The sequence below is a fragment of the Leptidea sinapis genome, chromosome 10, assembly GCF_905404315.1.
Source record: "Leptidea sinapis chromosome 10, ilLepSina1.1, whole genome shotgun sequence".
Lineage (NCBI taxonomy): Eukaryota > Metazoa > Arthropoda > Insecta > Lepidoptera > Pieridae > Leptidea > Leptidea sinapis.
The window spans coordinates 11,929,850-12,204,291 of record NC_066274.1 but is presented as its reverse complement, the minus strand read 5'-3'; the positions used below and the strand labels follow the sequence as shown (position 1 = coordinate 12,204,291).

Genomic DNA, 274,442 nt, shown 5'->3' with positions numbered 1-274,442 from the left:
TTCGTTTGTCATCTTGCATCTCTATTGCGTGTCTGTGGATGGAATAGAATAATATTAAAATCGCGATACAAAAGTAAGTGTTGATCGTAGATGGGTGAAAATTTGAAGTTGTATGTATTTTTTAATGCTGACTCATATTATCAAACAATTTAAAAAAAATGTCAAAAAAATTAAATAAAAAAATTTGGCGTCGACCACCCTTAACATTTAGGGGGATGAAAAATAGATGTTGTCCGATCCTCAGATCTACCCAATATGAACTCAAAATTTCATGAGAATCGGTTAAGCCGTTTCGAAGGAGTTTAACTACAAACACCGCGACATGAGAATTTTATATATTAGACTAGCTGACCCAGCAAACGTTGTATGGCCGATATTGAAATCGCGATACAAAAGTAGCTGTAGATTGTAGAAGGTGAATTTTTTAATGCTGACTCATAATCAAACAAATTTAAAAAAATGTACAAAAAATTAAAAAAAAAAAATTGCGTGGACCACTCTTAACATACAGGGGGATGAAAAATAGATGTTGTCCGATTCTCAGACATACCCAATATGCACTCAAAATTTCATGAGAATCGGTCAAGCCGTTTCAAAGGAGTTTAAGTACAAACACCGCGGCATGAGAATTTTATATATTAAATGATGTACAAGAAATTATGCCACAGACATAATATTTTACCGTTTATATATTATTCGAGTATCTCTGCGTTGCACGCGGTTAGATAGATGAGAGTCGAAGGTTACTTCGAAAAACATCTGTTTAGCATACCTACCATATTAACAATCTGCCTTTAATAATTGCTATCCAATATATTGTGTGATTATCAAACACCGAAAATAGATATAAAAGAAACATACCTAACATGTTACTGATCGCTTATTATTGCATATTTATTTAGACCTTTATCTATTGATAATTTTTCTATTCGCAGGAAATGCCCGCCAAACGACCGCGTGGGGATAACTAGGTACCTACCTACTTATAACGCGTAAAAATTCGTACCAATCGAACGCGCTTTGACTGTTAGATCTATTAAAACATTAAAAAATAATAACAAATAACATAAAAAGTTAAAATATTACATACAACCGATATATTATTATTACTTCTTGTAATAATGTAGAATGGAGAAGTAGGTACCTACCTTCCTAACTTCTAAGGTTATTGCCAAATACTAAAGTTTTTATTTCTACAAATATTTTGGTAATTAGTTAGGCTTGCGTAATTTTGGTGAAACTGTGATTTTTTACAAGTTTATTGCATAAGTAATCTAGAAAATTAGAAATGCTTTTCACCGTGTCCCGGCTCAAGGTTATATATTTATATGGTAAGTCAATTACAGTTATTGAATATTTATATACCTACCTATCTCTGTATTATTTATTTATTGTAACAAGATATTTAATTACTAATTAAAATTTTAAATTATTACAACATCTCGAGAAGTTGACTGTTGACATTTACCTCGAATAGTGGGCCAAGGATGGAAGTGACACAGTAGGCGTTTAGGTAAGTTAGTGCGGCCTATCTCAGTAGGATCTTAGTAACTCGAGCAATATTATTTTCTTATGTCAGTCAGAAGAATATAGGGCAGAGGGCTCAACCTCAGTAAATGTTAGGTCAGATTACCTCTGCTATACGTACAGCTATACCCGTCATTAGTGATCTATAGCCTTAGACCACTAATGACGTATCGTTCGCTTAAATGAAAAAACTATGAGTCCAAATATGAGTTGGTCAAAAAAAAATTAACAGTATATTTTTATGACGTCATTGATAAATTACATGTAAAGTTATTTATCAATGAAAATCAAGCGAAGGGGAGAGATATGCTACGTACATAGGAGCAGACAATTTCTCATTCCTCACAAAAATAATTAATTAGATCTACAAGATGTTTGAGGAGATATCAGATGATTACGGATTAATTTGTGGGATATTCTCGGTATTGGATATATTCTCCTTGGCATCATTTAATTGAACGAAAAATTCACAATTTGAACACACAGAGGGCCTTCACTCAGATTCAACCATTTTCGAATCCTGTACCTAGGCTTTGTCAGACTAAGACCGTGACCTTAAAACCTGACGTTCTAAGGTCGCGATTAAAAGGCCTTCAAGTGGAACGATCGAAATATGAATGTAATATCTTAATCTGCTAATTCACAATGTATGTAAAACTCCCAATAAACATTCATTTTTGATGTCCATGGCCTTTCTCACTACCGTCCACACGGGTCCGCCCGTCGGGTTTTTTTATTATTAGAAAACCTGAATTCACTAAAATTGAACTACGGTTCACGATAAAAAAAAATATAAACTTGAATACTGCTGAAGACTTTCGGGAAATGAGACAGACAGAGAGAAAGTCGAATGTAGGGAACATAATGCTATTTTCTTATCCCACAAAAAATATAAACTATACCATATTAATAATTATCCATATCAACTAACATTCGGAGTTAAAGTTTAGTCATGAGGAGCTTCGTTCCTGACGGGGTTCTCCCGTACGTAGGTCTAATAGTTTCGCCTAACTTAAATAAACAAAATGTTATAACCTAAATATTATGTTTATTGCTTTTCAAAATACTCTCCTTTACATGTTAAACATTTTTTCATGCGATCGAACCATTTTTTTAAAAGGAGCACAAATCTGAAGGCATGTTTTCTACGTGCCGATTGAACGCTATCACTGCCTCTTCGGAATTGGTAAAAGTGAAACCTCTCATCAAATCTTTGATTTTGGGGAAAATACATAAAATCAGAGGGGCTAGGTCGGGGCTATTTGCAGGATGGGTGACGAGTTGTACTGTTTTGGAAGCAAAAAATGACTTAGTTTTGTTGGCCGTGTCTGAAGAAGCGTTGTCATGATGTAGGAGAACGCGGCTTTTTGGTCGTCTTTCGCGAACTTTTGTTAGCACAGTCAAATGGTAGAATACCACTCAGCATTAACACTCTTTTGATCTTCAAGTAGAATGCAGATGAGACCCGTAGCCGAGAAAAAAAAGCGACCATTTTTTTATCAATGTTTCTCGTCTGCCTCACTTTTGTTGGCCTGTTCTCATTTTCAAACACCCATTCACAAGATTGCTGTTTTTTTCGGATTCAAAACAATAAATCCACGTTTCGTCTCCTCTGACAATGTCATAAACAGCATTAGAATGTTCGTGGTCGTATTTCATTAGCATCTGTGAGCACCATTCCACGCGAGCCCGATTTTGTTCCGCTGTCATTTCATGGGGGATCCAACGACAACAAAGTTTCCGAACTTTCAATTCTTCGTGTTAAATTTTCTGAATTTGGCTCATACCAATCCCCAATAGTCCTCGAATTGTCCCATACCTATGTCCATTACCTAATCCGCAGGTTTTCTTCAATTAGCCGCTTAAAAGTAGCCACATTTTTTTCGTTGACGGCGATTGAAGGCCGCCCACGAAATTCGTATTGTAAAGAAACCCGACCTCTCTTAAATTCAGCAAACCATCGCCTCACGGTGCTCAAGCAAGGTGCTTCTCTCCCAAAAGCATTTTGAAGACGAGCGGCAGAGAGGAACTTTTAAAATCATAAAAAATCATCGCACTAAAATATTTTCGGCTTGATTCCATTTTCGTTGCGTACGCAAAACTGATGTGTGTTAAAAAGCAATTGACAAATGATTTTCCGCCAATTGTTTTTTTATTACTAAGAAGGTTGCAACGTTTCAAAAAATATAACATTCGAAATTCAAATAGTTCCGATTAGCTAGAAGTGCAAAACTTTTACCCCCTTATTCATAATAGTCTACTAACTTAAAGCATTGCTAATTCTCACTCTGTCTTCTTCTATTGACCTAATTCAGAATGAGAAATAACAATCTTTAGCAGCTGTTTTAAGTTAGCGGACCATTATGAATAAAGGAGTTAGTGTGCCACATGTATACAGTGTTCGTATGCATACAAACTAGATTTTTATTGTTTGTATGTAGATTTTATTCTATATGCGAAGATAAAATATAAAACCAAACCAACCCTTGTTCACTAGCGAGTCGCAAAATTAATTTTAAATTATCAATCACAACGGATCAAGCCGACCAGAGCGGTAATAGTGGCCGACTTGTGTTACAACCGAATCGGCCCTTGTTCATTAGTAACAAACAAATATTTTAGACTGTTGATTACAGCGCATTGTTGTATCTTAATGCTTCACATAGATTAACAGCTCTATAATATGAAATTGCCAGGTGTAAATAATGTAGTAAATTATAAGTATGTATACGATCAGTATGTAAAAAAAAATATATAAAAGCACCCAAAATATATTCCAATAAATATAAAGAGTGAAGCTGAATAAAATGATTTATTACTTTATATTAATTCCTTGGATTTAGTTAAAACCATAAGATAATTGGAAATTGTTAATATCGATAAAATTTTTGAATTGATAAAAACTAGGTTAAAAAACGTACAAATTTTTGTAATATTTTTAAATTTTTATTCGAATTTCTATGAATCTATAGTTTAAATGTGATAAAATTGATTATACCTATTTCCTATCTGTCTGTGTATAAGACTTTATATAATTCTAAAATACTGTCAAGAGTATTTTCAAACCGAAAGACTGGCGTTGTTTTTTTACCAAGTCTTAAAGAGGAGCTACTGCAATTGAGGACAGGAAAGCCTTCATGGGGAATGCAGTTTTCTCATTGCACTATATTGCATTGGGATCATTTTGCAACGTCCGTCGCGTATAACGCCGAAAAAAGTTCCTAGTGATCTTGGCTAAGCTTGTAGGATAGAATAAACTGTAAAAATTTTCATTTTACAACTAGATCTTCAAAAAATTGTTTATAACTCTGTTTGCATAAAACGAGTTTCACAAACCCAGTTTGTTTCCAAAAACCTTTTTTGAACCACTCGTTTTTCAGTAGTGCGAACGAATTAGTGATTTTGTATTTAGGCGATAGTACATATTTTTATATAGGAAGAGATTAAAAGACTAAAAAGGAAATTACAGAAAAAATCGACCACTGATACCGTCCCAAAAGAAGGAAAAATAAAAAATGAAGTTTGTTTGTAACTCAATGATGTTCTATACATAATGGACATATCATTCGCAGTCTGATACGAGCGGAAAAAGTTTGCTTAAAGACAATGTAAGCATACTTTTCTCCTTAGTCGTGTGTCAACTGCGTGTTAATCAACAAGCCTAAGTGTGCTATGAATAAGTGCTCAAATAATACCGTAACAACGCAAATAAAAGATGGTGTGACTTATCACCGGTCATTTTATTTTATTTATATAAGATAGGTTGGCAAAAACCGTTAATAATTTAGTAATACGATTATTTTTTCATTAAAAAAGGGAACAATTATTGACAAGTATTCACATCCCTTTCTCTCCTGCTTGTTAGAATGAGATAGATGAAAAGACGCGACAAGCACACAGTCAGAAATAAAAACTATAGAGTCGTTCTTTTGCCCAATGAACAATGATTAGCAATATTGTGTTTTGTGTGCGGAAAATCCTTGCCGATAGATTCGCTTTTATTAAAATCGGCAGAGAAAGTCATTGCCAGTGAATATGAACGGCTTACAAGAACGTGAACGATTACAAACTAGTGCTATTTACACGGTATCACAGTTGTCATACCAATGTAGAAAAAGATGTCTATGTCTCAATTACTAAATTTAACAAATTATATTTATTTTAGGTAACTAAACAGTATAATAACCAGTTTTCGAATTATTTTATGTAAATAAGAATATTATATTAGAGTGTCTGTCTCTCTCATCATTGGTTACCTTAACTGCAAGATCCACATACATTTAGAGCGTCAAGGAGTAACAAATATACGCACAAACCAAAGAATAAACATACGAACTCTCGCCTATATAATATGAGTTAGATTTTTGATTAAAAACTTAAAAAACTGCCGACTAACAAACGTTAAACTTATAGCAATGCCCTTTTTTGTCTAGGCTTAAAAAAATACTAAACCGCTACTCCACCGATGTCACTGTCAAAATCGAGTTCTAAGTTCAAAATACGCAGCTTAAACTGAAAAAGTGTTTACATTGCTGTCTATTGACCAATTATATTTTAAACAACTGGAGTAAACGCAGAAATGTATAGACATAGCAGTCGAAGATTATTATCGTGTCATTTTGGCATGTGCCATATTTCGGCTTTGATTTTGTATGACGTGCATTGTCTATATGTATAGAACGTCGATGTTGTAACAATCAAATATTTAGGTGTATATTAAAACATAAGGGTATATTCCGATATGCACTGCGACTACTGTACAGTGTGACGTCATTTTTCTATATAATGAAAAAATTTATTTTGTTGGGGTACTGTCAAATTAAAAATATTCGGGATTAAACTGTAGGTATTGTTTATAAAACTTTAGCACTCGAGTGGTTTTAACTGATCACGTGATCAAAGTACTGCGAATACCTTACCTCGAAAACGCCAGTGCTCACAGTATGACAGTAGAATATGGCGGCATTTATCACGTCATATATTTCCCTAGGGTACTGCGGCAGTATACTGGCAGTCCATAACGGAACGAATTTTTCTACAGTGATAGCACTGTGCAGTGGTCGCAGTGCATATCGGAACATACCGTTAGTAAAAACTGCTACCACAGTATGCATATGCATGTATTTTTCAGTAATTAGTGTACTTAAACGTAATGTAAACGTAGTGATTCCACTACCCATGGGATGATGATTCGTATGATTCCTACATCACTTAGAAACGCATAAAGGCATTTTTAATTTTAAAATCTCAGGCAGGGATTCAATCGCGCTCACTTGCCTAACTGAACTAATCCGCGTGAAGAGACAGTCCAGTCCAGCCAGCTACGGTATAGTTTTAGTTGTTCTAGTTTAAAGCGTCAGAAATGCTTCCATGTTTTATATGCGTTTCCTGAATAAAACCCAACGAATAGCGAGACAGGAGACTGAACTTTGCGTGTGAATCGTCAATAATATTATAAGCGAATTTTTTGTATGGTTAATTAACTCATTATTGTAGGTAAGTACCTATTGTATTAAAATTTTATCAAGATCTAGAAATTGATTTTTGTTATTGTCATAGAGTAGAGTCAAATATATGGTATGATAGTTTATCTGTTCTCTCCACAGCGTATAAAAAATATTAATAACTCAATGCGACCGTGTACCTACTCTATTAAACTCTGTAACTGAGAATGAGATGGGCGTCCATCTTGAATTTCACTGAATTTGTGCCGGTTATGTGATAAAAGTGCAACTTGTTTAGTGAACTTTAAGTAAATTATTACTTTTTAGAATATTTATATACGCTTCAACTATTTATTTTTGAATAAAGTCTTAGGATTACTGCAATTATGTGTTAGGTATGGCAATTCTTCATGCACTTGAATCATTTGGCGATTAATGGCGTGCGTTTTTCTGCCTCCAAAGGGTTTCAAATTTTATTTCGTGTAATATATATTTTAGTTACTTTAACGCAGTTAACACACTGTAGGAAAAAAAATAACGTTCTATTTAAAAATGCCTTAAAGATTATATTAGTTAATCGAGTTGGATATCGTTTTTAGGTTATACATCAATACCAGTGACTCGTAATTGTTCGTAATCGCTGTTAATGATTCCCAGTGACAAGTTGAAACTTTGAAACTTGAATGATAAAAATTACAAATGCTCATTGTGATTGTGAACACATAAAAGTGACGTTCAAAATATTTTCATCCACAGTATCTTTACTCAAGACATATGCGATTTCCGGTAAGAGTGTCGTCGAAAAATCCCTAGGTTGGCATACACACAATATGATGGCAGTGCCTAGTAGAGCTCGGGTATATGCCGATGTTAATTCACAAAAACCTAGAGAGTACTGGGACTATGAGAGCTATGTGGTAGATTGGGGTAATCAAGAAGACTATCAATTAGTACGAAAGCTTGGGCGTGGAAAGTACAGTGAAGTATTTGAGGCAATAAATACCACAAATAATGAAAAATGTGTAGTCAAAATATTGAAGGTGAGTCCATATCTTGAAACATCAATTTTACTTATTTTATGCAGTAGGTAAATCAGATATTTGCTATATAAAATCATGTTGAAGTATAATTCATAAAAAAGGTATGAGTCTAAATATTGAATGGCTTGCCTCATTTAAGTTTCTCTGAGGAAAGTTTTAATGTAGTTTACTCTTGTTTATTAGAATCACTTGAAATTAAAGGTGTTAAATCTTGAATTGAAAAAATATGTATATTTCTATTCTATTCCAAATCCTACAATAAAAGTTATAGAGTAATCTGTATAAAAAGTTTAATTACTTTTTTTTACATGACCAAGAGTAATTCTCATGCTTATTTGCTGAGTTTGTATGTTTCTACTCAGAAATTAATATTATAAATAAAATGAGTCACATTACTAAATAAAATTATATACAATAAGTATATAGTTTGCTATTAGCGATTGCAATCTGCCATACTTTTTAATTGATTGAACAAATCTTGGTTATCCCTTTTTAGTCTGAAGTGAACTGTTAATGACTGGGTGGTTTGTACTTAAAGGTAGTTTATAAAAAACATATATAAAATCAACTCAGAACTCTAAAGTTTATTTCTGATTTTAAAATTGGACAATAATTAAATTCTTATATGGTATAGGTATCTAGTTAAATAAGCTCTAGGATCAATCTTTATAGATTCTACTTTCAAAAATAGAACAGTGAGAATAGTTTTAGCCAGATAGAATACATACATAATATTACATTGTAACTTAATTTTTACCTTTCCTACATTATTTATTGAGTACACAGTATGGGAGCATTTAAGAATGCTAGGCAAAGGTATTCACAGGCTATTTCCTGCATCTGGATGTATACTGTGTGCCTTTACTGTATGAAACCACCCTGGGTCAAGGCCTTTTGGGTGTAGTGTGAGTTGGTTAGCTTCACACACCTTTGAATTTCTTTGAATGTGTTTGTATATGTTTCCTCACACTGATTTTCTTCGCTGTAGGGAACAAAAGTTGGTATCTGGTGATACATAAATATACAGCAAAACCAGTAGCTCCGGATTGAGAGGCAAGGGCACTTCTCTGATACTAAGAATCTGCTAACAAACCTCACTCTTGTAATTATGATTTTAAGACCAACATCATTATGAATCTATTATCGATGTTTGCCTTTACACAGATAAATATGATTTGAAGTGATAAAAAGCATAAATTTTTCATTAAATCATGCATATATGAGCCTGATTTTTACTAAGTGAAAGATATGTGTGACACATAAATTTAATTTCAGAATAAGTAAAATTTAGAAGAACTAGTCAACATTCTTTCAAAAAATTAAAATCTGTATCTATTATAGATGATTAAAATATGTCCTATTAAAAGTTGTTTTGCTATTAATACATTTTGATACTATTTTAGAAATTGTGAAACTTGGTAATGTTTCTAGTTTGTCTCATTTCACAGAGTATTGAAATGTTTTAAGATGCCATTTATTTATTAAAATAAGTTGTAAATTAGTGGAATATGACCAGCAATAATATACATACCTTCAGCTCATTGTTGAATAAAACTGAACAAGCTATAGATTTTTCTTTAATTTATACAGTTACCCCCTATAGCAAATATTAACCCCCTTATTCATAATAGTCTGCTAACTTAAAACATTGCTAATTCTCACTCTGTCTTCTTCTATTGACCTAAGTCAGAATGAGAAAAAACACTCCTTAGCGGCTGTTTAAAGTTAGCGGACCATTATGAATAAGGGGTAAATAAATAGTATTAAAGTAAATATGCAACTATGAAAATTATACAATTCAGTGTTTTGAATTAATGTTGTTGAAAATAAAGATAGCTTTAGTATCCAGAATCAAATGATTATTTGGCCATGCTTAAAATTTTCCCTAATATGTTTAATTTACTTTTTTTGTCATATCTGTCTATAGTAAACCGAGATACTATTAAAATTTCAGCCTGTAAAAAAGAAGAAAATAAGGAGAGAAATAAAAATATTAGAAAATTTAAGAGGAGGCACAAATATTATAACATTACAAGCTGTAGTAAAAGATCCCGTGTCACGTACACCGGCATTAATATTTGAACATGTTAACAATACTGACTTTAAGCAATTATATTCAACACTTTCAGATTATGATATAAGGTAACTTTGGTATTATATTTCTGGTTTATGTAGAATATTAAGAGTAATCAGGTTTAAAAAAATTAAAGAAACTGTCCCTTTTGTCTACTAACATGAATTGTTTGAAATAAAATTGCAGGTATTATTTATATGAACTTTTGAAGGCATTAGATTACTGCCACAGTATGGGCATTATGCACAGAGATGTCAAACCTCACAATGTGATGATTGATCATGATAACAGAAAGTTGCGACTTATTGATTGGGGCTTAGCCGAGTTTTATCATCCAGGTCAAGAATACAATGTCCGCGTAGCATCAAGGTACTTTAAGGTATGGATGAGACTAGATTTTTTTTTTTAATATTGTCAAGTTTTATGTGTGTTAGTCTGCCAAACTATGAATTTAGTTTCAAATTACATAATAAGTTTGACACTGTCTAAGATTATGAATTATCTGTCACATTTATTTAAACACACCGATAATATATAATTTATTAATAGAGTAAATTTTTTGTAGGTACTGTTTGACATTGTTTTTATTTATTTTTATTTTTTGTAGGGGCCTGAACTTCTTGTTGATTATCAAATGTATGATTATTCATTAGACATGTGGTCATTAGGATGCATGCTAGCATCAATGATCTTCCGTAAAGAGCCTTTCTTCCATGGTCATGATAATTACGACCAACTTGTCAGGATTGCTAAAGTGCTGGGCACTGAAGATCTCTTTGAATATTTGGATAAGTACCATATAGAATTGGATCCACGGTACAATGATATACTTGGAAGGCAAGTGTTTTAAAATTCAAAATAGTGTGTCACAAAAGTAAATAAATCTTATACTTAATACATGTAACATAGAGTTTTCTTATGTTTATCTGTTATACAGGCATTCTCGTAAAAGGTGGGATCGCTTTGTACATTCTGAAAATCAGCACTTGGTGTCTCCTGAAGCGTTAGATTTCCTTGATCGTCTATTGCGTTATGACCACTATGAGCGCTACACTGCTCGTGAAGCTATGGATCATCCATACTTCTGTGAGTATATTATATTATTTTTATTTATACAAAATGTTAAGTAATGAAAATAATGGTGAGTAAATTTCTTTGGATACTGCCGCAATGTGAATGCTGTTGAAATAAAAAAGTTGACCAGTTTTTCCTGTAACCATTAACATCAGTATAAAATAGATATATATAATAGATACACAATTATTGATAAATAATATAATAAAGGTTATTATCTGTTCTGTTTGTGTATTTATAAGTTTAGTATATTTTTTCATTTACTCTTAATTAGCCATATTTTTGGATATTTAGGCCATATGATAGGTATACAAACCTGAAAGATTTTTACATAATTAGATGTAAGATCACTATGTGATTTCTTTATATATTACTAGCTGACCCAGCAAACATTGTATTGCCGATATTAAAATCGCGATACAAAAGTAACTGTTGATCATAGATGGGTGAAAATTTGAAGTTGTATGTATTTTTAAATGCTGACTCATAAACAAATTTAAAAAAAAATTCAAAAAAATTTGGCGTGGACCACCCTTAACATTTAGGGGGATGAAAAATAGATGTTGACTGATTCTCAGACCTACCCAATATGCACTCAATATTTCATGAGAATCGGTCAAGCCGTTTCGAAGGAGTTTAACTACAAACACTGCAACATGAGAATTTATAAAATTGTATAATATAAGTTATTCTATAATTGTTTGCCCAGTAAAGAAAAAAAGATCCAACCTTCACCATTTTTGTTGATAAATGCAGATCAATATGTTATTTACTTTTGACTTCTGGTGTGTTTCTTAGGGCAAATTTTGGCTGTCCTTGTTGTTGTCCAAATTGTTGCAGTTCCTTCTGGCTGGCTATGTGGCTGCAATGATTCATGTTTTCTTGGCACTCCATAACAACATAAAGCATATATTATGTATATACATACTCTATGTACTTATTATTCTACATCTGAATCAGCTGATTTCACACCAACTTTTTTCTGTTTGCTTTGGCAAACAGAAAAAACAGGACTTTGGTCCACCCTGAAAGTCACTAGCAGCCTAGCATAACTCTCTAAGAAAAAAGAGATTTACATGATTGGATGAAACATACAGTCAGTTGAGAGATGACGGCTTTAATCTTGTAAAAAATGCAGATAGCCGAAATCCACTATGTTTTAAGGAACTGTTCGCTTTCAAACTTAGCCGGATTATACTTCGTCGCCAATCGCCATACTGTAATTACTACAATTTCAAACTTATGTCAAATAACTGCACATTTCATACTCAACTAAAATTTAATCCCAACTTATGCAGTTCTGCCTCTTGTTACATAGTATTAACATCCTCTTTGGTCACTAATTTCAAATGAAATATTACTTTGTTTCAAACAATCACCTAACTGTTCTGTTCTACCACTGTTATCTCTTAAATTTATTAACCTTGGTGATATGGTCCACAGATCCAATTGTGAAGGAGCAAGGTCGGATGGCATCTTCTAATTCACCAACACCGAATGCATTGCAAGGAACTATTAACGCAACTGAGTAATTGTTTTCCAAATAATAATGCTCTATATAACAGTTTGTAATGCAATATTAAATATTCACTGTACAAGATTCCGCAAGAAGAGATGTAAATGCACCTGAGAAGAAATAAGGAGACTGCGATCGTTATAGAAAAACAATACTAAATGATTCCAAGTCCATAATACGAGTAATTTGGAAAGACAATATTATGTTAGTGTTAAATGTTAGTTAATTCTTATTATTTGTTTTCAAAGTGTTTCATCTCTAGTACAAAATCAACAATATTATGCAAGGCATTTGAATTCATTAACTGAGCCACCATTTTGAGTTTGATAAAGTAATTGTAATAGAAATTTTTAAAGTTTCTCTCTTTTTTTATTATTAATTATGAATTAAAAGTGGATTATTGTCAAGTAAATGTGGACGAGATTGATTGCACTTGGTCTTGCATTTATTAACCTATGGATTGTAATTACTTGTATAATACCGAGACATCCATTCAACATACCGGTTGGTTATTACATAAATTTTGTTGAAACTTGAATTAAAATTTTGTATTTATTTAATGAAACTGTAGATATGTGATATAAATACAAAATTTTAATGTGTACAATTATCTTTCATTGCGTCTTTCTTAAGGACTACCAGTAATATTAATTAGGTAATGTAAAAATAACATTGCTTATTAGTATATTATATTTTGGATAAGTTATGTTAGTTGGTCCCTATAAATATAATATAGTTAAATTGAGTTGGTCTTCAGTAAAAGGTGAGCCTCATTCATTTATAATTTATTTTAAGTGTGATAACTTCAAGTTGTTGCATCTAAATTTTCTTAATAAACAAACTAACTTTGCCTGGTATGTTTGGATTTTTAATGTCATTATGTTACATATTTCTGTATGGAAATCCCTTAAGTTAAAATAATAATTAGTATCTTTATGTTATACCTTCTGACCTTTTATTTGATAGTACAATCTGACCCCTTAAGTGTGGTATCTGTGACAATATACCTGGCGAGACTTTTGGTCTTCGTTTGTTTGATGTCAGTGGAAAACCATGCTATGATGAAGATGCCATTCAAGCGAGAATGGAAGGCCAAATCCGAATTAATCCTAGAAGTGAGGGTTATCACTTTAAAAACATAACAAATTGTTTTGATTTTCAAGAGCGACATCTCAAGTCAATTTCTTAATATGCAAATATTGGGGTTGAGCAGGTTATCACCTGTAAAGTAGCTCCTGTAGATGTGTATCACCTGTAAAGTAGCTCCTGTACCCTTAAGTGTGGTATCTGTGACAATATACCTGGCGAGACTTTTGGTCTTCGTTTGTTTGATGTCAGTGGAAAACTATGCCATGATGAAGATGCCATTCAAGCGAGAACGGAAGGCCAAATCCGAATTAATCGTAGAAGTGAGGGTTATCACTTTAAAAACATAACAAATTGTTTAGATTTTCAAGAGCGACATTTCAAGTCAATTTCTTAATATGCAAATATTGGGGTTGAGCAGGTATCACCTGTAAAGTAGCTCCTGTAGATGTAGCCACAACCTAAGAGTTGAACAAAAAGCATACAAGATTTTATGACGATACGTCACTCGAACGGTTAGCTCAATTGGTTAGAGCACCGGCACGGAACGCCAGGGGTCGTGGGTTCGAGTCCCGCATCATTCATAAAATTTTGTTTTTCAAATTTTATTTGTGTATTAATCCTAGTGAGGGTTATCACTTTAAAAACATAACAGATTGTTATGATATATTATTCTTACCCATGTATTGAACCTTACTGAATAATTAATAAGAATTCTCTCCAGTCTACTTCTGGATTCTTGGTTGCATAAAATATCGCTAAACTGTTTACATAAAGTCTCTTTTGGCTGGGGCACTGTATTGTTGAATTAATTAGTGGACAGGCTGAACCGAAGACGTCATCCAGCTCTTCAAACAGTTCATTTAACATTTTGACGTAGGTAACTAAAAGAGGTCAACGTTCCGTCCTAAAGTTGGTATTCTCTCTGTTTTTTTTTTCTAAAAATGATTTATAGTGTAACCAAAAATGTTAATAACATAACCGAACAAAATAATAATGGATGACATTATAATTTAAATTTTTTATTGTTCTGTGGCCTTGCCACGAAGATGTACCTACTCGAAAATTAGAATTGCAACATATTAGTGTGAAGCTGAGGTGCGCGAGTATGTTGAAACTATATTGAGTAGGTTTTGTAATAAGGTGCAGGTAATGAATTGTAGACATAAAGGTGACTCAAGTGGGAAACGTAAGAACATTAAAAAGTATTTGTTATAAATGAACTCCATTCATAATGATTGATGGGGATTAAAATGCATTTAAATCCAAGGTTCTAATAGGCCCCCTGCTTGCGCTAGCGCGCCTACCCTCAACTCAAAAGATAAGGAAGAGAATCGAGGCTACTAACTAGGAAACGTGTTACTATGCCAAGATTTAAATTATATCCTCGAGACCTATAACTTTTAAAAGGCGTACGATCCTCAGGTCCAGACAGGGCACGTCCTCTGCTTTTACTCCATCCTTAAGGCCGTGTTATTATTTTCCAGAATCGGACCTTTCTCAGGTACACTATCAAAATGGTGTTAATAATAGAGGATATTTTTTTCTTATAAATTAGCGGCTTTCTATTCCTGTTGTATTCGTTTTTCAAAATTTTTTGTTTATTAAAATCGAACCCGAGATTACTCTATTTTTTTTTATGGAGGGTTTATTTAGGGTGACAAACGAGCGTACGGGTCACCTGGTGTTAAGTGATCACCGCCGCCCACATTCTCTTGCAACACAGAGGAATCACAAGTGCGTTGCCGGCCTTTAAGGAAGATGTACGCGCTTTTTTTGAAGGAACCCATGTCGTATCGTCCCGGAAACACCGCTATTTCTTATAAACAACGCTATCTATGCTATTCCTCATAGTTTTAAGATTAGCCATCCGCACCTACTTAAAAAATTCGCCTGTATATTGATAAAGTGAAAAACTTTAGAGACAATCGATATAAGTTGGTACTTTTCGAAACAAATCTACATCTTACATATCTTCGCTTATATTACAACACCGCGGATATGCATTTTTGAACTTTAATAGGAGATAAAAACCAAAATACTTACTACTAGTATGTCCCGCGGCTTCACTCGCTTAGATATCGACCAAGTGGAAAGTCTAATAAGTCGGACTATAAGTAGATTTATTTTTGTCAATTTAATATTTTTATTTCACTTATTATTATTTTCATAATATCGACATTTTAAATTCGTTATATCTTTTGAATGGAATGTCCGATTTTAGTTATTCAAAAAGTATTTAAAAATATATCATTTAATACAAAGTTATGAATAATATGGTTTGATTATTGTCGGCACTTTTCTAATGTTTAAAAGTAGAGTGGCATAAGTCTTACATTAGTTGGACATAATATGTCCGCGATACCATATTATGGTAGCGCGGACTTTTCTGAAGATACTGATACGATATTGACGAACATTATTTGTTCTATCATCAATAGTTTCCGCAGCGCATGCCATGACAGACCTTCTCATACCTTGGGTTATATTGCATTTTTATTAGGGATCCCTATTTTTTTGAAAATGTAATATAGCCTATGTCACTCAGTGAAGATGCAGCTTTCTAATGGTGAAATAATTTTTTAAATGGGTTCAGTAGTTTTTGTGTGAAAAAATTACAAACATACATACAAAAACGAATGTCTCCTCTTTATAATATAAATTTAAAATCCGCTTCTTATTTTATAGTCCATTTATTTGGTGTTTGACAAATAATTAAATGCTCAAAATAGTTATATCCTAAGCTGTTTAACCTGATTCCTGCCGCCGAATTCCACCTTCGCACGACACGCCACAAGTTAGGATATTATCCACAGTATCTGGATGTGTGGCGGTCTTCCACAGCGCGGTTTTCAAGGAGCTTTCTTCCACTTACCACATAGCTGTGGAGTGAGCTTCCTTGTGCGGTGTTTTCGGGACGATACGACATGGGCACCTTCGAAAAAGGGGGTCCACCTTCTGCTCTATGCTTGCTGTAGCCCAGTCACTGAATTTTCTGAATTATGTCCAAAAAATGTCCTTAAAGGCCGGCAGCCCTCCTGGGATTCCTTTGGTGTTGCAAGAGAATGTAGGCGGCGGTGATCACTTAAGACCAGGTGAACCGTACGCTCGTTTGTTCATAAAAAAAATCGTTATTTATCAAATATACAAGTCACATAGGCGCTTTTGCTGGCATATTCGTGCACAAATGCGGTATTTACTAAAGGAACTTATTACTATCAGTCTTGTCTCATTTACGTTTCAATCATTATAAAACTATAACAAAGAGTTCGTCAAAAGTTATAGGGCATTAATAAATTGTAGATCAAAATGCCTGGCCATATAGATTTGTAGATATGATCTTCAGGCTTTGAAAAATGTAAGCCTAATTAAATAGCCTCGTATAGTTTCGGCTTACCTCTACCTATTTTGTTAGAGCAGAATATTGGCGCGGAATAAATTTCTTAACCCTTGAGTTTCGACTCTATAGAATTATGTACCGAGTTTGAGAACGGCCCTTGACCAAAATGTTTTGAAAAACCTCTTCATTATGTTATAGCTGCTCTAGTAAAGCATTGCTAAGCCATTGGAGCCATTTTCACAGCCTGAACATCCTGTGTCAAAACATGACAGGCACCTCAAAATGTAGCCAACCTTTTGTCAGCACTGGCGTGAGTTTTGAGTTCAATGTGCTCCTTCCGGCCTCTCCTGGTATGATAACCCCTTTGTAAGAGCAACAAGTCACACTGGTCCTTTCTTGGTATGTATAAACACATTACTTCTGAGGAACTTATTGTCAAAAGTGCGACGACACAAAAACACTCTTTATTATTTTCAAGGCAATGCTTTTTGTAGGCCTCATTGAGTTCGGAAATATTTCTAACCACTCCGATATTCCTAAAGTATGAAGAAACCTCCCTCACAAACTTGTAGTAGTTACAATTCAATTTCTAGACCTTAGATCAAGGACTGATCTCTGCTGCGCTCCAACTAGATACCGCAGTACCTAAGAACCCAGTCTTTTAAGTACTAGACACCTCGCCGTTCTTGTTCAGTAATATCAACAGGCACGGAGCTTAGAATTTAGGCAAAACGCAGATTCACAGCGAGGGCCCATATCTTTAGCTAGCTTTAGGAGTGTCATGTAAAGTTTTAAAATAAGTATTACACTGGTCCACGTTTCTATAGCGCCTGTAGCATAAATACGACTTTCCTTCTTCTCTTAATTTCTTATTGAAGCGACGATACCCAAAAAATGTTGTGTCAAGTGAAGAATATTATTAATTTTAATGAATAATTAGTTTTTATTTTTGCACCATGTAAACTTTTTTTGCTTTATTGGGAAAAGCAGAGTTTATAAATTCAATTTAAATTCAGTAACTATACAATATGTGAACTTATATCTACCAGTTTCTTAATTTCAAATTCTCGAAGTTGGTATGCGGTGGATGTCAATCGCTTGCTGCATGCCTGTTTTATTCCAATTTCAAATATTTTTAACACCTGGTAGCGCCTTGCCAAATTATAACAGCAATAATTGTTGTTATCTTTTAGTGTATATACCTATCAGGTTGCTTATCAAACTTAGGCACCCAATTATTATAATAAAACTGCAACTGGTAGCAAAGGCTCGGCGAGTCGGCTATACTTGCGAACAATTGTGGCCGAAAAAAATACATTCTAACACAAATTTTTATTTGAAACCTAGCTTTTGCTTACTTCGTCTGCATGGTAGACGAAATCAGACATCGAAAAGATTAAAATGAATAATTCAAGATTATAATATTTTAAAAGAGGAAACTGACAGGCTGACTGATTTTCCATAAAAACATTCTTAACCATTTTAACCACTTCTAGATTCACATTTAGCTTCAACCACAAAAGTGAAGAAGCTAAAATAACCATAAAAATCATGTAAAAAGTTGTGCGATTCACAATTGAACTGAAAAACGCCAATTAGCGAAAGTTTGAGGAAACTTCAAAAAATGGAATGGTTGAGTCTAAAAATTTCTTCCAAGAAAACACGTTGTTCCATACAAACTTTGCTACCCCTTTTTCAGCCCCTTAGGTTTTCAAATATACATTTTCAAAAATCCTACGTCACATAATACATGCAGAGTATATGTGCAAAATTTTATGGTTCTCGGCCCAGCGGTTTCAGCTGACAGCTGGTTTTCACTACATATAAAACAAAGTCCTCCGCCTTGCTGTCTGTTCGAGATAAACTCAAAAACTACTGCACTAATTTTCATGCCGTTTTCACCAATTTATAGCGTGAATATAGCTCTTACCCGCGTGCTCGTTTACTTTATAACTTATTACTATTTTTTTTATGGAAAAGGAGGACAAACGAGCGTACGGGTCACCTGGTGTTAAGTGATCACCGCCGCCCACATTATCTTGCAACACTACAGGAATCACAGGAGCGTTGCCGGCCTTGAAGGAAGGTGTACGCGCTTTTTTTGAAGGTACCCATGTCGTATCGTCCGAGAAACACCGCATAAGGAAGTTCATTCAACAGTTTTGTAGTACGTGGAAGAAAGCTCCTTGAAAACCGCACTGTGAAGGAACGCCACACATCCAGATGGTGGAGATGATATCCTAACTTGTGGCGTGTCGTGGGAAGGTAGAATTCGGCGGCAGGAATAAGGTTAAACAGCTCTTCGGAACACTCCCCATCAATGTATGTTGGAGGTGTCCAACATATCATTGATATGCAGAAGAAACAGTTTGGGAGACAGAACACAGCCTTGGGGCACCCCAGCGTTCACGGGCTTGGGATTCGAGCAATGACCGTCAATAACGACCTGAATGCTGCGCCCAGTGAGGAAGCTGGAGGTCCACTTGCATAAGCTCCCCGGAAGCCCAAATGATGGAAATTTTGCGATATAGGTACTATTATTGTAGTGTTGCTGTCATCTCTGGTCTGGCGTACCCCACTATCGGTTCGAACCATTCGACTGCGTGCATCACAGCAGGTCGAATTGTCGGACATCTAGTACTCTGAGATCACCTGATTTTGGTTGACGTCGCTTCATTGTGTGTCTCATGCCGCATCTATCACGGGTGGTGTTCCAAAGAGCTGTTTGATTTGATTCCTGTCGCCGAATTTCACCTTCGCACGGTATCCTCTCCATTACATGTGTCGTGCTTCTCCACAAGGAATTTGTACAACCAAGCAATACAAAAAAAAATAGGCAGCCAAGTGCGAGTTGGACTCGCCCATGAAGGGCTCCGTAGCAGCAAGGAAGATAATATCAAATAATATATTCTTTAACAATAATAATATTTGAGTGTCTCCTGCGCAAACTATTCAGATTTGAAGACCTATCCATAGGTACCCAACACATAAGGTTTGATGACAAAAATTTTGGCTATGGAACCCTAAAAAGCGCGTACAACTTCCTTAACAAAAATATATGTCATTTGTTTTTATCAATAATCCATCACATAATTATAAAATAGGACAATCACGAAAGGAAAAGATATGATTATTATTGAAGTGTTTATTAATATTATACACCAGTATTATTTAATTCTGAATAAGTCTTACTACAACAATAACATAAGGTGTTATTGTAATCAGGAAACAGAAAGTTACTACTTTCAACATTGCCTAGTTCATTGCTACAAATTTTTATTGCTTTTGGTATATCTCCGGATGATATTCTCTTTGAAAAACTAATTGCCTCAATTGCTGTTAATTTTGAATTATGGACATCCAGATTACTCTAAAAAGAAAATTAATACATTAACTTAAAAGTACATATTATATTGAATTATTTTTAATGTTCATGGTAGTGTGTACGAGAGGGGTGGGCACAGTTAACCCTAGTTTGCTACTGTCATGACTCATTCTTGATCAGATCTGTTTTTATTATATTCCTAACCAATTAAGGGTAACCCTATTAATTTTCGGAGTCAATTAAATTTCCTCTTATACTAATAAAGGCCAGAGGTACATTAATGTACTTTAAAAATACTATACATGAATGAATACAATCTCTGCTCATAGCAGTGCTGATAATTATTTTGTAGGCTACAAAAAGAGAGTAAAGTGGTGAAATAAAAAAAAAGTCATTAAAATGCATCTCTAGAACAATAGTTTACTATAACTTACTACAGTACTGTGAATTACCTGGCATAGTGAGCATATTTGAGATTCTTTAATATCTTTTGCAGCTGTGCCAAGTTTATCTGCAGTTTTACATATTGTAGAAATTGTTGCTGGAGAATTAGTTTGTAACTCATCTACAAAGTTTGATATAACTTTTTGTATACTGTTGACAGAAATATTTGTATCACATACAGAATCCAATTTTTTTATTCTTTTGTAATGATCCAATTCTTCAACTGTTAGATCTCTCATTGGTCGTAATAACTTAACATTACAATTACGTCCATCACAAAACCCCTGAAAAAGAATTGATACAATATTAGGAAATTCTATTGTGTATTTAACTAAAAAAATTAAGAAATAATTATTGTAAACTAACAATATCATTTTCCACTTGCGATCCTCTTCCCATGACAATATTTGAAAGCAAATTCTGAGCTAATGTAGTATTAGTCTCACCAGTGAATATCAAATTACATTCCATCTCTTTAGCAACCTCATAATACAGGTTTTGTTTAATCTTAGCTTCATAATCTAATTTAGCTGTAGGATTGTGAGTTAGACCCAAGAATTTAGTGCAAAAATTTAAATCTACAGTGTTTTTCCATTTATAATCATTAATATTTACTTCATTAATGACAGTATTATACTTTTTACTTAAATCATGTAATAACTGAGAGTTCCTCTGATTTAATGAATCATTCTTAAGACCTTAAAGACAAAAAAATATCTATTATTTCAATAGAACTTAAAAAAAGAATCACTTTCAGCACATACATTTCATGTTCGCATACCAGTAATATGTAGTAAAACAGGAGTGATCCTTAATTTTTTATGTGTTTCTAATGATACACTATTCATAACTAAATCCAAAAGAACAATTGATGAAGGTCCCCCAGATAAACATAGTAAGGCTTTGTCTTTTGGTTTAATCTTTGTATTCTTTCCAAGACACGCACGAAATTTATGATTAACATAGCTAAGGAAGCAATCGTCGCAAAAGAAATATTCTTTTCTTATTGCTAAAGTTCCAATACTATCACACTTTTTGCATTTCATTATAGTAATTTGATCAATATGTTATACTTATAATTTATTAAATTTGGTTGATCAATATAATATACACTTTGAATCAAAATTATACAAAAATTTAATAAAGAAATTTAAAAATAATTTTAAAAACAGTAAGTAAACATAACCTAGAACTTGTAACAGATCACATTTCTTACTTATCTTTTAAATCACACAGAAATTAAATTTATTCTAACGCAAACGTAACAGAAACGCTATAGAAGAATATTTTTAGTATGGAGATTTGCTTATTTAAGTCAATATTACTATAATAATTAATATAACAAAGTAAATACAAAATAGTAGGTAGGTACTCAGTGAACTAATAACACAGAACACTATTACCAAAGAGTATAATAATATATAGGGACTTGACTATTACTCTAACGGTAACGAGACTCAAGTTATCTACTACCGTCATAGTCATAGACCAAGTATAGTAACTAGACTAATTGATAGCTTCCGTCTCACTCACACGAGATAAAGAAAAACTTATGCGAGTCTTATGTAAAGAGATGAGATAGAGGGATTAGTTTTTTGTTTCGCCCTGCGTGCCGGTTTTTTCAAGGTTAGCACACCCCGTGTGCTAAACAAACTTGAGAGTGCTGCACAGATATTTTGTGAAACGTGTGAAACATCCAATATTTATACAATGTCGGTGACAATTTTTAAGTAGAATCGAAGGAAATGGTGCGATGTTGTGTTTAACGATATAAAAGAGATAGTGAAAGAACACTTGTGTTAAATGTACCTTTAAATATAGGATATTTTCTGTCTCATGTTGGCCACGCCAAACCGATGTCTAGTTACTATACTTGGTCTATGGTCATAGTAGATAAATAACAGCTATGGGCGTGCTTTGTCTATTCCTTGAGTAAATAATATATTCTTTGGGGTTGTGCCAACAGCCAAAGCTTGCATGGATATTATTAGTTATATATTTACTTTGATACAACTAGCTGACCCGGCAAACGCTGTATCGCTATATAAATTAATAAAAAAAGTTTCGGGTAAAAAAATAGATTACAACCTATTATTATCAGACCAAATATAATAAAATATTTGGTCTGATAATAATAAAATTTCATAAAAATCGATAAAGCCGTTTCGGAGGAGTATGGCAACTAACACTGCGACACATTTTTTTTCAAATGTAGATTTACCATAATACCATGAATGAATAATAACACAACCATAGATAAATTATACGTTTGGGGTCTAGATAGACTGTGACAGATGTGATAACGTCAAAAAATAGCGGTGAACTGTTAGCCTCTTATTTTCAGCAACGCACGCACACTAAAACAAAGTGACCTATCGCGTGTGTAAGAGGTTGCTTTCATCCAGATTAAAATAATAAATTATCATGAATAAAGCACTGTCATTATGTCTCAAAGAAATGTGAGAAAATAACTTCCTGCGCTCTGTATCTGATGTCTGTTGGTGTGGTGTGGAGCTCACACCTTCACCCAAAAATAATTGTAAAATCAGGAAATTAAGCAGGCCTGAGTAAATTGGGCATAATTCAAATTGCTTATGTATAAGGGAGCCATGAAATCCAGCCCTACTAATACCATACAATTGTTGAGTGTGTAGAACCACCTCTTCCCATTCAATCGACAATTTCTTGCCAATAAATTTTTCTTCAACCTAGCTGAATCTCGTGAACATCCTTTGTTCCAAAAATTAGTCCAACTAGTTGCCTTGTACAATAATAATAGTATTTCTGAAGACAAAAGACTTGCATTCTCCACAGTTAACTTTTATTTTCTCACCTCTCTAACTCTTATCCTCTTATCTTATATATATATTTTTTTTTTTGAGAGGAGGAAATACGGTTACGTATTTACGCCCCGTTCCGGGGCGTAATATGTCGGACTCGAGTGTCCGCGTAAGCGGACACCCCATACCGACTAAAACCTCCTCTGTGCTGTTAGCAGCCCTGGCTTTCACAGCGAAGTAGGACGTGGGCCGTGGAGGCCGCAAAGACTACGCAACAACAGTCGCGGGGCGTCTCCTAAGGAGACTCGAACCTCAGACCGGCTGTGTGCTTGTGGGAAGGAGAGAGAATGAAAATGAAGATGAAAAGGTGATAAGAACACACTCGCCGGCGAGTGTGGTGATGTTTTGTGTAATGTATGTAAGTGTGCATGTATGTTTGTGTTTGTGTCTGTTTGTGGAGTGTGTTTGTGTAAGTGGTGTATGTCAGTCCGTGTGTGAGTGAGTGTAGTGAAGCGATTACAGGACGAGGATTAACGTCTCGTCGGGTATCAAAACAATGTGTGGTGTATCTAGGGTGCGGGCCGCTGGCCATCGTCAGAGCGACGAGTGCCAGTGGTTTGCGGTGGTTGACCGCGCCTACGCCTGCGAAGGCGGTGTGTGCGTGTCTGTGTCGGTGTTTGTGTGGGTGTCGCGTTCGTGATGGTGATGTCGTCATCCGGGTCTACCGTTACGTGTCTGGGACGTCTTATTGGGTTGAGACTATAGTGAAGGGTGGTGTACCCGCATGCCTTCCTAACCAAGATGTTGGGATGGTTAGGCACCTTGTCAAAGAAGCGTCGCGAGATCTCTTTAAAGTGTTGAGCTATCGTCGGAAGCTCTAGGTCGCGGTGAAGGTCAACGTTTCGGATGAACCACGGGGCTCCGGTTGCCATGCGCGTGAATTTATTTTAAACTACTTGCACTACGTAAGTAGCTCGGTCGGGTGTGCGCGAAAACGACGCTTGCGTATGACAGTATGGGCCGTACGATGGTTTTGTACAGCGTCACTTTGTGTTTGAGCGAAAGTTTGCTTCGCCCACACACAAGTGGATAAAGGCGACTGAGGACAAACCGGGCTCTATTGCATACCGTATCAATATGTTTCTTGAAGTTCATATTGCTGTTGAACGTGACTCCTAAGTATTTGTAATCCTTCACCCACGGTATGGGTGTTTCATACAATTTAATGACGTCGGTCGGTCGTTTTTACAGATTAATTCTATTTTCACTGCCTTTTAACCGTCAGTAATATTAAACGTGGACATTGATAAGTATACCATAGAAGCCAATAAAACTTTTTCTCTCATGTAATGCAGATTTTCAAAATTGGTATAAGATCTTTTGATGCTTCAAAGACAGACATGAGTCCGGTTGGTATTGCAATATAGATTCCCTCTTATACTTCCTATTCCCTATTAGAATGAGTTTATAGCTGCCCATATGTAACTTCTGTTTTTACTGGGGATTCCAGTGACATACTCGAAGCAAATTTATTTGTTAATTTAAATGGTATGAACAATTCTATTATAATTTCAGACTATAAAAGTTTCATTAAATCAATTATATTCAACTCTCAAATTCAATCATTCGATGTGAATAACAGTTCTACAGTCTACTCCTTTCTGTATGGGGGTACCACAAGTGTCTATAACTATGGTTCTTGGACCGTTCCTCTTCCTTATTTACATACATTACAACTTAACCTTGTAGAAAAAAAGGGGTGCAATATAATATTCTATGTGGATAATACTCATATATATTCAAATTGAAATGAATATAAGTGTATATAATATTTTCTTTGCCATTTGCGTGCCTCTCCGATTAGCAAAGGTTGGGAGTCAGCTTTGTAAATTCGACTTTTTATTCTTCGCGAGGCGAAATAGTTCTGCCGCACTCGCGATTTCTGTCCACTCTCGGATGTTGCGCAGCCAAGACTTTTTTCTGCGACCTACGCCTCTTCTGGCAACTTTTCCCATCATGAGTTGTAGGATGTATATATGACGAAGTAATTTAATTCACTATAATTATAATTCATAATTTTTATTTCCCTACTACTCACTTGGTTTAGTCCGAGGTAGTAAGTCTTTTGTTGGGCGATGAGTACCTATGCTTAATATCGCGCTAACTGATTTTGATGATTCATTTTTATTGGAAAAGATATACTTCAAAGATAGTTTGGTTAGGTTCTGATTACGGAATCCATGACAAAGTAACGGAACTCTTCTTAGGAGCAAATTACCGATACTCGGCCGAATCTTTTTATGCTATCCGGATATTTAAGTCATCTACCATACCATAGTTATGGTCAAGTAATTGTCGTAGTCGAATATGATGATCAATGGGTCCTCAACGACTTACAGTAAGGGGGCGATCTGTGGCAGAATTTCTAACTGTTTGTAATCAAATTTGCAAAGCGCTTACGTTGATTGCTGCATTGAAAAAAATTTGTATATTTACAAATATTTAGAGAAATTGTTAGTTGTGTACTTCAACTTCACTAAAAATCATATAAAAAAACATCCGACTTCAAAAACAATTGATAATATTATAATATACACTAAAAAGTATAAAAATAATTGCGTATTTTTATACAATCTAATTATTGTAGTTACGGTTATTGTAATTTTTGAGTCGGTGTCATTCAAGATAGGTTTGTACATACATAGCTATAGGTGAGATGTGCTTGAGACCGATTCCAAAAATAACAATTATCGTAACTAGAATAATTAGATTAATTAATTAGATAGTATAAAAATACGCAATTATTTTTATACTTTTTAATGCATATTATATCTATTGTTTTGGAATAGTGTTTTTGAAGTCGGTTGATTTTTTGTTAATTTTTTTTTATTACATGGTATAGCTTAAAAATGTCTTAAGCATTTATTCTATAAATAATTAAGCGCTAACTACCCTGAATAATACACGAATAAAGTAAAAGAAAACGAAAATTCGTATCAAAAATTGTTAACAGTCACTTTTATCAATCACACTCAAACCAAAACAAACAAGAGTCGAGTCAGAGCGAGACAGAGTATGCCGCCATCATTTTTAGTACAATTCATACATTTTCGAGTTTATTAGAGAGTTGTGCCAGGCTGGAAATGAATAGTTAATAATTAACGTTTGTGTGGTAAGTAGGAACTTAAAGGTACTAACACAAACAACTTTCTCCATGATTATAACCTTGGGCATTGAATGACCGCCGTCAAGCTATTAAATTAATAAATTTTATCAAAACAAACGAGGCCTGCTGAACCTCTTTAACCCGTTCTCCTCAGGTCTGACGCATATATCGAATGGGTGATATTTTATGGCCGTTGCTTTAGCACACATTGGAAGGAATGTTGAATTGATACATATAGATATATTTTTCACATCATGTTAAAACAGAACATGACAAATGGGTCCAAGAATATATTCTTTATTCAAATGACAATTACAAAAATCTTTATATCATGCATTCCAACAATTTATTATTAAATTAACAATGTCTTTTATATGAAAAAATAAATTCTTTATATTTATAAATGTTGAACAATTTAAACTTTATTGAAAGCAGCTATATCAACACTTTGTACCTGGAACAAAATAAAATGAACACACATTTTAATTTTATATCCGTGTTTACAAATGCGGCAGAATGTTAAGTGATACATCCTGACAATTACAATGCAGTGCCTCTGTTGTGCATTAGTCTGTGGTTATTAGTCCTTAGTAGGTACTCTATGGTAGGTTCGAGACTGGGAGCGGCTTAGTTCGCAGCTCCATAACGAACTGGGTCAGTCTGTCTTTTAGTTCGTTAGTTTCTTTCTCAAATTTCAATACTGATCGTTCGGAGTCCGTCCGATCCGGATTTTCCGTTATAAGCATTGATAATGAACTAAAATGCGAGGGTTCTGGGACCTACTTCGCGTAGTTCGTCTGTGGGAGCGCTCTTTCGAACTATTTCGTTCATGAACTACACAAGTCTACTCTATGGTGTCATTTGTCAGGACTTATTATGTGATACCATTCGGAGTCAGTACCAACACTGATGAGTCATGAGTAAAAGCGACTTAAATAAATAAACTTAATAATGTCTCACAAAACTATTTATAATTTAAATTGTTAAGATGAAACTTACAGCCCAGTAATTACACTAGTCACAGCATTCTTCCAACCGAAACACAAAAATACTTGCACACTACTTACAGTTTCACGGCAGAAAAAGGTGTCAAGGCACAAAACTCGATAAAAAAAAAAGTATAATAATTCTGATTTTTAATCTATACTAATATTAAAAAGCTGTTTGTTTGTTTGAACGCGCTAATCTCTGGTATTACTGGTCCGATTTGAATGATTCTTTCAGTGTTGGGTAGTCCATTTATCGAGGAAGGCTATGTTTTTTTTTCAAAATTAGGGATCCGTAATAAAATTGCTATTATGTAACAAGGTGTAAAATCGAAAACCTATTTTTGCGTGCGCTGCAAAAACTATTGACAGTAGAACAACACAACAACAAAATGATGTACAGGCTATAATATAGGCAATATTTTATCTCGGTATTTCCACGGAAACGAGAAAAACGCGGGTGAAACCCCGCGGGGCACAGCTAGTATAATATATAAATGCTGCCAGAACCTGTGTTATTACTTTTATTAGTATTACATCCCATATATCTATTCCAAAATAACTGATATAAAAATCAGAATTAGAATTAAATTTATAGTTTACAATTATAATATAAAGCATGGATTAGCAACATTATAGAAAATTACATTTGTGAAAAACTTACAAAGTCTTCAATTTTCTCAATTTCTTCAGTGAGCCAGTCAATCGAGACCTTATCATCTTCTACTACACAAGAAATTTGCAGTTTACGTATTCCATAAGCCAAGGGTACAAGTTTAGCTGCACCCCAAAGAAGACCGTCTGTATTGATAGCTCGGACTGATTTCTCTAACTCTGCCATATCAGTCTCATCGTCCCACGGCTTCACATCCAAGATAATATTTGATTTTGCTATTAAAACTGGTTCTGTAGACAAAATACAATGGACACATTCAACTGGAGTTATGAAAGAATCCAACTAAAGGATAAAATAAGTTAAAATAACAGTTTTCTTGAAATATTTGACTGAGATATAGTACAAATTTTTATATGCATTCATACCATTTTTTATTATTAATACTTTTTGTATATGTGTTCAGTAATAACAGAACACATATACAAAGTGTGAGAAAGAGACTCTTTCGCACCATAAACAATGAGCTACTTTTGAGTGTTACACAATACACTTTGAACATTACTGTCACGAAAAAAGGTGTTCATTTGAATTAATGTCTTAATTTTATCTGTATAAGTTAATGTATACATTATTATATGTATACACCACTCATGCCACTCAGACATTTATGACGACCTTTTAATAGGCCATGCCAATATATAATATTTTTATGTTGTGAGCATTTATTGGCACACTAGTGGTGTATAGTCAAGACTCGGTAAAGGGCAATATATTATAATAAAATTTTTAAGTTAACACCTATTCAAATTAATTATAATATTATATGTTTAAAAAAAATGAAGTCCCAAAAAAGTATAATATATACATTTGTTTTAAGACTTTAAAACTACTTTCCATATTACTTACTTTTAGCTTTTTTTGCATTATATGCAGCAAGTCTTTCTTCTCTCAATTTTGCAGCTTCAGCAGTTTCTTCTTCATCATCGTCAGAGCCGAATAAATCTACACCATCGTCTGATTCCTGGTCATCCTTTTTTATCTTAAAAGAAACATTATTGTTTAGTTTAAAGTGAATTCATATAATTTTGAGAATTTATTGTAAACTATCTAATGCAGATTTATTTCAGATACAGCAGCATACATTTTAGTGGAAAGTATTATATAATATCAAAGCACCTGGACTGCAGGTTTAGATGTCGAGCTCTTTGACGTTCCTGCAGCTTCTAATGTCTCAACCCTTGTTTGTAGACTGATCACTAACTTCCGTAAATCGTCAAGTGCCTTCTTTAGATCACCATTTTCTTGTTCAATTTGCTTCAGTTTGTTATTGACTTCTGTGTTAGGCACTCCGGCCAGTGTCACAATGCTATCCATCTGAAAGAGATAATATTGAAGAATATGAATCATAAAGAATAAACTTTAGACAGATTTCTACAAAGATTTAAGCTGCTGAAAACTACTTTTTGGTAGCATATGCAGACAATCAGACAATGAGACTCTCATAGTAATATGTTTGAAAAAAATATATAAAATACTGTTTATATATAAGGGTTATGCTGCTACTATTACAAAAAAAATTTTTAACAAAAAACAACCGACTTCAAAAACACTATTCCAAAACAATAGATATAATATGCACTAATAAATATAAAAATAATTGCGTATTTTTATACTATCTAATTAATTAATCTAATTCTAGTTAAAAAAACATACCGACGAATTGAGAACCTCCTCTTTTTTTGAAGTCGGTTAAAAATACACTGATTAGTTATTACTGTTCTTTAACACAATACAATAAAAAAATCATTCTTACTTACACATTCAATTGAGTCTTTAATTCGCTGTCTTGCTTTAGCTACTTCACTTGCTAGTGAGGACCCTGCGACCATATGTGCATTTTGACTCTAAACATGAATAAAAAGAATACTTAACAGTTGTTACAAAAATTTTACAAGAACATATTAAATAGTCATTAATAAGATAATAATAAAAAGTAAAAAGAATATTAAATTGTGGCTTATTAACAATTTAATATTGATTTATAATGAAAAAGATGACCTAATAAATATATGACAAATAGTGATGTGTATTATTTATGTATGCAGCTATTTAAAAAAATTATCATTAAAATATTGAAACCAATGTTTATATTTTTGTTAAATTATGACTATATTTCATAGACATTACACTAATTCTTTGAGATTTTTAAATATTCAAGATATATTAGAGATTTAAATTTTTTAAACCAGTGTTGATAATAAACTCTTGTTTATCCTCATCTAACAAGCAATATTTTGTGTTTGCAATAAAAATTATAAAAAAAATATTTCATTAATTATATTTTATTGTTTTTTTATATAATTTATATAAAATATATATAAGAGATTTCTACTTATTATTATAGAGCATATAGTCACTCATCACGATATCTCTGGAACCATTAGGCGTAGAGACTTGAAATTTGTTAGGAATATTCCTTCCTCCGAGTAGAGGTCAACTAAGAATCGGAACTCGGATTTTATGATATTCCACCTGCAAGAGTTTTTTTAAATATGAACAGAACAATGTCTGTCGGGATAGCTATCGTTGTATCATTAATCAACTGAATAAGAGATATTTCTTATAATTAATCAACTGGATTTATTAGGTATTGTAATTGGTTTAGTTTTCTCATTGGGTGTTGCATATAAATGATAATCATATATTTTAACAAAGAATATTTTGTCTTCTTTCCAGAGATATGTTTTCAGTGGAACTGACTGTAATTGCTCTAGAAAGACAATACCTTAAATAAAATATTTAAATTTCTCCCAAACCACCAATTAAATAAAAAGCTTGAAAAGCTTTAAATGAGAGGTCAAATAGCTCACTTGATGGAAATAAAAAAAAACCCAGTAAGTAGTTCAGAGATGAGCTGCCAAACTTGAAGGTCCCTGAGCCATAGTTATTAAAGGTTGGGAATGCAGCAGGTGCTCAATACACACAGCAGTTTTATAGCTGCTAAATCATCTAGATTTAATAACAGATTTTGTATGGCAAAGATCTACATAGCGAAATATTGAATTTTGGATTGCCAAGAATCAACAGGATGGAAGAAGTTTTGCATTTTGAGGTGAGATTCTATTGTCTTTGTTAGAAAAAACTACTGAATGATAATAATATATTTGCATTAGCACATACCTTGTTCAAAGACTCGTAATAATTTTTTTCAGCATCACTGTAAACATTTTTGTCAGTCCAGACGTTTTCATACTTTAATGTAGACATTTTATCTGAAATAAGTTAGTGATAGTGGGAATCTTATTCTCGATAATAATATATTTACTTAGAGCTTACAGCAACATACATTTTTTAATAATTTAATTTGACTATTCAAATTTTGTATTACCTAGTATTTCAAAAAATATTAAATTTAAATAATAAATTATTAGTTTCTCAAGTTCTGTCACCCCTCTTCGATTACTCAGAGATAGATACCACTTCACCACTTGTTCTTTTCCAATTCTTTTTTATCGAAGAAATGTGAAAAAGTTAGGTTACGTGGCAAAACTTGTATTTATTAAACTCATGCAACATTTTCTATGAGTAAATAATTTACTTAATATTACCTGATTAGTTGAAAACGAAGAAATACAGCAGAAATCTAATTTGCAATTCGGCAGATAGTCTTCAACAGACAGCAACGTTGAACGTACTTCTCGACTCTCGTCAAAGTTCAAACTTGAAAGGAATTTCAAATTCCAACTCCGCGTAATCCGAGAACTTCAAAAGTTGAGTTCAGGGTTGCCACTTGCCAGCTGTAGTTTAAACTTTCTCCTAATTTCCTTACGACATAAATTGATAATTTTCTACCAATTTGTTATGTTTTTAAAATGAAAACCTTCACTTCTAAGATTAATACACAAATAAAAATTAAAAACCCAAGTTTTATGAACGATGCGGGGCTCGAACCCACGACTTCTGGCGTTCCGTGCCAGTGCTCTAACCAACTTAGCTAACCGTTCGAGTGACGTTTATTTTCTACCAAACAATTTTTTTTAATATCTCGCCTAGTATAGGAATACTGGGTCTCGAAGTCTCGAGCGGTTGCCAATTCCGTGGCCATCTGGAGGGTAAAGCCAAATTGGCTTCGAAGAAACTGGGCATCATTAATAGAGCACGGCAATACTTCAAGCCGGCCCACATTCTAGCGCCCTGCAAAGCGCAGGTCCGGCCACACATGGATTACTGCTGTCATCTATGGTCAGGCGCACCCCAGTATCAGCTCGATCCTTATAGGCCGGCAACGCTCCTGTGATTCCTCTGGTGTTGCAAGAGAATGTGGGCAACGGTCATCACTTAACACCAGATGACCCGTACGCTCGTATGTCCTCCTATTCCATAAAAATAAGAAACCATATCTTGTTGTACTTTTTATTAAGTGTATTAAACTTGGCGTGTTCCCTGACATTCTGAAATATAGTAAACCACACCAATATTAGTCGGTATGCACTTCTGACCTGAATACCTATAGTATCGTGTTGTTTTTTCCATCTCTTAGCAAAATTTTTGAAATAAACATTTAAAGTGAAATGATAACTTACTTTCACTCTCATAAGTTACTTCATATGAAACAATTTGGCTTTACTTGGTGACGTTCAACTATGGATGCGAGGTATATATAGGTGTTCAGCTAATTAAAAATATTTTTGATGCCTGGCTTTGATTGAGTATTCACTTGGTATCTTCTGTGATTTATTTAAAGCCTTTGATTGTGTTCAACATTCAACGCTCATATTCAGAATGATATGTAACTATGGAATCAAAGGAACTGCGCTCGATCTTCTGATTTCTTGTTAAAAATAGAATTGACGCGAATGGTAGGAGATCTCCTAGGACTCCTCTCACATACTGAGACCATGGGTACCACAAGGATCTTTTCTTGGACCGATCCTCGTCTTTATCTACATAAACTATAGGTTCTCAACGTGGGCGATAACGCCCCCTTGTGGGCGTTTGAGACTTTCGGGGAGGCAGTAGAAGATCCAGAGAAAATTAGGGGGCATTGAGATGGCGCAGATGGGGCGTGGGTAAATTAAAAAATTCACACACACATCCAGATGGTGGGGATGATATCCTAACTTGTGGCATTTAGTGCGAAGGTGGAATTCGGCGGCAGGAATCAGGTTAAACAGCTCTTCGGAACACTCCCCGTGATAAATGCGGTAGAAGAAACAATGAAGCGACATCTCTACGCAACGCCGAGTGATCCAGCCGTTCACAGAGAACTGGGTCCCTGGGCGGTCAAATGGGTTGAGCTGATACTGGGGTGCGCCAGACTAGAGATGACAGAAATACTCCATGTGTGGCCGGACCTGTGCTTTGTAGAGCGGATGTGGGCCGGCTTGAAGTATTGCCGTGCTCTATTGATGACGCCCAGCTTCTTCGAAGCCAATTTGCCTTTGTCCTACAGATGGCCACGGAATTGGCAATCGCTCGAGATTTCGAGACCGAGTATTCCGATACAGCTATCCACATCCGGGAGCCGCGTTGGCGACTCAACTAATTGGGACAGACCATACACCAATGTGAAACTTTGTACAGATCGGCCTGCGTAGTCTGTGGTACGTGATCCAAGCCATTCGGCAGTGTGCCCGTTGGAATCACCCAAGACTACGATTACAGCGGAGGGGATCTGTGCAAGCACGTCTTCAATTGCCGCTAGAACGCAGCCCATGAGGTGATCGGTTTCTGCGTTACCACTATGGTACCTATAGACACACGCATAGATGCGGACGCGGTACTCTAAATCTTCGCGGAGCCAGAGAGTAGACAGGTCCCTACCCTCAAAATTGCCGAGACGGCGACGGCAGATACGGAGCGGGGTGCCGTGGAGTTACTGCCTCTTTTGTCCTCGGTCATGCATGGTTCTGTGAATTCCTCCCCAGAATACGACGGGCAGCCCGAGCGAGAATGCTGCGAGAACGAGTACGGCCCCGGGGAAAGTACAGGGCCTCTATATTGAAGGATTAGCTAATATACCTATTTCTAGTTCAGCATACGCGGTAAAAAAATTTAGACAATTTACTTTTGTTACTTTCATAGTATTATGTCCTATGCCCCCCGACGATTCATCATCATCATCAGCTGGAAGACGCCCACAGCTGGACAAAGGCTTCCCCCAAAGATTTTCGCGACGATCGGTCCTGCGCTGCCCTCATCCAACGCATTCCGGCGATCTTGACCAAATCGTCGGTCCATCTTGTGGGGGGGCTACCAACAGTTCGTCTTAACTTCTTAAGGTGCGTGATCGCCTTTCGAGGACTATACTGCCCCGACGGCCATCTGTCCGTCGAACTATGTGCCTGCCCACTGCCACTTTAGTTTCGCAATCATTTGCGCTGGGTCGGTGACTTTGGTTCTCTACGGATCTCTCCTCATTTCTGGTTCGATCTCGCAGGGAAACTCCGAGAGTAGCTCTCTCCATTGTCTTCTGAGCGACAATGAGCTTTCTCATAAGGCATTAGCAACCACGTCTGCGTTCCGTTCCACTCTTTCCCGAAATTGGACCTGCCCAACTGGATTTTTTATCCAAGGTAGACGTACTCGACAACAATTCCGAGAGTACAGTTCCTAACTGTTACGGGAGTTGGTGTCTTCGTCTTGTCCATGTTCATTTTGAGACCTACTCTTTGGGAAGCTGTATTGAGGCCATCGAGACTGGGTTAAGTCTTCCATGATGTATTCGCCGTTGATGATGATGTGTAGTCCAATCCAGTCCAGAAGCTTAAAGACATAGATTTCGAGAACTGATCCGGGGTGCGTACTGTATGGTGGCGTTTCCACACAAACACTTCAACGCTTCTATATATTGTTATTCAATGTGCCACCTCCAAAGAGACTGACTTGATCGAATTAAAGGCTTTCTCATAGTCCACGCAAGCATTTTGGTTGGTTATACTTTTTTCATTTCTTTTTTATTTCTGATCTATGGTGCTAAAGCCTTTTTGGGAATCCAGCTTGTTGGGTAGGCTGGAAGTCGTCGAACCTGCACATGAGACGACTTCTTCATGAACCTGCACATGAATCTTCAAAGCCATTTTATCGTACTTTTTAAGAATAGCACCACTATACTTCTGTGCCATGCAGAATTTTGCCCTGGAGGATAACGTTATTGAATAGCTCCTGGAGGACCTTAAGCACAGGCTTCATCACTCGGCGCCTTGTTGTTTTTAAGCTGTTTTAGGGCCACACTGATCTCGTACAGGCAGACGTCTGTATGGACACTATCTACACTATATCTTCCGTATAGTGTCGGGTTAATTTGACTCTGGAATCTTCAACCTTGTTGATAAAAGGTGCCCGTGCTGTCCGTAGAACTACTCGACCTCTCTCAAAAGTTCGGGTTTAGTTTTCAGTTGGCTCTGCCCAATAGACAAACCTCGTGCGAATACTTTGGGAGTCTTTTTTACGTCTTACATCCATCAATTTGAGTGTAGAGTCTGAGATTTTTCTGGTTCTTTTTGAACGGCTGGCCTTAAAGAACTTAGACCCTGGCGTTTGAACAGCTGCCACTAACCTGCTACTACATTCGTCCACGTCAACGCAGTCACCGCGGCATTCGAAGCGATTTTGCAATGCGAGTCGGAGCGAAAACTGCACCAGTCGAGACCGCTCCACTTATAATGGATGATGATGATTCAATGTGTCTCTTACTATGCGGTGATCACTCCACGTTTTCACTGAGTTGATCACAGACATCATTATATATAATGTGTCATTTGGTCGACATAATGAAGTCAATATCAATGTTTTGGTGGCACGATCGGGGCTGATCCAAGTCCATTTGCGTTGTTCTGGTTTCATGAAGAAGGAGTTCATCATATAGAGATCTTCCTTCTCCATGAAGTCAGCCAACATCTGGCCTCGGGTGTTCCTACTTCCATAACCAACCACTCTCAACTCACCGCCGCTACGTTTACCCACTTTTGCGTTAAAGTCTCCCATGACAACGTTAAGTGTAAACGGCTGTTGAGATGTCCTCATACATGGCCTCCACCTCCTCGTCTGAGTGTGTCTAAGACGGCGCGTAAACCTGAATGACCTTCAGCGAATACCGTTGAAAAATTCTGAGTATTAGATACGCTAACCTATTCGATACGGTCCCCACCTCAGTTACGTTGCTGAGGAGAGACTTATGCACGAGGAATCCACCCTGAGACAGTTGGTCACCGTTCCGGAAGTAGAACAGGGTTTAATTCTAATGTTGCGTGACTAATTTTAAATAATTCTGATGCAGATATTGTATTTTGACTCTTTATAGAATCCACGCGGACGGCGTCGCGGACAGCAGCTAGTATGTCATATTGTACAATATTATTTAATTTCCTATTATGCGTTTCAATGTTGAATTAAATGAAAATGAAATAAAAATAAAAAAAGTGATTGACGTTTGATTCATTGATGACTTTTCAACCTACGGTTGGTAAGTTGGATTCACGTTGGCGTCATACAAGACATAGGTTCACCTGCATCTGGGTCATTTAAATGGTATTTTGAAAAATCTCACATGGAAAAATAATTGTTAGTAACTTGGCTAAATATTTTCTCGGGTACGATAATAAGAATTGGTAGGCAGAAGACTCAAGTGAGTCTCTAGATCGTCTTTCAAGTTTTCTAAGGTAACATTTGTTATGAAGACAATGGAGCGTGCGTAGTAAGTGATTCCTAATTCACTGATATTTTTTTTTTATGATAATAAGGGACGAGACGAGCAGGACGTTCAGCTGATGGTTATTGATACGCCATGCCCATTACAAACCGACCACAGTAATGCTTACACATTACTGCATCACGGCAGAAATAGGCGCCGTTGTGGTACCCATAATCTAGCCGGCTTCCTGTGCAAAGGAGCCTACCACTGGTGATAATTATCTATAAGTTACCAGCGGAATCACAATTGCCAGGCTTTTATGTGATGTGCGTAGTTTTTCTTAAGGTACCAATGTCTATTGTTTTTATTAGAAAATTGACGAGACAAACAAGTCGTTCACCTAATACGCCCTGCCCCTTACAATGTAGTACCGCTCAGTGCAGAACAACTCCTCTGAGCACTTTCCGTGAAATAAGGGTAATTCATGTCTACGCAACGCCAAAGAATCATCACGGAATTGAACGTCAATCCATATCTCAATGCTGAGTATGCCGATACAAGCGGAGTGATCTTGAATCGAGGGAATACGATAAAATGAGATTTATGAATCACATTTTTTTTCAATTCGTGATATCTGTATCAATTAAGTGAAAATAGTTATTTTTGTTAATTATATGCTCTCCGTTTTTGTTATACCTACCTACTTTGAATAATATACTTAAAAAAATTGACAACAAAAAAGTACACCTTTCATTCGACTTCTATAAAAATAAACGGTATTTTAAGTTATTATTTACTAACTTGGTAGGTCGTAGGTGCCTTGTCCTGTAGCTTCAAATATTTTGTTTAAATATTTGAAAGTGTCACATACAGGAACGGTCAACCCTCCTTCTGATCAAGACTATGTTTTTGTGGTATTGTTTTTTTTATTCTTAATAGTCGTTGAACTATTTTTATTTTTCCTGTATATAATATTATAATACACCTAGTCATGAAATAAAACATCCAAAATAACTAACCGTGATTCTATAAGTATCTATTCGTGTAAGGAGCTTTAATTGTAGTAATATAATACTACGGGAATCCTCCGGTTGTTGATAAAGATTCAAGCCGTGTATTTTTTAAAATTGATTAGATGAGATGTTATAAATATCCATGTGTATACATATATATATGTTCGTGTAAATCCATCCTAAATTGACGATTATTAATAATTTAAGTCCTATAAGTAGACGTTCTTGTGATCTGTTTTCCATCCATCTCCGGTATTGGTAATTATTATTTAATCAAGACTGATATAATATAAAAATGTAGATTTCAGATCGATTGCCAGATTTACAATCTGGATTCATATAAATAATGTTAAACTAGAGTTATGATATTGAGAGAGGCTGTATGTTCCGGGGGGTGGTGCTGTTTAATTAATAATTTACGACACGAATTTCAATTTTCAGCCTTAGTTCGAAATGGAGGCTGGTGGTCAATTTGCCAAAACTGTAGTCGACAATCACAGCCGTCGACTCCCTTGAAGCTGTTGTATGTTAAACTCTAAAAAAGACCGGAAGAGAATACCTAGGAGAGACTCCTGACCGCAGTCAGCTTCTTAAATCATGCAGGTGTGACAATAGAGAAGACGAAAGAGGCTCACGTTAGGTACTGCCTGTCCTTTGGTGCAAATGCAACTCGCAGAAGGGAAAGATAAAAATAAACAGAAGCGTAGCCACGAAAAGAAACAATGATCATGAAAATATAGAATCAACATAAAGGCATACAAAACTTTGTTATCAATATAGACGCAACTAAAGCAATATAATAACTGCAGGCTGCAGCAATAAAACTGTTCCAGAGTAACCGGGGATAAGGGGCGGCGAGATGCGGTGTGAAGTGTACAATGTCTTGTGTATGCTCTAACAGCAAAGAATGTCTCTTTGCTCAAACTCACCAAGCATCTCAACAAGCCTCACGCTAGCTGTTAATTGACCAAAAACTTACTCACATCTAGATAAGGAGTACCGGCAGTCGGAAAAAAGGACCTCGCCTTGCCAGAGGGCCAGAAGAGTAGAAGAGGTTGAAGCAGGTGTAAGTATTGCATGGGTTGTGAAGCGTGTGTGTTGGTGTACGTGTCATTGTCACTTTGTACAAAGGCTTTCTCGTCATCAGAAGTGTCGAAATGGACATGTGGAGGTGGTCTAATTTCACACTCGAGTGCGGTTACCTGTACTCGTATGACTCCCTACCAAGGTGTGAGGGTGAAGGCTCGCCTTATCGAAGTAACTTAGTAATGGTCTTCAAAGGCTAAGTAATGGTTGGCAGTTGAGATCACGGTGAAGGTTCTCGATATACCATGTGGCACTGGTGGCGTAGACAAGATAGACCGACGATCTGGTCAAGGTCGCCGGAGTAGGTTGGATGTGGGCAGCGCAGGACCGATTGAACAGCACATGGCGATCTTTGGGAGAGGCCTTTGTCTATTTATGTATACTATTAATCATTTACAGAAAGAATCTTAATAGCTAACATAGTCCCGCAAAACTGTTTCGACAGTGTCTGCATTGTCTGCAGGATCAAGTCTCTTGTAATACATTAATGCTTATTAGAACATTGATTTTATACAAGTGTAATTAATAAATATTTATAAAAAATATAATAAAAAATCTAATTTTAATTTTAAGGCAGTGTTGACAATAAATATTTCTTAAGTTTAGTTTTGAATTTTCTTTTACTGGTTTCTCGGTCGGATATCCTCAGGCAAGCTGTTTAATAGATAATTTAGGCGTTTTTCAAAGTCCTATCTCCGTAGTAGTTATTGATCCTAGGAACCTCGAACTTACCAGCGGACATCAACCGAGTATCGTGGTTGTGCAGTGTTTTGCAGCCTTCAACTTTAAAAGTTTTAAATGACACTGATCTATTAAAAAAGCTCAGTTAAGATAAATAAATTTAAATTAACAAATTCTCATTTTTCGATCCACTTTCAGAGACGAAATAGAAAAATCTTCGTGTATTAGAGACCTTGCTGATTTATTAATAATAAAAAATAATTTTATGTCCTGTAGCTTTCCTGGAGTATGCACTACAGTAATATTATTCTTTACAATTTCTGTGACTACTAGCTAGTGCTGAGCGACCATTTTCAAAACTAAAATTGATAAAAACCTATTTAAGAAAATGTATGAGACAATACAGGTTATGTAACTTGGCTAATTCTGTCTATTGAAAATTCTGTGGCCCGATCTTTAAACTTTGATGATGTTATACACACCTTTGCGGAACAGAACGCTCGAAAATAAAAATTTTCTTATGAAAATATCTAATTGAAATTTAAAGTGTTATTTTTATTTCATTGTAGATGTATACAGGTTTCCTCGCGATGTTGTTCCTTCACCGAAAAGCTAGCGAATAGATGACGAATGCATTGAGATATTACGTTCTATGAATGAATGTGAAGTCACTAATACGCATTGGGCTAGCGTGGGGACTACAGACCATTCCTTCTCGCCTAAGAGAGGAGGCCCATTGCCATTAGTGGGACATATACAACGTGTAATTGAGTACGCTCAAAATCTCGAAGTTTATTAAAATTAAACCTCAGTTGTACTCATACAATGTGATGATTATACTGATAGGGCCCCATCATAAGAATTTTCCACGGGCCCCAGATGGTATAGTTATGCCACTGTTTTCTTCTTCTTCTTATACTATCCAATTGAACCAAAAAGAAAGGCTAATCATAGTAAATCTATTCAGAAGGGAAGAAGAAGAAGTAAAAAATATAACTCCTTGCTTTTTTTAACAGCAAACTATTTCCAGACAACATTGGCTACGATGCTTTGCCCTTTTTAGCAGATATTTTCTCTTTACAATATGTTAGTATTTTTGCTAATGTAATTGGCGGTGCTTATTTATGGTACGTCCGTTTATGACTCACAAAAAGAAACAGTACACTATTAACAGACGAGGAGTATACTCGACAAAATGAGTTTACGACTTGCATGAAATAGTAAGAGTAAGGTAGAAGACGATTGAAATGAGTTTCTTGCTACTTCTTCTCATTAGCTCAACCCTTTACGAAGTAGCGGTAGATTCAAATATAAAAATATTTTTTTGACATTCATAATTGCCATTTCCGTGATCTACATGAATAAAGTGATTTTGATTTGATTTGATTATGTTTCAAACATGAAGATTTTTTTTATTTAAAATCGTTGAAAATTGTTTGGTTATTACTTTTTACCATTTCATTTCATTAGCATCACCGAAAAAAATATTTCTTTTTAGTGGACTAAATATACCCAAAGCCATGATGCCAAATATAGGATCTCTCTTTCCTTCATAACATAGTTCATGGTAGGATCGACAGTACAGAGCTAACTGAACTATTCATACAATTACGAGTGCCGTCAGCTCGCACTAGACACACGCCTCTATTCCAAGTCCCGCTGAGTCATACTAATTATTATGAAAATTCGGTAATCTGTCGCACTCTATGCAACTATAATAAGCAATTCAACAGTACTGAACTTTTTAATAACAGTAAAGGCTGCTTTAAAAGGAGTGTTAGTAAAAATCTAAAGGAAGGTTAAATTTAGAGTAATTCACAAACACACACACACACACATGCACACACACACACACACACACACACATGCACACACACACACACGCACTCTCACCAAGCCCCACACGCACAAATATCATGTCTTTTTATAAATATTGTAAATCCATTATTAGATGTAAGTCCTACAAAATAGTATTATTATAACCTATTTTAAGTTCTGTGGATTTTGTGATGTTTTAAATAAAATAAATAAATAGGGTCCAAAATATAAAGTTGATGTGAGAAAATATTGGAGTAAAAAAAACATTAAAAAATTAATTTAAATCACACTCTTTTCCCTTTTCTTGACAATGTATCTCTGCAGATACATCAAAGTTTGAAAAATTCTCAGCCTATCATTTTTTCGCTAAAATGAAACATATCTATGAAAATATTTAGATGTTTTTATGCTTTTCGAACATAACCGAATTTTTTTAAAGTAGGCAACACGGGTGAACTGTAAAACTCCTTTCATTTTCTACCGACGACATGCTCCCGCGCAAACAGGTAAGAAAAATTTAATGTATTTTATGGTTATTATGTCTGTTTTGTGAAATTATAAAATATAGTTGTTTTACTAAGAAATTGAATAATTTGCAGTATAAATAATCATCTGGTTGGTGGTTTTATTCACATTTTAAATGGGTGTATCTCGTCGTGCACACTGCCAACTTCTCTAAGAACTTTTACAGAATCATCCTGTATCTACACGTGCACACTGCCAAATCCATAAGCGATTCATTGTGCTTACAAAAGCTTATCTTATTTTCTGTTTTTTTAGATAAATAAGTTGCATATGCTTTCAATGGGCAGAAAAATACTTGTTTTAGTCCCAGAACTCAATCAATCATCGAATGATGAGGAAAATTCGGAGTCTGATTGTGAATTTGGCAATATTATTTTTCAAAAGCACTTCAGTAATGGATCTTCACCGGATCCTTCGCTTCAAAACCTTCACTTACTTTCTGACGGTGAATGTGACCTTGCAAACGTGCAAACATTATTCGATTCCGGCCCTTCAGTACCAGCACAACCACTTGGAACCATTTCCATGAACTCTTCAGCTCAAGATTCTCTTCTTTCATCCATTTCTCCGTCACAAAAATACCTTGGATAAACCGAATAGTACCTGTAACACCTGAGCCATCGCCACCTACAGTAGTAGCTTCACTATCATCATCCAACGTAAAGAATACGCATTCCAAACAGCCAAGATTAGCTGTTAAAGACCAGCGTTCATAGAAAAGAAGCATTTAAATTTCTATTGGGTAAACAAGAAACTTGAACACGAGGCCGAAACGCCAGTTGGTCTGCTGTCATCTGTCCTAAAAATCATCAGGCACTGCAACGCGCACATGGGTGGAGTAGATCTTACGAACATGTTGCTTGCCCTCTGCAGAACTGTAATGAAAAGTCGTAGAAATTACTTGCCAATGTTTCCACAGATCTTGGATATGTGCGTAAATAACGGCTGGATTTTATATATTCTCAAATAATACTGAATTCTTGGAGAAAATAACTATCAAACAAATCTGATTTTATGCCACCAGCACCAAAGAAAACCATCAAAAAACCTCGTACTGCAAAGCGTACTACTACGCCAGATATAATTCAGTCTATCATTTTCCGACATTTGGGGCCAAGGGTCGATGTAAACCTTGCATTAAAGGGCAGACCAAGGTCTTGGGCATGAAGTGCGGTATGAGACCATACCTACTGGCCGTCAGAAATTGTTTTTTTTTTTAAATTCCATAGCAAGCATACCTATTTGCTTTTGTATTTTTGTTTATTTAGTAGTTTTGTCAACTGGAATTATATGAAATGTTTTTTTTTGGATTTTAACAAAAAGTACTGATTTTTGATTAAAATTGCGATCATTTTTCTTATATTTATAACCAAATTATTATACAATAAGGTCATAGGTAACTTGCCTGTTCAATGTATCTTTAGAGATACATTGAAATCTTAACATATTATCAAGGACTCTTGGCACTGTATCCCACAGGACACATGTATTTTTTAAAAACTACTCTCATCGCATTTATTTATTGAAAATAAAAAATCGTTAGCATTGTTAAAAGCGCTGGCAGCAATTTTGGTCAACGGATCGACCTAGCCATCCAAGGGGGATATGCTGCTAGTATTCTTGGTACACTTCCCCGTAATGATAGTTTTAATTTAATGTTGTAAATAAGTAAACAATGCTCTATATAACATCATGTACTGGTTTAGCGCCAATAACTTATAGTTAAATAGTCATAAAACCAAATATATTAAAATTACTGCGCCAAATGTCAAAAATGTAGATGCGAATATTTTATAAAACGTAGAGGTGGTAAAACCAGTGGAGTCTGCTGTATTTCTTGGCATTACTCTTGATTCCAAATTGCAATGGGGCCCCCATACTGAAGGATTGGCGGAAAGGCTTAGTTCTGTAGCATATGCGGTTAAGAAAATTAGACGGTTAACTCACATAGATACGGCGCGACTAGTATACCTTAGTTATTTTCATAGTATTATGTCCTATGGTATATTGTTATGGGGCAGTGCGGCCGATATTAATACCATCTTTGTGCTGCAGAAGAATTTCCTAAAGAATCCTTGTCCTAAAGAATCATTAAGAGAAAAATTTAAAGAAATAAACATTTTGACTGCTGCTTCTCAATATATTTTTGATAATGTTCTGTATGTTCATAAGCACATTGAGGAATTTTCTAGAATCCGTGATATTCATAATAATAATACGAGGAACAAACATAAATTTGTTATGCCTACTACTCGGTTGGGTCGAGTTAGTAAGTGTTTTGTTCGGCGATGTATATGCTCATACAATATGATCCTAGAAAATGTACAAAAAAATGTGTTACGAAATTTAAAAGAATTGTTAAAAAACGTTTGTGTGGGAAAGGTTACTATAGCATAAACAATTTTTTGGGAATAAAGCGAACACCTCTTTTATTATAAATGTTTATTAAACGATATCACATTTTAATCCATATTTTTATTTAAAAAAAACCCCTCTGAGTTTCTTGCGCCCATTATTCTCAGGTCTGAGGTAGTCTTTTTTGAATGGGTTCGGACGTTCAATAGGTGATTTTGAATCCTACTTTGAATAAAAATATTTGAATATGAATTGTAAATATAGTTATATGATTTGTTTTGTTTCAATAAATATCAGAAGTAAAAAAATCATATAACCTGTACTTGTAGAGCTTGCTGTTCCACGAGAAACAAAAACACTGGTCTTAGCCACGGACGCGTTACTTCAAATTAATAAGAAACGGTATGCATTTTGTGTTGACCCGCCAAATTCTGAAACGAGTCTCGTGCATTTGCAATATTTGGATAGTTATGTTCTGCAAAAAAACGCCTAATTCAATAAATTTTTGTTCGAGTGGTGAAGGTGAGTGCTGATGTATAATACATCTGAAGGAAGCCCGTAACTCACAAGTCTCCATTGAATGCTAAGAAGTTCGTCTCTCTCCGCCGCTCATAAATGAAGATTTAATGATAATCTACCGTTAGGTGGGGTCACGGATATAGCCTCCCCAGAGATTGTGCTTTGACTGTGAAATATATTGGTAAATTCGCCGTGGAAAACAGTTTCACAACCAGCAGATATTTCCAATACCAGTGGGACGCTCCATTGCACAGGATGCCGGCTAGATTATGGGTACCACAACGGCGCCTATTTCTGCCGTGAAGCATTAATGTGTAAGCATTACTGTGTTTCAGTCTGAAGGGCGCCATAGCAAGTAAAATTATTGGGCAAATGAGACTTAATATCTTATGTCTCTTATTTTTGGGACTTTCAAGAATCCTTAGCGGCACTGCATTGTAATGGCCAGGGCATATCAATTACCATCAGCTGAACGTGCTGCTCGTCTCGTCCCTTAATATCATTAAAAAAATCTACCACGAACCACATCACTTCGAAGTAGTAAACAAAAGAACATCTACTAATCTTTAGGTACAATGAATACACAACGCACCAGAAAATTCCGACAACACTGGAAGAATATAAATGGTGGTGGTAGCTTACAATATTACTCTGTGTATTACCGTTAGGAGATGTTTATCTGTCTAAGGGCTAAAGGCTGACGGAGGATATACTTTACACATAACGGATTAGAATCATGGTATTTATAAATTTTGCATATTATGTTTTCAATCACCTCAAGGAATGCGAATTATTTATTTTTATTATCATAGTATTTATCCGATTTTTATGGATGAGTAGTCGAAGAGCTTGATCACCGCCGACTCACTGTTTTGCAACACGGATATTCACAGGAGCATTCCAGGTGAAGGTTGAAAGTACCTATGACGTATCTTCGGGGAATGTGGAAACATTGCGCAATGAAGCTCATTTGGCATTTTGGCTATACATGCAGAGAGTTTTTTGAAAACTGCTCTGTGGAGAACCGCCTAAATCCACATGTTGAGGATGATATCTAAGTGTGTGGCATATTGTGCAATGGTGGAATTTCGCGGTAGATTGAGAGTTCATAATCAAAAAGCTGTTTGACCCAAAACACAACGCCAATGTACATTGCCTCCGTTAATTAAGTAGTTGCACGCGGTTAATTACTTTGAGCTGCATTGCCCATTATAATGTACCAGATCATAGATGATAGCAATACTCTATTTGTAGCCAAATGTGCGCCTTATAGAGTGCTATAATCTGGGCCTTAGGTTCAAACCTACCAATTGTCTCAATCTTTATTATTTCAAAGCCGATTTTGCTTTGGCTTTCAGATGATCGCGGGCAGTTGCTATTGCTCGTGATTTCGGAAGCAAGTATTCCGATACTAGGCGAGCCATATTATCGTTGCCCAAGAGAAAGATGATACGACAAATGGGGTTGCTAAGTGGTTAACACACAAACATAAATCTTCCGTTTGGGCTAGATGATTGATTAAGTCCTTTGATTGTTTTAAAGAATAATTCTGGAGTTGGTTGCTTAAACAAATTCAGGCTTAGTGTAGTTGTTTTTCAGGAGGTACCTACTGCTGACTGAGAAAAAATTATAAAACCTTCAGCCAAGGATACGGCAGGTCCTAGAAGAATAAGAGAAATAATCTGAAAATTATGTAACATGTAGTTGATACTAAACTATTTCATATTGATATTGAATTGTTCCATTCGCTTTATTGTTTTTCGCACTTTACAAATAAATCATTTAGTGTTTTGTCATTGACATTTAGCTCTTTTAATAAGTTTTGAACACCTTTTTCATTTATATATTACCATAAAGAAGGAGACTTCTTTATGATAAAATTTGACAGCAATCCTATTCTGAATACCGACCTATATCTTAACAAGTTAAAAACGTTAATTCGCCAAAGAAGGAGTGGCGGAACAAAATCAAACTACTAACGAATTACATAATTATAATTAAAACAGCAGTTGTTATTAAGTTGTTGTATTTTAACCTTTAAACTTACAGCTAGCTTACTACGATAACTTATAAAATAATTAAAATTATTGATGGCTGCTGTACAAGTTTCCACATATGTGTAAAACTATTGTTAGGATGCAATATTATGCTTTAGAACCTACACAACACCCGATGGATGAAGGTCTGCAGTAAGCGAAGACAGTGGAAAGCAATGAAACCTGCACTGTCGCCCAAACTGATACGTCGACTTATCAGCCTTAATAGACATGATATCCGAATAATGGTGGGCACCCTAACGGGTTACACTAAACAAGCACCATTTCACAATCGGCGTAACAGACAGTCCTAAGTGCAGAGGCTGTCTAGCCGATGATGAAACGGTCACTCACGTAATCCTGGAATGTGCGGCGGTGGCCAACCAATGGGCAAAAACCTTAGTTAATACGAGGTCGCTCCAAGAAGTCTGTAAACACCTCAGGAATATTCTGAACTTCTGGAAGGAACTGGGCTGGTTGGAGTAACTGGCCAATACTGCATCCAAAATGGACCCAACTTCGTGGTTTAATTGCGCAAACAGGAGCCCCTTTACCATATCATAAGCTTTAAAACAAACTTTAACTACAATAATTTAATCTGAAACAACTTAGATAACTTTTTTTTTAGTTTGGTACCTACTTCTTCATTTAAAAATTCGTTGTAACTTCTGCAGGATCTAGGTAATGGAGTTATTTGTACGATAGTTCCACCTCGCCATGGTGCAGTCTGCAGGTAAGGTGCCCGAGCAGCTGGTGGCGTTACTTTTCCTAATTCGTCAAACAGGACTTACCAGACTATCACAATTATTATGGCTCAAAATTGAGTAATTTGAAAGTAAAATACAGTTCACGACAACGATTACCGCTTTGTGTAATATATTGAATATCCTTTCTAGAGCTACCTATAGCTTAATTATAGTATAGAACCAGTAGACCAGTGCTTGAAGCATTTCGAGACGTTGTTCTGTAGATAGTAAAAAAAAATTGTTTTGTAGGAATTTGCCAATAATATTTCAAAACATCAAGAATTATTTCGTAAAAAATGCTCCCTATTGTTATAATGAAATTATTGTTTCACAGCGGAACTGTTAAACCGTGCGTCACTATATTCTCTCATAGAGAATATGTCCATGCAAAACAAATATTGAAAATAAAAATAATTATGAGTCCCAAATCGAAATAAAAACTATCCTATCTCTCAAGTTGTCAACCCATTAAAATCCGTTCATTAGTTTAGCAGTCCATCGCGGACAAACAACGTGTCACGTAAATTATATATATATTACAATATAAGATTTGATTAATTCAATCATATTTCTTTCTTTGTTATCATATTTCTCGATGAAATGCCTTTTGATGGGCTTAAATTTTCCAAACATTTACTATTGTAACTGTTTTACAACATCGGAAAGTAGAGATTTCGTCAAACAGGAAGCACAAGTGAAAGTGAAGCATGAGTAAAAATAAGGTGAAAAAATAATTCATATTTCAATTCAAATAAATTACAGTGTATTTGGGACATATGTTTTTTTAAAGATAAAAATATGAATTCCATATTCTTGGTTTGTGGAATTCTTCAGATACACTTTGAGGTTATGTGAAAAAAGTATGATAACAAAAGTTGTAGATATTTTTATTACCTACAACTTTGCCATTTGACTTTTTTGCCATAGGACTTGTAGTTTTGTCGGAAAATTTATTGAATTAGGCGTTACTTTGCGGAAATCCATAATTATACAAATTATTTAAGTTTTCTTTAGTGTTAATTCCGCCAATATTTGTTTTTAAAACAATTCGACACTTGTTTCGCCTCTACACGAGGCATCCTCAGGACTTGTTGTCTCGCCAAAAATCTGGCACGAGTCTCGTGCCAGATTTTCGAATTGTTTAATTAATTTTGCCCATTGGTTGGCCACCGCCGCACATTCCAGGATTACGTGAGTGACCGTTTCATCATCGGCTAGACAGCCTCTGCACTTAGGACTGTCCGTTACGCCGATTGTGAAATGGTGCTTGTTTAGTGTAACCCGTTAGAGTGCCCACCATTATTCGGATATCATGTCTATTAAGGCTGATAAGTCGACGTATCAGTTTGGGCGACAGTGCAGGTTTCGCTTCTTTCCACTGTCTTCAGCTTACTGCAGACCTTCTTCCATCGGGTGTTGTGTAGGTTTTAAAGCGTAATATTGCATCCTAACAATAGTTTTATACATATGTGGAAACTTGTACAGCAACCATCAATAATTTTAATTATTTTATAAGTTATCGTAGTAAGCTAGCTGTAAGTTTCTTAAATAATTATAAAAATATAAAAATAGTGCAACATCTGCTGTTTTAATTATAATTATGTAATTCGTTAGTAGCTTGATTTTGTTCCGCCACTCCTTCTTTGGCGAATTAACGTTTTTAACTTGTTAAGATATAGGTCGGTATTCAGAATAGGATTGTTGTCAAATTTTATCATAAAGAAGTCTCCTTCTTTATCTAATATATAAAATTCTCGTGTCATGGTGTTAAACTTTGAACTCCTCCGAAACGGCTTGACCGATTCTCATGAAATTTTGAGTGCATATTGGGTAGGTCTGAGAATCGGACAACATCTATTTTTAATCCCCCTAAATGTTAAGGATATCAAAATGAAATCTGGCACGAGACTCGTGCCAGATTTTTGGCGAGACAACAAGTCCTGAGGATGCCTCGTGTAGAGGCGAAACACTAAAGAAAACTTAAATCATTTGTATAGTTTTGTCGGAAACCGAGATAAACCGTTTCCAACCTTAAACACCCCCTTAATCCTACTATTTTTTTTTGGGTTTCAAAAATTATCGACCCTGGTCCACAGTGCTTTAAGTCACCTTTTTATTGGTAAACTTATCAATATTGATATTATTAAATTTGCTTACAGTGATATTTGAAGGATTATATTGTTATCAGTTTTAATTAGCTTAGATGTCTTCGTAACTTTATATAAGTATTACTTTATGTTTTAAGACAATTTTACTACATTTCTTAGTTTTTTTGATTTTATGTGACTTTTTTATCCAATACTCTTTTACGAATGTATGTATTTAAAAAGTAGGTATCTTGTACGATGATATGGAACCGATAGTGTGGGATACCGAATCGTGCTTAACCGATTTTTGTTTATTTATATTTATATTCTAGTGAACCAGTAGATATATAAAAAATCGTGTTGCAATACATTGAACTCTTGACTCTCACCACGGAGCCCCCAGTTCGATCCCCGCCCGTCACATATGTGTTTTTGGTTTTCCAATTCATACATACATTCTAATGTTACAAGAGAGTATGTGCTGCGGTGATCACATACCATCAGGTGACCCTTATGTAGGCTCATTTGTCCTCCTCTTCCATAAAAACACGAACAAGAACTCACTGGTTTTGTTATAAGAAATTTCTGTAGGAATACAAACAACTTACAGATGAAACTTATTCTACACCTTACAACAAACTAAAAATGGTATCGGATGTCAAAATTTGTTTCCTTTTGTTTTGAAATGTATTTCTCATATAAATTAAGGTTGATAGTTTCATCAGATACACTGGCACGGAATGGTATATATAGTTATTTATCTATTTTTTTTCCGAATTTAATATATTACTATTTATTTTAAAAAAATATCATCAAATTTGCTGAACGTTAAACAGTATGATAATTACTTGACAAATAAGAAACAGCACCCCTTTGTTTTACATAAAGAAACCGCGTCGGTTAACTAAGCAGCTTTAAGCTAACTGAATAAGAATGGAATATGTGGTAGGGCATCCCGCAGTGGAGATCTTAGATGGGCATCGACACCGGTGGGGTGGAAGGGTTCGGCAGCAGAAGATAAATGTGGTGCGTGTGAGAGCGCGCGGCGAGGCGCGGGGATCGCGCGGGACGCGGGGGCGGAACTGCGGCGCCGGCGCGCGGAGGCTGTTGCGCTCAGAGCACCTGCGCCCGCGCTCCGAAGCGCCGCTCGCCGAGTGCTCGAGTCCCGCTGTCGCGCCCGCGTCCGCGCCCGCGCCCGCTGCGTCCGCGTCCGTGCCCGCTGCGTCCCGCCGACGCCCGCGCCCCGCCCTGCTGCCACGGTACGTCCGGCTGTCGCGCGCGTCGGGGTCGGTCGACAGCGCGCTGCTCACTGCACCGCACCAGGCCGCCTGCGCTGCCCGCCCGGCCGGTTTGATAACTCCGCCGGGCGGCTTGTGACGTCACTCGACTAGTTTGACGCGCATGCGTGATGGTCTACGCCAGGATGCCGGCGGAGCGCTGCTACCGCCCCCGACCTTACTTCAATCCAGTGCAATGACGTGCTCGTTTTTCTTCTAGTGTTTTTCATGACGCGATGCAAGTACTTCTCCGTAACGTCACACGAGTCAATATCAACAAAACACCGCAACGTTTATATTTAGCTAACGAGTTTTCAAGATTAATTGTTGCCTATGCTTATTCAGTTATAGCATTATAAATCTAATTTAAATATTGAGTTATATTTAATGAGTTTTTGAAACAAATATCTTACAAGAAAGTAGTTCGTTTATTTATTGTCTATAATAAGTGCCAAGTTGATAATGTCTAATAGGATCGTTGTGTACGAATTGTGTGCATACAGAGAGCTTTCTTAGTTGTGTGTGAGCGTATACTTACATCGTTTCAGAATTACTTCGAAGTTCGACGTTCCTGCCTCGCATCGCGTTGAAGCCTTTTTGTAACCTTATTTTCCTCCATCGCCGCGGGCACAAGGCACTTACGCGGTCGGCTCTCAGCCATGTCTTATAAGTACTTACGTATAATAATTATACTATACGTTTCACTCTTGCTAAACATTATGTTTTACTCTTTAAGTTTAAAGTTATCGTTATAAGTTTGAACTTAAGATTTTAATTAGCCTATCGTAAGTTGTTCTTTACTCATGGGAAGTTATGCAGTATTACCAGATTCAGAGGAATATAGAAGGTGTGTTTATGAGTGTGCTTCTATTATTAGCAAATTATTGTAATCAGGATACAGGTAATTTAATAATATACTAATGTTAAATGTACGATAAGATGATGCCTATCTTATAAATTTATATTACATTCATCGTAAAACTTCTCGATCAAAAGATATCAAGTTTCAACATTGGTATGATTTCATCTCGGCAATTTATAATTTGTGTCTACCCGTCCCTTTTCATCTTATGAAACAATCAATGCTCAATGGTAAACCTTCGTTTTATTGTCTCTTTTACACCTTTGATCGTCCTCTCTTAAAACTCTTCCGAATCTTTCAATACACACACTCTTTAATAATGTTCTATGTATAAAATATTCAATAAACGATGGGTAAAAGTAAAATGTTCGTTGAAAATATATATAATAATGTGAATTTCTTCTTTAATTTATTGAAATAAATAAACAGTCAGATATAATATACAGTTGTTAATTGATAACTTTGTTTTGTGTATTAATAATAAGTTGGGAATGTAACTGTAATTGTAATTCGTACTCGTCTAATAAATCCCAAGTAATTTATCATACGGAGCGTATTGTAATCATAAAACTGACCAATGTTATTGTTCCCCTACCTATAACAAGTTCGACAAGCACGTGGATGTTATAGTGTTTCCAGTTTGTACCGTTTGGTGGTGCTTTTCTGAGAGGCTGCAACGTGGTTCCCGAACGAGTTCGGGCCGGTCAGGTGCCACTTAATACTTGTTCTGTTCTAACTGGAATCGGATCAGCTGTTCTTCTTTGTTGTCGAACGAATCACTTGCATTTGTTTATGTTATATGAACGATGGAGAAGACAAGCGAGCACGGACGTCAGCACTTTAGGGTAGATTCTGAAAGGAGATTTGAATAAGATGAGTGTTTATTTCAGAATTGGGGCAGTTATTGTTAAGAGGGAAGGTCGAGAGGAAGAATTGAGCCGGACAGAGAGTACGTGAAATGTCCGCGTCGGCGCAGAACGCGGTTTCGTGCGAGGAGCGCGCCCGCACGCCGCGCGCTGCTGCTTCGCCTCCGTCCGCGCCGCGTTCGCCCGCGCCCGCACACTCGCACGCTCACGCCGTGCTAGCCACCATGACCCCGGTGCAACCCGCGCACGAATACTACCCGCACAAGGTAGAGATGGACTCCGACGATGGATACCCTCCCGAAGCGCATTCCTACCGCCATTCCCCTCACGAGCTATCCGCGTACGCGCCAGACAACAAGGTACAAGTCCAGCCCGATGTCTACGACCAGGGCATGGAGTCGATAGACGAGAAGACTCCGATAGATCTCATTTATGAAGATGATAAAGAAACAGTTATTTATACGACAACACCCGATCAGAAGAGGGTAGAAATGATAAGCGGGCAGCTTGAAGATGGACAGCTTGTGAGCGGAGGAGGCCAACTCGTCGAAGGTGGAGTGTCCGTCGTTGTGGGGGCCCCTGGACAGGGGACCGTCTTAGTTCTAGCTGATGAGCTCGGCCAAGTGATAACAATACCGAGGTAATTACTCAATTATATTATATCAAACATACACTAACATCATATAATTTATTTATTTTTTAAAAAGACATCATCTAGATATACAATTAAGATTATGACTAATTATAATGTAAAATTTCTTATATTTAATAGTTATATATGAAACTGTCGTATGTTTACGAGTACTATTACTAAAACTATAACCCCCTTATTCATAATGGTCCGCTAACTTTAAACAGCCGCTTAGGAGTGTTTTTTCTCATTCTGACTTAGGTCAATAGAAGAAGTCAGAGTGAGAATTAGCAATGCTTTAAGTTAGCAGACTATTATGAATAAGGGGGTAAGTTTATACATCCAAATTAAAATTTGAAATTTAATCTCTTTAAATTGCCAAATGTATTAAAATTTATGTCAATACTACTATTACTATGGAATTTACTGTTATATGATTTTGAAATAAGTGGGTGAATTTGAGCCATAATTGTTTCTATAAAATCGTAAGTACATGCACTGGCAGATATGTTAGAAATAATGGTCATTTCTTACAGGCGATCTAAGAGGACTCCAATATATTGAATTAATTAGCTGTCACTAAATTAGTTTTATATTAATGTAATGCAGTGAGTCATATACACAAGCACTGTAGATAATTAAGTGGAGGTATAAAGGTGAACAGTGAATTACCACTCGGTTATGAGAAAGCAAACTTATTATAATACGCATTAAAACACTACTCACGCTTCGCTGCTATTATATTATTCCTTTATAATATTTAAATATAATAAATAGCCTTCTCTTTCTTTTCGTTTAGTTTCAAAGATAACATAAACATTTTTAGTTGTTGAGACTTCCCAATAAGTTATCTGAGGACACTTATATTGGGAATATCTCGCAACTTCCTTAGCAGATACATTTTATTTAGTAAACAATATAGAAATAAACAGAAATGATTAAAAACCAAATTTTACAATTTACAATAATTGTGTGTGTGTGTGTGTGTGTGTGGAGTGAGTGAGTGTGTGCATGTGGATTTGAATTGGACCTTTAATTGGGTCCATCTTATACAATGCGTGTGTTTGTGTTTTGTCATGTCAATCTGATCAGAAGATTTTCCACTTCATCATAAGCAAGACAAGTTATCCAATTATTTAAAGCTTTTCTGCATAGATGTAATGTCATATGATATATATTTAGGACACTATTTATTTTATTATATAAGTACACTGCGAACAGTAATGGTGGGAGCTACTTTATCATTTCTTCTACTGATCCTTCTTACTTAGAACAAAAGTAATTTTTAAGTTGTACTTTTTAAAATGTAAATATATATTATGACCCTATTTAATAAACATTATCTGTTTTAGTAATAAACGTAATGTAAAGTTACTCCAAATTTAAACTTCTCCATGTCATGTAATTCTGTACTGACAAAGGTAAGATAAAGACAAAAAAAAATTAAACTTGGAATAACTTTACTTCGCGTTGATTAGTAACATAGATATTGTTTAAGTGAAAAACATATTTTACAACTATAAATGTTTGTTTCCGAGTCATGGATGTTTAAATGTATTTATGTATGTTTATATGTATTTATGTATGTTTAAGTAAGTATATTGTATTAAATATATCATTGTCTTGTAACCCATAACACAGGCTATAGATGCTTAACTCGGGGCAAGATAATTTGTGTAAAAAGTGTGTCAATATTATATTTTGTCAATATTAACTATATAAAAGAAAATACACCAACTCAGGTTGGTGTATTTTCTACATTAGTATGCAACATTGAACGAACTCTGTCATTTAATTTAATTTATTTATTATTATTTATAATTACATAAATTGTTCTTCATGCCTAATATAAATTTACAGTGTCAGTCTCAAAAGCAGAAACAAAGAGGCGCCTTTAATGTATTAAATTCCTCTGGATGGCTCACTAGGAAACCCTGTGCAGAGCCAACTAGTGATTACCGTCTGCTATGTAATTTTATTTAATGTTAATTATGAATGCAATAGAACTAAAAGTAATATAAAATATTACCCAAAAATAATAATAAGACGCATCTCTTAACCCCTGATCTTGCGGTTCTTTGCCTCACCACTTCCCACCACGTGAGGCTTTTGACCGTTTGCCCCCACTCATATAAAAAAAAATATCGGATTGACACATAAAAGAAATTATCCTTGATGTCAAAGTTAATGTACAAATTTAGAGTAATAGCGAGTGCTAGTTGCCACACGAGTGCATGGAGCGTTACTTATTCAATGATTTGTTTTTAATCATTCCAACATGTTATAAAGTTACTTTCGTATAATAAAACTATGTACAGTAGAGGTATCTGGTATAAAGAGCCGCGAGTCGTAGAGTGTAAGGGCCCGGTGTAACAGTTATGTCGGCAGTAGGAGCGGCAGGCGGCCAGTGTAGGCGGAGACGATCACCTTGAACTTGCCCAGAGTCCGAGCCAGCTCTCCGCACGCTCGATACAGCCTGTGCCTAGACGATACATTCAGCGAGGCAATACACATACCAAATACAGCCATCAATAATCCCGCGGTATTAATACACACAGAGTACATATTATACACACACTGTGTTAATAACAAACGAGAAGTAAAGTTATTCCAAATGTTCACTTTAAACAGAATAACAGGGAGAAGTAATTTTTAACTTGGAGTAACTTTACGTTGAGGCTATAAATAAGACAGACAGTATTCCCAAATACTAGATTTAGTGTTAATTTAATCGTAAATGCTATGGCACTGCCGCAGTAATCTATATAAGCCTTATTAATAAACTCAATGTAAAGTTACTCCAAGTTTAAAATTACTTCTGCCTGCAATGTAATTCTGTAGTGACAAAGGTAAGATAAAGATAAAAAAAATTAAATTATGGAATAACTTTACTTTGCGTTTATTAATAACAAAGTATTTGTATAATTATTATGATTCTTTTTGTATTTCATAAGACTTAAAAATAATGATTGAGACAATACAAAATCTTACCTCCATATTCAAACAATAGTAAGTCTTAAATTAGTATAAAATGATATTCGTGTATGAAGTTCTATAAATAATACAAAAAATCAAAAATCTATTTTTTCCTCCAAACGCCATTTAAATAAATTTTGGAAGCCACCGTTATTTTATTGAGTTAATAAATCAAAGACCGTTAGTTAAGTCAATGTTATTTGATACAACAATAATTATTTTTTGTGATAGCTGGAGTGAATACAATTTAATATTCTATAAAATATACGTAAACGGTGTTATTATTAAACACAAAGTAAAGTTATTCTAAATTTAAAAGTTTTTTGTCTTTATCTTACCTTTGTCACTACAGAATTGCATGACGGGGAGAAATAATTTTATAACTTGGAGTAACTTTTCATTGCTATTATTAATAAGACAGCTAGTGTATACTCAGAATAAACTTAAGTATAATAGTTATTCTTTTCATTTATCGTTTCATTACATTACTAATTAATGTTTATATGTATATTAATAGGTACTTTAGTAATTATATCCAATACAGATATAAATAGAAATAAATAATACTAAAATATTACACAAATTGATTTAACTTATCTCTAAAAAAAATAGTTTTTGATCAATTAAGGAAATTCATATCAACGTTAGAATATTTAATGTTCCGACTTTGGACAAATTTCCATCACAAATATGTGTTAAACATACCCGCGGAAGATTTAATTATTACGTAGATGATAATCAAATTGTACTCAACCAGCGTGTCGTTCAATTGTTACCATTAGAGTGTATCTTTCCAATAACAATTCCTTAGCATCCGCGTGAAATAAAGATGTCTACCAGTGCCGCTTAGCTGAGGACAGAAAAATTATAACGAAGCATGTTATTTTGTAAGCTTTTATTATAGTCTTGTCAAATAATATGTAATAGTACAAGTACAGAAGACTTACTCCGCATAATCAATTAAAGAAATAGGAACTCTTGCGAGGAGTCAATAAGGTGTAATTCAGATCACACAGCGCTAATAACCTACATTTTTAATCACCTACAAGTTGCCTCTCTTTCTATCGTGTGACTCTTACCTCTTCTGACTACATTAGGGTTGTCTTCTTTACCTAAAACGGTGAGGTTTACTTACGGTGAGGTATATATAGGATTGTCAACCGTACTCTAAAATAGAGTGTTGTACTTTTTATCATGTAGGCGTATTCTATAATCTTTAACACTTATAGAGTGTGCTAAAATACTCTTTTTTACACAATTCTTTTAAGAACCATGAAAAATTGTTATGTGCTGCAATGTGATGAAATTACTCGGCAAATGAGACTTAACATGTTATGTCTCAAGGTGACGAGCGCAATTGTAATGGCGCTCAGAAATTTTGGGTTTTTGAAGAATCCTGAGCGGCACTGCATTGTAATGGGCAAGGCGTATTACCATCAGCTGAACGTCCTGCTTCTCATGTTCCTTATTTTCATAAAAAATATTTTGCAGGTTGGGACTGTTATGTGTAGACGAGAACTAATATATTACAATGGATCTAGATGGTTGCTATGCCGATGATTCGAATGAAATATAATATTAATCATTTGAGGATCCAAGGTGGTCGATCATTAATGTGTAATTTTGTTTTCTTGCTGTTGTGGATTTGTGTGTCAATAGGTACAATACTTTTATAATGCTAGGTTTTAGTCCTACAGGACTTGACAACGTTTTTTAGATATTACCACAGATGGAGGTGTAGCTTTTGTTTCATGTTTTGCTTCATGTTTATAGTTATACAATTTGTCTTTGAACTTAATCTATAAAAACCAGTCAAGCGCGAGTCATATTTGGACACGATGGATTCTGTATCATCGTACAAGATGTACTATGTAAAAAAGCAAAAAAGCCCTTTTTGCACAAGATACAGTTTTTTGTTGATTTGCACGGCAACACATTTTGAACCAGGTTCATTGTTGAAAGTTTTGCAGTTTATACAACAGCATATTGACAGACCGATGGTCGGTCAGTTGTAATAGGTTAATAGTAGGGTTTCCATTGGTTATGCTTTGGGAACGGCACACTAGGAAAACATCCTTGAAATTGCCTTGCAAAAGTCCCACAGTATTAGAAGTTTTATTTAGAACAATCATTGTGTCTCTTCTTCTATTTATCTTATTCTCATTTTGCTTTGTGTCAATTGTCTAAATATTATAGTGATATTGGAAATTAAGTTATTATTTTAGTTTTGTTTATTAAGTCACAAAATGTTTTCACAAACCATTTAACTACCAATAGTTGTAGCTATCAACATACAGCTCAAAGCGCCTGTATATGCGGCTTTAAACAAACGCCGGTTGTTGATTCAGAAGTAGTTTGTCTCTAAAATCATTTATACGTCTAAATAGACTATGACAGCTGTGAAAACGTCAAAAAAATAGTTTAGAACTAACCTCTATTTTGAGCAATTCACGCATTCAAATTCAATAACACAAATTGGCATACAAATCGTGAGTGTAAGACGTAGCATGTCTCGCACACTGAATTAATATTCCTGGCCTGTTTTTATCGGTTGTCTTACTGTAAGAGACTCTATCTAGATGTATAAATTATCTAAGGTTTGTGTTAATAATTGCGTTCTGAATATTTAAGACTACACACTATTCTATGGTTAAATTAGTCTTATCATTCTTAGTTCTATGGTTTCTTTAATCCGTAAGTCCAAACTATCCATAACTCGAAAAATGTCGCCTTATAACGCGTTTTCATTCGAAAGGCATTATAAAATTTATTAAAATTTAACAATTTTCTCTAGTTACTTAGTATTGAGTAGAATAATTTTAAACCTCTGCATGTCGAATATTTACTCACACAACCTGCCAGCTTAATCTCTTCATAAGTCGAAAATTTCTTAGCGTCTTTCGTTCTTTTTAATTTTGTTTTCCGAAATACACTTTATTTAAATACCTTATACCAATTGGTAATAAAAACAATATGAAAGCTATAGACGAAACAAAACAAAAGTGTAACCAATTGTTCAGTTTATTTACATATATCTTACTTACATTTAACTTAAATTTATTTATTCGCCAAACGTTAAGTTTTTCGGTGAGATGCGCTCATTGACTTTATACATAACCTAATAATAATAATATAATATTGACACACTTTTTACACAAATTATCTTGCCCCAAGTTAAGCATATATAGCCTGTGTTATGGGTTACAAGACAATGATATATTTAATACAATATATTTATTTATTTAAGATGTACCAACAATAACTCAACTTAACATTAACAATTGATTTGCACTTACATACTAATTCTAGGTTGGTTATTCTAATTAGGTACATTCAACATTTTAATTATGAAAAAATTAAGTATCTTAGTAATAAATCTTAGATCTAGAAGAGTTATCTAGAAACTATACAATGTAAATAATTATAAAGTGGTAAGTGTGAAATTACAAAAAATAAAAGCAAGAATTAATATGTCATTAACAATCTAATACAAATATACTTACTTAAACATAAATATATTCATATAAACATATATAAATACATTTAAACATCCATGACTCAGAAACAAATATCCATATTCATCATATAAATGCTTGCACCTACAGGGATTCGAACCCGGGACCTTTAGCTTAGTAGGTAGGCTATACAGGTTGTCTAATACTAATAGCCTTATGGTATACAAACATAACACAAAATTAAATTTTAAATTTTAGAATTAAAGTAGAATAATGTAAGATGCGAAATACTATATTATTATGATGCTTGACGTCATGTAGTTCTTTCTATACTTATTCCTTAATACTATCTAATAATACATTTTTTTTATAATATTGAATTTGATTCTTATATAATTAATGATTTTAACTTAAATATATTTCGCCTTTGGATGTAGATAATCGAATTATTCTTCCTATAAATAACCAAATTCGAATTTAAGTTACGGCTATAACAGATGTTATTCATTTTTGATCTATTCCTTTTTTAGTAAAAGCTTTGTCTTAAGTAATCCAATCTTTATCTTAGGGGTTTGTATTAATATGTCTATTTTATTAAACACATATATCTATCTGTCCGTTTACCGTAATCATTTGTTATTTTATTATTAATTAACTTTTTGTTCCCTAACCCTTCTAGTACTGTTAGCCTCCGCTAATAATGATAGATTAAATTTTATTTCAACATTGCCCGTTGGTAACAATATTGAAGCTGATATGTGTATTGTAGACCATACGATAACGAGACAATTCTTAAAAACTGGACGGGAAGGAAAAGAATCCTTCACCCTTCTCGGACGCCAGAATTGTTCTACGAAATGCAGTTCTTGTCAGAATTGTCATTTTTTATAAAGAGGAAGTGATCACCGCAGCCCATACATTTTCTTTTGTAACACCAGAAGAATAACACAACGTTGCCGACCTAAGAGGTCTCCCTCGAATAAACATACATGGCTTAACAGTGTTAGGCTCCTTTGCACAGGATGCCGGCTAGATTATGGGTAACACAACGGCGCTTACTGCTGCTGTGAAGCAGTAATGTGTAATTATTTCATTTTGTATTAAGTAACTAGTGAAATTTCTGGGTAAATGGGACTTAAAATCTGACGTCTCAAGGGGGCGGCAATTGCGGCCGCAATTGTAGCGCCGATCTGATTTTTTGGGGTTTTTCCAGAATCCTGAGCGGCACTGCATTGGGCAGGGCATATACCAACAACTGAACGTCTTGCTTGCCTCGTCCCTTATTTTCATTAAAAAATTACATTTGAATTAGAAAACATTTTTGAACCGGGAGCTCTGTAGTATGAGTCTGAGGTTCTGCCTATATGTATAGCGGCACCGACGTTTTAAGACATTCTGAGAAGTCTAGCTGTATGCATCAAAATTATGATATGAATCATAACTACGTAGTTACTTTAAAAAAATACTTTAGTATCAAGATAAGTTATAGCTGTATTTCAACACAAAAACCACAAGAAACGGTTGTGAAGATAGGCAAATGCATTAAAGATAAGCAAGATTATTCAAATAATTGGCGTTGATCTAAGGTTCCCTCAAAGCGAAGGTCCGATGATAAGGGAATATAAAATAAAAAGCTTTTAGTTAAAATGAATAAATAAGCTCGATATGGATTGGAAGGTGAGTGATAAAAACTCGGCTGAATCGTTTAGGACGCGGAGGCTGTGGCCGCTGCCCAGCCCGCGCGCCTCGCCGCTTTAATGATCACTTTTTGTTGTTGTCAGACACAAGTTATACGCGCACGACGTTTAAAAAAACATAGCTATTTTATAAATTTACACATTACACAACGTTTTAATGTTTAATACTATTGATGGCTGAATATAAACATCAAAACTTATTTTCGGTAACATTAGACAAAATAAATCTCACCCGCTAAATAATTCTTATTGACTGTCCAATTTCTTGCACCTTGCACAGCTTAGAAAAAGATATATTTTTGTTGAAGAATATACAAGTTGGAAGCAGACTTTTAGAAGCCAGCATTCGATATTGAAATAGTAAATTTTTGCTAATAAAATTATTTTAAAATGCATTAAACGTATAATTTAACCTTCTATAAATTAAATAAACTTATATAAAGTAATAGTGTAATTCATGAACAGAAGTTTTGTTTATAAAAGTATTTAAAAAATATAATTCTTATATATCGCTATGAGCGTGTGACTTGTAGCAGGTGTAGCGACAGCGATCGTCCCCCGCCCCGCTCCCCCTCTCGTATTTTATTGCCTCGGCTGGTTGCGGTGAACTCTCGAGATGAGCTTACGAACGCATCGCCCTCTTCCCAATCATTATTTAATGTAATTATTTCGCTTATTACTTTTTTGAGGATTGCAAAAATCGCCGTTATTTAGTGAAGCGCGCATGCACTTTTTAAGTTTATTTCATGAATGTAATTACATTTTTGAAGTTAATATAAATAATGTAGAAAACTACGAAACAACAAGTTATATTTGCCGTATATCATGTATGAACTAAGTTTTGGAGCGAAAGATCGATAACCTTAACAAGAGTCTATTTCTCACAAGTAAAAGACATCAACGCGATCCAATTCTCGTATCGAGGCTACAGGTGACGTCAGCTGCTATATTCCACAGCTATAGTATACACATATAAAACATAATTAATATTTTATAAGTATTTGTGTGATTGCGTAAAATGTACGTATGTGTGTGATTAACTGTAGTTTTTTTTCATACAACCACCGCAAAGAGAATTTCCAAGAATAGAATTTAGGTCATAAACGGAAATTAATATTAATTTAAGTATTTTGACTTAGCTGTCATTGCTATGTCACTTACTGTCAATTATTCAGTTTCCATCTAGGTATGTATTCACTATACATGACAAAATATCTCTTAAACTTAAACCGATGGCATTAAAATCGACTTTCAAAGGTGTACAAATTGTACCAAAATATATATAAAGATATTTCATTTCATTGAACACTACATATGAAATTTATTAGGTAGGTAAGCAAAATATTAGATTTTGTGTTATTATATGTACTACGTGGTAAAAGTCGTATTAGATTATTATTTAAAATAACATGTGTCAATATTATGTAGTCTAAACAAAATCTGTACTAAAATTTTAGAGCGTCTGGCAATTATTTATAAGTAATAAAATAAAATATTTTAATAAGTGTATGTTTTGCAGTGTGCTCCTGTAAAATAAGTGTAGGTAATTATAGAACCTGTACCTGTAAGTGTTCTTATATAAAATAAGTTTAAAAATTTCCTAAAACTAGACCACAAGTATTTGTAAGTCAATTGTGTGGTTACCAAGGTGGAAGAGTCAACAGTGACCGCACATATAAACACAAAGTTCAGTGTGTCCTTTAAAAATTAACGATCATTCTTTCTACCTGGTGCCGCGGCCGTTGTCCAAACGCAAATAAAAAATTCTTAGCCCACGTAAAGGGTTCATTTCTCATTTTATACACTGACGATACTCTCCTACGGCATTATGTTCGCTAGTACTTACCTGCTGGTTTGTCTGCAAAATCAATCGTAAAAATGTGACTTCCGATGGTACTGAACTATATTCTTAAAAAGGGAAGCGTATTTAATTAATTAAAATAGGGACGATATTATTATAAAATTTATTAGCTACAAAATTTGAAATTCTTAGAAATCTTTTGTATATTTATTGTAACTAAGCAGTAAACAACCTTTAAAAGCCATTTATAATTTCTGCACACTACAAGATTATATCCAGGTAAACACTTATTTGAATTCTTAAAATATTATGTCTGTGACTAGACGCCAAGTCCACGGGTAAGACAACGTCTTGAGTACTTAGCGACAGAACAAAGAAGAAATATTCAATTAAGTCGGTGATATAAATTTGTTAAAATTTTACATTTATGATCCATGAAGTGATATACCGAATAATATAATAAACAGAAACTTATTTACCTTATTCCCTTATTACATTATAGATTCGTAGACCAAATTCATAAGACAGTTTTAAATTGAAATGTATCCAACTCCGTGAACGGCCGTGGTTAGAGATGATTTGTGAAATAGAACCTTTTGCGTTTTATCTTATGGCTGATATTAAAAAAAACCGCTGTCACAATTAATTATTATTCATAGCGACATGTTGAGGTTTTGTCAGAGATTCCTTTGCGGTAAGAATTTGATTTAGTCGAAATTTGAATGTTTTAATTCAAAGCAAATGTTATGCAAATAATTATGCTTTGATTTACAAACGCCGTAAAGGTTTCTTGTTTTGTTAGGTGCCCTAGAGTTTTTTAACTCCGTTTTTTGTATATTATTGTATTTACATACGTTCTAAATTAATGGGAAAATTACAATATTATGTCCAGTGTCTATATTGAGTTTAATAGTCTATTGTTACTATCTGTCTGATCTAAATAATACTATCTATGTTGGATATTTGTTACTCGTTACAAGTTACATGTCACGCAAAAACGGCAGAACGAATTCAAATTTATTTTCATGCAGATATGTTGTTTAATCTTTGGATTGACGGAGATTCATTTTAATTGTAGGATTGTTAAATATTTTCTGTCTTATTCATAATGACTTAGCGGAGATTTAAAACATCGCTAATAGACGCTTGTTAAAAAATGGGATTCATAATCGCATATTAGAGCTACAACGCTCATTATCTCTTCGATAAAGCTGACGTGACTTATAGTAGCTAGAACCCTTCTATAAACCTATTTTAAAAGCACTCGAACGCAAGAAAACATGGCCGACATCGATCAGCTGTTCGCTAAATAATGTAATAAATACCTTCCCGCCCAATGTTGTTGGATATCCGTCATAGATTGACAACTGACAGATTTCAAAACTCTGATTTTTGAAGTTTGAAATTATTTTGACATCAACTTTTGACAACTGACTAACCATTGACATTGAGAAGATGTCTGTTTCCAGTGAGAGTTCCTCATTAAATTAGTTAAAATCATTTTTTTTTGTATGAAATGGCAACATTGCGTACTATAGAGACGTATTAGTTATGGGAGATTTATCTAACGAATATGAATAAGGAATTCTATCGAACGTTCGATATGCTTAAAACAAGTTTTAACTAATATAGCCTTATACCTTCGAAAACCGTTTTATTATGAATAAGGCAGTTTAACATTACAATTAACTTACAATACATAATTTCTGTTTTTTCTGGGTAAGAGACATGGTGAATGGCTAGCATTATTACTAGTATATATCATTATATGCTACATCTCTCTAACCTCCCTAACAGTCCGTCAAACCTTCGGCGATTCATCTGGTGTTGCAATGTGGGCGGCGGTGATCACTTAACACCAGGTGACCCGTACGCTCATTACTCGTTGGAGTTTTTGGTATCCGTAACTTGTTTTGAATAAAAATAATAAATGGTATCTCACCCTTATGTATTGCTTTTGGAAACCTCTAAGCAATAACTAATCGAAAAGATATTAAGGTACATTATTTAGAATCACTAGTCATTCCAATATAATTATACTTTGAGTCTCTTAAGACCTGCATGATGTTTCATTTGTACAAATTATAAAGAGTTTTAATCGACGTCTTGTTTCATACAAGCGCTGAGTTCACAATCTTTATAAAATGTTTCGTCGCTGACATTTAAAAGTCGTGTTCTTTCCAGATGTTTCCAAAGGCTGAATTTTATTACGATCGCGTGATTATGAAAGAAAATTTGTTATTTACTTCTATATTTTGTTCAATGATTCCTAAATATGATATGTTTTTTATTATATTATCAAGATGGATGACGTTCATCTATATTTATCATATATTCCTCAGGCAGACAGGTGACAGGTGAAGTGGATCGTGTCGCATTAGGATCAGGCCATACTAATTATCTTAATATATATAAATCTAGTGTCCTGATTTTTGTTTCCAGTGAACTACTAAACTATTGAACGGATTTTAATGGAGATTACTTCATGGAGTGCAGTTTAGTCCAACTTGAGAGATAGGATAGTTTTTATTTCGATTTGGGACCCGTAATTATTTTTATTTCCAATATCTGTTTTGTATGGAAATATTTTCATTGAGAGAATTTATTGCCATACGGTTTGACAGTTCTGCTGTGAAACCATTTCATTATAACAACAGGGAGCATATTTTATAAAATAATTCTTGATGTTATAAAATATTATTGGCAAATTCATAAAAAACAGTGTTTTATTTATTATGTACAGAACAACGTCTGTCGGGTCATCTAGTAACTATATAACATAAATACAGAAATCGCCCTGGCGTTTCTCCACCTTAGGTGGTTGTGTAAGGCCTTGTACAGATATAAAGAAAAACAGTGAACACACTCTCTTTGTCTAAAATATAAGTAATCTTACTCTGTCATTCTTTATATGTGTATCTGGCATTATTCGTTTGAACTCCGATCGTATTGACACTGTTTTAAAAACATCAGATGGTCCTGGACATATCACCAGAACATTTAAATAATATATTAAACAAGCAGGGGCGTGCATTGGTTTTCTACAAGGTAGGCACTGATAGATAGGTAGATCTAACTAGTCGTAGTTGAGCTTTGGAATATGCAAAGATTGCTTTCCGTAGGTGTCTGATATCTAACGTTAGGAAATTTTTTATGAGTGGGTGTTCGATAGAAGTTTGGTTATAAAATAACGGAACCAAATTAAACTAAATTAACTTTTACACTCGTGATATATTTATTAGGTTTATATAAAGGGTTGGCACTGCCTAACTGCCTATATAATATGCACGCCCCTTGTTATAAGATACTCTGAAATATATAATTTGGCTGGATACAGCCATACAAAATCCGACTTAATATATATTTCTCACACTTCTGTCAACAAATGTGTTATAAATTATTTGTTTTTACTTTAGTTACCAAGTGGGATGTTTAAATTTTTATCGTTATGCAAATAAGCTCTAAATAAAAATGTTGCTATAGATCAGATCATATGAGGGACGCATTAAAAATATTTATCTATGCTTTAAGGCACATGTAATAAAATACCTTGTTTTTAATTTATTAATAATCTTGCCTTATATCTTTGATATTCAATTTAGTGTGTAATATTAATAATAGCAATGAAGAACAAATAAATTAATACAATAAAGACAAAAGGAAAGTATTTAATACGTGCATACTACCATACTTATTATACGGTTGTCAGACATGGGCATTGACAGACAAACTAGCCAAAAAAAAAATTGTTAGAACGGAATAAAAAGAAGCACAATGGAGGATAAAAGAAAGGATCGTGTAAAATTAAAAGCCAATAAAAATAAGACCAATTTTAAGAATGCATACACAACATTCAAACAATTAAAGTGGAAATGGACAGGTCATATGATAAGAGAAAAGGCAGGGAAATAGGCAAGACTAATAACTGAGTGCCAACGACTAGACAGCAAAAGAAATAGAATATGACAGCCTATGAGATGGGAAGACGACATCAAGAAAATAGCGGGGCAACTATGGACTCGTACACCAAAAGACAGGAGAGGATGGAAATCTTGGGAGAAGGCCTTTGTAGGAAGATTAGCTGTACGAAAGTAACAACCGTTTCCCGATATTTATTTAGAGGCACTTTTCACTTAATAGCTTGAATTAGATTCATTGCAAGAATTTTATTCAAAAATTTCATCCAGTAATGGTCTCAAATCAAGAATAGGTTGTCTCTCTTACGTTCCTTAAGGCAGACAGAGACAACTACACTGCTAACGTTATTAAATACAGGCCTAAGAGGATTATTAATGGTATAATCTTCAAGAAACATCTAATATTTATAAGTCGATTATACCCTTAGTAAGCAAGGCAAGGTATCGTTTGTTGGTTCAAAACAATTCTAATAAATTCAATCTATACTTAGTCATAACGATTCTGGGTCAGCGGTACCGCCTACACGTTACTGACACCTGCGTACTAAGAATAGTGATTGGAAAAATAGATCTGACTTAAGCCGAACTAAAGATTTTTCCAATGTGTAGAATTATTAAAAGGCATAAAAGGCATTTATTTTCTCAAATTCCTTCAGAATTCTTCTTGATGTTATTTCTAATAACTACTAGATACTACTACCGCTTCGGAAACAAATGGCGCTCCGAGAGAGAAGAAGCGGCGCAAGAAACTCTCTCAGCATTCTTTTTTTGCGCTCTTTTCAATAAAAAATATACAATATTGTACAGTCATTTCTATCGCTATAAAATAATCACAATCTAGTCCCAGGCTGCCCGATCATTTAGATATTCAGCAGTGGAGTAATAGGATTTACGACAGAGCCATTTTTTTTATAAAACATTTAAATTTATTTATAGATAATGCCTGAACAGTGGCTGGTACTTAAAGCTATATATATATGTATCTTATGAAGCCTACTAGAATCAGTTATTGATATTGTATACTTAATTATGATAACATGAAGTTAAAAATATCATTACAAGGAAGTGTACCAAGAATACTGGCAGCACTTCCGCGTTGGATAGCTAGGCCGATCTGTTGACCGAAATAGCTGCCAGCGCTTGGGGTTCCAGTAGCCCTATTGAGGTGCGTAGATAGAACTTTATACAATCTACGAATCAATTATAATTATTACTATAATATATAATAATAGCTGACCTGACAGACGCTGGTCTGTTAATAGAAAAAAATGATGTAAGTAGTAGGTACTAAAAAATGATAACGATTTATATCGTATTTGTGTAAACAGCTTTTACATTAACTCTTTATTATTGCATTTTTTTAAAAGTATTAAATGTACACAGTATGCTATCCTTAAGAGATAGAGATATGTCATTGTGGACTTTTCTGTAGACCTATATAAGATACACAATTCTACCATACATTATTTTGTTATATCTCAAAGGCTTTAGACAGTGTATTCGTTGAAAGCTCTCAGACGGCTTATTCTTTTTTATTAACTTTATAAATTATATATTAAAACCTTCCTCGAGAACCACGCTATCCATTGGTGAAAACAAGGAAAATCGGTGGAGTATTTTCTTTATAATATGTAGTGATACTATAATCTTAATATATAAATACGTGACACGTTGTTTGTCCGCGATGGACTCCTAAACTAATGAACGGATTTAAATGGGGATTACTTCATGGAGTGCAGTTTGGTCCAACTTGAGAGATAGGATAGTTTTTATTTCGATTTGGGACCCATAATTATTTTTATTTTCAATTTTTTTTGTATGCACATATTTTCTATGAGAGAATTCAGTGACGCACGGTTTGACAGTTCCGCCGTGAAACAATTTCATTATAATAACAGGGAGAATTTTTTACGTAATAATTCTTGATGTTTTGAAATATTATTGGCAATTTCCTATTAAAGAGTATTTTTTTATTATGTACAGAACAACGACTGTCGGGTCAGCTAGTATATACTATAATACTGCAAATAAATAGTATTAACTATAATTAATAATAGTTTGCTTTTAATTCTATTATTTTCAAAGTCGCGTTTTTCATGTAGTTGGGTGCGTTGTTACAAAACATTATAATATATAGTCATTAAAATTTAAATCATATAATATTTTTAATTCCAGTCTCATGAATAAAAAATAATTATATTAGCGTTCGTTTAGTCCATTAAGGAATCGATAAATTATTTTGTTAATTAATTTATTTTTTATATTCTGTACTATGTCGTACAGATTCAGCGTCTAATTTAAATTAATTTTGGCTTGTTTTTTAAACAAATTGCTCTAAAGGTTGATGCTTTCAATATACGTAAATTTATATTTATACAGTTAATTATTTATTTATTTTTATGATACATTTTTTATTATTTAAACACGACTCATATATTGGACCTCACAAACTAATTTGTTATGTATATTACAGCCATTGTAAAATACTCTATTTGATTGAAAAGAGTGGCCGTTGAGTTTCTTGTATATTTTTCTCACAAGTTCAACTTTTTACGAACATATGGCAATTAAGTAATTTAAAAGAAATATTTGTAGTGACGATTCAAAAGCGCTTAGTTTAAGCCTAATTGAATTAAGTATTTTTGACTTTGACTTTCATAAATCCCGAATAATATTAATGCTAATAGTTAATAGTAGCATATTGATGTATTTTCCCTAGTTATGTGAATTTGAGTTTTAAACTTAATAAGTAATAAAATGTATATTTTTTTATTATTTTATACTGAATTATAATTAAGCACTTATAAAATAGGTACTTATACGAACTTACAAATTAAAATTTCATCATACCACTTTGTGTTTCAAAATCATTAGACAACTTTGCATAGATATATATCAATAACCATTGACTCGTAAAATTAGAGAAACTGTTTATTCATCACACTGACATGACACGCACACCAACAAGAATGTGTGTGTGTGTGCGTGAGGCAAGTTATTAGTTCGATAAAGACAGAGAATCGAAACACAGGCTTGGAACAGCGTTGGTGCGAGTGAGAGGGACGGTCGTCAACAAGGCTGACTTACCTTATAAGTATACGAATGTACGATTTTATTATCTCCACTCGTTATGTGTACCATTCGACATTTTAATAATTTATGGATATACTCTGTATGGACCTATACTGTATATATGTGATTAATTCGGTTGGCAGAAAGTCGTGCTCTGAATGTCGGAAGGCTTTTAATGCAGCCAATATTACTTCAGTTGTATCATTATTGCCCACAGTTTTATAGACTACAGTTTTCTAAAGACTTCTGTAATATTATATTTTTAAATTCAAATTCAAATATTTTTATTCAAAATAGGATTTAAATTCACTTATTGAAGGCCAAAAACTACCACCCATTCAAAAGAGACTGCCTCATACCTGAGAAGAATGGGCGCAAGAAAATCAGCGGGCTATATAAAATATGGATTACAATGTGATATCGTACAATAAATATTTATAATTAAAGAGCCTGAGGGTGTTCGCTTTATTCCCAGTCCGTGGTGTCATTAAGAAAATCGTCTATGCTATAATAACCTTTCCCACACAAACGTTTTTTAACAATTCTTTTAAATTTCATAACACATTTCTTTTATACTTTTTCTGGGATCATATTGTAGAAGCATATACATCGCCCAACAAAAGACTTACTAACTCAACTAAGGTTTCCGACTGCTATAACTGAGATTAAATTTATAGCTGGAATTCAAATAGGTATTTAATAGGCGTTTGGACCGTGATTGTAACCTCCAGATCAATAACTTATCTCTGACCCCTTATTCATAATAGTCTGCTAACTTAAAGCATTGCTAATTCTCACTCTGTCTTCTTATATTGACCTAAGTCAGAGTGAAAAATAACACTCTGTAGCAGCTGTTTTAAGTTAGCGGACCATTATGAATAATAGGTTAAGTATTTAGCCTCAATTTCACCCCTCCGAGAAGGTGGTATTCAACACCACACATATTTAAAAAACAAATTGTAGCGAGCTCTTATAAAAACCATTTTTTTAAGAACCTTTGACGACATTATCACTTTTATTTTCTAGGTTGGTTTCAAAATATAATTTTGCAATGTCAATACAATTTAGAGATCAAACGATAAAGGTGAAGACGGGGCGAATATTACAAAATAAACAAAAGGTACGAAAAACAAAGATCATGATTGTTTATAAATTACTGTCTGACTGATCGCAGCCGAACGTTTGTTACATATCCGAGCGTGACAGGTCAGTCTTTTCAATCCTCATTTTAAACTAAGAAAATTCAGCGCGCCTAAAAATTTTTTCCCTTCACATAAACAATAATTCAGGGCGCCTAAATATGTATTCGCTTCACATATACATATATCCTCAACACTATGCGAAAAAATTTAATAGTTTACAATTCTAAGAAATGCAACATAATCCCAAAAAATTTTTTGTACATAATTGGATTCAGTAAAACTATTGACATTGTTAAGATTCCTATGAAAACCAGTCTCTCTCTCTACACAATATATACATAATATAATAAAATCGTAAAATCCCATGTCTGTACAGACTTACATTATAATAAACTAAATTAAATATATTATGGGGGTAAACCAGAAACCAAAACAACACTTTTTAGAATTTTTTCCATCTGTCTTTCTCTCTGTATGTTTGTTCTCACGCAATACTAAATGGAATTTCATGCAGTTATCATCAATGCATTGCTTGATGTTAACTTAAAATATAGGCAACACTTTATCACAGGAAAATACTTGATTTCAATTTTACTATTTTACATTTTCATCATATACTGTCTTACAGGATGAAAAATAATAGTATTGGAAATGAGAACTAAACTTAATTACTAACAAAACTAATAATTGTATGTAAGTAAACTAACTTAATCTAATCTAACTTCTTGTTTTATAAGCTGAAAGAAATAAAAGGCTTTTTTTTATTATATTATTAGTATTTTACATTTATATCTCAACTTTGTCTACAAAATATAAATATATGAATCCAAATTTCTTCCATACGAAGTCGTGGGCAACAGCTAGTAAACGATAAAGTCATTGTACCCGTTGACTTGTCATAGACCATAAGCTCAGAGTATGCTTCGCGTGGGCGGGGCGATCTGTGTGTCTACTTTAATGTATAGATTTGTATCTTATAAATAGCTTATAAAGTTTGGACAAAATAGACAAGTCTTATATAAATTATGTACCTACATATAATAACATCGTAACGAAGTAATAGTTGCTATATATTATACAAACAATACCCAAGCCAAATAGTACTTAATAGAATTTTTGTCGTTAAATCGTTTGAGTCATTAAATTACTGGGAAAACCCAGTAATTTCTAGTGAAATTCATGTGTCTGTTTGTATGTCCAGGTAAAACGCAAAAACTACTGAATATATTTAATTCTTCTCATGAATATTAACAAGAGTAAAGAAAGAGTAGAGACAAGAGTAAGAGTAAACTATATGATATTGTCCCGCATAGTATTTTTGCAACTTTACAGCGTCGTAGACGACGTCGCGGGCAACAACTACTTAAATAATAATATTACCTACCCATAAAAAACACTTTATATTAGAATCTAGTCATAAATTATGAAATGGTTTGTAATGAGGTAAAAAAGACGAAGAAGTAAAATGAAAGCAGATATTGAATGAAAATATTGCCGGGTTTGAGTTGAATTGAATAATCCAACATGGCTGTATTTCATTTCGTGATAAAAAATTGTATTTAGAGAGCTACCGTAGGGCTGTGAAATTAGATTAAGGATTGGTCTCCGCTGCGCTCCAACAAGATACCGCTGGCGTAGTCGCACAGTGCAGAAACGAATACTACGCTCAAGTGGGCGTACTCGAGCCAGTCTCGAACAAAGTGTGACGTTGACGTGCTACATATTCTGATAAACATTGCTAATAATTGAAACAAAAAACTTGTATAACTTTGTGAAATAATACAACAAGAAATAAGAAAGTCACTGGGATCACATGATATCATCAATAAGTATTTTATATTTGATCATTTAAATGTTAAAATAACACGAAGCGTATGTTTTGCAAAATTTGAAGGACGCCATTGAGTGTCAAGATGCCACGCACACAAGCATCTAAAAGTTGCCGTGATAAAAAAGCTATTGCTTTTAGGTAGTGCGGTATCTAGTTGGAGCGGAGCACAGCCCAATCCTTAATCTAAGTATAAAAATTGTAGTCAACAACGAATTTTGATGCAAAATATCCAATATTTAGTTATCAATATAATATCAATCAACGAATATGATACATTTTATGATATTTTTAATCTGATTTTAAACAAATAAAACAAAGATGTGTTTACAAGACGTGATCTATTTTCGGTTAAGGTTGCACATTCACTACAGGTGTTCATTGGCAGGCTGTATTGGCTTGCAGGCTCCGAAAATCACGACACTTTGGCGTCGGCAACATGCTGCCAAGTTGTCAAGCAAGGGCGTACCTCTCACCAACGTCACTGTTTTTTGGTTATGGCCGAATTAATTATTGCATTTATCTGAAATGTGCTGCCGTTGCAATTTTATTACGCACTAATTATATTTTTGACCATATTAACTGGTAATTTAGGTATATTAATAACTAGTAACAGTCCGCGGTTTCACTCGCTTAGATACCGATCTCTTGGTAGTGGAAAGTCTACTAAGTCGGACTATAGATTTATTTTTGTTATCATAAAAGTTTTATTTCACTTAATTATTATTTTCTTGAGATTGAGATTTTTAAATTCATTATATCTTTTGAAACGAATGTCTGATTGTTAACCTAGGGTCGAAAGAATCAATTCCCGAGGTATTTAGACGTCCGAGCGCAGCGAGGTCGCCTATAGTCCGAGTAGGAAGAAATCAAAGAAGTTTGCGCTAAGTTCACACTGGCTGTTTAGAAAGTCACATGGCCGCAGCATTTTTTTTTATAAGTACTTTTTTACATAAAACTCTTCACAGCAGTTCTATTTTAAAAGTTCATTCCAGCCCTTAGGTGGGAAGTAAATTGTATGAGTTTTTCCCTCTCTATGGAGGGAAGCAGCAATTTCCACCCAATAATCAGATCAAAACAACATTACTTTCCGAGTATGAGTAATGAAAAAGTATTTTACAGGTATTAAAACGGTATTTAATAAAATATCATGAATATTAAATAAGGATTAATACAGATATATTCATAAATAATATGGGTTAATTATTGTCGATGCGTATATCAACTTTTACAATGTAAATAAGTACTTATAGTGGCTTAAGTACAGTAGTTGTACAAATGGTATCACGGTCTTTTTTGTAGATATTCATACGTACTATAATACTGTGGAACATTTTTTTGTTGTATCAACAATAGTTTCCGCAGCGCATGCGATGACAGATTTTTTATGACAATTTTTTTCACACCTTGGGTTTTATTATTGAATTTCTATAAGGGATCCCTATTTTTTTTAAATGTAATATAGCCTATGTCACTCAGCTTTCTAATGGTGAAAGAATTTTTGAAATCGGTCCAGTAGTTTTTGTGTGAAAACATTACAAACGTACATACAAAAACACAAATGTTTCCTCTTTATAATATTAGTTTAGATAACTTGTTATTAAACTAATTTCATTATATAAGTCCCTACCTAGCAATACTAGGCCTACCGTATTCTGCAATATATAGCCTTTTATAGGTGAAAGATACACATAACTAACTAATACAAGTATCTTAATTGATTTAAATGACTATAGAAAACATAACCGCATTTTTAATTACATATACATAACTTAAAGCCCACAAAAACCTAGCAGATATCTTTATCCAGTAATTTGAATAAAAGAAAAGCTCATTGAATGCAAAGTTTCAATAACAAAAGACAATTAATATTCCCATGAAGATGTTTATATAAACACGTTTAAAAAAACTGCTCTATAAACCACAGACAAAAAGGAACAACGGATGCGAACTTCTTTTAAGGAGTAGTTTTTGGTATTTGCGAGACTTAATGCTTTATCTTGGCATCTTATAATTACCTGTCTTTTTTGTTGGACGCGAAGCAAGGACAGTTTCTTGAAGTAGTGGTGGAATTCACTTATCTATATAGCTCGATTAAAAAACTAGCCAAGTGTGAGTCCACCCTACGTAGTGAAGGCACTGTATATGTATCGATGTTTGCTATAAGGTATTTTTAGAAAATTAATTGAATTATCTCGGTATGTTTTTGTTCGAGTTTAGGTATGTAATAATTTACGTTACGTTTGTCTTTCTTTCCAGCATAGTGGGAGGCTCCTTTGCACAGGATGCCGGCTAGATTATTGGTACCACAACGGCGCCTATTTCTGCCATGAAGCAATGTGTAAGCATTATTGTATTGCGGTCTGAAGGGCGCCGTAGCTAGTGAAATTACTGGGCAAATGAGGGCATTAACATCTTATGTTTCCAAAAGAAGAGCGCAATTATTGTAGTGCCATTCAGAATTTTTGGGATTTACAAGAATCCTGAGCGGAACAACATTGAAATGGACAGGGCGTATCAATTACCATCAGATGAACATCCTGCTCGTCTCATCCCTTAATGTATAAAGGCCTCCCCAAGTATTCTCCACAAAGATCTATCCCGTGCTTTCTTCATCCCAGTTGCTCCTACTACATTTTGAATATCATCTTATCATCTTCTATGCTGTTTGCCTTAATTTCTCTTTTATATCAATCTAAAAAAATACCGAATAAAAGAAATAAAAGGCATAAAAGGCATTTATTTTCTCAAAATTTATTCCTTTAGAATTCTTTTTGATGTCATTTCTTATACTACTAGATACTACTACCTCTTCGGAAACAAATGGCGCTCTGAGAGAGAAGAAGCGGCGCAAGAAACTCTCTCAGCATTCTTTTTTTGCGCTCTTTTCAATAAAAATATACAATATTGTACAGTCATTTCTATCGCTATAAAATAATCACAATCTAGTCCCAGGCTGTCCGATCATTTAGATATTCAGCAGTGGAGTAATAGGATTTACGACAGAGCCATTTTTGTTATAAAAAAATTAAATTTATTTATAGATAATGCCTGAACAGTGGCTGGGACTTTATTACAGAAGTGTATACATTTACCCTTAAAGCTATTATGTATCTTATGAAGCCTACTAGAATTAGTTACAAGCAATCCCTTATTTCTAGTGTTATAATAATGAAAATCACTATTAAGAGCAAAAAGGTGACGATTTTTGTGAACATATATTAAATTTTCATAAATGTACTGACAATGAACAGTCATAATATTTATTTCTTTAAATTTTTCTTTGAGAGACTGTCTATATCCAAGCTGATATATAGCACGAACAGCTCTATTTTGCAGAGCAAACACTATATCAATGGCAGCAGCATGACCCCATAGTAATATACCGTACGTCATGATGCTGTGAAAATAACTGAAGTACACTAATCTAGCGGTCGCAACATTCGTGTACTCTCTAATCTTTCTAACTGCATATGCCGCAGAGCTGAGTCTATCTGCTAGATGGGCAATATGTGGACCCCACTGAAGCTTTTTATCTAACGTGATACCCAAGAAGACCGTAGTGTCCACAAGTTCCAATCTCTGGTCATTTATAAGTACTTTGGTTTGTACCTCCACTATGTTTGGTGTAATGAACCGTAAACACTTTGTTTTTTACTGTTTAAGTGCAGATTATTCGTCTCAAACCAACGCACTATCTTTGAGAGTGCATTGTTTACCTCGTCATCAATATCCGAAGTATCATCAGCAAACAATACAATCTCATGCCTATCATCTACCACAAACGGTAAATCGTTAATATATATAAGAAACAAGAATAGAACCCTGTGGAACACCTATTCCCACAGGTTTACCCGAAGACCGTTTGCCATTTACATCAACTATCTGAACTCTTTCGCTTAAATATGATTTTAACATATTTAGGGCTCTATTTTACACTCCATAATGTTTTAGTTTTAGGAGTAAAGTTTCATGGTGGACGCATTCAAATGCTTTGGACAAATCACAAGAAATGCCCAATGCATCCTGTGACTCTTCCCAGGCGTCAAAGATGTGCTCAATGAGTCTAGTATGGGCAGGACAATTAATAAGAAGTAAGACAGAGAAATGGACTAAAACAGTGACAGAAGAAAACGTTACTAATGAAACATATTTACAAAAAAAAAAATCTTGAATCAAAGCTCCTGTGATTCCTCTGGTGTTGCAAGAGAATGTGGGCGGCGGTGATCACTTAACACCAGGTGAAGCATACGATCGTTGTCCTCCTTTTCCACTTTTTTCACTTCCAAACAAATATTACAAATACGAAATTGAGTTTTCGATGATAACTTGTTTAGTTAATACCTACGTAACAAACAAACATCGTCGGGATACTATGAAATATACCCTAATCGAAAAATTAATCTGTTCCCGCGGGATAGACAAAAATCGTCCGTCATTCAGAAGGGTAACTCTGGCTAGAGTCCAAAAAGGCGATAGGATGTGTATCCCGGAAGAAAATATTATGCCCGAAAAAGATATAGAAAGCAACTAATTATCGAACAGGCATTGATATATTTTATGAAAGAGGAGAACAAAGGAGAATAGCTTGATTAGAAAACCTCCTGGGATTAATTTACAAATATTTTTTTAAATTAATATGAACGATGCGGGACTCGAGTTTCCGTGAGAGTGCTAGGAACTCGTGGGATCGAGTCCCGCATGGTTCATAAAATTTTGTTTTCAAATTTTATATTTTGTGTATATTCTGGGATTTTGGAAGTGACGGTTATCGCTTTAAAAACATAACAAATTATTTAGAAAACCTTCGCTACTAAAACAGAGCAGTGCGTGATATTTTATTTTTTTCTGCTTCTAATTATTAAAATTAACAATAAGTGTGAATATTACCATTATTGTACAAAATTACTATAATACTATAATTTTGCAGTGTCATACAGACAGATTGGCGTCGTAGGTTTAATATTAGGTCTCGCGTGAACGTTTTGGGTACAGAACCCTAAAGACTTAGATAACGATATGGAATTGTTTTTGTGGAAGTGAGCGAGTGCCTCGCGAGCCTCAGTACATACAAGGAATCGCGCTCGGGCATGGCTGTACAGACTGCGATGTAAATGATCCCCTTGAATAATGTCTCCCATCCTTGGTCATCTTGCCGCGGGACGAGCCAATTAACCGTTACAGCCGCGCTCCGACCGCCATCACAACCGCTTTCTATCTCCATACTACGAATAAATACGATAATTATTGTTATTGCAACTGTACCTAAGAATAAACATAGCGACTTATATTAGTATTACTCAGAGGTATTAAGCATACGATGAGTCACCTTTTTTTAATAGCTTCTTTTAAATTTATTGCTTGATAGCAATATAATAATCATAATAAGTGTGGCCTTGCGTACATACAAAGAATAACGACAAATGAACTCAGACAAATATCTCTCTTCTTCTTCACTCGCCTGGATAGACGCCCTCTTTCTCTTTCCTTCCATACCTTTCAGATTTCGCCGTCTTTTATTACTGTATTTAAATCCATTTCATATGGCATTTCGAATTAATATTGGCCGTAGGTCCTGATGTCCTTCATGTAGGATCCTATTATCGAAATCACATGGAAGTTCATCTCTCACGGACATATGATGGCATAGTCCTTTATGTAGGTATGTATAAACTCATGAAAAACAATTGCTAAAGTTGAAATTACCCAACGCCTATAGTAAATTTTTTAATGGTTTCCAGTAATATCCTATAGTAATAGTATGTAAATAAAATAGCTTTATTATCGGATTAAAGTATATTTTTCCCCATTCATAAAACTTAGGGTGAATAATTAATAAAATAATATATCAACCAACCTACTAACTATTTATGCACTGTTATATCACATACGCAGTTAATTAGTCCTAGCGATCAAAATTCTCACGTTTTCCCATATATTTATGGTCATTACATTGCTCTCAAATTTCTTGTTAGTGTATTTTATTCTTTTAATTTTATTGTTCTATAATAATATTGCGTATAACTTTATAAAAGTTTAAAACAAATTATTTAAAAAGGAAAAACAACATAGTAGAGACAATTTGACAGAAAGTATAACGAACCCCTCATAAGAATATGACAGCGGTGCTTAATGAGAATTTAACCCCAGGAGGGTACCGGCTCTACCAGAGTCACAATGCGAGTACACCTATATATCCTTAAAAGCCGGCAACGCTCCTGTGATTCCTCTGGTCTTTCAAGAGAATGTGGGCGAAGATAGATCTATGATAGATATCGGCTTCCAAGATAGTATCACAAACTACATAAGGCGCAGACGCAAAACCTTTATATATAGCCTATATTTAAGAAATACCTACTCAATAGCGCAATATATTTCTGTCCTTCCGCAATACTGGATGGTTTAAAAGTCAACGACAATTTGTAGGGCATTCAATTATAAATGAGAATGCAAATGTTGATGATAATCTTAATAAAATCTAATTTTATTATTCAATATATGGAGTCACTTTTTTGGGCAAAATGCATTTAAATTTCCTTTCTTAAAAACTCTTCATCCTACACACCTTAAAACTCCTGTACTTACTGCAGATCTCTGTCTTTTCAAATAATCCTTCAAGGAAGGTTGGAGAATTATTTGAAATATCTATAGATAATCTATGTGATATGTATTTAGATAGACATTACTATGGACTAAATTATAGAGGATGCTTAAGAATTTCGAACTACACAGGTCCCATCTGTAAGATGGGTCATTAACAGTGTCTGCAGTCTTTTTATTTGCCCTTTATTTAAAGTGGCCGTAATAGTAGCTTCTTTACTATCCCAGAAAAGAGAGCCCATGATATTTTCAGGCGAACGACTCGTCTTAATTTTTTTAGGGTTAGGGGATGATGGTCTCTTCAATGGTGTTATTTGGTTTCTGGATCATAATGAAGCCACATTTTATCTATGGTTATAAATCGAGCTATGACGTGTACAGGATCTCGTTGCAACAGTTTCAAAGTATCACTAGAAGTCTTCTTCTCTACTTCTTCTACTACTATCACTTTTTGGTTATGATTGAATTGAATGACTAAGTTTTTTCATCTCTTAGCGTCCGTGTTAAATGCTATTTTTTGTTTTTAGTTTATTCTTACTTTTTTAACCATTTGTGCGGTCGCTGGCAATATGGGGTGATCCGAACGCGGGTTATATTTTGTAAACATTAAAGATCTTCCAAATTAAATTCGGTTCACCAACGTTCAACTATTGAATACGGTGAAGCAAAAGCAACTAAAGTATCCTGGAAACATTGATAAGGTTGTTATGTACTGAATTTTTTCAAGCACAGATACCAACCGAACGCATTTCAGCGTTTGCCATCCAGCAATGAATGCAGTTTTATCAATTTTCGACAACATGACAAAATATATTCTAATTATTTTCATTATTTTTTAATCCAATCAATCTTCCAACCTTAGCAGCCAGTATTTACTTTTTTGTGTTCCAACGAGTTTACACCTCGCCCTCACTGTTTAATGAACATTTTAATCGTAGGTAATATAAGTGTAATTTCTTAGTAGATTGATATTTATGACAAAGCTACAATTATGTACTGAATAGCCCTTGAGCTTGGGAGAACCGACACTTTTACTTAATACTTATCGTTCACTAAGTACATATTATTATAGTATCTTTCATAATAGATATAAAACTATTAACAGCAAACACAATGGCAATTCACTAGCCGAATCTCAGAGACTACGATAGTAACCCACAAGCGACCAAGCGCGACACGAGGTCCGCGTTGCTTGAATATCACAGTAGGTAATACGGCTCGGCGGCGTCGCTTACGTCCACAAATGATAATGAACTCTAGCGCATCGTGTCTTGTGTGAATTTCGTGAAGTAGTTCCAGAAATATGAGCGAGCGGGTCACGACTCACGAGTCGACTAGCGCGCAGTGCGCACGCGCGTTCGTGACCTTGCTGTGCGCGTTGCCAGAGGTCACCAAGCAGCCGTTGCGATCGCTATGATGCGCGCTCGCTTCGCAGTTCAAACCAAATTTTTTACACTGCCATACTTCCTTATTACTCATAATAACTTATATTTTGTTAGTGATGGATGGTTCATTCGGTAAACAAAAAGGTAAGGTAAAACAATAATAAAACGTCCAAAAAGATATTTTTTCTGACGGATTTTTAAGGCTTTCTTGTAACTCCGGAGGCATGAACTAACAAAAGAATTGTCGGGCTTTTTGAACTGTATACAATTTAATAAAGAGAGTTTATAATATGATAGTTGTGTGCGTTGATAAAATGCAAAAGATCAGAATCAGATTTGAGGCTAAACTACAACTGAGATCATATTATGGCGGATAAACCCATGTTATTGTATAGATTATAGGTATGATTGTGTTAAGTTTAAAATACGAATGATTAATGAACAGCAAATACCTACACACCTTAACTACAAATCAAAAATAATTACTATTCATAAAGACGGTGTTATTATTTGGAAAAAAAAAAAAAAATGTTTTATATTTTAATAATAAAATATCAATTATAAGTCAAGGCTGAAATGACGGGCGAAAACTCTATACCTACCTATTTCTGAGATTGTTTGAGCGTATGTTGTCGTATAAAATATCTGAATTTGTGTAAGCTGTTTAGTAGGGTTTGATTCTTTGGCGTTGCGTAGAATCCACAATTCTCCCTGCATCTTCTACTGCATTTATAACGGGGAGTGCCAATTCTACCACCGGACATTAAGTGCAAAGTTCCACAACCGCGCGTTTTGCAAGAAATTTCTTATTTTCCCGAACCGATACGACTTAGGGACCTTCAAGAAAAGAGCATTCTCCCACCTTAAAGGCCGGCAATGCATCTCCTGACACCTGATCTTGCGGATGTCCATGCCTCATATCTCCCCATCCCGTGAGCCTCTTGCCCGTTTGTTCTTATATAAAAAAAAACAAAAGTATCACTTAAGACTTTTGCAAATGCTAATACCATGAAATTTCTTTCTGTTATACACCATACTAGGCAATTAATGATCAGGTCACCTGATGGTGAATAAAAACAGAGGAATTATAAGAGCATCACCGTCCCTGCCTTCATGTTTGTTCGATATCTTTAATTTTCTTGTTACAAACTGTACACTATATCCGATAGTCCAACTGGAATTGCCATAATATTGACAATTCAATACAGTGTTCGCGTGATGTCTTTACATTAATTCAGACAAGCCGCCATCTGATTTGCCGAGGTGTACCGGTAATGAGGTTCTACCTACGTTCTCAATTGTTAACTGCAACTCTGGCAAATATGTCATTAAATTCCAAATATAATCTGACTAATTTAATTTGCCAGTTAATTACTTTTTTATGCTATTGAATGTTTGCAATGTTAGTATAATATCTTTTGATTGTATACAATCAATTCCGACATTTCTTATAGTTTTGAGTTAGCTGTTTTCAATTAAAGTATTCTTTGTAGTCTTTGTTCCTGATCCGTTTATTTATATGTGCATGCATTTTGTGGTACTACAGTCCTTATAACGCTACGGTTGTGCGAAGCCACGTTGTTTTACGATTTTGTGTCACTGTACCAGGTAATTGGACATGATATAATTTAACACATGGCAATTAATTAAAACAAATCTATTGTTCTACATGCAAAATCGCCAAACGGGACAAATTTGCAAACACTTTAATGGAACATGACTCCAACTACAAAACTTCTGTCCCCATGAAATTGTCAAAAAATCGGGATAAATTGGCGTCCATGTTTAGCTCTTTAGTTCAGAATATATCCATGGTAAAAATGGATTGAAAAACCACGAAAGAGTAACAGACGGACAATGTAACTTTCATATTAAGAATAGATGTTATTAAAAGCACGAAACCTCGAAACGCGAGTTATACTCGAACTTGATTTTAAATATTATAACAATCTCGGCAGCTACATAATTATTATCTGTAGGCACCTACCTAACCTTCATAAACTTTATGTAAGTGTTTATAACTTATAAGTACATATATATTTAAGGAAATAATTACGCATTTCCAAAGCGACACGAGTTCATAATATGGGGGAAAGGCTGTGAGGAATGAGAAATGCCGCCTTAACAGGGCGTTGGTGACTTTCTCTTAGGGAGACTTGCTTGCAGGTATTGCATTGGGCCCGTTTAAGATAATATGTAATCAACTGACTCGTTTAAAACTTTTGAAGCAATAAGCGAACTTTACGTAATGTTGCTTACATTATGAAATGCGAAAAAATAGGGTGAAGTATTATAATAATTATGAATTGGGTAAATTGAAATATAGCTTTGATGCTAAAAAACCTACTTTTTTACGGTATGTTATCAATGGTATGTATACGCATTAGGTTTACAAAACGAATTCTGAACTTGCGATCATAGCGCTTGTCACATTGACAATAAATCGGAAGCTCATCAAAAGCCCTCATCACTGAGGATATTCCGTAAGGAGATGTCGGACGCATAATATATGCCGGCTAGATAGGTTCTAAGTAGGCGCCGATATTCCTATTCTTATTTCGGTTCAAACGGACAAAATTACCGGGCTAATGAGACTTAACATCTTTTGTCTCTAACAAGCGAATAAAGATACTGCACGAAATTGCTCATCGTCACTTCTTGTCATAAAAATGTACCTCGTAGAAGATAAACTTAAAACATAAAGTACAAAAAATAAAGGTCCCAGATGTGATCCCTGAGGAACTCCAGTATGAGAAATATTTTATTACGAGTATTTGCATGTCGGCCATTTTTTATTTACCACCATCTTGGCTTTTATTAAGCGCGAAATGACCCGGGTCGGCCTTGCTCACTCTTCACGAAGTAATGGTTCGATTTGAAAAAATATTTCAATATTAGATTGCCAATTTATTCGCTAAGACCCATTAGGTGCGGCGACGATGAAGAATGTTTCTAAATCCTGGGGTTTATTTTCTTTTTGAAGTTAAGTTAACAGTTAGCGTTAGCCCAAAGCAACTATTACACTCAGATGAAGTCACGGGCATAAGCTAGTAAAACAAATTTGGCAAAAGTAATTATATTATGATCCATTTATGTGTTGTAGTAGGGGAGACCGGGGCTAGACTTTTTTTAGACACTGACAATTTTTTTATTGGTTAGATTGTTTTACCTGAGTACAGGTTATTTTGATAGAGTAACTATTCAGGATCTGCATTTAGAATAAAATTTATGATGCTGACTGATAGTAATGACATAAATGAATAAATTCTAAAAAAAAGCCGAGTAACTGTTAACCCTGTGCTCGGGGCTGGTTGCTAAATGAAATGAAAAAAAAAAATGTTTATTTGAAAAAAAAAAATGTTTATTTTGAAATGTATACTACTCATAAATATACAAATACTTAAAACTTATAAAGAAGTCCAACAATAAACAAAAAAAATCTGTATACGTTACAAAAATGGTCCCAACTCAGTATTTGACCATTTAACCGCGTGCAACGCAGAGCAGTTCGAATTGTCGGGGACTCAGTGCTCTGTGAACGGATGGATCACTTGGCGTTGCGTAGAGACATTGTGTGTCTTCTACCGCATTTATCACGGGGAGTGTTCCGAAGAGCTGTTTAACCTGATTCCTGCCGTCGAATCCCACCTTCGCACGACACGCCACAAGTTAGGATATCATCCCCACCATCTGGATGTGTGGTGATCCTCCACAGTGCGGTTTTCAAGGAGCTTTCTTGCTCGTACCACAAAGCTGTGGAATGAGTTTTCTTGTGCGGTGTTTCCGGGAGGATACGACAAGGGTACCTTCAAAAAAAGCGCGTACACCTTCCTTAAAGGCCGGCAACGCTCTTGTGATTCCTCTGGTGTTGCAAGAGAATGTGGGCGGCGGTGATCACTTACCACCAGGTGACCCGTACGCTCGTATGTCCTCCTATTCCATAAAAAAAAGCATGTTTGCTGCTCTTTCGTTGGGCCATTTGGTTTGGTTACACTACATAGGGCAAATTGTTACAATAAAAACCAAACCAATTATAAGAGTTTTTATTAGGAACAATCATCACAATCAAAGCCTTTCTCTGCCTTATTACAACGTAAACTTTTTTTTTATGATAAAAGGGACGAGACGAGCATGGCGTTCAGCTGATGGAATTTGATAAGCCCTGCCCATTGCAATGTAGTGCCACTCAGGATTCTTGAAAAACCCAATAATTCTGAGCGGCATAACAATTGCGCTTCACCTTGAGACATAAGATATTCGTCTCATTGCCCAGTAATGTTTACACATTACTGCTTCACGACAGAAATAGGCGCCGTTGTGGTACCCATATCCTAGCAGGCATCCTGTGCAAAGGAGTCTCCCACTGGTGCAAACATACCCTACACTTATTTTTATTATTATCTGTCTGCGCAGACCAAGTTGCGGGTAAAACTTGTAGATAATAAAGATTGTAATATAAAACCTATCTAGTTCTGTTTATTTTGATAGCACTGTGCTAAGAATCCAACGTCTTAATCGCTAAAATGCATTTACTTATCGCCGTAGATGCGGGTACATAAGTATAGATACGATTTGTAATTACGACGGTATACTAAGAGCATATCTAAAATTAGATATAATTATTAATTAAACAAGTTAGCAGCTAGTTCCCAGTAAAACGAGTCTTACAATCAGGAATAGAAACATGTTTTTCACTTACCTATTGCTAGCGTAGTGGGGTTATTGAGGGATGAGACATGAGAGGGTTCTAAATGGGCAAAATCATAAAAACTTAAGTGTTCCTAGAGCCTTTTGAATTTTGATATTCTTATAGTTTTAGTTCCAGAATAATATGGAATTGAATTCAACTAGGAATTTGAATTTGATCTAAGTATTTGATATTGATGAGATGTTTTTAGGATCAAAGTTACTTTGAATTAGTTAACTAGTAAGATTACTTTGAATTATTAGGCTTAAAAGCAAAATTAACTATGGCTTCACAGTCGCAACCCGAGAAGAAGCCACAAGAAACTCGATGAGCAAAAGTTTTTGTGATTACATAATATAGTTTTCCAAGTCTGAGTTTAAATTGTTAAAGTATGTTTGGTACGAATATACTATTAATAAATTCCAATAGGATAGAACGGATCTTTGATGTGTGGAGACAAAGGAAGCTCTGTGAAGGTCTGAATATAGGGGTATGGGTAGTAGGTAGTGGGTAGGGGTAAAATACTGCCACAACGATTAATATTGGGTTATCTGCGCATGCAACAGTTCCACTCTATTCGCTATCATGATATCATCTTGTGGGAGGCCATCCCATACTTCTTATAGTGATACTTAGGATTCCATGTTCCACTGTTACTAAGGCTGCTACCATAGCCTGGACTAATGAAGCTTCTTCGTTTCTGTTATATAATCAATCAATTATTCAATCAAATCAAATTCCTTTAATTAGGTCATAAAAGTGCACTTATGAATGTCAAAAATTATACATTTTACCAATTACCACCACTTTGCAAAAGGTTGTTGTTAATGTGAAGAATTGGCAAGAAACTCACCGTCACTCTTTTACATTACTATTTACAACTTCATTATTCTCAAACGACATGACCTACACAAATTAAATTAAAAAAAAAAACTAAAAAGCACGCTTTATAGCACCCCACGCTTTTTTTACAATAAATTTATTTTTTTCATATTTTTTAGTTGAATTTTATATAAAGCGTGCTTTTTAGTTTTTTTTAACTATTATTTATGTTTCAATTTTTAGTCAAATTAGCTTAATGTCATCGGTCCTCGATAAATCTACAAAAATTGAACGAAATCTAGCCGTTTAAAGTGGGTCAAAATCGCGCACAAAGAAGCCAGTTACAAACATACAGGTGAAGCTAATATAAAGCGTATAAAAATAGTAAGTTATCAGTCAAAACAGTAGTATCAATCCACAGACACTGTACTTCAATATTAAGGTTATTATTATTATTAAGGAGCATTATATCATCATTATGACAATATATAATAATTATAACTGTAAAAATCTATATTATTAATCCTATCCTATTATAAATCCTGTCCTAAAGTTGGTTTCCAGTGAACTCCTAAACGGAAATTAACGGAAAAATGGGGATTATTTCATGGAGTGCAGTTTAGTCCAACTTGAGAGATAGGATAGTTTTTATTTCGATTTGAGACCCATAACTATTTTTATTTCTGCTGTTTAACAATATCAGTATATCATCAGGGAGCATTTTATGAAATATTTCTTGATGTTATGAAATTATTGACAAAAGTGGACCCAACAGACGTTGTCCTGTACACACGTCTAAACGTCGATCCAGCCGTTAGGTGGAGTTCACTAACATACACATGAGCAGGAGAATTCTATTATATGGACAGAATTGAGAATCTAAACCAATGTCAAATTCACTGAAACAAACAAAAAAATCATCAAAATCGGACCAGCCGTTTTGGAGGTAGTTCAATTGTGAATCCAACCATTCTCGAATCCACCTGAAGACACACACCAATCTCAAATTCACTGGAACACACAAAAATATATCATCAAAATCGGTCCAGCCGCTTAGGAGGTAGTTCAACTGTGAATCTAAACCATCCTCGAATCCCCTTGAACTCACACAAAAAAATTCATCAAGATCGGTTCAGCCGTCTAGGAGGAGTTCAGTGACATACATACGCACACAAGAAATATATATATAAAGATGTACAGAACAACGTCAGTCGGGTCAACTAGTATTAATTTCAAGTTTAGTTATTTATTTAAACATTACACTCATTTGTTTATGATATAAATTTCATACCAATCGAAAGTATCGCGCCCATCGATTATAAACGTCAGTGTCACAATTTTATACCGTCACTAGGTATTGGGTTGGCAGGTATGGCAACAGGTAAGTTGAATACCTATTAGTAAATGGAACACATAATAATATTTTAAATAAATGAGCATTATACCAAAATAAAGATATTTCATAATGAGCACGGTGACATAGGATGGTGTATATGAAGAATCTAGTTTTAAATTTCATTAGAATTTTTAAAAAAAACCTACCCCGGACAAACATGTTTCAGACAACCCATTCGCGACATATTTTTCTAACATATTAAATTTGATTTAATATAATGGGTGCTTTCATCCATTAAACGGTTGGATGTTGACGGCCGCTTTCAACACGGATGACATAGACTTTATTGTTCAAAAACATTGACAATAATAATATTACTACTGTCATGTTTTTAAGTAAATGTAACGTATTCAGTGTACCAATGACAATGGCACAGACGGACACCTTATTAATGGTTCCTATTGGAAGTATTGCCGCTATGATTTTTAACAGTCCTCTCAGTAGATGTCGCTGTCGTAATTTGGTTAGTTCTTAACTCACAACACAGATGGCGCTACGTGTATCAACTCAAGACCCTTTTCAGTGTAGTTTTAATTTACTAGAATGAGGTATGTTATTTTTAAATACTTCCAGTTTTTATTATTATTTAATATTGCGATAGTAGAGTAGCCAACTTAAAAGTTATATTTGAGATTAGTATCTATTTATTTTCATATATTATTTTAACATATATACAATAGGTAAAGTAGTACGACATTATATGAACTATATTTTATATTTTATTCATTAATTTTGCTATAATAATTTGCCATTACTACCAGCAATCCTGAAATTAGTGAGTAATCAAATTTAAATGACTGTAATTGCTGTAAGTTGTTAACTCTATAATTATGTTGTAACTGGAAAATCTACGTTAATGCTGATATAAGCTGCAAAGTGCTTTGCGTTTTCTTAGCAGTTATCATATCCATCGCGTTATTGACCTTAATCTTTACAATTTATGGTCATTCAGTACAGAATACCATAAACGATTTTATTGACTCTCGTTATACGAACGCCTGGATAAACCGTTTTATTGCACGTTGCTTTTTGTACTCGTATTTTATTTTCATTATGTTCTTTTACCCCTCGCTGTTATTTTACGGACTTTCTGGTGTCTTTTACTCAACTTATTTTTATCGCTTCCAGTTACATATTAAGGTTTTTTTTTCTAAATTATTTGAGTTCTCTTTTTAAAACATTTTGTCAACATTGAGTAATGTTAGTTTAAATATCTATTATTATTTAATATTATTAATCAATAAGTATACCTCTAAGCCTGAGACTTGTTGAAGAGCATTAACGGTAGAAAATGATTTCAATATGGCTTAGACACGTGTTTTGTTAAACATTGTCTAACTACTTAAACGACATCTATAGATTGACGCTAAACAACAGAAAGACACAGATTTGTAATAGAACTGTTTTTAATATAATTGGTCAACACGTGTTTAACTTTTTGTAATAACATCATAAATATTTTAATTATCGAACACCTTCATAAACAAAACATACAGCAACTAAGGTAGTACCTCTCTGTGGGAGTCGTCGACTATCTGGCTACGAAATCCAACTGATTAACTGTATCATTAAATTTAGATTTTTATTTAAAGAATATGCGACAGTGAATATGTATGTGCAGCCTTTAAAGGTTACTTACAAAGAGTATATAAATACGTGGTTACTTACTGCATTCAATTGCTAAAGGTGTGACATGAGACGTCAGAAGGCATTAACACAATTCGTTTAGAAGGTCTTGAATTCCAAAATGTGCAACATTGTACTTACTGTCAACAACAAATTGTAAATATTTAAGTGTTTCGATAAGCGATCGGCGCCAAAGCCTGCCATTCCTACTCTGAAATATGCGTCAATTGGCGCAGTCATTGCGCTGTGAATATTACTGTTAATGTTTAAGAATTTTATTAAGTCGAATTCCATTACGATATTTGTTTAAAGATAGTTTACGTATATAGCTGTGGCATTTTCTTATCGGAACCCGAGAATTGGTTGTAGCGACCATACTAAGAAGGAAATGAATTTGCTCTTTAGCAAGAGTGCGCAACGGAAGATTCGCTTATAGTAAACACAGGAGATCGCCAGTACAGTCACGTTTCCATTGTTTGAGGATTCGATAAAAAGTTCAGTCAAGACTAATTATCAGCAGCGCCTACTTTAAGAGAGAAGTTGAAAAACAAGAAGCTTAATGAGGACTCATCATTTTAAGCTGAGTGAATTATATGAAAGCATTAATTAATTCTAGATGCAAATTGAAAGAGTCGTGTGTTTTTCTATAACTATTTCATTTGATAGTCTGTATATATATTTGACGACACATATAGCCGAATGGTTAGTGACCCTGACTACTAAGTTAGAGGTCCCGGGTTCGAACCCCGGTGGTGCAATAATATTTATATGATGAATATGGATGTTTGTTTCCGAGTCATGGATGTTTATTTGCATTTTTACATGTTTAGGTAAATATATTGTATTAAATATATCGTTGTCTTGTACTATGGGTATAGTACAGGCTATGCCTAGTTTGGGGCAAGATATATTGTGTAACAGTGTGTCAATAAAAAAAAATATACTATTGTATTTAATGAGAACTTAATATATGAATTATTATTATTAACTGACATTGATACGGCGCGACTAGTTTATTTATTTTCATAGTACTATGACCTATGGTATATTGTTAGGACAGTGCAGCCGATATTAATACCATCTCTGTGCGGCAGATGAGGGCTATTCGCACTATATTCATAACCTAGATCCTAAAGAATTATTGAAGGGAAAATTTATAGAAACTAAGATTTTAACTGTTGCCTCTCAATTTATTCTTGATAATGGTATGTATGTTCAAAAGCACTTTAAGAAATTTGCTGGAAAATGCGATAATTATAATCTAACACAAGGATCAAACCTAACATGTTATGCCTACTACTCGGTTAAGTCGAGTTTGTAAGTCTTTTGTTGGCCGATGTATATGCTTTTATAAAATGATCCTAGAAAATTTACAAAATAAATATGTTACGATATTCAAAAGAATTGATTAATAGCGTTTGTGTGGTAAAGTTTACTATAACATAAATGACTTTCTTAATGATAACACAGACCCCCAGGCTATTTTGTAATAAATTTTATTGCACGAAATTTAATAACGACATAAATAAATTAATAAAAAAAAGCTGAGTGTCTTGCGCCCGTTCTTCTCAGGTCTGACACACTATTTCGAATGGGTGTTTAGATTAATTAATTAGATTGTATAAAAATACTCAATTATTTTTATACTTTTTAGTGCACATTATATGTATCTATTGTTTCGGAATAGCGTTTTTTTGAAGTCGGTTGTTTTTTTGTTAAAAACTTTTTTGAATAAAAATATTTTAATAAGATATTATTACATTGAACTCGAAAAAAAACAGCAATCTTGTGAATGGGTATTTGAAAATGAGAACAGGCCAACAAAAGTGAGGCTGGCGAGAAACGTTGGAAGAAAAATGATCGCATTTTTTTCTCTGCACAATTCCACTTGAAGATCAAAACAGTGTATATGCCGAGTGTAGTTGTACCAATTTTTTACCCAGGGTGTTAAAAAAAATTCGCGAAAGACGACCAAAAAGCCGCGTTCTCCTACATCATATCAACGCTTCTTCACACACGGCCAACAAAACTAAGTCTTTTGTGGTTTCCGAAAAAGCACAACTCGTCATCCACCCTGCACATAGCCCCGAAATAGCACTCTGTGATTTCTGTATTTTCCCAAAATCAAAGATTTTATGAGAGAGAGGTTTCACTTTTACCAATTCCGAAGAGGCAGTGATAGCTTTCAATCAGCACGTAGAAAACATGCCTTTAGATCTGTGGTCCTCCTGTTTTAAAAAATGGTTCAATAAAATAATGTATAAAATGTAAAGTAGAGTATTTTTAAAAGCAATAAACATAATATTTTTGTTATAACATGTTGTTTTTATAAGTTACGCTAAACTTTTAGTGTGACCTACGTATTCGTGTGATAGAATGATTACTACTAATTAATACAAAACTATTAAAAATTGAAATTGTCTCGTATATTCAAGGTAAAGAGGTACCATCTGATTCAAGTCACTGCTGTTATTGAATAATTATCACGAGGAGACCAGATCATCCAGATCTGTTCTGTACCTTCGTACATGTTTTAATGATGAACTTTTTCATTTGTTTGGTACTGGCAATAGAGATACTCATCTCATTAACTATAATCTTATACCTCCAAAATAGCAATTCTTGTACATATATAATCTGAATCTCGGAAACGGCTCCAACGATTTTATTAAAATTTAGTATACAGGTAGTTTCGGGGGTGAGAAACCCATCTAGCTTGGTTTAAATTTAGAAATAATGTAGTTTTATCCGTGTTTTAATGTGAAACAGCTACAATAACATTAGAATACAAAGGTAAATTTCGCCACTATATACAAGACTGTAATAGCTCAGATGGGACATTTGGTGATCCGGAAAGCAGAAGACCCCGGTTCTAATCCAGATGTTCCTATTAGATATTTTTTTGTTCAAGTTTTTCAAAAGTCATAAGTCAAAGCTTTTATTTGCATAAAACATGTAAGATTGATGTTACATAAATACTATAAAGTACATATTTGCCACATTTATGACGTGCATTTTTACAAAATACATTTCTAAATTTTTTTTGTACATTCTTAAAAATCCAGTCGGTCGTCCAGACATTATGAGATGTACGCAATATGTCGGCATGGGGGTTAATGCTTAAGGTAAGGAACATTTTAGTCTAATATAGACAGCTTAAGTTAAAGATCTTGATTGAAATCCTGTCTAGCTGCCATATTAAGGCAGTGTTAGCAACCGTAGCATACAGTTAGTCACCATGTTTAACCCACCACATGGCTGTGTTCCGTTCTGAGATCTGCACTAAATTAGTTCAACATAAGTCATGTAATTGTACCACAAACACACCGACTAGTCGCGCCATTCGTCAATATTGTTCGGCTGCCTCAAACCAATGTCACTTTAACAACATTTGAAATGATCAGAATGCTTTATTGTTGTACTAATCAATAATGAATCATATTCAATGCGTGTAAGAATACAATAAGTCACCCTGACTTCACCTTTATGAAATGAGCAGTGAGAGGCTCTTTGGCACCGGATGCCGGCTAGATTATGAGTATCACAACCTATTTCTACCGTGAAGCAGAAATGTGTAAGAATTACTATGTTTCGGTCTGAAAGGCGTCGTAGCTAGTGAAATTCCTGGGCAAATAAGACTTGACATCTTACGAGTATGTCTTAAGGTGACGAACGCAATTGTAGTGCCGTTCAGAATTTTTGGGTTTCTCAATAATATTAAGCGGCTCTGCATTGTAATGGGCAGGGTGTATCAATTACCATGCACCTCCTGCTCGTCTCGTTCCTTATTTTCAGAAAAAAATGTTAAAAGTTGTAAACTCGACGCCTGCTTTTGACGAATAGTATTGTCTCATTCATATGAACCTGAAGAAAAAATATAGGGTATGTTCACAGTGAAAATCAATTCTTATTATTGATTGAAGACTTTTGAAACTTATTTTGACGGATTGCTTCGAATAAATGTAATGGTTTTAAATATAACAAAAAGACGAAACGATAAAAACTTTGAAAAAAAAACATTTCGAAGTTTCTAAATACAAATTCTGGCTTAACAGATTACTCAAACGTCTGATTGGACAGAAATTTAAAAATTTATATGAGAAAAATACTAGAGCTTGAGAAATTCAAACAAATTATGTAAATACAAAACTTTAAGTAAACTATCATAAAAGGGTTTTAAGTCTTAACTTTTTACACAATCATTTAAGAGTATAATAATATTAGCATATTATCATGTAAATTTTATAAGTATTTTATTACGATATGTTATTTACAGCTCTCAAAATTAATCAATACAAATTCTAAGTTAAACAAATAAAAACACTTCCTTCATTCTACGTATTCCATTTCTCCCTATCCGCCGCTGTTTCTGTTCTGTTGAGTTTATATACTACTAGCTGATGCCCCTGGCTTCGTTCGCGTAGATAAAGGGTTTTTAAAAAATCATAAGCAAGTTTGGATTTGAAGATTATCTCATGTCTTATTCCAGTTCCGGTTCCCGTTTTCGTTCCAGTTCCCAACATATTATATGAATCTTATTTCGAGGAAGATTGCTACGGCAAACTAAACCTGCTATTGGTATAGTTTATAGCTCATCGACATGAATTTCAGTTTTTCACAAATCCCGCGCGAACCATGGATTTTTCCAGGATAAAATGTAGCCAAGTATCCCAAGCTCTTGTCTATCCCTGTACCAAATTTCATTAAAATCGGTTCAGTAGTTCTGGCTTAAACAAACTTACATTCACATCTATACTAATACTAATAATATTATAAAGCTGCAGTGTTTGTTTGTTTGTTTGAACGCGCTAATCTCTGGTACTACTGGTCCGATTTGAATGATTCTTTCAGTGTTGGGTAGTCCATTTATCGAGGAAGGCTATAGGCTATGTTTTTTTTTCAAAATTAGGGATCCGTAATAAAATTGCTATTTTGTAACACAAGGTCTAAAATCGAAAACCTATTGTTGCGTGCGCTACAAAAACTATTGACAATAGAACAAAATGATGTACAGGCTATAATATAGGCAATATTTTATTACTTTTAAAACTATCGCGTGAATTATACTTTATATGGCAAAACAACGTTTGCCGGGTCAGCTAGTTTATAATATTAGTAGGGATGATATCATTTTATATTATTAGTTTAGAATAACGTTAATTTTGAAAGTAACAGTTTATAATTAAGGATTAACAGCTATACATTATATGTTATAATAAATTGCTCTGCTACCTCTCTCACGGTCGCGGGTTTTGGACATAATCACTTTTTTAATTGACTCTAAAATAGAGCCCCATAAATTTTATAGCGAAGACTCGGCGTAAGCGGTATTCTATTGGTTAAAAACCATTCACGCACCAATCTATTTTTTGTCGTTATAAAATATATAATGCCTACATATCTACTGGTTATTAAAGTGGATTTCTAATAATAAATCCAGCTATTTAGTTAAACTGAAAATAAGTTACCTGGCTGTAACAAAAATTCAATTATTATTAAACAAAATACGATTTTAAATCACTTATTGAACATCAAAACTACCACTCCTTCGAAAATTTATGCCACAGACCTGAGAAAAACGCGTACAAAGAACTCATTTTATTTTTTTGAACTCATAAATTTTTGTTATTATATAATTCATTATTTAAATAGCTAACGAGTGGTCGCTGCATTCCCAATCTGTGATATCATTAGGAAAGTTTTCTATCTTTATAAAATTAACATTTTCGTTCATTGTTTTATACATCTTCTGAGATCATGTTGTAAAAACATATACATTGTCCAACAAAAGTCTTACTAACTTCATTTAACCGAGTAGTAGGCATAATAAGTTTATGCCTGCTACTAATATCACATTTAACTTATTATTATATACAACAGTCTCTAGAAAATTCGATGAACTAACAGCAGAAAATTACAGTTAAAATGTTTATTTCCATGGTTTAATATTTATGTAATAAGTTTGAATCTTAGAGTAATTTACTGATAATATGCTCAAATTTAATGAGTACTTTTTGATATATTTTTTTTAAATTTTATGATACAATATGATAAAACAAAGTTTCCATTTTAGGTAATTTATGGTCAATAGATGAATGAGAATAAAATAAAATAAATCCGGCTTTTATTTGTTTTCAAATCAAAGAATTTATAAAACATATTTATAATCACAAATGGTTTCCATTACAGCGCCTGGAGATTGTAGGTATATCCAAAAACACTCGGAAAAAGAAACTTATAGGAGGAACTTAGGAAAACTCCGTGATAAGTACTATAAGTTAGGAAACTCAAAATTGAAAAACTGGATTTGTATATTGGCTTTTAAAGAATTTTAAAAGCGAGTTTGGAGTCGTAACTCAAAACAATACAGTTATGTTAGAAGTACGTCGTAAACGCGTTATTTACATGGTTACAATGTGTAGCTATGTTAGCGAGAGAAATGATTACTATCAGTTGAGGTCGGTTAACCCAATGTTAACTTTAAGTGACGGCTCATCGCAATATAAAATGTCTGATACCCAACTGACGTTCAAAGTATATGCGGCATTTTTATTTTATCAAGCAAGGCCGCGCTAGGTTGGATCCGATAAATTATTTACATTATTTTAATTTTCAAAACTAAACATCTGGGGGTCAATTCAATGTATAAACATATTTTTAAGTAAGACTAGCTGACCCAGCAAACGTTGTATTGCCATATTAAGCAATAAGAAAAAAATCAAGAATTAAAATTTTTGGGGTAAAAAAAATAGATGACGACCGATACTCAGACCTACCAAATATTAAATCGTATATAAAATCTACCATATTGTATGTTTTTTATCTTCTGAGAAAGTTAGAAAGATATAAAGATTATAATTAATTACTTATTCATTTTAAACTATTCTTTCAATTTTATTTCTGTACGACGCGGGACACATCCAACGAAAAACCAAATTGTTGTCTTTATTTAATTCCGAGCATTTTCATATTTATTCATCTTTTAAACCTTCTCTGGACTTCCACAAATAATTCAAGACCAAAATTAGCTAAATCGGTCCAGCCGTTCTCGAGTTTTAGCGAGACTAACGAACAGCAATTCATTTTTATATATATACATATTGTTCGTTTTCAAAATTAAAAATAAAACAATTTTAAATACATTATAACATTAATTTTCGACAGCGTTCTTTTTGCCATAAGACATTTTGCAGTGAAAACTCCTAAAACCTTACTTTACTTTTGATTGAGAAAAAACTTATTGGTTCGCGTCACACTTGATCTAATGTTTACTAATATGTACCTACACACTAATACTTTGTATAATATAATAAGTAATGCCAGATTACATTAACGAACTGCCCAAAGATCTGCAAGAAATGTACATAAATACCACGAAAATCAAAACTCGCTTTAAAAGATACTTCCTGAAAAAAGAATAGAATTTGGAAAAAAAGAATTGAATGGCTCTAGGTACCCAGATACACCCGTGAGGTTTTCGTGGCACTTATTTCATAAAAATGTATGTATTTGTTCTGTATTGGCCAATAAACTAAAAAAAAAATAAGTATATAATCAACTGTATCATATGCTGTTAGTATATAAAAAGATTTGTCAACATTTATAATAATCGGAAATTAAGTGCAAAATTTAAAACAACGATCGATACAGATTCAATTACTCGTGTAAATTGAAAAAAAAAAAGAAAACGTGAAAAAGTGATCAGGAAAAAAAATTCTAAAGAGTGCAATAGATGTATTAATTCGCATACACTTATTGATGACAATAGTGTTTACAAGCAGTCTCATAATACTAAAATAATATAATATATATTTGAATCTGTTAATCCTAATATAAAACAGTCCTTTGCTGGTTTAATTATTTTTTAATAACCATACTAATTTCTTATATATAAAGTAAGTGTCATTATTGTGTTTTATAATAAGAAGATCATTAAGTTTTTGTCATGTCAGCGAATAAATTATTCTCATTGAACCATGTCATGGTTCACCATGACAATATAGTTTCTAAATTTTTGTTATTAGTCATATTATAATTAATAGCTTTATGCTAGTCAGAAATATTAAGGGATATGTCATCAGAAAAAAATACACAATTATAATCAATAGTATCGGGTAAATCATGTCAATAAATTAAAAATAGTAAGGGTCCCATTAGATTACCTTGAGGAACTCCAAATTTTCTTACTTAATAGAGTGACTTGTGCGTAGTCATATCCAGTTTGTCATTTATTTCTACAATATGTTGTCTATCAGCTATATAAGTTTCAGTCCATTTTAGTGCAGGTCCTCGCCATATCTTTCGCATTTACATGATGATCAACAACATCAAATGCCTTTGTCATTCCAAAAAAGGTTAATATAATAAGTACTTTTTTATTAAAACATGTATTAGTTATCTTTTCTATCTATACTTACTAATATATAAAGCTGCAGTGTTTGTTTGTTTGTTTGGTACTACTGGTCCGATTTGAATGATTCTTTCAGTGTTCGGTAGTCCATTTATCGAGGAAGGCTATAGGCTATGTTTATTTTTTTCAAAATTAGGGATCCGTAATAAAACTGCTATTTTGTAACACAAGGTGTAAAATCGAAAACCTATTTTTGCGTGCGCTGCAAAAACTATTGACAATAGAACAAAATGATGAAAATCGCGTGAATTATACTTTATATGGCAAAACAACGTTTGCCGGGTCAGCTAGTTAAATAATAAGCAGTCAATTACTGTCTCTGTTTTGTTTTATGCATCAAATACATGCACATATACAAATACATGCTTTACATTTTAATTTGACTTAAAAACGCGATTGTTTCGGCCTCAATAAAAATGCCAATATAAAATAATATGTTCTATAATATACCTCAAAAAGTAGTTAACTATAATTAAGAAGTTAATTTACAGAACTGATAAAACATTCAGTTATGATGCATCTCAGGATGTATTCTAGAGTACAAGCCTTAATTTAGTAGAGCGACATTGATCGTCGCTGTCGGTAGATTTGTGTTCAAGGTGAGAAGCTCTCAGGCCGCACTGAAATGGCAACACTGTTGGCATTTAAATGCCATACGTTTTTAAATTCATTCGGCGTACGCAATTAATAATTTAAACTTCGATTACTCCGTCATAAACGCGGGAATGTCCATCGGCGTCCGTTAGGAAGTTAGTTAAGAATTCCAGTCGTTGTACGACGTCCTAATTACACCTAGTTTATGCCTATTTAGTACATCATATTAAAACTATGTTTTTACTTTATATGTTTGTTTATATTTGCAATGCTTTAATTTTATTATATTATCTTTTAATGTTATTTCAATTAAAACACATTTCTTCGACCAGATGATTATTTTGGTATGGTGTTATAAAATTCAAAATAATAATATACTTTTGTAAAAAATCACTAAGTATTTAATCTAATTTGTTTTATTTATTAGACAGGTTGAGTTGAAGGCTCATTTACTGTCTAGCGACAATATTATAATGAGCCGTAACGCATTACCAGTGGGAGGCTCCTTTCACAGGATGACGGCTACATTATGGGCACCACAACGGTGCCTATTTCTGGCGTGAAGCAGTAATGTGTAAGCATTACTGTGTTTCGGTCTTTAGGGTGCCGTAGCTAGTGAAAATACTGGGCAAATGAGACTTTTGTCTCAAGGTGACGAGCGCGATTGTAGTGCTGAGCATTTTTGGGTTTTTCAAGAATCCTGAGCAGCACTGCGTTGTAATGGGCAGGGTATATCAATTACCATCAGCTGAACGACCGGCTCGTCGCGACCCTTATTTTGATAAAACAAATATAAATAAACCTAAGGCTTAGCATACTACGTTACAGCCGCGATTACATCATACAGCACCCGTTACTCTGAAGAAGAATGCGAATAAGAATAATTTATTTCAGTACCATATTAGTTACATAGATTTACAAAATAACTGTTACAAAGTATACGTTGGTATAAAGTAAGTAACTTTAATTTGACAAGTATTCTGGAGTTACACTAGGATTCCCTGTGTCGTGAGGTCCAGTCTCTTCCCCTATAAGAGTTAATTGTATTCAGCCACCAATCACAATCTAGTACGATAACAGATGCAAGAACTATAATATAATTAAAACAATTTAATAAAATGTAGATAAATTAACAGATCACTGCATCTATAAAGTGTCTGATAGAGACGCAGTTAGGTGCATATGTCTCGCCACAATTTATCAATGCTTGTCATATGACTTGATTAACTACGACACGCCGCAGAGGTAGGTCCTGCATTATAATACGTACCTACTTGTTACTAAGTATAGATACATTAATGTTGCTTATGGGTGTGACTCTGCCTGCATAATATAATAATAATAATATTGACACAAGATAATGATACATTTAATACAATATACTTACTTAAACATACATAAATTCATAAATACATTTAAACATCCGTGACTCTGAAACAAACATCCATATTCATCATATAAATGCTTGCACCTACCGGGATTCAACCCCGAGACCTCTAGCATAGTAGGTAGGATCGCGAACTACTCGGCTATACAGGTCGTCAATATACCAACTTAATGCTTAACTATTGCTGATAATTATCCTTTGGCATAAAAGGTCGTCAATATACCAACTTAATGCTTAACTATTGCTGATAATTATCCTTTGGCATAAAAGGCAGGCATTTATTTTCTCAAAATTGATTCCTTTAGAATTATTTAGAGAGATACTATAACTACCGCTTCGGAAACAAATGACGCTCTGAGATAGAAGAAGCGGCGCAAGAAACTCTCCCAGCATTGTTTTTTTGCGCTCTTTTCAATAAAAATATAAAATGTTTACAGTCATAATCATAATATAGTCCCAGGCTGTCCGATCACATAGATATTCAGTTGTGGAGTAATGGGATTTACGACAGAGCCATTTTTTTTATTAAACATTTGAATTTATTTATAGATAATGCCTGAACAGTGGCCGGGACTTTATTATAAAAGTGTATACATTTTGTAAAAATACAGCCTTCAGGTATCATAGAACGTTTAAATATAACCGTTCAGTGAACATTACTTAGATTTATATTTCCTATCAGAGCCTGCGAGCGGTAGTATTTTGTTGTTGTTCGTAAGTTCGATAAATCATTGAATTTATAATGTGCAGGTAAAAGTAGCTTGTAATGTATATTATTGGCTATCACTTATCAACTATAAGGTGTAATATTTCTAAGTTTAATATTTTTACGACTTTTTTATGTAGCAGTAAGTTCGAATCCCGCATCGTTCATAAAATTTTGTTTTTCAAATTTTATTTGTATATTTATCCTAGAAGTTAAGAAAGAAGAAGAAGGGTGATCTATTATCACTTTAAAAATATAACATATTGTTTAGATTTACAAGAGCGACATCTCAAGTCAATTTCCTAATATGCAAATATTGGGGTTGAACAGGTTATCAACTGTAAAGTAGATCCTGTAGATGAAGCAAAAACCTGAGAGTTGAACAAATCAAACAGAATTTTATAACGAGGCGGTACTCGAACGGTTAGCTCAGTTGGTTAGAGCACCGGCACGGAACGCCGGAGGTCGTGGGTTCGAATCCCGCATCGTTCATGTAATTTTGTTTTTCAAATTTTATTTGTATAACAGTAAGATGTATGCGCTATTGTGTTTCGATTTGTAGGACGCCCAAGCTATTGAAACTACTTTGGTAATGAGACTTAACATATTATATCTGAGGTTATGATCTTACTTAGACATTGCTGAGACTTTACTTATGTAAAACTTAGCTGAGTGTGATAAAACGTGAACTTGACTTCTGTATTGGACTGTCGTTGCTGAAGCTGAGATTAATTGAGCTGACAAATGACAATAAGAACGAAATCAAACATTATGCTAAGCTTATACTCAGCTCAGCTAATGATTTAAAAGAGTCGCAATAAGTTTCTTGCTACTTCTTCTCATTAGCTGAATCCTTTTGCGAAGTAGCGGTAGATTCAATGACAAAAAATATTTTTTTTTGACATTCATAAGTGTAATTTCCGTGACCTATATGAATAAAGTGATTTTGATTTGATTTGATTAAGTTAGGTACGCTCTATAGATTTGAAAGTTTGGGTTCAATCAAGAATCCTGAGTGACATTGCAATGTAACGGACAGAGCGTATCGCACTTATTTTAACGAAGACGTTCAACAGTTGAATTCGTCATAATTTTTTCAGTTTTTTATTCAGATTCTCAATAAAAATTACACTATTTTCTATTTTTTAGTTGAATTTTATATAAAGCGTGCTTTTTAGTTTTTTTTTTATCTATTATTTATTTTTCATTTTTTAGTCAAATTAGTGTAATGTCATCGGTCCTCGATAAATCTACAAAGTTTGAACATAATCTAGTCGTTTAAAGTGGGTCAAAATCGCGTTAAAAGAAGCCAAAGAAGTCGGTTACAAACATACAAACATACAGGTGAAGCTAATATAAAGCGTATAAAAAAGCGTCGGTGGCGCAATAGGTTGAACCGTTGGCTCTTACCACAGAGGCCCCGGTTCGAACCTCGCCCGCCACGCATCAATGTGTTGTCGGTTTTAGAATTCGTATGTACATTCATACTAGGCTTTATAAAGTCAGGAACCCTCTTATGAGAAAGCTCATGGTCGCTCAGAGGACAATGGAGAGGGATATGAGTTTCCCTGCGAGATCGAATCAGAAATGAGGAGATCCGTAGGAGAACCAAAGTTACCGACATAGTCCAAATGAGTGCGAAACTGATGTGGCAGTGGGCAGGGCACATAGTACGACGGACAGATGGCCGTTGGGGCAGTAAAGTCCTCGAATGGCGACCACGTACCGGAAGACGCAGTGTTGGTATGCCCCCCACAAGATGGAGCAAGATCTGGTCAAGATCGCCGGATAAGGGCAGCGCAGGACCGATCGTCGTGGAAATTTTTGGGAGAGGCCTTTGTACAGCAGTGAACGTCTTCCGGCTGATGATGATGATAAACGCTCTTGTGATTCCTCTGATGTTACACTATCACATACAATCAAATGACCCGTATGCTCGTTTGCCATCGTTAAAAAATTTTGAGTGCAAAAATCATATAATGGTCACAAAAACACCAAAACTATATTATACACTTAATGTTCTAAGTGCAATACAGCGGCGTATTTCATAATGATTATTGCATGCTTCAAAAATTTTAATTTTCGGCTAATTATTGTAATTTTATTCTGCATGATAATATGAAAAAGTGTCCGAATGTTTCTAATTTACTTTATGAATTCATAGAAGTATACAATTTATTTATTTTAATTAAGCCACTTAGAACATTAAATAATCAAGTTAATTATTATTTTTTAACTGTAATCATTACATTATTCACTTTTTTATTTGTTTTTAATTTTTTCTTGGTTCACACACGCATTTTATGGAACTTTGAATCCAACTAATTTGGATTTTAAACGTTTTTATTCCTCTTAACTTAATCCAAAAACTATGAGTTTATTAAGATGCGTTTTTTTTAATATGTTACATATATTATTACAACAGAACTCCTCAGAAAAATTCTGATTTGGAATCTAGAATAATTGATAATATGAAATATAAATTATTGGCATAAATTTTGTGTTTAAAGGTTTCAACAAAAAACTAATGAAGAAGACCAGAATTTTTATTTTTTAGTTACTACCTTTAAAGTACTTTAGTGCATGTCGAAAGTCGCTATATTTTGTTAATGTTTTTTATTATTAACTAGCTGACCCGACAGACGTTGTGCTGTGTATAATAAATAAAATAATGTTTTTATATGAATTTGTCAATAATATATCATAACATCAAGAATTACTTCGTAAAATATGCACCCTGCTGTCGTAATGAAATTGTTTCACAGCAGAACTGTCAAACCGTGCGTCAATAAATTCTCTCATAGAAATGAACACATCAAAGGAAAAACAAATTTGTTGTTTTTATCCAATTTAGCAGCATTTTCCTATTTATTCACCTTTTAAACCTTCTCTGGACTTCCACAAATAATTCAAGACCTAAATTTGCCAAATCGGTCCAGCCGTTCTCGAGTTTTAGCGAGACTAACGAACAGCAATTCATTTTTATATATATAGATGAGTTGGCATAATCACTAAGTGACAAAAACCTTATCAAAAAAAAGAAACAGTGTTGCAAAAATACGATTCGACAGCTATGGATGGCTTGACGTGTAAAGTGTAGAAAACAAGGAAGGAAAAGGGAGTCTTATTAGAATATTTAAGTGTTAAACTGCAACTCAAGAGCACTTTCAAATCTTCATTATTTTTTTTCATTTAATTTCCTGAAATCATCATATTTTTTGAAGAGTAGAGACAGTGAGGAGACGCAAGGGTGTCTAATATTTGTAACCAAAACGGTTTGAACGATCAATGGAGGTATTTATTAGTTTGTATGGTACTGGCATCAAGACTGGAGGGTGCACCTGAGCTGACCTCTGTAAAATATGGAAGACATGTTTAGAAGAATGTCACGCCGATACAAAGGATTCGTTTTGATGTATGGTCGAAAAGAAACAAAGGACGCATAAATTTATCGTTGAGGAGTGTCTTATCATGATCTTGCCAACTTTCACCAAGTGAGGCCAGTGTTCAGTTCACACTCGCGCATACGACGCAAGCCACACCACGCAGTCTGACTTTTTAAGAAAGCCGTTTGACAAGTCCTTAGTAAACTGACTAAAAGTCCGTATTCCAAATGGCGTATGAATACGTAATCAATGACCAAGTATACATTAAGTATTTGGTTGAATAGGTGTCAAAATGATGGGGTAACCTACATTATGAACGAATTTTGTATTTTTCAGAAAATAAATGTTTTTTTTTGTGAACGCGTTAATTGATTGTGTTAACCAATGGGAGGCTCCTTTGCACAGGAAGCCGGCTAGATTATGGATACCACAACGACGCCTATTTCTGCCGTGAAGCAGTAATGTGTAAACATTGCTGTATTTCGGTCTGAAGGGTGCCATAGCTAGTAAAATTACTGGGCAAATGAGACTTAACATCTTATGTCTCAAGGTGACGAGCGCAATTGTAGTGCCGCTCAGAATTTTCGGGTTGTTCAAGAATCCTGAGCGGCACTGCATTGTAAGGGGTAGGGCATATCAATTACCATCAGCTGAACGTCCTGCTCGTCTCATCCCTTATTTTCATAAAAAAATTGAGATACTTTTAAATATTTTGTTTTGGTAAATGTTAAAGGCCTTGAGGTGCCAATTCTCCAAATAAACAAAATAATAATAATAAATACGCAAAAAGAAAAACGCTTTGTCTATTTTATGCACAGTGACAATCATGTAATACGTTTTAAGACGGCTTATGGTATCCAGATTTTTATTTATAATATAACTTTGAATAAGCATCTACAACTCGGAAATAAACTCACCAGGATTCGAATCCGGGAACTTTAGCTCAGAGAGACTGGTTACAGTTTCCTCCTTCGTTTTGGAATTTTTAACTGAATCTTCAATCTTGACGGTAGGTGAAAGCCATCTCAATACTTCCAAATATGTTTCGCGCGGGAATGTTATTTCCTGTATCCCTGCCTAAATACGGGTGTGCAAAGCATCGGCTGAAAATCATGCTCGTCTCGTCCCTTATCTTCATAAAAATACCCTACGCACCAGTTAATCGTCCAAAGTTGGCTAGCACGAAGCCATATGAACATTAATGTTAGAACTTTAAAGAAACTTAAACTTAATGTTGTGAGACACTAAGCTCGTTTTACGTTGGCTGATTGGAAATCCTTTTTGAAGTTAACACTTATCTGTATATTTTATGTATCTCTCGTACCGAATTAAATATAAAACCGACATTGCGTAATCAACGTTGGCCACAATTTAATGATAGCAATCTTAATTTGTTTCGAAATATAACGATACCAAAGAATATAATAGTAATGAATTTTACATACTTAAAGTTATTTATATAATATTACTAGCTTACCCGACAGACATTGTTCTGTACATAATAAATAAAATACTGTTTTTTTATGAATTTGTCAATAATATTTCATAACATCAATAATTTCGTAAAATAATATGTTTCCTGTTGTTATAATGAAATTGTTTCACAGCAGAACTGTCAAACCGTGCGTCAATAAATTCTACCATAGAAAATATGTCCATACAAAACAAATAATGGAATTAAAAATAATTATGGGTCTCAAATCGAAATAAAAACTACCCTATCTCTCAATTTGGACCAAACTGCACTCGGTGAAGTAATCCCCATTAAAATCCGTTCATTAGTTTAGGAGTCCATCGCGGACAAACAACGTGTCACGTAATTTATATATATTAAGATAAGATTATTGTTTATAATATTGACACGTGTAAATAAATATCATTGTAAACAGTATATTTTCATCAGTACATTGCATGGGCAGTAAATAACGATTATTAATCCATGCATAATATTATCCCGTTGAACGTTTAATATCGTTACTAAATGTTAATCCGCTTTCATGGAACACTTCACTGTGCCTAATGAAGTAGTTATTAAGTTACTGCTGAATGATATTGCTTACTACTCTCATACAATATCCTAGTCAATTGATTTTATTTATTAAAAAGTAAAATGAACAACACTTTTTGAAGTTAAAACTTCTTAAGGTGCATTGGGGTCTTCTGCCATGGGGACATAGCTTAAAACTCAGGTTACTGTCACGTTAAAAATATCACAGTATAACTTTACATATATTTTTATTCAAATAGGATATGATATCACTTATTGAAAGTCAAATCCATTCCAAAAAGTATGCCTCAGAACAGGCGCAACAAACTCAGCGGGCTTCTTAAGGATGTTATCTATTCGATTATTTTCTTTTATGTATGATTACTCTGAGATTTATGATCTGATAGACATAATTTTTCTTTATTATATCTTATGTTTTTAAAGTGATAACCCTCACTTCTAAGATTAATACACAAATAATATTTGGAAAACAATTTTTTTTATGAACGATGCGGGACTCGAACCCACGAACCTCCGGCGTTCCGCGCCGGTGCTCTAACCAACTGAAAGAAGTTTTTTTTAAACGTAGTTTTTTTTTCATAGAAAATATGTGAGCAGGGCGGGGAATACTGGATGCTCATTGGTCAATTATTAATCACAACATATTGTTAACAATAGTTACTGGCTACGGTGGACTCATATACGATTTGACAGACTTAGTGTTAGTCTATATTATATGTCAAACTCTCCACTTCTAAAACAAAGTAATAAAACACTGTAATTTTTATATTTATTACGACAAGTATCAAATTGCAATCCTCTCATGCAAACTTATTTGAATAATAATAATTTTGGTGATAGTTAATTGAATTACAATATATTTATAAGATACAGTTCAAAAATTTACTATTGTTAAATTAAAATCTACAAGTATTAATACTAGATCTATAAGCAAGATACATATGTCTAATAAGATAAAAAAAATCTTACGAACGATCAAAACTTTTCAAATAAGAAAGTGTTAATAACTTAGTTAAGGATTTGCTTCTGCCGAGCTCCGACTATATACCGAAGGCGTAGTCGCAAAGAGCGGCAACTAATACTACGCTCAAGTGGGCGTACTCGAGCCAGTCTATACAGTTGTAGATAGAGTAGTGCAAAAAATAGACAACACACTTGTTGAGATCTATAGAGTACATACATTGCTAAAACTTATCCAGCGAATACTTGTATTATTTATTCAAACAAAACAAATCTTGTAACTATATTCACAAAACTATAATTACATAAAATTAAAACTATCATTACGGGGAAGTGTACCAAGAATACTGGTAGCATTTCCGCGTTGGATAGCTAGGCTGATCCGTTGACCGAAATAGCTGCCAGCGCTTGGGTTTCAAGTAGCCCTATCGAGGCGCGAAGATATTCTTCGCAGCTCGTGTAAGATTCACTGAGTCTGAAATATTAGCGACGTTTGCTGTCTTCGGCAGTCGAAGCAGCACCCCCAGCACCAACTGACGTAACTTGGATATCGAACGAATTAAGTTCCATTACGGTTTTAAGTCCATCACTTTTAGTGCGAGCTAAAATAAGTTAAGTTAAAGTTTAAGTCCACCAAAACGAGGATGTAGAAAAAATAGTCATCTTGGTGACTCCTTTGGATGATGTTCTATAATAGGTCAACTGTTAGACGATAATGAAGACTTTAATCAAAATAAAGGCTAGACGCTATTTTGATACTACATTAAAGATAACCAAAAGAGATATTTATTTATCAGTATGTGTAAAGTTCTTTTAATTATTTGTATGTAATTCTTATTTTTTACTCTTTATCTGTATGAACCTTTACTTAATATTATATTTTATAACTGTATATATGTTTATATATATAATTCTTCTGTACGTATATTGACAGTGAAATCCTCCTAAACGGCTGGACTGATTTGAATGAAATTTTCTGTGTGTGTTCAAGCGGATTCGAGGATGGTTTAGATTCACAATTGAACTACCTCCTAAATGGCTGGACTGATTTTGATGATTTTTTAGAGTGTTTCAGTGAATTTGAAATTGGTTTAGAATCCCAATACAATGACATATAATTCTCCTACGTATGTTAGTGATATTCTCCTAACGTCTGGACCGATATATATATATATTAATTACGCTATGATAATAACAATCTGATTACGTTAGCACTTGAAGCATTGTCCTATCCATCCACAGATTAAAATTTCAATCAGACCACTGCCTATAAGTAGAAAGTAATACTCTATATCATCCCTACTCTGTGGTAACACGATTAAAATCACACAAACAAGCGCGGATCAATATACCATAGATAATTTATTGATAATAATATATTTATTCGACCAACTCTGGTCAGAACAGATTACATTACTCCTACTACTATTACTATGACTACATAAAATTAAAACTATCGTTACGTTCCAAGCGTTCCAAGAAACCTAACCCTTTTTTTGATGAAAGTCTTCATTATCGTCTAACAGTTGTAAAAGTATGCTAAGCATTATTTTATATATCTAATCTTCTTTCTCTTAATATATATATATATATATATATATTAAGTTAATTTATATATATATAAATACAATGTTCCGATGTTTGTTTCAAGTAAACTCCTAAGCTATTAAACGGATTTTAATGGGGATTACTGCATGGAGTGCAGTTTAGTCCAATTTGAAAGATAGGATAGTATTTATTTCGATTTGGGATCCATAATTATTTTTATTTCCAATATTCGTTTTGTATGGGCATATTTTCTATGAGAGAATTTATTGACTCACGACAATTCCATTATAACAACTGGGAAGCATATTTTATGAAATAATTCATAAAAAACAGTATTTTATTTGTTATGTACAGAACAACGTTTGTCGGGTCAGCTAATATTTTATATATCTTAATAGTCACCTAAAGATTTCTCACTAAAACATTTTACCAAAAGATAAAAATATGTATTAATAAGCGTATGGATTTTAACAGTAATGGAAAATAAAAAAAAACTATCTAATCAAAATCTAATCTTAAAATATATAAATCTCGTGTCACAATGTTTGTCCTCAATGGACTCCTAAACTAATGAACGGATTTCAATGGGGATTACTTCATGGAGTGCAGTTTAGTCCAACTTAAGAGATAGGATAGTTTTTATTTCGATTTGGGACCCATAATTATTTTTATTTCCAATATTTGTTTTGTTTGGACATATTTTCTGTGAGAGTATTTTTGACGCGCGGTTTGACAGTTCTGCTGTGAAACAATTTCATTATAACAACAAGGAGCATATTATTATGTTACAATGAAAAAGTATTGACAAATTCATCAAAAACGGTATTTTATTTAATATGTATAGAACAAAGTCTGTCTGGTCAGCTAGTCTAAATATAAAAACATAAATTTTAACTATATTTTCAATTAATATCTAATTAATAACAAACTAGTAATGAAATAGAATATCAGAAAAATAATTTAAATAAACACTTCCAATAATAATACTAAATATTTTTTTTGGCTTGAATTTTATTTTAACCATTTTTATTTCTGTTGCAAAATTTTATAAATTTTGCAACGTGGAATAGAAGCTTGTTTTTAAAATTAGTTTTTTTTCTTTTACGGTCAAATATTCATAAAAATAAGAATTATTAAAGACTGTTCACAGTTACCGCAGTAATCAGGTTACACGTAAAAAATATACAAATTAGGAATCTTATTTTTCGAAGTGGGTTGAAAATTGGTTCGTTCACAGCGATTTCGCGCAACCGAAGTAACCACAATAATTGGCAGCAAATTAAGTTGGATTATTATGTCGATGTGTTTGTTAATAGTTGAATTTTTAAACTGATATTCTCAACAGACTGAGCTGAAATTTTGAATAGTTTTGAATAAAAGTGGATGACAAATTATATCATTTTCAATTTACTATAGTTGTTTATTTTAATTTATGAATCCGCATGGTAGGGATAGATGTCAAATGCTTGGTTTGCTCATGGATACCCGAAAAACAAGCTTTTATTGTTACTTGTATTATATATTGTATATTTATTACATTGTTTCGTGTACTTTAAAGCAGACATGGTCACGGGCAATTTAAGTCATTAAGTGGCGCGACCGAATTGACAGACTCTTATGAGAGTATTATGTGTTATAGATGTGTGGTTTTTGAAAGGTACTTACACCTGGGTACTAATATTCGCCTGTTTTTAAACGCTATAAATTTAAATAATAGATATAATATGCATTAAAATGTATAAAAATAATTGCGTGTTCTTATACAATCTAATTAATTTATCTAATTCTATTAAGTTAAGTTATTATTGGAATCGGTGTCCTCCTGCCGCAGCCCCGCTCTCGCTTCTCGCATCCTCAAGACGCGGGTGCGACTCGAACACATCTCACATATAACTATGTATGTAGTTACAAACTGGCTGACATTGACTCCAAAAATAACAATAATCGTAACTAGAATTAGATTAATTAAACTTACAAATAATTTGTCTAAATATGTGTGTAGATCTACAAAATTTTGCAATACAGAAATAAACGTAAGCGCATTGCAATTTGATTACATACAGTTAGAAATTCTGCCACAGATCGCACCCTTACCGTAAGTCGTTAGTCATCATATTCAACTACGACAATTACTTGACCATAACAACGTTACGGTAGGTGACTCAAATATCCAGCTAGCATAAAAAAGATTCGGCCGACCTAATTGAAACATAAACATCAAATTACTTACCTACTCGTAAGTACTATCAACGGTTTTCTTATAAAAGGGGTGTCCAGTAACTACGCACTGTCTTTGAAATAGGTTCTCAAACGAAAGGGTTGATTTTTTTTAAAAGAGACAATAGTATAACAAAGGATTTGATGAACAGCGATGACCAGCACGCCATGTTGTTCGCAGTGACCAGTGTGGGAAGACAGTTGCGATGCTTTCAAACAGCTTGACCCCTCCCTTTGTCCAATTTATAGATGTCTTTTATAACAGAGAAAGGGGTCAATTCTAAGAATAGAAAATACGTTGCAGAGATTATTTATCATTTTTTTGCGCGCACGGTTAGCTGAAATAACCAAGATAAGAATTCTCAGCGGCAAACTTCCCATGAATTTATTTTTCTACCTATAATTAGGCGCACTCGGCGTGCTCCGAAGATATGTTCTTGGGCACGACGTGAATGGCTTACACAAGAAGTGTTCAGGTATTTCGGGGAACTGTAATGTGATAAAACGGACCCTCCAATTATTATTTCATTGGGTACGCGAAAGTACTCACTATACTTATGGAGATTATTGACCAAAATCGGTTATTGTGCTCGTTACGCCAATCATACTCTCAGTACCTGGCGGGCTTTCGTTGCAGCGTATTTACCTCATTAATCATAATAAGTACCTAACCGTACGACGCGCCCTATATATCTATATTATATTATCTGAAAACAATCTCAATTCATAATTTAATTGCATTTATATTATTTTGTATCTTACAACGAGAACATGTTGTTTCACGGGATTTTATTTCTGTTAAATCTTAATATATATAAATTACATGACACGTTGTTTGTCCGCGATGGACTCCTAAAATAATGAACGGATTTTAATGGGGATTACTTCATGGAGTGCAGTTTAGTCCAACTTGAGAGATAGGATAGTTTTTATTTTCATAATTATTTTTGTTTCCAATATTTGTTTAGTATGGACATATTTTCTATGAGATAATTTATTGACGCACGGTTTGACAGTTCTGCTGTGAAACAATTTCATTATATTTAACAACGGAGAGCAATGAAGTTCTATACATAATATAGAACGACATTGACAGGTAGCATATTTTACAAAATAATTTTTGGTGTTAAGAAATATTACTGAAAAATTGATAAAAAACAGTATTTTATTTATTATGAACGGAACAACGTCTGTCGAGTCAGCTAGTAATTAATATATTTTTAATTAAATCACTCCTTTTATAGTAGATGTTATATTGTTTCTTACCATAAATCATGAACTTAAGTAAAAACTTTATCTTCTAGATAAAATAATTTGCAAATAGCGGCACTAAATCTTTGTAGAAATATTTGACAGGTAAATATTGAGTTAAGGACAAACAATTAAAAATACAGATATAAATCAGAAGGGACATACAATGTTAAATATTGATTTATGTACTAATATAAGCCTGTCTATAAAGGCACTCGTGATTTTTAATTTCATTTGTAATAAAATTGAGGACAGAGTACTTAAAATTAATACAGTAAATAATGTTTTACAGAATAAGTACCTATCTATGTTGATAGATCGCGTCATCGAATCAAATTTAATGTAGTATTTTTGTGAGTTGATAAGTAAGAAGTAAGTTTCATAATTTTACCAGAACTTATAAGAAAAAAGTAGGACAGATCTTGAACAGTGAGTGAAATCAATTAATTTGTCACTTAACAAAAACTTGTAATTACTTCAACGTTGGGGCAGTTTCATTAACATCGATTCACCATTGGTAACCAAAATGGCGGATGTGAAGATAGACTTGGCGGAATGTTTGTTTATGTTTTACGAGAAGCAATATTAATAATTTATTTCGAGATCTTCCCTTTTATTAAAAAAAAGTTAAACATTTTCAAATACATATATGTCTACAAGTTTATACGCGTCGAATCTCATTGAATGAGAGAGTTCAAGCTCCAAAAGTTGAAAATACAAATGTTTGTTAAATCCATTTTTGAGAGTTGATAACCAAACCAGGCATGCCCCTCCTCCCCCATCCTCCGCGCTATTGAGACCCTAATTTTGTCTAGCGCGTTCATTATATGACAGTGGTTAAAAGCCATACTAAATTCTATATATCATATTAATATAAATCTTATGTGTCACATAGTCTTTCACATGACCACAGAAAAGCTAACCCGAAACTTAGTTTGTTGTTCAGTCTCGTAAGATTTTTTTTATATTTGTTCGTCGAGATCGACTATTCTAAGAATGTTTATGTTTTTTTTAAATCGAATAGTAAGATATTGGATAGATATCCAAACAGTAGCCGAATCGTGCAACACGCTCTGGTCGATTTAATTAATTATTGAACGATTAACCATCAAATAAGTTTATAGTAAATGTATCAATTACTTACTTGATTGAATCATAATAGATTGTTCCTTTTAACACATACTTCGGGGACATAAAATTAAAATAATGAAATAAAAACATCACTAGCTGACATATAACTAAATACAGTCTAGTGAGAATCACGGTCAATATTCCATTAGCGATTTCCTTGACTGCATCTATAATCATGCCTACTTAAAAAATAACATGACACATTATCTATGGCAATCCATCGCGGTCGGCCGCGCTTCAGATAGTCTTATTAGCCGCTTCTGAGTGGGCGCGCCCGGTCAGGGCTGTCTAATTGGTAATAGCTGCTATTTCACGTGCGGTATTTGTGTCAAAATTGGCCGCAAATTTAGTTCCCGTTGGCGGAAGATTTGAAAATGTATTTATATGTTGGTTTATAATGTTATTTTTAGGATTTTTGTAGTAGATTTCCCAACTATGGTATAGTTCTTACCATTTTTACTCGTTCGGCGATTCCATAAAAGACAATGTAATTCAAAAATACCTAAGATTCGAGTTATACATACACAATATATATCATTTGCTTTTCAGTTTAAAATCAAAATCGAGAATACTAAATATATATTCCAACTTCCAATAAGTCATTCACAATAAACATTTTATCACTTTTTCATTGAAATGAGTCTTCATATTTTTCATCATCAGATTTTCATAATAATATTAACTGAGTTGTACACGGATAAATAATGCAGGTTGACCGAAATATCTGTTGTCATTCATTCAATACTCTTTTTATTTTTTTACCGGTTTGGAATCTGGACGATACTGGATCGAGTAAGAAATCAAACAGGTGTTCTTTTAATTTTTGTTATTACAATGAATGCATTTACAATACACAATATTATTGACAAAAACTTAACAACGACGCAGTTGAATTATCGAGGTTATTAAAGTACGGTATAAGACAGTCAATAACTGTGTAGATATTGTAAGTAGTACATTTTTGTATTTCATGTAACATAATATTTTTAAAGTGAAAACTTCTTGCTCTGAGCACTTTTTATGGGATAGTTATAAAATGTTAAACTCGCATCAGGGCACGTGACCTGATTGAAAATTTGTAGGACAGTCGTTGAAATTATAGATGAAAGTAGATTTTTCTGAGAGAAAAACTTTTTGATGTAAAGTAATTGTAATAGTTCTGAAGTGTTAAATTTTTTATGTAATATAAATTGTCATTTTTGTTTAGGATAGCGAAATAAATGAATATTGTACTTAACCACATAAAGTCTAGTACTTTTATACTGATAAATAAAGCAATTCATGCGAATGCCATGCCATTCCAAAATTCTAGTTTTCACTTCTGCGGGCACTTCCGGAGTGCAAACCGTATATTTTTTCTAATTTTGGGATAGTTACGAATAATATATACAAATTTCTTATTTTCATGGAGGCTTCACTCATATTCAATCCCAATCACATAAAATGGATACGAATCTTCGTATGTGAAAAATAATGATGAATTTTATATAATCAACAAACAAAATTAATAGCTTGATGACATGAATATTGAAACTCGTTGTGAACTTTTATAAAATTGGAAATATGTACCTAATATATTTGCAACTCTCAACACGTTCACAGTCGGACAAAAACTTAACAGAATTAGTCATACTTTGAGCTTAGTATCTGCTCGGTTTTATTAACATTACTAAGTAACGCGGAAGTTGTTCTTGAATTGTAAATAATTATATAGAATTTATTGGGTTGTTATTCTGTGTTTGTGTTTTCAATAAACTTATTGCTCAAAGACACTCAATACATTTTATATTATTTATTATATATGTAATATTTACGAGTAAAAGGATTTACATATTTCTATTTATCTTAATTTAATTATTTTAATAGGTTATTACCTAAAAAGTGATAATAGCGTGTGCAACTATCACAGAATTATATTAAACTTTTATCAAATTTACTGTTATTTAATTTTCAAAATGCTACGAATATATTTATTAAATATACTAATATTTATATTGTCTCTTTAAATTGGTTTATAATATATAATCCGACTGCCACAAGGTCTCTATCAACTATTTACAAAAAAATCAGTAATAAAGTTAATTATTGTAGCGTGGCAGCCCTACGTAACCACTTCGAGTTCTGTCAAAATTGACCCATATGATAGTTGTTATAAAGCATATTTTCGTAGTAAAATTATTCAGAACGCTTACTGGAAACTGTTCTTTATCTGTAACGCAATATTCGGTACTAATATATTCCAACTAAGTCTCTTACGATTAATTCTTAAAAAGCATTCAACGCCATCTTATTTTCAATTAAATTTTAACACAAATATTATTTTGCTCTAGCTGTTTAACTTATAACTTTTTAGGTTTAGGTTTAAATAACTTTATTCTCATTAAGACCTATTGTCACTTACATGAGAAATTAATATTTTACAAAGTTAAGTAAAACAATGATTATGGTGGGTACAGAATGCAATTCAATGTTAGGCAAACAGATAAGACATAAAACATATGTTATTGAAACATTTCATAATTATTGAGTATGTGCCTTTGAAGGCTCGCTTTAAAAGAAGTCAATGTTTTGGCATTTCTTATTTCTGTGGGCAGGTTGTTATATATCTGAACTCAAAGGTTATTGTCTGTTTTCCATAATTACTTCTCACCATTGGCAGCTCAATATGACTAGCTCTTCGTGTAACAGTTCTGGTTAGATTCCTTTTTTTAAAGAAGGATGTGTTAGTGCGAATTTTTTTATTTAAAACCTTGTAAATGAGTTAAGCATGTAGTGTGTGTGTATAATTGTCTGATTGTCATAATTTTTGTTTCTGTATAGATTTTTTCAGTTGAAGTTAAGTAGGGATAATGAAACAGTAGCTTTACTAGTTTATTTTGTGTTGTCTGTAGTTTAACTAATTTCGACTTTGCAGTACAGCCCCATATTTCTATGAGATACAATAGGTGTGGTTTAACTAGTGAGTTGTAAATTGTAAATCGGACACGGCGTGGAATAGATCTGACAATGTTTCGCAACATACCAATTAGAGATGATAAATTTGTTCTTACTTTATCGATATGTGGAATCATATCACTGTCCAAAATGAGGCCTAGATATTTCTCTTCTCTTTTTTCTTCGATTTGTTGATTATTTATTCTTAAATGTGTGAAAGGAGGAATAGTTTTGTTTTTTGCTTTAAAGATGATGTACGAGGTTTTAGATATGTTTATAGTTAAAAGGTTACTTTGAAAGTATTGAAAAATAGTATTAAGATCGGCCTGTGCCAAAGAAACAAGTTCATTAACTGATTTTCCAAAGTAAAAAAGGCAAGTGTCATCAGCATAAAGCGTAATCTGTCCGTGCAAACCTATTTCATGAATGTTGTTGACATAAATTAAGTATAAAAGGGGTCCTAAGATTGAGCCTTGAGGCACCCCGTATAAAGGTGATAAAGGCTTACTTAGATGATTATTTATTTTGACAATTTGCTGTCGTTGACTCAAATATTATTCAAAAATTTTTAGAGCTATTCCTGTGCTTCCCAGATTTGCTAATTTCTGTAGTAAAAGTGTGTGGCTGACAGTATCAAATGCTTTTTTTAAGTCGATGAAAATCCCTAGAGCTATATTTTTTTGGTCAATGTTTGTTTTTATTTTAGTAACTAAGTCTATAGTAGCAGATACTGTACTGGATTGTGATCTGAAACCATATTGATGTTTGGAGAGAAAGTCTATTGAGTTAAGATAGTTTTGTAATCGTTTATGGAGTATTCTTTCTAATATTTTAGATAGTACGGGCAGGACTGGAGGGGCAGATATAGGTCGATAATTTCCCGGTTCCGATTTTGAGCCAGATTTATAGATAGGACAAACTTTCGCAATTTTCAGACTATCAGGAAAGATGCCGATAAGCATGAGATGATTAAAACATTTAACTAGTGGTGGGGCTACGAGCGATTTGATGCATTTTAGCATTTTTGTAGTAAGATCATCTACACCAGTACTACAATTTGGGTCAAGCTGATCAATTATTTGGTTGACTTCATCTACACTACAAGGCTCTAGGAAGAAAAGTGATGGCTTTGTGGTGTCTGCACTTGAGCAAGGCGTAGTGTTTTTTGCGTGTAATGAGAGTGAGATGGAATTTTATTTGCCAGAATTGTGCCGATTGTTGAAAAGTATTTGTTAAATTCTTCACAAATTTCTATAGAATCCGTTATTAATTTAGAGTTGATGACAAGCTTTGAGGGAGTTATCACAGTTTTAAGATTGTTTTTACTAAGATCGTTGAACAAATTCCACATTTTTTTTGGCTTTTTAACGCATTTCTGGAACTCCTTATAATAGTAACTATCCTTTGTATTCCTTATTGCAATGGCTGTCAAGGCTCTTTGTTCCTTATATTCATCGACTAACTCTTCATTTTCAGGATCAGCTTGTAATGCAGTCCAACGTAGATTTCTCTCTTGAATACTATTTATAACATTTCTCGTTATCCATTCCTCTTTTGGTAAGTTAAGAAATCTAGTTTTATATTCCTTGCTTGCCTCCACTTGTTGGTTTTTGGGTTTTCAATATCTACTTCAATATTATATACTTATAAATATAGTATAGTAGTAGGTAATACTGTATTTTCATAAAAATATACGTTTCTTATTTTAGCAAAAATTTGTAACTACTGATATCGTGCGTATTTTCATAGACGTAAATAAATAATATTAAGCATTTAACACATTCTAAGAAAATGTCTTTGTTTTCATGTGACAACCGAGCCGAAATTACTTTATTAAGTTCGAACTAAGATGCTGGTGTCAAAGTATTATGTAGTACAGTCGGCAGAAAAAGTTTGTTTTTTATTCGGCCATTGAATATCTGAAATAAAACGATACCCAAAAGTTACAGTTTAAATAAAAACTATGTGGCAGCTTTCATCTTTTAGGAAAAAGACAAAGGTTTTCACAAAGTAAATTTTTTTCATGTTTGATAAAGACTCTTAAAACTTAGGCAAATAGCTTCATATTAATTGATAATAATTCGATTTTAGTCCAAAGGGTGTTAAGTACTTCGTATACCTCAGTAGAAAGTGTGACATCTATACTCACTACTAACGTGAAAGTTTCTCGTTATCTCTGCCCACTCGCTCATGCTAATCTACTCAACTGATTTTGATGAAATTCAGTATGGAGATAGTGTGGATTAAGGTAATTATCATAGATATACATGGTTACATTTTGGTGATAAATTCGAATACCATACCGACGAAATCGCGGCCTGTAATCTCATATTTTTTTTCTTATTCAGACTCAGGCCGATATCTATAGAGCGTACTCAGACTTTGCTCAGATTTAACTTACGTAAAACTTACCTTTAAACTTTTTACCAGTGGGAGGCTCCTTTGCACAGGATGCAGTCTAGATTATGGGTACCACAACGGCGGCCTATTTCTGCCATGAAGCAGTAATGTGTAAACATTACGATGTTTCGGGCGCCGTAGCTAGTGAAATGACTAGGCAAATGAAACTTAACATTTTATGTCACAAGGTGACGAGCGCAAATGTAGAGCCGCCCAGAATTTTTGGATTTCATAAGAATCGGTACAGCATTGTAATGGAAAGGGCGTATCAATTACCTTATTTCTTTACCATTATTTTCATAAAAAGAAAAACCGTAAAACTTAGATGAGTATAAGCTTAGTATAATCTTTTATTTGGTTTTTATATTCATTTGACAGCTGATATTATGCTGAGTTAAGTGCAATGCTAAAGTCAAGTTCGCGTTTTATTACACTCAACTAAGTTTTGCGTAAGTAAAGTCTGAGTAAAGTATAAGTACGCTTTATAGATCTCAAGCTCAGGGTATAAAATTGTTCCATAATTTATATGAACTATATAAATGTTTGTTTCCGAGTCATGTATGTTAATATGTACGTTTAAGTAAGTATATTGTATTAAATATTTAGTTGTCTTGCAACCATAGCACAGACTATGCCTAGTTTTCGGCAAGATAAATTGTGTAAGAGTGTGTCAATATTATTATTATTACTATTTTTATTTATGTACGAAATTGATGATGAGCAGGACGTTCATCTGATAGCAGGTGATACGAGCTGCTTTTTACAAATTAGTATGTAATATTTGAAGAAAATTAAATGCATTTGTTATAGTACCCAAATAAGAAGAAACAATAAAAAGAATTGTTATAAAACATTTGTGTGGGAAAGGTTACTATAGCATAAATTATTTTCTTAATGATACCACAGTCTGGGAATGATATGAACACCGTCAGGCTTTTTAATTATAAATGGTAATTGAACGATATTTCATTGTAATCCATATTAAAAAAAAAGCCCGCTGAGTTACTTGCGCCCGTTCTTCTCAGTTGTGAAGCAGTTTATTTGGAATGGATGGTTTTTGGCGTTCAATAACTATATCTGAATTTGAATACCACAGTGTCTGCAAATGAAGGTTTTTAACCAGTGCGTGTTGCCAGTGATGACATACGGAACGCAGACGTGGTCGCTAGCTATGGGCCTTTTCAAGCTCATGGTCGCTCAGAGGGCTATGCTCTGAGTGTCACTGATAGATCAAATCACAAATGAGGAGATCCGTAGGAGAACCAAAGTCACCGATATAGTACAGATGGTTACGAAACTAAAGAGGCTAAAGTCCTCAAATTTCGACCACGTACTGGAACACGTAGTAGTGTTGGTAGGATCCCCACAAGATGGACCGACGATCTGGTCAAGATCGCCGGAGTAGGTTGAATGAGGGCAGCGTAGGACCGATCGTAATGGCGATCTTTGGAGGATGCCTTTGTCCAGCAGTGGACGTCTTCCGTCTGAAATGATGACGATGATGATTTGTTATAGCAATAGCATATTATGATACCTCTGTATCTAAGTAGATATAGTACGTTTACCATTAATATAATTAGGCAGAGCGATATAAAGATTATAGTTGAACAAATATCTAAGAAATGAGTTCTTATAACATGTAATTCAATCAATCCAAACAGGTTGTGGGTTAGAAACGTTGGATTATTTATTAGTTCAAAAAAAAAGTTGGCCTGTAAACATCTTTTTATTAATTGCCGAAATCGTAGCATGTCTGTGAGTTCACCGGAAACAGATCGTAGGTAAGTTACTATTTTAATATTTACATCTTTATATATATAAACTAGCTGATCCGGCAAACGTTGGTTTGCCATATAAATTATTTAAGAGTTAGACCGTTTCTTGAACATTGCAACATTACTTTATTTTTCTAAAATAAAATATTTTTTCTAAAATAAACGTAAGTTAAGCCTAAGTTACTCCTTATTGCATCAGCTACTTGCAAACAAATTCTCGTCAAATTCGGTCCAGCCATTTCAGAGATTAGCCGGAACAAACAGACAGACAGACAAAAATTGTAAAAAAAATGTTATTTTGGTGTTACAAACAGACACTCCAATTTTGTGTGTTTTAATTCCAGAACTTACACGTTAGATACTTTACACCTGACACTGAACTTCCTTTTTTTTCTGTTTGATCCATAACGGCTTTTATTTCTTTGAATAACCGTATAAACCTATTATTTACATTTATTTGTTATTGAAAATATGTTGAGGTGATTTGGTGTAGTAAAACACAAAATCACCTCAACATATCTGTGCCGGAAACCTTTTCTTTTTATGGAAAAAGCGAACAAACGAGCTGGTGTTAAGTGATCACCGCCGCCCACATTCTCTTGCAACACCAGAGGAATGACAGGAGCGCTGCCGGCCTTTAAGGAAGATGTGCTTGATTTGAAGGTACCCATGTCGTATCTCGGAAACACCGAGCAAGCCCATTCCACAGCTTGGTAGTATATGTAAGAAAGTTCCTTGAAAACCGCACTGTGGAGGACCGCCTGTGATGGCTTACAGCCCAGAGACTGTTTAAACTAGTGTCATTATCAGAAGCAGATGGGTTTTCTGTTGTCCTAAATAATATAAAAGATATTAAAGCTTGTTATAAAAGTATGAGCCTTCAATTTGTAGACACTGGGTTGATTATCATTTTACATAAAAGGCAGGAGCCAATTCTTTCCCAGGATTGGATATATCTGCCAATATTATCATTGTATAGTAAAAGTCAAGAAAAAGTCACACCTAAATGAAGGTGGGGATATGTATGTATGTATATATGCTGCTCAGTTGTATTGACACCCTCAGCTTAGCTTTGTGCCTACAAACAACACCCTCGTATGAATTGCTAACACTCGCTTTCGTGAACAGTGTATTATCAAACTAAAACTTACATCACGACTTTCGGATGTAATTAAATGTATCTATGAACTAATTAGAAAATATAATGTAATACAATATTCTAAATGTCGTTTCGATCAGTGAAACCCATCATAGTTGTTGTTTTTGTGTAACGTTTCCACTCCAGTGTTCCTGTTTATTTTCTGTTAAATATTCATGACCGCAGTATGATAACACTCAGCTATTAATATGTACTTCGACACAGTTACAACTTAGACCTTTCAAATGACTTCTTATTTATGCAACCGTGTTCAATTATCAATAATTTACATCCTATTTTTATTGCAACTAACTATAACATTTTCATTCAAGTTGTTATAGTTTGTATATTATTGTAAATGGAATGTTTTGAATTTATAATTTAAATTATTATACTTATTATGAATCAGAAACAAGTATTACAGATCAGAGAATATCTTGAGAATAGTTTAGTTATATTCGGATTATAAATTTAGGATGAGAAGTTCTAGCCGCTATGATGAGGGCTAAATTTAGTACTAAGTTCGAACCGAATATTGTAGGATACATCTTAGTTTAACCGCATATGACCGGATGCATCTAGTTATAGCCGGCTAAAACTAGGTGTGCACTTCGGCTATTAAGCGTAACATATACATAGATACATAATATATATATTACTTAGTTAGATTTATTTTTTGCATACTGATAAAATAAGATTTTACAGGTAATAAAAATTCATAAAATTTTTGTACTTTTACTTACAAACGAATTTAAGGACGGTGAGCTTACAATCTACAAATACGTCTAAAATAAAAAAATACTTATAAAAATCAACTTACAATATAATTAAGTAATTAACATTATTAAATTATTCTTATTAATTAGATTTCAAAATTTTGTTTGTCTTCATCACATCGAGCGAATGGACAGTCTTCCTATAAACTCGACAGCTATTGTTAGCGGTGATGGTAGAACCCCTTCATATTTTGAACAATGTGGATGAGTTTAACGCTGTCACCCTTCGCTGAGCTTCGCCGCGCGGCCTGACTGTCGCCGGCATTCGGCTCCACAGTAGCTAGCGACCTGGCATCCGAACCGCACTGGCGTCGCCCATACACTGACCGTCGGCTCTGATACTCACTACGAACCTGTTCATTATACCCTCGCAAAACAGGGTTGACCATCGTATTGTGCAAGAGTGACCCCTACCTAACTGTTGTGTGACCGCTGGCCAACTGTCCGGTGCGATGTGAAACGCCCTCGGACTATCTGGGGTGTCCATTGTCCACCTCCCCTCCGCTTCTCTGATAACCAGTTCGACAGGTATTTTAGATTTAATGGTTATATGTAACAAATATCTATTACGTACTCGTATATCTTCTGTGAAGTTCTAACAGTGGCTAAGTCAATCATACGAAAAAAAAATCAAGATTGTAACATTAATTTTCTCTTGTCTCTTCTAATAAGTAGTCACTGGTGAATTTAAGATTGTTAGAACGTAACTTAAGTTAAATATGACGTCTGCAAATAATTCTTTGTAGATTTCAATAATTATAAATTATATTTATTTATTGTTTTCTTTTTATATTATTGTAATCCATACCTACTATATATTTAATCTTTATTAGATATAATTTGAATTTAAAAAAAGAAAAGTAGTAAACAAAGTTTATAATAAGTTAGATCGTTGTTAAAATGTTATAAAGTATAATAGACCTATTCTGTACCTCATGAGAATATTCAATACAGGCTGTATTATCAGAATAGGTATCAGGTAGGTATCAGAATAGGTATGTATTTGATTTATTGGGGCACCTACCAGTTTCAGCACTAAATACACGTATTAAAAATATTAATAAATGAGAAATGAATAATAAAAATATAAATACAGCTCTTTGTATGTGCTAACCTTGATATGTTTAAACTGTCGTAAACTTTACTGCTTAATCGTAATACCAAAAATAAGACATTGGAATAATTACATTGAGTATAATATAAGTACCAGCTAGGGAATTACATATTTTATCTGAGTGTTAAGTGATTTAAATATATAGTCTCGGTGTATCTTTGATAACAACGTAGACATAGGTAGGTATCGTTTCCGCGTGTTCAACACAACCGCCGCTCGTTAACAAATTTATTGCGAGTTTGACCGTGAGACCAGAAGCGTAGCTTTTTTTGCCTAATGTGTTATTTATTAAAATTTGATTATAAAAAATCGAAACGAATGCCTCGAGCTGGCATCTGTGTCACAATTTAAAATATCGTACATAAATACTATAGTTTGTCGGGTGTTTAATGAATATGTATCGAAATTTATTCAATATCAACCATTAACCAGAGATTTCGATTAGAGTTGTGATCAAAAATGTTAATGATGCGATAAACAAATGAGCCACGTTGTACTTTGGAATTTCCTGTTGCTTTTATATTGTATTTTGTTCGCAAGCGTTTGTAGTTTCCAAGTATTTCCCTTAACTATGCGTAATACGAAATAATGACGTAATTGTTTTAAATAGCATCTAGGTTATAACATTATATATTTTCGACGCTCATTACTCCATTATGCGAAATTTAGTGCGACTTCGACAATACCCATCCGTGTCTAAGGCTGTTTTCCACAAGAACAATAGCATAGCACAGGTGGGAACGGCTCCCGATAAGCTATAAAAAGAAATATATTAATGCTTCTTTGACAAAAAAAGGCTTACTATACAGTAGATTATATAGAAGATGGTTCTTGTCTAGTTCTGCGTAGGCCACCTAATGTTAATTATATTAAGTTGGCTTAGCAATTTTATTATTATATGATAAATTATAAGATGGACTGACAGTTTCTTTACAGTTCCTCTCGCCATGTCATAGCCCCTTTACGAAATGTTTTTTGTAATATGTTACGTTATTGTCACTGCCTATGGTAAATAAATAAATTTATGTTCTATTCTAACCTATATTTTGTTGTTGAATTCGGTCTATGGATGGTCGCGAGTGAAGTAGAGCTATGAGCACAGCAGATTATCTACATACGGTTCACGTAAGTTTGTCATCGAAACACGTGAAGCTATTTGCAATAGACAATAACAGCACAGGCACTAAAAGAATAGATTGCCCAAGTTCTATACATTAGAAGCGGCGGTGTAAAAATGTGAAATGAAATAACCGTTTAATTATTAGTTAAGAGTATAACTAGCTGTTATGTAAAATAACTGTTAATGAGTTAATTAACAACTTAACAAACATTTATTGAGGTGAATTATGTAAACGGATTTATATTTCCCTGATGCAACTGTTACCCATCCGGAGGGCAAGAAACCCAGCCGGAAGTTGTAGAAGTCAAAGATATCACAAGCCACTTTTAGATCTCTGATATAGTAAACTTATCTAGCAATATTTTACAATACACAGATGCGGTGGTACGTACCATTTTTGTAATAAAAACAATTTCTTAGTGTGCAATGGGTATTAAATACACAAACGTATAAACTGTTATTTAACTATTTGTTTTTAAAAATAAAACAAATTTTATAGATAGTATTTTCTTTGATTAACGCGAGTATTACAGATTTAAATAAAACAATTTTAAAGGATTAAAACTAACCACTACATCCGGTTCGACCAGTCTAAAGTTTTGGTAAAAATTAATATATTTCTCCCAAGACTGAAGTGTGACGTGAAGCCATTGAAATTTAAAAACACCAAAATTTCAATAGAAAAGATGATCTAAAATTTTCTAATACCTAGCTTTTTGGATCCTAGGATCCAAAAAGCTCTAAGTTCAGTAAATTTTGCCAAAAACCATCTATACCTGTCTATAGCAAATACCACCTCCGAGGCAATAAATAGCGCTAAACTTCATAATGACAACTATACAAATGATTTGAGTTTTCTTTAGTGTTAATTCCGCCAATATTTAGCCAAAATCGCCAGAATCTGGCACGAGACAACACGTCCTGAGGATGCCTCGTGTAGAGGCGAAACATGTGTCGAATTGTTTAAAGACACATATTGGCGGAATTAAAACTAAAGAAAACTCAAATCATTCGTATAATTATGGATTTCCGCAAAGTAACGCCTTCTTCAATAGAAATGACAACTATGACAAATACTATCTTTGACTCATTTCATCTGCAGTCCCCCTGAAAACGAGATCTGAAAACGTCGGCTTAACTAAAATAAAAAATTAACTTTTACGCAAAATCTAATGTAAAAAAACAGTTACAATATTACATGTGCTAATAATCCTTTAAAAGTGTGTTATTTAATTTTGATAGAAATAATAATTGAAAATGAACAATTTGGTTGAAATGAATTCGAACGTCTCTCTTACAAGCGCATACGCATGTGTAGTGGTCCACCAAAAGAGCCGCTAAAGTGTCAAACATTAGGGACAGGTAGATACCCTTGCCACAGAGCAAGGCATACATTAGAATAGTATTTTCGAATATCAAATATTAGTTGTGGCACTGGACGTTGTGCAAACAGTTAATGTTTATTTCTCTAAAAACGTTGACATCGGCTCGCGACCGTTCACATTTTCGTTTAGCTAATAATTGATTTTTTATTTACTCCATCGCTTTTAAAAAGGTAGATATTCCCACGCAGACAAGCGCGAATATCAAACGGCACATTGACAACTAACAAGAAAAGTTTTCTAAATTATTTATCTATTTAAAATTCTCTCTTAGTAAGAGGAAGAAATAGTACAACTATTAATTTTTTGCACTATTATCTTTACAAGAGGTAATAAATAATGCTTCTATGAAGAACGGGAGCAATTAATGTAGGTGTGTCTGAGTGCTGTGAAAGTGATCGTCATACATAAGAGTACGACATAGTATGTTCGGATTGTGAGAGCATTTATATAGTATAATTTAATATTGTATACATATGATCGAACGTAGAATAATTTCACAAACAGCGCCTTACATAACATGATTGATATGTTTTATATCTTGACATTCAAATACATTGAGACACAGAGTGACTGACTTATAACCAATTTGTTTTATGACTATCTACTGTCCCGTTGCTTTGGTTAAACATATAGTTTCATAATACTTTTATATATTTAATAAATGTTTATCTGAAATATAATTTTAATTACGTCCTGTTCTATATTTTTCTTCTGAATTAGTAATATTACTTACTTCGTATCCAGTCTTACTAAGAACACTCTTATTAAGAATTTATATACTATATACATTCATAATATATACTAATACACCTTTCTTTACGTGAAGAGGTCCCTTTGAAAAGTTCTGTGCAAAAAAGTATTTATATTTATTCAATGTAATTTTTATTTTTGTGTTAATGAATTTTTCATTAGCAACAATACTCATAAATTGTAGCATTACTTACATTAAGGGCGTCCAGTTTATTATATAAAAACATGTACAAAATCAGCTTGCAAAGCTTTTGGCTGATTAAGGCTTTCAAACTAAACTGTCTGTGGCCCCCACGTGGCTGTACTGGTTGCGCCCGCTTACAAGTAAGTTGACAAATGCCTAACTTGACGTTACGATATTGTAACGTTACATTTATTCAAACAGGGAAATTTGTGATTGTCATTCTTTTATAAACTTTGCTAATACTTAAAAACACATATAGAAACAAACAATTATAAAATGGTTGATTTAACACCTTTATTTTTCATTTGAAATAAAATTATGCAGAATTAAATAATTAATTACAAATAGCGATTCTCACTCTAGCAAGACACCTGGTCTTCCAAAGTCTAAGGCTATAGAGCGAACTTAGGCTTTGCTCAGACCCGGCCAGAGGCGGCTGCTGCCGCGGCACGCTACACTCGGCTCACCGTAGTGGTCAATAGACTAAATTTGTTTTTGGGACCTAATAGTGAACAAAGGCCGATTTGCTTAGGCTAACTTAACAATTAGTTGATTACACTAATGCATAACTAAATATAATGACTATACAATAAATACAAAGAACAGACCAATCAGAGACGGCCTCATAAACTAACGACCAGTAAAATTTACAAAATATCAGCCTTACAATATCACTATAGTGTACCCGTGATATTACAATATCACTAAAACCAGGCCGTTAAATTGTAAGAAATGAAGTCAAGTAATTTTTATTTTTGTGTTAATGAATTTTTCATTAGCAACAATACTCATAAATTGTAGCATTATTTACATGAAGGGCGTCCAGTTTATTATATAAAAACATGTACAAAATCAGCTTGCAAAGCTTTTGGCTGATTAAGGCTTTCAAACTAAACTGTCTGTGGCCCCCACGTGGCTATACTGGTTGCGCCCGCTTACAAGTAAGTTGACAAATGCCTAACTTGACGTTACGATATTGTAACGTTACATTTATTCAAACAGGGAAATTTGTGATTGTCATACTTTTATAAACTTTGCTAATACTTAAAAACACATATAGAAACAAACAATTATAAAATGGTTGATTTAACACCTTTATTTTTCATTTGAAATAAAATTATGCAGAATTAAATAATTATTTACAAATAGCGATTCTCACTCTAGCAAGACACCTGGTCTTCCAAAGTCTAAGGCTATAGAGCGAACTTAGGCTTTGCTCAGACCCGGCCAGAGGCGGCTGCTGCCGCGGCACGCTACACTCGGCTCACCGTAGTGGTCAATAGACTAAATTTGTTTTTGGGACCTAATAGTGAACAAAGGCCGATTTGCTTAGGCTAACTTAACAATTAGTTGATTACACTAATGCATAACTAAATATAATGACTATACAATAAATACAAAGAACAGACCAATCAGAGACGGCCTCATAAACTAACAACCAGTAAAATTTACAAAATATCAGCCTTACAATATCACTATAGTGTACCCGTGATATTACAATATCACTAAAACCAGGCCGTTAAATTGTAAGAAATGAAGTCGATTGACAATCTACCGTTTAATTATAATATCACTAGTGAAATTGTAATATCAAGGTTTACCTATATGTCTTAAACCGACTATTGTAAATCATACTTAAAAAATTGTTACTGTTTGTCAACTACGCAAATCTAGTAAAGTATGTAATATACACTATACCGACCGTTTTGAATTTTTTACACCACTTTGTTCTCATATAGGAGTAATTTTTCATTGATCTATTTACAGACTTGCAACATTCCTGACTATTTTATTATAAATATTATATTTCTTTCAAGTTTTATAGTTTTAATAAATAGTAGCCATTGGATTTAGGCGTTAATTTTTGACATTTAAACCAGATTTCTCTTTTGCTTTAAAGCTGTTTCGTGTTTCGATAAGAAGTTGATTAGTTACGACCATTTGTCACAATAAAAATAATATCAGTATCATAATAAGTTCATATAAATTTTTCACTGTAAATAAAACAAACGGTCTTTAGAGAATTGTCATTCGATCATTAAGTATAGGTATGTGAAAGCAGGGCGAAGATATGAAATGAATCATTGCAGTGACGGCCCGTATCAGTAAAGTTATGAACGATGAACTACTACTGTTAAATATCAAAGTAAAGAGTGGAAGCCTGATTCATAGCCCCGAACGTATTGTGGCTACAGGCTACGCGCCGTAGATCGTAATCGGACGAATATTTATTGGTGTGCGAGCTTTCTAAGGCCAACTGGCTGAGCGGCGAGCGATCACGAATGTCGAGAGACACGCAATGATACTGGCCGGTCTCGGCTTTTCCATCTGTGTCTTCTAAATGTTTGAGCTTCTTTAATATCTTTATGGGCTTGAAAAGAAACTTAGTTTAGTAATTATTATGACGGGTACTCACGATATATATTTTTAAACTAGCTGACCCGGCAAACGTTGTTTTGCCATATAAAATATAATTCACGCGATAGTTTTATAAGTAATAAAATATTGCCTATATTATAGCCTGTACATCATTTTGTTCTATTGTCAATAGTTTTTACAGCGCACGCAAAAATAGGTTTTCGATTTTACACCTTGTGTTACAAAATAGCAATTTTATTCCGGATCCCTAATTTTGAAAAAAAAAAAACATAGCCTATAGCCTTCCTCGATAAATGGACTACGCAACACTGAAAGAATCATTCAAATCGGACCAGTAGTACCAGAGATTAGCGCGTTCAAACAAACAAACAAACAAACACTGCAGCTTTATATATTAATATAGATAAAACACTTTTAAAGGATTAAAACGCAGCAAATACCACGTCCAAGACACTAAATGGCGCTTAAATTCATAATAACGACTATGACAAATACTATCTTTGACTAATTTCATCTGCATTCCCCCTGAAAACGAAATCTGGATCTAATGTAAAAACACAATTACAATTATTACATGAAATCTAAAAACATCTCATAAAATTTTGAGTGCATATTGGGTAGGTCTGAGAATCGGACAACATCTATTTTTCATCCCCCTAAATGTTAAAGGGTGGTCCAAACGATTTTTTTTTTAATTTTTTTGCATTTTTTTTTAAATTTGTTAGATTATGAGTCAGCATTAAAAAATACATACAAATTAAAATTTTCACCCATCTACGATCAATCGCTATTTTATTATCGGCAATACAACGTTTGCTGTGTCAGCTAGTACTTATATATATTTTTAAGGCAGCTTGCCATCAGGGGCGTGTATATCATATAGGCAATTAGGCAGTGCCTACCTCGTTATGTACCGAAATAAATATAGCACTAGTGTTAAAGTTAATTTAGTTTAATTTGGTTCCGTGATATTATAACCAAACTTCTATTCAACACCCACTCATAAATTTTTTCCAGTAAGTAATCTTTTCATATTCCAAAACTCAACTACGACTAGTTAGATCCACAGTGCCTAACCTTGCTAGAAGACCAACGCACGTCCCTGCTTGCCATACCTCGACAGATTCATGAAGATATATTATACTAAACCACAATACAAACAAGATATATAAGTAAGTAGTAATATAAATAACTTAAATCGCCACAAATAAATACGACAACGCCATTGCAACGCCCAGTAAATTAATTAAACTCAGCAAATTTATGTTGAACATAGCTTAATGAACCCTGCAATTACAGCGTTCAATTTGACGTCTTGCAAAATAGCGCGTTGGCGAAAACATGCATTGCTGCGATACCAAATCAAGCATTACAGTTTTGATTACTAGTGGGAGGCTCCTTTGCACAGGATGCCGGCTAGATTATGGGTACCACAACGGCGCCTACTTTTTTTATGGAATAGGAGGACAAACGAGCGTACGTGTCATCTGGTGCCAAGTGATCACCGCCGCCCACAATCTCTTGCAACACCAGAGGAATCACAGGAGCGTTGCCGGCCTTTAAGGAAGGAGTACGCGCTTTTTTTTCTGCCATGAAGCAGTGTGAAAGGGCGCCGTAGCTAGTGAAATTACTGGGCAAATGAGACTTATCATCCTATGACTCAAGGTGACGAGCGCAGTTGTAGTGCCCCTGCATTGTAATGGGCAGGGCGTATTACCATCAGCTGAACGTCCTGCTTACCTCGTCCCTTATTCTCATAAAAAAAGATTAATTCACAGTAAGATTCGTTTATCTTAATAGCAGATGAGAGGTTGCGCAACGCCACGGAATGTTATATTTATAGCGGACTCTTAACTTTTCTAAATTGCCTTCAATAACAAAACACGGCACTCGACGGCTTAACGAAGGCTTCGAACATATCATTATATGTAAATTGTGTGTTAATTTAAATAATATTATATTCTGCGTCAGTTATTCAGTACTTATTTTTTTACTGTTGAGCTTGAGCTAGGCTAGACCATAGACAATGGGTAATCTTCTCTCACGATCTTTAAGATAATTGGAGGTAATTCCAGAAAAACGTTCAAAACCACAATCATGTCGAAATTGAGTTAAGAACACAAGACTGGTCACGTGATTCATATTAACGGACTGACAAAAAATGGCAGTCCTACTGTCACTCTTTAAATGATATCATGACTTAGTAGCCATACCCACATGTATAGAATACAGTAAAATTTATTAAACTTTACACACGAATTCCTTAAAATGTGATGTGTTTTTCAGGAACTACTTCCAATCATGACCAAGAAAGTATGACTTTGGGCTAGCAGACCTGCTGAATAGAGGTTTCTAATCGGCCTTGTGTGTTGGGGAATACATTTTTATAATTTGCACATACAAATAATAGTATTTTATTAATATTAAAGGTATAACCACCTTTGAGATGTATCAAATTAAATCTCTATAAAGTTATTTTATACTTTTGAGTTTTTGAATTCGGTTTTTTTTGTATCCCTTAGAGGTTTTAGAGGCGATCGTACGACACTCGTGGGACGAGATGGGGTGCCACACCACACTCACTTAATTGTCTGTGGTCAAATACCTAGTTCATGTTAGTTATAGCACCTTAAACACCATTAGTAATTAATTATCAAACAAAAGTCTATGTAGAACATAATAGAATAGTCTGGAAAATAACAGAATCCTTCCGGTGACGGGGAGTTTGCAGCGCATTCTCGAATACTTTTTTACATTGTTTCTTATTTTTAGTTTATTCCGTAAATTTCAAATAACAGTTTAAAAATACACTAGTTAATGACTTTTCTATAAAATGTATTTGGCGCTACCACGGTGTATAATCATCATAGTTATGTACCATGTAATGTAACCCTATATTATCATTAGTTTTGCTCAAAGCTCAAGATTCATATGCCAAAACAACTACATTGCTGATATTAATTAACCTTTAAATATTAATAGTTTTATAATTAACTAATAGTATACAAAATATGAATACAAAAAATATTTGTTGCTCACATTATTTTAAAGATAGAAAACTATGCAATATACTTATTAACAGCAATTACCGTTTCGAACATTGTCAGTGAATCTATCAACCAGCGCGCTCAACACATCTTGACACTTGAATTTTTGAAGCTAGCTAATTTGATACATCATGACAAACGCTCCGTACTGTAATATAAGAACGCCGTTAAACTTTTTATGCCCTCATAAAGTGTTACTAAATAACTTGTGTGCAGTGTATTTATTCGTTAAGATACAATCAAAGATCGTAGTATAAATGATTTACGAACATTGAATAAAGGTAACGACGAATAAAACTTGTAGTTACGGTTAGTTACTTATTTATATCGGTTTATATTGAATTTCGGATATATCGCTTTCCGCTATACAATAGAACATTATATATAACGTATAGTTTGGAATATATATTAGAACAATATTTTTTATAAATATAAATGTTTAAAATGAGGGCTTACAGAGCCATTCTGCTGTTGTCATGTTTAAATTAAGATTTATGTAGCAATTTACGCTATGTCTCTCCATGTACGGATACTAGCTGTGATAAGAAAGCCAATATTTAAAACATTACTTAAAAAGTAAACTCGATCGCATAAACTAAGGACAAAATAATCACAAAAGAATACGGTCCTCTTATAATACGAATTTATCGTGAAAGCTGTTAATTACAGAATACATAAAGCACAAATGTTTTATTGAATAATTTAAAAGTCCAAAGAGCAATTAATGAATAAAACGCAACTTTAGTACATTTCAGGTACTTGCTGAACTAGTTTTTGTTAAATGCAGGAAATGTAAAATTACTAAGAATAAGGTAATTTGCAACATTTTTTTTTAAAAACTTATTCACAAATATTAATAGCCTTAATAATGGATCCAGTGGTAAACATATTAGTTAGTGCCCCTTCCGTCCGAACGACTGTCCGTCAGCGGTTACTATCTAATAATTTTGACAGGACTGGTAGGAAGCCTATGGTATAAGGAGCATGCAAGGTTAACTTTTATGTTGAAAAAATAATAAGACATCGATACGTTATACTTAGATTTATTCAAGCTTCAAAACGATTTAAATCGCAGTATAGTGCCAAATGATGGCTGCAGGCTATGAACACAATGAGGGAGCGAATCTTGAAGGGTGTCCGCACCGCGATACCTGCCGGGGCGCCGAGAGCGTGTGAAGTCCGGCGCACAGGGGCTCCTTACAATGCGATATTCAAATGCGCTCCTGGACGTGGCTCGCATGAATGTGCCCGACCCCATGGACATATTATTTCTAATATTCGAAGATAATGGCTCATCGGGGCGATTCTTAATTTTTTTACGCTTTAAGACTCAACCCTTCATTAGGGTTTGCAACGCTTTAGGGTTTTTGTACAACTGTCGTTTGTTGTCATTAAATTATAAATAGACGTATTATAAACTTACCAAGGCCGGATTGAATTTCTATCTAAATTATGAAGCGTTTTCTTGATGTTTTAATGTATTTTTTTACAAAACTATGCAATATACTTATTATACCAGCAATTACCGTCTCGAATATTGTCAGTGAATCTTTCAACCAGCGCGCTCAACAAGTCTTGACACTTGAATTACAAAAAATTTTTGAAGCGTTTTCTTGATATTTTACTGTAGTTTTTTAATTGATTAAAACACGTGTAATCATACCCGAATATTGATTATAATTAGTTCGTAAAAAAACTTTATTTATATCTTCAGACATCTTCAGTTGCCAATCAACACAGACGAACCAAAGTCGTAATTAATGATGACTTTATCACAAACTTCCGTCTCAAAATTAACATAAAAACTTTTAAACACGCTGTATAATTTAAAGTTTAAATCAATTGATTTGATATTATTGAAGTAGTTTATTTGCCTATCCGGTATGTATCGGCTATTCGTTACAATTATATTGTAATCTCTTTCAAATTAAAATCAAATTATTTGACATCTGTGGGGGGGGGGGGGTGTTTTCTTTCGTGCGTTGCCTTTCTGTCATCAAGCAGTAATGTGTGCACACTATTGCGTTTCGATTTGGAAATCCTTTTATTAGCTCAATTAGTGGGTCTATCATTTTCTGTCTCAAAGTGACGAGCGGAATTATGACTATCAGAATATTGAATTCAGTCAAGAATCCTAAGAGGCACGTTACAATGAGATGCAGGGCGTATTATTATCAGGTGAACATTGTCCCTTCACTTTTTCTCAATAATGTAATTCCATTGCTGTCTGTATGTAGAAGATATTTATGAGAATCTATTAGATACAGAGTTATACATTTTTTTGTCCGTTTGTCTGGGCTCTCGTTTCTACTAATCTGTAAATTTGTGATTTTATAAAAAGGTCCGACAATCTACAGACGCTGTAGTTGCTGATTAATTTGAGGAGGCTTGAAGTGTTTAAATAAACATCTGATATATTACAATATATTTCAAATTGCTTATAATAACTGTAATCAGCATTTAATCACCCCCCCACTTATTCAGCTGACCCCACAGTGTGGTGAATAACAAAGTACCTACACACAAGTGTATTTCTCTTACACTCCCATTTGTCACCTTACCCCATTATTTGGCAATAAGTATTTTTCTATTACGAACTACAAGCGGAGTTCACCTGCTGTGTTAGAACCTATAATTTTGCGGTACTTATGCTATAATTAACTTATATTATAATAATTTTTTCCTGCATCCCAGGAATGCTTTATAATAAATTTCAAGGAGGTACTCACCTATTCTGAATAAACAGATACATCACTATAGTAAAAAAAGGATTGAGTGGTTTTATGAAACCACGGTAAAAGTGAAACCTTTTTTCACATTATAGACATTTAACTAAAAATTTTTGGAATAATATTCCATGAAGTCTATAAAAATCGCTTTATCAATCTTAATTTTATACTTGGAAAATTGGAACGATAATGGGAAATAATAAAAGTAGACTAAGTCTCCAACTAAATGAGTAATAGTCACTACACGGTCAGCTGCTGCGAACTATAGGCGCCGCCCGACCGTCACGCGACATGCAACACACAGATGATAAAGTTTGAGAGGATGTAATAAAAGTTTCACTTTAAAATGTTAAATAAAATATAAAAATTACAATATTGGATAAGTATATAAAGAGAATAGTTAACACTGAGAACACAAAATAATATAATTATTATTTATATTATAGAACCGAATAGCCGTTGCCAAATTCACTTCCTCTTTTAGTATCTCACAAGCTTTTGAACTAACATAAGACTTAAAAGATTTATTATTTGATCCACTAGCAGCATCAGATCTTAATCTAATATATAAAAATAAACTATAAGCCTTCCAATAGATGACAATAATTCAAAATATCTTGAAAGACATCAAATAATAATTGATTTATATTTTAATTACTTAACTACGAGCGCAAAAAATGTTTCACACGGCTCGCTCTTGACCAATTTATCTTCGGAGACAATTAAAAAAATCGCGATCCTTTTCTCTTATTGTATCTAACCCTTTCCTTAGCGTCCTGTGTCCACAAGCGTCATACCGGCCTATGATAATGTCTCCAGCTTCAATGGGTCTCCCCTCATTGTTTCGCAGCCTCCGTGAGTCCCGCCGTGAATTTATGCCCGCCTGTCATAACAGAATGAATTTACGCTTTGTGAATCAATACAGCGATTTGATCTATAGGCGGCCATTGTTTCTGGGTGTCGATCTTATGCAACATTCTAATACAATACTGTAACAAAACCCTTATTCATAACGTTGTTAATATTGCCGTTCTTGGGACGATTGTATGATATGACATTAGACGAAAATTGTTTTGTTTTTTAAACTACGAATAATGCACCTAGGGAGAAAAGAAGGTCATTCTCACCCGCAGAATATTGATGTCCTACTTATCTTACGTCGTGCGTATACGATTTTTTTCCCATCTGGATGAAAAGCTCGCTTTTAGTCCCTGGTACGAGGGACAAAAGTCGTCTTGCCGGGAGAGAATCGAACAATTTTCTCCCTTGTACCAGGGGCTAAATGGACAGATTTTCATAGAGGTGGGATAAAAAAAATTTACTCGTATGAAGTACATAATATACTTTTTTTAAAACTAGATAATATGTAGTAAACACTGAAGCAGCATTTTTAAATTTACAATATTTTTCAGGATTGAAAACAAATCTTATGTAGAGTTATCTCCATATCTCTGTATAGGAAATTATATTTATAGACACTTAAACAGCATTATTAAAAAAATCTAATAATTTTAAAACAAACAAAAACTACAAATTTCACCATATATTACCATTCGATTGCTTAGTGCCACGCGCTCATCTGTCTTTCAAATTCAATTTTTTTTTTCAAAATAGTATTTAAAACTATTTATTGAACGTCAAAATATTTTAATGTAAAGAAATAGCACACCTTAAAATATGATAAACACGAGAATTACTACAATACATCATCAATATTGAAGCTTAAATTATATTCTGTAAAATTAATTGTTTTTTTTAATGTTCTTTTCCAGTAATCGTTAAATTTAACTGTTTTTATCACATTAAATCTTGAGACATTTCTAAGGAACAATTGTTTTAGCATAATATATTACAAGCCACTTATATGTACCCAGATATTAGATAATTATTTTGTTTTTTTCTCCAAATAAATAAAATAAGAAATATAATCTTGCACTTCTAAAACTACAACATCTTGCCTTAAGAATCTTCATAATTGTGTTTCGCAGCAATTATGTGTCATATATAAATTTACTAAGATAGATGAAATATTATGTGTGGGCATTTATCCCGCGTCGTTCGAGGTATACCTGCATTTACACTCGATACTGTAATTTCATAATTCAAGCGTTTAAATGCATAGCTTTCCGTGAGCGCTCGGAAAAAACCGAAGCGCGGTGCAGCGGCTATTACGGCCCTTAAAATAACATCGTCCGTTTAAGTTAATGACAGAGACTCGAGCAAAATGCACTTATAATTGCTTATACAAAGAATTTTGGTGAAAATTTATCATGTGTACTGCGGCAGTAGCTCTCCCACGAGGAGCACGTCATTCACATTAACAGACGCTTAAGAATATGATTTATTTTAAGTTTGAAGTTTTACTTACAAAGCGCATTACGGTAAAAAATATCCATGTGAATTTTTAAAAGTAGCTAGAAATATCCGAATCAATAATAAATTTATTGTAAGTATCTATTTAAGAAATTTATTTTTGTAAGAAAACCAAAGTTGCCGAAATAGCCCAAATTATTGTTAAACTGAAGTGGCAAAGAGCAGGACAGTTCGACGGACAGATGGCCGGTGGGGCAGTAAAGTCCTCGAATCGTTCTGGAAGACGCAGTGTTTGTAGGCCCCCCACAAGATGGACCGACGATCTGGTCAAGATCGCGGGAATGGAGGCCTTTGTCCAGAGTGGACGTCTTCCAGGTGATGATGATGATGATCTATTTAACGTTGATGAAAAAATAATTATAAGAAATAGTAGAATAGTGTTGTTCTTAAACTACGTAATAAAAGACTTTATACTCTATCGGCGCGTTAGGGTAAAATTATCACCGAGATTCAAATTCAAATATTTTTATTCAAAATAGGATTCAAAATCACTTATTGAACGTCAAAAACTACCACCCATTCCAAAGAGACTGCCTCTGAGAAGAATGGACGCAAGAAACTCAGCGGGCTTTTTTTTAAATATAAAAATATGGATTACAATGTGATATCGTACAATAAACATTTATAATTAAAGAGCCTGAGGGTGTTCGCTTTATTCCCAGTCCAAAGTGTCATTAAGAAAATCGTTTATGCTATAGTAACCTTCGTAAGTAGTAAGATTCGACACCCTTCCGTTACTTGGTCGACTAGATCATTTGTATCAATCTTTAGCTACCATAAGCCTCTTCTAACTCATATTATGTACTGAACCAATATACGAGAGTTAAATAAATGTAATTTAACTAAACTATTAAAAATTATACGTATATCAATTTTAAAGTGGTTTCTCTCACTTCTAGGAATAGTTTTTATACACCACTCGAGAGCTTAACAAATATACCTTCAAGATTTATTGATAATGCGTCATCCATACGGTTGGCTTAATAGTTAGAGCGCAGGGGCGTATCCCCAACTACTTAAATTTGGTATTCAATTCTAATTTGCTTAAAATGTTCACCTTTTTTTATGTATTGACACATGATCGGATTTATCATAATAAAATATGAAATGTTGGTATCCATTTTAATGTAATGGTTGTTGAAAAACTCACAACACAGTGATAAAAGCAATAGTATTAAAGTAAACTGCTTAATACATCTAGCATATAACTTTTTTGTTAGTCCTTACAGATGAAATCTACTCGAAAAATCAACGCTTTTTATTTTAAACAAAGATCGTAATCCCAACATTAAAATTAACATAATTAAAGCAACAGTTAAAATTGTAGTTAAATAGATATTATTATAACAAGGCGTTTTGATTGCGTTTAAGACACAAGGTTATGTTGAGTTTTTGCTTATTTAAAATGATATGTTTCGCGCGGATAAAACTATATCTTAATAATACAGGCGGTCACGTTGTTATTTTGAAAGATTTTTAGTATCTTTTATGAAACAAATTGGTTTAGTAATTAGTAGGTATTGGTCGTCATGCGGAGGACATTGTGCCGAGTTATATTAAAGGTATAAATATCTATAAATTGGTACTTTGCGGTTACTAGACCATAATCGGTGTGCATAATTTGCATAATTGTTTTGCGGTAAGTGTTTGGATCAACATGAAACACCTTTTCAAAAGCTGGTAATTTATTCACACATCTTTTTGCCGATCTTGAATCTCAGACATCTTGAATTATGTAATTTAATTTAAGAATACTTTGCTTAGGTCTAAGACTTCCAATATTGTTGTCAATCAAATGAAATATATCTTTATTGCACACCACAAAATAATTAAACATAACAAAAATCAAGACTACAAAAAGCAATAGGCGGCCTTATCGGTTAAGAGCGATTTCTACCAGGCAACCTGTAATGAAGTAGTTTTAGTTGAAAAGATAACAGAAGGTGGTGTGATTGAAGAGTTTGAGCCTTTCTGATTTCAGAGGGAAGAGAATTCCATAGGTTAACAGCTTGCACAGCAAATGAATTGTTGAAAAAGGAAGTCTTATGATCAGGTGTACAAAGCAAGAGATTATGGACAATCAATGTGTGCGTTCAAAATATACTATAATTATTATACTAAGTAGCTAATTCGAAGCATGATGCCGCATGGCTGACTGTTTACGACTTGTTAATCAAAATTGGTCACAATAACAATAAATTCCCTATACAATAAAAAGATTCGCTTTTCTTTTCTATATCACTGTATCTCATTTAGAGACATTCTTCTCTCTTGCATATGTTTATGGTTCAACTTCTTCATCAACTTCGATAACAGGATGTTCATGGAAATGGAATAAAATCAACCAATCAAAATTACTTTTTTCATTCATCAGGTCAAAGAAATAACTCTGGTTAAGAAGAAGAAGTGACAAGAAATTTATTACAAATCGTTACAATATTTTACTTATGTAATGTGATGCAACAAAAATACTCAAACGTCAAATAATCAACGCCATAAACGAGTTAGTCAAAAAAATAAATGTAAATTCATAAATAAATATACAAGACTTATTGAGTACAGTAGATGCATCAACCCACATATGTATATACGGTATATACCGTAAGTAAATAAAGGTATTATGAGAGCATTATACTAATTATTATTATTATATATATAAATATAACTGTATTAAAGAACTTTATAACACGAAGCAAAGTTTCTGATGACAGGATCATCCAGCCATCAAAAGTAGCACGTTTTCTTGAGCATGGTGCATGAACCAGCTATTGCCTCGACGGAGGGAACGACCCGCCCCACGACGTTACTACAAGTAATGATAGTTACCAGAACTCAACTAACAAAAATGTGAATCTACATATTATTACGCAGCCATATTTATTTTAGTTCCCATTGACGTTAACAATTTTATATTTTAATTAGCAATTTATTTTATTGAATAATATTTACGTTTTGATCCGAGGTTCTTATTTGATTCACACGATAACGACTTAGCTTAACGGAAACAGTAAAACATCCTTGAATATGATAAATCCTTATGTATAATGGGTGAGAATATACATCGACACCGGAATGATAAAGTATTAACCATTTCACTGGCAACTTGACCTCGCTGCCACCTTGGCTACATACCGTCAATAACTTTCATTTTAGCAACAATGTATGGTTACATATATATTACATTTGCCACTTAACAAATCTTATAACTATATTTACAATACTATGACTTAATAAAATTAAAACTATCATTACGTGGAAGTGTACCAAGAATACTGGCAGCATTTCCGCGTTGGATAGCTAGGTTGATCCGTTGACAGAAATAGCTGTCACGCCTTATTCAGGCGCGAAGATAGTACTTTGTACATTCTCCGCGTCTCTGGGTTCCACGGGCCAAGTTTCTCGACATCAAACGCTACAAAGATGTAGGACTCGCTGAGACCGACATATTTGCGACGTTTGCTGTCTTCGGCAGTCGAAGCAGCAGCCCCAGCACCAACTGACGTAACTTGGACATGAGAAGGAGCCAGAGTGTCGACGCAAGTCACATCCCACACCAGCGCACTTCCCCGTGCCGAAGCCACCTGCGTCATTCCATCAGGACGCTTGCAATCGCGGCGGGTAATTCCATCGCCACATTTATTTTAATATTCGATGAAGTAAAAAGTCGATTATTCTGTCCGTGAATGTTAGCATTTATTTTGAATAATCTCCTATGTGTAAGAGATCGACATTGATTGAAGCAATTGACAAACTAGTTACTACTAACGCCTGTGATATCAATTACGGCGATCTATTTTCGACACTGCTTTATTTTAAGCTACACTTAAATATAATCCGGGCATCATGTTTTAATGTAAATAGTCCCTGAGCGTTAAAATGGCGCTTGGTATAAAATTCTTCTAACCGGTAACGATGAAGTACTAATACAACTTTTTATTCGATTTCGTTCTACATTTAACGGCGGTTTTACGGTTTTTAAGTTAACTTCAAAAGATTTTTTTTGAATAAACCGGTTTGAACCGTTTTTACAACGCCGAGTCATTTTTGAGAGCACAGTTTGGATGGCCGGGCTACCAAGCCTTGAGTTCCAACCTTTGGCTTGGAATATGGACAGACCGCCATATTAGTTACGTCATATCACTCTAGAAACTGACTGAGGCTGAAACTTCAAACATTACAAATTAAATAGAGCTGTTTGATGAAGTCACGGAGACTCGAGCGGCGGTCATATAACAGGCTTATCAACTGGCCCATACATAGACTTACCACATTCTAGCGTATAGACAAACATAGCGTGCGAGACACGGAGATTCAGCAAAACAGAAACATAAAGGGAATTTATTGTTACTGTGACCGATTTTGATTTACAAGTCGTAAACAATCAGCCACCTTTTGCATTATTTCCTTAGTATTATGAATATTAAACCACTACCAGTGGGAGGCTCCTCTGCACAGGATGCCGGCTAGATTATGGGTACCACAACGGCGCCTATTTCTGACGTGATGTGTAAGCATTACTGTGTCTGTGCCGTCTGAAGGGCGCCATAGCTAGTGAAATTACTGGGCAAATGAGACTTAACATCTTACGAGCGCAATTGTAGTGCCGCTCAGAATTGAGCGGCACTGCATTGTAATGGGCAGGGCGTATCAATTACCATCAGCTGAACGTTCTGCTCGTCTGGTCCCGTATTTTCATAAAAAAAAACCACTAGCTAACGCACATATTGATAAATCAAAATTGGTAATGTATCATAGGGCTGTCTAGGTCTATTAACTGGCCTATAAAAATGTTATTATATAGCAATTTTGTATAATTCATAATACATTATGTTAATATCCAAGGAAATAACAGAATCTGTTTTTTACCAATAGAGATATTTTTGTAAACTATAAAGCAGTCGCTTATTGGAATACAAAAAACGTAACGATTAATAATGTTAAAATTAATAAAAGTTAAACAAAAATATTAATTAAGAATATTCAAGAATCATTAGGGGTAATAACAAACTATTGAAGAAGAGTTATTATCATTTTCTTGGTCAAATGTACATCACTTATTAATTATATTAAATAAATTAGATTTTACTTTTAATTTTGACTTTGACTTTGACTTTGATTTTGATTTTAATTTTGATTTTGACTTTGACTTCGACATTAAATGGACGGAAGAAAGCCCGATGTGGAGAAATTATTTCTTGCATTAGAACTAATCGTTAATTTGAAACATCAACAAATAATTATTTATTGCTTAAATTAATTAATGTTAATACACGTTAATCTTCGGTTAACAGAGGATTGCAACCATCAGATGATTATGAAGAATTATGTATACAAGCAAATCATCTACGGACCGTTATTGCTAGAAAGATACGGATAGTGTTATAGAGCTCATATGAATATTTATATTGGAAATAGCGTTATTTGACGAATAAATTTCTTACTCTTTTATATAGGCTGGCTGTCGACTGGTTATTAATTTATTGAGGGATTTTCGAAATATCCTTTCCAATAAGTAAATAATTTTTTTATAAGTAAATTTTAAATTTTTATAAGTATATTTCTTTTAAAGCTGTCTATAAGTAAATTTACACCAACATTTTTAATTATGTCATTAACTGGATAGTGGCAAATTGTAGCTGGAAATGTGATCCAGATTTCACATTGGTTTAGTATCCCATTTCAAAGTGGAAATATAATGAACTTTTCTAATCAACTTCCCGTATTACATCATAATGGATTTGTCAAGTTCTCTAAAACGATTTGAATATTTGGAGATGGTGTATCTAATAAAGATATTATTTCTAATTCGAATTACTTAATTATGACTAGTACATGAATTTGTCTTGTAAGAATTATGTAGAGTTGAATTAGTAATGAGTTCTTCTTCTCTTCCTCAATAAATGTGGCAATCCACTTTAACTTTTTAATTTCAAAATTTATTTATCAACCTTTAAGGCAATGTATATTTAAATATTATTTTTGTTACTTTGAAAATTTTTTATTGTATTTATATTGGAATTTGAATGGATTTTAACCTATAATAGTTTTTAAGATAATTATTAATCTTCTAACCATATATGGATAAATTTTGAGACTGAATTTAAATAAATAAATAACGTTGGGGCCGGAGGCAAGTAATCCAATCTGGGACTTAATGCATTCAGTTGGCGCCCGTAACCCATTTTATATCCTATCTTGAACCTCGTTATATCACACTCAGATTTTATATACACAATCGATAGATCTCAACGAGATATGACGATATTATAAAGGACAATATTGAAACTTCTCCAGATCAAAAGAAATTTCCTAAAGGAATTTATGTCGGACAGCGAAAATACCTAAAAATGGAGGTCCCCTTCACGGGGCACAGTAATTCACAATCCTCACTCAATGTAACGATTTCTTTGATTATTAAGCTATCGAGTGTTTTAATTCAATTCAAATTCATATATGTTATTCAAAATATGATTCAAAATCACTTATCGAACTTCAAAAATTGCCACACATTCAACATAGACTGCCTCAGACCTGAGAAGAGCGGACACGGACACTCAGCGGGCTTTTGTTTAAATAAAAATATGAATTGAATTTGAACTTTGTATGTGACTGATAATATATGTAGCTTCAACACCAAACTGTGAACCCATATTTTGTTATCATAATTTTTCTAGATTAGATTACATTAGATGTGTACACGTGCGCAGGTACACAAGTGTTCATATATTAGACTTCAACGGCCGCATCTTTTGTTACTAATATCAATCATTTTTCCACACGTTCCTCAAAAGGTTACTGACGGAAGCTATCGAACTTTTGCCCCTTTCTGTCAAATGGTAGTTACTGAGACTGTAAGGGAATCATGGTATTGACAATGCAATCTTATGATGAGGTGTATATTGGGTAGCTCCTGGTAACAGCCTACGGCTGAGATCTATAGATCTTAGTCTTTGCTCAGACTTTACTTACGTAAAACTTAGCTGACCCTTTAAATTATATAAGCACTAATTATAATCGAATTCGAGATTTTAAGAGTAGGAAAATTATATTATATATAACTTCATATAGAATACCAACACATCGTTTATAAATACTCTTAATTTTAGTTTGCAAGCACAACTTTAGTTTTCCAAATATCCAATGCTCTAAGTTAAGAAGTTACTTAAAAATGATATGTGTGTATCAGTCAGGTGCTACTCATTTAATTAATTACTTCTACTATTACCATCAAATATCTCCATACAACTCCATTGATAGCTTGCCACAATAATTATTTAATTTTATATATATATATATAATTATTTATTTACTTTATTATAAAAAATGTATATATTATAATAAAGTAAAAAAGGCTCTATCGTAAGTCCCACTACTCCACAGCTGAATATCTAAATGATCGGACAACCTGGGACTAGATTATGATTATTTTATAGCAATAACAATGACAATACAATATTGTGTATTTTATTAAAAAGAGCGCATAAAAAAGAATGCTAGGAGAGTTTCTTGCGCTGCTTCTTCTCTATCAGAGCGACAAAGACATCAAAAAGCATTCTAAAGGAATCAATTTTTAGAAAATAAGTGCCTTATATGCCTTCTTACTATGGATAATTAGTTTCTAATAGACGAAAGCGACACAATCAGTCTTATTCTTTTACTAAGATATATGACACGTACGGCTAATTAGCTCAATTATATCTTATCTTATTAGAGGTGGAGTGTGACACTAATTGATAGCTTTAATGCAATTCTTGATACAAACTAATTAACGTTTATATTTTACGCAACTTACACCATAAATATCATGAGCACAACAAATTAATTTAACACACAGCAGGACTTGACAATCGGATAAAATTTTCATACAATCTCATAAATATTGTCCCTAATTACTTACTGATTTAGATTTACGAATTAAATTATACGCTGCGGACATTTCGAATGGTGTAGCGTATTTAATAAGTCTTACTGGAATTAAATTTAGACGGAGTTACAATTGTTTACGAAATGTTTATGTTTAAGACAATAAATTGGTACTACTAGAGCGTACTAGAGACAAGCAGCTGGTATTAAGTTTCTGTACTATAAATGAAGCTGTAATGTGCAAGCATGTTGTGGTTTGCAAAGCGCAGTTGCTGGTGGACTTAACTTTTAATGAGACTTTTATGCCAAATAGTGGCAAGCGGATTTGCGATGCCAATATTTTGGGCTGAAGATTTTAAGAATGTTATTATTAATTTCTTATTACTTATTTATTCAGTTACCAAAAGATTTGTAAAACTTTAAGCATATTATGCCTGTGAATCAGTTATTACTGGTGTTGGTGGTATATGATTATTATTATGTTTTGAATAAAAACTGTCTGTTTATTTTCCGTTCACAACCATAGCGAGGCTATTTATTCATGCAATGTTTTAAACACAACTGTAACACTATTTTGTGAAATTCTTTCGGCAGTGTTCGCTTATGTGATTCCTTTGGGGTTCACTAAAGGCATTTATGATGATGAGCATCTATTATAAGTATTATTCGGTTTTTTTAGAGATTTAGAGGAATTCTGTCCCATTGAAGACATTGAAGAAAAAGTCAAAATTAGTGCTTTTGTCACTATAATTATAACTGGGCATAAGAGAGACAACAAAATGACGCTTGCGCGGTAGAGACATGTTCTGGATTTCGTACCTTGGTCAATCCATTATATTAATCCCCTTGACCAAAAATATTCAAATAGGAACTTTTCCGATAGGCCAAAAGAGAGCTCACTGCAAAGTCACCGAGATAACGGTGAAGCCGTCGATGGGGTTTATTTATAGTGGACATCCGCCAAACCTATCTGATTTGCATTTAGATAGCCCTGACCGAGCTGCGCGAGAGGTATATTTTACTTCATCAATAGTTATTAATAAACAAAGCCATTATAAAACCTCGTTTCGTCGCGTCGTGTAACAATTAGCGTTCAGCTCTCAATCTTTGGGGCGAGAAAACAGAAAGATTTGGAACACGAATTGGAATCAACATTTGACTGCAATTTGTGATAATATTTAACATCAGTCTACAAGTAACAGAGAGCAGAAAAATGTTTCATGCAAACCAAAAGGCAAATGTTAATGATAATGCTTTTTATTGTTCCTTTATTTAACTTTATTATGTTCCCAAAGACATTTCCACCATCATGAGAGTATTTGAGGGATTATTACTGACTGACTTACTTAACCATCCGGAGGGTATTTGAGAGATTATTAGTGAGTGACTTACTTAACCATGCGGAGAGTATTTGAGGGACTAATACTTACTCATCACCAGATCTCTAAAAGTATTTACGAAAAAACGAAACGATAATCATTTCTCTGCTATAGTTACACTTTTCGCGATGTAGTAACTAACTAAAAAATTTACAGAAATCCTATCTTAAATGTATTTTTCAACCACTCATGTGGTTACATGGTAACTGTTATTGTCACAACAATGTCTCTCGGGGCTAGATTGATATAAGAACCACCAAACCCCGGCCTAAAATGAACCCACAATATATAATTGCAGAGTCAGTGGGCTCTGTACATAACATGCAGCTTCTATTTTGTCTGTTTTATATATTGTTGAACACGTAACTCTTATTTATGAGCTATCAATAATTGATCTGTAAGGTAGACTCGAAAGCAGGCTAATCGTACCATGCTAATTCAGGCTGGTCGTAAATTATCAACCTCCGCAAATAGCAGGCGCCAATTGCACGTCTGTTTCAGTGTGTGTTAGTTCCAATATTAATTTGCTTAATTGTTTAAAATATTTAAAAATACCGTTCCTATATTAATTCTATATAATTTATATAATAATCGACTTTGATATCATTACCTGTCATAAAGCAGTTCCCATTTCTGTACTTATTTGCAAGTTAAATGCTAACATGCAAATTTTATCGTTGTGACAGACATGTTTATTGAACACACTTAACAAATTGTTATAATATTTATAAATATCTAACACATAAAGTTGCTAATAACATAGAGCAAGAACCTTCGTGAGCTTTCATCGTAGCTTATTTACGTAATATTACTATCAGAATTTAAAACAGTATTATTGATGCATTTATGTATGATACTTAGTATCAGGAGTGCATAAAAGGAAGAAGTTTTACGCTCCTAATTGCGAGACATCCGTTACCGTACACTGCAATATGTAAATAGGCGTCGAACGTAATTAAAAGCTTATCTCGCGTCCAGCCATCTTAACTCGCAGATACTTGCGTTGCAGATTACTCCATGAAATGATTGACGGCCTGTGTTAACATGGAACCGATAATGAAAACGTTCCTACAGGCTCCACAGATAATTCATATGTTATTCGAACTTGACAATTACTATTTACCACGGCATAATTGATCTAGTTCTCACAATTGTCGGCGCACTGACGAGTTTTTTGCAATTTTTGTCCGAAAGAATTTCGCGTAGCGCTAAGCGCCTCCAATTGTCAACATACCTACTAGACGTACTTGTTTGTAAATGAATATTTCTTGTAGTTCAATAAAATATCTTAATAGTCTTAATACTATTTGCGGAGTGCTCAAGTATTGTTTATTTATGTCGTGTAGTCAAAGCGAAGAGATAATCGTTTCGCACACTTTTAACTTGTATTTAGAAACGGTTTACCGGCATTTAGCGATATTGACGTAACGGTTCGCACATTCCAAAGCTATCGATTAGTCTCTAGGCTCGACTCTCGAGGAATAAATTGTCGAATGACTGCTTGTTGTAAATCTTTGAACTCGATGAACTAATTCGTGCCGGTGACAGTTTATCTAGAATTTGTGAAGCAAAACAAAGCGATATTACAAGCGAGTGCACTAAATCACATTTAGTGTTCCGCAAGCGGCGTTGGCGTTCGTCTGACCGTATTTAATAGATTCGCAATTTAATTATAATCGTTTTCATATACAATAATCGGGTATAAATCACGCGGTATCGATACCTGCCGGTCACAACCTGTTTCGTTCGTTCAGCACAATGCTCGCTACGATCGTCTTGTGATCGTCTGTATTGTGCTGTGCGCTGACGCGGACCACGTCGCAACTAATTTATATCTTCATGCTCATTTTGAGTAGCAACCGCACATATCATATTCCCAACATAACATCAAACTTTTTACAATCGTTATTCTAAAGAATTGCAAATTTGATTTTAAAACTTTTATATCCTTTTTATTAATGTGTCTGATATTATTTATAGGTGTTTATTTTTATGAGAGTATTATGATATTAATGCCCAGAAGCTTTTATAGTCATAAACTTTTATTATAACAAAAATTACTATCATTTTATTAAATATTCAAGCTGGTAAACAGATAGGGCTGGCGATGTGATGTATAGCATCACTTGTAAGCTACAGTGGAATGGTTGTAATTAATATGCTAATGTGTTTAAATATATTTAAGTGATTTCTTATTTCCGTAAGCATTAGACCACACGCCAAGTTAAAAATTAGAATATATTACGACAAAATAGTGCGTTTATTATGACAATCGTGGAAAATGTGAGTCGCTACGGGCGTTCCTATCATAAACTAAACCTAACTTTTGTAGCGTCTGTAACTCTGAGCTTTATATGACAGGGGTCACCCAGTGAGAGTGATGATGGTATGATAAACAGCAGAAATTTCACAAATAAAATTTGAAATAAAAAATATGAACCTTGATAAATCTTCTATGTCTTGTTCAACTTTGGTTTCATAATAGGGAGAAGGTACAAATAGATATATATATATACAAAATATTGTGATGAAAAGTTGAATAATATTTTATGTAAATATAGTGATGTTCATATGAAATGTCACGATAAAAAATCACTCTGTAAGAATGGGGATCACTTTTCAATTATTGACCAGTTTTACGGGGATATTATAATTTATAATTCTGTATATATATCTATTTGTACCTTCTCCCTATTACCCCATAAATAAAGCTAATCTACACACATCCATACAATCTAGGCATATCTATAAGCGATTATCAACGAAATATTTAAAAAATTTGTTAATGAGACTTCATAATTTTTATTGTTAACAGTACCGCTGATTTTAACATAGTTAAAGTTAGAGTGATAAAATACATTATAGTTAAAGTTAAACTTAAAAAGTGAAATATTATGTCAATATCGAATATTTATTTGAAACTTTTAACAGATCGCTATTTAGCTATTTAACATTAACAATGAATTTAAATGGCGAAGATTGGACGATTAACAGTTAAAGCCGTCATCTAACAATTGTCACATAGTGCGACAATTTTTTTGCTTAACAGGTACTTTAACATGTTTGTTATTGCTAAAGTTATTCGGTGCAACCCAGTCTTAAAGTCTTGCGCGCAATTGGTCGTAGTTCCTGAGAAAACGTTCCAAGCCTTGTACATCACATTTTATGGAATTCGTGTTTAAAGTTTAATAAATATTAGCGTATTCCATACATGTGGGTTGGGTTATTAAGTCATGATGTCATTTAAAAAGCGACAGTAAGACTGCCACTTTTTGTCAGTCCGTTAATATGAATCAGGTGACCAGTTTTGTGTTCTCAACTCAATCGACATGATTGTGGTTTGGAATGTTTTTCTGGAATTACCGTCCAACTGTAGATGCCGTTTAGAAATTTTAGGTGCAATCAAGAATCCTGAGCGTCACTGCATTGTAATGGACAAAATATCACTTATAATTAGGTGAAAGTCCGCCCATGGCATCTTTTTTTAAAACCTCTAAAAGTATAAAAACACTGATCAAAATAATCCAATATCATATTATTAATTACAACTTTTAATTTGTTGTTAACAATAACTATAACTCGTGGGATAACATTTTGAAACGTAAAGATATTGGTTACTTGCGATAAGTGATCGTCAGTTAGTTCAAGATATAAGCATATCGAATATCTCCCGCGGCTGCCACTTGTTTTTATCATGTTTGTATGAATGGCAGCTACAGATAATTTTAAAATCAACTGAGATAAACGCTGGCTAGTTTTTGTCTTGTTTTATTCCCGTAATTGCTGACACTACAAAAGAAGCTGCTTGTTTGAACACGTTTACACAATAATTTTATTCATATATATAGTTCGATAAATTATGTTAGTATAGAATGAGATATATTGTATCTTTCATTCAATTTAAAATACAGCATCCGTTTTGATATTCGTATTTCGTATGGTTATGAATTATTGAAGTCGTGAATTATATATACTTTTTATCACATCTATGAGAAGATAAGTAAGTGCAATTGTTATACGGAATTAATGAATTTAAACAGAAATAATTAAATATATTTATATTTTCAACAATTATCGAATTGCAAAGTAACAATTTTATTAAAAATTGTTTTATTAAAAACTAAAATACAGAAATAGATTCAAAAATTATATTATGTAGTTTTATTTATTTGTTTTTTCTAAAGAATGAAATTATCATGTTACAATATATATAATCTACCATTTTTGTACTTAATTCAAGGAGCTTACCTCAACTTATGACAAACGCCACAAGTTAGGATATCATCCCCACCATCTGGATGTGTGGCGGTCCTCCACAGTGAGGTTTTCAAGGAGCTTTCTTCCTCGTACTACGAAGCTGTGGAATGAGCTTCCTTGTGCGGTGTTTCCGGGACGATACGACATGGGTACTTTCAAAAAAAGTGCGTACACCTTCCTTAAAGGCCGGCAACGCTCTTGTGATTCCTCTGGTGTTGCAAGAGAATGTGGGCGGCGGTGATCACTTAACACCAGGTGACCCGTACGCTCGTTCGTCCTCCTTTTCCATAAAAAAAAAATTGTATTACATAGATATAAAATGTAAAAAAATGCCAAATATGAGCGGAAATCCTTGCCAATCCGTATTGACTTTGGATTTTTCTTATAGGTTAAGAGTTAATTAAAAATACTAGAATAATAATTTAGGTGGATAGCATAGGCTAATAGAAAATCGGACTATGGCTTTTTCAATTTTATTTAATCTGATTGTATAAAGTCCTGATATTCTCATCTATGATTCATATTGAATTCAATCTAAAGTTATTCAGTCAATCGTTACTTACATTCATTTGAAGTAAACATACAATTGAGTTTCTTACTGCGGCGGACAGATCCCGCATCACGAACTTGAAGTCCACAACACAAAGACCGATTCATCGTATCAAACGAATTTTAAAGTTTTCAATGCGAGCGCGTCATGTTAGCGACTCGTGTCAATCAACGGTCAACGGTTTTAGCAAAAAACTGTGAAAAGGAACAAACAGTTCCTTTATTCAATTAATGTCCACGTCAACTCTCACATTCTCAATACAGTTAGTTAAGAGTCACTTCTGCAGTGGGTTTATTAAATTGATTTATTAATACCATCAGTCCATTTCCTGCAGCCACTTTTTATGGCATTATATTTGATCAATGTTCAATAAAATTCTCGTTTTATTATCATTCAGTTTAAAATGTTTCCAATGTACTTATTTATTTATACTAGCTGAACCGACAGACGTTGTTTTATACATAATAAACAGTTTTTTATGAATTCATCAAGAATTATTTCCTAAAATATGCTCGCTGTTGTTGGAATGGAATTGTTTCACAGCAGAACTGTCAAACCGCGCGTCACTAAATTCTCTCATAGAAAATATGTCCATACAAAAAAAATGTTGGTAATAAAAATAATAATGGGTCCCAAATCGAAATAAAAGCTATCCTATCTCTCAAGTTGGATTAAACTGCACTCCATGAAGTAATCCACATTCAAATTCGTTCATTAGTTTAGGAGTCTATCGCGGACAAACAGCTAGACAAATAATTTATATATATTTATATATTACTGGCTGGTGACCGGTGCGTTTCACTTACCTACTCAAATTATTCTTGTAAAAGTTTGCACCCTACGGGCGACACAGACTAGGTTATTATCCACATAAATGTTACTAGCTTTTGCCCGCGTTGAATAGTTACTCTGGGCATTTTTTTCAATTTTTTATCATACTTTTCAAATAATACACAATACAAAATACTCTTTCCGCTCTACTATGATACAGCACCCTTGTCATTGTGTGGCTTTAATAGTATTTCCCTGTGAACTTTAATCTCCTATTTCATCCCGACGTAGGTCAAATTTTCAAAAATGCTTGAACAAATATTTATAAATTATTTCTTATCAAGTGCATAAATACAAACTTTCATGGTTTTACCTTCGATAATCACGGATTTTCAAACTGCCATCCCCTATTTCAACCCCTCCTTTTTTTGCAATATAAGGCAGACTATTTCCTTTTAAAGTTTTAAACAGAAAGCGTAACAAACAAACTTACATTCACATTTATAGTACTAGTAGGGATGTCGGCTAGTTAGGTTTTCGAAATGTCAATCTTGCATCACAATTAGCTACGGTGCTACTATTTAATAGCCGCTGTTCGATCACGTCTGCGTCCGTTCACATATTTCCAAGAAATGTTTCTTATTGGCGGTATGCAATGTTGCTAAGAAAACAGAGGTAATAATTTTAGCCTTACTTATACGGCCAAGAGCTCCGTAAATGAATCATCCCATATGCGTTCCTCGTCAAAGGACAAAAAGAGGTTTGTCGAAAATGTCTCGCGTTTATTCTTCTGGATGATACAGCTCACTGCTCAAGTGTGTACAGAGCTTATGCATGCGGAGACTGAAGAATGTATGTTTTGTAATGTTATAACAGCATGAGTCCATGCGACGACAATTCGGGACAATGAATTCTTTAATTGACGAAATGCAGCAATGTGGTATTCTGCTTTAAAGGAATCATTAGAGTTACTGCCGAATACTAAGTGGTAGATGTGACGGAGTACAATGACACATCGAGTGCATTACGAACAGAACTTAACGAACACTTAAGTAATGATATCTTAAGTTAATTACTGAGTAATTACTCGCCTATTTAGGAGATACTATTAAAGTTATACTTCTTTAGGCGCGTTATGAGAAAAAGATGAGAGTGAAATTTTAAGATGCGCGCGCATCACTGTAACACAAAATTACAAGGTGAAGTTGGTTCTTAAAATTTTCTGACGTTTGCGACATTCGTTATTTTTTTTTGGTTTCTTCGTCCATTATTAGGATAGGCAAAGGGTTCCAGCCCATACAGCCGTATTCGTTATTTAATAATTAATTGTCAAAGCCATCGTTGCAAGAATTTTACATTATTGTTCTTTCTACAAACTTAAAATAGCACGAGGAATAAATAATTTTAAGGATTTTTGCTTTGTTATAAAACTCGCCCAATCTTAAGTTAATATTTCTGTTACCGGAGACGAAGCCCTACACATAGATACATATATGATACAAGTCGTAGACCGCGCCTTACACTTTCCCTAAGTTTGCACCTGCCGGGTAATAGAGCTGAAGCTGCTAAGCAAGTTTTACAGCCGATCTCAAACTGTTGTTTGCTTTATACCTAATAGGTATTCTAAATTGCAATATTATGATTTTAGAAATGTACTCGTACACGAATGTAAGAACAATCACACCTATGTTTTAATTCATAATTTCTCAGAATGTTTTTTTTTTTATGAAAATAAGGGAGAGACGAGCAGGACGTTCAGCTGATGGTAATTGATACGCCCTACCCATTACAATGCAGTGCCGCTCAAGATGTTTCAAAAACCCAAAAATTCTGAGCGGCACTACAATTGCGCTCGTCACCTTGAGACATAAGATGTTAAGTCTCATTTGTCCAGTAATTTCACTAGCTACGGCGCACTTCTGACCGAAACACAGTAATGTTTACACATTACTGCTTCACGGCAGAAATAGGTGCCGTTGTGGTTCCCATAATCTAGCCCGTTTTCTGTGCAAAGGAGCCTCACACTGGTATGTCTGTCGGTGGCAGCTCTAAATCTTTCATCTAATGTACATTGATAAGAGATCGTCGGTTATAACGCGTGGTTTCATTGAATCGTGGCGTAATTAGTGGTTAGTTATAATTGGAGTATGTCTGGTTGCATTTTAATTATAAGGTCAATGAGGAGGCAACGACCTCTGAGGACGGAGGGCCGGCGCTCCGCTGCCAGCTCGCGGGAGGCTCGCAGGCGCACGCAACCCTACAAGACGTGCGTGTTCCATTGCGACACCTACACCAAATTTTTCCACATGCCCGAGCAGACGAGATAAGAGCGAACGACGCCGCCGTGTTATTTATTAACGAACCGAATGATCGATAGTTGGACGCGGACCGGACGCCGGCGGCCCTTTCGAAACACCGCGACCGCTCACGCCGTGTGTGACGGCTGGCCGCTTGTGTGCCTCGCAGTGACCTCACGGACATGATTCACGCTTCATTAAACTTTTATCTTTTATAAATCTTCACATAAGTAATGTTGAAACAGCTTACGCTAAAACTAAATGTAGGTTTATCATAAAATTAATAACAAGTATTTATTAATATTATAAGCCATAAGTTAAGAAACCTAGTAAAATATTAACTTAAAAAAAGAAGGAATGAAAGCTTAAATTAATCTTAGTAGTAATAACCAGTGGGAGGCTTCTTTGCACAGGATGCCGGCTAGATTATGGGTACCACAATGGCGCCTATTTCTGCCGTGAAGCAGTAATGTTTGGGCATTACTGTATTTCGGTCTGAAGGGCGCCGTACCTAGTCAAATTACTGGGCAAATGAGACTTAACATCTTATGTCTCAAGGTGACAAGCGCAATTGTAGTGCCGCTCAGAATTTTTGGGTCTTTCAAGAATCCTGAGCGGCATTGCATTGTTATGGGCAGGGCGTATCAATTGCCATCAGCTGAACGACCTGCTCGTCTCATCCCTTACTGTCATTAAAAAACAGTCTAACTTAAAGTATCAATGAAAAAATGAATGAAAATTCGTTATTGCACTAAAAACTTATATGACAATTAGAACGTAAGTTATTGTAGCACAATTATTGTATTATCGGATATTATCGTGACCCAACTAGACTCACCCTGATGTAGGACCTCCGAATCGTCCGAGACTAGTCGGTACCTACACCGATAAATCGTGAGTAAAACCGTATTAATAACTCACTAAGTCTTTATTTAATTAACGAACTATAAAAACAACAAAATGTAAAGTAAACAATGATATAATAAAACAGAGTTATATCTTAACACACTTATTTACAAGGAGGCCATGAGTGGCTGTGCTCAATAAATGGAAAGGATTTATCTAACGTGTCATGTGCGTGATGTACCGACGATCGAGCGAATCGAATGTTTTGTTTATATGTCGCGTCTCCTTCGACCCTTTGGCTGTCATCCGTTCCGCTCTTGCAATTGTCACGTCTTCGTGACAGCTGCAAACTTTCTAATCGTGCCATTCAATAGTCAAATTTAGACAAACACATCGAGTAGCTAAATTACGAAACCTCTTAAATGTCTCGAGCAATTGACGCTAAGGCAAGAGTAATCAATTAATAATGTATAGAGGCGCGAGTCGACACAGCTTTGTTAGATCGATTGCTCAAATTGTTTGTCCTGAATTCTTGTGATACTTTACCATTTGTGGCCGTAGGCGCAGCGCGGTAGAAAAACAGCTGTTATGTTTACGATCGCAAATAAACGTGTTAGAAGAAAACGATCGGAAATTCGAGGTTCAGGTGCACAAGGCAGGTTAGACCAGTCCCGATGGCCTCGCAAGGACTCCGACAAACCTGTTAGATTCGTCGTATTTTTACGTGTACACCTACCGGATTCTCTGACGCGGAGACCGACACAGTGGCAACCGGCAACCAGCCAGCCGACAACCGCGAGCGACTCTCAGAGACCTGCCCGTGAGTCACGCCGCGACTGACTCGAGCTGGCTCGGTACAACACTTGACTTTAGCAATACGTGACTTGTTTCAATACATATTGATTATCTTCGTTAAACTTGTTGAATTCAATCGAATCCGAAGTGAGACATTAATTTAATTGGTTTGATTTTCTAACGCCCAATAATATTTCATATTTAATACAAGTGCAATTTATTTCTCAGTATACTTACATTCTAGGTATTTTGGAATTTTCTCAAACTATTCTAGATTAAACGGAACTTTACCAAACTGTGAAGTACTGAGTAAATGTTGTATTTGTGTGATCACAATATGAAATAACCTTGTTAGCTGCATTGTTTTGATTAATTGATATCATGACCTGACGAGTTATTGAGCAACCATCAGGAACAGGAATCAGGTAGACCTACGATCCGGTCAAACTCGTCGAACGCGTGCTTCCAACATTTTTTGTTTATTTGTCTGCCTCGTGTACCGCTGGGCGTGACGTCAGCCGACCTAAACTGGTTGCCGGGGAACAGGGATTTGCCGCGTATCCTTCCGGTTCTGCGAGTAGTTTGAACCTGTTCTACTTTCTGGTTGAGCGGCGGCACCTGACCCTGTTCAGATGACGTAGTGCATTTATAATGCGAAACAAGTGAGCATTAAAATTAGATTCTCTTATAGATTGTTTCGACCTAAAGCCGCGTAACTCGTTTGCAGAACTGGACACTCGGATTGCTGACTCATCTGTAGTAGTACGCAACAATTAGTAAGTTGTATCGTCACTCGCGACGCTTGCAGATGCTCGGTTACCTCTAGAGGTCAGTATCCGTACCGAAATGGTCACACCTAATAACTGGTTCCTAACTGGTAGTCGGTCATTCGTAAAACTACAACCCGGTTTACGAGTATTTCACGTTATGTTCTTCATTGAAGCAGTAGATTCAATGAGAAGTGACCTTATGACCAACAACGCGAAAGCCTTTAGCAAAATAATATGGGCAGTGTCAAGGCAGCTTCATATTAAACACAAAATTATAATTAATTTTAAATATCGGCGTATTGTAAATGATAATTAACATTAATTTAAACACGAATGTGAATTAATCAGGGAGGGAGCTAAATGCGGATGCTTATTATAATGTGGTTAGTTATATTATTTGCAGGTTTATTATGATTTGTAGCTGTGCTTTTAAATCTATCTGACGAGACTCTCGTGCCAGAGTTTGGCGAGTCAACATCACCTAAGGATGCCTCGTGTAGAGGCGAAACACGTGACGAATTGTTTAAAGACGAGTATTGGCGGAATTAACGCTAAAGAAAGCTCAAAGCATTTGGATAATTATGAACTTCCGCAAAGTAACGCCTACTTCAATAAATTTTCTATTTGAAGTCATTTGGTAGACAGTTTTAGCTGTTAACTGCGTGTGTGTATGTGAAACTTATATCCACCGAAGAACTCATAAAAATAGAGTTTGTAATGTTTTCCTCCGACTTGGCATTTTAAGGCAGTTCCCCTTTAAGGGAGTTTGGATGATTGACCTCCTATTCCAATAAGAGAGCCTCATAATTTCATTCCTAATTTCCTCTTAATGCATATACGTCAGTCAGTGTGTAGGTTTGTATGACGGCACTCTAATTAATTATGGTGGACATATTTTGAGCTGCAATTTTTTCAAACAAAGTATACGAGAATATACAAATATCTATATCAAATCTTTTATTATTCTCCGTTTATTTATGTTTTTACTTTGAATAGATCTTCAACTTGAATGGATTTTTATGTTAACTCTTGTTTTATAAACTATACTTACAATTATTCAGTACTTATCTACACTTACGGCTAATATTATGGTTTGAGGGCTCATACTCGGCTAATTGTTTGTGAAATATGTCCACCTTGTCTTCTAACTTCACCATTATTTAATTTTTGAGCAAAATTATCTTCTAGGACAAGGTGAAAATTTATAGTTTGGTTAATTTAAAGTTGATTGTCATCAAGACCTTCTTAAAGTCCGTTTTTTTCGGAACCTAAGTACTTATACAAATGATTTAAGTTTTCTTTAGTGTTAATTCCGCCAATATTTGTTTTTAAAACAATTCGACAGTGTTTAAAACAATTCACACGAGACTCTCGTGCCAGTTTTTGGCGAGACAACACGTCCTGAGGATGCCACGTGTAGAGGCGAACCACGTGTCGAATTGTTTTAAAAACAAATATTGGCGGAATTAACACTAAAGAAAACTTAAATAATTTGTATAATTATGGATTTCCGCAAAGTAACGCCTAATTCAATATTTTTTTTTACCTAAGGACTTTTTGGGAAATGTATAGCGACTAGTAAGGGATCACGTCTATAAAATTAATAAAGATAGTTATAATTGACGCTCTTGTAGACAAACTATCTTGCGGTTAGGCATAGCTTGTACTATAGGTGCTAGGCAACGATATATTCAATACTAACTTTATTTACCGCGACGTCACGAAATGACAAAATGAAAGATCAGCGCTGATTTTCAAATATGCTGAGCAACGCCGTCCCACATTTTTTTTATTTATTGTTTCAATGTTTGTCTCATTTCCATAATAATCTTTGCTTTCCTTCTTTCTTCTTCTTTCAATACTATGTAGGTATTTATATTCCATATTCACCATACGATTACTTGCATTTACCGGAATCCAAGACCCTTAAGCCCGTAGAGATCAGGGCTATCTACTAGCCTATGAGGTATTAAATTGAGAAGTTATATAAATAATAATATTGTCAACAGGAGACGCAAAGAAATGATGGAAGTAAGTGGAGAGTCGTGGAGAGCGTACTACAGCACCACTCCGGAACATCCGCTGAGCGCCGCCACGTCGGCAGTTCTGGGCGTCGGAGATGACCAGCAACCGCAGGCCCTCGTCACGGAGTACTACAAGCTGCCTCCATTAGGACAGGACTCGCATCTTAACATGCACAAGGAAGTGTGGTCGTAAGTAGCCACGACGTACGGTCTACTAAAAGAAAAAGTTCGGCTAAATAACTGCTGCTAGAATATTAAAGAAGCACGGTCTATAACTTTTTTTTGGAAAAGGAGGACAAACGAGCGTATGGGTGGTTATCCCCGGGTGTTAAGTAATCACCGCCGCCCACATTCTCTTGCAACACCAGAGGAATCACAGGAGAGTTGCCGGCCTTGTAGGAAGTTGTACGGGCTTTTTTTGAATATCTTTACTAATATTTTGCAAACCAGTGGGGGAGGTTCCTTTGCACAGGATGCCGGCTAGATTATGGGTACCACAACAGCGCCTATTTCTGTCGTGAAGCAGTAATGTGTAAGCATTACTGTGTTTCGGTCTGAAGGGCGCCGTAGCTAGAGAAATTACTGGGCAAATGAGACTTAACATCTGATGTCTCAAGGTTACCAGCGCTGTTGTAGTGCCGCTCAGAATTTTTGGGGTTTTTCAAGAATCCTGAGCGGCTCTCCATTGTCATTACAATGGAGAGCCAAATTATACGCCCTGCCCATTGGCAGGGCGTATAATTTTTTTAACATATTTATTTAAAACGTTACAAATTTACATAAATATAACAGCAAACCAAAAATCACGAAGATTTGTTCGGATTGCTAACATGAGTTGAGTTCGTAATGATAATTAAAATGAAGATAAAAAAAGAATTAAGAACAGAAAAAACTTAAGTACATATACAAAGTTTACAAGCAAAGCATTATCACCAGGTGAACGACCTGCTCGTCTCTTCCCTTATTTCCAATAAAAAAAATCACATGGCAATATTTGACACAAATATCTATTCTAACAGTAATCAAGTTAATTTTAAATGGCTAGAAGAATAAAACAAACTTTTTATTATTAGAAATATGAAACCCAGAAATTATTACTTCTATTTTCGTTGTAAATTAAATCTCACCCATGATTTTGAATATTCAAAATGATATATAGTCGATATTACCACATAGTTTACGACATCATTCAATAAAAATACTTGATTAAAGCGATTATAATACAGAATTAAGCAGTTGGATATCGAAGCAAAATCAAATAGCAAGACTTCTCGTATTACGGAGAACCAATCGGTGATTCTCACGACACTACATCATCGAACGTTCGTGTATCGACGCAATTATCATTATAATTGAAGAATTTCGTGGCGCCGTGAATACGGTATGAAACTGCGTAAAATTTATATGTAAACTATGGTAATACTCACCTTTTGTACAGGTAAGTGTTGAACAGTTTTTGTGCATTCAGTGCTCTAGTTGGGGAGATCGCGTCGAACGAATGAACTCTCACGACTCACTGCTCATAGACACAGGCCGCGTGGCTCCTGCCCCAAGCAAAGGTGTAAGAATAACAAATAATAAAAATGCTAATGTTCCACTCAATAAATCATGGGTGCTCATTTGAATACCTTTGGAGGATTAACGAAATAACTGTTTGCAACTGCGAACAGTTTCGGCTCCCTAAATTCGCGTATATATCATATTGGAATTTACATATTTTTGCACTAAACTGATTTTGCTTCAATGCATACCTATGTTTTGACACATTTATTTAGTTATAAGATTATTGGCATTTATTACTTAGCGATTGATTGAAATAAAAATATATGTAGCTGTTAATCCGTAAGATACAACTTAAATCATGTAATATAAATGTATATAAAAACATTAAGTGTCAGACGATATTTTAATCAAACTATAAATAATAAAACACACTAAATCACGATAGTAAATCAAAATTCAAAAGCAAAGTGTTATAAAATTCGTGGATAACATGTTGAAGGTTAAGTTGATAATACATTCAGCGGTATTCCCATAGAAACGCGACCCCGATCAAATTATCCTCGCTCTTTGAAAGAGGTTGTTAACAGCATCCGTGAATGCGACACAAAAATGAGCAAACGCCGTGACAAGAGTTGTATACAGGAGTGCATAATGTTAGCTCCACAATACTAAATGTTATTCTTTTATCAGCCATTCTTATGAACTATAAACACAGAATCGTAAACTTAAACTAGTTTTGGCGTTCAATTCACAGAAATGTTAAATAGGTACATACACTGTTATAATTATTACAAAACGTTTGCTTTTAATCATATTTCGGGGTTAACTTTTACCAGTAATACATGAACATTTTGATATTCAAGTGAATTTTGTTGAAATATTGTTTTTTATTTACAAACTAACTGACCTGACACACGTTGCTCCGTACATAATAAATAAATTACTGTTTATTATGAATTTGTCAATAATATTTCATAATAATTATTACTTAATATATGCTTCCTGTTGTTATAATGAAATTGTTTCACAGCAGAGCTGTCAAATCATGTGCGTCAATAAATTCTCTCATAGAAAATATGTCCATACAAAACCAATATTGGCAATAAAAATAATTACGGGTCCGAAATCGAAATAGAAGCTATTCTATCTCTCAAGATGGACTAAACTGCACTCCATGAAGTAATCCCTATTAAAATCCGTTCATTAGTTTAGGAGATCACTGGAAACAAACATTGGATTTATATATATTAAGATAATATAATAGAAACAATGACTGTCTAAATTCTTAAGAGTGTTGCAACAGTGCAATGCATATGAATGCGTTATTGTTTAATATGCCGCGTCACCGCCGTTACTAGATACGGGAGTGCATAGATACAAATAAGAATAGCGACAAGAGACGGATGTGGGCTGGTGGCTGGAAGCGGATCACATTGACAAGGACGCGAGACGAACGCCCAGGACTCGAGTGAACTCATTGTCAGCGTGGTGCGGCCCACGCGCCTCCACGCGCTCTTCTCATTCATACATTTAAAATTATTACGAATAAACTTTAAGCGATCGCCCGCACCCATGACTTAACGCCACTCACTCGCCGCGCGGCTGTACTTTGTATGCTAATCCACTATGTTACTGCAAGAGAGTACGTCGTCTCATTGGACGCCCGTTGTTGTCTGTTCGTAATAACTATTTGAATTGAATGTGTACGACATAACGACACATACGATGCACGCTCTGTCTGTTAACATCGTTTGTTACCGTTCGGTAGGCGGGGACGTTGCGTAAGATTTTTGCATGGAGCTCTATCTAAAATCTATGTATATCTACTTGCAATGATCGAAAAATCTTGTTCGTTAAATTATTTCGTCGTCAACAATAAATTCATAGTTTAAGAAATATGTAGCATGTACGTAACATAGAAATACATTGGTCAGAATATGTTTAATATGTAGATGCGAAGATTTCACTTCAAAAAATTCGTCATTGTAAAAATTATTAACTACACTCGTGTACTAAACTTAATGAACACAAAAAATGATTGTGCTTTGCAAACGGTATCGCAATACCGCAGTTGCTATAGAAATCGTCAGGAGCTGGAACCGTGTGACCCATTTAGCTCTGAAACCGGTTTCCTCTTGAGGATATCAGTATTGTTTGAGACTTAACTACTGTCATAGCGTACAAATCCCATAGAAACACCCCTCGTTGATGTAATGTGTAAAAAGATAGCAAAGAACTCACGTCCTCGACGCAGTTGTGGTCATTGCGTAACAAAATGGAAGCTCCGGATTGACCTATTGTTGACCGTTCTTTATTCAAATATCTTGACCATTTTTTTTTCATAAAAACCATAATCAAAGGAGGTAACGTTGAGCAATTGTTGCCAACGGGTACGTACAAAAAGCAGCTGTAATTGTTATTAATAATATTAGGTATATTATTATTAAGAAATATGTTTTTTATATTGCTATCTACAGTTTTGGTATTTTAATGTTTCCGTCTCAAATTGAAAGTATGATTTAATAATAATATCAGCTTATATATCCGACAGAGTTAAGATATTATTTGAATTGGTTTTATAATCTACTAGCGATCTTGCCCAAAAAACCGATAAAATGTTCATTCGATCGCTACCAAATTTACGTTCACGCTGAGAAAGTCTGAAGGTTGCCTGAATTAATATTTTTATGGTAGGTTAGAAACTTTATGCTCACATAAATGAATAAACTTGCGCTGCTTCTTCTCTCTCAGAGCGCCATTTGTTTCCGATGCGGTAGTAGTATCTAGTAGTTATTAGAAATGACATCAAAAAGAATTCTAAAGGAATCAATTTTGAGAAAATAAATGCCTTTTATGCCTTTTTATGCCTTTTAAACTTTGTCTCAGCTAAAAAGCTTTTAAGATAACCTAACCTCATACCTCTATCACCTACTTTTCGATCTATAGATTGAAATATTATCAAACTTTGAAGTCTAATAATGACTTTGACAAATGACGGAATCGTTTTCAATTAAAGTTTGGGTAATGTATTAGTTCCGTGAGAAAAGTGGCAATAAACCTACATTTGATCGAATGATATATTCAAATAGAATGGAATTACGTTGCGAGCATCCGCTGTAAGCGCCTTTTTCTCTCACTAGTCTCGACAGATTTTTATCTGTGCGTCAAACGGTGTATAAACTGTCGTCACCTTTGATTTGAATCTCGATAACGATACGCAATTGTAACTGTTTATTTTTGATTTGAATCATAACTACTGGAGGTTAGATTTAAAACATATAATCTATAAATAAAAAATAGATACACTGTGTACTAAGTAAACCAGATTTTCTGAAAATCTGGTCTTCTTAGCTTTAACACTAGTAGGTATTCTTATAAAATACTAACTGACCCCTCAGACACGCGCTGTTCTGTCAATAAAAAAAGTAATGTACCTACGGGAATAATGTAGTCTAAAGCCATTGAATATTAATGATTTTATTATAATAACTAATATATAAAATTCTCGTGTCATGGTGTTCTCCTCCGAAACGGCTTTACCGATTCTCATGAAATTTTGAGTGCATATTGGGTAGGTCTGAGAATCGGACAACATCTATTTTTCATCCCCCTGAATGTTAAGGGTGGTTCACACGTTTTTTTTTTAATTTTTTTGATAATTTTTTAAAAATTTTCACCCATCTACGATCAACAGTTACTTTTGTATCGCGATTTTAACATCGGCAATACAACGTTTGCTGGGTCAGCTAGTGTAATAATGATAAGGATTAATATCGTATTTGTGTAAACAGCTTTTGCATTGACAATTTTTTAAGTATTAAAATGGATATATTATGTATCCTTAAGAGATAGAGATATGTCATTGTGGACTTTTCTGTAGACCTATATAAGATACACATTTCTACCATACATTATTTTCTTATTTTTCAAAGGGTTTAGACAGGGTTTTCGTTGAAGTTAGTAGTTTTCTAGTTTATCGCGAACAGAGGTACTGACAGACGCAGCGGAGGACTTTGTCTTATAATATACGTAGTGATTTATCTTTAGAAAAGTAAAATATAATAATAATAATATTGACACACTTTTACACAAATTATCTTGCACCAAACTAGGCATAGCCTGTACAATGGGTGTACAAGACAACGATATATTTAATACGATATACTTACTTAAACTTATAAATACTTATAAACATCCATGACTGGGAAACAAACATCCATATTCATCATATAAATGATTGGACCTACCGGGATTCGAAACCGGGACTCTAGCTTAGCAGTCAGGCTCACTAACCATTCGGCTATATGGGTCGTCGAACATATTATTATAAGGTGGCTGAGATGAAATTTACTATATCAAAACTTAGTAGAATCTTCTCTAAAATATAAAATTAACTGTTATAAATATAAAATAGAGATAAGACAATTTGGATAACGTTTTTATTTGGCAGGGGTGATCGATCCCCTACGCTCTGCAATATTAACATTTCATTATGCAAGTTTCATCATGTGTGAAAGGGTGTTAAGTAAACATTGCAAATAATTATAAAGTTGATCGTATCGGCAGCACAATATGAGAAGGAAAGGTACGGGATCTGTATTCATAGAACATTTGAGATTAGCATTCGTAAAGTAGATCGACATAAGAATGTACTTCCATACATTTGAATATATACAGTGTCATGGTAATGCGGTGCAACATGACACTGATATCAGATTATAGTTTGAGAACTGTCTACCCTCGACAGTTGCCAGTTGCCAGTCGCCAGTTGCTAGTTGCAACATTCCAAATTATTTATGTCATACAACTTATGTCGCTGTTGATTGTAAATTCCCCAATTCCTTAGAACATTACGTTAAGATAAAAAAGACTTTACAACTACCCTCTATATTGAGCAATTCACGAACACTAACACAAAGTGTCATACAAATCGCGAGTGTAATTCGTAGCTTGTCACGCACACTAAACTAATATTCCTTGACAGTTTTTATCGGTTGTCTAACAGCAAGAGACTCTATCTAGAAGTATTAATTGTTACAAGTGTCACAGTCTATCTAGACATATAAATGATCTGAGTGTAGAAGCTTCAAAATTGTTTTTAACGCAGTATGTGTGGCTACTATAACACTGTTATGAAGGAATATGTAACGGTGAGTTATGAATGCTATCTCTGATGTAGATTGTTACGCAGTATCCCCGTACATAAGACGGTGCAGAAATATTGTAGAGTGCCAGCTGCCGCGCTGACAAGAGGCACTTACAATGAACGACAACCAAACAAAGCATTGTATTCGACGCAAATGAATAACTACAGCTCGGCACCTCGCCGCCGGCGTGACATCGGTACCCAGATTAACTCTAACTTCATTTGCATATCTTGTGGAAACAACGGCTGTGTTCATCCCACTTATCATCAAATTCTTTCACCGATCGATACACTGATCAACATTTCATTAATTATCACGCCACGCCACGTTTCACACTGGTCGTGTTTTCGTACGAATCGTGTCCATAAATCGCAATGTATAAGTGATGGCAGATTTGCAATCGAACACGGGTTGTCTGGCCCGGAGTCACGGGAGGTCTGTCGCTCGTCCCGGCTGATTCGGCATGAAATAGTGCCAAGAGAGACTCTTATCTAAAATAAACATCTGAGCGCCAGTGAAACATGTCTTCAATTATCATAAATCGGCGCTTACTGACATGGCTCGACGAAAGCTACGCCCCGCGCAAGGCGACTGTTCTCATGTTCGAACAAATCAAATGAATTTAATGTAACTGCCTCCGTGATAGTCTTGTGTAAAGCTCGCCAATTGTACTTTATGTGCAAATTAAGTTTATTGTACCACAAACAATGATACAAAAACTGAGTCAAGTGTAGACTGGGCGATGATTAATGGCACCTTGTTAAAACAAAAAAATACGTTTATGTATTTGAAATAACTTACAATGTCTTATTACTTGCACGTAGGAATTTTTCTTTACTTATCTACCAATAATGGCTATTGGGGCAGTAAAGTCATCGAATCGAACACGTACCGGACGACTTAGTGTTGGTAGGCCCACCACAAGATGGACCAATGATCTGGCCAAGATCGCCGGAATACGTTGGATGAGGGCAGCACAGGACTGACGTTCATTCCGATCTTTGGGGGAGGCTTTTTTCCAGCAGTGGACGTCTTCTGGCTGACATGATGATGATGGACTACCAATAATACATTTTTCCAAAGTCCTAAATAATTGAATTTATATTTGATAAGCGCAAACCTAAAACACAATTTTTTTTCCAACTAAAAAGAGACAGCGACCGATATTTTGAGAGACAGTGAGCGTATCAGTCATTATTAGCTTATTTTTTTATCAAACAGAAATACCAAAACCAGTAAGTTACAAAATGCATATGTGCGAACCAACATACACAAATTGTCTCATTCGATGAGATCTACAATTGTGCTCGTCACCTGAGACATAAGATGAATTATTACGTCTCATTTGCCCAGTAATTTCACAAGCTACGGCGCCATTCAGACCAGAACAGAATAATGCTTACACATTACTGCTTTAAGGCAGAAATAGGCGCCGTTGTGGTACCCATAATCTAGCCGGCATCCTGTGCAAAGAAGTCTCGCACCGATTGTGCCCTTCCAAATGCTGGCAATACTAAACTACATTGATATCCTGATGTTTATGAGTACTTAAGTTAAAAGTTATAAGAGTGAGCTGAAGAATCCATTAAAACAATACTACATACGTAAATGATAAACTTTGACGAGTTGTATCTCTTTGAAGTATACAAAAAATATAATAAACAATTAGTAAATAGCATAATGACTATTTGACATTTGAGTGTGTTTGTTGCATCATTTTACATATTATATTGTAATTGATGATGAAATGATCTGTAAACCTTGATATAAAAGAGTGGCAATGAGTTTCTTGCTACTTCTTCTCATTAGCTCAACCCTCTACGAAGTAGCGGTGGATTCAATAAGAAAAATTTTTTTTTTGACATTCATAAGTGTCATTTCCGTGACCTACGTAAATAAACTGATTTTTACAACAATTTAAGTCAACTCAAAAGTTGAGTTTACTGTTTTGTACTCACAGTTAAAGTACTTAAAAATTTAAATAATAAGTAGTTTGAATTACATTAATTTTGCTCTATTTTTTTAGTGTGAATTTTTGCTTTTGCTCTTTAATCTAGTGTTGCCATCTACCTCATTAATTATTAATTAAATACATTTTAAGTAAATACAGAGCGTTACCACCTTATTCATAATGGTCCGCTAACTTTAAACAGCCGCTTAGGAGTGTTTTTTCTCATTCTGACTTAGGTCAATAGAAGAAGACAGAGTGAGAATTAGCAATGTTTTAAGTTAGCAGACTATTATGAATAAGGGGGTTAGTATTTTTGTTAATTATGACTATTATGTTGATGATTTCTGGGTGTCATAATTCAATTGCATTTTTTTTTAATTATGTGTATCTGGTAGTTTTAGAGTACCTAAGTACCTACCTAATACAGTAACACGTATCAATTTGTACTAAATAATATAATGCCTAGGTATAAATAAACAATACCTATATTTATGATTGATTTATTGTCGAAGTTTATTGTAATTGTAAATGCAAATGTCTGACTAATGATAGATAATTGTTATTATATTGTTTATGTGTATTAAGTATTTACATAAAAGCCTTATTATAAGTTCCAGTAGTTAAATATTTCAATGTTTAATAACTTTATTGCCTTCTGTTAAATTTTTACGTCACATTTCGTTATTTTTTGGTGTTTAAGATCACTACTAGTAGTAATATTTTATTATCTTAACAATTAATGTTGTTTAAAAAAAAGATTTTTTTTTTATATTTATAATAAAACATATAATTCAGTATATATTGTCAATGAATGTGACATGGTGAAGTTAAATATATTAATATACTAGCTGACCCGGCAAACGTTGTTTTGCCATATATATTATTTTTACAGTTACACCGTTTGTTGGACATTGCAATATTACTTTATTTTTCTAAAATAAAAGATCTTTTCTAAAATAAAGTACCTTAGTTACTCCTTATTACATCAGCTCACTTCAGAGATTAGCCGCAACAAACAGACAGATAGACAGACAATAATTTAAAAAAATATTATTTTGGTGTATATATATATATTCATATATATGTAGAAAGAAACGGTTATTTCAATATTACAAACTGTTACTCCAATTTTATTTATATGTATAGTTGTAATGTTGCGAGTTAGCAGTGTAGTACGGTAACTGCATAGAGTTGTTATATTTTTGCGCGCGCTATTTCGCTACGAGGTCGATCGTAGAGTAGTGCCGCTCGCGCCGAACCCCGTGTCGCCAATGAGTAGTGCCTCCCCTCCGCAGGGCCGTCGGGGCGCTGAAGGCGGCCAATGGCGGCCACGGGGCGGAGCTGGAGCTGTCGGGGCTGCTGCACGCCGGGCTGGTGAAGCGCGAGCCCGAGGACCTGTCCCGCAAGGTGCTCGCCGAGCCCGAGCACGCGCTCTCGCCGCGACACAAGGTGCGTCACACCACCGCTCGCCGCCGCCGCGTGCGCACGCACTCACACACTCAGACCGCGGCCATGTCGCGCCCGCTCGCTGCGTCCCATGCGCCCAGCTCGCTGTGACGGCGCCCGCCCGCGCCTGTGTATTGTATTGTGTCCGTGCTCGTGAACTGTGAACCGTTGTAGTGAGTCCGGCGCGGCATGTACGCCTCCACGCTCCGCAGCGGCCAGTTGTCGTGGGACGCGTGTAACCGGCGCGTGTGTCCGCAGGTGCCGGTCGGCGAGCCCGAGGCTGCATCGCCCTCTCCGGCGCCGTCGCGAGCCTCCTCCGCCGGCTCGCTGCTCCCGGACGCCGCCATGTACGCGGCCCAGATGTTCGCTCCTCCGGGAACCCCCAGTCCGACCCCCTACGGGGACCAGTACTCCCGCCAGACGACCGCGTTCGCGGGAGAGCCCTACTACAGAGAGTACTTTGTGGGAGAAGGCTACCAGCAGAGAGCGGCTCCCCCGTACAATGACACGGAGTCCACGTCTGCCTCCAACTTTGGGGAGCGCTATGCGGCTCCTCGCTACCACAGCAAGAGTGTGATAGCGGCCGCCGGCCTCACAGTCGACCTTCCCTCGCCTGACAGCGGAATCGGCGCTGATGCGGTGACTCCTCGCGATCACCAAGCCATCCAGCAGGTCGGTGTAACGAGTGATAGGGGCGCGGGCGGGCGGGCTTCACACAGACACACCAAACACGACTCTTACAGGAACTAACAGCTTCAATATAACTTGCTATATAGCTTACAGCATGACCCACTAACAAGTGAACACATGAAACATTATAATATGTAAGCCATAAGACATGTCACCACAATCATTTACTTCTATCGATGCCAATATGATGTGTTGTTTTGTTAAAATATGTCAATATTTAACAAGATGGCGTTTGTCAGATAGATTTAAGTAATATCACTGAAGCCCTCCCGCGCTTATATCACGTTCAATACTTTTAAGAGAAACTTACTTAACTCATCTAAGCTTGCTCATAAACATTACAAAACAAACAATGTATTAAGAGTACGGCGCAAAAATGTCAATATATTTTACAATTTAAAGAGTGATCACACAATACTCGTTGTTACCGCATGTCATGGATGAGTTAATATTGAATATTGAAATTGGTTAAATACTCTTTAGTTTACGCAATTTTAAACAATGTTACGCATTTGTGTGTTTATAAATTTCCCCTTCATTGATATATTTTTTGTATGTGTAATTCAATCTTACATTTTAAAGATTTATTTATTCAAATAAGAATATTACTACCTAGCTATGTCATATAAGATTATAACATTACCAAAAGACCACACGAAGTGTCAAATTAAATTAATTTTGTTTGCTATATTTTAAATAATATTCTTTAACTTCACAAAAGCAATTGTAACTAAAAATAACATTTATATAATTTGAAATAATTTGTAGTAATGATACAGTAAAATGACTTATAAGAAATGTCTGTTAACTGATTATGAATCGCGTAATTTAAAAGATATCATTAGATAACGGTCTCGTAAATAACGTCTTTATTGATGCATTCGTATAATAGTTTACATAAAACAATGGCTACTTTGCCACGCAAGACCTTCAATTAAACAACCAATTGTAAATTAAATTTGCGCTCAAAGTTATGTGCTTACATATTTAAATTTAGAAATAATAGATTGACGTGCTGGAAATACAATCGGGCTAACAATTAAGGGTATGTTCCGATATGCACTGCGACGACTGTACAGTGTGACGTCTTAAAATTAATTTAAAACGGAACGCAATCCCGTATACTGTCAGCCGCATTTTTTGACGCAGCATTCAAATGAGTGTATTAAAGTTTTCCATTTCATTAAAAAAACTTTTGTTGGAGTACTGTCAAATTAAAAATATTTTAATGAATATTTTAGGCACTCGAGTGGTTTTGACTGATCACGTGATCAAAGTACTGCGAGTACCTTACCTCGAAAACGCCAGTGCTCACAGTAGAATATGGCGGCGATTTATGATGTCATATATTTCCCTAGGGTACTGCGGCAGTATACTGGCAGACCATAACGGAACGAATTTTTCTACAGTGATAGCACTGTGCAGTGCATATCGGAACGTACCCTAAGTGGTCTAGAAGCAGTTCTAGGTGTGGCTTGCACGAGTCCGTACTCAGCTACTCGATACTTGCTACCAGGCAGATCTGAATCTTAAATTATTTATCTATTGTTGCTCGTATAAAGTTGGCAAAGTAGGAATTATTCGCAATAAAGATAACTTGATCGCCGCTGTCATAATAATAGACCTTACTGTCAAACTACATTTTAGAGTTGGCCTATTAAAATGTTGACTTTAGTAAACCTAAACTTTAGCCAATTTACTGTTGCTGACCAGATTTATATCTCACTTTAGACAATAAGTAATGTTAAATTCATGAGTTCACAACTACTTAATTCTCAACCTTGTACTACCTCTCTTGCTCACTTTAATTAAAAAAAAATATACCATATATTTATGTCATATTGTCATATTATTTTTCATATGTAAATTTATTTTGTCAAATCTGGGCAACAAAAACCTAATGTTAACCGTTATGTAGTTTTAAATCTTAGATCATTACGTCTAGTTCGACTCTAACACCTGTGAAAACTTAGAAAAAAATATACTTTAAAACTAACCTCTATTTTGAACAATTCACGCAAACCAACACTAAGTGTCATACAAATCGCGAGTGTAAGACGTAGCCTGTCACTCACACTAAACCAATTTTCTTGGTCTGTTTTTATCCCTTATCGCAACAGCAAGACTCTATCTAGACGTATAAATTATCTAAGTTTTAAATAATATATCATATGGCTTTATAGTTTAAAATAATATAAAGCTGTAATAATGGTTTAAAAATATATATATCTCGCAATCGTAAGGCCTAATACTCATAATGATGTGAATGATAATTACATACTGGAATAGCGCTAAAAGTTAACTTTATACAAAAACTTTAATGTTCTTTATTTATGTGGTCCGATGATGATTCGAAAAAAATTATTATATTAAGTAAATTAATTTATGAATAGGAAACTACGGAGACTCATTGTATCTAGTAAGTAGTTCGTAGAAATCAATTCCCTCTAAAATATGTGTGTCAAACGAAATCTTTTGTATGTCATTTTACTTTTAATATGTGTTTAACATGTGTCGCTTTGGACATACTTACAGTTTTCATAATATCAATCGCTGTAAAACTAATGTTTTTTTTTTGAAGGCGTTAAAATAATGTAGATATAAAAAGCAGAATACATCACATAGCGACTTTGCAAATCTTCATTTAGAATATAAATAACTGAATCTCACTTTATTAGAAACGTGGCTTCAGGCAAATTTTAACTGTATTATTATTTAACATAAAATGGTTTCTGAATAGATCTCATAATGTATGATCTAAAAGTTTTCAATACAAAATTATTTGGCTAAGAAATAGATAACATATTATCAATAATATAAGCCAGGTACTCAATATTACTTTCATCACAAGAAATCTGTCTTTATTAGCAAATTTCTCACTTATCTACTTCCTACTCAGTGACCGGCAAAGCTTGTTTGGTAAAGATTACTTACAGTTATATGACGTGTAGGGGTGTTTGAACATAATAAATCTTATCTAATTACCAACATTCAAACAGTAACTATATTTTATTGACTTAATTATCATGTGTGACATACAACTCCTTATCTTGATAGAGCTAATGAGGATCAATTTGGGATGTATTAAGCAATTTATATTGAACGTGTCGATACAGTCGTTCGAGTATACGGTGATATGCCAGCAGCCTGTGGGAGAAGACGGGCGAGGAACCCCTGCGGCGCACCACTCCCCTGCGCAGGCGCCGCGCACACGACCCTGGCATGACTTTGGCAGACAAAACGATGCGGATAAGATACAAATTGCTAAAGTGTAAGTATTTATACTTAACTGTTTCATCAATTACTTACATGTATCGATTTCGGGGTATAAATCAAATCAAATCAAAATCACTTTATTCATGTAGGTCACGGAAGTGACACTTATGAATGTAAAAAAAAATTCCTATTGAATCTACTGCTACTTTGAAAAGGGTTAAGCTAATGAGAAGAAGTAGCAAGAAACTCATTGCCACTATTTTAAATGTGGTGTAAACCCTCTCGCTTTTGAATATCCCTGTTTGGCCTGTAATTCATGACTGCTTTTTTACGCTGTAAAGTCCTCAGAAAAATCCGCGTCAGCATATAACGCCTCTTAAGGATAACTCACAATGATATTTCATTAATCAGTTTTAACCCGCACGAAATTAAATTTTCACAGCTACTTTTGCTAATTTATATATTCTTATAATCACGGAAATACAAAACCTAACTAATATGACAATGAAATAAAAGTTACAGGAAAAAATCATTCAAAATTTCGACAACAGTGGAAGTTTTTGAAGTTATACTTCTATAGGCGTGTTATGAAAAAACAATGAGAGTGAAATTTTAAGATGCGCGCGCATCACTGTAACACAAAAGTAACAGGTTGAAGGTTCCCAAAATTTTCTGACGTTTGCGTCATTTGTATTTTGTTTTGGTTTCGTCTTCCATTCTTAGGACAGGCAAAGGGTTCAAGCCCATACAGCCGTATTCATTATTAAATAATTAATTGTCAAAGTTATCTTTGCATGATTTTTATGCTATTCGTGCTAAAATGATTTATTCCTTTAAATCATTTTAATGATTTTTGCTTCGTTAGGCCAAAGAAGTATAACTTCTTACGTGCTTACGAGTATATAAGTACACACACACTATTTTATTATTCTGTAAAGTCCTTATAAAAATCCGCGGCAGCATACATCGCCACCTAAGGATAACTCACAATAATATTTCACTAATCAGTTTCAGTTCAACTGAGATTTCACAGCTACTTTGGCTTATTTATATACTCTCGTAATCACGACAAAACAAAATCACGACACGTACAAAACCTAACTAATATACAAACTATTGACAATGAAATAAAAGTCTCAGAAAATAATCATTCAATAGTTTCGACAACAGTGGAAGTTGTTTCTTTTTTGTGCTAGACCTCGTAAAGTAAAGTCACTGTCAAAGACCGAGGTAATTCAATTATAATGATTAGCGAGGAGCTAACTGTTGTGAAGTAAACAATGAATCAGTAAGTACAAGGCGACACGCCTCGCACGTGAGCACGAACACATTCTCCGACCAGTTTTTCCGTTCTTCAAAATTTATTGAATTACGTTGTTTATATAAACTATCTATACCTACGGTTTTACCATCGCATGATTTTTAGTAGTCATGTTTTTAAAATAACGCGTTTTAAATCAAATCAAAACCACTTTATTCATGTCTGTCACGGAAATGATACTTATGAATGTCAAAAAAAATTGTTTTTCTTATTGAATCTACTGCTACTTCGTAAAGGGTTGAGCTGATGAGAAGAAGTAGCAAGGAACTCATTCTTTTAAATCATGATTTACATTTTGATCGTTTTACAAATCATTTCAATTACAATATAATATGTGAAGTGATGCAACAAACATACTCAAACTTCAAATAGTTAATGCCTTACACGAGTTAGTCAAAAAAGTAAATGTAAATTAATACAAAACAAAAGTTATTGAGTACAGTAGCTGCATCATCCACACACACCGTAAATAAATAAAGGTATTTTGTGAGCACAAGCATCAATAAACCAAAGGCACTTTACTATTATAGGCCAGGCCAATAAGTAAAAAAGTCTAATACTTATACCTATGAACTACTTAAGCATATCATTGTCTTTTGTTAAGCTTGTTGTTGTTCTTATGTAATTAATTTATCCATTGCGAATTTACTGCTCGCACGCAAACCTAAGAGTTTGCGAGTATGTCTTGCTCTAATATTAAGAGTTTGCTTCATTAAATATATAAAAATATCAATAAAAGAGCAAATCGCTCGTATAGATATCAAAGTGTAACGTTGTGTAATAAGAAGTAGAAAATATGTTTCTTAGCGTTATTAAATAAATAAATTAATACGAGTTTGGAAGAGAGAGGTACCAACGTCCTGCAGATGTCCGAACTAATATTGACATTCCACTTCGCACCTATAGATTTGACCCTTTCTAGATACTGCATTTACAAATTCCCAGAAAAGTTCCTACTCTCTAAGATTTACGTTTTCAATAATCACTACGAATATATATTTTTTTAATGAAAATAAGGGATAAGACGAGCAGGACGTTCAGCTGATGGTAATCAATACGCCCTGCTCATTACAATGCAGTGCCACTCAGGCTTCTTGAAAAACACTAAAACTGTGCTCGTCACCTTGAGACATAATGATGTTAAGACTCATTTGCCCACAAATTTCATTAGCTACGGCGCCCTTCAGACCGAAACACCGCAATGCTTACATATTGCTGCTTCACGGCAGAAATAGGCGCCGTTGTGATACCCATAATCTAGCCGGCATCCTGTGCAATAGTTTTATCTATCTGCGATATTTTCATAACAGGAAAATATTGTAAAGAATGAATCAATTGCTCGTACCCAACAATAGCATTTCGTTAATTATATTCAGACATCACTAATAATTGTTAGCACAACGGCAAAGCGACGAGGTGCTAAGTAAGGCTTCGTGATTCTTGAATATAGTTGTAAAAGTTCGTGTCAATTGGTAATTTCAACGTTTGTCTTAATTACCCAATTTATGTTTGGATATGTGGGTTTTTGGTTGAATATTTTTCTCTCTATTATATCATTTGTTGCTATATCATATGCCTTGAGACTTCAAGTATTTATTGAGGAGATAGTATGACAAACGTCGTATCCCACCCAATGTCGTATCAATCTAGAAACATATAACAAAGATCTTTTCCAGCGTTTCGTGAAATATTCCAATAACAGGTAGTTTTATAATAATACATCATCGTCAGCCGGAAGATGTCCACTGTTGGACAAAGGCCTCCCCCAAAGATTTTCACAACGATCGATCCTGCGCTGCCCTCATCCAACGTATCGGCGATCTTGACCAGATCGTCGGTCATCTTGTGGGGGGCCTACCAACACTGCGTCTTCCGGTACGTGGTCGCCATTCGCCATATAATACATAATTTAAATGAATTAATCATAAAATTTAACATATTCGTAATTTTCCTAATAAGTACTGATTCTGTTTGGAACGGCTGAATATTTGTTTCATTGTGTATTTAGAAATAATGAAACACAAAGTAACTGAATGTTGTAATCTTAAGAGGCTATTACCCTTACCGTACGTATCAAATTTAAATGTCTTTTTTTCTCTTATCAAGGAATTAATTGTATGAGGCTCTTGTTTGTCACGAATTTAACGCAGACCAATTTTATTCGATGTTTTTGTCGGAAGATATAAGTGGGATTTGGTGACAACGATCCCAATTGGTGTCAATATTCTTAAAATAACCAATAGATGTTTTCTTTTTCATGCCTCTTAATCAGGATGGAATTAGCAATTACACCATTTGGTAAGTATTTCATGTGCTTATATGAAAATCAATAGATATTTCAACGGATTGCATTGTTTTTGCAAACTTTTAGTAATATTTCTAGTTTGTAGCGATATGTAGTCGTATTTTGAACTTTTCTTAAAATTGCGGATGCCTTATACCTCTAGCTTCCATTTCACCCACTTGAATAGATTACAGACAAGGCAGAACTTATATATTATAAAATAAAATCCTAATTAAATACGATTCCATCCTCATCGTATATGTTTTAAACAGTTTTTCAGTGAACACTGTCATTGCGCGGTGTTGTATTCAAAGCGCGGTCGTAACACAATTGAATGCAAACTCTGCCTAATAAACGCGTAGCAGAGTTTGGCATCAGATAATTGTCGAGTTTATTATTGTTTGTCAATAAAAAACACTCATAAAGTTACCTACGACATCAAAATATAATATTGTTATTATGATATGTCATTATCATCTTTGATCGCCATGTATTTCTATAGTAGTTAAATGTAAAACGTAGAAGTAAAATAAATGTTTAAATCGACGAATTAAATGCGCCGTTAATGTGACGGAAACAGACATCAGTGTGATAAGTGCATTTAGAATTACTATCACAATAATTACCGTTCGAGTGATGGTAACGCTATCTGTTTTTTCAATCTATTCCAAGCATATATCTTAAGTTTAGTAAATAATGATAAAAATGTTTCTATTTCTACAAGTTGACATCATCATGAGTCAGGCGAAGATCTACAAAGTGTACTTAGATTTTGCTGAGACTTTACTTAGTTTTTGTTTAAATGAAATACTTTTTAAGGGATTACAACGTGTGTATTAGTATTTTTTTTTTAATTTTGTTGAAATTGTTACGTGTGGACGTTTTTTATTGAAATAGATACTTTTAATAGATTACAATGAATGCGATATTGTATCTGGAATTGTAGAAATTCATGAAAGGGACGTTTTCGTTTGATAGTTCAAGTATAACTTTTTAACTATAGTAAATATATAAATCTAATACAAAAATAACGAATAACTATTTATTTTGTTTTATTTCCATATAAACCAAATGACAACTACATGTTACTTACTATCTAAAACTGATACATATCTATTTAATTTATTAATATACATGCGTTTTAAGAAATAAAAAAATTATTCGTTTTCGTACGAGAAAGTAAAACGTACACAAAAGCGCCGTGCCTATTACAATGCAGTGTCGTTCAGGATTCTTGAAAAATCCAAAAATTCTAATCTGCACTATAATTATGCTCATCACCTTGACACATAAAATGCAGAGTCTCATTTGTTCAATAATTTCACATAAAGTAGACGTAAATATTTGATGTTAATTTGAACATAGTACCTCCACGCCTACCTGATAAAAAGAGTCATGACAGATGAAAAAGTAGAGTTTTTATTTTGGTCGTGTTGAAATATATGCAATACTGGAATCCTAACTCACTCTGTACTGTAGATAATGTATTTACATTTAATGTTTAACAGGAACGAGAATTTCGAATCCAAGTAACTTAATCAAGACATGTGTACACTATTCATTATCATCTCAAAAAGGTTCCTAATTTAAAGTAATGGGCCTTCTTAAATTACATCCTGCGTTTTAAATCTTGTTTAGTTACGTATTCAAATACCTTATTCCTTAACCATGATTTTAGAGTGTAACTTCATTATTTTCAACAGTCATATTTTAAAAAAAGTTGTTTCAATAATAATTCGTACTTACATTTTTGCAATATAGTATGAATGATTTTACGCTTAAGTAGGATGACAAAAATGGCACTTTAAATATAAAGGCTTTTTTATTATTTGCTATTTTAGGATTATCAAAAGCGTTTGACTAGGTTGGTCATGCTACCCGTTAAAATAAATATACATAATAATAAATAAATATTAATGATAAAGCTTTGAAAGTTTATAAAACTCTACTCAATAATTGAATATTTACAGAGTGAGGAGAAATACGAACCAAACAAGGTTAATTTTAGGTCCGTTTTTGATGTTGTATCTATAGACTACATATCTAGTCAAAATATCATGTTAAATAATCGTTTTTTCTTTTCTTTGCGATACATCAGCACCATATTTTTTTTGAGTATAAAATAAATTTAATATTTCTTCTCAATTACCTTTAACATCAATAGAAACTTATATGTAACGTTATTTCATCTGTTTTACATTGCCTTGCTAGCAATAATATTATGCTATAAGTACGTAAATAACACGGACTGCGTCAATTTTACTCTTCCAAATATGGCAATATCGTATTAAAATTATGTTATATTCAATAGTGAAAAATTTTATTTATGTAGATCAAAAACTGCAATGGTGTCACCATACTTACACTTTGACAGCAGTTCAGTTGCTCTTGCACTCAGGAAAATCCATACCTAATCTTACAGACATAAATATTTATCTCTATTTCAGCTATTTTCACTCAATCATGTCATCCGGCATTATACGCTTTAGAAAAGGGCAGCTGTCACCGATCTGTACTAAATACCACTGGACTGGCGTTAGTCAAAGTGCTTTTGTGCCTGTTTGATATTCGCCATTTTGGCGCTGTTGGCCATGTAGCGAGAGTCTGCGGTACTAAAACTAGTGATGACAACCTTAGCAAACATTGATAGATGGTGGGAAATTATTTACAAAAAAAATTGTGTACTTTATTAAGTTGATTCTTGAAGTATAAATAACACGGAAAACGAACGAAATTAATTCAAAATGCAAAAATAATTCAGAGTATTGTACGTTCCTTCGCAGCCATTTGTATTATACGTCAAAATTAGTTCTCTGGACGCTCGCGAGTGGCGCTTCAAATAGGCACCAAAACTTTGCTGTCAAACATATGGAACAGCCTGTCCAGTTGTATTTGCTCAGATAGTACATAAAAGAGCTAAATATATATTATTTTACGTACCGTTTATTGTATGTACATGAAAATATCTGATATTCATTATTTTCATGAACGAAATATTCATTTATTTATTTATTTGGAAACAAATACAGATACATCCTTAAACATAAAGTAGATAAAGTAAAAGTAGAAATATGGACACAAGGATGTCTCCTTAAACAGTTTCACTAAGTACACTTAATATTTAAATTTACACATAAATTACACTTAGTAGCAGACAACCAATTAATAAATAAATCTAACATAATGCAGTTGTAGACATTGTTACAATTTAGAATAAAATTGTTTGGTCAAGTGAATAATAATACCATTAATAACTCTTTTTCACATTCTTTTTTTTTCTAAATAATATGTATAATGATTTTTATGATGTTTTTTTTTAATACATCCGTATACAATTTCGTGCACAGGGACAAAAATAGTTCTTTAATACCACGGGGATTAAAGACTGTTTATAATTCTCAATCTGTTAATATACTACTGTAAGGGATGGTGGTGATAATGTTGCGACTGACTTCCCTAATTGTTGAAATATAAATATTAGAATCCTATTATTATAAATTATGTCTTATTGTTCCTTTAAGTAAACCTTTAAGTAAATGCGTATTGAGTAACGTACATTAAATCTTTCATTGCGCTCAGATTCTACTTTAGAATCAATCGCTATGTTCGAATTTCAAATTTAGAATCATTCGCTCCGCTCTGGTTTGAAGGAAACACTTTTAAAGTAAGTGTTTGCCGCTTTGGTAAACAATATACTATTTATTATTATGTATTTAGTTTTTAATTGTTCTGACCTTTAATTTATGTAAATGTTATTAATACTACTTGTAGTATTTTGTTCAATTATATTATGTTGATATTATGATTTTTAAAAGAGCAGTTGTTGAGGTTATTGCTGATTCACAATATAACTAGATGTACCAATCAGTGACAGTGTTCAAATGTAGTTAACAATCACACAAAAGTGATTATACTACCTTCTAGAAAAATATTGTTTGACCTTGACTTATCTCTTTTTTATGTAATACATTATTTCGTATGCGAAATTCATCAAATTCAAAGTCATATTCAAATAAAATTTATTAAATTAGGCTTAAACTAAGCGCTTTTGAATCGTCACTACGAATATTTCTTTTAAATTACTGAATTTACTATATTATGTTCCTAAAAAATTGAACTCGTGAGGAGAACATATTATAAGAAACTCAACGGCCAGTCTTTTCAATCAAATAGTGTATTTTACAATGGCTGTAATATAAATAACAAATTTTGACTTATTGTTGGCATATCTTTTGACGCGTAGGGATCATAGCAGTATTGAGGTTAACTTTGAAATGAAATTTTTAACCGACTACAGAAAAGGAGAAAGTTCTCAATTCGTCGGTATGTTTTTTTTATGTTTGTTACCTCAGAACAACTACTCGTTTCGAGATAGAGAGAGTGAGATGTGCTTGAGTCGCACGCGCGACGTTAGGAGGCGGGTTGCGGGAGGACTCCGATTCCAAACATAGCAATAATCGTTACTAGAATTACATTGTATAATAGTACGCAATTATTTTTATACTTCTTAGTGCATATTATATCTATTGTTTTGGAGTAGTGTTTTTGAAATTGGTTGTATTTTCGTTAATTTTTTTTTAAACAACAATGGCAACATTTTGTAAATGTAAACAAATAGAGCGATCGCTATGCACCCAAGTTGCGTGTCATGCGATGCCTTATAACCGACAATCAGCTCGCTACCATTATCCCTAAGCGTTTTCATTATCTAACTACCACTGCCGTGCAGCCTACACTGTTAAAGATTCTCAGAATAACCACAACTTAAAAGCCACTAGAGGCAAAATTGTTATAGTTTAGATGTGAAACATAAATTAAAGTTGAGCTCAGATATTTGCTCGGCAACTTGATAATAGAGTAATAGATTTTTGAAGAAATCACACTATTATTCACGATAGTCTCTGAATTTGTGACGTGAAATAATAATAATAATAACTTTTATTTTCTCACCAACAACCAAAATTACAATACAGCGAAAACTTAAAAATACAGGGGATACAAAAGTTTTGGCCGTGGATCGCTGGTGCCTGTGGTAGGTAATAAAATACCTGTATTACTGGTCACCAGGATTCCACTTTTACAGTGACTTTTTTAGCTCTGAAAATCAGAAGGATAGAAGTAAATGTGTGTGTATGTATGCATGAGAGGGAGAGTGCCTATGTATGTGTGTGTGTGTGTGTGTGTGTGTGAGTGTGTGAGTGTGTGAGTGTGAGTGGTTGTGTATATAAAGTTACATTGTAAATATACGAGTAATTTCAAAGACTATTGTAGAAATGTTTACATCAATCTTAGTAATACAATGGCTCTACAACTTCCATAAGAAGACTGATAAGACATACTTTACCGGAGAACGTATTTTACATTTGAATTATTATTACATAATCTCAAAATAATCCGTTTATGTATCTTTAGCTTAAAAATATAGATATTGTTAGTTCTGATCAAAATTAATAGATTTACTTTTTTTATGACAATAAGGGACGAGACGGACAGGACGTTCAGCTGATGGTAATTGATACGCTCTGCCCATAAAATGCAGTGCCGCTCAGGATTCTTGAAAAACCTAAAAATTCTGAGCAGCACTACAATTGCGCTCGTCTCCTTGAGATATAAGATGTTAAGTTTCATTTGCCCAGTAATTTCACTAGGTACTACTAATTTTACTTATTTTATGTGTTCCATATTTATATTTGGAAAATAAAATACCTAATTGAAAGTCCAGAAATCTCTGGAATTTTATAATATGATATAATACATATTTATATAATTGGGCGGCGCATGTCACAGGCCACAGACCCCGCGGGACATCGCTCGCTGCTATATCGAATCGTATCTTTTTACCGCGAGCACTTTGTTCTCGCTACATTCCGATTCTTTTTGCGCACTCATCAATTTCCGCGCCTCTTTCGATTGATTTATTCATGATAGGACCTCGTCTTCACGCAGGAAGTACCCTTTTTTCGGACGGTGTGCTGCTGAAATTTGTAATGAAGCTCATTGGAAAACAATGCGTTATTTATTACTGAATATGGCCATCACTCAGGTGATGAACATCTACTTGTCTTTATACGGCACTGACGCACAAATTTAATACCTTCTTTGTATTGTTTTTAAAATCTGTTTCGTTTAAATGCTTAAAAAATTGGAAATTTATAAAATTATTCAAAATATATCGCAATAACAATGGAAAGCTGCGTCAGAGATGGAAATTGTCTGCGAAATAGCTCGTGGGGATCAGATAGGACAGGCAGCGCTGAGAGCGATCACTCAATGTCGGCTCGGGTTTGCTTTGAGTAGCTTTTATCAGTAACCGCTGAGTTAAATCGCCAACATCGGCGGGCTGTTTACCAAATTGTTTCCAATAAGCTTCGAGTAACAGTGTTTCCACAAGCGGATAACTAAATTGCAAATTCTTTATCGACATTCCAATGCAAAATTTATTGGTGGATTAAATAATCCTTTGGCGATTTATAGACTTTATCGTGTTACGTAATTTAAGAAACTGAACCGTGAAATGTTTAACTGATAAGTCCTGACTGTGTTCTATCGTGGGTACAGGGCTGGATGATGGCGTGGGTAGTCACAAGTCGGATCACGGGCAAGAAGGAGAATCTCTCGTTTTGTTGTAAGACATTTAATTTGATGTTGCGCTGTTCTTCGGCCGCAGTTGAAACGAGACAGATCACGCGATCATCTAATTTAGTGGGGTTTCCCTTCCGCCTCTCGTAAGCAAAGGAAACGGCGAGAAAACAGTTTTTATTGCATAGTTAGCTCTGGAAATCCACACCTTTACATAACTACGCCGCCGTCAAGCTTACGGACACTGCAATTAAGATTTCCACTTTTTGTAGTCTTTTATTGCTTTACTTCATGGAAACTTTATTGTCGAGATCATGTTACTGAAGATAACTATCTCAAAGAAGAAATCGCACTTTTTCTAAATGTTTAAAAACCAGACCTCATTTTATAGTTTATGTTACAACAATCGCTGTCTGTTATTGTTGCCACAATGTTAATTCCAGTATTGTACGATATCTACATCTAAACAACGGACCTGTCGTTACCTAATCACTGTTTTTATTTTGTTGGCCCGTTTTACTAAGTGTTTATTTTATGTTTGTTTAGGTTTACACCGTACGGCTTCAAATACCACTTAGAAACAGCAAGCAGTAGTTCGCAGAGGCGAGAGGACGACAGGATTACGTACATCAATAAGGGCCAGTTCTATGGCATCACATTGGAGTATGTCCATGACCCTGACAAACCATTGAAAAATCAAACTGTCAAGGTAAGTAATATAATAATAAGTAGGTACACCTAATTGGTCATTAATTGAGAGTGACTTCTATTTAAATTATTTTGGTACAAAGTTTGTAATTGGCTAGCGATTAGCAGAATGGATGGTTCCACATGCAAACTAAGCTAAGTATTTCAGATCCAAAGTCAAAAGATAGTTAATGTTTTGTTTTGTGACTTTTAGTATATTTTTTGTGGATGTGTTCAATATCTTTGCTACAAATACGAGAAGTGAACTGGTTCCTTTTTAAATTAGAAATTTCGGATAAGTTTTGTTCGGGGTGTCAAACAATAATTTTTTTATGATTTTGTGGACTGGTTCCTTTCTGCTAAGCGCTAGCCAATTGAGATTTACTTATCCTATAATGATACTATAACACAAAGAAATTTGAAAACAAAATTTTATGAACGATGCGGGACTCGAACCCGTGACCTATCGCGTTCCGGGCGAGCACTCTTCCAACTGAGCCAATCTTTCGAGTGACGTATCGTTTATAAAATCTTGTAAGCTTAGTTCAACTCTCAGGTCGTGGCTTTCGTCAATTTCCTAATATGCAAATATTGGGATTGAAGAGGTTATGAACTGTAAAGTAGATCCTGTAGATGGAGCCACAACCGGAGAGTTTAACAAGGCGTACAAGAGTTTATCAATTTATTTCGAGTCCCGCATCGTTCATAAAATTTTGTTTTCAAATTTTATTTGTGTAATTAATCCCAGAAGTGAGGGTTATCACTTAAAAAAATATAACAGATTGTTTATGATACTATAAGTTAAACAAAGCCATCATTCTCTAGTTCTTTTTCATCATTCTTTTCTTAATGGATATATTTTTGGTCCTCGTTGTCTAACTCTCTGGCTCTACTGAAGGTAAGACAATTAAAATCAGTGTTGGGTAATACCCAACTAATACACTGAGTAGCAAACTTTTTTGGGACAAGACGCTGAGTATCGTGTTGACTAAGAAGTAGCCTTAATTTTGTTTTTTACTTGATAGACTATTTTATTTTTATTTTATAGATAGACTGTTATTAGATAGATTATCTATATATATAAAAATGAATTGCTGTTCGTTAGTCTCGCTAAAACTCGAGAACGGCTGGACCGATTTGGCAAATTTAGGTCTTGAATTATTTATGGAAGTCCAGGGAAGGTTTAAAAGGTGAATAAATATGAAAGTGTTCGGAATTAAATAAAAACAACAGTTCAGAAATCAAATTGAAAGAATAGTTTAAAATGATAACTTACTAGAATTTATATCTTTCTTACTTTCTCAGGAGGAAAAAAAATAAACTTAATTTTATATACAGAACAACGACTGTCGGGTCAGCTAGTAGTATATATATATTTGAGGTTTTAAGTAGGTATTTAAAGTTTTGATCATATTTTTTTGTATTCATCTGTGTGCTAGTACTAAATAAAGAAACAATTGTCACCCTCAGAAAATATCAGATACCTCTTTTCTTAAGTCCGAAGGCAGCGAAAGTGTAACTAGAGGCTTCAAGGGCATTGGGAGTGGTAACAAGTTACTATCAGATGACCTTCATATTCCTTTGTCCCTTAATCAATATTATATAAAAAAACTATAGTACTGCAACCCTAATATCCTAGTACCTAATGATTTTTCAATATGTTAGGTACGTATTCATTTTAATTTCTTATATTCCTTTTATTTTATTTGCGCCTATTTCTGCCGTGAAGCAGTAATGTGTAAACATTATTGTATTTTGGTCTGAAGGGCGCCGTACTAGTGAAATTACTGGGAGGGATATTGAGACTTTACATCTTGTCTCAAGGTGATGAGCGCATTTGTAGTGCCGCTCAGAATATTTGGGTTTTTCAATCCTGAGTGGCACTGCGTTGTAATGGGCAAGAAAATCAGTTACCATAAACTGAACGTGCTGCTCGTCTCGTCCCTATTTTCATAAAAATACATAAATATCTAAAACTCTAATTACTTGGAGTGTAGATTCTATTAAGAAGCCCCGTCAAAAAAATATTTTGTAATTGATCTGTAGAAAGTTTCACCACAAGCATTTACTAATTGATACCAAATACAATCCACACTAAGTATCTACCAACAGATATTTGATGGAGTCCCCGTCCCTTAACGGCTCTACGCCGGATGTTTACTCTCGCAGCTTAGAAAGCCTCCTTACTTTAGAGGTCCAACGCAAATGACCGTAAAACATGGCCACATACTCGCTTATACTGGTTAGCACCAGTCTACCTAATTATCATTCATTTTATATATAATTGAATAAACTATCGGCTTCGAGGTAATTTTACTCGGTATTTTATAGAGTGGATATTAAGATGTACTTAGTTTTATTGTCATATAGTGATTCCCGACGGGTTCCCGAGTCCCCGACCGCAAACAAGGCAGTCGTATCGGTTTCACTCCACACAGCTCCTGGTTACTGTTTCATGTTTACCTTCAAGTATTCACTTTCATAACCGCCATTTTTATTATGTTAAAAGTTTTGTTCTATTTTTATACTTCACTGCGCTTGCGTAGTTGGTACCTACTGCAAACTTTAACAAAGTAGCGATCTATGTTAATGAATTATTTTAAGTATCCAAGTTGGAATAATTATATTGAAATGAGTTTGTAAATATTTATTTATGTTTGCACTATGTGGACAGTTTTTGTTAGATGAAAATCTTATGCGTTCGCGTCACCGGCATGTTCATGATAGCGAACGCGATAAAAAAATAAATGTAAAAATATACACTTTTTGTTGAACCCGTGAGTTCGCGTCACCAAAATGCTTATAGCGGTATATCTGTATATATACAGCTGACGTATTGTGCTACATTATTGATTATGATTTAGTGCAAAGCAATATGTATATACTGTGCAATGTGCAATGTGCAATGTGAAATTGTGATTTTGTTTGATTATAATATTTTATTGAAAGTAAATTGAAATTATTAATATAATTATTTTAAACATTATGAAGTTTTCACGTCTATGAGCAGTCTCTGCAACTGCCAATTTTTTATGATAACCGTTTATATTAAAAACTCTTTTACTTATTTCCTGTATGTTAATACATTCAGGCTATCCAAAAAAACATGAAGGTATGGTATGTGTATGTATAACATTGATTGTATAATTATTATTAATTTACGAGAAGTTTAGCGTGATAGAATGTGAGTCCATTATTTCTTCGTGAGAAAAAATGGTGTCCTTGTTATACGATGAGACATATTATTATTAGTAAACCGTGGCAATCGGAAATCCCGGCGTATTATCTCTTCCACTTCCCAAGAAAACGATATAACAAATGAATTAGTGTCGCAACGTATTTTAATAATTCTATAATATTACTCGAAAAACCAGAAAGTCCAGCTTCTTCAATCAAGTTAATCTTGTTCCGATGATCACAATTGCATTGTTTTGATGTGAATACCTATTGCTTTGTTTACATTTTAACAACGGAAAAACAGTATTAACATGTATAATTTTCGCCGTGACTAGAATTATTTCAATTATAAACGATGTAATCTGAACACATAACAAAGATAGTTCGATTAAGCGCTTAGCTCGGAATAATCAGAGATACAATGCGACTTAGTTGGCTATGAAATTATTATGAAAGCTGTTAGTGGGCCTCGAGAGCGTGCATTCAATGCTCGGATAGATATTATAAAGTTTATCTGGCCGCAATCGAGTCCGCATTGTGTACAGCGGCTGATAATTAAGACGACGGTTTTGACAATCGCCATATAGGCACACAATGAACGCCCCGGGAGCCAGCCAGGCCTTGCACGGATAATATCGCTTTTTAAACAATAACCACATCGTATTATGATAAAATAATTCCGATGTAGCAAACACCGTGTCGCTTAACGAGCGCTTGTCTCTCGTAACGAGAAAAACATCGACGCATTCCGATACATATTATTTCTGCGGTATGATTTTATAATAGAAGCGATTTAGTTGCTGTTTCAATTTAGTAGCATTCACAATATCACCTCCACCATGTTGTTACTATAATTATCGTTGTATTAGATTGCCTTAACTATTATAAACAAGGCTTGTTCTGTTTTTTTTTTCTTTCACGAATCACGTACGAAGGTCAATGTATGCCATAAAATTATGTGCTAATATATTATTTAATTGTACTACCAAATCGTGTTTTGCAAAAGATATTAATAAATACTTTTTTATCGGACCGAAGATCTAGCATCTATGGTCATACAATAAAGAAATAAATAATAGTCTTTGAAACATGAAGAACACGAAATACTACTTTTATGGGAAATTGTACTATTTATGTTTGAAGATGAAGATTATATAAATACTTAGCTTGACTTAAAAATGAAGACTTGGCTGTATGGGCTTTTGACCCCTTTGCCGTTCCAGATGGACGAACAGAACCAAAAAAAAAAGTCTATAGTCTTTGACGTACTCTGTTTTTGTTAAACTAAGGGCTCTTACTGAATTTTAGTGATCTTTATTAGTCAGAATCTTAGATTAAGGATTGGTCTCCGCTGCGCTTTAACTAGATACTGCACTACGTAAGAACAATAGTTTTTTTATTACGGCAACTATTAGATGCTTGTGTGTGTGGCATCTTGACACTCAATGTACAACAACATACGCTTCGTGTTATTTTACATTGAAATTAATAAAATGCAAAATTATATTTATCATACTTATATTATAATCCCACTATACTAATATTATAAATGTGAAAGTACCTCTGTCTGTAGGCCTATAACTCTGTTGCTTATATACCGAATTATAAAAAAATAAACAAGACCTTCAAAAGTCTCACGGAGCTGAAATAGGATTCGCGTGTTCCTAAACTGTTAAAGGATGCGGTAACTCGAAGTTACGAATTTGTACGTTATAAATACACGTAGCGAGAGACGCGGTAATTACATGGCGAGAAGATTCGTTTTAGTATTTGTGTTCCCATAATGTATTGTAATGATTAAAAATCAAACCCAAAATTGAAGTAGTTCATTTTTTTATTTTATTACTAAATAATAAAATACTAAAGTAATAAAAAAATTTTTGGAGTGTAAATAGTAGATGCAACCGATTCTCAGACCTACCAAATTTATCGTACTACAATTATTGTAAGTATTGATCCATTGCCATCTTGCAACACTATAGCGGATTTGTGGATGGAACAGAATAATATAAAAATCGCGATACAAAAATAGGGGTTGATCTTAGAGGGTTGAAAATTTAGAGTTATATGTATTTTTTAATGTTGTATCTCTAAATAGCTTATTTATTGTTATAAGCAATGGGGTTGCTCATTTTTCGCAAGTTAAACCATCATAAATACTTATATAATAATAAAATTTGAAAATTATAAGTTTTTTTGAAGAAAAGTATTTTTTGACATTCATAACTGTCATTTCCGTTAAAATATGACGAAGTGTTATCTTTGGCACACAGACTACATCTGGGAAACTCAGTAAGCCCTATGGTGTGTTTGTTTAAACTGTAATAAGGACTGCATTTGGAACTTAACCCTTTACTTTACTTAATTATAAATCTTCCCCAAGTATATTTGCATTTTAAAAATTGCTTCCTAGGTATATAGACTATTAAATGTTCCGACAAAAAAATAATGTTTCATCGAATGTTTGGTTCTCACGCACGATATTACAATATTTACATTTGAATTGGAGATGACAAATTGAATTTTAAAATGTTCTCCATCGCGAAGTTTGAACATCCCTAAGGATTGTTTTAATGAACTTTTTTTTAAATAAAAACATAATGAAAATCGATCAATCACAGAAAGTTGCAGCAATTTATCATCTCGTCTGTATGTTAGTCTTATTACAAATCCCGCGTCACTTGAAGGGTTCGTAAGTAAGACATTGTATAAATTAAGATTAAACGGTTTTACATTTTTTGTTGTACTTTATAATAATTAATACTTATATCTTATATCTTTAAACGAGCAATTCTTGTATATATATGTATACAATCAGAAACGGCTCCAACGATTTTCATAAAATTTAGTATACAGGGGAATTCGGGGGCGATAAATCGATCTAGCTAGGTTTCAATTTAAAAAAAATGTAGGTAGTTTTATCCGTTTTTTATGAGGAACAGCTTAACTGTAGAATACAATGGTAAATTTCGCCACAATTTTAAGATTATAAAAGCTCAGATGGGAGCTCAGGGGTGATCCGGAAAGCAAGAGACCCCGGTTCGAATCTGGTTGTCCTATTAGTTTTTTTTTCAAGTTTTGTACATTCTTAAAAATCCTAGCAAGGCTTGGTCGTCCGGATATTATTATTGATACGATAAAATGTCTAACTGCGTGACTAAGAATTAGCCGTGTTAGGTTTGGTTTTATTAAAGTAAGGGACATTTTTATTTTAAGCATAGAGCACATAGAACACGGTTAGTTAAATAGCAATTTACATATTATTATTATTATGCTGTTATCGGAAAAGTAGGCACGTCGTACTTAGTTTTACTGTAATTTCGAGAGGTATAAATATAGTATCTATTCACATGACTTCTACATCACTTTTATAATACTTTATTACATATAATATTAGGTATCTATGTTCTTAAGTATAATACCTACTACTCGGCTAAGTAAGTAAGTCTTTTGTGGGGTGATGTATATGCTTTTGCAACAAGATCCCAGAAAATGTTCAAAACAAAATTATTACGATTTTTAAAAGAATTGTTAATTAACGTATGTGTGATAAAGGTTACTATAACATAAATGACTTTCTTAATGATAACACAGATTGGGATTGGTGCGACCGTCCTCAGGCTATTAAATAATAAGTTTAACTGTACAATATTACTTTCTAACCCTGTAACCATTTTTATGAAAAAAAACAAATCCCGCTGAGTTTGTTGCTCCCGTTCTTCTCAGGTCTGAGGCATTCTTTTGGAATGGGTGGTAGTTTTTGACTTTCGATGAGTGATATAAAAATATTTGAATAATCTTGACTATTAGTTATCTCTTATTGGTTTCATTCCCATATAGTCACTATTCAATCTCTGGCCATGTAATTGATATAAAATATATTTAAGGATTCAATCTATAAATCGTACCTACAGTTTGGAAACATGAATAAAAAAATCCGAACTTTACGAAAAAAAACTAAATAGACCCTTAGTACGGCGTGAACACTTATCGAGCGATATATTTTTGATACACTTTATATTTTTAATATATACGTTTAGTAAACAATAAATACCAGTGGGAGGCTCCTTTGCACCGGATGCCGGCTAGATTTTGGGCACCATAACGGCGCCTATTTCTGCCGTGAAGCAGTAATGTGTAAGCATTACTGTGTTTCGGTCTAAAGGGCGCCGTAGCTAGTGAAATTACTGGGCAAATGAGACTGGACAACTTATGTCTCAAGGTGACGAGCGCAGTTGTAGTGCCGCTCAGAATTTTTGGGTTTTTAAATAATCCTGAGCGGCACTGCATTGTAATGGGCAGAGCATATCAATTACCATCAGCTGAACGTCCTGCTCCCTCTCGTCCCTTATTTTCATTCACGTCATTTTTCCCTCTTCCTGATTTCCTGCTTTCGCTATAAGCTCAGTGAATAAATTTCAATAATTTGAAATAAAATTATATTTTATAATATAAAAATATACACGCTATTTTAACTGTAGGCACTACATCAACACGCAGGTATATAGGTAATATTACAAATACGATTATTAACTCAGTGAGTTTCTTGCTACAGTTTTATATCAGTGTAATGACATCATTGTATTCACTTTCGCAGCAACTGAAACTTGAGTAACGAGCCAAGACGCTTTGCTTTATTTTTTTGTACAAAGATTTTCTGACTTTAATGATTGCTCCAGATTGCCTTTTTGGGCAAACCTTAATGATGCCTTTTACACTCGCGTGTGCACGAGGGCTTATAACGGTCATTATGTGAGAGCGGAGTATATAGGCTGCGCAGTGAACGATACATCGCTCGGCGGGCTTCGGACAAGTGAAGGGCTGTCATACAAGCCACATCGAATATTTCTCACCGAACGCATTCACGTGTAAAGAAAATCATATTTGGTGCAGCGAAAAAAGTGTCATAATGTACGTTGAGTAAAAAACATGATTTTACATTAGCGTTGTTGATAGTCGGATTTTGCCAGTCATTTTGGTAATCAATCAAACGGTGCGACGACTCAATCTGACTTGGAGCCCTTTCTGAACTCATCGCCCTCTACACCTATCTACCTGCGGCCCCCTTTGTAAACATATTGTATTGCAAAATAACAAGACCAATATTTTTATAAGCTTCAAATATCATAACATGTGAGTTACAGATATCGAAATTGAGTATAAATTGAAATTAATTCTTACTGTCATAAGCTTCCAACGAAACTATAAATTAATGATAATTTAGAGAATTTTTGATTTTCTAATATAGGTTTATTAATTTCAGTACTAGGTACATTATGCTTAAGCCTACTTAGGTAGGTACAACGACGTAGTGATAAAATTTTAGTTTTTAAGTTTGAATACAATAATCATGAAGGATTTTGTATTTGTTCTTTTTTTGAAGTTGCAATCCATAAACATGATTAAAATAAAGAGTCCAATTACTTGCTTCAATCTACTCGAACATACAAACTTCTGGAAACTTCAAGTTGACAGGTAACATGAAAGAAAAGCCAATTACCCCAACCCGAGCGATATACTTATAACTGTATCGTTTTTATAATTTCGACAATGATTCCATTTCGCGGTATTTCTTATGTTTTATATATTATATTATGTGTAACATAAAGTTGCATGATTTGACATGGTTACTTTAAAAAAACGTGTTAACGCTACTTTAAGTAAAGAGAGCTTATTATGTTACTTATTCAGATGACGCGCAAGTATGTTTGTCCGTCTATTTAATTTATTAGGTCTATGTAATGTAGGTAAGTAGAGTTAGGTATATGTTGTTTAAACAGAGCGATAGACGCAGCGTCGCTTGGCGAAGCGTGAATTTTCCACGTTCGATTTCAGGTTCATATAACGCTACATGATTACTATTACTTTCAAATATTACGTACTATTCTGTAATGTTCACGTAATCACTGAAGTTAGCTAGCTATACATAATTAGGACTAACGTAACATTGCATTTACTTCGACCACTAGCAACAACAACGATTATACACAATAATATTTAAGACAGCGTGCTTATAATATTAATATTTAATATTAACTTTCACTTAGTTTTAATTCCATCTATGAGTGACAGTAAAGCTGGACACAAATGGCATTACGTAAGGCGGAGATCGTCATTGTTTCAATATTGAAACTGTCACAGCGTTCGCTTATTTAATGTCAATCCTTGATATAATCGCGGGCAGCTGTGATGCTGGTATTAGGTACTCTTGCGACTAACAAACTTGGTACTGCCATTGTTTCTGCTCGTCTAGGCGCAGCTACTGATTGAGATAAAAATATCAAGGTAGAAACATTGAAAACTCGTATATAATTTGAGATAGATCTGCTGCAGAATGCGTTGGTTGCTGCGCAGAGTAAGATTGTATATTCGTGATTGAGAGGCTCTCTGGTAGGTGTGCGTTAAGCCGCGTCACGCTATGTCCGAGGCCCTGCACTTTACAATCTGACATTTCCTTTCGACATTTAAGCAGATTAGTGTTACACGCGACTTCGGATGTTAATCCGACGCCGGACGGATCGCGGGAGTTGCTACGATTTAATCGACGGTTAAGCGGTAAACGACCGCCTCCGATAGTGCAATCAATGTTGCTAATACTTATCTCCGCGTAAGTAACTCTTATCTTAACTAAGTTTTAAATCTTAATGTAAACGAAGGTTATTTTCTTTTAGAAACAGTAATTACTCGTATAGTCGTCAGGGTGACGGCCTTACCTCAATGTTAAATAAGAAATAAAATTGCACCCGCGCTACTCAACATTACATACATTCTTAATATCCTATTAAAGTTTATGTTAATTACTAGTAGAAAGTTTAAATGGTAAACAGTTTTCAGGTCTTCGATAAACTTTAAAATCGCAGCAACATACGATGATGAATTTATAATATAGCCCAAATTTAGCTATAGCCGTATCTGTTGTTTATAAAAAATAAACTAAGCACAGTCTATAGAAATTTTGATGGCCCAAATTGGCTACTGGTTTATTTATAATACAATAAAAAGTGGGTCTTCGCGATATTCGATCTATTCAATGAAACAATTCTGTCCTGCACAGATACCTACATCGTAGGCAGTACACCCACAGTCCCGTTCAGAATTTATGTCGAAATCGACATTCAATGCGGAGAACATATTTTGCAGCGAATAAGCTGGGCGTTAAAATAACTAGTGCACTTTACAAACAGACGTATCCGTATCAGATATGGCGAATCGAGAGGACATTATTCGTGCTATCGATAATGCTCAACGGTGAGCGAAATAGGCTTAGTACGCACTGAACGTAAATAATTGTCATAAGGCAGATAGGGCTCTGATGGATGGGCGCTGGTAACGAGGCCGCGAGCCGAGAGCCCAGACGCACAAAAAGCGATGGAACAGCAGAGTTGAGTGAAGCGACTTACGCGTCAGCTATTACTTAACTATTTGCAGTGCACGCGCTGTTTACACGAAGCATTCGATAAGCGAATGATGAGAACACACATAACGCGGTTACGGACTCCGATACGCGCTATTTAGATCCGTGCCCAGGTTACCGTAACGTTACATTCAAACTTTGATTATCACGCCAGACTTACTACTTTTTCCGTAATGTTAATACTTAATGTTTTGCCTAGAAGTTTCCATTAATCCAAAAATGTCGATTTCCCTTTACGCGGATATTTGTTTTAAATATGAATGAATACACAATCTGTAGAATTTAAGTAACCTAGGGAAGGTTGAAATTTATTGAAAATAAAAACTATTTCAGCAAGACCATATAAAAAAAAGGTATGCTTTAAGTGTTGCAACTCTGCGCTCTAATATGTATTACGATATATTGTTACGTTAAACAAAAGTTTCCATCGGTCTGCTTAAGTAAAAATGTTAATTAGAAAAATAATCTAAATTATAAACATGCCCTTTGAATAAATTAGCCATTGGATAGCGTGGGTTATGAGACAGATATATGTAACTATTTAAATATATAGTGACGAAATGTTAATGGTTGTCAGAGCGTGGCAATAGTTGCTCGTGGATTGGGCGTATGTGACACGACGTACGACGTACGAGGGAGAAAGCGTGCTTGATCAGATAACTGAGATTGTCAACCGAACTCTGGCAGAAAGGGGGTCGAGTGTCGATACACGCCGTTAATTAATTGACGGTCCGAGAAGCAAAGATAACTGGTCCGAGAGACCAAAACTTGTGAAAGGTACCAGATATGTTTTAAACAAACGATTACATACTTTGGCATCATACTATTTTAGACAGAAATAATTAAGTTATAATCCCTACTAATATTATAATATGTGAATGTAAGTTTGTTTGATACGCTTTCGACCGATTCTGATGAAATTTAGTACGGAGATAGACAAGAGATTGGAAAAGGACATAGGCTACCTCTATTGACGAAAAAATAAAAGGGGGGGTTGAAATAGGAGATGGAAGTTTGTACGGGAATTCGTCATTTTCGGAGATAAAACAACGAAACTTTGTATTTAGGCACTTGATAAGTAGTTATTTATATACATTAGTTCGAGTATTTTTGAAAATTTGACCTACATGGGGATGGAATAGGATATTTAAGTTCGTTGGAAATACTATTAAAGAGACGGTGTACAATGACAAATGATATCCACAATATCATAGGAGAGCGCCACCAGCAGCGGAAAGAGCAGTTTGTATGTATATTATATTTAAAGTATCCTAAAAAAATAAAAGGCTGCCTAAAGTAACTATTCATTAATTCGTAACGTTAAATCAAGTTCTTTCAAAGTTCGTTCGTTGTTTACGTGGTAAGCGTTTGACAACAAACGTAACAGTTCGTATCTCAGAGGTAGCATTAGAAGGAAATCATGATGAAGAAATTAACAATGAAACCAACCCTGACTCGTCAACTGAAGTTCAGCTTTATGATAACCGTTTTAGCTCTACAGGAGCAACATTTAGTAAACATCCGACATCGTCTGTACTCTCCAGGTGTGGCCCTAACCGATAGCAAATTTTTCCACGATTAGGAAAAATTTTACATGATAAAAATCATCTTGTCAAGAGGTCTTCTGCGAAGGCATAACCTTCCCGTGAAATGGCAGAAATCTATTGACAACAAAGTACATACTTTGATTAAATAAATATATTTCATGTTACAAAAATTAATATTAAAACTAATAATGTAACAGTAATTACTAATTTTAAATTGTGGCTTCTGTTTGTAAATATCGAAGAGGAAATAGAAGTAATTTTTATCAGAGGTGCCTTAAAAAGCATTTATGTTAAAATAAATTTATTTATTTTGGAAACAAACATAGAATAGGAACACATTAATAAAACTCAACCAATAACAGTTCACAATGTAACAAAAATACATATATCAAAGTTAAGAGAGAATATGCAAAACATAATTGAATGTATAAAATTAGTAAGACAAAGAACTAACAAATTAAATAAAACATTAAAGATAGTAATTAAAAAATAAATAACGTACATCATTAAATTCGAAGATATATCAATATATAATATCAAAGATATACTGTTAACCAATTACCCAAAGCTCAAAGATAGACGATAGGTAAGTGGTATAATTAATAGTATGCCGATATCCGAACCAGATTTAATAATGTAAACCAGCCTTATTTCTGTGATTTAAGTCAGATACAGATAACTGAGGTCCACAAAAGCGCTTACCTAATTTAAAATAAATCAACTGTGTTTTATAGGTTTCCAAGCAATGACTGTTAAAGCAGTTATTTAATCGAGACAAAACAATGTATCTTTGTCAAACATTCAACAAACCATATTGTACATTATCAATTGAAACTTTAAAATAGGCAGTAAATCACTGAAACAGCTTCTAGACGGACTGTGAATTAGTTGTAAATGCTTTATGAATCATTAGCACCTTAACAACTTTGTTACCTGAAAATATATGTTGAAATATTATTGTACTAGCCGTTTCCGTCCGCTTCGCTGGGAAAATTTTAAAAGGAAATAAATTAAATTTTATTCATCTTATTACCAATACAATAAAAAAAATAGTAGCCATAAAACATCTAGGATAAATTTCGCATCGAATGGTGGTAGTTTCATGTCGATACGATCAGTGGTTTAGGCGTGAAAGAGCCTCAAACAAAGACCATTTTCATTGTATATGAAGATTGGGGCTACATAAGATACCATAGATAAATATTAAATACCATAATATTTGACAACATGTTCCATAAAATATAATTATATCGATCAAAGATGCGTTTGAAATATAGTGAAGTTGATCCAACAACAGTTACACATGCATTATTTATATTTTCGTATATAACTAAATTCTCATAAAACAGTAAATATTTATATTTATTACAGCCATGTCAGTATAGGTGGGGTTCACCGTTATCATTTTATACATGGGTTATCTATTAGTATGCGTAGTTCCGTTCGGTTTTAGCCTTGCCCGATCGCCGGAGAAAGCCGCTGTCCCGATTACAAAGTCGAAGCGATATGCCGACACTAATTACTCATAAATTCATTGATTCATGACAGAATTACGTGTTTATGCCAGCCTTAACATCGTCATAATAACCTCGCAGTATTAAGTGCATAATAAAAATTAAAATCTACGGTTGTTGTTCAAACATTAGATTATCGACTTTTGTTGTAAAGTAATTTATTCAATTTGATTCCTGTGCATCTAAATAAAACTATATATATTAGTTATGGGTTTATTGCTTTCAAACCTTTTATTTCAGTAAAGATATATTTTATTAATATTTAAATAGATCAGTCAATAAATTTTGCATGTAATTACGTTTGTATAAACGTTGAAATATAATATGCAAGAGGTAATGTAATATTTAACAGATAAACGATGGTCGTAGATGCTGCACGTTGCTCGACAGATGTACAAATCATCAATCACAGACGATTGAAGGTGCTTTCTCGTCGTTATCCCTATATGGTGGTGCACCACACCCGGCCAAGCGCGAGCCAGTTCTTTTGCACTTCGTTTTCTAACTTGCCCATAGAAATCGTCTGAGCAGCATATTTCACGTGCCGATGACGAACGCATATGGACACTCGAAGAGCTTTCTGAAACATCCCACTAATCCTATTATTATATACTAAATTAAGATGTTCAACATACCGACGTAATAACAAACGATTAAGTTAATAACCAAGAATGCACTGAATACAGCGCAACAAGAAACGCACAAATCTGTTGAGAAATCGCAATTTTGTTTACAGACATATCTGTGACGTAAATAAATAGTTAGAAAGTTTAAGGGTTGAGTTGGAATGGTTTTAATTTATATTTCGATATCATTGTTGCAGAGTGTTGTAATGTTAATGTTCCGCGAGGAGAAATCACCCGAAGATGAAATCAAGGCGTGGCAGTTCTGGCACGGCAGACAACATTCTGTTAAACAACGGATACTGGACGCTGGTAAGTGCTTACTTGTATTTGTAAACAAATGTTTTTCGTTAAGTTGTTCTAAAAACAAATTTATTTTATATTTTGCAAAGCTTTTTCACACTACGAGTATGTTAATTTGTCTTTGGTGGTAGCAATGATTTGATTTACTTGTTCTTATTTCTTTTTTTTAACGTCTTCCATCAATGAATTTCAACAGGTTAGTTATCCATCTAATAATATATTTATTACGCTCAAACGCAAAGATTTCTAAACAATTTATCTCCTCTTAGATCCAAATAGTAACAATTCTGAAATTTAAATATCTGAAGTATTGATTATAGTTCCAGACTTTGATGTCGAACCCAGGGCACGTAGTTAGACGGTAGCTAATACAAGTGTTTGCGTAATCAACATTTTTATTTAAACCGAAGCGGTCGTCGCTCGAGGCGAGATACGTCGGGCTTGCGTGCGAACCACGCGGCAGTCGCAGACACGCAGATCCTAATTACCTGCTGCGGGCAAATAGCTGCGAAGACGCGTCCGGCCGCCCCTCTTGCTGCGACCATCTACCCACCATTATATGTCGTTAGGACATTTGCATAAATTGCCGGCCCACCTCGGCCGATGCACCTATCAATCCACCAACTAAAAATAAACCCTACAACACTACGGCGCCACCGCGAGCCAAGCGCATCATAGTGCGGCACCAGATTACTTCCATCTCATAACGATGCGTTTTACATTAACTTAATTAGAGATATAAAATAGAATGTACCTTTCTGAGAGCCGGAGTTAAATAAAACGATGTAATAGAGATAGCCGACTCTACATTTATTAACCGTATGACTGAGTAACAGGAAATCGTAAAAATTCGTGAGAAATCTTAGTGGAAGCGACTGCGCACCTGTCGCCGAGGTGCACTAACATTGGAAAATATAATGATTATCCAGCACTGGCGAGTGATAACACAGATTGCTTGCAGACGCTGTCTAAAATTAAGTGCGTGGTTGTAGGCAAGTGTACAATATAGTCGCGAACACAGATAATTACAACGATGCTATCGCGGCTCGCCTTCATTTGCATGTTAATTGTCCTATGAGCCTTCGTCCACGCCGTTTATGTTCAAATTCGAGTCCTATGAGAAGCGATTTTGCTATATATAATGTATTTATATTATGTTGACTCTTTTTTTCATTCAAAAATATTAAATTGTATTCCGCGAATCATCCTAATGTTATAATTAATTCAGTAATTATCAATTAATTTGCATGGTAATTTGTGTAATTATGTATTATTGAAACCGCACAACGAAATATTATAATATTGCGTCATCCGCAGAATGGCTTGCTTATTAATCGTCCGGACGTTTATTGAAATGAACGGCGTTGATATATGACACTTATTCAATCCAACATTTGCTTAGAACATTTGTAATGAGTGACCGCAAGCAGTGCCTATAAATTTTATCTCAAGGAAAATAAAAAACACTGAAGTCATTAGTTCGCGCGGCGGTCCAAGTTTAATGTCAAGGTTTTTCGCTTATCTCGATGTTACCCAAGTTTTATTTTTACGTTTTTGACGTATAAAAAATTGATAAACTGGAGTTAACTTTAAATACAAAACTAGTGTTCATACTTTTTTCTGTAGTTAAATTTTTCTATGATAGAAACACAATGTTTACTTTAGGCCTTATAGCATTGGGCTCATGTTGAATATTAAAACTTGAGTGATTGGTGTTCTTTTCTTTTTATGCTCAGCTGATGGTAATTGATACGCCCTGTCCATTACAATGCAGTGCTGCTCGGGATTCCTTAAAAACCCAAAATTTCTAAGCGGACAAATACGACCTTGAGATAGAAGATGTTAAGTTTCATTTGCTCAATAATTTCACTAGCTGCAGCGGCCTTCAGACAGAAACACAGTAATCTTTACACATTACTGCTTCACGGCAGATATAGGCGCCGTTGTGGTACCCATAATCTAGCCGGCATCCTGGCAAAGGAGCCTTCCACTCTCTGTGGGGATAATCACCACCGATGACACCAATTAAGAAGGCTTATGATACAGGCGAAGCAACACGATTGTTAAAGAATATTATTGGCATACTTTTACACAAATTATCTTGCCCCAAACTAGGCATACTAGTGGCACGAGACAACGATATAATTAATACAATATACATACTTAAACATACATATAAACATCGATGACTAGGAAACAAACATTCATATTAGTCATATAAATGTATGCACCTACCGGGATTCGAACCCGGGACCTCTAGCTCAGTAGACAGGGTCACTAACCACTGGGCTATGGGCTATAATAGTTAGGTATGGTCTGAAGGGCGACATCGGACACCTGTGCGTCGCGTGTGAAAGCGATATTGTAGGACCGCAGTACTGCCTGCGAGGAGGGCAATGCGGAGGGGAGACGGGAGTCGCAACGCACCGAGACTACGCACAATAAGTTCTCCGATTACGGCCGAGTCTCCTTATATCGCGTGTCGAGCGGTAGTTCCGACGAAAAACGCTTCCCGCACTTACTCGCACTCTGCTAAATGGTTTAACATTTGCTATGCATCACTGATCCTTGATTAGTCTGTGTCGTTCGCTTCGTCTTGGGAACGTGATATCTTAGATAATTTATACGTCTACATAGAGTAACTTGCTGTTAGATAACCGATAAAAATACGCCAGGAATTTTAGTTTATTGTGTCTATTTTTTTCGACGTTTTCACAGCTGTCATAGTCAATCGAGACTTATAAATGATCTAAGTATGATATATTTAAACATTCTCTTTGACAACATTATGATATATATAAATCAATTTGGTTTGCGAATCCTAGTTAATATTTACTTTGTAATAACGCGAGTAATCCATTTAAAGTTTTTTTAGTGTATTAAAATACCTGTACCTAATGAAAATTTAAATTGATTGTTGCTTTAATTTAGGCCCTAGTTAAGTTTCGCGTGCTCTATAGTTACTGAATGCATGGTCAAATTCAAATATCTATATTTATTTAGAATAAAATTTAATCGCTTATTGCACGTATAAAACTAAAACCCATTCGAGAATTTATGCCCTTTATGCTTTGAGTAAAAAGGGGGGTAATACATATGGCGAGCTTCTTTTTTTTAAACTTTCATTACAATCAATTAAGAATGTATTGTATATTTATAATGTTAAGCCAGTTAATTAAATTAAAAAAATTAAATTAATGAAAAAGCCTCGCAGATGGATCTGTTTTGTTGCACTCAGGGTGAATTCACGAGAGTAGCGTTAAAATTAATAATTAAATTAATAAAAAATAAGTATTTAGTTCTTAAATAGTCTGAGAGCGGTTGCTCCATTCCCAATCTGTGGTATTATTAAGAAAGTCATTTATGTTATAGTTATCTTAACCACAAAAACGTGTTTTAACAATCCTGTTACATTTCGTAACTCATTTATTTCGTAAATTTGCTGGGATCAATCAAAAATTTACTTAGTCGACTTAACCGAGTAGAAGGCATAACAAGTTTATGTTTGTCCCTGGTGTTTAAATTATGATTATCATCATTTTTAGAAAATTCGCTAAATTGCCTGTGTACATACATACCATTATCAACAATATTTTGAGATGCAACACTTAAAACGAATCACGGATGAAATTCGAAGGGACGATTAAATAACGCTTTTTTCGCAACAGTTAATTTTTAAATATGTTTTGTTCCTAAAATGAATTTTATTCAAATATATAAAGAATAAAATTATTCAATTATGACTATTTATAGCCATAATAATTATATACTTTATTGATTTTTTATCTTAGCGTGATTTTATATTGACAATATAAAAATTTAATTTAGTTTAACAAGATCGTTAATATTTAAATCACAATTAATCATTTTTATTACCGCAACATTAAAACCATTATATTGGACCATAACATACTACATATAGTAGCGAAATTGCCTTGATGTTTTCTGATAAGTTATAAATATGTAATAAGTATGTTTATTTTAAATTTACATAACTTAAGGAAATCAAGGTAACATATAAACCAAGTAGAGTATAATAATATGTTAATTAAAATCTGATTAATCGTACCAATATAAGTATTATAAAAATATTCGTATGTGATTGTTTTTAAAGCTATTTGTTTCCGGGCGGTTGTAATGTACTTAAAATAGAATACTGGGTTAGCTCTTTTATTTTGCTGCTAAATACTATCTCAAAAGGGTTGTCTTAAAAAAATTACGCACATCCATTCACAACATAAGAGTAATAAAAAAATACTTATTTGATAATCTTGTACCAGCCAAAATACAAATACCGATTTGCAATTGAACGAATCGGTACACTACCCGCGCCGGCATGAGCGGGGCGCCGCTCTCCTCTGCAAAGCGTATCCTATCGCCGCTGTAACTAGTGCCTCAGTTGAGTCACTATGTAATTTATTACACTATGATATAACTATAAATAGAACAACTAAGTATTCATATTTCTAAAATATTATGTGAGTGAGCAGCATGGATACTATAAGTATACGATAAATAACCAAAAGTATTTGTGGTCATATTTGTCTTGTCCTTTGGTTACCTTGAAACTAGAACATGTTTAATCGAAGATGTGTAAGATTTAATTCCATATATTAATTCGATCCCAGGGCGATATAATCCCTGATATAATTAAAGAAGGAGGAGTGATCATCTATCAACAAGTAGCTAAGCCTCATGCTCGTGCAACATTTTATGTATATGTGTGTATATGTTACCGGCCAAACCCGATTTTAGGACAAACTAGTTTTTCCTAAGACAAATCAGTTCATCCTTTAGGCGATTGGATTAGCTGGTACAGACTAGATTTAACTAGATTTTCCTATCGGCTATTTGAACAAATCATATGTTATATGATAACATATTATAAATATCATCAAAGTCAAAGTCAAATAAACTTTATTCAATTAGGCTTGAACTAGGCGCTTTTAAATCGTCACTACAAATATTTCTTTTAAATGACTGAATTTAGCACATGTTCGTAAAAAGTTGAGCTCATGAGAATACCCTACAAAAAACTCAACGGCCACTCTTTTCAATCAAATAGAATAATTTACAATATACATAACAAATGAGTTTGTCGGGTGCTGCATCCAATATATGAATCGTGTTTAAATAACTTACATTATTTCATAAAAGGTAATAAAGAATTTATTTAAAAACAAAATAACAAGGAATTCATAGAACAAATAGGTACTCTTCTATGCCCATTCCAATTCACTTTGCTATTGTCTATACCTCCCTACTCTGTGGTATTACTGAAGGACTCCACGTTATGTTTACCAAACTTACTCCACATTCTCTACTTACAAAAAGTGCACTCTTTTGGTAGGTGGCCATAACTCGGTCTTAGTTATTTTCATACGCAAAAGGAAATTAGTAAGTTAGTAAGTCTGAATAGTAGAAATAACTGTAGGGGAGCCTGGAGTCACAATTAACAAAACATATATTTTCAGTTGTAGCTTAAAGGTATTCACAATTAAGACTTGATTTTTTTTTTTGCTTTATTCATTGGTATTGGTATAGGTATTGTGTAATTATCCCAAAACAAACATAATAAAAACGATTCCGTAGATAGAAAACCGCTTTTAGAATAACAAAAAAAGTAATCACTATATTATTCTTGTAAAAATCAAAAAAATCGTGAACCTTAAAATGATCGTTACCTGCTTAAAAATGTCGACCGGCACATAACTCACTAAAAAGAGGCGCGAGGCAACTCATCGATACTGTGCGCTATCTAAATGTTAAATTAAGATACGCACTGGAGATGCAAGTAAGTACATTTTTTGAGAAATTTGCTTGGTTAATACCTCTGTTTATTGTAGCCCCGGTCTCCCCTATGTACAGAGTTCGTTCAGAGTTGTACTGCCGTCCCATTTCTGCCACAGAGTAGTGCACTTGTATTGTTGTTCCGGTTTGAAGGGTACCGGAATAATTACATCAGACATCCATCTTAAGTCCATATTCTAGAAACCGTCTCAACATGTTATCCACATTCAAGTGTGTTTTCTCACTGTGGATAAAAGAGACAACAATACCCTTAATCATGGATTGCTTGGATTATCGTCCTAGGTCGTTTTATGTTCAGTTATAAAGATGATATTGTCATTGTTATGGCTCATCGACGGCTGATTTTTGTATTAATTCGCAATCCTAAATCGGCCAACCAAGATTTATATTTTAATAATTTTCTTCCTGGTCATAATAGTCTTCAAGTGATCCATGCACTCGTTTGTTCTCTTAATCCCATAAATATATGTTCTTTGACAGTGACAGATCGAACATTGTCTATGGCATGCGCGCGAATGTCGACCCACGCCGTGTCCGCTACCACGCACTTGCGCCTCCCGACCATTACTCACCACCGCTGCCTGTCCACTAAATGTACTCCATGTAATTCAAACGCAATAAACATCTCCAACAGAATACCTACAACCTCACTTATTTACATCCGAGTATGATTTAACAACACCTACCTACGATAAAATTTAGAAGTCGTTAATGTGGGTAGATAGCTTAGTATGAGACTTAATAGCTGTTTATAGCGATTCTGTTCAACTTCCTGAACTTAATTAAGGAAGACAACGTGATTTTACGTTTCAATGTTATGATTATTTATTGTTTTTTATAGCTGCATTTGTCCCGCGGTAATGGATGCGAGCTTTTTCGTTTTCGCGGTTAATTTGTATTCGGACGAAATCTTGTGTGGTCCTATCAATATGCTTAAGAATATAAAACAGTAAAAACGGACATATTAAATTAATTATTATTTACACAAATGGTCACAGTTATTACACAATGACCTTAAACTTTGCACATTACTTTCCTATTTCTTTTTCTCAAAAGTCAAGAATTAAGGGCACGCTGAAAGCTATTATGAGAACTAACTATCCTTGAAAAGTGCAATGCACAGCTAAACATTATTTATTCAAACAAAACAAATCTTATTACTATATTTACAATAAAATCATTACATTAAATTAAAACTATCATTACGGGCAGGCGTACCAAGAATACTGGCAGCATTTCCACGTTGGATAGCTAGGCTGCCGTTAAAAGAAATTGCTGCCAGCGCTTGGGTTCCCAGTAGTCCCTATTGAGGCGAAAAGATAGTACTTTGAATAAGTATGCACAGCTCATGTACGAATCATACTATTAACTAAGGAATAAAGATTAGTTAATACGTATCAGATATCAATCTCAATTTAGGTTTTAATTTTTGCGTGTAAATCGAAATCATTTTCTTATGTGACCCTAGTTATTCCATTCACCTTCTTACCAGTGGCTTCTTCGCACAGGATGCCGGCTAGTTTATGGGTACCACAACGGGCGCCTATTTCAGCTGTGAACCAGTAATGTGTAAGCATTACTGTGTTTCGGTCTGAAGGGCGCGGTACCTAGTGGAATTACTGGGCAAATGAGACTTTACATGTTATGTCTCAAGGTGACGAGCGCAATTGTAGTAATGGGCAAGGCGTATCAATTACTATCAGCTGAACGTCCTGATCGTCTCAACCCTTATTTTTATAAAAAAAAAACATAAGATATCAGAGGAAATCCCGCCATGATCGCTTCAGCCGTGACAACGATAAGGGAATCAATCCAACGAACACTAGTCATAATTTTAAAATTGTTTTAAATATCATTGCATTTAGGGAAAGCTGACTTTCTGACTGATTCAAGAAGAATATTAAAAGAACAATCAAATCAACAGACGGTTTGAAACATGTATGTAAAAATGAATCAAATTAGTTTTCCATGTAGTTAGTTAAGTACTAATCATAAGTGATAGATGAAAACAGGTGCCGGATACTATAAGCGAGATAAATATTAAAAGTTATGAATTTAAATTGTTATGAATATTACTCAGGCTTAGGAGAATCTGTAAAGGAAACTGTAATTCTCGATCGATAGTATCACGTGATTATTCACGCCCAGCAAATAAATTTCCGTCGTCGATGACGTATTATGCGGTGATATCTTAATCGAAATCTACACAAGCATTACAGTCCACTTAGCCGAGGGTGATTAATGAGGATGTGGTTTTGTTACAGACACGAAGAACAGCATCGGCCTGGCCGGTTGTATCGAAGAAATAGCCCACAACGCCATTGCGGTCTACTGGAACCCACTCGAGAGCGCTGCTAAGGTAACACTTACATCCATTTGTAAAACTTCGTGTCGAAGTATTTACCTCCAGGCACACAATGATACGGCTGGGGTTGTATTCAAATTCAAATAGTTTCACTCACTTCTAGGATTAATAAGTACACAAATAAATTATTATCTACTAGGTTATATATTAAGGTGATATATATAATATATACTAGGTCATCAACTGTAAAGTAGATCCTGTAGATGAAGCCACAACATGAGAGTTGAACAAAGCATACACGATTTTATGACGATATGTCACACGACCGGTAAGCTCAGTTGGAAGAGCACTCGCGCGGAACGCGAGAAGTCGTGGGTGTCCGGCATCGTTCATAAGATTTTTGAAAACTTTAGTATTAAAATTTGAAATTTCCTAATGCTTAAAATTTAATTATTTTCAATATTATGTATATTAATCAAACAAAAACCCCACTTCAACAATGCCCAGTATTATATTTATTTTTTTCCGCGCCAGCCATGAAGACGTCCACACGTTTCCACTACCAATAAGTGCCCAATGTCAAAAACTTCAAATAATCTACATTTCCCAACAAAAGACTTATTAACTCGACTTAAACGAGTAGTAAGCATAACAAGTTTATGTTTATTCCTTGTGTTAACATTGTTATTACATACAAAACGACCCGAGCAGGTACTGCAGTCTCTTATATCGACAAATAATCCTACTTAATATTCATTGTTTACTGCCATAAGAATGCTGTTATATTTCTATACCTATTCTAGCCCAAATACGAAATTTTATTTGACAAATCTTGTTAATCCAAAATTGGCCCGAGATTGATATTTTAATCTATTTCCTGCTTTGGCATTTTAATACGCAAGGTATGTTTTTAATGCATTTATAGGTACTATGTCATATTCTTATTTTTGGCCTATTGTTTGAATGAATGTGAGCATTTTCTATATTTATTATATGGATTGAAGAAACCAACTGAAGATTGACTTGATAAGATCTCTGATTAATCTCCAATTCAGAATTGAATTTAAATTAACTGACAAAATGATGATGAAATTAAAAATTAACAGATGCCATAAAAATCTAGATTTAAAACAATACCAGATCACAGATAGCGTCCTGTACAAAATAATATGAATAGGTAATTATTGTGTGTTCAAATTTAACTTTCACGAATACTGTGTGCGTACTTTATTATGTATAGTATAATTATTGAAGTATTCCGCTCCTCTTCTGCAGTATAATAAAATTTTATCTTTTATATAATTCTTTTCAAATTAATAGTCTGGCCTTGGGTCTGAGCACTTTATGTTAATCAAATTGAAACTTTTCTCTGAACATGAATACGATTAAAGTTTAATGGGCGATATGTTTATTGAAACATAATATTATGGGCCCTACATGCAAATATTGCTAAACAAATATCAGTATGTTTTTCTTACAACTCGTATTTTTATGTTCAAAAAATTTTATTGTGCATGTAAAAGAAACTGTATATTCAAATCAAATTCAAATATTTTTATTCAAAATAGGATGTGACATCACTTATTGAAGGTAAAATTAACACCCATTCTAAAAAGAATGCCTCAGACCTGAGAAGAACGGGCGCAACAAACACAGCGGGCTTTTTTTCGTAATAAAATATGGCTACAATGTAATATCGTACAATGAAACTTATTATATATATAATAGCCTGAGCGCGGTCGCTCCATTCCCTATCTGTGGTATCATTAAGAAAGTCATTTATGTTGTAGTAGTAACCTTAACCACACAAACTTTTTAACTAGTAGGCATTATATTATGTTATATTTTATAATAAACTCCCAAATGAAATTAAAATATTACCTATTAAAAAAATTAAATGTATCGTAAAAAATAAATTAACATCTAAGCCCTATTATAATAATGTGAAAGATTATTTGAATGATAAAGATAGTTGGAATTAATATTCCAAATTTTGTTAATGAATATTGTTATACTCATTTGAATGCTATTGTAACTTTTTACTTCATCTTGACTTGCACTAAATAACTTGTAAAGTTTTACAGTGAATAAAGATTTTTTGACTTTGACTTTGACTATAAGTTTATGTCTGTTCCTGGTGTTAACATTATGGTTATGACAGTTTCCAGCAAATTCACTTATGTGCCTTTGTACATACATTACACTATCAAGAATAAAACCTTTATTATTCTATGTATATCTATAATTAATAACAACATTTAAATTCTTAATTCAAAAATTTGATTTAAATTCTCTGTAGCTGATCGGTTATCAATAACCATAATTATATCTACACGGTAATTCCACAGCGGATGTAGAGCTCTTGAGCATTGCGACAGATTACGCGTAGCTAAGGCGCGATGTGTTAAGGTCTTTGAGTAATTAATTTGTAGAAGGGGTTGGTAATTTAAACGCACTAATAATTAATAAAATTGAAATATCTGTTTTTACAGTTAATTTGTTTCCACTAATAATTATAATAATAACTGTCTTAATACAATTTGGGCAGCGTTACCCCTTAGAATACACAATAAGTAAAAACTCGAAAAAAAAAATCAAATTCCAAATTTCTATATTTGATAGTAAAATATATACAAAATAACTTATAACCTACTTATTAAAGCAATTTACAATTAAGCCTTATATATGTAGGTATCAGAAAACTTATTTCTACAACCCCATCTACGTGTTGAGGGATAAAACTTTATTATGCTTAAAACTAATATATAAGGTTTGTGGGGGGAAATCCAGTAAACTGGAAAAACCTGGTCATTTGCTATCACTTAACCTAACTTAAGACTAATGACTAGAACTTAAAACTAACTTTAAACTAAGATAAACACAATAAAAACCAATGCAATGGATGGCATATTGGTTCCATTTGTAAAAAGATGAGATATTATTTTTTTTATATGAAAATAAGGGACGAGACGAGCAGGACGTTCAGCTGATGGTAATTGATACGCCCTGTCCATTACAATGCAGTGCCGCTCAGGATTCTTGAAAAACCCTAAAAATTCTGAGCGGCATTACAATTACTGCGCTCGTCACCTTGAGATATAAGATGTTAAGTCTCATTTGCCCAGTTATTTCACTAGCTACGGCACAGTAACACACATTTCTGCTTTACGCCAGAAATAAGCACCGTTGTGGTACCCATAATCTAGCCGGCATCCTGTGCAAAGGAGCCTCCCACTGGTGAAGAAGATGATACACAAGCACGCATAAAGCAATTTTTCTATTTTGGTAATCCTTGCTTCGTGTGTAGATCATCTCCTGTGGGTTAACACTCAAAGGTTTAGGTAAAGTTGGCGGTCGCTACGAGATAAAAACATGGACGGTCATTTGCATAGATGGTAATGAGTGCATCGCGCCCAAGCTGCCTCAGACTGCAAAAAACATGTATAATACTTACGCTATTACAAACTCATATTGGATTTTTTCATGGCTTCCATTAAAACAACGTCGTCATAAGTATTTTTACTTAATGGAATGAACACTAGTTGAGAAGCGCCTTATACCTTTTATTCGTGGTCATTTATGGTGCTCATTAAATTCAATATCTGTGGATACAACCAATTGAAGACTCAAAAATGCTAACCGCGTACTTGTTTTTGCTTTAGAATAACATGTGAGTTATCTTGTTGCAGATCAATATTGCCGTCCAGTGTTTAAGTACGGACTTCAGCAGTCAGAAAGGAGTTAAGGTTAGTTATTGTGCTTCCTTCGTAATTCTGATACCATGGAGGTTTTATTTATTTCTATTTATCAGCACTTCTGTAGCAAATAGATGTTTTTTACATATTATTTTATCTATGTCTCAGTATTTACATGTGTGTGCATATTATACAGAAAAACGCATGACTTTTCTCGTGTTTAAATCAATATATAATCAAATAGCTAATTTGACAGGAGTTATTCTGTACATAATAAATAAAATACTATTTTTCATGAATTTGTCAATAATATTTCATAACATCAAGAATTATTTCGTGAAATATGCTCCCTGTTGTTATAATGAAATTGTTTCACAGCAGAACAGTCAAACCGTGCGTCAGTAAATTCTCTCATAGAAAATATGTTCATTATAAAACAAATATTGGAAATAAAGATAATTATGGGTCTCAAATCGAAATAAAAACTATCCTATTCTCTCAAGTTGGCCTAAACTGCACTCCGTGAAGTAAGCCCCATTTAAATCCGTTCATTAATTTAGGAATTCACTCGAAACAAACATCAGGACACGTAATTTATATATATTAAGACTAGCTGACCCGGCAAACGTTTTTTGCCATATAATTTTTTTTAGGGTTAGATCTTACTTGGACATTGCAACATTACTTTATTTTTCTAAAATAAAAGATTTTTTTCTAAAATAAACGTTGGCTAAGTTACATCTTATTACATCAACTACCTACCAATAAAAGTCCCGTCAAAATAGGTCCAGCCATTTCAAATATTAGCCGGAACAAACAGACAGACAAAAATTGTAAAATATGTTATTTTGTTGTATGTACCGTATATATATTCATATACATGTAGTAATAAACGGTTATATCAATATTCCAAACAGAAACTCTAATTTTATTTATATGTTTAGAAGATAGTCTTCAGTCGTTCTTATATCTCAAAAATTAATACTACAAATGAGATAAAGTAATGCAGTTTTATCATCAATACTAATTTGTCTTAACACAGAATATGAGTGTCTCCAAATATTAAGCGACCTCGAACCACGGCAATTAAAATCTTTCAAACGATTCGATTCACACACAAGCATATTTTCCTTAAACGATAATTCACTACAATTATCCCTGGAGGTATTAAAAGTTTTTTATATAAAATATTGACTCATGTATTCTAGCGTGAAATATCATTGTAATTTGCTTATATTGTGGCCAATCTAATGCGATTGATGACTCTAAATGGATAGAGAAAGGCGTGGAGAATTGCAGTCTCGCGTAGCTTTAGAGAAAATGTTTATTGAAAAGGAAATACATCGATTATCCATGTCTTAACTGCATTTGTAAACATACCTTTAATATTTAGTATAATTTCTCATCTAAATTCAAAATATTGCTTAGTAAAAACTGCGTATATACTAGTGTAAATAAGTTGTGTAATGACAAATATTTTCACTTAAAAAATTGTCAATTATTTTATAATATGATATAATGATAAATAACACTGCTACTAATAATAAAAATAATTATAATATAATAGTTTAAAATTTGAATTAAATTTATATTAATGTATTTAATGATTTAGTACTGTATAATGTATTTTGTAAAATTTGAAAGTCATATGTATGGCAAACATATGCTTTATAATATTTGTGTAACATCAAGCTAACATGTTTATACAAATAAAAACTTTGATTTTAAGTTAATTTATTAATGATAATAGAAAACGTAATGATAGTTTTAATTTTATGTAATCAAAGTATTTTTATTGTAGTTAAGATTTGTTTTGTTTGAATAGAAAACTTATCCAAGTTCTTTTATTACAGGGTTTGCCACTGCACATACAAATTGACACATTCGAAGATCCTAGAGATACACAAGTGTATCACAGAGGCTACTGTCAAATCAAAGTATTCTGTGATAAGGTAAACTGTTATATTATTGAATTAGTGTACATCAATAAGGAACTACTTAAGAATATTAAATTAAATTAAATGTTTTAATAATAGGGAGCTGAGAGAAAAACAAGAGATGAAGAAAGAAGAGCGGCGAAGAGAAAAATGTCGGCGACGAACAGGAAGAAGCTGGATGAGATATATCATCCGGTGACTGAACGTAGTGAATTCTATTCAATGGCTGACTTATCAAAGCCGCCCGTACTGTTCAGTCCCGCGGAGGACATTGACAAGCTAGCTGGAATGGATATCCAGGGATTCTACGGTCACGATGAGGCGGCACTGGCTGAAGCACATCTCAAAGGAGCCTCACCGTTCCTGTTGCACGCCGCCAAGCCACAGGCACCGGCGCTCAAGTTCCACAATCACTTCCCGCCCGATGCGCCTGCGTAAGTTACACTAACATACGAATAAAAAAATATTTAAGTCAGGACAAGAGGTAAAAATTGTTTGGTTTTGAAGACCATTCTGAATGTCAAGACTAAATTATTACATCTTAACATCGTGGTTAACACGTACACCTCGTTAATGTTCTCGAGTTAAAAGTTCAAATATACAATGAACATCCTGATTTACAGTAGTTTTTAGCACAAGATGGTTATCTTAAGGAAATCAAAAATAGCCCAGAAATATTGTTGTATGTTCTACCCTCCGACTTTACTTTTTCCAAAAAAAAAACTGCTAAATGAAGGACTTTTTTAAGTAATTTTACGCTCGCTTGCTACAGGTACCGGTCGGACATGGGCGGGCTGTCTCCATACAGTGACCGTAAGGACTCTTTAGAGCTTGAAGGTGTGCTCGGGAAGCGTGCCCGGACCTCGACGCCGCCGCTGAGCGAACGTGTCATGTTGTACGTGCGACAGGACACAGACGACGTGTACACACCGCTACACGTGGTGCCCCCCACCACACAAGGCCTCCTGCACGCTGTAAGTCTCCCCCCACTATCATAATTCCAGTCCAGGCACGTGTTAACAATGTATCTTGTAATATAACTGGCGACGACAACGTAAGATTTAATATTACTATATTTATACACCAGCCAAGTTACATTACACAATACAATACCTGTGACACGAGTCTGAACCCAGGATTACTTGATGCTTCACGTTGCCTGGCTGCGCGCCGTACGTTTATGGTACGGTCACGGTACAGTCACGGTACAGTCACTGTACAGTCAACGTGAAGTATCGAGAGCGAAGGCACGTTAATAACCTTGGTGATGTCAGCTAACCGAACGCGAGCGAGAGCTTTGCTGTTCTCTCGGTCTCGTATAGATATTCGTTTATGTAGGATATTTAATTATCTATAATAACGTAAACGAAGTAATAATCGAGACGCTTCGTCCACTGCTGTGTAACCGATGTGGCGCTTTATAACCCCGTCTAATACAATGTACACGATCATCATAACCGCATGTTGTAATTAACACCCGCGCTCGTCCCGCGTCTGCACCGGACCCGCTCCGGGCACGCTCCGGTCACGCTCCGTCCCGCGAGACTCACTCTCCGTCCTTGTAAACCACTAGACCGGTTACCGATCCAACGATCGCCCCTTAGACGAGACGTCTCGGTTTTCAAACAAAAGGCCAAAAGTGTAATTCTTTTTCTTTTCTACTCATTTCAGATTGAGCATAAGTACAAAATTTCAAGTTCGGCAATTAATAACCTTTATCGAAAGAACAAGAAAGGGTAAGTTGGTTTTCATTGGCATCTAAGATACACTCGTACACAAACGAACTGCCGCGGCCGCGCGCGTTCTCGCGGTCTCGTAGTCTAGAGGGCGCGCCACTAACTTCATATTGCTTTACAAATCCCTTGGTGAACCTCAATTTGCTTTATTTTAAAACCTGGTTCCTGTTAACTTGACACTTACTTAATAATATTTTGTTAGCTTGTGATTATTGTTTAAGTAACTAGCACTTTTTCACTGCCATTAAGACACGCAAGTTAACACTAGTTTAAAGAGCCCGACTCCGGCTGCCATAACGACGTGGTTCTAAGCAATGTTTTGATTTATAGGATTACGGCCAAAATTGACGATGAAATGCTGGCATACTATTGTAATGAAGACCTGTTCCTGCTGGAAGTACGGCCGGCGGGTTCCAGCGACGACGAGCCACTGTACGACATCACATTTGTCGAGATACCTCTGGAACATTAGCAAAACGCTCTCTATTATAACAGATGAGGGTGCGTGAACGATATTGCGAACCTTAAATCCAAGTCATTCAGTTATTGAACACTTTAAAAAGATATCGTTCACGTAATAGGTTCGCCTGCCTTGCGAATCTCATTCAAACCCACACCAACTTGTATGTGGCGAACCTGATCGTACTTTTAACATTCCAAACTTACACTCACTATTTATAATTAAGGTTGTCTCAAGATGTCGTCGATCTCAGATTGAAGTTTACTTATAAGTGATTCATCACCATAGCACTCATTTTATGAACGAATTACACAAATATTGATGATGTTGGAATGAAGCGTCCCGTGGACCACACTGTATATATCTTAGTGCCTTATATTTTGTGAATATCAGACAATAGTTATGGTGATGGCTTAAAGATTTTATTAAAAATCCTGTTTTTATAGCTCGACCTTATGTTGATGGTAATATTTTATTGTAAAAATTAACGATTTCTGCTAAAGTTTAAACGCGTGTGCCATTCATCTGTTAACAATCTAGATATATTTAGTTATCATATCAACAGGTACCTTTTAATCTTGCCATGATGATAAAGTAAGAAATTCTTGTCACAAATGTGTAGATTTAGATCTACAACATGTAAAACGCATTAGTGCCTTGTCATAATAATTAATTTGTAAGTTAACGGCACACAGGGAGCTAGGACATTCAAAATTAATATTCGATTATCACCCATGTACTTATTTATTGAATTATTGTTCACAATAACTTAACATTTGCGTGGTAACACAGACATTTAGAATACTAAATATGAAAACAAAACTTTTGTTAAATATGCTAATTTAATCATATCTCATATTGAATATTAATTTTGATCGATCAATTCATGCGAGAGACGCATGCTCGACAGATCTGGTCATTGCTTAATGAGTAAGTCTGTAAGAAAGAGGTTTTATGCAAAAATGACAAATGTATTTTGAATGTTTGATAAAGATGCTGTTCCAAACGGATTCCGCCTTGTTCTCTGTGTGCGCGGTCATTTAATTTTTTTATTGTAAGTTTGTTAAGTCAAATTAAATGCCATCCATTTCGTTTAGGTTTATGGAATAAGTTTTTGCTTTATAAGCTCGCTCAATACATGCACTTAGTTGTTATTCAAGTACTTAATTAGTATTAGATTCTAAATTTATTGTTTCCATATTGAAGGCGCTGTGACTATCAAAATAATAAAATTATTATAATATCTAATTAAATACTGACCTTAATGAACGTAATCCGAATCTTATTTTTTAAATATTCGCATATAATATAGATAATCTGTTTCAGAAGTTGAATCGTAGACCGAATTTGAAATATAATATACATATATAAAGGCATTGATTAATAAAATGCTTAGTAAATGGAATTAATAAAGTAAATTATAATTTTAAATGAGTCTCAGCTGCCATTTTGAATAATTTACGATTCGTATAGGTAGTGTATTCATTTACTTAGTCAACAGTCGTGCATCTGAACAATATTAACATTTTCATCGAAGGTAGTATCGGATCTATATAAAAGTATACATATATGCAAAATAAAATCGAATTTTATATATATTATTAGTTATATTTCCCTTATTATTAAAGTATTCAGGGATCTTAGATTTTTAATATTATATCTAATATCTCAGTACTTATATATTATACTATGCAACAAAATTATTTTCTAGTTTATTCTCCACCGATTTTTCTATCTGACAGACGGAACCAGGTTCTGTTTTCTTGTACAATTGGCCGCTAAATCGTCCATGTTACTGCAAGGATAGTTACGCGCCGACTGCGGACGATTCGACTAACTGCCATATTATGACATAGTTTATAGTTCTTAATGATTTAGCGTAGTAGTTTATTGTAGTTGTTCTATCGTGGCAGATGTCGCAAGTAGGGAAACAATCGAATTTTAATTAGTTTACGCTATTTACGTATCTCTCTGTGAATGTTATTGTGATGTGATCAATCTATGTACCGTTGTGACGCGTTCATTCGCCTCTGCGATATCGAAATCTTCCAATAATTGATATTATTTCACTCGTTATCGTCTAACCACTAAGTTTATTTGTTTAAATATTTCTATAAATGATATTATAAGCGAATGCATTGCTCAAGGTCTGCATTTACCTTAACACAGGGGCGGACTCTAACATTGTTTATAATTTACCTACTTACGTATTGATGTAATATTTATTTATGTACTTAATTATTATAAATTGTGCAGCTTTAATGTTTACTTACAATGATGTTAGTTCGTGATTCTGAATCTCGTCATAAGTCACAAACGTCAGTAGCAATAAATACGTAAATCAGATATAGTTAGGCGTGTCTCCGTCGCGTCGTATTGCCATGCGACAGACGCATGGCGCGTGCCAGCCTTGCATGCATGGTGGATGCACTGTGCACATGCACCGTATTCTTGTGCAATGATTATTATTATGGTTTTGTTTATTGTTTCGTATGATAGGTGAGAGAGGGCAAGCTCAATATAAATAGCAGCTAAATTTACTTTTTACACTTTTGAAATAGAAAGTATATTATACCTGCTGATGTTTTGAAGAACTTACAGATTTTATTAACATATTATTACTTGTGTTACTAAAATAGTACAGTGAAAATTTGGAGGGCACTCAAATTGAATAATTGATTATTGTTTGTTTTTTTTTTATAATTTGTTTTTTGTTTTATATTCTATATCTGTGGTTGTAAAGCAATGCCTTATTTATGTTTAACTCGTTATGTTGTAATATTTGAACGTTGCAGCACAGAATAATAGAACTAACTTACTACTTAAATTGTAAATCAAATTGTTAAAACAACTAAATTTTGTATGGATACAATGAAGAATTTAAATTATAATTTAAAATACTCTGTGGAATGTCTGTAGTCAGCAGGAAAAAAATTAATTTTTCTATATTATTATCCTTAAGGTGTTAAATATTTTATCAGTGAGTTAGATCAATTCTATGCTGACTATTAAGCTTATATTAGCTTGTTGAGCCCTTTTGTTGTGACACCTCTTAGACACACATATTCACACTAATGTATTTTTTCGTGGGCGCTACAGTTTGGTGTTTCATCTTAAAGTTCGCTTCAGTTCAAAACCTTAAAGATTCCTGTCGTATAACCCTTCCTGTCCATAAACCTTTCCACCGTCGCATATCAAATCCGTATAAGCACAATAAAATAACACCATTTTTAATCAATTCGAAAAAATGCTTATTAGAATTTTCCGGCACAAATAGAATCAGCTGATTCCCAGGGAGAATTATTTGCACGACTCTGGTATATTAAGATAAAGAATAGTGTGAGTATTCCCAATATTATGTGTGTCTAAGCTGTGTTTGTGTGGTTAGTTATGTAGTTGTGTAGCGGTGTAGTTGTGTAGCTGTGTAGTGCGAGGTTGTGACATGCGACGCGACGTGAGTCCGGCCCTGTTGAGATAGTCACAATAGTTAATGTACTTTGGTACCGAAGTGCGCGCACTATCGGTCACAATATTCAAGTACTTAATTATAAAGTTGAATAGATGTTACGTTATTCTTTTATATGAATATTTGTAAGTTGTCATAAAATATTTTTAATATAATTATTTTTATCAAAGTTTTATGATCTAAATAAAAATGTTTTACTTCAAAACAAACGTTTCTGTTTTACTTTCCCATATCATCAATCCGTTTTATATAGATATTATATTCGTAGCAGATTATTTAAATAACTTCGGAAAGTTTTATTCACAATGACATCGCTCTATGTCTTCTGTGACACCAACTGTGATCAATTTATGCAAACTTGTTTGTATACAAATTCCATTAATGTTTACACAATATAAAACAAACTAGGTAAATAGTTCGATAGTGGGATAGTGAACATACAGCAGGCAAATAAAAGTGCTGCTAAAGTTGAAAGGTAAAATAGAGCAGAATGAAATGGAGAAGATCCTTGGCAAAGTTGGACAAGAGTCATCATTTTTGGGACTTATATGGGCAATAGCCCATAACAGCAAAACAATAGTTTTGCTATTTAAAAAAAATGATGCGAAAAAAAATGCTTGTGTAAGGTTATTTTTGATATTGTATTCGAGATATAGATAAACATTGTAGTTATGGCAGTAGTTTTTATTAATTATGTCGAAATAATTGACAATGCACTAATAAACCTTCCTACAAGGCCGGCAACGCTCCTGTGATCCCTCTGGTGTTGCAAGAGAATGTGGGCGGCGCTGATCACTTAACACCAGGTGACCCGTACGCTCGTTTGTCCTCCTTTTCCATAAAAAAAAAATAGGTTGTTTTTATCGCGATACAAAAGGTATTTCATATTGAAGTTGATTTTTGTAGGTATCAACCAGTCTTTGAATAGTTTACACCAATATTTATCAGATGTCACGTAAAAACAGACAACAGTTAAATAGCCAAGCACCATACAGCTCCTAATGGCAAGATTATAATCATTATTATGTAGAATCCGGACGGTAGTTGTGTGCTTTAGAAAGTATATACCTACTAGGTATATATAGAGAGAGTAACTCGCTTGTCAGTAAATTTCTTCTTAGTAAGATTCCTAATCTCAGCATAAGTATTGAATATGGAATTTTCTGTTAAATTTAGCAGTCTGAAGGAGCATTTATATCGATTTTCATTTAATTATCAGTAGTTAGCTTAAATTAGATCATTTACACGTGTAGATAGACTTTAGAAAAAAGGAATTTAGAAGTATCCAAATGAATCGAGTTTTCTTTAGTATTAATTCCGCCAATGTTTGTCTTTAAACAATTCGACACGTGTTTCGCCACTACACGAGGCATCCTCAGGATGTGTCGACCAGGCCAGTCTCGTGCCAGATTTTGGCGAGGAATTAATATTAAAGAAAACTCAATTCATTTGGATAGTTATTGATTTACGCAAAGTAACGCCTACTTCAATAAATTTAGAAGTAACCTCTATTTTGAGAAATTCACGCACACTAACATAAAGTGTCATATATCGCGAGTGTAAGACATAGCTTGTCACGCACACAATACTAATATTCCTGGCCTGTTTTTATCGTTTGTCTAACAGCAAGAGACTATCTAGACGTATAAATTTTCTAAAGTAGTTAGCTAGTTTATATCATGAATATTTAAGAAAACTTTAAGTTTCTAGATATTGTTTACACTGTACGGCCATAGGTATTCATATTATTCTAATTTAATTGCTTAAAAAGCTGACAATAGTAGTGTGTTTTTTTTATGAAAATAAGGGACGAGACGAGCAGGACGTATGGTCATTGATACGCCCTACCCAGTAAAATGCAGTGCCGCTCAGGATTCTTTAACAACCCAAATATTCTCAGCGGCGCTACAATTGCGCTCGTCACCTTGAGACATAAGATGTTAAGTCTCATTTGCTCAGTAATTTCACTAGCTACGACGCACTTCAGACTGAAACACAGTTATGTTTGCACATTACTGCTTTACGGCAGAAATAGACGCCGTTGTGGTACCCATTATCTAGCTACTCGGCTTCCTGTGCAAAGGAGTCTCTCACTGGTAAAATTGAATAAAGAGACGATTTCAATAAATAATTTATTGCATAAATTCAACAATAATTCACCCACACATATTTACATCGTTACACCTTATTTGAGCTTAGTTTACACATAAAGCCTTGTAGTTTTTTAATTTATCATATTTTATGTAACAATAGCTATCTAATAAGAAAATTGAAATACGAAACGAGAAAACAAACAAGAGACCGCGTAACACAGTCAAGATGATCAAAACTATCTACTCGTACTATAAATCGAATATTTTTAGACACACAGTATTTTATAGTTATCTAGAAAGATACACTCTACGGCCTTACAAATAAACTTGGTATAAAGTTATAACTAATGATAAACAAATAAAATGAAAAATGTTTACAATATCGTTGACAACACTGTCAATACAATAATAATTCTGAAGTTTTCGTAATGACAAGCTGTCTTGCAAATAAACGCGGGAAACGTTATACGTCAGAACAAACCATTCCTAATCAAACTGTCTATTTGTAAACATTTTACATATTCTTGGTTTATACTATAACTTTATGCCAATTTTATTTGTAAGGCCGATAAATATTAATACAATAAGGAAGCACAACTTCTAAGAAAAAAATATTATCATTAATGCATAAAACAATTTAAGCAACACTGAAATTGAATAAGTATAACATTAATTATTAAAAATCGATTTAGATAGATTATCAGGCACTTCCTATGTCCTAATACACATATATTATATAGTATTTATTTAAAATAAAGCAAAATCATCAAAATTTAAGCTTAAATGCAACTTTTTAAAGGATATATCGAGGCAGAAAATTTCTAAACCTACGAATGAGTTATATTTATTTAAAGTAAAGACTAAACTGTAATTAGACAGCATTAAACTCTTTTTTGAGATCATGTTTTTTTTAATAAAAATAAGGGACAAGAGGAGTAGGACGTTCAGATGATGGTAATTGATACGCCCTGCCTATTAAATGCAGTGCCGCTCAGGATTCTTGAAAAATCCAAAAATTCTGAGCGGCACTACAATTGCACTCGCCACCTTGAGACAAAAGATGGTAAGTCTCATTTGCCCAGTAATTTCACTAGCTACAGCGCCCTTCAGACCGAAACACAGTAATGTTTACACATAACTACTTCATAGCAGAAATAGGCGCCGTTGTGATACCCATAATCTAGCCGGCATCCGGTGCAAAGCAGCCTCCTACTGTTTTTTTTTATGGAATAGGAGGACGAACGAGCGTACGGGTCACCTGGTGACCTTAAGTGATCACCGCCGCCCACATTCTCTTACAACACCAGAGGAATCACTATAGCGTTGCCGGCCTTTAACTCATTTTGCTTTTTAAAGCTTACTACTAAGCTAAGCTTACTTAGGTCAGAAATGTAAATAATACAATGATCTACTTGCTGTTTGAACCAACCCTGAATTCTCCAGCCTGCCCGTATGAATAGTTCAACAGTAAGCACCTAAGACTACTCATTCATGACAAAATGTCTGAAAGAAGACAACAATTTCTTTTTTTATTTTACTTGCACTGAAAGAGTCTTCTTCATTGCCTTGATTCAAGAGCAGATGAATATGATGTCAAGTTTCATGTATAAATATTGCCAGGTATAATTACTATGTTTGGATAATTTAGCATTTAATATTCAGATCATTCAGAGCAACACAGATTAAGGATTGGTCTCCGCTGCTCTCTAACTAGATACCGCACTACCTAAGAACAATAGATTTTTTATTAAGGCAACTATTAGATGCTTGTGTGCGTTGCATCTGGACATTTAATGGCATCTTTCAAATTAATAAAACATAAAAATACTTACATATCATCAATATGTGATCCTAGTGTCTTTCTTATTTCTTGTACTATTATTTTTAAAGGTCTACGACTACGCAACCCGGTATTTTAGTTTCAATTATTAGAAAAGTTTAACAGAACATGTGTCCACGTTGTTCGAGAACGCCCACTGGGGCGTAGTATTAGTTGCCGTACTTCTAGTTGGAGCGCAGCGGAGACCAATACTTTATTGTTCTTTATTATAATTATTCTATTGAATTCCAAGATGTGACAGCATTTTAGCCTTCTCATTGCAAATATAGTATAATAATACAAAATGGGTTCAAATGTTATTATTTTTTGAGCAAAGAACAGTGAAAACAGTTTTATTTCATCATTAACTTCATTTGATAAAGTCTTCACTTGTTGTGTGCGCTGTTTTTTATGGGATCATCAACTTACGTATATACTCAACGAGTAAATAATTCACCTGATGTTGGCAGTCTCACCAGTCTTCAATAGTGACTACATAATTAAAGTCGTGGGCCACCTTAAAATCGGGACACAATTATAAATTCTGCAACAGATAAGGTGGCACCACACTACTGCACGGGAGGATAGTCTTACTACTCCATAAAGGACTATCTGAATGAGGGCACGAGCGATTACAGCGCAATACGTAAGTCCTGTCCACATACAAAGAACAACGGCGAACGAAAGGAAGACACTCTTCCAATTCTTCCAATCGCTAAACAGCTTATCTAATCCATGATGAAATGTATTTTATCTCTTTCATGCACAATAAAGATGACAGAGACAAACCACAATTGATCATAGATTAGGTAAGGTAGTATTGATATACTTTTAAGCATACCTTTAATGTTTTGTTCGATAGTTTTATCATTATATGCGGACCAGGCATTAGAGTCACAAACCGCTTAAGTACTTAAAGCCAGGTATATGTTTGCAGTTTATATTTCAAATTGGAACCGTTCCCCATCGGAGCAGTTCCCAGCTGATTGCTATTGGATAAGAGGAGAGCTCTGGCTATCGCTGAAGTCGAGGGTGTAGTACATGTCTGTGGTGTCGAAAGCCTGTGGGGGCTGAAAGGGTGCGGGGTTCGGTTCCCGCTTGTCCTGGAGCCAGTGATGAGCAGGGCCCGGCCGTGACACTCGACCAGCTAAGCTGGACAGCAGTCGTGAGTATGTCTTGTTGACACGGCAGTGGCACGCCGCTACCTGTAAGTTATTTAAACCACTCTTATTATAACTAGCTGTAGATTATGTTGTGATCATGAGCAGATGACGCTTATCATCAGAAGGCTTACTAATTTTGCTAAGTCTACTTACAAGGTCTTTTTTTGGGAGAACTCGTAGAACACGATCCCAAAAAATATACAAATACAAAAGAATTGATATAACTTACATTATGTAAGTATATAAAATAAAAGTAACTCTAGCATATACGACTTTTTTTATATAAGAGGCGGTGTTCTTCTAACCAAAGCAGCCGTCCATGGATACCATCAGGAGGTCAGGAGACGCTATGTAGGATTTTGAGAGTGTAAGAAGGTGTGGTCTAGACTTAAAGGTTCAGTCAAATCTCTATAATAAAGGTCAGTTAAATCTCTATAATAATTTGTTTTGTTTTTAAAGTGATAACCCTCACTTAATTAAGTTACCTCACTTAATTAAATAATTATTTAGGATAAAGACACAAATAAAATTTGAAAACCAAATTTTTGAACGATGCGGGACTCGAACCCACACACCGCCACGCGCCTGAGGTCGTGGGTTCGGGTTCCCCATCGTTCATAAAATTTTGTTTTCAAATTTTATTTGTGTATCTCTATAATATGTAAGACTTAAGCGATACGATATCTCGGGAAAAGATTGATCACTATTAGATTATTTCATATGATGAACTGAATCGCAATTCAGTTTGAAAATAAAAAAAACTACAATAAATTAATGTGTATTCGATGGACTCAGATACGGCTGCGATATAGATATAGGTGTTCTGTTTGCAAGAAATCAGATTAACACAAACAGTTTTGTTTGATAATTTTGATTAAAATATTTAAATATGAGATAGCGAATAAAAAAATATCGTTAATTTTATGCTCGCGTGTATGTGATGTATAAATAAATCATAATTTGACAAGTTCTTTAGTCAAATGATGTGACCCTCATATGACCTGACGACCGATCCGCAGACCGCATGGCTTGAGATCTCTATGACAGATTAGGAGGTTTAATGTCGGCTTGATTCCGGGTTAATAATGAATATAACTTTACTTCGCTTTGAGATTTTTTTATGGAAATGGAGGACAAACGAGCGTACGGGTCACCTGGTGTTAAGTGATCACCGCCGCCCACATTCTCTTGCAACACCAGAGGAATCACAAGAGTGTTGCCGGCCTTTAAGGAAGGTGCACGCGCTTTTTTTTAAAGGTACCCATGTCGTATCGACCCGGAAACACCGCATAAGAAAGCTAATTCCACAGCTTTGTAGTGCGAGGAAGAAAGCTCCTTGAAAACCGCACTGTGGAGGACCGCCACACATCCAGATGCTGGGGATGATATCCTAACTTGTGGCGTGTCGAAGGTGGAATTCGGCGGCAGGAATCAGGGTAAACAGCTCTTTGGAACACTTCCCGTGATAAATGCGGTAGAAGACACACAATGAAGCAACATCTCTACGCAACGCTAAGTGATCCAGCCGTTCACAGAGCACTGGGTCCCCGACAATGGTCCCGAGCATATTCTTGCTGTAGGAGTCTTTGTTTGAGTGAAACCTGTAACTTTACAAGGAAGCACGGGCACCAGTAGTAAATTACAACCAGGAGGTCAGCAGGCCAGATAAAACAAACAAATTTGAACTCAGTAATAATCACATGCCTGGCTGAATTGATACTATATAAAATTTCATAAATTGCACTTTTGTGCAGTAGATAAACGAAACCGAGGCAGAACTAATAAGAGATGGAGGATTAACATAGTAGAAACAGCAGGAAAGACGTGGACAAGAATAACAAGAGATAGGAAGGAGTGGAAAGGAAAATTTTACCGCTAAATGCGGGACATATATCGATAATAATGACTAACAATACAAGATACTTTTATTTAAAATAATATTCTTAAATAACTCTAATTTAAAGTTCTTGTGTAACGCAATAAAATCTGACGTAGTCGTGTAAGTCTGACGCTTAGCTCGAGTAGACAGCCCCCGTAGCAAGCGGCGCGAACGTCCGTATAAAAGCACCGCTTCAAAATATAAACACATACTAATAACTATAATTAATAAAGAAATACCTAAATGTATCGAAATGAAGCTCTAAATAAAATAAAAATAATAGATTTATTGAGAGTATAAAATAAGACCCGTGGGAGGCTTTGCACAGGATGCCGGCTAGATTATGGGTACCACATCGGCAGCTATTTCTGTCGTGAAGCAGTAAAGTGTAAGCATTATTGTGTTTCGGTCAGAAGGGCGCCATCTTATCAAGGAGACGAGCGTAATTGTGGTGCCGATTTGAATTTTTGGGATTTTCGAGAATCCTGAGTGGTACTACATTGTAATGGGCCGGACGTATCAATTACCATCAGATGCACGTCCTTCTCGTCTCGTCCCTTATTATCATAACATAAAACTGAGCTCACTACAATTGAAATGTGGTGATGATATGTTTCTCTTATAAATTGTGAGCTTGAAACTGATTGAACTTACGACGACACCGACGATGAATATGGCGGCCCCCAGAGTACCAGCCGCGATATACACGTTATGGAGCCGGTCGTGGTACAGCCCCATTGGGAGGTGCATCACCCTCACTGAACTCCCGCGGGTCTCCTCCTCAAGGTCTGACTCGCCGTCTATTACAGGCTCCAGAACGAAGTCCTCTGAAATCAGTCAATACTGCTAAATGAAGAATATCATCAAGTTTTGATCATTACCATGCAGTATGAAATGTATGCGCAGGCATACTATAGTGTAGAAAGTCCTGTAGAAATAGAGAGATACACATAGACAACAGACGCATTGGTATCTAAGTGACTAATCCGCCGGCCAATAACAAATAATTGGTAATTTAAACGCACATAAAAAACTGTTACATCTGTATTTTAAAGTTTCCATACTTAGAATTGCAATATACACTTATTATTGGGATTATTATCTGATATCCCAATTATATATTATTGGATATCTTATAGCAGTTCATAACGTTGGTAGCACTTGTTAACACATCAAGCTGACTTATTTTTTAGTATTATTATTTTAAACTATAATAAATTCTTCTTTAATTCAAATATACCCTTCTAATTTGCCAATAAAGTATTCGCTTTCTTTTGGCAGTTGTTGTTAAGTTTCCTCTTTTCTTTGATTTTGAGTTCTGGGCTACTGATTGGTGGCTACTGGGGTAGAAGACTACGGATTGGTGCTAGATCCCATTAATTTGTTTGCGGATATAATGGAAATTCGTAGCCTCAAATGCAACTTCCGGAAGACCGCAACATCAAAAGCTTATCACTAAAAACCTTACACATCGTACGTTACCTTCACAGAGGCGGCCGGTGTAGCCGGGTCGGCACGAGCAGTAAAAAGAGTCCACGCCACTCCAGCACGTACCGCCGTGTGCACAAGGGTTGTTGTCGCAAATCTAAATAATACAATCATAATCAAACTATGTTGACACCCACAATAGGCACTTCACTCGGTGATTACTTCATTAATAATGCGCTGCCTTCAATAGATCCACAAACAGAAGCCGTAACTTGCAATTTGGTCTTGACGGCCGAATTTCGTTCCTCCGACGGAATTAATTTATTAAATAACGCTGTCTACTCGGAATGGATTTTAATAACAAAATCGTATATTTTCTACAATATTCTATATTTTTTTAAATTTCATATCATTTCTATATTAACTATGAATTGAATTGAAGTCTTTTGTATATGAAGATATTAAGACTATGTCTTCACAACCAAATATATTAATATAAAAGTTCGCCTTAGGGTCTAGAGAGGGGTGTGTAGCGCGGGGGGAGCGGGCGACGCAAGATTTAAAGTTATTTTTAGTAGCCGAGTCTTATAGCCTACACACATGATCGGATTTGGTACGGATAAACCATCGGACGCGGTCTTGTACCGGACCATATTCGATGGTATTATCGCACAAAATTATTAATTTTAAATTTTGTTTTCAAATTTATATTTGTGTATTAATCCCAGAAGTGAAGGTTGTCACTTTAGAAACATAACAAATAGATTTACAAGAGCGACATCTCAAGTGAATTTCCTAATATGCAAATATAGGGGTTAAGCAGGTTATCAACAATAAAGTAGATCCTGTATATGAAGCCACAACCTAAGAGTTGGACAAAGCAAACAAGATTTTATGACGATACGTCACTGGAGCGAGAGGTCGTAGGTTCGAGTCCCGCATTGTTCATAAAATTATTATTACAACCATCCGGACCGTACCGAGTACGACGCTGCACCAATTGGTGCGAGTCACCCACCGGACCGTCTGATGGTCTGGCCGAACCGAATCCGATCATGTGTTAAGGCTATTAATAGTTCTAGAACGAGTGACGTCATCACATCTTGTAGATGCGAATTGAATCCTCATGTTATTGCCAGTTATCCTCGCTATACTTTACCGACGTCGCAGGAATGTGGCAGTCTTCACCCACGAAGCCTTCCGGACACTCGCACGAGTAGCTGTTACCCTGGTCCACGCAGTACCGCTCAGCAGTGCAGGGGTTCGGAGTACACAAGTCAACCTGCATTGAGATTCAAACTATATTTTCAATATGCCAATAAACTAATAATGGCAAGAACCTCCTATTTAGCATATAAAGACAACTTGTGCCAGGAAGCTACTTTAATAGCATACTTTGAGAATTTAATGAAATATGATAAAGCGTATGTGTGTGTGTTTTAAGCGTATATGTCGTAAGAGCAACTCAGTATATTATTTTAGATATTCATTATTATAACTTATTGCATAATTATAATTCACAAACCGCATTACATATCATTCGAACGAGAGATAAAAAATGACACAACAACCTAAGCCCAGAACTGTCACAAGGCACTTTCAATTCTCCGTTGACAAAATCGGTGCGCTTAAAGCGCTTTAAAATTCGAATGCCAATTTGTGTCACTTCAACACTTTTTTTTTCTTTATTGATTTAGGGGTTTTTATACGTATGTACATGTCAGCTCCATTATAATCTAAGTACATTAAAAAGACAAAAGAAAAACAAAATTCTTAACTTAACAAACTAAAAAAAAAAGTTAATAAAACGAAAAGCAAGTTATATCTATAGTGTTCAACAAATAAGACTTATGGATTCAAACAGACTTATGGCATCCTTAGATGCAGGGCGGGCAAGTATATTTACAAACATGCCCGTATCAAATTCCAACGCTTTGAAATCACAAGGTTGCAGTCAGTGTGCCAATCATTCTAGTAACAAAGAAAATAGATCTACTCAATATAGGTGTCAAGAATAATAGTAATTATAATTTTAATAATTACAATTCTCAATATAGAATGTTCAAAGTACTATCTTCACGCCTCAATAAGGCTACTGGAAACCCAAGCGCTGGCAGCTATTTCGGTCAACGGTTCAGCCTAGCTATCCAACGCGGAAATGCTGCCAGTATTCTTGGTACGCTTCCAAGTAATGATAGTATTAATTTTATGTAGTCATAGTATTGTAAATATAGTGATAAGATTTGTTTTGTTTGAATAAATAAATATAGGTGTCGCTTCATAACGAAATTTCCGATCATATAAGGTCAAGACTGGAGGCCGATACTTTTAATTCCAATTTCAAAAGCCTTTACATTTACCGAAAGATGGTTCTTTGAATAATCGACATAAACAATGGAAATCAAAACTGAAATCTGTTACTAACAACTTGAAGTTGGCTTGTCAAAACATGTATAGGTATGTGTCAGGTCTCAGATAACTTATACGTCTAGATTGACTGTGACAGCTGTGAACTGTAAGCCTCTATTTTCACCAACATATTTTTCACGCACGCACACTTAAACAAAGTAAGTAACGTATCGTGACTGTAAGATGTAGCTGTCATACACACTGAAGTAATAAACCTGGGCTGTTGTCAATTAATCAGATCAAATGAAAAATATGTGTGGCAGGCTCCTTTGCACAGCATGCCGGCTGGATTATAGTTATCACAACGGCGCCTATTTCTACCGTGAAGCAGTAATGTGTAAGCATTACTCTGTTTCGGTATAAAGGGCGCCGTAGCTAGGGAAATTACTGGGCAAATGAGAACTAACATCTTACGTCTCAAGGTGACGAGCGCAATTGTAGTACCGCTCAGAATTTTTCGATTTTTCAAGAATCCTGATTGGCACTGCATTGTAATGGGCAGGGTGTATCAATTACCATCAGCTGAACGTGCGTCTTGTCCCTTATTTTCATACAAAAAAATATGTCATTTTTTATACAGCTCATTCGGAAGGCAGATTTCTTTAGAGAAGAATGAACAAGTAACTCTGAGGTTGCTCTTTTCGAAACAGATTAGATAGTACAAGTTCTTATTTTGTCATTCGTTGCCTAACAAATTAAAAGAGGGCAAATCTAGACGTATATCGGCCGTTTTCAATAACGTAGGTATCTCTAGTTACGGATACATTGCTGTCACCGTTTAATGACAAGATCTTATCTATCCATAGTTATGTCGAATATAGTTATAGTCCAATGCTTTATGTCGATAGGTTATTGAAATGTAGGTAAGCGTAAAAGGATAAATTTGTCTACCTACAGTAAGATAAACTAAGGATAGATAGGTTATAGAAAACGAAACTTTATAAGTGTCAGTTAAACATAATTATGCAGACTCAAGTTCGAAAACAAATAATTAGCGACGATAATATCGAATAACGTTCTATATTAGCATATTGTTTATGACAGTAATCAATCCAATTAATTAGCCGAGAAAAATCTTTGCTATTTTGATTTTAAGATTAATTAATTATATATTATATTAGTGCTCAATTAACATACCTATCGATCCTATACCTATATCATATATCCTATCAATTAATATTCTAACAAAAATCAACTTTATTTGATTAAAATCAGTTGATGGTAATCTAAGCAAATTAATGGCATAAAAGTCTTGTTTTCTTTTTCAAAATTGATTCCCTTAGAATTCAGAGATCGAAACGCTTCCATTCATTCCTGTGCCCAGGTGATAACAAAATGAAAGTAGCATTTAAAAGATGTCATTTAAATAATCCATAATTGAAAATTTAGCAAGATTTGTCAATCTAGGAGCTGGGTAATCGGAGATATAAAAATGAGGTTATGTCTTAAACTATATGTTGACAGCTCATCTATAGTAGGTTTTTTATATGCCTAGCTGCTAAGGATTTATGGGTACCAACCTTGTTTTTTTGTTTTAGATAAAAAATACCTACCTATCTACGTATACCAATCTACTACACAATAAAGACAATTCGTAATAAGATAATATAATATAGTATACTTACCTAAATTAAAAGATAGTTTTATTTGCTCAGATAAGAATAATATATACTCATTACCTCATAAATGAAATGATAAAACAGACTGCTAGAGACAATTACTTTCCTTGGAATTCATTTGGGTAGGTAGTTAACAAGTCGGTAACTCAACGAATGCAACAAGAAACGAAGTGAAGTTAGTGTTGAGGAACAAGGATTTCGCTAATATAGATTTTTTATGTAAATCGATTTATTGATCGATCTATTGATAATAAAATAATTGCTCAGTTCTGTTTTTTCCTGAGAAAATAATATATTTTATTTATAATAATAATTAGAACATAAACTATGCACCTTACTAATATTATTGAAATGAAAGAACTGGATCTTAATGTTATTTTAATCGATTAAATATTCATTCGATTACGTCATTTTAATCGATTTTCGTTATTTTAATGTTTTTTTCGGTTTCTAGATTGCAAAATGAGCTAGTTTTTTGTATTTTACATCAGAAAAATATACCCTTTTTTTAAAGTATATTTCAACTTGTTAACCATCAGGCCCAAAAGTCCCATTCTCCTTTGATTGACAAATATTACCTCCGCTTCGAAGACAGATGGCGCTGTAAGAGTGAAGGATGGGCGCAAGTAATTCACCCGATATTCTTTGTCACCGAAATGTCTTCCCAACATTTTTTAAGATGCAGAACAAGTGCACGGTCACGCATGACGACATGTATGAATATTTACCAAACAGATTTTAAATTTGTAATTATTTTAGGAGAAGAAGAGTCGAGATGATTAAGACGTTCAGTTGATGGTCGTGATATGCCCTGCCTGTTACTACTGTTACGTAGTAAATATTACTGGTCAGGATTGAATAACCCGAAATTCTAGCAGGCACTGGGCAGTGAGCACAGTCTCATCAGGGCCAGTAAATACACTCGCTACGGCACTCTTCGTGAAAATATTTTAGCTAGTTTCTGTTTTTTTTATATGACACTAAAGGAACGAGACAAGCAGGACGTTTAGCTGATGCCCTGCCCATAACAATGAGGTGCCGCCCGGATTCTTGAGAAACCCAAAAACTCTGAGCGGCACTACAATTGCGCTCGTCACCTTGAGACACAAGATGTTAAGTATCATTTGCCCAGTAATTTCACTAGCTACGGTGCCCTTCTGACCGAAGACAATAATGCTTAGACATTACTGCTTCACGGCAGAAATAGGTGCCGTTGTGGTACCCATAATCTAGCTGGCATCCTGTGCAACGGGGTCTCCCACTGGTAACAATCTGGTTTTAGAGTTCCGAAAGGGAGGCTTCTATTCAGATTTTGAAGGCAACGGGGGACGAACACAGTACAACCGTTACTATACGAAGAAGCTTAAGTATTTGTTACCTTAAACTGACACGTGGGTCCGTTGTAGCCCCGGCCACACGTGCAGGTGAAGCCTCCCACGTGGTCCGTGCACGTGCCGGCGTTGGCGCATGGAGACGACTCACATTCGTTGTATTCCAGCTCACATCTGTCCCCAGTGTACCCTGAATCAAACAACGTATACAAGTGTCCTTGTATGCATGAATTGAGTATGCTGAACATAAGGCTATTTATTTCGGTCTATATAGACATTCAAACATAATACAAGCTGAAAATCAGTAAAATTGTTCAAAACATAATTATAAAAAAAATTTTTAGTTCCGCATCCTGTGTATGGATTTTTTTTTAATTTTACCTTTGACGTTAAAGGTTCAAAAAAATCGGTTTTTCGCAATTTTCAGCAAAACGTTAAATTTTATCATAAAAGTGGCCCAAACAAAAATTGTAGATCATTAAATGAATGATTAAACTCGTGATCCATAAATCTCCGTATTTTGATTAAGAGATTGAATTCAAATGTTTCTCTTTCATAAATAGATTATTTATTATTTTTTCAAGAAATTTTATATTTCTAGTATAGAGATCCATCATGGAGATAGCCCCACTGCTGTTCTGCGGAGAGCTTCACAAATATACCAAGATTGTATGGATCATGCGTCAGTCCGATGCTTAGGTACGTTTAAAGCGTTGAAGGCGTAATTTTCAGACACTCGAACTCGTTCGATTCCGCATCGTACATAAACTTTGTTGCAAAGTTTTGTATATTTAATCCCTGAAGTAATCACCCTCACTTCAGGGATTAAATAACAAGCATTTTTTTGTGTTCCAGCTTAGTTTCAACAAGGTTGGACTGATTTTACAGAGAGTTTCAACAGATTTTTTATTTCATTCAGAGCTTTTTTAGAATCATCATCATCAGCCGGAAGACGTCTGCCGGACAAAGGCCTCACCCAAAGATCTCCACGACGATCGGTCCTACGCTGCCCTCATCCAACGTATTCCGGCGATCTTGTCCAGATCATCGGTCCATCTTATCGGAGCCTACCAACACTGTGTCTTCCGGTATGTTGTCGCCATTCAAAGACTTTACTGCCCCCCCGGCCATCTGTCTGTCGAGCTACGTGCCCTGTCCACTTCCTTATTTAAGAATACCTAATGTTTCCAAATAAATTAATAAAATCCTTATTGTTGTAAAGTAGCTCCCATTCAACGAAATCTATGCAGACGAATTCACAGACTCGTCTTACTTTCTCGACTTACTTTTAGTACTTACATTAAGTTCGAAGAGTTGTACCGTTTGACCAATATGTTTTATAGTTTCCTTTGTATCAAAATGGGAATGGTTTAAAAAAAAAGAAAACTTAGAAATCCCATATGACCAGCTGAATAAACGATTACATTCATATTATATGGAAATTGAATAAAGTGGGGCGTTTGCCATTCCGTTGATTTATTGAATTAATAAAATAGAATAAATAGAATAATAAAATCGACAGCGAATTTTCAATCGGTTTTCGTGAACCTTTCTTTTTATTTGGAGGACAATTGAATATATAATAAATAGCTAATGGTAATTCTGTTTTGCAAAGTCATAGACCGGAAATCATCGGAGCTTTGCTGAACTTTTCTTTTACTTGACTTTGACATATTCATAAAATCACAAACATAATATTTTTATTTGGACACAATGAATTCTGGCGGATCGACGAGTATTAAGGCCACGCCGAGGCAACGATAAGTGATTGTGAAATAAATATTTTTGTTCTTCCTGTATTGTTATTATTAAAGCTATGGAATGCATATAAAATACATTTCACGAATTGCTGCTCTTAATATACGCCCGGATTATATTTAAATCTAGCTTAAAATAAAGAATTGTCGAAAATTTATCGTCGTCGTTGATATCACAGGCGTTAGTAGTAACTAGTTTGTAAATCTCTTCGATCAATGTCAATCGCTTACACATAAAGTAGAAGATCCGAACCTAACTCGACCTTCACCGAGCTGATAAAAGAATAAAATTTATTTTATAATAAATTTAGTATTCTTGAAAATATATTAAAAATGGGTTGCCAAAAAAATCCAGGACAGAATATATTTAATATTAAAAAAAAACGATTTTTCTTAAATGTTGCAACATCAAGATAATAACAAAATATTATACTGACTTGAAGTATAAAAGATATAGAATGTGCAGCTGTTGGGTTGTCTATTATTAGGTACCCTGGACGACCTTCTAGGTTGCCAGGTGTAAACAGTTTTGTCGATATCAGTTACTTTCACTGATTCAATAATAGAAAAAAAATATATCAACATAACAGCTGTTTTATTGCGAATTCGCTAGTATATGACAACAATTAGTGACAGAGAGATCCAAAAAAATGGAGAGTTTGAGGCCTGTGGGCTCAGAGGCGCGGAGCATATATAAAGTACTATCTTCGCGCCTTAATAAGGCTACTGGAAACCCAAACCTAACCTAACCTAACCTAACCCAAGCACTGGCAGCTATTTCGATCAACGGATCAGCCTTGCTATCCAACTCGGAAATGCTGCCAGTATTCTTGGTACACTTCCCGGTAATGATTGTTTTAATTTTATGTAATCATAGTAGGGTAAATATAGTTATAAGATTTTTTTTTTTTTTAGAAAAGGCTTACCAACTAGACACACAATTAATATTATGACTACTTATAATATAAAATTCCTTATATTTATATTTGTATATCTAACTTTAATTAAATTATTAATTTATATCTATACTACTATTACTATGGAATTTACTGTTATATAATTTTGAGATAAGTTGGATAGGTGAATTTGAGCCATAATTGTTTCTGAAAAATCGTACATGTACTGGCAGATATGTACTAATACGACAAGGATAAGGTGGTACACATAATCCAATCTTAGATAGAAGTAATGGACAGTCTAATTGATTATTTAATAATTTATATAAGAAAAGAATTTGTGACGCATTTCTTCGCAATTCCAAGCAATTCCAAAATTTTAATTTGTCTTTGTAACTTATAATAGTGTAATTATTAGTGACATAACTCAATTTGGATATAAATTTCTTTTGAACTGACTCAATCCTAGTGATGTACGTTTTGTAATAGGGGCACCAAACTACCGAATTGTATTCAACCTGAAATCTTACAAGGGAATAGTAAAGTATTTTAAGCGTAGGAATTGATGTTAAAGCCTTGGTGTTACGTAAGAAAAACCCAAGCATTTTTAAACTTTTGTGAGCTATTTTGTCAATATGTTTATCAAATCTCAACTCCTCGTCTAAAATGACACCCAAATCATTGATATGGTTTATTTGATTTATTTGTATGCCATCAATATGATATTTACTCTCCAATTTTTTTCGTTTCCTAGAAAATTTTATAAAATGACATTTGGACGCATTGAGTTCCATCAAATTATTTTTACACCATAACATTACACGATGGATATCATTCTCTAGTTTCGTTTGATCCTCTGAACAAGTAACTGTACGATATATTTTTAAGTCATCTGCATATAACTCGTAATTTGATTCTTGAATACTTTTGGAAATATCGTTTATAAACAGTGTAAACAATAATGGTCCCAAATTAGAGCCTTTAGGAACACCAGATGTTTGTTGAAATTCTCTAGATTGATACCCACTTATTTTAACTACTTGTGGTCGATGAGCTAAATATGATTCTAACCATACTAATACACTTTCTGAAAAGCAGTATGCATCTCTTAGCTTCTTTATTAGCAGGGTGTGGTCGACTTTGTCAAACGCCTTACTAAAATCTGTATACACAGCGTCAACCTCCTTATCATTGCTCATTTCAGTTATAACAGAATCAGTAAAACACATCAAATTTGTAAGGGTTGATCGTTTTTTAACGAAACCATGTTGTTTTTCACTTATTAAATGTTTAGTTTCCCATGAGATTTGGGAACAGACAAAAGATTCAAATATTTTGGCAGGAGTACTTAGTACAGTAATTGGTCTATAATTTTTAATATCCGATTTATTACCCTTCTTGAATATAGGCACCACCTTCCCTTTTTTCCATTCACTTGGAAATATACCATCCCTCAGAGATTTATTATATATTATTGATAAAGGTATCGATAATTCCGCAGCACAATTTTTATAGAATACGGGAGGTATACCATCAGTTCCCGCACTTTTATTAATGACAAGAGACATTAACTTATTTTTAACTTCTGTTTCGCTTACCTGTAGGTGATTTGTACTATTTTTATTAAATTTTGATGTAGTGTGTCTATCCTTTTGTGGTGATACAATTTTTGATGTGTTATTATATATAGATGAAAAGAACTCAGCAAAAAAGTTAGCAATCTCAGTGCCATCGTTCGATGAACTATCGTTTAATTTCATTAAAGATGGAATTACACTTGTATTACCTCTTTTAGATTTTATGTAAGACCAGAACATTTTTGGGTTTACTTTTATATTATCTTCTATTTTTTTATATATTTTTCATAAGCACTATTTATAAGCACACGAGATCTTTCTTTTAATAAGTTATATTGTAGCTTATCCATTTCATTCATATATTTTTTGTAGCGTTTTCGTATCTTTTCTTTCTCATTCAACACTTGAATAAGGTTATGTGTGAAACAGGGAGGGTATTTATAATTTCGTTTGAATTGTTTAGGAACATGTAGTTTTATAAATTTATGTAAAATGGAATAAAATTTCGTTACCATAGCATTTATATCCATACAGCTACTTTCACTTTTTATTAATTCATATGCACCCTTGAAGAAATTGAGAGAATTTTCACGGACATTATTTTTTTCTTTTAAATAACTCATTTTAAGCAGGTCTAACGATACATTTAATGGTGGATGATGATAATCCGTACTTGAGATAGCATCTAATGTCTCCACTACCGTCACACTCTTTATGTCTGACAGCACCAAATCTAAAACTCTACTATTTTTATTTAACACAGAATTAAATTATTTACTATTACAAAAAGCCATGTGGTCAATCAAAGAGGTACCTATTGGAGTTTGAAAATTAATGGGTTCCAGAAATTTATTATCATCCTCTCTGGTCCATTTTATAAAACTCATATTAAAATCCCCAATTATCAAATGTTTCTTAGATTCATTTACAGCAATAGATGATTTCGAGAAAAAGGCCTGAAGAACTGTTTTATCAATAGGAGGAGACATATATACGGCGCATAAGCTTAATTTGTCAAACCCATTAGCAATTTTAATCTCTAATTCTACCCATAAGTCTTCAGCAATACTTTCAAAAGAGGTCATTCTATGAGATTTAATACATTTATGGCAATGAGAACACCGCCACCATCCCTATTACTATATGAAGAATTAGACTGCCTATCACGTCTATAAATCTCATAGCGATCGTCAAATATTTCTCCATCATAAATATTGCTATTGAGCCATGTCTCAGTTAGTATAATTATCATATAATTATGTAATAATACGTTTTTATTAATCTCCTCCAACTTAGTTCTCATTCCCCTTATATTTTGGTAGTATATATCTAATGTTGCATTATTAAAAACATTTAAATTAATAGACATATATATTAAATAAAATTAAAATCTAAACAGAACGGTGAGAAAACAATATAAACAAGAATTCTAAAATAAATAAGAAAATTATTTAAATAACTTTTCCAGTTGTTCCGGGCTCAAAATAGTCTTGGAGGGAGAATTTTCGTCTTTACGGATAAATATTTTACTGTTTCTTACCCAAACAAATTTATAACTGTTTTCTTTGGCTTTCTTTCGGGCATCAGCGTGCAAGGATTTGTTGGCTCGCGTCAAGTGTTCGTTCACAAATATTGGCACTTGGGGTCCAGCAATGCCCAATAGCGTTGAGGAGAGTTTAGTGTCTTTGTGTGTCTTGTTATATAATATAACAGCTGCAAGTAAATTGTCGCGCATTAATTTGTTAGGAAGCTGACACATAAGGGCTCTTGGCTTATTTGATTCACGATTATACTTAGCAACTCTCGTAGCCAATAAAATATTCTTTGACGATGAAAGGTTAAACCCAACTACGCTACAGAGTTGTTCGACAATTTTCTTTGTATTTTCGTTTCTATGTTCCGGGATTCCAACAATTTCTGTATTGCTCTGTCGCGCAATTTGCTCCATAAACCCAATTCGAGATTTTAACTCGCTTACGGTATCACATAGGGTGTCTTTTTCAAAGCGGAGAGATGATATTTCCGTGGTTTTGGAATTGACAACTTCTAATAATTCTTCGTATTGATTATTAAGAACTGCGGTGGAATCCTTTAGTTGTTGTAACTGCTGTTTAATTGGTTCCAACTCCGAAACCAGAACCTCCCGAATAATACTCGGTAATTCCTTCGTAATTACGTCGATAATCTTATTCTCAATTTTACTTATAACACTTGACGATATAGTAGAATTGGTTGGCTGCGTTTCTATAGACACTGTGGAAGTGCTATTTAAATTACATTGTTTAGTGTTTGGGGAGCAACTGGAACATATCCACTGTGATCGTGACTTTGTATCATTATTATTATAACCAACACATTCAGAATGGTATTGGTTATTGCATTTTGTACACTTCAAACGTTTTTGTGTAACAAGAATAGTTACTGAACATTTTGTGCATAAAGGCATTACGAAACTTTATATGTTAGGTAAGTAGGAAGTATTTTAGTAAATAAATTGCAATATTACGAGAATTCACACTAAAAATCGTACAATTTGGAAACATAATAAGAAATGTCTAAAGTTTAAAATGACCCTCATTACGTCGTGAATACTTCTCGAACGGTCACCAAATTTTACACTTTACATTTCTAAAATAATGTAAACGCTTAATGAGAAGGAACGACCATCATAAACAGATCCACCACTCGGTGCCCCCTTCAATATATCATCATCATCATCATAATCAGCCGGAAGACGTCCACTGCTGAACAAAGGCTTCCCCCAAACTATAAAACACAACAAATAAATACCTACAGCCACACATAATATATTTATGCTGCAGGTTATTCTCTTGGCGTTCTACGTAACCTTTAAATTTATACATACCTATTTGATAGATTTATGTATAAACTAGCTGGCAGACGTTGTTTTGCCATATAAATTAGGACATTGCAATATTACTTTATTTTTCTAAAATAAAAGTATTATTCTAAAATAAACGTAGCCTTAGTTACTCCTTATTACATCAGCTACCTGCCAGTAAATCTCCCCTCCAATCCAGCCATTTCAGAGATTAGCCGGAACAAACAGACAGACAAAAATTGTAAAAAACTTTATTTTATGTACCGTATTTATATTCATATACGTGCAGTAAAAAAAGGTTATTTCAATATTACAGACACTCAAATTTTATTTACATGTATAAATATATATTTTTTGGATTTTGAGCTGATTAACCTCTAGTCATCTATAGGCCTTTTTGCATAAGGGGGATAATTTAAAGAATAAAAAATAAGTACGTACACATAAACAAACAATGAAAATTAAGCAAAGAATGAATGAATGAAATTATTCCCTTTAGAGACACGACCTCTCCAAGACTTAATGTGCTCTCATTTTATGTTGGCACCAAGTTGGGAATAAGCAACATACCTACAAGTTATGAAGTTGTGGCATGATGCCAAAATGCAATAGGAATTTCTCGCAGCATATCGATTGGAAGCGCCGAGCGTGACATTAACTGTCCAACTTGAACGAGCCCGCTTCATCATACAGAGGATAACTTTGACGGAGAACTCTGAACGAGAAAATATTTTATGTAGGTAGTTATTATTATGACAATAACATCAATGATGTTTACAATTTTGTTATTCATAATGATTAAAAGATTAAGCTAATCTAATGACACACAGCGACAATTAGACTTAAGTTGTAACGGATGATTAAACGATCTAACGCGTAGCGTATCGCGATACGACCACGATCATATATCACGCTAGCTGACTTTGTAATATAAATTATTTTTAGTGTTCAACCGTTTTTATCTTACTTTCTTTTTATATCCGTTTATAACGAAAATGTCTTTTCATTTTTCGAGTTTTTCACAATAAATGTGACATACTATTGGTTGCAGAATGTTCAAAATAGTTTCAGTAGAGAGATTATCCCTAGAAAATTGTGATAATGATGTATTAAGTATTTTATTTTTCCGTCAATATTTCATTTATTATATTATTCTACTATTCGAGACGGACACAAATCCAACAAATTAAAAATCATGAAAAACGGTCCAACCGTTCTCCAGTTATAAGTGTTCGAACAACTGTATTGTGAATCGTGATCTTACTAATAGGTATTATAAACGCTATAGTTTGTAAGGATATACCAATACAGGTACGGATGTATGTACCTATATAATGATTGATGGTAATGTTAAAATTATAGGAAGCTACTGCAATATACTACTATCTCAAACGATTTATTTTGGTCAGCATAAACATGTAGATTATGCGATTTAGAAACGCGTGAGGAAGCCACTTAGAGCTAGCTTTGGGAAAAACATGGCGTGCCCAAACGTATGCCTATGCTACCTTTAAGGTTTAACCCTCCCATTTGTTGAAATTGGAACTTTTAAACTGCATGCGTTTAAAATTAATAACTCCCACGGTCGTCCAACCGCTTGCGAGCACCGGACCGTACCATAATATCGCTTACACGGTTGTTTATCGTTATCGACATAGCTATTCAAAAAAATGTTCAAATGATGTAGTGTAAAAGACAAAGCTTATCTTTTTTAAATAGCATATTCTATAAATGCATTTTCGGATAAAAGGCGGAAAAAATACAATTTGTTACTACCAAATGTGAAGAATAGAAATAAATCAATAATTCTTATTGTATGAATGGTCCACTATTTTGGCACTAATGTCTTATACTTATAAGAGATAGATATAAACTCCTTTCAAAAAAACGGAAATGTTGCTAGACTTATCCTCGCTCAAAATTGTACGACGTGGACTCAAGAGGACTAGGGTAGGGTATTATTCTCGGATGATGCCAGAATATCACTATAATATAATAGGTTAACAGGTTATTTACTAAGGTGCCAGTTTTTTTTTTGCAAAGGAGTGTATTATGCTGTCGCGGGCTTTCTTGTAGGACTATTTAAGATAAACGTTTCCATTATACATTGAATTTGTAATTGTGTAAAATGTGTCATTATTAGTTATGATTTTATTATTATTTATTAAAGTAAGTATATTAATTTGCGAAACAAAATACGAATACATATCTTTATTTAGTTTTAAAAAAAAAATCAAGTAGATTCTATTATGTTTGTCACTAAGCAACATCATTAGCGTACTTATATAAAAATACGAAATAATTCGCGTATTATACAATATATTAATCCATCCAAAATATAAATAAATGTGATTTTGTAATTGAAAATATTCAAATACAACGGATATCTTGCGAAATTTCACCGAACCAAAAACTTATAAACAATAACATCCTGTGCTTTAATCATTCATTGTCAATTAAAGGGTTCACTGGTTGAAAATTTATTATAAAATATTTTAAACATGCCTCTTAACTAAAGAAAAGCGATGAAATTTAAAGAAAACTTAATAACTCGAGAGAAATAAGTAAAAACAAGTATCTAAAAGAACGTGCTCGTAACATTTTCTTGAAAAGGAAATATTTCGCAGTAAATCTGAAGTTATTCGAGACATTTTAATCTAACTTATATACTGTATATTAATACAAGATATGTCTTCAATCCATTAGTCAAAACTGCTTGTTGTTTTATTAAAATATATTGGTTGACGTATGACGTTTGGACTCTTACGCCTACCCTTCAAAACCTTCTAATCTAAGATTAAGGATTGGTACCGACTACCAACTAGATACCGCAGGCGTAGTCGCTGAGTACGCCAACTAATACTACGCCCAAGAGGGCGCACTCGAGCCAGTCTCGAACAATGTGCGACGTTGACGTGCCACATGTTCTGTTAAACTTTGCTAATAATTGAAACTTAAATGCCGAGTTGCATAGTAAAACTTTGTAAAAATAATACTACAACAAATGAGAAAGACACTGGGATAACAAATCATCAGAAAGTATTTGTATTTTATTAATTTCAATTTTAAGCTTTTGTTACCAAATTTGAAAGATGCCATTGAGTGTCAAGATGCCACGCACACAAGCATCTAATAGTTGCTGTAAAAAAAAATGGCGGGCGTACAAAGTACACATGTCAGAAGTGAAAGTTCTTTGGAAAACTAATTTTTAAATCTCGTTTATATCAATTATCCTAATCTGTTCTCTAAACCAAATGTTTTTTGTCAATATTAGAAATTGTTCTACGGCCACGCACTAAACAAGCACTATGTATGTATATAACTATGCACAATACAATGCTAGTAGGGAAGATGTTCTACTTTTTCACGGCCGCGTGCTAACCTGCAGGATACAACGCTAGGATGGAAGATGTTCTACTTCCTCGCGGCTGTGCGCTAAACCTGCATGATACACGGCTCGTAGGGAAGATAATCAACTTCTTCGCATCCGCGCGCTAAACCTGCACGATACAAGGCTAGTAGGGAAGATGTTCTACTAACTAGCGACCGCGCGCTAAACCTGCACGATACATTATATCATATACTATTCTTCTTAAGTAGTGCGTTATGTAGTTGGAGCGCAGCGGAGGCCAATCCTTAATCTATGCTTCTAAATTATAATTTAACAAAAACTGCCGACAGCTTATATCTTCAGATCTTCGAGTCAAGAAAAGGTGCCGAGAACATAAATAAAATTTATTCAAGTTTCAAGTAAGAGGCAAAGGAGGAATAGTGATTAGGCATCGTGGGTGGGTGTCACCCATATTTCATACAAACCGCCCACAAGGTTGTGTCAACTCGATCCGTACGAATTGTAAGTCATTATTGACATAATACGAAACATAAGCTAGCTGTTATATTACTTACCTAGAATACTTACTTATTTTAAACTTGCGACGAGACAGAAAGAGTGGAGTTACAGTAAAATATTCTTTACACTGTTTAGTTGCACATAAAAAAATATAACTTGAAGGTCGCATTGTGAATATCACATAAGATGAGGCTTACAGTTGATTAAGAGTGTTGTAAATAAAACTTATCTACACGCATGCTTTAAATCCTCTCTTAAAGATTCTCGAACAGTTAGCTTATTACCTAATGTCCTAATAACCGTTTCATCACCCAAACGGATGATGTAATGTTGAACTGAATTTCATAATAACACTCTTTGTTTTTTTTCGTTCCCTTCATGCGCAAAGAGTTTGACAGACAGCCACATTCTTGTTGCTCGATGCGTGGTATCTGTATGAATTTCAAAAAATGAACAAATTCGTATACGCGCGTTCCAAACTACCAGATCGTCGCGCGCCGTAACTATAAAGTATTTTCTGTGGTATTTTTCATCAATATTTTTATTGTTTTGCTTACAAAAAATGAGCAATTCATTTTTTGACAATACACCGCCAGATATTTTAAACACTACTAAAATAAATAATTATTTCATTAATACTGAGTTTATTTGAATATAATCATCAGTAATGGATGATATTAGGTTACTAGGACTGGCTGTTTTAATGTTAGCAGTAAGCTAACTGTGTCACAATCTTTTAGAGGATTCATATTATGGGTGTAGATAAAGACATGTATTCAACTGTTGATAATTAGGTATTAAAACACCAATGTGATACTATTATCATATAAACCCACATTCGGGTATTATAACCCCTTCTGTTGCATAAATAACTAAATTTAAGTACTCCGCACCCGCTCATTCCATGAATTGTCATATGTAATTAAATGTCATTGCCTTAATTATTTGCATTGCAAGTATATAGATATTTCTAAGTCAAAAAATATAGGTTTCGTATACTAAAACCTTCTCCGAAACACGCTGCAACTTATGGTATAAGTATTATTCCGATTGGCTCAGTAGTTTTGTAGTATAAACGAACAAAGAATCGGCTCTCCATTTATTAGTATAAATTATAATTGTGTCTTTTTTTTTGAAAATACTTAAAAGTTTAGTTCAACTGACTGGCTTTCTATAATTATCTCCACATGTTACAAATAAAAGTGTTAAAAAAGTATGTACATACATAATCAATTTGTTATGTTTTTAAAGTGATTACCGTCATATCTGGGATTAATTACATAAATAAATCTGAAAAGAAAATTATGAAAATGAATGAGGGTTGAACAAAGCATACAAGATTTTATAAATGATACGTCACTCGAACGGTTTGCTCAGTTGGAAAGAGCGCTCGCATGGAATGCGAGAGGTTGCGCGTTCGAGTCCCGCATCGTTCATAAAAATGTTGTTTTCAGTTTTATTTGTGTAATTAATCCCAGGAGGGAGGGTTATCCCTTTAAAAACATAACAGATTGTTAGAATTTGCAAATATTGGGGTTGAGCAGATTATCAACTGTAAAGTAGATCCTATAGATGAAGCCACAACCTGAGAGTTCAACAAAGCATACAATATTTTATAAACGATACGTCACCCGAACGGTTGGCTCAGGTGGAAAGAGCGCTCGCACGGAACGCGAGAGGTCGCGGGTTCGAGTCCCGCATAGTTTTATTTATTTATTTACAAGTAGGTACAATAACAGATAATAAGATAAAACTATCATCTAATAACAAGTACAGCATATTTTTATGATCCTGAGATCCAATTAAAATTGGACACATCATTCACCAAGTACAGTAAAAAAAAATAAGTGGACACAACAGGAAAATTTTGATTTCAGTTTTATTTGTGTAGTTGTATTCAAAAGTGAGTTCAGTAAAATCATTACGGTAAAAATTAATATAAAGAAATATCTAAGTACACACCTGGTTCACAGAAGCATCGGTATTTTGGACCATCGATGACGTCATCAGTTTGCTCAACACAGATCCCTTTGACGCACGGCTTCGCAGCACAGGCGCCGCCCGTTGAAGGCAGCTCGCAGTGCTTCCCAGTCCAGTCTTCAGTGCACGCACAGTGGAAGGTTGTGGAGCCGTTTATGGCCATGCTCATGCAGGAACCACCATTGAGACACGGCGATGAGAAACATGGATCCTTCTCGCATTTTCTTCCAGTAAATCCTTCAAAAATACTTTAATTTTGTAAACAAAATAATACGCATTAGTGGCTGTTTTCAATAACCTATCTATCCTCAGTTTAACTTACTAAAGGTAAGACAAATCTATCCTTTTACGCTTACTTACATTTCAATAACCTATCGACATAAAGCTTTGGACTATGTATAACTTTATTGGACATAAATATGGATAGAAAAGATGTTGTCATTAAACGGCGACAGCAATGTATCCGTAACTAGAGATACGTTATTGAAAACGGCCATAGATCATTTATAAGTCTAGATAGACAGTGATAGCTGTGAAAACGTCGAAAAAATTTGAGGTTGACTGTTAACCTCTATTTTGAGCAATGCATAAATTCAAATTCAAAAATTTTTATTCAAAATAGGATGTGACATCACTTATTGAAAGTCAAAAAACTACCACCCATTCCAAAATGAATGCCTCAGGCCTGAGAAGAACGAGCGCAACAAACTCAGCAGGATTTTTTTTATAATAAAAATATGTTATAAAAGTAACATTGTACAATTAAACTTATTATTTAATAGCCTAAGGGCGATCGCTCCATTCCCAATTTGTGGTATCATTAAGAAAGTCATTTATGTTATAATAACATTTACCACACGAACGTTTTTAACAATTCTTTTGAATAACGTAACTTTTGGTTTGAACATTTTCTGGGATCTTGTTCCTACTAAAGGCATCTACATCGACCCACAAAAGATTTACTAACTAGACTTAGCCGAGCAGTAGGCTTTATAAGCTTATGTCTGTTCCAGGTGTTAACATTATGTTTATGACAGTTTCACTAGAAATTTACTAAAATTCACTTATGTTTCTATGAACATACATTACATTATCAAGAATTTATTGAGAAGCAACAGTCAAGATGTCAATTTCTTTGAATTTTGCTTTTAATGATTCTTTCGGACCTACGTTATAAATAGCGCGAATAGACGTCTTCTGCAGCACAAATATTGTATTAATATCGGCAGCGCTGCCCCATAGCAATATACCATAGGACATAATACTATGGAAATAACTAAAGTATACTTGTCGCGCAGCATCTATGTCAGTTAATTGTCTAATCTTTTTAACCGCGTATGCTGCAGAACTAAGTCTGTTCGCCAAAACTTCAATATTGGGCCCCATTGTAATTTGGAATCCAGAGTAATGCTTAGAAATATAGCAGATTCCACCGGTTCTATCATCTCTCCGTTCAACATCAACATTTTTGACATTTGGTACGGTTAATTTTATATATTTAGTTTTCTTGCTATTTAACAATAGGTTATTAGCGCTAAACCAGTTCACGATGTCAGAATATCGTTCACTTCGTCATACATAGCTTGGTTTCTTTTCACTTTGAAGATCAGTGAAGTGTCGTCGTCTACAAATCCCGCGTGTAAGACGTAGCTTGTCACTCACACTAATGTAATAAACCTAGCGTGTTTTCATTGATTGTCTAGAATCAAGAGGCTAAACAATTTAAGAAATACGCACCAAAAATATCTACTTAATTGAATTTGATAATAATAGCATTATTTAAAAGCCTACTTGATAAACACTTTGAAACGAACGCTAAATTCAAGTTTAATAAATTAATTGTGATCTCAAGGCCTACAAAAACTTTTTGCCTTCTCATCGTAACTTCAATTTAGCATTCAAAGGCTTATTACAGTGCCATTGTTTGATGCAGTGATTTATATTTATACTAGCTGACCCGACAGACGTTGTTCTATATAATAAATAAAATACTGTTATATCAATTTATCAATAATATTTCATAACATCAAAAATTATTTCTTAAAATATGCTGCCTGTTGTTATAATTTAATTGCTTCACAGCAGTACTGTCAAACCGTGCCTCAATAAATTCTCTCATAGAAAATATGTCCACAAATATTCGAAATAAAAATGGGTCCCAAATCGATATAAAAACTATCCTATGTCTCAAGTTGGACTAAACTTCACTCCATGAAGTAATCCCCATGAAAATCTGTCCATTAGTTTAGGAGTTCACTGGAAACAAACATCAGGACACTGGATTATATAAATCCAGATATATTAAGATTGTTTAAAATTAAGAAATCCACAAATTATCTTGATAAATAAAGGTGGATTTTCAGTTTTCCTCTAAACAATTTTAGTAGGTACTACCCTGTTTTCTGTATATAATAGTGTCTTTATAACTTTATTAAAAGTTAAAATGATTTTATGTAAACTTCAAATCGCCACAAATCTAAAAATATCTAGAAAAGTAAGATTTAAATCAATAGTAACAATCAATCAATCATTACTTACTCGTAAGCTACTCAGATGTCTATCAATCTAAAGATTATTTAATTAGTTGTTATTTTAGCGCTTTAATCCAGTTTGTATTAAAACTTATTTAATATTGAAAAGGTCAGCATTATAATTAATTGTTATTGATACACTGCAACTTAACTACTACTTAAAAACAACAAAATACCAGAGATACCTACTTAATTACATTGCTAAAAAGATCACGATCCTAAAAAATAGTATCAATAATTTATCTTGGATTTGGAATTTATTCGTTGTTAATAACGGTTTCTTATATCTCGTATAACCAATAAGGATAAATGTCAGACGTTAATTAAAATCGGTCTTCGTGTTTTTGCGTGTTCGGAACAATAGCGCTTCGGACTTGGCAGGATGTAGTGTACGATATTCATTATGAGAAAGGTATTTACAGTGTTATAATAAGTACAACGATAGATCATGTTCGATTCATTATTTTTTCATTATCATTAATATATTTACAGACATAATAATTCTATCAGGTCAATAGACCATGTTGAGTAAGATTTTATTAATATATTAAGTGCTGCCGCATTACAGACAATCATCAATCAATTAATTAAGTTAAACAAAAAAAATATTGCGTGTTTACAAAGTACACATGTCGGAAGTGAAACCTGCACTGTGCATGAACCTTTAAACTGCATATGAAGTCCTGGTAGATGTTGCTAGGTTGACACATGATTTCTACCGCTATGAAAGACATTACTATCACCTCTACCATACTTATGTCCTGGTGTTTATGTAGTAATTGATCGTGCGCATGCCGTTACAATATAATAAGGTATACTCGCGTCATATATAAGACAATCAGCTCTTCTTCAACCATGATCGCCTGGTACCAAAGCAGTGTGTAATGCTGCCTTTCTCATTTTTCATCACGTTAAATCTTTAAAATGTATGGTGTCACGCTTTTTCGTTTCACCTACGTTCAAATCACAACGATGCGAAAGCAGTTTTTACTTCAAAAATTTTCAATTGAAAACGCATATTAACATTCGTTTATTTAATTTAATTTTTTGCCTATACACCTTTGTATTCTTATGAATGAGACCAAGTTGTGCCTATAATTGGATCTACATTACAATAGTGATAATTTCAATTATTTCAATGCTTAATTTCTGTATTTATCATGTAAATCTGTTGTTGAACCATTACATAAATAAGTAAATTAAATATTTTCGCTCTGGTTTACTATGCACTCTACAGCACAGGTAGCGTTAAAAGTTTCACGCAACCTTGTTGGAAGTCGCATTAGAAGTTTCACTTCAATAATATATAATAAATTTATAAAATAACTACGGCTAAAACTCTCCCATTCAACGCATGTTCATATAAAGTTGGACAATGTATACGTTTAGAATTTAGATAGAGTCTCTTTTTGTTGGTCCTGGAATTTTTATGCAAGTCCTAGAAAGGTAAGGGAGTAATTATCTGTTATTATCCACTAAAGGGATAAAGGGCTGCAGTGCAAAATGAAAGTAGATATATAGGTAATACTTAATAGATAAGATAATAATAATTAATCTATATATAAAAATGAATTGCTGTTCGTTAGTCTAGCTAAAACTCGAGAACGGCTGGGCCGATTTGGCTAATTTTGGTCTTGAATTATTTGTGGAAGTCCAGAGAAGGTTTTAAAGGTGAATAAATAAGAAAATGCTGCTAAATTTAATAAAAACAACAAATTTGTTTTTCCTTTGATGTGTCCATACATAATTTCTGTGAGAGAATCTATTGACGCACGGTTTGACAGTTCTGCTGTGAAACAATTTCATTACGACAGCAGGGTGCATATTTTACGAAGTAATTTTTGATACAGAAAAACGTCTGTCGGGTCAGCTAGTTATTAGATAATAATAAAGATCTATAATATTACTGTATATGTGGATTCTCTTTTCATTGACGCTTGTCGTCGGAATGTTAATCGAACATAATTGCTGGTAAGAATGAAGACTCTTACGGCTGTTCCCAATATTCAGTCTATCTCCTACTTGAGATAAAAATCGTAACTATCGTTCACTTTTCTGTCCCAATAAACTTATGGACAGTAGCTCATCTTATCCGTACACGCTGTCTGTCAATAGGACGACGTATAGCTTACCAGCAATAGAAGTTTGTATTGAAAATGCAATTCACGCGTCCCAATATAAGGCGACAAGAATAACTTATCGGGTCTATTGAGACAGCTTCAGATTATTGACAGCTAATTACTGACAGTAGAAGGTAGTTATTTATATCTGTCTGCAGATAGGATATTGGGAACGGCCGTTAGATAATAAATAGCGATGAACTGCTAACCTCTATTTTCAGCCACGCACGCACACTCAAGCAAAATGCCTAACAAATCGCCAGTGTAAGACGTAGCTGTCACGCACACTAAACTAATAAACCTGGCATGAACATTCATCTATATTCAGCAGTTTGGGTTATACCCGGGGTACCCATTGTTGTATCCTACTTTGTTTGTGTTAGGCAAGGTGGGTTATTACAAGATTTAGATAAGAAGGGATGTCGCTTAAGCCATGTATTTATTAAAAGCAATAAGAGGTAAGATACACCACGCTGCTGGTGGTGCCTCGCGCACGCACCCACCTGCGCGGGTGCTCAACGCGATGTCCGAACACTTACGTAAAGCATTGCTAATTCTCACTCTGTCGTCTTCTATTGACCTCACTCAGAATGAGAAAAAACACTCCTAAGCGGCTGTTTAAAGTTAGCGGACCATTATGACTAAGGGGGTTAGATCTGTTCACGTGTTCGCTGAGTGAACTCATTAGAGCTGCTTATTGTACCATTTACATTCAAATAGAATAACAATTTCTAGTAACTTTAGTTTTTCTTTTACGTAATATGTAATTTTATATGTTCCATACTCTGTCGCATTAGGATAAGTCAGGCATGTTGTGATAGATGTAGTGTTGTTTAATAATATAAATATAAAATTGTTGTTATACGTTGTCTAATAGCAAGAGGCTCTATTTAGACGTATAAATTATCTAGTTTGAAATCTTTATTATGTTACAATAGTAGATTGTTAACCGAGGGTCGAAAGAATCAATTCCCGAGGTATTAAGACGCCGAGCGCAGCAAGGGCGACTATAGTCCGAGTAGGAATTGATTCTTTTACCCGAGTTAAACACTCTACTTTTCATTTCGAATATGAGGAAAATAAAACTAGTTGTTTATATAAGCACAGATTAGTATCCCGCCAATTTATGTCGACTTTTTAAATTTCAAATATTGAACTTATCGCGTAATTGTTGCGGCTTATTCCGCTCAAAGAAGTTTGCGCTAAGTTCACACTGGTTGTTTAGAAAGTCACGTGGCTTTTCTTTTGATTAGTTTTTTTTAAATAAAACTCTTCATAGCTGACAGCAGTTCTATTTTCAAAGTTTATTCCGGCCTCTGGGTGGGAAGTAATTTGTATGAGTTTTTCCCTCTCTATGGAGGGAAGCAGCATTTTCCACCCAATAATCAGATCAAAACAACATTACTTTCCGAGTATGAGAAATGAAAATGAAATTTCGTTATAAGTTTCACAAGGACCCCACTTCCCACCTTAACTCGATCGTGAGCGCATTATATATTTTGAGATAAGGTCAGCAGAAAAACGGAATTAGGCAATATAAAATAAAATTAATCGGACAACGGTACATATTTTTTAATTCGTAAATGTTCCATCGCTGAAAATGTCTGCTATCTGTATTTGAATACCTTTTACACCGCAAAGCGGCGTCGTTACGCAACACGGCCCGCATAAGGTTCGCCATTACGTCATTGTACAGTTTAATTGGCCAAAAAGCATTATTTATTTTTAGTCCTGCTCAGACTGGGCACGCGAACGAATTTATTACTTATTCTTATCTTATGTAACATCAACTGCAACATTGTATTGAAAATTCAAAAATCTTTATTTTAGTAACAAATGGTACAAACATAGTAGTGGATTTGACCTTCTATTAACTGAGGGACACCTGTGTCTTCCATATCAATAAATCTTAACTGTAATCTGTACTACAAATTTAAGATTCAAAGTTTAAATCTATACAAAATATATTTATAACAAAAAGTAGTATAGGAACAGGATATCTCTATGTGTGTGTTTGTGTGTAAGTGTGTGCGTGTTTGTGTCTTTTTTACTTATCTTGAGGCTCTACTAATTTGCTTAACATTGTTTAGTATATTGCTGATGCCCGCGATTTCATCCGCGTAGATACAGGGTTTTTAAAAATAATAACCAAGTTTGGAATTGAAGATCATCTCATGTCTTGTTCTAGTTGCGGTTCCCGTTTTCGCTCCCGTTCCCAACATATTATATGAATATTAATTCGAAGAAGATTGTTATGGCAAACTAAACCTACTATTGGTATAGTTATAGCTCATCCACGTGAATTTCAGATTTTCACAAATTCGGATTTTTCTGTGATAAAATGTAGCCTAAGTCTTTTCCCAAGTAGGCTATCGCTGTACCAAATTTCACCAAAATCCTACAAGCAAACTTATTAGTAAGGATATGAGAGGTTTACTTCATACCATACGGACACAGACAGTGGTAGTTGGCTCCATTGAGAGGCTGTGTGAGGTCGACACATATGCCATTGTTCAAGCAGGGTGATGGATTGCAAGCGTCCCTCTCGTCACAACGAGGGCCCATATATCCCTTGCAGCATTGACATTCGTAGCCCTCCTATAATAATAATTTATTATATACAATTCACACAACATAGCAGGTTAACAAGTATCTTACAGAATGGTGATGGTATCTCGTTTACCATAGAAACATTTGTGTAGCAAACTCCATTCCCGGAACAATCTTGAGATTCTCCGCAGTTATCAGATTTGACCGTCACTTTCAGACGGATGCACTGCGACCCCCACTTCTCGGAGACAACTGTAAAATGTTTATTGCTACAAGAAAGTTATGACTACTGCATATTCAGTTTTATCAAAAGGTATAAATATACTTATGTAGCACCGAAATGTACAATAAAGTGTCATTATGGTGTGATAACAATGGTTGACGACCCACATCAACACCATTTCCTTATACTGGACCGTAATGTTCGCTTTTACTACTTAAGCTATCATGTCACACAAGTTTTAACTTTCGTAACAACATTATATCTACAAACAAGTATACGACTTACTTAAATAGTGTCCCATTTTAATGTATTATATATCAGCTTAACAATTTGTTGTGTTTTAAAGTGATAGCCTTTACTTCTGGGGTTTATTACACAATTAAAACTAATTGTTTAGATTTGCAAGAGCGACATATCAAGTCAATTTCCTAATATGCAAATATTGGGGTTGAGCAGGTTATCAACTGTAAATTAGATCCTGTTGATGAAGCCACAACCTGAGAGTTGAACAAAGCATACAAGATTATATCAACGATGAGTCACTCAAACGGTTGGCTCAGTTGGGAAAGCGCTTGCACGGAACGCGAGAGGTCGCGGTTTCGAGACCCGCATCGTTTATAAAATTTTGATTTCTAATATTATTGGCTAAAATAAAGAAAAACCATACAAATGCGAGTCGGACTCAAGGGTTCTTATTATACTTATAAAAATGGAAGATGTTTTTTTTTTTAATTCTTCGTCAAAAATTGAAAACTATACATCCTCAATAGTTAATAAATAATAATAATAGTTAAATGGAATTTGGTAGGAATATTCCTTTCGCCGAGTAGAGGTCAGCTAAGAACGGATTTTACGAAATTCCACCTGCAAGAGTTTTTTTTTAATATGAACAGAACAACGTCTGTCCTTTCAGCTAGTAACAAATATATAGGATGATTTCGGACTTTTCCCTATTCTTGTAGTATAAAACACAGTTTAAGGGTTCCGGTATTTTCCTTTTGAGGTACGTAACCCTAAAAACTTAACTAATTTCGCTTTGGGATAATCATTGCGATATATTTTTTTTTTGGAAGAGACGACAATCGAGCGTTAAGTGATCACCTTTAAGGAACGTTCCACCACATTCCGATTTTCAAAGAACTTTCTTCCACGTGTTTCCCGGACGATACGACATGGGTACCTTCAAAAACAGCGCATACACCTTCCTTAAAAGCCGGCAACGCTCCTGTGATTCCTCTGGTGTTACAAGAGATATGGGCTGCAATCATCAAGTGATCACTTAACACCAGGTGACCCGTACGATCGTTTGTCTCCTTTTTCCATAAAAAAAAGATACACACCAAGAATAGACGTCTCTATGCATGCTAAGAGATCTAGCCAAATAATTTGGATCAAGTGATTTAAATTAATTATCTGAAATAAATTTTAATAAGTCCGTGATATTCAGATTTGACGTTTTGAATAATTTATTAGCTAATCTGATCATTACTTGTTATTTAAATCAGTTCAATCTATTGCACATATTTTTATAATTGCAATGCAATGGACGAAGCTACCGTCTACCAAAAAGAAACAAGAATTGAATCATAGATACAGCTGTGAGGTGTGAGACCTTCCGGCGATATCATTGTTTAATATTATATAGTAATCATCTCTTGTAGTTGTTTATTTCTAAATAATACTTTCACTATACTAAACTGTTATAATGCTAAACCATTTTCGAATTGGTGGTAAATGTGAAAAAAAGAAAAATTTACACTAAGGGACTACGCGCACTTATTCAGCTCTTTTCAGCTTTTGTCCATAGAAAACAACAATTTTGTATGGAGGCGTGTACGCGTCGATTCAGCTTTCCGCGTCCATTCTGCTTTCACGGCAAACCAGCATAAGATGAGGATAAATGTGTTTTATTTATGCGAATGCTATAGAGAGCGTTCTGCCGCGTACAGCCCTGTTCGCCGTCGCATGCGGCGGAACAGCTCTTTACAGGGATGGTTCGCGACTCCTTGTCGACAAGTTGCGACCTGTATTGTTCCTGCATTGATTTGACGTAATCATTATGCACGCAAAGATTAAAGAGTGCAGACGTGATTTAAAGTTATTATTCTCATTCTTACGACGCCGTACGCGGCTGATAGAAGCAGAGCTGTATAAGTGTGACCAAAATCGTTCAGCGAAACGCGAAGTGTCATTTTGGCAGAGCGGTAGAGAGGAAAAAGATTGGAAGAAAAAGAGGAGAAGAGTGGACTGCTAAGAGAACTAACAAGTTTATCCTGGAGCAGCTTTGCATTGGTACTAGATTCTCCACAATGTGCTGTCAAAAGATCTTCGGGTATTTTATTTTATGGAAAAGAAGGATATACGAGTTTACGGTTCGCCGCCCGCCTTTAAGGAAGGTGTACGCGATTTTTTTGGCACCCATGTCATATCGTCCCGGAAACACCGTACACAAGGAAGTCCATTCCACAGCTTTGTAGTACGTGGAAGAAAGCTCCTTGAAAACCGCACTGTGGAGGTCCGCCACACATCCAGATGGTGTGGATGATATCTATCTATTTTGGCCACATTGCGGTAATTTAGACAAACTGATAGACATAGGCAAGGTGGAGGGCTTGAGACCATGAGGACAATCATCCAGCCGCTGGTCGGACCAGATCAAGACACTCACTAGCCCACCACTTACGACCGCAATAAGTAAAGCCGAGGACCGAAAGGAGTGGAAGGCATTAGTGGCCATTACAATAACTTTGAATTACGGACACGACCTTCAGAAATTAAGGTTGCGACCAATATTTTACTTTTAATTAAATATTAGGCTGAGAACCGATTGTCTCTTCCTTCACTTTCTGATCTGACTTATTCTTGATCTCATTCGCGTTATTTAAGTTTCTCAATTGAAATGAAATTTTATTAGCAAGAAACATTGTATTTAAGATGTTAACATAATCCAATATGTTTTGTCAATTGACATGCAAAATATGTTAATGTTATAGAGTTGTCTAAGTACCAACACACCACTGTTATAATGAAACATGTTAGATTTCATAATTCTATCATTGATATTAATAAAATTAAAATTTTAAATTAATTCTTTTTCCACCGTTACGGCCAACCGTCAATGACGTCTTATACGCGAATCAGAACTATGGATAAAATAATATTTTAATATTAACAAAACTTTAAGTTTGGACTTTGGAGTCCTTAGGCCCGCTGAGCACTTTATGTTGTATTAAATGAGCCTGAGCTGTCACGATTGGCTATGTAACGGTGGTTCGGGTAAGGTCGGTATTTTTTTTAAATTTGTTTGATTATGAGTCAGCATTAAAAATACATACAATTTCAAATTTTCACCCATCTACGATCAACAGTTACTTTTGTATCGCGATTTTAATATCGACAATACAACGTTTGCTGGGTCAACTAGTAATAATAATTATACATTACTTCTAGCTGACCTGACAGACGTTGTTCTGTACATAATAAATACATTATTAATTCTTATTAATTTGTCAAAAATATTTCATAATATCGAGAACTATTTCGTAAAATATGCTTCCTGTTGTTGTAATGAAATTGTTTCACAGCAGAACTGTCAAACCAATATGTCCATAGAAAACAAATATTTAAATAAAAATAATTATTGGTCCCAAATCGAAATAAAAAACTATCCTCTCTCTCAAGTTAGACTAAACTGCACTCCATGAAGTAATCCCGTAATTAAAATCCGTTCATTAGTTTAGGAGTCCATCCCGGACAAACATCAGGACACTGGATTTATATATATTTTATTTATATTTCCTAGCTGACCTTATTATTTATATATATTTACTTACTGACTTGCTGTCATATAAATTAATAAAAAATTTCAATAATTAATATTTTTGGGGTGTAAAGAATAGACGACGAACTATTCTTAGACCTACCAAATATATCGTACATAAAATTTATCGTACTACAATAATTATTGAATTCGATTGTCATCTTGCAACCCTATTGCGTATCTGTGGATGGAATAGAATAATATTAAAATCGCGATACAAAAATAGGTGTTGATCGTAGATGGGCGAAAATTTGAATTTGTATGTATTTTTAATGCTGAATTTTAAATAAAAAAAAACTATTAAGGTGACCATCATCATTTATTATTATTATACACACAAATTTAAAAAAAAAAAATGGTTAAGCCGTTTAGGAGGAGTTTGGTAACAAACACCGGGACACGAGAATTTTATATATAAGAAGATATGAATGTTCCATACAAAATAGTCTCTACTGTAATGTGGTCTTTCACCAAACCCTATCTAAATATTTTGTTGAATTTGTTTTGACCTTACCTATCAATAAGTTAACACCTTCGGTTAGATCTTTATCATACAACGTGAATATCTTGGAGGCTCGTTCATCGAGCGGGCTGATGTCCAGTAACATTCCGTCGGAGAGGTCGCAGTGCTCGTGTCCCAGTCTGGTGACCTGGTACACGGCTGGCTGGCTCACCGCCTGGTGTGTCCTACAAAACAAGCCTGTTAGAAACCATGCTTCATTAACTATGTCTGGCGCGATCGAGCGGACCGGTGAACACTGGATAATTATAGGACAAACAGGGGCGTCCAATGGCTTTCTGGTAAGGTAGGCATTGTGAATCTAACTAGTCATAGTTTAGGCTTCATAAGATACATAATAGCTTTAAGGTAGGCTGTATACACTTTAATAATAAATTCCCAGCCACTGTTCAGGCATTATTATTATTATTATTATTATTATTATTATTATTATTATTATTCTGATTTGGGGATTAAAATGCACTTAAATCCTAGGATCTATTACGCCCCCTGCTTGCGCTAGAGCGCCTATTTTCTTATGGAATAGGAGGACAAACGAGCGTACGGGTCACCTGGTGTTAAGTGATCACCGCCACATTCTCTTGCAACACCAGAGGAATCACAAGAGCGTTGCCGGCCTTTAAGGAAGGTTTACGCGCTTTTTTTGAAGGTACCCATGTCGTATCGTCCCGGAAACACCGCACAAGGAAGCTCATTCCACAGCTTAGTAGTACGAGGAAGAAAGCTCCTTGAAAACCGCACTGTGGAGGACCGCCACACATCCAGATGGTGGGGATGATATCCTAACTTGTGGCGTATCGTACGAAAATGGAATTCGGCGGCAGGAATCAGGTTAAACAGCTCTTCGGAACACTCCCCGTGATAAATGCGGTAGAAGAAAAACAATGAAGCGACGTCTCTACGCAACGCTAAGTGATCCAGCCGTTCGCAGAGCACTGGGTCCCCGACAATTCGAGCTGCTCTGCATTGCATCCTACCCTCAACTCAAACGATAAGGAGGAGAATCGAGGCTACTAACTAGGAAACGTGTTATTGTGCCGAGATTTAAATTATATCCGTGAGACCTATTACTTTTAAAAGGCGTAAGATCCTCAAAGGTTCCACGTAGGGCACGTCCTCTGCTTTAACAAGCCGATGCACTGTTCAGGCATTATCTATACATAAATTTAATTGTTTTATTAAAAAATGGCTCTGTCATAAATCCTACTACTCCACAGCTGAATATCTAAGTGATCTGACAGCCGGGGACTAGAATATGATTATTATATAGCAATAGCAATGACAATACAATATTGTATATTTGATTAAAAAGAGCGCAAAAAAAATGCTGGGAGAGTTTCTTGGACCGCTTCTTCTCTGTCAGAGCGCCATTTGTTACCGAAGCGGCAGTAGTGTCTAGCATATTAGAAATGACATCAAAAAGAATTCTAAAGGAATCAATTTTGAGAAAATAAATGTCTTTTATACATTTTATGAAAATATTGCTTACCGTAGGTGTCTAGCGTAAGGAAATTTTTTATGAATGAGTGTTAAATAAGAGTTTGATTATAAAATAACGGAACCGAATAAAACTAAATTAACTTTAAAACTAGTGCTATATTTCGTTAGGTTCATAACGAGGTAGGCACTGCCTAATTGCCTATGTCAGTGGTCGGCAAACTTATTACCCAAACAGCCAAATATGAACATTACAAAAAATAAATTGGGAGCCAAATCTGCTTGTTTAGTAAACTTATATTTATACATTATATTACACTAAATAAAACTAAATTTCATACTTAATAAACAATTATTAAGTGATCAATGCGTTTAGGTTTGTGCGAATTTTAATTTATCAAAATAAGATAATTACTTCCAAGTATTTTTTAAATGAAAATATTCTTGCGCCTTCCGTGGATATTCGTGCCGAGCCGTTTTTAAGGAGACAAAGAGCCATTAGTCAGAAGCCGCACTTTGACGACCACTGGCCTATATGATGTGCACGCCCCTGATCAAGCAGAATATAACTTACCTTTCGGTGTGTGTTGAGTTCGTGTCAATGGATTCGTTGTTGCCCTCACGGCTGGTCGTGTCGAGGAGCAGAGAGTCAGAGATCCGGACGATAAGGATGTCCCCGCTTTGTATGTCAGCACTTGCCTCCCATGACACGCTGACCTGAGGGCACTCCTCGTCACTGCGCCCTCCACGCCCTCCCGTGCACTCCTCCGATATCCACACCGCAAATTAAAAATTATTAATTACCTTGCCTTGTAAGCATTAATATCTAATTTTTAGTTATAATGCGTATGCTTTAACATGGTTCGACATACTGAATGACATTGCTTGCGGTGGCGTCGTGTGCCGGGTCGTCTCTTTCCCTCAAATGTGTGCAAAGGGAACGATGGCTGTTCCATGCGTCAACTCGTGAACGGGTGCTGCTTGTGGTGCCATGTCGACCTGTTATTGTTAATAAATCACTGTATTTCTTGGATGCAATTATTACGAGTTCACAATGCATCCTTACACAAAAAAAAATTCAAGTTCTGAAAGATTGATGCATCCAATATACGATAATTTAAATTTTTACATTTATACAGTCAATTCTTTATTACTTTTTATGAAATAATGTATTTTATTTAAACATGACTCATATATTGGATGCGGCACCTTACAAACGAATTGTTTATATATATATTACAGCCATCGTAAAATACTCTATTTGATTGAAAACAGTGGCAGTTGAGTTTCTTGTATGTTCCTCTCACGAGCTCATATTTCTACGAACATATGGTAAATTCAGTGATTTAAAAGAAATATTTGTAGTGACGATTCAAAAGTGCTTAGTTTAAGCCTAATTGGATATAGTTTATTTATTATAATTTATTTATTTGATGACCCTCTTTGCCCAGTGGTTAGTTAAGTCACTAAGACCCTGACTAGTTACTACTGAGCTGGGTCCCGGTTTCGATTCCAGGTAGATGGAAACTTAGGTATATATTATTATGATTATTTGTTTATATATTTTGTATTTCATAAAATCCATAGTACTTTACATCACTCACTATCAAGGTTATAGTTATTTATGCAACTGTTGTGTAATAAGGGGTATTAAAACACGAATGTGGATTTATCTCACGAGGCGAAGCCGAGTGTGATAATAGTATCACATGAGTGATTTAACAGTTGCATACAAGACTTTATCAACACCCAGAATATGAATCGTCTTAAAGATTCTGAAACAGTTAGCTTACTGCTTACATTAAAACACCAGTCCTAGTAGTAACCTAATATCATCCAATACTGATTATATACAAATATACTAAGTATTAATGAAAGAATTATTTATTTTAGTAGTAATTTAAATTTTGTGTAGAGCAATAATTAAAATTCAATTGAATATTATGTTCTTTTGCAGCGTCTAAAATGAATCGCTCATTTTTTGTAAACAAAACAATAAAAATATGTAAGAAAAATGGCGGGGATTCGAATAACCTAAATTTTTTTACGGCGCGCGATGTTCTGGTAGTGTGGAACGCGCGTAAACGAAAATGTTCTCTTTTTGAAATTCATATAGATACCACGCATCGAGCAATAAAAATGTGGCTGTCTATTAAAACTCTTTGAGCACGAAGGGATCGAAAAAAAAATTAGAAGTGTTGTTATGAAATTCAGTACAAAATTACAACACTCGTTTGGATGGTTATTAGAACATTGGGTGTTTTAATGTTGGCAATAAGCTAACTGTTTCAGAATATTTAATAGAGGATTTAAAGCATGGGTGTAGATAAAATATTTTATAAAACATTGGCCAATTGAGATTTTATATTGTTTTAAGAGTTCTGTAATCTTCCTAGTTAAGCGCACTGTAAGGAACGCCACTCATCCAGGTGGCGGGGATTATATCCAAATTTATGGATTCTTCGGAACACTCCCAGTGATACTTCTCTACGCCAGATGATCCAGCCGTTCACAGGGCATTTCCGATAATTCGAGCACCAGCCAGAGCTGGGGTTCGCCATATTAGAAATGATATTGCAAGCTGTATCTACTGTGTAAGTTCCACGCTTTAGCTCGCTTTTAACAATTACTCTACTTTTCAATATATATATATATATTTAAATCCCAATGAAAAAACATATGAAAGTCAAACAATCCAATGTGGTAATTAGCAATAATAACCCTAATAGTTGACGAACATGTCTGCCTACATCAGCCTAGCGAAACTAGCTCTCTAAGGAAAAAACTGATTCACTCGTTTGTATGAAACGTGCAGCCATTGATAGATTAACAGATGATGGCTGTTATTTTGTATAAAACCGAGATAGCCGAAATCCACTACGTTTTAGCAACTATTCACTTTCAAACTTAGTCGGATTGTACTTCGTCGCCAATCGCCATACTGTACTACTATTTCAAACTTATGTCAAATGAGTTGTTTAAATTAAATTTCAATTTTTACTTAGCCATTCCCGCCTCATATTACGTAGTATTTACATCCTCTTTGGTTGGTAAATCTCACATATCTCTCACATATTTTAAATCTAGAATTTCATGTTCTTTATTCTGAAATCTCATGCAAAACAGGTTTTATTTCAATTGAAATTAGCCACCAAAACGGGAACTTAATACTTAAACTTCTATTATTTGTAATAATATTCTAAAAATAAATGAAAAAAAACATACAGATATGTTAATTTTGAAAAATCAAACTATACTATAGCTCCCGTTTCAATTTCTCGGAATCTGGTGGAAACGACAACAAAGCGAAAAAAAATATTGAATAGTATGTTGTTGTGTGTAAATAAATAAATAAAAACTATATTAACAATGACATCCCTCGCCAATCCAAGCAAAAATAAATAAGTAAACCAACAATCATCTAAAATCTAATCAAAATATTTGAACATTGGAAACGCTCGGCAAACCAAGTTACATAATAATAACGCGTGTCAAACTACGGTTAACAAAAAGCTTTTTTCATCTATGTTCCGTAACGCAATACGATTTATATATTTTATGTGTTTGACCTCGCAGTTTCCCTCACTGCCGTCACGAGCAAACTTACGACCGAACGAAATAATCTCTCCAAATATTTTATTGTTTGTTCCTAACTATCTGTGATGAGAATTCACACATATTTTTAATAGTTGGAGTTCCATTGTATCAAAGATTGTATCATAACTCAACGACGATGTCCTGTTTTGATAAAAGCTATATTTTTCATGATGACTTACGATACGCAGACGTGTTCGCTAACTATAGGCCTGATGAGAAAGCTCATGGTCGCTCAGAGGGCAATGGAGAGGGGTTTGCTCGAAGTTTCACTGTGAAATCGAATCAGAAATGAGGAGATCCGTAGAAGAACCAAAGTCAGCGACATAGCCCAAGTGATTGTAGAACTGAAGTGGCAGTGGACAGGCATAGTTTGACGGCCAGATGGCCGGTAGGGCGGTAAAGAATGGCGACCACGTACCGGAAGATGTAGTGTTGGTAGGCTCCCCATAAAATGGACCGATGATGGTCAAGATCGCCAGAATTTGAGGGTAGCGCAGGACCGATCGTCATGGATATTTGGAGGAGGCTTTTGTCCAGCAGTGGACGTATAGCTGATATGATTATGATGAACATAATATTTTCACGGAAATAGGAAGAATGATCTTGTTCTATTACTACTGCTACTAAATAGTAATCCATACTTACGTTTTTGAAACAGGTAATTATAAAGTTATATATTTAATAGTCCACTAAAGAAGTTTTTACTCATTATTATTTTTTATTTCATCATTAACGCTATTAGGGGTTTGTAACACAATAACAGTAATCTATTTTTATTTTACTTTAAGAATATTTTCTTGATGATCCCGGTGGTCCATTGGTAGGTGTTATCCACTTGATTGTTAATTTGATCCTTACTGGGTACATTGTATTGTTTTGCACGTATGTGTATTTTGTTTGAGTCTATTCAAAGTGGTAGGAATGAATAAAAGTAATTGTGTTTTATTTACTAACGTTACGCTTTCAGCCTTTAAGTATGTTTTGTTGCATCATTTTACTATTATATTGTAGGTAATTGAAATGATTTGTAAAACGATAAAATGGAAATCTTGATTTAAAAGAGTGGCATTGAGTTTCTTGCTACTACTACTCATTAGCTCAACCCTTAACAAAGTAGCGGTAGAATCAATAAAAAATTTTTTTTTTTGACATTCATAAGTGTCATTTCCCTGACCTACATGAATAAAGTGATTGATTTGATTTAAGTTACGTTTAGTGTATTCAATGTTGAAATAAAATAACTGAATCGGAATTACGATTAAGAACTTAAACTAGTTATTATCAAAGAAGCTTATCATTTTAACCGGAGAGCCGTATGTTCTAAATCTTAAATGCTTAAAATCCTAAAGAGCGTAATGCAATTTTCATCTTTACGTTGCGAATCTGCTGGCAAAAAGCACGTATTCCAGAGCGCGTTTTAAAACGTAATTCATAATTTATTAACAGTTGCTTACGGATTACGTGTTGAAAGCTGTTCTGAAATAGGAGGTAGGTAAATACTTCTAGTAAATATGTGCTCCCAGTACCAATAGAAAGCTATAGTGAGTCCCGTTAGATGCTAACATACAAAATAAATACATTATGACCTCATTGTGACGTCATGCTCTATCAATTAATTACCATTACAAATTAAGTAATAAAAAGAACTATAAAAACAACATAAATCATTGATTGTTTTGATAACAAGCTATTCGTTTTACTTCATTAACATAATATTAAAATATATAATGAAACTATCTTACCGTAATAGGTAGATTCAATTCATGTGTTTCGTTTCCTCTCCAGAGTCGAGATGTCCGGGGTAATAGAGGTAGATCGCAATCTATAGCCCCTAGGCGAGCAGACAGCGAAGGAACACTATGTAGGGTACTGCCAAATGCCCTTAAAGTCGAGTTTATTTTCTGCCTGCTTGCATTGTTCACATACTGTATAATAGTACCGATATTGCCTCCTCGAGACTTTGAATCGACAGCAGTCGAGCTCTCAGCTTCGTAAGCTTTTGTTATTTCAGTACTTTCCTTTGTGGTCAAAGTGTCGCTGGTCGACTCCACTGTAGATGATAACGGCGTGCTCTCTGTGCTCGAGAGTATAATTGATGGAAATTCACTCAGATTGGATGATATTAATTTATTTACTTCTACATTTTCTTCTTTCGGTGTTGAGTTCGATTTGCATAAACATGTCGATATAATTAAAACTAAGTTTGTAATTATGATCATATATATCGTCGAGTTTTTATTGGGCTTTACGTAAAATGACATCATGAATGTCTTTTAAATACAAAAAACGTTTTTAATATCGCTATATTTTCGTTATTTGGCACTGTTATGACCTGTCGACAATAGAGAAATATTATGTAATGTTTATAAGTCACGTGAAGTAAAAATAACAGGACTCGCGTAATAACTCTAAGCTTTCAGCTCCTTAAGGATAAGCACACACTCAGAACTTTCTTAAATGTGACCCGAAAGCTCTCGTAGCTCTCAAGTGCGGCCACTTTTCAGTACAAACATAGATATATTATATAGCAGTATGTGTAAAGAAAATTTCCTAACTATTTGAGACGACTTTTCTAAACTTTTAAACAATTATTTTGTCTCATATCTATTTCTTCAAGTAAAAGCTTGAGTGCCGCTTTTTAACTGTCTGTAATATTGTATCTTTTCTAGATGCAGCTTTTAATTGTAATTAAACTTTATAAAATAAAATATATATATATATATATATATATATATTATAATAAAGTATAATAATAATACAGTTTAATATAAAATAAATAATATGATAATAAAATAATTTAGCTTACTGAAGAGACGTTGTTTCCAAAATATCATCGCCTGTAATTCAATTTGTTTTCATGAAAACAGAATGATAATGTTATGTCCAAGTTCACGGTACAGGGCGGGCGGCCTCCAGTGCCGCAGCCTCCGGCAGACTGAGGGGTGGAGCGCCCCGCAGCCTTCGTACTGCGCACCCTCCACAGGCCACCCTTCAAGATCCCACTTGCTGTCTTAATTTTCTCCTGCTCCTGAAGCGTATTTATTAAACAGCTTGCCTCAGGACATCCGAGTAGAAACCAGTAAAAGAAAATTTAAGAAATATTTTTTTGTCAACACGGCCTTAAATAAGATTTTTTTTACGTTTTTATCAATATTTGTTAACTAAACTTGTATAAAATCAATGTTAAAAACATTATTATATTACAAGAGACTTGATCCTGCAGACAAACTGTCCAAACAGTTTTGCGGGACTATGTTCATTTATGATTCTTTCTCTTAATGATTAATAGTGTAAATAAATAATATCAATGATCTCGAAGTAGCGCCGATCAACTTTTTACTCTTAATAGTGATTTTCATTATTATAACACTAGAAATAAGGGATTGCTTGTATCTTATTCTAGTAGGCTTCATAAGATACATAATAGCTTTAAGGGTAAATGTATACACTTTTATAATGAGGTCCCAGCAACTGTTCAGGCAGTATCTATAAATAAATTTAAATGTTTTATTACAAAATATCTTTATCAAAAATCCTACTACTCCACAGCTGAATATCTAAGTGATCGGACAACCTGGAACTAGATTATGATTATTTTATAGCAATAGCAACGACAGTACAATATTGTATATTTTATTAAGAAGAGCACAAAAAAAGAATACTGGGAGAGTTTCTTGCGCCACTTCTTCTCTCTCAGAGTTCCATTTGTTTCCGAAGCGCTAGTAGTATCTTAGAAATGACATCAAAAAGAATTCTATAGGAATCAATTTTGAGAAAATAAATGCCTTTTATGCCAAGTAGCACAATATGTCTGAGTTGTATCTGCAATAGCATAACACCAGAATATTTATAAAGTAATTACTTGTGAATCGGAGCGCAAAATTAACCTTAAAGTAGTTTTCGTCTAACGTACTTGTAGCTTTTTAACCGACTTCAAAAAGGAGGAGGTTATCAATTCGATCGGTATTTTTTTATGTATATACACCGATTTCTCTGAGATGATCCGATTTACGTAATTCATATAAAAATTTTACGTAGTCTGGCCCAGTAGTTTTCATTTTATGAACATTTATATGAAAATTTTCGTCTACCTGGATGACATAATTGTTTTCTGTGTACGGCTTTTTTTTTTGGAGTTTTCATTCAGGTTGATTATATATTATTATTAACTGACACTAAAACGTAAAAAATAAACTACGTTTAAAAAAACCGACTTCAAAAACTGAAAAGTATCAAATAACAAAAATTTTAATTAATACACCTCTTATGCAAACCTTTACCTTTAATATTAATAAAATACTATTATTTGTATGTGCTACATATTGATAGCTTTGAAGTCGTTGCCAAGCCAAATGTATTAAGTTACCTACACTCACCACGCGTGACTTTGAGCGGGATAGCTTCGTCTAGAACAAAACAACCCAAGCGGACAGACACGCAAGGCCATACATCCTAAATAAATACAGTAAGTAAGCTGTATATAATATTAAGTTTTATTTTGTTTAGGGCTTGGCACTGACTTAAAACCAATCAATAGGTAGCTCATATAAATAATAGTATTTTATTAATATTAAAGGTAAAGGTTTGGATAAGAGGTGTATTAGATAAAATTTTTAGTTATTTGATACTTTTCAGTTTATGAAGATGGTTTTTTTAAACTTAGTTTATTTTTTTATATCCCAGTAAAAACAGGGCAGTGCTTAAAATTTAAATATTATAGAAATGTGTATATGCTTTGCTGCATAAACTCAGTTATAACTAAACGGATGTTACCACTCAAGAGTTTCCATAATATTGATCAAGATTCGGCAAATAGTTACAATTTTATATGGAAGGGGAGGACAAACGAGCGTACGGGTCACCTGGTGTTAAGTGATCACCGCCGCCCACATTCTCTTGCAACACCAGAGGAATCACAGGAGCGTTGCCGGTCCTTAAAAAAGTGTACGCGCTTTTTTTTAACGTACCCAAGTCGTATCGTACTGGAAACACCGCACAAGGAAGCTCATTCCACAGCCTGGTTGTATGTGACAGTTCCTTGAAAACCGCACTGTGGAGGAACACCAGTCACCACACATCCAGATGGTGGGGATGACTTCCTAATTTGTGGTGTGTCTTGCGAGGGTGGAATTCGGCGGTAGGAATCAGGTCAAACAGCTCTTCAGAATACTTCCCGTGATAAATACGGTAGAATGAAGCGACGTCTTACAATTACAAATCCGAATATTATTAATGAATAGATAATTAACGACTTCGAGCTCCTTTGGGCCGTCGCATAACGTCTTGTAAGCTTAATTATTAATTTCACTGCCTTCAACAATGTGTAAGACACATTTATAATTTTGTTACATTTCTAAACGTTCCAATGTAGTCATTTAAGATAAAGTACTTTGTAATTTCTTTTGAGTTTAATTCTAATGATTTTTGAAGAGAAAACTTCTCTAGCCGCGCTGAGCATGTTTCTTGGGATGGGTATAAAATATTTTTGTGTACGATAGCGGAATAAATGAATATTGTATTTAACCACACACATGCTAACACTTTTATGTATTATTCGCTAACCATTCCAAAATATTCAAAAATGCACAACATTAATGTTCAAGTTCACTTCTGCCGGCACACCCGGAGTGCAAACCGGTATTTTTATGAAAGACAAACGAGCGTAACGGTCACCTGATGTTAAGTAATCACCGCTGCCTATGTTCTCCTACTATACCAGAGGAGTCACAGGAACGTTGCCAGACTTTAAGGTGGTTGTACGCGCTCTTTATGAAGGTAACCGTATCGTAGCAATCCTGTACGACTTCCTAAGGAAGTATATTCCAAAGCTTGATGGTACGTGGTGGACAGTTCCTTGAAAAACGCACTTTTGATTTGGGGATAATGTGCAAATTTGTGTCATGTCGTGGAAGTTGAAATTGGCCGGCGAGGCAAGAACGATCTAAATCTACCACTCATTCGAAAATAAATGCCTCAGACCTGAGAAAAACGAGCGCAAGAAACACAGTGGGCTTCTCTGTTTTATTGGAATTTCATTACAAAAAAAAAATACTGAATAGACTGAGGGCGACTCCAATCGGAATCTGAGGTATTATTAAGAAAGTCATTTATGTTATTGTAACCTTCACTAGACAGCATACCATCATCTGACTAAAGACCTAAACTGAACAAAGCACACTTATACATAAACGCGACAAGCAGGGCGTTCAGCAGATGGTTAGTGATACGCCCTGCCTATTACAATGCAGTACCGCTCAGGATTCTTTAAAAAAACAAAAATTCTGAGCGGCAGTATATCTGCGCACGTCACCTTGAGACATAAATGTTAAGTCTCATTTGTCCAGTACTTTCTATAGCTACGGCGCCCTTCAGACCGAAACACAGTAATGTTTCACGGCAGAAATAGGCGCCGTTATGATCCCCATAATTTAGCTGGCATCCTGTGCAAAAGAGCCTCCCACTGATATATATATTACGTAGCAGTAAATTTAATTGATATGAAATTTCTGTATGTTAAAGGGAGTGATATACTAACCCTTCAAATCATTTGACCTAAAATACAAAAACCTATGGGGCCATTCGACTTATATTGTAAAAAAATTACTTGACATTATAGTAGGTACCTGAATTATCAATAATATTTAACAAATGCATGGATGAGGGTGTGTTCCCTGACCGTGTAATTTATGAAGGCTTTAGACTCATTGAATACATCTTTGACTCCTGGGAAGAATCACAGGATACATTAGGCATTTTTGTGATTTGTCCAAAGCGACGTGCAGATTTGATGACGAGGTGAACAATGCACTTTCAATGAAGCACTTTCTTGGTTTGAGACGAATAATCTTCACAAAGTGTTTAAGGTTCATTACACCAAACACAGCGGAGGTACAAACCAATGTACTTGTAGCAGCAGAGATTAGAACTTGTGGACCCTACAGTCTTCTTCGGTGTCACGGTAGATAAAAAAACTCCAGTGGGGTCCACGTACAGCCCAACTAGCAGATATACTCAGCTTTGCCGTTAGAAAGAAAAGAGAGTAAACAAATGTTGCTACCGCTAGATAAGTTTACTTCAGTTATTTTCACAGCATCATGACGTACGGTATTATGCTATGGAGTCATGCTGCTGACATTGATATAGTGTTTGTGCTGCAAAAGAGAGCTGTTACTTTTGGAATCGGTGTCCTCCTGCCGCGGCCCCGCTTTAGCCTCTCGCTTCTCTTCGACACAAGCACATCTCACCTATAACTATGTATGTAGTTTCAAGCCAGCTTTGGTTGATACCGACTCCAAAAATAACAATTGGTTATTGTAACTACATTATTGATTGTTAAGTTTGATTATTAAGTTTTAGAAGAATACGCAATTGTTATATTTTCTATTTTTTGTATACTAATGTAATACTTAATAATATATTGTTTTGTTTTTGAAGTCGGTTCTTTTTCGTTTTTTTTTTTCGATTTTTAGGAAATCTGGAGGACCTACACTAACTAATTTAACTGAATATGTGTAGACCTACTAAACGAAGACCTACGAACGAACTACGAAAAAAAGAAATTTCTAATTATAAATGGCTCCGTCGTAAATCCTACTACTCCACAGCTGAATATCTTACATACAATATTTTATATTTTATTAAAAAGAGCACAAAAAAGAATGCTGGGAGAGTTTCTTGCGCCGTTTCTTCCCTCCAGAGCGCCATTTGTTTCCGAAGCGGTGGTAGTGTTGTAACTGACATCAAAAATTATTCTAAAGGAATCAATTTTGAGAAAATAAAGTATACCTCTTATGTCTGACAAAATTAAACATAGAAATCATTCATTTATGTATTGAAAGAAACGTAAAAAAAGGTTTATTCATTTAGATCTATGATATGGTTATTTTACTTTTACCACCACTAGGGAAAAGTTGAGCTTTTATGAGATAGGTATGGTTATCTCTTATATTTATGTTTTCTTAAGATATGTTTTCATACTTAAAGCTCAGTGACACACGCTCGTTAGAGTTCTTGGAACCCGCGAATTAGTTATTTTGAATCCCGCATTTTGGTTTCAAATTTAATTTGTTTCATTAATCCTTGAAATGCGGGATATCACTTTAAAATTAACAAAATGTCACTCTTGTTTAACTTCAAGCCAAGCGAAGTACAAGCTCTATTTTTTCCGATCATAATATGGTAGATTCTGTAATTTAAAATAATTACAGTGACGATTATTAAGTTTATTTGACTTTGACTTGGAGCTGTAACCATAGTTTTGACTACTCTTAAATTACCTGTACGGACATTAAAGATTTTATCGATAACTTAGGTGAAAACTAAAAACACCATTATAATACTCTCATGAATAGAAGAGCCAGTGGGAGGCTTCTTTGCACATGCCGGCTAGGCGGGTTCCACAGCGACGCTTTTTCTGCCATGAAGCAGTAATGTAGAAACATTTTTGTGTTTCTTAATAATATAAAATTACAGGGCGGATAAGGGTCCAAAATCTTAGCTCAAAAGTGACGAGCGCAATATTGCGGATCCGCTCATAATTTTTGGGTTCAATCAAGAATCCTGAGCGGCACTGCATTGTAAGGAGCACGACGTGTCACATCACATCAGGAGAATGTCTTTTTCAGATCTCATACCACTCACATTCACCTATTCAATTTTTAAATTTGGGCTTATCAGTAGATAATTTCACAGAAGATTCCAAGAGCACTCTGTGATTCCTCTCAGGCACCATTCTAGATTAGTTCATTCATCTATATTTTACGTTCCTATGCGTTTCGTATGTGCTGTAGTTGTGTCATGTTGTCGAAACAAGATGGCGCTTAACTCAATATTGTTGTATATAATATCACAGAGTAGGGATGGATACTTACGTATATAAGTGTGTAAATTAAAATAACTAAGCTGTTGGTTCAAGATTAAGTACTTTTTTTAAATTATGTCATTTATTTTTGCAGATAGTTCTAATTTTTTCCCTTTCCGGTGCCTTCTACTCCTTTAATACACCAATGGATTTTCTTAAAGCCCACTCCCTCTCCCTGGATTTTTCTCGGAGGCTTTGATGTAACAATTTTTCACAAGTTTTGACGGTAAATGCTTCTTAAGTCTATTGTATTCACAAACTGATAATTCTTGCGTTTGAATACTTCCAAAGTCGACATTAATTGGATGTAAGCCCCTTCTCGAACATGCTACGTAAAATTGTAACACATGTGGATAGGATTACAAAGTTATTTATGCAGGTGGTGTCAGTCAGTCCATCTGAAGTTGAACGTTTCTACATCGTGCACAGTCCCCTTTAAAAGGCATAAAAGGCATTTATTTTCTCAAAATTGATTCCTTTAGAATTCTTTTTGATGTCATTTCTTATACTACTAGATACTACTACCGCTTCGGAAACAAATGGCGCTCTGAGAGAGAAGAAGCGGCGCAAGAAACTCTCCCAGCATTCTTTTTTCTGCGCTCTTTTCAATAAAAATATACAATATTGTACAGTCGCTATAAAATAATCACAATCTAGTCCCAGGCTGTCCGATCATTTAGATATTCAGCAGTGGAGTAATAGGATTTACGACAGAGCCATTTCTTTATAAAATATTTAAATTTATTTATAGATAATGCCTGAACAGTGGCTGGGACTTTATTGTAGAAGTTTATACATTTACCCTTAAAGCTATTATGTATCTTATGAAGCCTACTAGAATTAGTTACAAGCAATCCCTTATTTCTAGTGTTATAATAATGAAAATCACTATTAAGAGCAAAAAGGTGACGATTTTTGTGAACATATATTAAATTTTCATAAATGTACTGACAATAAACAGTCATAATATTTATTTCTTTAAATTTTTCTTTGAGAGACTGTCTATAACCAAGCTGATATATAGCACGAACAGCTCTCTTTTGCAGTGCAAACACTATATCAATGTCAGCAGCATGACCCCATAGTAATATACCGTACGTCATGATGCTGTGAAAATAACTAAAGTACACTAATCTAGCGGTCGCAACATTCGTGTACTCTCTAATCTTTCTAACTGCATATGCCGCAGAGCTGAGTCTATCTGCTAGATGGGTAATATGTGGACCCCACTGAAGCTTTTTATCTAACGTGATACCCAAGAAGACCGTAGTGTCCACAAGTTCCAATCTCTGGTTATTTATAAGTAAGTTGGTTTGTACCTCCGCTGTGTTTGGTGTAATGAACCGTAAACACTTTGTTTTTTTACTGTTTAAGTGCAGATTATTCGTCTCAAACCAACGTACTATCTTTGAGAGTGCATTGCTTACCTCGTCATCAATATCCGCACGTCGCTTCACTTTAAAAATAAGTGAAGTATCATCAGCAAACAATACAATCTCATGGCTATCATCTACCACAAACGGTAGATCGTTAATATATATAAGAAACAAGAAAGGACCGAGAATAGAACCCTGTGGAACACCTATTCCCACAGGTTTACCCGAAGACCGTTTGCCATTTACATCGACTATCTGAACTCTTTCGCTTAAATATGATTTTAACAGATTTAGGGCTCTATTTTTCACTCCATAATGCTTTAGTTTTAGGAGTAAAGTTTCATGGTGGACGCAGTCAAATGCTTTTGACAAATCACAAAAAATGCCCAATGCATCCTGTGACTCTTCCCAGGCGTCAAAGATGTGCTCAATGAGTCTAGTACCCGCATTAATTGTTGATAAGCCCCCAGGTGAAACCAAACTGATTTTTGTTCATTAATTTACAACAATGCATTTGTAGCTGTTGAAGCAAAAGTTTTTCAAAAATTTTACTAAAAACAGGCAGCACTGAAATAGGTCTGAAATTAGCAGGGTCAAAAGAACTGCCCGATTTAAACAAAGGTATAACTTTGCTGTATTTCATGAGGTCAGGGAACACACCCTCATCTATGCATTCATTAAATATTATTGCTAATTCAGGTGCTATAATGTCAAGTATGTATTTAACAATATTAGTCGAATGGCCCCATAGGTCTTTTGTATTTTTTAGGTTAATTAATTTGAAGATTTTTATTATATCGCTACCTGTAACATACTTGAATTTCAAGTCAGTAGAAGATACTGGTACGTGTAATTTAAGCATATCATATGCTGCTTTTGGCGAAGAGTTAAGGTATTTGGTCGTGACAATCGGGATTTCGGAGAAGTATTTATCAAATTCATTTGCAATTTCTATTTCCGAATTTATAACGCGTTTATTAATATTTAAACAGATAGAGGTGTTACGGAAATTCGATCTACCAGTTTCATTGTTAATTACACTCCAAGTCGCTTTTACTTTATTATTACTGTTTTTAATTTTATCTGCAATGAAACGTGTTTTCGCTTCATGACAAACTATTTTAAAGAGCTTGGAGTATTTTTTTACATATATTTTAAATTCTTCACTATTATTGTAATGTTTCTCGTAATAAAGGTCATATAAGCGTTTACGACTTTTGTGGATACCCATTGTTGCCCAATCATTAAAACTATGTTTGTTGTTTACTGTCACCGTTACTGGAGTAAAAATCCTGTCAAATTCCTCACAGAAGGAATTGAAGACTTAGTTGTAGTGAAAATTAGCAGTTTCGCCACAGTGTAAAAATGGTATTGTATTTACCAAATTATTTCTAAACCTCTCAAGACGGCTACCCGTAACTGGTATAATCGTCACCTTTTTTGGTCTGACATTGTCCAATCTTGTATTTACTTTTATAAGTTGCCCACTATGGTCGGACTGAAGATTATTAATTATGAGTTTACTAGTAATAGTAACATCTGTAAAAATATTATCTAAACAGGTTGCTGTTGTAGAAGTGATTCTAGTAGGTTCCCAAAATACATTGAACAAATTAAAACTTTGAAATAAATTTTGAAGGCTAGTACAATTGGCCGAAGGTTCAAGCAAGTTTATATTAAAATCTCCACACACTATAATTGACTTGCTAGTTTTGCTAAATTTTGATAGTACCTCCTCCATTCTATGTTGGAATTGTTCATATGATGCAGTGGGGGGGCGGTATACACTTACAATAATAAATTGCTCTAGTTCTATACAAGCTATCTCAATTAGTTGTTCTATAGAGAGATTAACAATATCTCTTCTATTTTTACATTTTAATCTATTATTAATAATAATTAGGGAACCTCCATGTATTGCCCTACTTCTACAAAACGAACTGACTACTTTATGTTCTCTAAAACTAAACTGGAGCTGATGACTCTTACGCCAATGTTCTGTAATACATAATATATCTATATTACAGCAGCTCAAAAACAGTTCAATTTCTAATTCCTTACTTGAGATACCTTGTATATTCTGGTGAACAATATTTATGAGCTTTATATTATGATTATCTATAGCAGTAACATTTATATTTGGTGAATGTTGCCTATTTTGTATGATATTTATATATACACAGAAGGAAAACTAACTTATAGCCTATTACTGTAGATGGTAAATCACTTGAATGGAGAACAGAAGTGAATTTCTGGGTACAACCCTTGATAGCAAACTCAATTTCCGAAAGCACGTGCAGGTGTCATCCAAAGCCACCAAGGCACTCATGATTTGCAAACGTTTAGCCTGAAGGAACTGGGGACTTTCCCCCAGAATCCTTCGTGAAGTGTACTTATCGTTGCTAGGCCCATTATCACACACGGTTGTGTGGTGTGGGCAAATAAGAAATCTAACCTAGATGTGAAACTATGCCTTACAAAACTACAAAGGCTAGCAAGCGTATGCGTCACAGGCGCTATGAAATCCTGCCCAACTGCAGCCATGGAAGTGATTCCACCTCTGCATATAGCAGTAACAACGGCTGCCAGAATGGCTATAATCAGAATAAAAAATAGCGGGATTAGAACGGGCATAAATGCAAACCAGCGCGATCTAAAGCTGCTAGAATCAAATCTGTGCAGATTCTGCTGCGAAGCCGATGAAGACCCCATACACATCTTTATGGAATGCGCGGCCATTGCC

At 34.4% G+C, this 274,442-nt stretch overlaps 5 protein-coding genes and 1 pseudogene across 5 annotated transcripts; 2 read left to right on the top strand and 4 right to left on the bottom strand.

Moving 5' to 3' along the window:
* Positions 1-7,192: 7,192 nt before the first annotated feature.
* LOC126966463 (casein kinase II subunit alpha) lies at positions 7,193-13,532 on the top strand. The gene is made up of 7 exons (XM_050810510.1): positions 7,193-7,366; positions 7,728-8,011; positions 9,966-10,153; positions 10,272-10,464; positions 10,693-10,922; positions 11,023-11,171; positions 12,603-13,532. Exons 2-7 carry the CDS (start codon positions 7,802-7,804, stop codon positions 12,689-12,691), a joined length of 1,059 nt encoding a protein of 352 aa, XP_050666467.1. The 5' UTR covers positions 7,193-7,366; positions 7,728-7,801; the 3' UTR covers positions 12,692-13,532.
* A 6,699-nt stretch (positions 13,533-20,231) lies between these two features.
* On the bottom strand, positions 20,232-22,071 carry LOC126966464 (cytoplasmic tRNA 2-thiolation protein 2-A). The gene is made up of 4 exons (XM_050810511.1): positions 21,652-22,071; positions 21,237-21,568; positions 20,879-21,154; positions 20,232-20,471 (listed from the first exon to the last, which is right to left on the bottom strand). Exons 1-4 carry the CDS (start codon positions 21,914-21,916, stop codon positions 20,256-20,258), a joined length of 1,089 nt encoding a protein of 362 aa, XP_050666468.1. The 5' UTR covers positions 21,917-22,071; the 3' UTR covers positions 20,232-20,255.
* A 5,022-nt stretch (positions 22,072-27,093) lies between these two features.
* LOC126966398 (probable elongation factor 1-delta) lies at positions 27,094-32,194 on the bottom strand. Its single transcript, XM_050810401.1, has 7 exons — positions 32,027-32,194; positions 31,599-31,690; positions 30,236-30,322; positions 29,595-29,792; positions 29,325-29,457; positions 28,467-28,708; positions 27,094-27,270 (listed from the first exon to the last, which is right to left on the bottom strand). Exons 2-7 carry the CDS (start codon positions 31,683-31,685, stop codon positions 27,232-27,234), a joined length of 786 nt encoding a protein of 261 aa, XP_050666358.1. The 5' UTR covers positions 31,686-31,690; positions 32,027-32,194; the 3' UTR covers positions 27,094-27,231.
* Positions 32,195-32,791: 597 nt separating this feature from the next.
* Positions 32,792-42,900, bottom strand: LOC126966648 (uncharacterized; annotated as a pseudogene).
* An 80,046-nt stretch (positions 42,901-122,946) lies between these two features.
* On the top strand, positions 122,947-218,231 carry LOC126966385 (protein grainyhead). The gene is made up of 14 exons (XM_050810378.1): positions 122,947-123,105; positions 159,196-159,399; positions 169,107-169,260; positions 169,516-169,929; positions 173,064-173,218; positions 183,894-184,056; positions 198,510-198,621; positions 206,688-206,782; positions 210,418-210,474; positions 212,277-212,375; positions 212,460-212,794; positions 213,133-213,334; positions 214,032-214,096; positions 214,427-218,231. Exons 2-14 carry the CDS (start codon positions 159,209-159,211, stop codon positions 214,566-214,568), a joined length of 2,184 nt encoding a protein of 727 aa, XP_050666335.1. The 5' UTR covers positions 122,947-123,105; positions 159,196-159,208; the 3' UTR covers positions 214,569-218,231.
* A 1,909-nt stretch (positions 218,232-220,140) lies between these two features.
* LOC126966387 (delta and Notch-like epidermal growth factor-related receptor) lies at positions 220,141-264,389 on the bottom strand. The gene is made up of 12 exons (XM_050810383.1): positions 264,270-264,389; positions 263,206-263,795; positions 258,441-258,631; positions 256,424-256,596; positions 252,000-252,118; positions 251,761-251,914; positions 244,648-244,902; positions 231,811-231,953; positions 227,564-227,686; positions 226,459-226,561; positions 225,631-225,803; positions 220,141-223,139 (listed from the first exon to the last, which is right to left on the bottom strand). Exons 2-12 carry the CDS (start codon positions 263,725-263,727, stop codon positions 222,924-222,926), a joined length of 2,172 nt encoding a protein of 723 aa, XP_050666340.1. The 5' UTR covers positions 263,728-263,795; positions 264,270-264,389; the 3' UTR covers positions 220,141-222,923.
* Between the last annotated feature and the right edge of the window lie 10,053 nt (positions 264,390-274,442).

Coding starts and splice junctions, on each gene's coding strand:
- LOC126966463 (XM_050810510.1), top strand. CDS start 7,802: ATGATGGCAGTGCCTAGTAGAGCTCGGGTATATGCCGATGTTAATTCA. Junction 10,154..10,271: donor CTTTCAGATTATGATATAAG/GTAACTTTGGTA, acceptor ATAAAATTGCAG/GTATTATTTATATGAACTTT. Junction 10,465..10,692: donor TAGCATCAAGGTACTTTAAG/GTATGGATGAGA, acceptor TATTTTTTGTAG/GGGCCTGAACTTCTTGTTGA.
- LOC126966464 (XM_050810511.1), bottom strand. CDS start 21,916: ATGAAATGCAAAAAGTGTGATAGTATTGGAACTTTAGCAATAAGAAAA. Junction 21,569..21,651: donor TGTTTTACTACATATTACTG/GTATGCGAACAT, acceptor TTTGTCTTTAAG/GTCTTAAGAATGATTCATTA. Junction 20,472..20,878: donor AAATATGCTCACTATGCCAG/GTAATTCACAGT, acceptor TTTTCTTTTTAG/AGTAATCTGGATGTCCATAA.
- LOC126966387 (XM_050810383.1), bottom strand. CDS start 263,727: ATGATGTCATTTTACGTAAAGCCCAATAAAAACTCGACGATATATATG. Junction 244,903..251,760: donor CCACTGTCTGTGTCCGTATG/GTATGAAGTAAA, acceptor GTATTTTTGAAG/GATTTACTGGAAGAAAATGC. Junction 227,687..231,810: donor GACCCACGTGTCAGTTTAAG/GTAACAAATACT, acceptor ATCTCAATGCAG/GTTGACTTGTGTACTCCGAA.
- LOC126966385 (XM_050810378.1), top strand. CDS start 159,209: ATGATGGAAGTAAGTGGAGAGTCGTGGAGAGCGTACTACAGCACCACT. Junction 198,622..206,687: donor ACAACGGATACTGGACGCTG/GTAAGTGCTTAC, acceptor GTTTTGTTACAG/ACACGAAGAACAGCATCGGC. Junction 212,376..212,459: donor TCAAAGTATTCTGTGATAAG/GTAAACTGTTAT, acceptor TTTTAATAATAG/GGAGCTGAGAGAAAAACAAG.
- LOC126966398 (XM_050810401.1), bottom strand. CDS start 31,685: ATGTCTACATTAAAGTATGAAAACGTCTGGACTGACAAAAATGTTTAC. Junction 30,323..31,598: donor ATTACGAGTCTTTGAACAAG/GTATGTGCTAAT, acceptor ATTCATGTTTAG/AGTCAAAATGCACATATGGT. Junction 29,793..30,235: donor TTAAAGACTCAATTGAATGT/GTAAGTAAGAAT, acceptor TATCTCTTTCAG/ATGGATAGCATTGTGACACT.